Here is a 264,633-nt window from a genome sequence, read left to right on the forward strand (position 1 = left end):
GGTTCCTCTGATTATAGGTTGAGCCTACATGTTGGTCTATGCGCAAACAGAATTGCGCATTTCGGGAGCAAAAAAAAAAAAAAAAAGATAAAGCAAATGATAAAAACTAAGTAGAGCCAATGAATTAAAACGGGGGGTTTCCAGAGTAACGAGGTGTCACCTTAGGACCGAGCTGGCATTTTGTCTTTTCAGTACGTGGTTTCTTGCTTTGCTGTCTCAGATTTCCTATCGTTGTGGCTGACGTGGACGCTGTACTCTGACTGAGCGTGATCAGACACGCTCAGTCGCGTCTGACCCTTGGCAACCCTGTGGACTGCAGCACGCCAGGCTCCTCTGTCCTTCACTATCTCCTGGAGTTTGCTCAGATTCACGTCCATCGAGTCGGTGATGCCATCCAACCATCTCATCCGTCGCCCCCTTCTCCTCCCGCCTTCAATCTTTCCCAGCATCAGGGTCTTTTCCAATGAGTCAGTCCTTCACATCAGGTGGCCCAAGCTTTGGAACTTCAGCTTCAATTCTCCCCATGAACATTCAGGGTTGATTTCCTGTAGGACTGCCTGGTTCTTATCTTTAGGGTGCGCCTTTTTCTAATTTATCCAGAGCCTTTCAAAGCTTCCTATGGGTAACCTCAGCGGAAAATAGGGAAAGGTTTCCCTGTGGATGATCCTTATAAAGTTAAACTAATATTTCAGATGTACTGAATTTCTGGGCTTGCCTGCTGGCTCAGACGGGCGGGTATCCGCCTGCAATGCAGAAGACCTGGGACTAGAAGATCCCCTGGAGGAGGGCATGGCAACCCACTGCAGTCCCCTTGCCTGGAGAATCCGCATGGACAGAGGAGCCTGGAGGGCTACAGTCGCTGGGGTCACAGAGAGTCAGACACACCTGAGCAGCTGAGCACACAGCCTACTGCATTTCTGTCTGAACAGAAGCCCTGAGACTCGCATGGAAAGGTCAGAAGCTGTGCTCCGCCTGCCTCTTCGAAGGGGGTCGCTTTACAAGGAAGCGTTGCTGACATTCCCGGCATAACTTCTGGGTTCCAAAAGACAGCCGCGTTCACCTCAGCGCTTTGGAAAGATGGTCATCACGCAATAAAGTAATAGAGAAGTTGAGACTTTTGCACTTTTAAAAACCCTTTGTTGCAGCAACTATCAGCGGATGACAAGACCACAGGAACCACAGGGAAAGGAACATTGTATTTTTGAATGGTTGGGTTTATAAGTCTTTATTTTTTTTTTAAAAAGTGTTGATCAGATTGACTTTCACCTAATTCCTACATCAGGGAACTGTTGATGAAATATCGACTCTGATAAGTGACTTGCAGACCTGAGGCTCCCAATTAACGTTTGAAACCCTCCTCAGCTAGCAGATGCTGAGAACAGAGTTCAATCTGTATTTATGCCCTTTGTGTAGAGGTGGAAGTCCTTGCTCCCTGCCCGGTGGGGCTTGATAAAAATTGATGGTCTTGGTAGTTCCCTGTGCATCCAGTGGTTAAGACTTCATCTTCCGATGCACAGCTTGCGGGTTCAACCTTGGTCTGGGAGGTAAGATCCTGTGTGCTTTGCAGTCCAAGAAATGAAAACGTAGAACAGAAGCAATATAGTAGCACATTCCATAAAGACTTTAAAAATGATCCACGTCAAAAGGAAAAAAAAAACAGCTTAAAAAATACATGAGGGTCTGTTTATCAGTTGGGGGAGGAAGTGACGAAATCTCTGTGTGTCTTGGCAGGACCTGGGGGGGTTCGTGGGTCCCCGGTGTTTAGTTCAGTTCAGTTCAGTCGCTCAGTCGTATCCGACTCTTTGCGACCCCATGGACTGCAGCACGCCAGGCCTCCCTGTCCATCACCAGCTCGGTCCGAGTCTGTGATGCGATCCAGCCATACCCTCTGTCGCCCCCTTCTCCTCCCGTCCCAGGTGTGTGTGCGGGAGTGGAATCCATTGATTTCTACAATAGATACTTGGAGTACTTCCCCAGCAGTCTGAAAACTGGGGGGAAGTCCAGTAGCAAAGAGAAGTCCAGATGCAAAGTAGATGGCTTGTAAGAAAAGGCTCACGTTTGAGACCAGCTCACCACCATCACCTCCATTGTTCCAAAGAGACAGAGGCAGCCTATGAGCACGGAGTGATACAGGAAACAGATGGGACCCTCTACTCCCATCCCAGGATAAAACAATTGGGGACTCACTCCCTGTAGATACAGACTCCAAGGTGAGACCAGCCGAACAGTTAAGGCAGGAGGCTGGGGCCAGGCCAGGTCACTGATTCCTCCTTCTCTGAAGTCAGGAGAACCCCCTCTGACCACATGTGCACAGAAAAGGCTTCTTGGAGGTCAACAGGGAGTGATGCAAAATTCATGCCAGGCTACCCACAGGCCTCTTTGGTAAAATCAGCTTGGCTAAGAGATGGTCTGAGCGCACACACGGGGAGAGGGGGAGGAGATCCTGGTGGTGGTGGTTTAGTCGCTCAGTCGTGTCCGACTCTCTGCGACCCCGTGGACTGTAGCCCCGCCAGGCTCCTCTGTCCGTGGGATTCTCCAGGCAGGAATACTGGAGTGGGTTGCCATGCCCTCCTCCAGGGGATCTTCCTGACCCAGGGATCAAACCTGTGTCTCCTGCAGCTCTTGGGTTGCAGGCGCATTCTTTACCACCGCGATACCAGTAGTTGTATACATGTTAATCCCAAACTCTTAAAGGATATCTCCCCCACGTTGCCGCTTGCCATGGCTGGGAGTCTAGCTCAGATATTTTATTGTTTAATCCCCCTCTGACCTTGTGGGACACCCGACTCCCCGGTTTGGGCTCAGGCCGGCTTTTGACAGCCTGGCTAGATTTCCTCTGGGGACAGCAATGGTCCTGGGAGGATGGCTGTGTCAGGTTATGACTCAGGAAATCAGTCCTGAATATTCATTGGAGGGACTGGGACTGAAGCTGAAACTCCGATGTTTCGGCCACCTAATGGGAAGAGCTGACTCACTGGAAAAGACCCCGATGCTGGGAAAGATTGAGGGCAGGAGGAGAAGGGGATGACACTGGGTGAGATGGCTGGATGGCATCACCGACTCGATGGACACGGGTTTGAGTGAACTCCGGGAGTTGGTGATGGACAGGGAGGCCTGGCGGGCTGCAGTCCGCGGGGTCGCAGAGTCGGACACGACCTAGGACTGAACGGCAACAATCACAAAGTCTATGGCGCCACCTAGTGGTCACATGGGGGCATTGCACTGGCCTCCTGGTTAGTTTCTACCCACAGTCGCCCAAAGCCTGGTCCAGCCCTGAGTCCACAGGACGACCTGCACCTGGGATGCTGGGCGCCTGTCACCTACCGTCCTGGGAACCCTGGGAGACTGCAGCGCAGGACATGCCTGTTCTGTTGGGGTTTTCGAGATTGCTCATCTCATTTTACTACTGTTTAGCTAGCTGCTCAGTCGTGTCTACGCTTTGCGACCCCGCCTGGCTCCTCTGTGCATGGAGATTCTCCAGGCAAGAACACTGGAGTGGGTTGCCATTCCCTTCTCCAGGGGATCTTCCCCACCCAGGGATTGAACCCAGGTCTCCTGCAGACTCTTTACCACTGAAGCACTCTTAATTTATCTCTCCTTCATTTTCCTCTTTTCCATGTCTGTGAGTTTATGTTAGATTTTGTTTATTCTTGAAATACGCTGTGACCTTGTGGGATGCCCGCCTCCCCGGGTTTGGCTGGGGCTTGCTTGTGACAACCCTGCTGGGTTGCCTCTGGGGACGGCGGGTGGTCCTGGTTGGGGAGAAGACTCTTGAGAGTCCCTTGGACTGCAAGGAGATCCAACCAGTCCATCCTAAAGGAGATCAGGCCTGAAGATTCAGTTGAAGGACTGATGCTGAAGCTCCAACAGTTTGACCACTTGATGCAAACAACTTGACTATATTGGGAAACTCCTTGATGCTGGGCAAGATTGAAGGCAGGAGGAGAAGGGGACGACAGAGGATGAGCTGGTTGGATGGCATCACCGACTCGATGGGCATGAGTTTGAGCAACCTCTGGGAGACAGTGATGGACAGGGAGGCCTGGCGAGCTGCGGTCCAGGAGGTCGCAGAGGTCGGACACGACCTAGGGCTGAACCCCAACAGTGACACAGGGTTATGGCACCACCTAGTGGTCAGGTGCGGCATTGCACTGCCCTCCTGGTCAATTTCCACCCAGTTTCCCAAAGCCTGGTCCAGCCCTGGGTCCGCAGGACGGCCTGGCCCTGGGATGCTGGGCACCTCTTCTCTTGGGAGCCCTGGGAACCTGAAGTGCAGGATATGCCCATTCTATTGGGCGTTTTGAGATTGCTCATCTCATTTTGCTGTTGCTTAGTTGTTCAGCTGTGTCTGACTCTTTGCGACCTCATGGACTGGAGCCCTCCAGGCTCCTCTCTCCATGGGGATTCTCCAGGCAAGGATACTGGAGTGGGTAGCCGTTCCCTTCTCCAAGGGATCTTCCCGACCCAAGGATCAAACCTGCGTCGCTGATGTCTCCTGCACCGGGAAACGTGTTCTTCACCAATAGCAACACCTGGGAAGACCCCTAGTACCCAGCTCCCAGCATGGCCTCTGGGTTTCCCTGGTTCCCGGTCTTAGCACAGATTCCCAGCATCCCACGCTCGTCACCAGGGATGCTGGCGGCATGTGGAGGGGCCGGGGGAGGGTGATGCTTGGAGGGCAGGCTCAGACGGCCCGCTTTTCAAGTTGTCCAAAAGCAGAGCGTGACCCACATTCTGGCGAGCCTCCCAGCAGTGACGGCACCATGGTAATTGGTGGGGTAATAAGTCCCAGGGTGGCCAAGTCCAGGAGTGGGATTTAAGGGCACTTAGGTTGAAGCAAAAGGGGGGCCGATATGCAGCAGCTTGACAGCTCCTCGGAAGATTCAGCTAGGCTTACTGTGTGGCCCGGCAACGCCTCTCCTAGCTGCAGACACACAGGGGCTGTGGAAACGTGTCCACGTGAAGATGTGTGCACTGGGATGGTTGCTGTTTATAGCAGAACTGTGGCAACCACTGTACACGTGGAGGCAATCTGAGTGTCCATGGATGATGGATGGATGAGCGGGTGGGTGGATGGGTGCGTGGGTGGGTGGATGATGGATGGATGGATGGATGGGTGGGTGGGTGGGTGGGTGGATGAGTGGGTGATGGATGGATGCATGAGCTGGTGGGTGGGTGGATGGATGATGGATGGATGAATGGATGATGAATGATGGATGGATGATGAATGGATGATGGATGGATGGATGGTGGATGGATGGATGGGTGGGTTGGTGGGAGGATGGATGGATGGGTGGGTGGGTGGGTGGATGGATGGATGGGTGGGTGGGTGGGTGTGTGTGTGATAGATGGATGGGTGCATGGATGATGGATGGATGGATAGGTGGGTGGATGAATAGATGGTTGGATGGATGGATGGATGGATAGATGATGGATAGATGGATGGATGGGTGATGGATGGATGGATGGGTGGGTGGGTGGATGATGGATAGATGATGGATGCATGTTGGATGGCTGGATGATGGAGGAATAGATGGATGGATGGACAGATGGATGTTGGGTGACGGGTGGATGGACGATGGATGGATGGATGGTGGATGGATGGTGGATGACGGATGGATAGGTGGATGGAAGAGTCTGTGGATGGGTGGATGGATGGGTGAATGGACAGGTTTGCAAAGAGCAGACACTCCCGACTTAGCACCTGAACAGCAGCAACGGTGGCTGGAAGTGAGCGCCTTGTGAGAAGAATGTGGTGGAGCTTTGTCGACAGGACCACTTCAGTCCTACGTCTTTTCCTTTGCCTTCCTCCAGCTGCAGGGTGAAGAGGGAAATGGTGCCCCTATGGTGAAGAGCCTCTTTCTTTATCTATAGAGTCTCAGGGAGGGAAATGGTGTCCCTATCAAAATCCAGAACGCCTTCGACCATGCTGGCTGTTGCCTGGACCCGTCTAGGATCGCTGAGCATCTAGCGTGCGTTTTCCAGAGTAAGCTCCCCCACCCTAAACGCAGGCTTCCCTGGTGGCTCAGTGGCAACAAATCCACCTGCGATGCAGGAGACCTGGGTTTGATCCCTGGGTGGGGAAGATCCCCTGGAGAAGGAAATGGCAACCCACTCCAGTATTCTTGCCTGGAGAATCCCATGGACAGAGGAGCCTGGTGGGCTACAGTCCCTGGGGTCACAAAGAGTCGGACACGACTGAGCGACTAACCCTTTCACTTTTCACCCCCAACCGCAGCGTCGTCCAAGTTGTGTGTGCCCATCAACTAGGAAAATCGGGCTCAGTGTCAATCACAGCAAGATGGTGGAAAGTCATCAGCGGCCTCCCACACGTCCAAGCTGGCTCTAGCCCAGCCTGGGTTGGGGGGGGGGGTGGGGGCGGAGCAGGAGGGGGCGAAAAAGGACATTCGATTCGAAGGGTGGGCGCTCTCTTGATGAGTTTCAAAGAACCGCTCGTTCATTTTTCAAGAAGCGTTTTCACGGGGGAGAACACACACAGTAACTGGTGATGTTGCAAAGATCATGACTGCGGGTGAGACTTGGCCATCAGGAATGGGAAGTGGCATTTAGTGTGTGGTTGTGGTAGATGAGATTAATTAATTGATACCAAAAGTTATGACTCTGGAGGCAGTGACTTCATGGGCGTTAGAGGCTCAAGTGGTAAAGAATCTGCCTGCGGTGCGGGAGACCCGGGTTCGATCCTTGGGTCCGGAAGATCCCCTGGAGGAGGAAATGGCACCCCACTGCAGTATTCCTGCCTGGAGAATCCCATGGACAGAGGAGCCTGGCGGGCTACAGTTCACGGGGTTGCAGAGAGTTGGACAGGACCGAGCAACTAACTTTTCTCTAAGATGCTTTGAAGAGGTGGGCTTCGGAGAGCCACGTAAATCAGCGACTGGGTCCCCGGAAGAGGTTGGCGGACTCTCAGAACGTTTATGTTCGTGTGCTTTTGAATATGTACCTGTTCATTTCGCTGCACCACGTGTGAGTTGCGGCCCATGCGAACGGGTTCCCTGACCGGAGACGGAACCCAGGCATTTGGAGCTCAGAGTCTTAGCCCCTGGACCACCAGGAAAGTCCTTATTGTCTGAATACGTGCCCAGGAGCAGCCTTCCTCCTCCATTTATCCTTTAGCTTTTTCACATTTTTTTTCCGCCAGGAAGGTGAATCTCTGCATGACCAAGGCTTTAAATATTTTAATCAGTCAGTACTGCACACAAACAGGAGGATCCCAAGGAAAATGGAAAGGAAACATGAGTCTTTAATTTGCCCAGGTTCCTGCTAATTATGTTCCCAGGGGAGGCAGACGAAGCTCTCTTTTACATTAAACGTATAAAGAACCTCTTGACTTCTCATTCAGTTCAATTCAGTTCAGTCGCTCAGTCGTGTCCAACTCTTTGCTGCCCCATGAATCGCAGCACGCCAGGCCTCCCTGTCCGTCACCAACTCCCGGAATTCACTCAAACTCACGTCCATCAAGTCGGTAATGCCATTCAAACATCTCATCTTCTGTCGTCCCCTTCTCCTCCTGCCCCCAATCCCTCCCAGCATCGGGCTCTTTTCCGATGAGTCAACTCTTCGCATGAGGTGGCCAAAGTATTGGAGTTTCAGCCTCAGCATCAGTCCTTCCAATGAACACCCAGGACTGGTCTCCTTCAGAATGGACTGGTTGGATCCCCTTGCAGTCCAAGGGACTCTCAAGAGTCTTCTCCAACACCACAGTTCAAAAGCATCAATTCTTCGGCGCTCAGCTTTCTTCACAGGCCAAATCTCACATCGATACATAATGTCATCCATACATAAAGTCATACATAAGGACTTCTCATTAGCCCCTTGAAAATATCGCAGTGATTTCTGTGATATTAAAACTACAAGCTTGGAAGATACACTGATTGTCGGGGAGCAGAGAGAGACGGAGAAGAAGGCTTAGCTTACCTGCAGTCAGGATGGCTGCTATTGATCTCATGGTATTAATTCTTCACATCATACTTTTAACTAAGTGCTAAGGCTCAGATTCAGACGTGGCTTCAGGGGCTTGAAGTGTTTCAGAAAAGTTTTCTCTTATCAGTGAAATATGCGATTGAAACAGAACACGTCTCTACCAAGGGGTAGCTGAAAATCCAGAGAGACTTCAGAGAGCTTCCTTGTGCCCTTAACATAGAATTACATTTTGACCTGGACGCTTCAATGCTCTGTAATAACCTTATGGTCACCAGGGGGAAGGACGGGGGAAGGGATAGTTAGGAAGTTTTGGGAAGGACATGGACACACCGCTGTATTTAACATGGAGAACCAGCAAGGACCTGCTGCCCAGCGCAGGAAACTCTGCTCAATACTCTGTAATAACCTTATGGGGGAAGGATGGGGAAGGGATAGTCAGGGAGTTTGGGATGGACATGGACACACAGTCTGCAGTGATTGAATTGTCAGGGAGTTCCCACCGAAACCGGAAGGCCCTGAGTGGGACACCTGGGGAGTCTTCTGCTTTTGTAAAGGTCAAACAACACACGGGCACTTCTGGGAAGGGGCGGGGCGTGTTCGGAAGGCACAGCTGAGCGCTCCACCCCCTTCCGTTCACCTTGCAAATCTGAGAGTGATTTTTGAGGACTCACCCTGGCCGTGGTGGCTCCCAGCCCTGCCTGCGTGATCCGGGGATCTGAAAAAAAGAAAAAAACAAACACAAAAAACCCCACCAAAGTCAGAGGTCTCCTCCTGCCCTGAAATTCTGATGTATCAGGAGGTCTTGGACAAGCCTCACTGCTGGCCAGAATCTTCACTTTCTCTGCCCACTGAAGCCGAATGAAAAATACGGAGACAGAGGTTGCAGGAAATAGAAACGGGGCTTTTATTCTCAGCTGGTGGAGAGGGGAAGCCAGTAAACTCATGCCTCAAGGACTGTTCCCCGCCTCCTGATGGGGAGTCTTGTTCAGTCCCTGTCCTGGTCCAACTCTCTGCGACCCCAAGGCCTGCAGCACACCAGGCCTCCCTGTCCTTCACCAGCTCCCGGAGTTTACTCAGACTCATGTCCGTCCAGTCAGTGATGCCATCCAGCCATCTCACCCTCTGTCGTCCCCTTCTCCTCCTGCCCTCAGTCTTTCCCAGCATCAGGGTCTTTGCCAGTGAGACAGTTCTTCCCATCAGGTGGCCAGAGCATTGCGGTTTCAGCTTCGGCATCAGCGCTTCCAGTGAATATTCACACGAGGTGTCTGAATGCTAGCACAGATGAGGTGTCTAGGGGCTTATACAAGGTGAAGGCGTGCGGTCAGAAGTCCGTGATGAGGAACAGAGGTGATACGCTCTTCATTTCTTCCTCTTGCATTCTCAACAAGACAGTCTTAAACTGGCGTCAGTCACCCGCTAATTGACTCTGGCCGTCCGCTGACGCCGCCACCTCTTTTGCAATGAGTTAACTACAAGAGGAAGGGTGTTTTAAGGGTAAACACCAGATGCAGGACGTATTTACCGCAGAGTGGAAGGAAAACTACACGTGAGGTGTAGCTGCTGCAGGCTCAGAGGGCATAAAAGGCAACTTAGTTTCAGACGTGCAGCCTTAGGAGCAGCTAAGTAACAACAACGACAAAAAAAAAACAACCTCAAAATACTAAAAATGTCTAGGCCTGCTCACTGTTCTAACTTCTTTGTTCTTAGGAAAGGGAAAGAAAAAAAACAAAAAAACTCATTCTTTTTTTTTTTTCTCCTTTTCACTGCAAACAGCCTCTCCATCGCAAGCTCAGGGCTGGGATGTGTGAAACTCGGAGATGAAACTCTTGGCTACACTCAGCGCCCTAAGCTGACTGGCCTCACAGGACTGCCTGCGTGCACAGTCGTGTCCGACTCTTTGTGATCCCACGGACTGTAGCCCACCAGGCTCCTCTGGGCATGGGATTCTCCAGGCGAGAATACTGGAGTGGGTTGCCTTTCGCTTCTCCTGGGGATCTTCCCGACCCAGGGATCAAACCCAGGTCTTCTGCATTTGCAGGCAGATTCTTTAGCATCTGAGCCGCCAGGGACACCCAAGGAAGGAGAAACGATTCAGCAAGTCCACTCCAGCCAAGGCATTCCACGCAAATCTCTTGTTGACAACAGGGCCTTATCTAAGCAGTCTGCGTGTGTGCAGAAGCTTAGGCTCAAGAAGATGACTGCGAGGAACACCTCTGGTTCCCTTCAAGGCCAGCTGTCTCTTTTTTTCCTTTCACTGTATTCTTTTACTTTTTCTGGTTATAATGTGAAGACTGCTTTTAAGATGGAGAAAAGACCTTTGGACTTTGATGCCTGCAGAAAGGCTGTTAGTAAGGTGATCCCAGTAGAAGCAGCTGAAGAGCAAAGCCTGGGACTTCCCGTGTGGTCCAGTGGAGAAGAAACCGCCTGCCACAGCCTGGCGGGGCTTCCCTCGTGGCTCAGGCGGAAAAGAACCTGCCCGCAGTGCGGGAGACCTGGGTTCGATCCCTGCATAGGGAAGATCCCCTGGAGAAGCAAATGGCAACCCACTCCAGTATTCTTGCCGGGAGAATCTCATGCACAGAGGAGTCTGGCGGGCCACACAGTGGGGTTGCAAAGAGCCGGACAGGACTGAGCAAGTGATGGCATTGCATTGCCACAGCCTAGAGGGGTGCGATCGGATCGGAGGCGGGAGCAAAGTTCAAGAGGGAGGGGACAGGTGCATACTTGTGGCCAATTCATGTGGAGGTATGGTGGGAACCAACACAGTCTTGTAAAGGAGTTTTCCTCTCATTAAAAATAAACACATTTATTAAAAAAAACCAATATTGTTAAGGAACTATCTTCTGATTAAAAATAAACAGATTTATAAGAACAAAGATTATAAAGGACCTATCCTCTGATTACAAATAAACAGATTTATAACAAACAATATTGTAAGGGAACTGTTCTCTGATAACAAATAAAGAGATTTATTTAAAAAAAACAACACTGGAAAGCAACTATCCTCTGAATAAAAATAAACAATGTTATTTTTTAAAAAATAGTAAAGGAACTACCCTCTGGTTAAAAACAAACAAATTTATTACACAAAGCAACAACCTGCCTGCCAGTGCAGGGGACCCGAGTTTGATCCCTGGTCCCGGGAGATCCCACTTGCGTGGAGTCAGTAAGCATGAGCGTCATGACTGAGCTCCCGAGCCTCGCCTCCCGAGCCCACGTCCCTGGGGGTCTGTGCTCTGCTAGAGAAGCCCCCGCAAGGAGCATCCACAGACCGCAGCGGCAGAGCGGCACCCGCCCGCCACACCGCGACGCCGCCTGCTTGCAGCAGCCAAGACCCCGTCCAGCCGAAAATAACCTTTTTATAAAAGAGTGCGCGCCCAGGGCGGTGACAGGCCCGGGGCAAGGAGGGGGATGCCTCGGGGAGCAGGCCTCTGAAGGGGTCGCCAGGAGACGAGAACGGCGTGTCGCCTGGGAACACTCCAGGGCTGTGTTTGGGACCGGGACCACCCATGAGCTCACTCTGCTCGCCGGGCCCCACCCAAGACCTCACTTCCTCTTTTTCGGCCCCCTGAGCTGGTCACAACACGCAGCATCGCCCAGAGCATGCTCCTGAGGGCTTCCTTAGCAGCTCAGCTGGTAAAGAATCCGCGTGCAACGCAGGAGACCTGGCTTCCGTCTCTGGGTCGGGAAGACCCCCTGGAGGAAGGCATGGCAGTATCCTGGCCTGGAGAATCCCATGAACAGAGGAGCCTGGTGGGCTACAGTCCATGGGGTCACATAGAGCCGGACACGACCGATCGACTAACACACACGCATGCTGTTTGAGCTGCGAATCCTGCTTCATCTTCAATGGTCCATGCAAACCTTCACTTCCCCTCTGGGGAATGGCTCGGATCACCACCTGGGCCTCTGCCCGAGACCCCAGGAAACATACAGAGCCCCCCACAGCTCAACAAGTGTTCATCACATCAGTTCAGTTCAGCCGCTCAGTCGAGTCCGACTCTTTGCGATCCCGTGGACGGCAGCACGCCAGGCCTCGCTGTCCATCACCAGCTCCTTAAAAGGTCCTTGGAAGAATTGGAGGTGGAACTGTCAGCCACTCAATCATCTCTGACCCTCTGCGACCCCGTGGACTGCAGCCCGCCAGGCTCCTCTGTCCATGGGATTCTCCAGACAAGAATACAGGAGTTGGTTGCCATTTCCTCCTCCAGGGGATCTTCCCAACCCAGGGATCGAACCCAGGTCTCCCACACTGCAAGCAGATTCTTTATCAGCTGAGCCACCAGGGAAGCCCGAGAATACTGGAGTGGGTAGCCTTTCCCTTCTCCACCAGATCTTCCCGACCCAGGAATGGAACCCAGGTCTCCCGCACTGCAGACAGATTCTTAACCAGCTGAGCCAGCAAGGAAGCCGAACCACCACGCAAATGCCTCCCGGGTCATGGCCCATTGCATTCTCTGCTTCCTGCCAGTGAGTCACCCCTGCCGGCTGCAGCCACTTCCTGAGACAGGGATCCTCGTCTTGCTGGCGAGGCGCTGTCTCCTGCGTGGGGATTCCCCGCCCCGCCCCGTGCCGGGCTCAGCCCACGGCATGACATTTTTGCACGAGTCACTCAAATTCCTGAGCTTTTACACTCCTGTGTGCAAACGCACACTTGTACATTTGCTTCCCCACCCCAACCCTCCCACTGGGCACAGGACTTCTCACCCTTTGATTGCCAAACTGGGGTGGCTGTTGGGGGGGAGCTGGTTGTCTATACTGCCCACGGGGTGCTCACAGACATGCCCTGACTGTCCCTGAAAGAGGGGTCAAACAGTCTGGTGCCTCCTAGAAGCTTGGCATTCAGAGCCACTCCCCCTGAGTTTGCCCGCTGGCTGGCAGGGCAGCTGAATGGGACACTGATGCCAGGAGGCTCTGGGAGAGTTGGAAAGGGGAGGGGCTGGGATGGCATTGCCCCTGCCCCAGGAAACTGCATTTTCATGCCCTAGTCCTGCAGCGTCTCAGCTCTTTTTTTTCCATCATCCAGTGGACACAGGGGTGTGTTGGCCTCTAGTCGGTTCCCAGGGTATCACCCCACCAGAAACTAAGACAGACTGTCCACAGGCCAGGGGACCCACTTTTTCAGACAAGCGTGTGTATGCTTTTTTTCCCCATGGTGCCCATTAACTTAGAGACCCAAGTCACAGAACAGAGCTTGTAGATAGGTCAGCAGTTATCATCACAGATTGTTTGCCCCTTGGAAAGAAAGCTATGACTGAGCTAGACAGCGGATTCAAAAGCAGAGACATCACTTTGCTGACCAAGGTCTGTAGACTCAAAGATACCGTTTTTCCAGCGCTCACGTATGGATGTGAGAGCTGGACCATAAAGAAAGCTGAGCGCCAAAGAAGTGATGCTTTCGGTGTTGGAGAAGACTCTTGAGAGCCCCTTGGACTGCAAGGAGATCCAACCAGTCCATCCTAAAGGAAATCAGTCCTGAATGTTCATTGGGAGGACTGATGCTGAAGCTGAAACTCCAATCCTTTGGCCACCTGATGAGAAGAGCCGACTCATTGGAAAAGCCCCTGATGCTGGGAAAGATGGAAGGCAGGAGTAGAAGGGGACGACAGAGGATGAGATGGTTCGATGGCGTCACTGCCTTGATGGACATGAGTTTGAGTAAACTCCGGGAGTTGGTGATGGACAGGAAGGCCCTGCGTGCTGCAGTCCACGGGGTCGCAAAGAGTCAGACACGACTGAGCTAGTGAACAACAACATCTCATCTATTCGGGAAACTGGTAGCTACAGATACATGTCTCTGCAGTGGGCAGAGGGATGCTGGAGAGAGAGAGAGCTGCCACACCGGGCAGAACACACACATTATTTTTCATCTCCGGGGTGTGTGTTGTGTTTATTCAAAATATCCATGGCAATGACAGGTAGCTTTTGCAACATGAATCTGCTACACCATCTAAGCTGTTTGAGTGCCTTCCCCTCACTTACAAAGCTTGCCACAGTGCAGGAAATCTTAGCTGATCTCCAAGACTGTTCTTTGCGGTTACAGAAAAGCCAGATTTCGCGCAGCAGGAAGTCTCCATGGAGAACACGAAAACAAAACAGCAGAAACCGGAGGAGTCAGCAGGCAGCCTCGCTGCTGAGCCACGCGGAGACGGGGTGTCCGCCAGGGTGGGGGCAGTAGGGAGGCCGCTGGGCGTGTTTTTTTTTTGTTTGTTTGTTTCTCTGCTGCTTTTGTAAGCTGTTTTTCTTTTCACTTGGTTCTGAAGCAAACAAACAAAGCCCTGTACTGTAACCTTCGTCTGTCCCGAACCTAAGAGAAGGGTGTTCCTCTTGGAGCAATAAATGTGTTATTTTCACACCAGGACCGGAGGGACGAAACTAGCATTTTCCCCTGAGACATGGTGACTTAATTTACAGTTTACAACCTCTCTTAAAAAAATATTTATGGTATACTGGAGTGTAGTTCATTGACAATGCTGGGTTAGTCTCGGCTGTACCCCAAAGTGACTCAGTTATACAAACACATGAATCTATCTTTTTTTTTTAGATTCTTTTACCATGTAGCTTATTACAGATCATTCACCAGACGTGCCTAGGATATACAGTAGGTCCTTGCGTGCGTGTGGGATCAGTCGCTTCAGTTGCGTCTGACTCTCTGCGACCCCCTGGACTGTAACCGCCCAGGCTCCTCTGTCCAGGGGATTCTCCAGGCCAGAATACTGGAGTCGGTATTCTCCAGGGGAATCTTCCCAACCCAGGGATCAAACCCGAAGTCTCTTACATCTCGTCAATTGGCAGGCGGGTTCTTTATCGCTAGTACCCCCTGGAAAGCCCACAGTAGGTCCTTGTTGATTATTTTCTATGTATACTGAAGGATGGGCTTCCCTGGTGGCTCAGCTGGCAAAGAATCCGCCTGCAATGCAGGAGACCTGGGTTCTATCCTTGGGTTGGGAAGTGAGGAAGACAGGGGGTGTGTGGGGTCAGACACCCCCCAGAAGCAGACACTGAGGCTCGGTCTCCAGGGGGGACTCCCTGTGGGGTCAGGACCTGCCGGCAGGGACCTCTGGGCGATGAGTCACTCCTGGGGAGGTCATCAGACACGCCCACGGCCACCAAGGTGACGGCAGGTCACAGGGTGGCCAGGCCCGTCCAGCTGACTGCCCAAAAGGACACAGCATTCCAGCAATGCCAGCCTCTGGGAGCAGTCGCCAGGGTCTCCCAAGGGGGGCTCCCAGACACCGGGAAGATGGAACTGGAAAATGCAGAAGGGAGCCCAGGAGAGGGGCAGGAACCAAGCTGGTGGTCGGCCGGGTCCTGGAAGACAGTCCCCCTCACTCCTGATCTCAATGCAAGTCCCAGCGGACGCTGGAGCTTCCAACTGAGCAGTTGCCACGTTTGAGGTTCCCAAGACCCTTCCTTGCTGTTCGGTTCAGTCACTCGGTCATGTCCGACCCTTTGTGACCCCGTGGGCTGTAGCCCTCCAGGCTCCTCTGTCCGGGGGATTCTCCAGGTGAGAACGCTGTTGCCACGTCCTTCTTCACTGTGGATAAACTAAATCTCGGAGTCCCCCAGCCCCATCCCCCCAAGTCCTTGACTTGGTCGGTGTTTTTTTCCCCCCTCCCCAGGGGGTGTCACGGCCCAGGGACGTCCTGATCGGAGCAGACAGATTAGCTCCAGAGTAACAAGGACTCGTGATTTTGACGTGACTGGTGACTCCAAATGTCTTCCAGATGCTGAACGATCCATGCTTGTTGGTTGTTGTTTTTTTTTTAATCTAATCCATCCCTTGGAAGATGAAAAAGTATACGGCTGTCATTCTGCTTTCTGTGGGGTTTGCTTTCTTGAGTCATCAGCTGGTTGCAACTTGGGGACCCTTCCAAGATGTGTGGGAGCCTCCCGATTGTTCTCGGGCCCGGGGGTGTTGAGCTGGGAAAGGGAATTTCAGGACAAATGAGAAGAGAGATCTCCACGTGTGACTGTTAAGGAACGCTTCCCAGCCAGCTGTCTGCTGCAAACATTCACAGATCAGGTTCTCTTTGTCCTGGGAAGTAAGGAACCTATTTCGCACACTTGATTCTTCTAATTTTGACTGTTTCTCTGCTATTAATGCTGTGTTTTATTCTCTTTTATTCTGTTGTTCTACTAATGCTGTACTTTATTTCATTTTATTTAATTCTATTGGATTCTGCTGTTGTTTTTTAGCCACTGAGTCGTGTCTGACTCTCTGGGACCCCATGGACTCCAGCCCACCAGGCTCCTCCATCCATGGGCTTCTCCAGGCGACAGTACTGGAGTGGGTTGCCATTTCCTCCTCCAGGGGATCTTCCCGACCTACGGATGGAACCCAGGTCTCCTGCGTTTGCAGGCAGATTCTTTGCCTACTGAGCTATGAGGGAACCCCATAATATGTTTACGTCCTGTTCTCAAATAATGCAATGTAGAAACTTTAGCAAACAGATACCAAAACCTTCCTCAGCATATACGACCTAATCAAAGAAAGGTTTCGTGTGCCTTCTGCCATTTTCTCTCCGTCCTCTCAGGAGAGTTTCTGTAGAATATGCATTGCTTAGGCTGTGCCTTTAGGATTTACGAGTATTTGCAAACCATTAAACGATCTTCGGAGAAGCTTTCAAATGGCTGCAGTTTCCAAGTATAGACTGATTTCCTGCAGTTCCGCTAACTGCTTTGCCTATGTGTGCGTGTGCGTGTATCTTTTTACTATTCTGCTGTTGTAAAGAATATTCTTGATAGATAGAGGTTGTCATGGAGTGAATGAGTGTGTGTCTTTCCCAGAATTCACATATGAAAGCCCTGATTCCAAAGGTGATCGTATTAGGAGGTGTGGTTAGATTAGGAGGCGGGGTTACACAAGGAGGCGGGGTTAGATTAGGAGGCGGGGTTATACGAGAAGGCGGGGTTAGATGAGAAGGTGGGGTTAGATTAGAAGGCGGGGTTAGACAAGGAGGCGGGGTTAGATTAGGAGGCCGGGTTAGACAAGGAGGCGGGGTTAGACAAGAAGGTGGGGTTAGATTAGGAGGCGGGGTTAGACAAGGAGGCGGAGTTAGACAAGAATGTGGGGTCAGATTAGGAGGCGGGGTTAGACAAGGAGGGGGGTTAGACTGGTAGGCGGGGTTAGACGAGGAGGCAGGGTTTTAGGGCATTATAGACCAGTAGCGGGATAGGATTAATATCTCTATAGGAGAAACAGTGGCCTTTGACTGTGTGGATCACAATAAACTGTGGAAAATTCTCAAAGAGATGGGAATACCAGACCACCTGACCTGCCTCTTGAGAAACCTGTATGCAGGTCAGGAAGCAACAGTTAGAACTGGACATGGAACAACAGACTGGTTCCAAATAGGGAAAGGAGTACGTCAGGGCTGTATATTGTCACCCTGTTTATTGAACTTATATGCAGAGTGCATCATGAGAAACGCTGGGCTGGAGGAAGCACAAGCTGGAATCAAGATTGCTGGGAGAAATATCAATAACCTCAGATATGCAGATGACATCACCCGTATGGCAGAAAGTGAAGAAGAACTAAAGAGCCTCTTGATGAAAGTGAAAGAGGAGAGTGAAAAAGTTGGCTTAAAGCTCAACATTCAGAAAACGAAGACCACGGCATCCGGTCCCTTCACCTCACGGGAGATAGATGGGGAAACAGTGGCTGAGAGATGAAGAAACAGTGGCTGACTTCATATTCTTGGGCTCCAAAATCACTGCAGATGGTGCCTGCAGCCATGAAATTAAGAGACGTTTACTCCTTGGGAGAGAAGTTATGACCAACCTAGACAGCATATTAAAAAGCAGAGACGTTAATTTGCCAACAAAGGCCTGCCTAGTCAAGGCTATGGTTTTTCCAGTAGCCATGTATGGATGTGAGAGTTGGACTGTGAAGAAAGCTGAGCGCCGAAGAATTGATGCTTTGGAACTGTGCTGTTGGAGAAGACTCTTGAGAGTCCCTTGGACTGCAAGGAGATCCAATCAGTCCATCCTAAAGGAGATCAGTCCTGGGTGTTCATTGGAAGAACTGATGTTGAAGCTGAAACTCCAGTACTTTGGCCACCTGATGTGAAGAGCTGACTCATTTGAAAAGAGCCTGATGCTGGGAAAGATTGAAGGTGGGAGGAGATGGGGACGACAGAGGATGAGATGGCTGGATGTCATTGCCGACTCAATGGACATGAGTTTGAGTACACTCTGGGAGATGGTGATGGGCAGGGAGGCCTGGTGTGCTGCAGTCCCTGGGGTCGCAGAGAGTCGGGCATGACTGAGTGACTGAACTGAAGAGGAAGAGGCACCAGAGCCGTCCCTCCAACAGGTGGGGACACAGAGGAAAGGTGGTCACCCGCCAGCCAGGAAGCTGGCCCCACCAGACACAGAACCCGCCTACTGCAGGATCTCAGACTTCCAGCCTCCAGGACTGTGGGAATAAGTGTCTGTTGTTTAACCTGTGTGCACACGTCTGTTTTGCAGTTTATATATATATATATATGAGCTTCCCAGGTGGCGCTAGTGGTAAAGAACCCGCCTGCCAAGGGACGAGACAAAAGAGACTCAGGTTTCATCCCTGGGTTGCAAAGATCCCGTGGAGGAGGGCATGGCAACCCACTCCAGTGCTCTTGCCTTGCCGGGGTCCAACCCCGGTGGATCCAGGGTAATTCGAAGGGGAGACGGAATCAGCATCCTAGGAAAAAACTTATTTAATTACAGATATATAGAGAGACTGGAAACGGATAGTGTAGTAGGAAATATTAGTGGAGAAAAAGAGGCTGAATAACTTGGTTTACGTGGGATACCAATAAAATTCCAAGATAGGGAATTTGCACCATCTACGTTGGGCCACCGGCACCACTTGAATATCGGAAGGTGCCCCTCCTTGGGCTCCTTCTCATGTGGAACTTAAAAGCCGGGGCAAGTAAGTAGACGTGGCGGGCACCCATGCTTCAGATGAGAATTCAGCCAGAAAAACAGGGAGCAAGAAAGAAACGACATGGGGGAATCAGTCTTTCCAGAAACTGATCCGATTTCTTTATTTTTTAGGTTTGCTTATATACCTTTTGTTACACATAGAGATAACTGGAAATTTTAAAGTCATGCAGGGGTCAGCAGTCCTGACCTTTATCAAAATCAGGTGCCTCACATAAAAGTATACATAAAGGTCTTAGGGGTTTTACATCATCTTCTGGCCATGAGGCCTGCTGACATTTTCTTTCTGATAACCCTTTCTTTCTGATAACCAAAAAACTGATTTTTTCCAAGGGTATTTTTTCTTAAACCAGGCACCACCCTCTGAAGGTGGCAGATAAAGTTGCATTCCTATTGGGAGAGGGTGTAGTGGGTTACAACTAAGAAAGGAATTTATTTGACCTAAGGTTAACATGATTAATCTTAAAGGTTAATACTTATTTCTCCTATATGCTAGTTATATTCATTATAAGGGCAGGGAATATGGAGATTTAGCAGCAAAGATCAGCCCAACAAATGAAAACCCTTCACCAATGTTCCTAAGATCTATTTAGTCTATAGTGATAAAGTTACATTTTTACATAGCAAGGACACAGTGATTTATAACAAAGTACAGTGATCTATACCAGAAGAGAAAATTCATTAACTCAAAAAAGTCTAGTATTGCTAACATCAAAAACTACTGTATTTCCTTTTCTATATTCTAAATACATTAATATATTCCCAGGTGCCTAAGGATATGGAGGCCTGGCGGCAATCATTGACTCAACAATGAGAAAAGCCCTATGCTAATTAACATTTTCAAAATACTCCAAACTCTCTGTGCTGTTTATGGTTGAGAGGTAGTAAACAATCATGTGTATAGTGGCAGGAGTGTGGATAATCCTGTCACACAAGCTAGTCTGCCTAGCTGGCTGAGAGGTTTGACCTGAGACACCCTTGTTACACCCAGGGCAGGGAATTAGCAGCAATTATTGGCACAACAAATGAAAAACCCTTCATCAATATAATTCTTAACCAACCCACTATACCAATAATTTCTAACTTCCCAAAAGAATCTGCCTTTAGTAAGTTTAAAACATCTCGTGCCTCTCACAATTGGGAGGCTGTAAACAATCACATGTGGCTGGACGAAACTGTACAGGCGGGCTAGATAACCTTCAGAGGAGTTCGTAAGTTGAAACACTCTTGTCACGCCCAGGAATTTTTATTGACTTGGAGCTGTAAGTTAACTCCTTCTCCGAGAGAGGTAATGGGGGTCAGCCCCCCGTAAAGTCAGAGGTATAGGTGAGAGCATGAAACAGTAAAGTAGGCAGACCCTGGTTTTGGGGGTAGATGCTCGGGAACAGGGGGTTTCCTGAGGCTCGATCCGCCTTTGCGTATGCCGAAGCCTCCTTCCTCATGACCTTTGCCATGGGCAGAGTTCCTCACGCCCACCTGGACCCCGGAAAGTGGCGCCCAAACAGGAGCCACTTTATTCCCGGACTGTGGGAATAAGCGTCTGTTGTTTAACCTGTGTGCACATGTCTGTTTCACAGTTTATATATATATATATATATGGGCTTCCCAGGTGGCGCTAGTGGTTAAAGAACCTTCCTGCCAAGGGACGAGACAAAAGAAACTCAGGTTTCATCCCTGGGTTGCAAAGATCCCATGGAGGAGGGCATGGCAACCCACTCCAGTGCTCTTGCCTGGAGAATCCCATGGACAGAGGAGCCTGGCGGGCTACAGTCCATGGGGTTGCAAAGAGTCGGACACGACTGAAGTCACTTAACACACATACGTAAACACAAAGGTCTGGCTGGGACGGCAGATTACAAATGGACCAGTCAGATGAACTAGCCGTTAAAAACTGAAGAAATAGATTAGGTCCCAGACTAAGACTGGGAGACACCAAGAGTAACAGTGACATGCAGAATTGCCTTTTGCATCCGTCAGAAATGGTCCAACCTTGGTCACGTCCTGTGGTTCAACTGGTATGTATATATCGAAGCTGTTACCGGAGTAGCTTCATTTGCTTGACACCCAGCAAGCAGTCAATCCTAAAGGAAATCAACCCTGAATACTCACCGGAAGGACTGAAGCCAAAGCGCCAATACTTTGGGCACCTGATGCAAAGAGTTGACTCATTGGGAAAAAAAAAAAGAAACCCAGATGCTGGGAAAGACTGAAAGCAGGAGGAGAAGGGGATGACAGAGGATGAGATGGTTGGCTGGCATCACTGACTCAGTGGACAGGTATCAGAAGCAAACTCTGGGAGAAAGTGAAGGACAGATGACCCTCACAGGCTATAGTCCATGAGGTGGCAAAGAATTGAACACAACTTAGATCCTGAACACGATCAGCCAAAGCAAACTGCCATGCTGAGATCTCCAGCAGACAAAGAGCTTACTCACAAGAGCTGGACGATAAAGACGGGCCGAGCGCCCAAGAATGGATGCTTTTTGAACTGTGGTGTTGGAGAAGCCTCTCGAGAGTCCCTTGGACTGCAAGGAGATCCAACCAGTCTGTCCTAAAGGAGATCAGTCCTGAATATTCATTGCAAGGACTGTTGCTGAAGCTGAAGCTTCAAGCAATACATGTACAAAAACTTAGCAACTGAACACAACGTTAGCTGAATGCATTGACCTAATAAGCCCCTTTGCTTGCCTGTCCCCAAATGCGCTTGGTCCCACTCCTGGTCTGGCTAATGAACTTCACTCCAGTTCCGTGGTGTTTGGATACAAGGCAGGAAGGTTTTTCAACTAACTTAATTTCATTCTGGAAGTTAGAGCCTCTTGGAAGCCAAAGCGTCTGCATGATGTTATGGAAATTTTTTTTTGTTTGGAACCAAGGAAAGCAGCACTGAAAGAAAAAAAAAAAAAAAGCAAAGTCATCATAATGAATCAGAGAAGTCTTCAAAATGCGTCTCTGGAGAGACATAAAGAAAAAAAACTCCAAGCCTGCCATTCAGAGCGCAGTGGTGCCAAAGATGACGGCTGATGGTGGGGACTCAAGTCTCTCACTGATCAAATATGCCCAGCTTCCAGAAGCTTCTAAAAAGAGAAACGTGTCAGCCATGGTGCAGGGCAGTTGTCAGAGGGTGGAGATTTGCCAGGTAGGGTCTTTCTTCTGAAGGTACTTGGGATGAAGTGGAAAGCTCCCAGGGAAGGGTCTTTGGAATCTGCCAGGAAGCACATGGCTCCTTCACTGAGAGGCTGACTTACCTCAAGGTGGCAACACGGCTGCAGCAGCTCCAGAATCCCTTTCCTCCCTAAGAAGCGTCCCAGAAGTCCTCTTGTTTACAACCGCCCAAGGTCCACACCCTCTACTGGCCCCCAGACCACGATAATTGGCAGAGTGAAAAGCCTGGAAAGTGAGACGCGGAAAAAGATGCAGAGAGAAGTTTGCAAGGAGGTGTGGGTCTCTCTGGGCTTCCCAGGTTGCTCAGCGGTAAAGAACTCGCCTGCCAACGCAGGAGATGAAGGCTCGATGCCTGGGTCGGGAAGATGCCCTGGAGAAGGGCATGGCAACCCACTCCAGTATTCTTGCCTGGAGGATCCCATGGACAGAAAAGTCTGGCAGGCTACAGTTCCTGGGGTTGCAAAGAGTCAGACACGACTGAAGGGAGTTAGCACGCACGCATTGCAGGGGAGGGGAGGCGGAGGTGGGGGGGCTCCCTGACTGAGCAGTCAATCCACGTTAACTATAAAAAAGTAACACTTCCACAGGCCGTTTTTCTGTTTTTCTGTCCCCTGCCCCGTCCCCCACATGATTACATTATGTAACTGCAATCTTGTGTGTGTTGGGGTTTCCATTGGCCAAGAAAAAAGAACCACCGTTCTCCGCGCCTCCGAAGTGTTTGTTCAGCTGTCAAGGAGTCCTGGGGTGTGTGTGGGTCATTGCACCTCTCGAGCCAGCTGTGTGTCCCACACAGGGGAACACGTGTCCGCTGTGTGTACCGGCAGAAGGTATCGGCAGGACAGCGGTGTGCGTGCGTGCGTGCGTGCGTGCGTGCGTGCGTGTGGAGGGGGTGGGGTGGAATGGGAGGAGGGTTCTGAGTCATCCTGAGTGGAAAGGCGTGTGATGGGGAGGGTCTGAGCCAGGGGGCAGGGTGGAATGATGAAACGGTGACTCAGGGCTGTTCTAGGTCTCACCCGCTGTCCCAAGGCCCTGAAGGCAGGCAGAGAGCATTTTAAGCGCTTCACTTCCCCAGGTGGCGCCAGCAGTAAACAACCTGCCAATGCAGGAGACATGTGTTCGATCCCTGGGTCAGGAAGATTCCCTTGGAGGAGGGCATGGCCACCCACTCCAGTATTCTTGCCAGGAGCATCCCATGGACAGGGGAGCCTGGCGGGCCACAGTCCATGGGGTGGCAGAGAGTCGGACACGACTGAAGGTTCTTAGCACCCACCTAAGCCTGGGACAGGGCCAAAGGGCCACGCTGCAGCTGTGGCTGGCGACTGTCCCCAGAAAAGGTCTCTCCCCACCCCCACCCTGGGCGCCAGCTGCCTGGAATGGGTAAGAAGGCCCGGTGGCCTGCACCTCCCCATTCCTGCCTCTGGGGGGAAGATGCTTAGGGAATGCAAAGAACCTGCAAAGGAGGTTCTTGGCCAGTCTGGGAAGTAAGGATCAAGTCGTGTCCGACTCTGTGTGACCCCATGGGCTGTAGCCCCACCGGGCTCCTCTGTCCATGGGATTCTCCAGGCAAAAACAGTGGAGTGGGTTGCCATGCCCTCCTCCAGGGAATCTTCCCCACCCAGGGATCGAACCCACGTCTCCTGCAGAGGCAGGCGGGTGCTTTACCGCTAAGGCCACCTGGGAAGCCCCAGGGGCGTCCGCCCTGCGCCCTTATAAGCCTCACCCACGCTCTGCGGTGTGCTGGTCCAGGCTGGACTCGGGCCGCGGGCTGCGGCGTGCAAGGCAGAGGGGAGCACACTTAACAGAGAAGGGGAGGGGAAGGGAGTCTGTCTAGGGGTTCCCAAGAAGACAGCAGAGGAAGCGGGGCGGAGAGACGCGGCCCGAGCCGGAGAGGGTTGGATTCCAGCCCGCGCGGCCCTCCCCGGCGGCTTGCTCCCCGGGGGCCCAGCGTTTGGGGCGGCGGCCGCGGGCGGGGCGAGTTCAGGCCGGGGCGGGGCGACGGCGCCGCTCCCGCCCCGGGTTCCGCCCGCCTGCCCGCCCCGCCCCGGGCGGGCCGGGTGGGGTAGTCCTGCCCACCCGCCGCAGCCCGTGCGGCAGCCCGCGCGCGCGCCACTCCCGGGACGCTCCCTGCGCTGCGAGGGGCGCACCATGGCGCGTCGGGCCGCCCTAACGCTGCTCCTGTTCGGCCTGCTCGGAAGCCTGGTGTCCACCCAGGGTGAGTGAGCGCCGGCCGGTGGGCACCCGCCGCCCCCGCACCCGACCACGACCAGGGGCGCGCGGATCGGACTTGGCCACCCGCGTTGGGACCCCAGGGAAGGGGGCGCGGCGAACCTTAAGAGGCGATCCGTGGCGGGTGGACATCGTTTGGCACGCAGTTTGGGGGGCGCACTTGGGGAGGGTTACCTGGGGGCGGACGGTGTCGGGGCTCACCTGCCTGGTGGGGGCGCACGATGCCGGGACACGCGCCTCGGTGGGAGGCTTACTTTGTGTGGCTGGAGCCGGGGCGCGCGGGGCGGATCGGCGCCGGGGACCCCTAGGGCTCTCCTCCCCACGGCAAGGATCCGCTATGCCAGCCGGTGGCCGACGCCGCAAGGAGGCGGGCTCCCTCTTTCCGCTCGCTTTCTCCCGGTGCGCCTTTGGAGGCGGACCCTCTCGAAGTTTTTTTTTTTTTTTGCAGTAGTTTGTTTGCTTTCAAATCCACAAAGTCTTCAAGTTGGAGGCACCCAATGGGCATTGGCGGCGGCCTCAGACCGCCCCCCGCCCCGAGACCCCACCTCCCGCTCTGTCCCTCTTCCCGTTTCGTTGCGGGGCCCACCCGTGCGCCCCTGCAGGGGCCCCGGTCCCAGCTGCGCGCGGGCCGGGCCTGGTGACGGCTGCTTTCCCGGAGCCACGCCCTACGGCCCCGGCCTAAATTTGGACTCGGCCCGGGAGCCTGAAACCCGGGAGAAGGGGAGGGAGGCAGGAAAAACTCGGAGGCCTGGAGACCATCAAGCGGTGTGTGTGTGTGTGTGTGTGTGTGTGTGTGTGTGTGTGTGTGTGTGTGTGTGTGTGTGTGTGTGTGTGTGTGTGTGTGTGTGTGTGTGTGTGTGTGTGTGTGTGTGTGTGTGTGCCTGGAGACCATCAAGCGGTGTGTGTGTGTGTGTGTGTGTGTGTGTGTGTGTGTGTGTGTGTGTGTGTGTGTGTGTGTGTCTTAGGGCCGTGTGTCTTGATGAGCGCGCCACTCGGGTGCAGGGCTCGGCATCCAAGAGACGCCTAATGATCAGCTATGTAAAAACCCTGGAAAAAAATAAAGGACGCCCAGCGTGCCGTTGGGGGCATTTTTCTTTCTCCTTTTAAAATGGAAGTTGAGATCCTGGTTTCCAGCCTTCTCTGTCCTTTTAAAAGGAAAGTTGCTGGGTGTGGCTTAAAAAAAAAAAACAAACCGGTTTCTCCAATTAACGGTTGCTTTCTCTCCTTTATATATGGTTATTTTTTAAGGAAACAGCGGCAGGAAAGGTGTCCAGTCTTCAGGACTGGATAGATCAGTGGTAGGCATGGTTTAGGAACCAGACTGCAGGACCCCAAAGACCTAAAAAAAAATGTTGATATGGAAATTTCCAGCTCAGCGCTATGAAGGTTGCATTTTTTATGCCCTGGCTCCCGCCTGCTGTTTGTCTTAGGGAGGGCTTGCTAATTAATGTGTGAACTTTTAAACTGTGCCCCTTCCCTGGTGGCTCAGCTGCTAAAGAATCCGCCTGCTGTGCAGAAGACCCCGTTTGGATCCCTGGGTCGGGAAGATTTCCCTGGAGGAGGGCATGGCAACCCACTCCGGTATTCTGGCCTGGAGAACCCCATGGACAGAGGAGCCTGGTGGGCTGCATTCCGGGGGGGGGGGGGGGGGGCGGGGAGCGGTCACAAAAGCGGCTTTCAGTTTAAAACACGTTCAAGAACTTGTGCGTTTGGGGGGAGGCTTTAAAAGACATTCAGCCTGATCCACGGGGACTTGCTGGAATACTTTTATAGCGTGGTGGGGAGGGCCGGGATTGGGTTTCCTGTTTCTCTCTTTCCTGCCTTAAAACCTGCCTGGGTTTGCTCCACCGTAAAGTTCTCCGTGAGAGCGCTTTGTTGTTTGTCTGTTGCTGTGTGTGAGTCACACCGGCTGGCTAGAGTTTTTCTAGCCCCCATGAGGCTGCACTGTTCGCCAGCTGCCCACCAGCTCGCTCTCCTGCGTGTGGTAGTATACGCGTGGCCGAGCTGCTCTGCTCGTTCATCCCGCCTTCTCCTTCCCCCGTTCTGTCCGTCCGATCCGTCCTCCACATCTGCCGCTCTCTTCCTGCCCTGCAGAGAGAGAGGTGCGTCTCTACCATTTTTCCCTCGATTCCGCATACACGGAAGCCTAGAGTCTTAACCCCTCGGATGGCCAGGCAAGTCTTTTCCTGCACCAGTTCTTAGGGTTAATAAGGCATAGTGCGTTTATGGATCTCCAGAAGTGCTTTTGTGGGTATATAACGGGCTTCCCTCAGAGAAGGCAGTGGCACCCCACTCCAGTACTCTTGCCTGGAAAATCCCATGGGCGGAGGAGCCTGGTGGGCTGCCGTCTATGGGGTCGCACAGAGTCGGGCACGACTGAGGTGACTTAGCAGTTAGCATGGGGGCTCAGATGGTAAAGAATCCATCCGCCTGCCAGTGCAGGAGCCCTGGGTTCGATTCCTGGGCCAGATAGATCCCCTGGAGGAGGGCATGGCAACCCACTCCACTGTTCTTGCCTGGAGAATCCCATGGACAGAGGAGCCTGGAGGGCTGCAGTTTATGGGGTCACAGAATAGTCAGACACGACTGAGCAACTAACCCTTCATGGACTTCCCTGGTGACCCAGTGGCTAAGACTTTGAGCTGCCAGTACAGTGGGCATGGTTTAGATTCCTAGTCGGGGAATTATTTCCACATGCTGCAAAGAAGACCCAGGGATCAAACCCCGGTCTCCTGAACTGCAGGCAAAGTCTCTACTGTCTGAGTCGTCAGGGGAGCCCCAGCTAGCACCTGGTGTCGTCAAAAAAAAAAAAAAAAAAAAAAAAAAAAAAAAAAATATATATATATATATATATATATATATATATATATATATATATAAAGTAAAAGCAGCTAAGTAAATGTCACCCCTTCAGTACAGGTTGTCAAAACAGGTTCCTTTAGCCATGCAAAATATTTACCCACCTTTGAAAAGGGCAGAGAAAGGACTTTGGCCTTGACTAGACAGACCTGTGTTGGCAAAGTCACGTCTCTGCTTTTCAATACGCTGTCTAGGTTGGTCACAGCTTTTCTTCCAGGGAGCAAGTGTCTTTTAATTTCATGGCTGCAGTCACCGTCTGCCGTGATTTTGGAGCCCGAGAAAATGAAGTCTGTCACTGTTTGCATTTTTCCCCATCTCTTTGCTATGAAGGGTTGGGACCAGATGATATGACTGTATGTATCATGAAAACAGCGAGGGAAGAGAAGTCTGTACCTGTTTCCAACAGAGCTTTTGTGGATTTTTTTTTTTTTTTGGCTGCACTGGGGACTCAGATGATAAAGAATCCATCCGCTTACCAATGCCGGAGACCCAGGTTCTATTCCTGGGCACTGGGTCTTTGTTAGACTTCCCGGATGGCTCAGCGGTAAAGAATCCGCCTTCCAATCCAAGAGACCTGGGTTTGAACCCTGGGTCGGGAAGATCCCCTGGAGAAGGGAACGGCAACCCACTCCAGTCTTCTTGCTTGGAGAATCTCATGGACAGAGGAGCCTGGTGGGCTGCAGTCCACAGGGTCGCAAAAGAGTCAGACAGGCCTGAGCACACTCGCAAAGGGTCAGTCTCTTGTTGTGGCGAGTGTGGGTTACCGTCCAGTTGCAGAGCAGCAGGTCTGGGCATGGGGCGTCAGTCCCTGCGGCTCCCGGACTTGGGAGTCCAGACTCGGTAGCTGTACTGCCTGGACTTGGTTGCTCTGATGCATTTGGGATCATCCCGGACCGGGAATCGAACCTCTGTTCTCCTGCATTGGTGGGTGGATTCTTAACCAATGGACCACCGAGGAAGGCCCAGTCCTAATTAATTATCACCCTTACAACCATATGGGAGAAAGACACACACACACACACACACACACACACACACTCTTCTACCACACTCAGCAGTTGTGAGTATTTTTTTATGCTCGTGTCCTCCTGGGAGAACGGCCTGGTTGTATGGGACACGCAAATGGTGTGTTGTGTTTGACTCTTTACGACCCCATGGACCGTGGCACCCCAGGCCTCCATGTCCATCACCAACTCCCAGAGCTTGCTCAAACTCATGTCCATGGAGTCAGTGATGCCACCCAGCCATCTCATCCTCTGTCGCCCCCTTCTCCTCCCGCCTTCAATCTTTCCCAACATCAGGGTCTTTTCCAATGAGTCAGGTCTTCCCATTAGGTGACCAAAGTATTGGAGTTTCAGCTTCAGCATCAGTCCTTTCAAGGAATATTCAGGAGTGAGTTCCTTTAGGATGGACTGGTTGGATCTCCTTGCAGTCCAAGGGACTCTCAGGAGTCTTCTCCGACACCACAGCTCAAAAGCATCAGTTCTTTGGCACTCAGCCTTCTTTACGGTCCAACTCTCCCATCCATACATGACGACTGGAAAAACCATAGCTTTGACTAGACGGACCTTTGTTGACAAAGTAGTGTCTCTGCTTTTTAATATGCTGTCTAGGTGGGTCATAGCTTTTCTTCCAATAAGCAAGCGTCTCTCAATTTCATGGCTGCAGTCACCATCTGCTGTGATTTTGAAGCCCCCACCCCTTCCCCAAGATGAAGTCTCTCAGTCTTTCCATTGTTTCCCTGTCTATTTTCTATGAAGGGTTGGACCAGGTGACATGACTGCACGTACGACCATAATAAAAAGTTTGAAAGGTCCCAGGAATCTCCAAAATATGACACACAGACAAGAAGCGAGCCCAAGTTACAGTGAAAATAGAGCCTGTAAATTTGGTGGCGTTGGAGCCGGATTGCCCCAAACCCTTGATTTGTTAAAATAAATAAATAACTGTCAAGGAAAACACAGTAAAACCAGGTCTGCCCGTGCCTGTCACAGCTGCAGCTGTATCTCTTCGTGTAGGGAAACAGAAGTTCCTTTTGGTTTTTTTTAAATTTCCTGTTCGTATTCTTCACCGGGTTCCTAGAGCAGTTTTGGGAGTTGGCGTATGGGTGTGTTAGTTTCAGCTTTGTCTTAGAATGAGTCGGTGCACCCACCGTTTAGCTAACTGAGATTTTTTTTTTTAAGTCTTGTAAACCGGAGACCAAAAAGTTCCTTTTTTTTTTTTTTTTAATAATTCCCCAGTGTTTCTCCATGGGGTGGTGGGGTGGGGAGTTCGAGACCTCTGACGTGCTATGAGTTGAGTGCGTTCAAAGAAGAAGATCATCAGACAGGTCAGAGGAGCAAACACCAGGTTGCTTCTGCCCACACTTTGCTAAGTAACCCCTGGTATGGTTTCAGACCGGTTCGTGTCTCTGGGTGGACCTGGCTTCATAGTGAAACCTCTTTGTTCCTGAGGGTCACAGGCTGGGTGGGGACTTTGACATGCGTTTGCAAGTCTGAAACCTCTTTCTTTTTGCTCTGCGTTCTGCCCGTGAAAGTGTTTGATAGAATCTCTTTATTGTCCAGAAGAGACAGTCAGGACATCAGCAACTTTTCAAAGAGCCGAGTGATGATTCCTTAGGGTGCTTTTGAGAGAGAGAAAAAAAAAAAAAAGATTACTTTAAAAAAAGTATATTTTTAATTGATTGATGATTGCTTTACAATATTGGCTTGGTTTCTGTCATGCAGCAACATGAATTAACCATCACTTCAGTTCAGTCGCTCATGCGTGTCCGACTCTGTGACCCCATGGACTGCAGCACGCCAGGCCTCCTGTCCATCACCAACTGCCGGAGTTCACCCAAACTTATGTCCATTGAGTCAGTGATGCTATCCAACCATCTCATCCTCTGTCATCCCCATAAGCGTACATATGTCTGGGATTCCCCAGCTGATACTAGTGGTAAAAAAAAAAAAAAAACCCACCTGCCAAATGTTAGGAGACCTGGGTTCAGTACCTGGATGGGGAAGATCCCCTGGAGGAGGGCATGGCAACCCACTCCAGTATCCTAGCCTGCAGAATCCCATGGACAGAGGAGCCCGGCAGGCTACAGTCCAGTGGGGTCGCAAAGAGTCGGACACGACTTAGCACGCACACACGTACATGTCCTCTGACTCTTGAATCCCACCTCCGAGTTTGCCTAACAGCTAATCTTTCAGCAGAAACTCTGCAGGCCAGAAGGGAATGGAAGGATACCTTTAAAGTACTGAAAGAAAAAAAAAAGTAATCTACAACCAAGATTACCTGCAAGGATCTCATTCAACATTGATAGGGAAATCAAAAGGTTTACAGATAAGCAGTTACTATAGAGCGTTTAACACCAGCAAACCAGCTTTCCAGCAAATAACTAAAGGCACTTCCGTAGGGCAGCACCCACAGGAGGAAGGAAAGACCTAGAACGATGAAGGATCCTGACCCAGAACGATGAAGAATCCGCCAGGAGGAACCCAGATACGTCAATCATTGATTTCCCAGTGTCTGCAGAGAGTTAGGGTGAATTCCCGCTTGTTCACCGCCCTTCCTTGAGCACGCGGCTAAAGTCAGAAGGGTTGCATTCCAGAGCTTGGAAGGTATTAGTCATCCCCAGACCCTGTAGCCAAAAACATTGTGACCACTTCTTTTTATCAGCGTCCCTCCCCTTCTCCCACCCCTCACCCCCACCCCCAGCCTTGTCTGATTGCACTCTGTCCCTCTGCAAACCAACCAGAAGCGTCTTGGTGGTGTAACCGCGAGGGCGCGGTGGACCGCATTAGGGGTAGACAGCAAGCAGATGATGCTGCCTCTGGGGCGGGCGAGGAGGCGTGCAGATTTCTCTTTGCAGGGCGAGAATTCAAGTGTGGCCCATCACCATCTGCTGTGATGGTCTTAGAGGTCAGTGATCCGTGGAGGATCCAGATGCCTTCATCTTGGGCACAGAATGAAGCCTTGCTGGACAAAGGGAGCCAGGCAGGTGAATTCTTCAGTGCTTGAACAAGGGTTCACACGGTGTAGGATGAAGACAGAGGGCCTGGGTGGGTCTGAGAGCGGCTTGGTGGGGGAGGGGGCCGTCATGGGAGGTGAGGTCACGGGGATGGGGTGCTTGCCTGACCCATGAGAGCATCCCCCACCCCTGCCACTGTGCTGAGGACTGAGTTAAGGACCACTGGCCTGACTGGGGCTTCCCTGCTGGTGCAGCTGGTAAAGAATCTGCCTGCAATGTGGGAGACCCGGGTTCGATCCCTGGGTCAGGAAGATCCCCTGGAGGAGGGCGTGGCAAACACTCTTGCCTGGAGGATCCCTGTTGACAGAGGAGTCCGGCGGGCTACAGTCCACGGGGTCGGAAAAAGTCAGACAGGACTAAAGCGACTTGGCACAGCATGCAGGGCCTGGCTGGACTGAGGCAGCCCTTGGTAGATGGGATTGATGATTGATGGATGGATGATGGGTTATAGATTTATAGGTGACGGACAGGATGCATGCCTAGCTAGATAGCTAAGGTCAATAGATGAAGTAATTGCACAGTTGGATGGATGCATGTAATGATTGGACAGTTGGATGGATGGAGGCATATAGGTAGGTAGATCTTGACGTTTTCCAGTGGTCATGTATGGATGTGAGTTGGACTGTGAAGAAGGCTGAGCACCGAAGAATTGATGCTTTTGATCTGTGGTGTTGGAGAAGACTCTTGAGAGTCCCTTGGACTGCAAGCAGATCCAACCAGTCCATTCTAAAGGAGATCAGCCCTGGGTGTTCACTGGCAGGACTGATGTTGAAGCTGAAACTCCAATACTTTGGCCACCTCATGCGAAGAGTTGACTCACTGGAAAAGACTTTGATGCTGGGAGGGATTGGGGGCAGGAGGAGAAGGGGACGACAGAGGATGAGATGGCTGGATGGCATCACCGACTCGATGGGCATGAGTTTGAGCAGGCTCTGGGAGATGGTGGTGGACAGGGAGGCCTGGCGTGCTGCAGTCCATGGGGTCACAAAGAGTCAGGCATGACTGAGTGACTGAACTGAACTGAGATCTTGAAAGTGAAAGTCGCTCAGTCGTGTCCGCCTCTTTGCGACCCCCATGGACTGTACAGCCCAAGGAAGTCTCCAGGCCAGAATCCTGGGAGTGGGTAGCCTTTCCCTTCTGCAGGAGATAGATGTTAGATGAATGATCACACATAAATGATACATAAATTGTAGATAAGGTGAATAGACCAGCTAGACTCCTTATAAGCTTCTCACGAGGCTGTGGCTTGTCCTCTCTGCATTCCTGCAAGATAAGGGGACTCAGGGCTGGGGAAGAAGGTGAGTGTCGCCTGTGGTATAGACTACACACCCTGTCCGGCTGCAGGAAGCAAGCTTCCCTGTCCGCCTCTGCAAAGGCGGATGCTGGCTTCCCCCGAGATCCCACCTGCCCCCCCAAAACTTCTCCCCAGCTTGCGCTTCACCTCTGTAACCGCTGATGGATCTAATCCATTGTAATCATGCCCGGGGCGTCTACACTGTGTGAGAAGAGGGCTGAGCGCCGGAGAAGGGCTGCTTGCCCCCTGTGGTGCTGCACAAGGGCTCTCTGAGAGGGCTCCCTCAGACAGCCGGGAGATGCCGCCGTGGAGGTGGTTCGGTGTCCTGCACCCACGGGATGACTGATCTTTGCTGACTCGGTGTCATGGTCTGCCCGTCCTCCCGTTGGAGTGTGCCCACGTGTCACCCTGGCGGGACTCCAGGGAAGATGGACCGTGGCCTTGAGCTCCGTGCTGGGCACCCGGAGGCTTGGTGGTTATTAGGGGCACAGACTCGTGGTTTCTGCGGCAAAGCCCCAGACGGTGTCCCCCACGAGGAGCCCAGTGCGCAGGCCTTGGGGACGCCCGGGGTCTCGAGAGGATGGGATGACGGAAGGAAGGAGACCAGCTGGCCGAGCGTGATGGGGAGGATGCTAGGTGATGATTCACTGCCTGGTGCCCTCTCTGGGGCCCGCCTCGCCCCGTCTGAGTCACGGGGTGCCCCCCTCCCTGTCCCCTCCTCCAGCACATCCGGAGGCTTGAAGGGGCACCGCCTGCAAACCACAGACGCGCTGCAGGCTTCCGGCCTGGGGGCTGGGGTCCTGCCACGCTCTGCAGCGAGCGAACCGCTTTGACGGTTTCTGCCTCTGAGGTCTGCCCCGGGCACTCAGCTTCTGGTCGTGTGGACAGTCCGCCCCGCCTCCATGATCGCTGGGGTGGGGCTTGGGCTGGGGGGGGGGGGTCTGTGTATGGGCCTCCCCGCCGAGGTGGGAGGCACTCAGGGGAGCCGTCAGCTTCTTGAAGTCGGGGTGGGGAGACAGGAGGCAGCCTCTGGGGAGAGCGGGGTCCTGGTCAACGTGGAGACGCCGCCCAGGTGACGGGTGGAGAACCATCCCGGCTGGGCGTCTGAGCCTGCAGTGAGCGCCGCTAAGCAGGGAGGCAGTGTGTGCGCACCCCCTCAGACAGAAGGTGTGTGCACTGGTTCAATACGTATTCACGCACACGCAGCGCTTGTTCAATACGTATTCACGCGCACGCGCACACACAGCGCTTGTGCAATACGTATTCACGCGCATGCGCACACACGCGTAGACGCACCCGTGAACGCGTACCTGCAGCGCACACATCCGCACCAGGGTGAACGTCGCCATCGCTCAGTCATGTCTGACTCTCTGCAACCCCGTGGACGGGGGAGCCTGGCGGGCCGGCCACGGGATGCTCCAGGCAGGAACACTGGAGTGGGTCGCCATGCCCTCCTCCAGGGGGTCTTCCCGACCCAGGGACCCAGCCTGCATCGCCTGCGTGGGGAGGCGGGTGCCTTACCTTCCGAGCCGCCTGGGAAGCCCAGATGTAGGAGTGTGTGCGTCTGAGTCTTAAACCCCTTATTCATCGCCCCACCGCCACTTCTGCCTTTTGGGAACCACAAGTTTGTCCCCTGTGTCTGTGAACCTGTTTTGGTTTTATAAATAGCTTCACTGGTCTAATGTTTTTTTTTACATTGTACACGTCAGCGATACATGATATCTGGCTTTCTGTGTCTGACTGACTTCACTGAGTATAATCGTCTCCAGGTCCACCCATGTGGCCGCAAACGGCATGACTGCATTCTTTTTTTTTAAATAATACCTGTCTGCCTGTTCTTAATACACACGTGGGGGGAAAAATCACGCACAGAGACACACTGCCCCACACTCTACACACCCAAGCCACACATCGGTATAGGAACCCCCGCCTGCACACACACCGCAAATCCACACATCCACACTGCACACAGAAAGCAAGCACACGTACCTATACGGATACACGCATGCAAACACCCCATACCACACACCTGCACACCAACCCCTGTGGGTCCCAAGTGAGTGAGAGTCGCTCAGTCGTGTCTGACTCTTTGCGACCCCATGGATTGTAGCCCGCCAGGCTCCTCTGCCCATGGGATTCTCCAGGCAAGAATACTGGAGAGGGTTGCCATGCCCTCCTCCAGGGGGTCTTCCCGACCCAGGGATCGAACCCGGGTCTCCCGCATTGCAGGCAGATTCTTTACCATCTGAGCTGCCAGGGAATCCCCAGCCACTCTAAATGGGCACAGATACATACACACACACACTCGGTCACTCAGCACACAAAGCTGCCCACCCGCCCGCATCCACACAAAAGAGGAAGGGAGAGGGAGGCGGTTCTAGTCTTTCTGTGTGACATTCTGCAGGACGGAACATGTCGTGACCGTCTGGAGCTTCCCGGGGATGAAAGTGGCCTGTTAGATGCCCGGCACTTCCTGAGGTTGGGGGGAGGGGTGGTGCGTGTCATCTTTGATTTGTGCACATTTGCAAAGACCCTGATTCTGGGGAAGATTGAGGGCGGGAGGAGAAGGGGGCGACAGAGGATGAGATGGTTGGAAGGCATCCCCGACTCAATGGACATGAGTTTGGGTAAACTCCGGCAGGTGGTGATGGAGAGGGAGGCCTGGCGTGCTGCAGTCCGTGGGGTCGCAGAGTCGGACACGACTGAGTAACTGGACTGATTGGAACAGTGATCCTTCAGTCGGCCACCATTCTCCTTCCTGCTGACCGGACGCTCAGCAGAATTACCTTGGCTTTTCTTCATTTCATCGTTAATTGGAAATAGAAATGGTGTTGACATCGTTTCAATAAAGCAGCCAGCAACCGGATAGAACAACAGCGGAATAAAGGCAGTTCCCCCCTTCTCGGCAGCAGTTAAGAAAGAAAAGGAAAAGTTATCCTTTTCCGGATCGTCTGGTGTTTCTACAGGAAGTACGTTTTGGTTGTTTAGTTATAGACAGTTATGCCACGGGTTTTCCTCTCCACGTCTTTCTCCGTCGTGTGTTGGAAATTGGGCTTTTCCGGTAACTCAGATGGTGAAGAATCCTGCCAGTGCAGGAGACACGGGTTGGATCCCTGGGGCGTGAAGAACCCCCTGGAGGAAGGAATGGCTACCCACCCCAGTGCTGAAAGCTGTTCCCTGCCGATTTCGAAAGACCTGCTTTTTTTTTTTTAGAATAACTCACGTGCAGAATTATCCTGGTTTCCCGCTAGTTTAATTGATGTTAAACCCGGAGATCGTCGACAGTCTAAAGCATAAGCTGACATGTTCTTACTTTTAGGCTTCAGGGTGAATATTCCAAGAGAGAACTCAACACGTGATCCACCTTCCAAAACCACGCCCCCTACTTATTGTTTCCTTACCTTCCGAATTTAATTTTTCGTAACTAACTGGACTGTTTTTTTTTTTTTTCCAGATGATTTCGATTTATCGCTCGCCCTTGATGGTAAGTCAGATTGCAAGCATTTTATAGACTCGGAATAGATTCTATACATTCTATGCTATACTATATTCTATTGTATACCATATTACTATTAGTAGATCTTTTGAAACACGTCTAAACGGCGATCACCAGGCTCACATTTGTTGAGGAAAATCGAGATGCTCTCATCGGGATACGTTAATCCTTTTTTTTTGGATTGAATAACTTCCGTACTCTGTGGCGGTCAGGAGGCCACATGGGATTGCCAGGCGCTTGGAGAAGTGGGTGGTCCCCTGTGGGCTGGTCTTTGGTGAGCTGATTTCCTGTGGACTGATCTCCCATGGGCTGATTCCCTGTGGACTGGTCTCCCGTGGGCTGTCCCCCGTGGGCTGGTCTCCTGTGGGCTGGTTTTCCATGGACTGGTTCCCTGTAGGCTGGTCTCCCGTGGGCTGGTCCCCTGTGGACTGGTTTTCCATGGACTGGTCCCCTGTGGGCTGATTTCCTGTGGGCTTGTCCCTTGTGGGCTGGTCTCCTGTGAGCTGGACTTTTGTGAGCTGGTTTCTTGTGGGCTGATTTCCTGTGGGCTGTCCTTTGTGGGCTGGTTTCTGTGGACTGGTCCCTCATGGGCTGATTTCCTGTGGGCTTGTCCCCCGTGGGCTGGTTATCTATGGACTGGTCTCCTGTGGGCTGGTCCCCCATGGGCTGGTTTCTTGTGGGCTAATTTCCTGTGGGCTTGTCCCTTGTGGGCTGGTCCCCTATGGGCTGGTCTCCCGTGGGCTGTCCCCCGTGGGCTGGTTTCCTGGGGGCTGGTCCTCTGTGGGCTGATTTCCTGTGGGCTTGTCCCTTGTGGGCTGGTCTCCCGTGGGCTGGTTTTCCATGGACTGGTCCCCCGTGGGCTGGTCTCCTGTCGGCTGGACTTTTGTGAGCTGGTTTCTCACGGGCTGATTTTCTGTGGGCTGGCTTCTGTGAGCTGGTCCCCCGTGGGCTGGTCCCCCGTGGGCTGGCTTCTGTGGGCCGGCCCCCCGTGGGCTGTTCCGCCGGGATCACACTGACTCCATCCCTCATCCTGTGGCTGCATCTCCCCAATCTCCCCATCTCCTTTCACGCGGCCACTTGGCATCAGCGCCTCTCCATCTCCCAGTCTCCGTCTCGTAAGGGCCCTCGTCTGTAAGGGTCTGTGCTAATACACCATGAACCCCCACCTTCACCAGCGTTACTTGCAAAGACCCTCTTTGTAAAGAAGGTTGGATGCTAAGGCTCCCGTGGAATCTGGGGGCCCAGGATCCATCCCAGGACATCTCTTTTTAGCTCCTGGGGTCCGATGTGGAGGCGTCAGTGAAACCACAAGAGCAGCAGCGTTCCCAAAAGCCATCGGTTGGGGGTGTTCGGGAGGGGGATAGTCTTATTCTTGATGGTGAGAGTCTTCTTCTGCTTGGCTGCTGGGAAGAGGTGATCTCAGCCCCACTCTGCCTTGCTGCCCAGAGGGTCAGCCTTGGTGGGAGTCCCAGGCGGCCAAAAGGGTGCCCTGCCCAAGAAACCGGAACAGCCTTTTAGTTTTAGCCAGGGGTCCGCTGTCCCCCTGCTCCCCCAGCTCCTGCAAAGGCCCCGAGCTCTGCCCCGTGTCCTGCTGCTGAACGGCTGTTCTCTGGGCTTCCTCTTCCGCTCCTTGGCCGCTGGCTGAGCTGTCTGGAAAACATGATGCTTCAGACATTTTCTGACTCTTTATTTTTTTTCTTTCTTTCTCTGAAACGTATTTATTTGGCTCTGCTGGGCCTTTGTGGCAGACCGTGGACTTTCTCTAGTTTTGGCGAGCGGGGGTTACTCTCTAGTTGGGGTACACGGGCTTCTCATTTTGGGGGCTCCGCTTGTTGCAGAGCAGGGGTCCTAGGCCACGCAGGATTCAAGAGTTTTATCTTGAAGTGATTCAAGAGTTGTGGGAGCGTGGGCTTACTTGCCTTGTGGGATCTTCCCAGATCAGGGCTTGAATCCCTTACCCCTGCATTAGCAGGGGGATCCTTAACTCCTGGACCCACCCAGGGAAGACCACCTCTCTCTGACTGTTTTGAAGGAAAACAGGAGAGCGTGGAGGGTTGACTGTGTTTCCCAGTCACCAGATTTCCTGGCTGAAATGTCTTTTCTCTTTCACAGATGACAAGAAACCCACTCCTCCTCCACAAAAACCAGCACCCGGTAAGAAGCAGAGGTGCTCAGCGTCCAAAAACACAGCACAGAAGCTGTCATGCACCCCACTTTCACCAGGAGCTGGGGGAGATGCAGACGGCTAGATGCCCGCAATGGATACAGCCTGGTTAATATTTGAACGATGCTGTGATGTCTCACGTCCAGCAGCGGCCGTAAAAGAGCAGACGCTGACACTTTGGCGAGCTGCTCTGGGGGTCCCGTGGGAAGCATCTCTTTATGCCGAGTATCTGTTACTGGATTTCAATACTCATCTCTTGGGAGGAGCAATTTTAGAAGCTGGGACCCTCTTATAACCCGTGAGCAGACTCAGATCTCAGTGTCCACGAGGACCATACCTGATGTCACTCACCCTTTCTGGAAAAATCTCAAGATTCAGAGACCAGTGACAGAACTGCCTAAGGATCAGATTCACTGGGGTGTGGGGGCGGCTTCCCAGGTGGGGCTAGTGGGAAAGAACCCGCCTGCCAGTGTAGGAGACGTGAGAGACGCAGGTTCGACCCCTGAGTCGGGAAGATCCCCTGGTGGAGGGCGTGGCAACCCACTCCAGTCCAGTATTCTTGCCTGGAGAATCCCACGGACAGAAGGGCTGGGTAGGGTACAGTCCATGGGGTTGCAGGGAGTTGGATACAACTGAAGTGACTTAGGTCACACACAGACACACGCACGCACGCACGCACGCACAGATTCACTGGGGGTTAGCCGCCCAGCATTCAATCAATGCCCAAAGTTAACCGAGCTCTTATCACTTATTTATATATACATATGTATATATAACAGCTCCGTTTAATTATTGGATTTCTCATGTAAAAAGGTGAAAGTGTTAGTCAGTCATGTCTGACTCTCTGCAAGCCCGTGAACGGTGTAGCCCGCCAGGCTCCTCCATCTGTGGGACTGTCCAAGCAGGAATGCCGGAGTGGGTTGCCATTGCCCTCTCCAGGGGATCTCCCTGACCCAGGGGTCGAACCTGGGTCTTTTGCATTGCAGGCCATGTCTTTACTGTCTGAGCTACCAGGGAAGCGTCGTGAGTAAAGGATAGCATTACTCATGTGACTCTGTGTTTGGCCCACCCATGCGTGCAGAACGTGCTGGCTGAGTCACTGTTGGACAGCGGAAATGTGAACCATCACGAGCTCCCTGGAACGCTGATGGTGTTTCCTGCGTATGACTCACGATGGCTCAGAACCTTGTGCTGGGTGGGCACAGAACCTCTCCTGGGTGTCTCTGGGACTTGAGTCCTTAAGACAAAGAAGGCCACCTCTAAAATCTCCAACCCTCTGAAACATCACATCAGTTTATCGAGCACGCCTGGGTCAGCCGAATCACTTTTTCACTGGATGTGAACCCAAATCAGGCCACGCGTTTCTGTTGTTGTATTATAACAACTATGTTGCCAGAGTCACGGGCGACTTGGGAGAGTTGGTTTCAGGGTGGACAGTCAACGGGGAAAGAATTGTATGCAGACAGAAGTCGGAATTCCACCTTGGTCCAGGGGGCCCATAACTGATTGATAGATACCTTTCAGGATTTTGACTTTTCCCTTTGATTCTTTTCCTGGAAGAGAAGAAGGGTGTGAACACGGTCAGGAGTTCCGTATTGCGGTTGGTACACACTGATACGTTCTACTGTCTGCGTCGAAAGCCATTTCTGCAGAACTTCAGTTCACGCAGAACTCCAGTGTTCACTGTCTTTTCTCCTTTAGGGAATGATGACTTCGATTTGACCGATGCCATTGGTGGTGGAGGAGACGGTAAGTAGTCTTGTCGGAAATCTCCTGTGGGTCTGACCTGGTTATTGGATCATTTCAAAGAGGCTTTTTTCTCTTTTAATGAAATCAAATGAGTTTGCCCCCCGGAAAAGCCTAAGGAACGGGTGTTATTGTTTGTTCGTTCTGAGCTTTTGGCTTTTGTCTGTCTTCTTTGGATTTAGAACTTACGGTGTCTGCGGGATATGAGACAGAATGAAAACACCCTGGGCAGGGCTGGCCTCGTGGGGTCGTGGGGTCACGCCCTGTAGGTCTTCCATCCTTGGTGGAACGAAGGCTGTGTGGCCGCTGTATTCAAAATAGTAGAACAGTTTGAGCAAGGATATGCAAAATGCATTCTCAGTTGGCACCGGACCCCACAAATTCTGTGGCGGGCCCAGCCATCTGCTTTATTTGCTATTGGAAGTGAAGTGTTACAGCTGGATGCTGACAGACAGAAACCCGCAGGTGGCTGCGTGTACGTATCCCCACCGTGACAAGGTGTCCCCGGCCGTGACGAAGGGCACACTTTCATTTCCCACAGTCCGGTTAGCCAGCTGTATGCAAATGCTTCCCAGATGGCGCTTAGTGGTGAAGAACCCGCCTGCCGCTGCGCCAGATGTAAGAGACGTGGGTTTGATCCCTGGGTCGGGAAGATTCCCTGGAGGAGGGCATGGCACCCCACTCCAGTATCCTTGCCTGCAGAATCCCATGGACAGAGGAGCCTGGCGGGCCACAGTCCATGGGGTCACAGAGAGTCGGACACGCCTGGAGCGACTTGGCACCCACACGTGCAAACGCGTGTTCTGTGTTCTTGACCTCAGAGTGCTCATAACTGCAACCGTCCTCTTTGACAGATGACCGAGTGTCACCCAAGCCGCCGAAGCCAAGACCTCAGCCAAACCCCAAGCAGCCTGGCACTTCTGGTGAGACCCTGGGGCTCCTTGTGTGTGTTTCAGAGTTCAGTGACCTCTGTGTCAGCTGAAAGGAGGTCATTCCAGACTTAGCGTGATCCTACAGTGAATTATGGCAACCCGCTCCAGTGTTCTTGCCTGGAGAATCCCGGGGATGGGGGAGCCTGGTGGGCTGCTGTCCGTGGGGTCGCACAGAGTCGGACATGACTGAAGCGACTTGGCAGCAGCAGCATTAGTGAATTGGAGAAGGCAGTGGCACCCCACTCCAGTACTCTTGCCTGGAGAATCCCATGGACGGAGGAGCCTGGTGGGCTGCAGTCCGTGGGGTCGCTAGGAGTCGGACACGACTGAGCGACTTCCCTTTCCCTTTCACTTACAGTGAATGCTCTGTGCAAGGGAATTCCAATTTTCCAGTCTTGGAAAGCAGTATTCAGAAAGATTTCTTTTTTTTTTTTTGGATTTGATGTTTAGTTTGCTGATTTTACTTCCAAGATTGCAATGGAAATTAATAAAAAAGAAAAACAGTGTAAGATTTTAAATATAGAGAATCAATTTGGGAAGGCATGGGCTTCCCTGGAAGCTCAGCTGGTAAAGACTCTGCAACGCAAGAGACCCCAGTTCGATGACTGGATCTTGAAGATCCCCTGGAGAAGGGACAGGCCACCCACTGCAGTATTCTTGGGCTTCCCTGGTGGCTCAGCTGGTGAAGAATCTGCCTGTAATGCGGGAGACCTGGGCTCCGTCCCGGGGTCGGGACGATCCCCTGGAGGAGGGTATGGCAGTCCACTCTAGTATTCTTGCGTGGAGAACCCCACGGACAGAGGAGCCACTCATCCATATACACACTCACAGACACACACATGCACACATGCGCACGCACACACACACACACGTACGAGCATGCACACACATAGATGGAAAAACCTGCGTTTAAGCATTCCAGAGAGCCTTCTCCACGAGTTCTTTCCCTATTCCCCGTTGCCCACCGAAACTCCGCATAGTCCGCTCCTGGAAACCACCCTCTGTTTCGGGCAGCTTGCCCAGAGGATGGTGGAGAATTTTGAACAGTGGAATTTGTCTCATCACGGGCTCCCTGGGGCAGGAACACTTTCCCAGGAGCATCTCACGATAACTCGGTAAGTCGAGTTGGGTGGATACATAAGCTCTCCCAGTTGTCTCTGGGACTCGAAAAAGAGTCTTTAAGAAGGCAGCATCTGAAACCATCAGGAGTCTTTCATTTTGTGGACAGAAAACATCCTTCTATGGAGCACAGCTGGGTCAGTTGAATCCCTCTTTCAGTGGGCACTAGCCCAGATTGGGCCACAGATATCTGTTCTTACATTGTAACATCTGTATTGCGAAAGTCATTGGCAACTTGGGAGGGTTGGTTATAGGGTGGACAGTTAATGGGAAAGAATTCTGTGCAGGCAGAATTTGGAATTCCCGCTTGGCCCATGGGGCGTAATTATAAGTTGCTTTCATTATTTTGATTTCGTTTTTCCTTGTATTTTTCTTCTTGACCTTACATTCTTCTAAGACTGTGAAAACGGTCGGAGTTTGGTTTTCCTGTTGAGTTTCTGGTCAGCCTGATAACTCGATACTGTCTGTATAGAAAGCCATTTCTGGTCTTCATTTCACGCACAACTTCAGTCTTCACTGTCTTTCTCCTTTAGGGAATGATAACTGGGATTTAAACGACGCCCTTGATGGTGGAGGAAAGGGTAAGTAGGCTGTCTTAAATCTCCTTCGTGTCTGACTTGATTATTCATCATTTCAAAGGAGTGTGTCTCTCTTAAAGACGTCGAATTTGTCTGACTTGATTATTTATCATTTCAAAGGAGTGTGTCTCTCTTAAAGACTCGAATTTGTCTGACTTGATTATTTATCATTTCAAAGGAGTGTGTCTCTCTTAAAGACGTCGAATTTGTTTTCACCGGGAAACCCTGAGGAATAGGTGTGTGGTTTCTGTGATTGAGTTTTTGGCTTTTTTCTGTACGCCGATAAGAAAGGCACATCATGAGCCCACGTGATGGGGGAGGATCAACCAGGCTGGGGAGGTACCTGGACACAGGTACCTTATCTTTTGTTTTAGAACTCTTAGAGTCTTTGGGGTGTGTAAGGCACTTTGAATACCATTGGTCGGGCTGAGCCTCACAGGCACGTGGGAACACGCAGGAACCCCACACTCACAAGGGGCTCCATTTTTGGTTGAACAAACAGAGGCCACACTTTCATTGCTCACGGTTCAGTGTGGCCGCCGTATTGAAATTCCTGGTGCAGTTTGGAGCACGGACGTGCAAAATGCATTTTTCACTCTGCACTGGACCCCGCACGTTCTGCAGCTGGCCCAGCCATCTGCTCTATTTTCTGTGGGAGAGACAGGAAGTGAAGGGTTATAGCTGGATGCCGACGGACACGAATCCGCAGGCGGCTGTGTGTGCGTTCATCCCCAGCACGACAAGGTGTCCCCAGCCGTGACAAAGGGCACACTTCCATTTCCCACTTAACTGTCTGTATGCAAGCGCTTCCCAGGTGGTGCCAGTGGTAAAAACAAACAAACAAAACCCTGCCTGCCCAAGGCGGTACACATAAGAGATATGGGTTTGATCTCCGGGTCTGGAAGACCCCCTGGAGGAGGGCATGGCAACCCACTCCAGTGCTCTCGCCTGGAGAATCCCTTGGACAGAGGAGCCTGGCGGGCTACAGTCCACGGGGCCGCAGAAGAGTCGGACACGACTGAGCGACTTACACGCACTCGTGGAAACGCATGTCTTGCTTTCTTGACCTCAGAGTGTGAACGCATGTCTTGCTTTCTTGACCTCAGAGTGCTCATAAGTGCAACCGTCCTCTTTCACAGGTGGCGGAGCGTCACCCGACTCACCGAACTCAAAACCTCAGCCAGACCCCAAGCAGCCTGACTCTAACGGTGAGACCCTGGGGCTCCTGGGGTTCCTTGTGTGCGTTTCAGGCTTCCGTGATCCCTGTGTCAGCTGAAAGGCGGTCATTCCAGGGTTAGCGTGATCGTACAGTGAACGCTCTGTGCAAGGGAATGCCGATTTTCCAGTCCTGGAAAGCAGTATTCAAAAACATTTTTTTTGTTGTTGTTTTGGATTCGATGTTTAGTTTGCTGACTTTACTTACCAGGTTTTAATGAAAGCTCAGAAGTATTCAGTGTGATTTTTAATATAGAGAATGAATCTGGAGAAACATATGAGCTTGAGCAAAAGCTCTTTGTTTTTTTCTTGATGCTTTTTGCTTTTTCTCACCCATCTTCGTGTGCTCAGAGACATTTGACTGCCATTAGTTTTCTCAGCTGAAGAGCTGTCGAAACTTCCCATTTTGAGTGGGCTTCTTTTGTTCATTGAAATGCATTATTTGTTTGTATATCTTGCACATTTATGTATTTGTTTGATGGTATTACCAACTCAATGGACGTTGAGTTGGAGCAAACTCTGGGAGATGGTGATGGACGGGGAGGCCTGGCATGCTGCAGTCCGTGGGGTCGCAAAGAGTCGGTCAAGACTGAGTGACTGGCTGAACTGATTTATTTGTTTAATTTTTAACCTGGAAAAATAGGAATAATGTCCATCTTCTAACACAGTGAAGGGGATTATTCTCTCTAGTATTTTATATCCGTTTAAATGCAAGCAATGGTAAGTGAAACTGTCAGCCTTTAATTCATACTGTGTTATAACATTCTTGTTCACTTGCCAACTCGCGTCGGACTCTCCACGACCCCATGGACTGCAGCACGCCAGGCCTCCCTGTCTGTCCATCACCAACTCCCGGAGCTCGCTCAGACTCATGTCCACCCAGCCAGTGATGCCATCCACCCACCTCATCCTCTGTCGTCCCCTTCTCCTCCTGCCTTCAGTCTTTCCCAGCATCAGGGTCTTTTCCAGTGAGTCGGGTTTTCGCATCAGGGGGCCAGAGTATTGGAGCGTCAGCTTCAGCATCAGCCCTTCCGCTGAAGATTCAGGCCCGATTTCCTTCAGAACGTACTGGTTGGGTCTCCTTGCAGTCCAAGGGACTCTCAGGAGTCTTCTCCAGCACCGCAGTTACAAAGCATCAGCGGCGCTCAGCCTTCTCGATGGTCTGACTCTCGCATCCGTCCACGACCGCTGGGATAACGATGGCTTTCAATGTGCAGACCTTTGTCGGCAATGATCTGTATCTGGGTTTGCTTTTTAATATGCTCTTTACGTTTCTCGCAGCCTTCCATCCATAATGTCAAACTTTTCGCCAACGAGGATTCCAGAAGCATTTTCTGAAGTTGTTCGCAGGTTTTAATCGTACGAGTTTTCTTGGCAGTTAGGTGCCACCACACCTGATGGCTGATTCTGAAGATGGTGTGTGTCTTCTGATCGTTCAGAATGGCGGGTCTCTTAGTTTATCATAGTTGAGAACGTGGGTGTCCCAGGGGGTCAGCATGGGCGTCGGAGGCGGCCTCTGAGGAGGGTGGGGGGTGGTGGAGGGAGGTCAGCACTGCCGAAGAGCCCGCGTGATGGGGGAGAATCAACCAGGCTGGGGAGGTACCTGGACACAGAGCTGCAAAGCAGACAGACAGTGCGCGCACACACTCAGGCTCAGATGCAAGGCACACGTGCCCACGTACATGCGCAGCGCTCGCTCAGGACATGCGCAGCGCTCGCTCAGGACATGCGCAGCGCTCGCTCAGGACATGCGCAGCGCTCGCTCAGGACATGCGCAGCGCTCGCTCAGGACATGCGCAGCGCTCGCTCAGGACATGCGCAGCGCTCGCTCAGGACATGCGCAGCGCTCGCTCAGGACATGCGCAGCGCTCGCTCAGGACATGCGCAGCGCTCGCTCAGGACATGCGCAGCGCTCGCTCAGGACATGCGCAGCGCTCGCTCAGGACATGCGCAGCGCTCGCTCAGGACATGCGCAGCGCTCGCTCAGGACATGCGCAGCGCTCGCTCAGGACATGCTCGTGCATGCAGACACACGCGTGTGAACACGTGTGCACTCACGTCCCTCCGGGCGCTGGTGCAGTGGGCCCCATGCAGTGTGCACGCTCTGGGCAGCACACGCACGCATGCAGGCACACGAACACACACGCAAACGTGAGACGCACATCCGTACACACACATGCGCGTACGCACGCCTGTTAGTTGGAAAAACCTGCCCGTGATGACCAAGCCTGTTGCTGTCGGTGCAGCCTTCCAGAGAGGCTTCTCCACGTGTTCTTTCCGTATTCCCCGCTTTCCCACCCAAACTGGGCGTCTCCCAGTCCTGGAATCCCTCTGCTTTGGGCAGCTTGCCCAGAGGACGTGCTGGATAAATCGAGCTGTGGAATTTGTACCATCACGGGATCCCTGGGGGCAGCAACAATGTTTCCCACTAGGGACTCCTGCGATCCCTGTTGGGTGGATACATTGCAAGCTCTGCCAGCTCTCGCTGGCACTTGAAAAAGCGTCCTTAAAACAAAGAAGGCAGCCTCTGAAACCATCAGCAGTGGTCACATCATTTCTGTCCAGCACAACGGGGTGTGGAACATCCACGTCGCAGAAGTTGTCTGCAGCTTGGTAGAGGACGGTGGTTATACGTTGGATGGTCAGAGGCAGAGAATGCCCCATAGGCCGAAGCTGACACTGTGGCTCAGTTCTCGAGGCCTAATTGATGTATAAAGCACTGTCATTAGTTTGGTTTGGCTTTATTCTTTTCCTTGAGGAGGCGAGTGAGGTGAAAGCAGTCGGGAATTTGGTATTTCTCTGGAGTCTTTGGGCTTCCCTGGTGGCTCAGCTGCTAAAGAATCCGCCTGCAATGCAGGAGACCTGGGTTCGATCCCTGGGTCGGGAAGATCCCCTGGAGAAGGGAACAGCTACCCACTCCAGTTCTCCGGCTTGGAGAATTCCTCGGGCTGTATAGCCCATGGGGTCGCCAAGACTTGGACACGACTGAGCGGCTTTCACTTTCTTGACCCTTTGCTCAGTCTGATATTCTGTAGCATCCGTACCGAAAACCATTTCTGCCGTTCATTTCAGCTAGAATTTCAGTGTTGAGCGTTTTTCTCCTTTAGGGAATGACGAGTCTGCTTTAGAAGATGCTGTTGGTGATGGAGGAAACAGTTAGTAATTAGCCTTAAGTCTCCCATGTGTCTGACTGGCTTATTTATCATTTCAGAGAGGCTTGTCTCTTTGAAGGAAGTCGACTGAGGTTTCACTCAGAAAGCCTAAGGAACAGGTGTATTGCTTGTCGTTGTTGAGGTTTTGTCTTTTATCCCTGTGCTTACTTTCATTTTGGGCTTTCTGGGTGGCTGCTGCTGCTGCTACTGCTACTGCTGCTAAGTCACTTCAGTCGTGTCCGACTCTGTGCGACCCCATAGATGGCAGCCCACCAGGCTCCCCCGTCCCTGGGATTCTCCAGGCAAGAACACTGGAGTGGGTTGCAACTAGTGGTATAAAGAACCGACATGCCAGTGCAGGAGACTAAGAGATGCGTATTTGATGCCTGGGTGGGGAGGATCCCCTGAAGGAGGGCATGGCAACCCACTCCAGTGTTCTTGCCTGGAGAATCCCATGGACAGAGGAGCCTGGGGGGGCTGCAGTCCACGGGATCTCAAAAAGTTGGACACAGCTGAGGTGACTTAGCACACATTGAGTCTGTGGTAGCATTTAGGTCTGTAAAAACCATGTTCGGACCTGAATTTATAAAATTTGTGTTGCTAAAAAATGCTCACCATTATGTGAGGCTTCAACAGATAACTTGAAAGATCAGGGGTCAGACTTGTTGTTGACTAGCTCAGTCGTGTCCGACTCTCTGTGACCCCATGAATTGCAGCACCCCAGGCCTCCCTGTCCATCACCAACTCCCAGAGCTTGCTCAAACTCATGTCTGTCAAGTCAGTGATGCCATCCAATCATCTCATCCTCTGTCGCCCCTATCTTCTCCTGCCTTCAATCCCTCCCACCATCAGGGTCTTTCCTAAGGAGTCAGCTCTTTGCATCAGGTGGCCAAAGTATTGGAGCTTCAGCTTCAGCATCGGTCCTTCCAATGAATATTCAGGACTGATTTCCTTTAGGATGGATGGGTTTAATCTCCTTGCAGATCAAACACCGGCACAGTCCAACAAATAAGAGGTCGGTGGCTTTGGATTTTTTTTTTAGACAGGACAGGAAGATCTGGGCTTAAAGCTCAACATTCAGAAAACTAAGATCACGGCATCCAGTCCCGTCACTTCATGGCAAATAGATGCGGAAACAGTGGAAACAGTGTCAGACTTTATTTTGGATGGACAGGGAGGCCTGGCATGCTGCGATTCATGAGATCGCAAAGAGTCGGACACGACTGAGCAACTGAACTGAACTGAACTGAAAATCACTGCAGATGGTGATTGCAACCATGAAATTAAAAGACGCTTACTCCTTGGAAGGAAAGTTATGACCAACCTAGATAGCATATTGAAAAGCAGAGACATTACTGTGTTTACAAAGGTCTGTCCAGTCAAGGCTATGGTTTTTCCAGTGGTCATGTATGGATGTGAGAGTTGGACTATAAAGAAAGCTGAGTGCTGAGGAATTGATGCTTTTGAACTGTGGTGTTGGAGAAGACTCTTGAGAGTCCCTTGGACTGCAAGGAGATCCAGCCAGTCCATCCTAAAGGGGATCAGTCCTGGATGTTCATTGGAAGGAGTGATGTTGAAGATGAAACTCCAGTCCTTTGGCCACCTGATGGGAAGAGCTGACTCATTGGAAAAGACCCTGATGCTGGGAAAGATTGAGGGCAGGAAGAGAAGGGGACGACAGAGGATGAGATGGCTGGATGGTATCACCGACTCAGTGGACATGAGTTTGAGTGAACTCCGGGAGTTGGTGATGGACAGGGAGGCCTGGCGTGCTGCAGTCCATGGGGTCGCAAAGAGTCGGACACGACTGAGCGGCGGAACTGAACTGAAGAGCCGGGAGTTTGGTTGGGTGAGGTCGCACAGCCTCTGAGTGGTCCCTGCCGGGTCCCCTCTGCTGTGTATTTATCTCCTCACCCAGGAGCCTCCTCGCTAAGCTGGGAGGTCCCCTGTGCTGGTCCTGGGGACGGGACGAGGTGGCGTTTGGCATCCCTCTGGGGAGCCACTTGACCGGATTGGTAGTGGTGTGCATGGCGAGATGAATTCCGGTTCCAGGGGTGAATTCCAGGCAGAGGCTCTGGAGTCGGGGTTCCCTCTGTGGCTCCCCTGGGGTCCCGGCATCTCAGGCCTCAGCCCTGCTATCTTCCTCCAGGCGGGGCCACCAGCCGGCCCCCGTACCCCCGACTCCGTGGTCTCCCCCGTGAGCGTTTCCTCCTGCCCATCACGGCGCTCTGTGCTTCTCCCCACAGAGGAATCGCCAGGCGTGATCCCGGGGATCGTGGGTGCCATCGTGGTGGCCTTGGGAGGCGCCATCTCCAGCTTCATCGCCTACCAGAAGAAGAAGCTGTGCTTCAAAGAGAATGGTGAGGCCGCTCACCGCCACCTCCTTTCCGGGGGGTCTGGGTACCGCATATTAAAAAAAGCTAAAACAGAAGCAGAGCTCTGGTTGGCACAAACCGCGGGGACGGTGGCTGAGGGTCCCTAACACGGCTAGAAAACCGGGATCTGACTGTGCCGCTTCGATTTGGGCGCTTCCTGCTTCTATCCGTGTGAGCTTGTGCAAGTTCCTAACCATGCCACTTTGGAAGGTTTTTATGTAACGAGGACAGGAGAGGTGATGGTCTGTGCTTTAGACTTCCAGTGATGCTCAGTGAGGTTGTGTGTGAGAGTCTGGACGGGTTGCCTGGCAGAGAGTGCGGAAGGAACGTTATCTCTTGTGATGCGTTCATTGTTACTGACGTTTGCAGCCACTCTCATCCACTTGCTAGCCCCCACCCGGTGGCTCAGCTGGTAAAGAATCCCCCTGCAACAATGCTGGAGACCTGGGTTCGATCCCTGGGTGGGGACGATCCCCGGGAGAAGGGAATGGCAACCCACTCCAGTATTCTTGCCTGGAGAATCCCCATGGACAGAGGAGCCTGGCAGGCTCCAGTCCATGGGGTCGCAGAGAATCAGACACCACCAAGCGATTCACACACCTCGTCGTCTTTAGGATAACAGCCATAGCCGTGGGGCCGCCATATTATTCTCTCAACCCAAGGGAATTACAGCGGAAACACCAGGCAAGTGGTTCCCTTTTTGCTGGAACCTGGGACCAGGGGATACTCAAAATAGTTGGACGGCCCAGACAGTTTGTAGGCGGAATGTGGAGAATGCCGCAGTCAGCAATGTGGTGATGGGACCTCCGTCAATGGGCATTTGGGCCCTTGTCCTCAAGTCCTGTTAACTTGGGATTTGTGTTGACGTCAGCAAACTCTACTACTTTGAACACGACTGACCTTTGTGCATCTCTGGAAGGCTGTTGTCTAGGTCTTGCTTTCAGAACCACTAGAGGAGCGGGTTGTGATACGGTTTGTGGGAGGCCGTGTGGGCCCTCTTCCTGGGAGGAGACTTGAGGTGTTTGAGCGTCTCATCCTATGTAAGATCCTGAGTCCTTACTGGGCCGTCTGCCTGCTGATGTTGTCTGCCTAAGGGCCTGCTTCCTGAGGGATTTTGGGAAATTCCCAAGGAGACTTGAGTTGATGCTGATGGAGAGGGAAAGTCAGCCCCGAGGGTTGGAGTCTGACCCTCCGTCTTGCAGCATTTCAGGCCCGCAGACACGGTTTGCAGCCCGAAGTTGACAGTCCGACGCGGGCGTTTGGGTGCAGAAATCTAAACTAGGCGGCTCTTTTTATAGCCCTCTGTTCGCCAGAGGAGGGTAAGGGTTGCCTGATGGCATCTTATTTCCCATGTGGGTGTGGGTGCCTTCCATCTGGCCGCTCTCAGGATGGTGTGCTAGACTGGCAGAAGGGTGGGCATCCAGCAATGCCCAAATGGACAGATGACCGAGTTCCAGGAGATACTCGTAAAACTTCTGCAATTACAATCTAGGCGAGGCTAGAGGGAACACAAGCCAAATATATAGATATGTATTTTTTTCTTTTGTTTATCCTAGAACAAGCAAAAAGAGCTTCAGAGAGGAAGCCTTCGATGGAAGGAAATCAGTGTTTCCTTTCCCTTTTTTATTTTATTTGGCTGTACGAGGTCTTAGTTTGGCACGTGGGATCTAATTCCCTGGTCAGGGATTGAACCCAGGCGCCCTGCATTGGGAGGGCAGGGTCTTGGCCACAGGACCACCAGGGAAATCCCAGTGTCTCTCTTTCAAGTACATTTTCCCCTTGTCTGAAAGATGCTTAAACTCAGAGCTTGGCACTCAAGCCCGGAGACGAGGAAGGCGCTCGACAGGGAAAGTGAGCACCGGGGTACCAGCCCCAGGATTTTCTGAGAAAACCGGAATGTGTGTGGGCTCATATGAACAGCAGAGTCGAATGCAGAGCGGTGAGGAGTCTTTCTGGCTCGGTGGGTAAGATGCTCCGTGTTGAACCCAGGCGTTCCAAAACGAGTTTAGTGTCTGTCGTCAAGTTACGTGTTTTGATGAACCAAGATGGCACAGAAACGTCGAAACCTGGTCCATCAGGCGCGGGAAGACCCCAGGGGACCCTTTTTCAGCGTGCTCTGCACACAGGGCCGTTCTGTGAGAGTCGTCTTTTCTGGGGTGTTTCTTGTGAGACGTGCGGAACCCACGTGGAGCTGTGAGTGTGTGGAGTTTCCGTTTCGGAAGGACGTGGCTACCACGGCGGGCCCCAGCGTGTGTCTGTGTTGTCTGTCGCTGGACGTGGTGGGTGGCTGACGGCTCGTTTGCTCACGGCAAATCTCCTGGCTGCTCCCTTAGTGCCCCTGGGGGCAGGGGATTCTGGAGGCTTGGGTGACAGTGAGCCATGGGCACGCACCCTCCCATTCTCCCCTCTTGTCCTGGCCTCCTCCTTCCAGCCTTCCTCTGTCTGCCTCCTGATCCGTCCGTCCTCCTTTCTCTTCCTTGCTTCCTTCTGTCTCTCCCTTTCTCCCTTCCTCTTGGTCTTTCTTCCTTTTTCTTTCTTTCTTTTCCTGCCCCCCCCCCACTGTCCCCCTCCCCCTTAACCCCAGCATCCACTCCAGTGATGCTCTTGCCGTATCAGCCCGTCTGCTTAACTTCTGAGCCCGGCAGACGGACGTATCTCTTAACAGCTTGCTGCTGCCCGCACCCGTGGGCTCTTGCACCCGAAGCCAGGCTCTCAGATATTTGTCTCTGATTGATTTTGGTTTTCTTTTTATTTATTTTTTCATTGTCCTTTTCCACTCTTCCTTTGCAGATGAGTCGAAAATCTAGGGGACGCGTGGAGAACCCTGGGCAGGGGCGTGGAGATGATCCTTTCTGATCGGCATCTGTCTTGAAAAGCAAACCTTGTCTGCCCCCTTTTTTTTTTTCCCCTCCTTGCTACTAAGACGTTTCCCCAGGGACGTTTCTCCCTGACCCCTCAGGCCGTACTGTGACGTGTCTATGTTTTCTGCCTTGTCGAAGCACAGAAGCTTGGGATGCTGTATTCGAAGGCGCACTTTGCCTTCAGAGAAGTGAAGACGAATGCAGACGTGGTCCCTTTTAAAGTGGGAACCGACACACACAAACGGGGCTGGGGGGCTTCCGGGAACAAAACCAGCTTTGCCAGTCACCTTCCATCCTTGCCTGTTGGGTGGACCATCCTGTCTGCAGGGGGTCTCCCCCCTCCCCTCCCCGGGGCAAAGCCAGCCCTAAGCCATAGGATATGGCCTTTCACACTAATGATGGAATTTGTAACTTTCTGACTCCATAGGCCCTGGGTTTTTACAGCCCATTACCATGAAGTGGTTTTTTTTTTTTTCTAATTCTTTCCCTAATTGGTTTTTGCCAATTACGTGAATTTCGCAGTTCTCAGCGAAAAAAGGAGAACCCGCATGCTTACGGACAACCTGAAAATCTCACCATCTTCAATTGCTTTTTTGTTTTAATTCTTTTTAATTGGAAGGTAATCGCTTTACACGGTGATGTTGGTGTCTGCTGTACAGCAGCGTGACTCAGCCGTATGTATACTTATATTGCCTCCCTCTTGAGTCTCTGTCACACCCTCCCGTTAACCTCCTTCCCAACCCCGACTTAAAATTTCTGAGAATGTCAGTGCAGAAGTCAACGATGGACAGGGTCTGTGACCGCCTAGAATTCGTGCATGCTTGCACCCCTCCGTAAACACGGAAGTCAACACCGGATCTTTCTTTCCCTTTTTCGCATCAGACCATCTCCTTCTTGCGTGTAAATACGAGTTTTCTTTTTCCAGCCTCGTGCTGAGGGTCAGGGCCGTGTCCCTTCCCAGGGTGGTACAGCTGGTACTGGTCTGGAAGCTGAGTTGCACGATTTGGGATTAGTAACGGGAGGTGGCTTGAGAACCCCGCAACGGGGTGTCTCTCAACGCTCTTCTCGTGGGCCCACCACCCTCCACCAGTCACCGTGATGGCCTTGACCCTGGTCACTTCCGCGGCCGTCTGTGTCTTTGAAGGGAGTAGTCTCGGTTTTGAGGAAATGAAGCCTGCGTCTCGGTTAGCGTGCATGCATGCTCAGATATGTCCGGCTCTTTGTGACCTCAGCAACTGTAACCCGCCAGGCTCCTCTGTCCATGGGATTCTCCAGGCGGAAATACTGGAGTGGGTTGTCTTTAAAATAGTTCATTTTTAGTTGGAGGATAATTGCCTTACAATACTGTGTTGCTCTCTGCCGTACATCAACAAGGGGTTCCCTGGGGGCTCAGAGGTTAAAGCGTCTGCCTCTAATGTGGGAGACCTGGGTTCGATCCCTGGGTGGGGAAGATCCCCCTGGAGGAGGGAAATGGCACCCACTCCAGTATTCTGGCCTGGAGAATCCCATGTACAGAGGAGCCTGGCGGGCTACAGTCCATGGGGTCGCAGTGAGTCGGCCTCGACTGAGCGGCTAACACTATATGCGTTAATATACAAGAGTTACCTTTCTCTTTCTGACTTAGTTCACTCTGTATAGCAGAGCTCATCCGCCTCGTTTGAACCGACTCCGATGCAAATAAATGCGTTTTGACTGGGAACATCGTGTGTTTTTTTTTTGGTTCACTTTGCATTTTATGGAAGCGTCGTTGATTGACAGCGTGGTGTTGGTTTCTGCTGTACAGCAGAGCGAGTCAGTCGTCTGTGCGTTCCTCTGCGATATTTTATTTTTCGGCGCTGCTTTTCCCCACGATATTCAGTAGACGCTCCCTGGGCTCTGTAGGAAAACCTTGCTCTTCATTCATGCTGTATAGAAGAGTTGGCATCGGCTGGTGCCTCAGACTCCCAGGCTGGCTGTCCCTGCTCCATCCCCTCTCCCTCCAGTATTTTGAATTCTGTCTCCTCACACGTGAATTCTGAGCCAAGGATCCTATGCTCACAGATCCTTTCTGGGGACGGTTGGGGGACCGGCGGGAAGTGTGTTGATCCTCTTGGCGTCAATGTGTGTTTGAGAAATCGAGGAATAGAGATTTGGAAATAAAAAGGCCGACGCAGAAAAGCGAAGGAGCAAAGAGGCAGGAACCCCAGCGAGGGGGCCCTTCACACCCTGATGACCGGGGCGGTTCCTCTGCTTTCCGGGAGGGGCAGGAACCCCAGCGAGGGCGCCCTTCACACCCTGATGACCGGGGCGGTTCCTCTGCTTTCCGGGAGGGGCTGGGTAGGCAGCTGAGTGGGTCGATGCCGATTCAGCCTGGGAATGATGACGGGGTGCGTTGTCTCTGTATTCACTGCCGCCCCCTGCCCCCACTCGGGCGCGTTTTCTTCTTGCTTTCAGCCGAAGAAGGCGAGGTGAATATGGAGAACCATCGCACCAAGGCTGAGCCAGCAGGTGAGACAGGGTGGGAGCCTTATCCCTCATCGTCACCGACTGTCATCCCCACCTGCATCCACACCGTGGCTGTCTCACCTCTTCCAACCGCCCCCCCCCCCGCCCACTCAGAGGGGGTTGGGAGTGGAGAGGCCTGGAAAAGAAAAAAAAAAAACACATGTTCTTGTGTCTTTGTCCTCTGCAGTTCAACAGACTCTTCTGGAGAAATAAAGACGTTTGGCAGCCAGGTAACCGCAGCGGATCGCGAGCTTGCCTGCCGAGCCGCTCCAGAGATGGGCTGGAGGAGCAGAGATGACCCCCTGGGACCTCACTCTGGCTTGTCCGTGCCTTCGCTCCAGCTGGATTCCTCGTTTCACCGCTGGGATGCTTTATTCCCCACTCCCCTCTCCACCACGTCCCCCTCTGCCGGGCTGGGCGGGTGAAACTTGACTTGTGGTGAGTTTTCCATCCACCAGGGGGGAAAATCACACTCGCCTTCTCCACGACCCCGAGGGGGCTTTCCCGTGAGTGCAGGGAACGTCCGACCGACTGATCGCCAAGGCCCATCCAAGTTGCCAAGTTCCCAACCATCATCGTTCAAACGCCACCGAGCTTCCCCGAGCGGAAACTCTGGACCGTTTACAAACTGCCTGTAAATGGAATGCATCTGAAACCATTGACTCTTTAACGAAGTGGGCGTTAAGCCTCAAGCAAGTTTCCTCAAAAGTTCTTTCATTTCTCGTGAAATTTTTTTTTTCCCACACCAGACTAATAAAAAGAAATTTAGAAATCAAGTCGTATTTACCTAAATGTCTTGCCGGGAGGTGCCTTTTAGAGGAGGCTGTTGGAAATTTAGTGAAGCTAGTGATGCGGCTTCCCAGTTCCCTTTTCTGTAAGACAGACATCACCCTAAGCACTAGCTCGTATTTCTGGCATTTGCTTTTGTCTCTTCCTTCCCTTCTTTGCTCACAGTGGTGGTGGCGCTTTACTTGCTAAGTCTTGTCTGACTCTTTGCAGCCCCATGGACTGTAGCCCGCCAGGCTCCTCTGTCCATGGGATTTCGCAGGGAAGAGTACCGGAGTGGGTTGCCATTTCCTCCTCCAGTTGATGACGTTGTGGGGAAAATATTTGTTAGCAGCCCTTCTGCCCTGCATCAGATTCTTTCCTGTATCTTCCTTGTAGGTAAATGCCAGGAATTTGTTTTTTATGATCTTTATAACACATTTATCAGCCTCCACGGGAGAGCTTGGTTTAACTGCGGGGCGGGCGGGTGGGGGGGCACACTGTTTTGTGAGAGACAGTCGCCTATATTTTCTAACATCTTAGAGTGTGGGCTGAGTGCTTGCTCTTCTCTGGGCTATTAGCAATGACTTCTCTGCCTTTGAAAGCAGTTCCTCCACTCACAGCAACGCACACGCCACACGGCTTCCAACATGCAGGCTTTCCTGTGTTGAGCCGGCCAAAACGTTCGTTTGGCTTTCAGTAAAAATAAAAGACACGTTGTTCGTTTTCGTCCACAGCTCTAGCGAGCAGCGTGTTCGTTGAACGAACCTTTTGGCCAACCCCATACAAGGGCTTCGCTTGGGGTTTTGTGTTGATCTCAGAAAGCGCGCAAGCCTTGATGTTGCAGACGGGCTGGACCCCACCCATAGACTTCCCTCCCCAGAAATAGGAGGCTGTTTCCCTGATTTTCTCGAAGCGCAGACCTGCTCGCGTAAAGCGCTTAGGGTAGTTATCCAGGGTAGCAGCATTTACCTGAGTGAAGACGTAATCTCATTACTGATGATGGTGTGAAGAACCGTTGAGTGCCTCACGTCAGTCACCGTGGATTCAAAGGTATGATGTCAGCACCCCTGTGTGGGCGGCTCTCACAAACCACCCGACCTGGGGAGCAGCTGCCGTCAAGGTATGGCCTGTCGCGTCCGACTCTCTGCCACCCCACGCACTGCAGCCCCACCAGGCTCCTCAGTCCATGGGATTCTCCAGGCAAGAATCCTGCAGTGGGTTTTGCCGTTTCCTTCTCCGTCCAAAAGTTCCTTTGGGTTTTTCTGAAACACCTCACGAAAAGCTCAGAATTGACTTTTTGGCCAACCCCATCTCAGTCGTGAATTCTGGGTCTTTCCTGCTTGGAAGCTCACAGAGACTTTTATCAGTTGTTTTGTGGCGTGGTTTGCAAATGAGCCATCTCCTTATTGAAGGCTCAACACCACTCTCTCCACGAGCCCTCCTCCCGTCATTGTTGAAAAGCATTGGGAGTTTCCTTCTCAAGGTATTACCAGAGATCGCCACCCGTCTATTGAACTTGCTCTGTCTTGGACGCTATGATAATTTTTGCATATATGAAAAGATGTTTAAAAATGAAGATTTGAGTATTTCTCATATCCATTCATCGCTTCATACGACAAATACCTGTGGCCTCGGGTGTGTACAAGGGTGGACGTGACATCTGGGTTCTACAGGACAGAACAGAAATAAATGTCTTCACTCAATGGAAGGGGTCGACCAGTTGTCAAGAGCTGAGGGCTGGCTGAGTCAGTGTGCTCAGGTCCTCTTGCTAACGCGTTCAGGCCACCCGGTTAACAGAGGGAGCAGAGAGTGTCCACATTCAGCCTCAATGAGTCATCAGAGCCCGTGCTCTGACTTGCTTTATAAAAAGAAAAAATGTGCAAAGTCTCTTTGTAACTCTGTGAATAATGTCGACACTTTTATAAGCATCGCAATCATAGTATAAGCATAAACGTCTCATTAACAGACTAGTGAAGGGGTTAAGTATACCAAATTGTGACTCACTCCTAAATCTACACACGTAAGAAAGAAGTCAACTAGGATTTTATTATGGACAAGGTGTATGTACATGCTTGTAAACTCAGCTCAATTTCTTGTTGACATTGAAATAAATAGGACTTTGGCAAAGGTGGGGCCTTTGGAAAAGTTGAGTTTAAATTGGGTGGTTTGATGATTTCAATGCTTGGCATAATGATTGCTTTAAAGAATCATTTTGGAACTCCTGTATAAAGAAATCACAGTCCAACAAGTTTTGAAATCAATATCAACATTTTTATTTAAGTGAGAACCCACCAGCAAAGGATTTGTTACAAGTCTTGGTCATAATGGATTTGATCAGCCCATGTAAACTGTGGTCAATTTTCTGCTGTGAGATACTGTAGTGAATAGCTTTGGAAGCACAGGTTTGTGGCTCCGTGGAAGTACAGGGTATGTGTTGCGTTAATGCCTGAAGTTGGCTTTGTGGGGCGGGGGGACAAAAAAGCATGTGTATATTTAATTTTTATGGACATTGCCCAGACACCTGCTCTAGAGGTTCTGCAAATTCACGATACACCCCAGTGAGGTCAGATTTGTTTCCTCACTGCCAAGCAAGCTCTCCAATGGGTGCCCGTCTCTGAGTTGAAGAATGATATCCCATCAACTGTGTTTCTGTTGCATTTCTCTTAACACAAGTGAGGTTGAGAATCTGTGTGTGGGAGACCCACTGAGAGTCTGTTTTTGAAGGAAATGAATATGCTGTTTGCCTGTGTGTGTTATTGGTCCTTTTCTTACTGATTTGTAGGAACTCTTCACATATTAAAGATATGAGTTGCCATAAGTACCGAATGTGGTTCTCCACTTTATGCTTCACCGTTGAACTCTGAAATGATATTTTTCTCTACTCACATTTATTATTTTTGTGTAGTGATCTTAGTTAAAGTTTCTGGCCTTGTTGTCACACCTAGAAAAAGCATCAACCATTCTGATGTTAGGGCTTCCCTAGCGGTAAAGAACCCACTTGCCAATGCAGGAGACATAAGAGACCCGGGTTTGATCCCTGGGTCGGGAAGATCCCCTGGAGGAGGAGATGGCAGCCCACCCCAGTATTCTTGCCTGGAGACTCCCATGGACAGAGGAGCCTGGTGGGCTACGGTCCACGGGGTCACAAAAAGTTGGACATGAGTGGAGTGACTTAGCATGCACGCATACTGATATTATTTACAAAACAAAACAAAAAATCCCCTTGTGTTGTCTTCTAAAAGTTTTCACAGTTTTTTAATTAAAATATGCTTTGAGTAGAATATTCTATCCCCTAGGAATGCATTTTTATCAAGGTAATGAGGAAGCGATCCCTTGATATGTAGTTGTTTTTTTTCTTTTTAAACCATCTTGGGATAATCCCACTATTCCCAAACCAGTTATTGAATAAGCCATGTTTTCCCCCACGGATTTGAAATGCAGTTTACATCATCCAATAAATTCCTGGAGATGCAGAGGAGGAGTGATTTTTGTTTGTTTGTTTCTCTCCTCTTGGATCCTTTACAAAACAGGTTGGTGACACCCGCTTGAAGACATAAAATAGCTCTAACTGCGCCTTGCAGGGAGTCAGGCATGGTGACACCTGTGTCAGCTATTTTTGTACCAGCTTAGATGCTAAAAAGCCACCTGCAGTGCAGAAGACCCGGGTTCGATCCCTGGATCAGGAAGATCCCCTGGAGGAGGGCATGGCAACCCACGCCAGTGTCCTTGCCTGGAGCATCCCGTGGATGGAGGAGCCTGGCGGGCTACAGTCCATGGGGGTCGCACAGAGCAACTCACACTTCCATCCGCGAGGATTTCCTCCGAGTCCTGTCTCAGCTCCACGCTTTCCTCTCCTGCCGCCCACACCTGAGAACCGGCCCCTGCATCCGACATTCTCTTGCTTGCGAGATTCCCCAGGAACGGCCGGATGCACGGTTGTGCACTCATGGGCCGGCTCAGCCCTGGGCTGAAACAGGTCCTCCCAGGGGCCAAGGGCCACCTGCCGCTGAATCTCCCGCTCTCATCAAACGTCACCCTAGGCCCCTGTCCCTCCTTATGACCCACCTTCTCCCGGGCACGCCCTGAGCTCTAGTTGCAGCAAGTTAACCTGGGGATGTCCCCCCTGCCCACGTCACACCCTGGCGGCTCCTGGGAGCTCCCTAACGTACCCTGTCTACGTCAGCGGGCTTCCGAGTACTGGGCTCGGGGATGCTAGCACGTGAGGAAGTCCCAGAACCTCCTGGCATACACAGCACCTTCCCCCTTAACCCAGCATATCTTTCCCATCTGAGACCCTGTGCTTCCTCCGGGCCAGCCTGGAGGGGGCTCCCAGCAGATGCATTTGGGTTTTTTTAAATTTTATTTTAAATCCCACCTGCTGTCTCTCCTCCCAGCCCACTTCATGGGGCCCGGCGCTGCTCTGCGCACCCCTCGGTGAATGTGGGTCTTCCCCAGACATCCTCCGGGTGGGACAGTGGTGGGTGGGAGCATGGAGGGGGGTCCTCCCTGCCACGTGGTGCCAGGCCCAACCTCGAAGGCAGAGAGGGCTTGTCGGTCTCCTGTCTGATGGCTTTCGCAGTGTCGTCCAAGCAGGGCCTCTGTCTGGTTCAAAGCAATGTCTTCTGAAGCCCGGAGGATGCTCCAGGCAAGACTACTGAAGCCCGGAGGATGCTCCAGGCAAGACTACTGAAGCCCGGAGGATGCTCCAGGCAAGACTACTGAAGCCCGGAGGATGCTCCAGGCAAGACTACTGAAGCCCGGAGGATGCTCCAGGCAATACTGGAGTGGGTTGCCATGGTCTCCTCCAGGGGAATCTTCCCCACCCAGGGATCGAACCCAGGTCTCTTATATATGTTTCCTGCATTGCCAGGAGGGTGGCTCAGACGGTAAAGCGTCTGCCCGCAATGTGGGAGACCTGGGTTCGATCCCTGGGTGTCGGGAAGGTCCCCTGGAGGAGGTCATGGCAACCCACTCCAGTAGGCTTGCCTAGAAAATCCCACGGACAGAGGAACCTGGCGGGCTACAGTCCACAGGGTCACAAAGAGTCGGACATGACTGAACGACTTCACTTCACTTCCACCTGGGAAGCCGGGCGGGGCAGAGCAGTTAATTCTTTCTCAAATCACTGGTCCAAGACCCATTGAGTCACTCTTCCGAGGTAACGAAACACAGTGAAAGCCGTGTTCATCTCATCTGATTCCCGCGCTTTGACTTGAAAATCCTCAAAATTCTCTGCCTCTCTGCGAGCGCTAGACTACCTTGCTTTGTGTTCCCAGAGCCACTCTCAAAGAGAGCGAATTTTTTTTTTCCCTTGCAGGTCAGCGACAAGGTCCTAATGTAGACCACAGGGAACTACAGTCAGTAAAATAACGTAGGATGGGAAACAATCTGGTAAAGAATCTAAATACACGTGTATAACTGAATCACTTTGCTGCGTGCCTGAAATTTAAACCACATTGTCAACCAACTCTATACTTCAACTGAAAAAAAAAAAAAAAAGGAATTTGCCCCCATCTATAACCACCTCCAAGGCCCACAGTGGGTTTTGCTGTCGTGTCCGACTCTCTGCGACCTCATGAACTGCAGCCCACCAGGCTCCTCTGTCCATGAGATTCTCCAGGCAAGAAAGCTGGAGTGGCTTGCTATGTCCTTCTCCAGGGGATCTTCCCGACCCAGGGATCGAACCCACGTCTCCCGCACTGGCAGGTACGTTCTTTACCACTAATCCGGTGAGAGAGAGCAGGAGGACCAAGTGAAATCGGGTTGTCTGGCCCCCCACCATCCCCGCCGCTGACCCTCACTGCCCTGCCACCTGCCACAATAACAGATTCAGGGGCTCAGTGTGACTCTTTAAAGGCACCGGGTCTGCAAGTTGCAAAAAAAATAAAAGGCAGAGATTAAATGGGGGCTTCCCTGGCTCAGACGGTAAAGAATCCGCTTGCAGTGTGGGAGACCTGGGTTCGATTCCCAGATTGGGAAGATCCCCTGGAGGAGGGCATGGCGACCCACCCCTGTATTCTTGCCTGGAGAATCCCCAGGGACAGAGGAGCCTGGCGGGCTACCGTCGGACACGGCTGAGCGCCTAACCCTGAGACACACGTCAGTCTCTGTGCTGCTCTGGGCTCTGGGTCGCGTGTCTCCCTGCAGGAGGGTCTTGGGAATGACAGCCCCCCCCACCCCCGCTCCTGGGGTGAAGCAGCTCTTGCTTACACCCAAGCTTGGCACCTTTGATCCTGGGGCTCTTCCCACGCGTGCAGGGCACAGAGCTGCCAAGCGGGTGTGCCAGCTTCCCTACAACCCAAGACGCCCAGTGGCACCGGGCGGTCGCCTATTTCCTCACCTTCCTGGGGGTGGTTGGCCGGCGGAGCTGAGGGAGGTGCCTTCTCTGCAGCAGGCGTGTAGGAGCTGGTCCCCACGGGCAGGCTCCCGGCTGGGGAGCTCAGCACCGCCCTGCTCATCACTCGCCAGCAGAGAGGCTGTAGACTGCTTCATCCTTTTCTTTCTTTCCTGTTTCCCTCTCAAAGCGGGACGACAGAAGTCAGCGCGGCGGCTCCCGGCGAGGGTGGGGTGTCCAGATCGCCCAGCCCACCCGCCCGCCCGCCGGAGACCAAGGATGGAGGCATGGCGGGATCTCCTCTTCTGCCTCACGCTCCTGTGTGTCCTGCTGCGTGTCCGAGGTAAGGGAGGGCTGGCTCCCGGAGAGAGACGTGCTGGGATGCGCATTTCTATCTGCTTGCTGAAAAAAATAAACGCTCCGTCCCAACCACTTCCTCTCAGGAAACGGCTGTAAATTGCCAGAGTGTAGAAAAGAAAGACAGAGTCCGGTGTGATGGCGGTCGGTGAACAGCAAACAAGGGGACCGGGTACCACGTTCGGGGGTCTGGGGGAATGGACCCAGATCTGTGACCCACTTAGAAGCCAGTTGTGGTGGGTTTCTTTTTTTCTGGTTCTCGGGTTTTGATCTCTGGGTGTGGCACGCATGGAAAAAGTGATCCATGTCCCTGGGGCGTGTTGAGATTGTTTTCCCTTCCGTGCTTTCTATCCACAGTCGGAGTGGCTTGTGTAGGGCAGCCACGGAGCTGAGATGTGGCTGGGTTCAGTGGGACAAGTCACTGTCGCCAGAGACGGGGTTTTGCAAGAAGGACAGCCTCGGTTCACGTTTTCTTAGATATTTTTTCCCTCAGTGTCAGCCCTCCGGTTGGCAAATTAAAAGCATGTGAGTTGTTTACGCCCGAAACTCCAGTACAGGCTCTTCCCCATCTTGGCGTGCTGGGGAACAGAGGCAGGGAGGGGCCTCACTCAGGAAACTACAATTAACCCATGCAGGGCAGGATTTAATAGCAACTGGAGACGCATATTTGGTCCTTTGGATATTCAAATTCTAAGGCTTTGAGGATTGGGAGGGGTTAACACTGAGTAGAGTTTAGGAATTAAAAGATTTTCTTTCAATGTCTCTTGTTGCTGTTCGGTTGCTCAGTGGTGTCTGAGATTTTTTTAACCCATGGACTGCAGCACACCAGGCCTCCCTGTCCATCACCGTCTCCCAGAGTTTGCTCAAACTCATGTCTATCAAGTCAGTGATGCCATCCAACCATCTCATCCTCTGTCGTCCCCTTCTCCTCCCGCCTTCAATCTTTCCCAGCATCAGGGTCTTTTCCAATAAGTCAGCTTTTCCCATCAGGTGGCCAAAGGACTGGAGCTTCAGCTTCAACATCAGTCCTTCCAATGAACACCCAGGACTGATCTCCTTTAGGATGGACTGGTTGGATCTCCTTGCAGTCCAAGGGACTCTCGAGAGTCTTCTCCAACGCCACTGTTCAAAAGCATCCGTTCTTCGGCGCTCAGCCTTCTTTACTGTCCGACTCTCCCATGCATACATGACTAGGTTAGGAGTGCAAAGGCTTTGTTTGGATGTCGCTCTCCTGACACATCCTGTTTGACCTGTTTGAGGACGGGTATTTAGGAACAGGTGTGGTTTTGTGAGCCATCCTGGCACCCAGAGCCCAGGGTCTTCCTGGAGACCCTTCCACGAATCCACACGGTCTGAGCATCTTCCCGCAAGTGGGACACGCAGAAATGGGGTCAGGAGCTTCTGTTTGTGGGGAGATGTGGGTTCTCTGTGGAGCTACACCAGGGCTAAAGGAAGCCCATTGAGGCCAAGCTCTGTCTTTATGCAGTCCCGCCCAGCAGCGGAGCCAGCAAAACCTGTCTGAGCCTTTATTCCCTCGGCAGTGACACAAAACTCTGGGCTCACCTGCAGCTAGAGGCGACTCAGCCTCCTCCCAGGCCCAGTCTGTCTGATCTGTCAGGAGCCACTGGATGGCGGATGCCTTCAGCTCGTGGCTCAGGGGTCAGCATTCTGGGCTTTCACGGCCGTGGCCCAGGGTTCAATCTCTGGTCAGGGCACTGAGATCTTGAAGCTCTTCAGAGTCGCCAAAGACAAGTAAACAAAGGCACCAGCCCAGTTGCAGCTGTTCGAGAGCTTCATTAGGTAGGTGGGTGGGGCGCTGGAGTGACTGTGGTGCTTGGTGGTGTTCAGTTGTGTCTGACTGTTGGACAGTCTGTGGACGGCAGCACGCCAGGCCTCCCTGTCCATCACCAGCTCTCAGAGTTCACCCAAACCCATGTCCATCGAATCCGTGATGTCATCCAACCACCTCATCCTCTGCTATCCCCTTCTCCTCCCGCCCTCAATCCCTCCCAGCATCAGGGTCTTTTCCAGCGAGTCAGCTCTTTGCATCAGATGGCCAAAGTATTGGAGCTTCAGCTTCAGCATCAGTCCTTCTCATGAATATTCAGGACTGATTTCCTTTAGGATGGACTGGTTGGATCTCCTTGCAGTCCAAGGGACTCTCAAGAGTCTTCTCCAGCACCACAGTTCTCAAGCATCCATTCATCGGCGCCCAGCTTTCTTTATAGTCCAACTCTCACGTCCGTACATGACTACTGGACAAACCACGACAGGGCAGCTGCATTTTGGGAAATATCCTGGCCGTGCTCATGGAGTCAAGATTCCCTTTGAGAGGTGATGTCTGAGCCCCCCGGCCATCTGATTAACCGTCAGGTTGAGCCTCAAGGATCTCTTGCCGCAGGCGGAATGTCTGTTCTGTGGTTCCCTTAGTACTGACGTGTCTCTCACCCAGGAGATGCAGAAATCACACCTCCAAGTGCAGCCAGCCATGCTCAACCACGGGTGACCTTGCCCCCTGGAGGACACTTGGCACTGTCTGGAGTCATTTTTCGTTGTCACCAGTGGCGCCTTGGGCTTCCAGGCCAGGGCCTTGGGCTTCCCCCATAGCTCAGTTGGTAAAGAATCCGCCTGCAACGCGGGAGACCTGGGTTCGATTCCTGGGTTGCAAAGATCCCCTGGAGAAGGGATAGGCTACCCACTCCAGTACGCTTGGGCTTCCCTGGTTGCTCAGATGGTAAAGAATCTGCCTGCAATGTGGAGAGACCTGGGTTCAATCCCTGGGTGGGGAAGATCCCCTGCAGAAGGGAAAGGCTACCCACTCTAGTATTCTGGCCTGGAGAACTCGATGGACTGTTAAAGTCCACGGGGTCGCAAAGAGTCGGACACAACCGAGCGACTTTCACTTTTGCAAGGATGCAGCTCAATGTTTTCTAAGGCACAGGACGCCCCACAGAGCAGGCTGTCTGTCATCCAGGTTCAAATGTCAACACTGCTGAGGCTGAGAAATCCTGCCTGAGCGCTGCTGCTGCTGCTGCTGCTGCCAAGTCACCCCAGTCGTGTCCGACTCTGTGCGACCCCATAGACGGCGGCCCACCAGGCTCCCCCGTCCCTGGGACTCTCCAGGCAAGAGCACTGGAGCAGGCTGCCATTTCCCTCTCCAATGCAGGAAGGTGAAAAGTGAAAGTGAAGTCGCTCAGTCGTGTCCGACTCTTAGCGACCCCGTGGACTGCAGCCCACCAGGCTCCTCCGTCCATGGGATTAGAGTCGCCATTTAAGTGTGTACCTTTCGTATCTATCCGTGTGTCTGTTAACCCATCTGTGAGTGTATCAGCGTATCTATTGCTGTATCCATCATCTATTTTTACACATCCTGTCTTCTATTTCTCTATATAATTATTATCAGTCCTATGCCTCTTTTTCTGACGTCTAACTATATCTCTCATCTGTGTTTCTAATCATCATCTATTCCCTGTGATCCATGTATCTAATTATCATTGGTTATCTATCCATCTAATGCAACCATCATCTAAGTTTACATATCCTATGTTCTATTTCTCTATATAATTATTATCAGTCCTATGCCTATTTTTCTGACATTTAACTATATCCCTCATCCGTCTCTCTAATTACCGTCTATTCCCTGTGATCCGTGTATCTAATTATCATTGATTATCTATCCGTCTAATGTAACCATCATCTAAGTTTATATATCCTATGTTCTATTTTTCTATGTAATTATCAGTCGTATGCCTATTTTTCTGACATCTAACTATATCCCTCATCCGTCTCTCTAATTACCATCTATTCCCTGTGATCCGTACATCTAATTATCATTGATTATCTATCCATCTGTTGCATGCTAAATCTCTCAGTTGTGTCTCACTCTTGGAGACTTTTTGAGACTCTTTGCGACTTCGGGCTATGGACCGTAGCCCGCCAGAGTCCTCTGTGAGTGTGATTCTCCAGGCAAAAATACTGAAGTGGGCAGCCACCCCCTTTTCCCAGGGGATTTTTCCCAGCCCAGGCTCGTTTTATCTTGAAAATCCCTCTGGGACGTTCCTGGCAGTCCAGTGGCTAAGACTCTAAGCTCCCAATGCAAGGGGCCCCGGTCCCATCCCTGGTCAGAGAATTAGATCCCATGTGCCAACTATTTGGCACAGCCATAAATAAAAATATATACATATGTATTTTTTAAATCCATCCTAAAAAGCTCTTTTCGGAAGGTAAGGGGGTATGGGGTTTGACACTAAGACCTCCCACCCACCAGCCCGAGTCCTTTTAAACCCAGGTTCCCAGGAAGTCAGCCATGGGGACCCGCATGGTGAGCCCAGAGCACATGTGGGATTGATTAGAAACTGCCGGGCCTGCTAAAGAAAGCAGATGGGAAACAGATCTTGTGTTCCAAGCCCCGTCCTTAGGCTCTGAGGGGAAAAACAAAGCTGGTGGAAATAACTGCTCGGGGAGAGCTGCGTCTCCCACACCCCATCCCCCCGACATCGAGCCCCTGGAATCAGCATCTTCGGAGTGATGTGAACCTCGGGGGGCGGGGCTATACGGTGATGAGGCGGGGCTGTAGAGTGGCGAGGCGGGGCTAGACAGTGATGGGGCGGGGCTGTAGAGTGGCGAGGCGGGGCTAGACAGTGATGGGGCGGGGCTGTAGAGTGGCGAGGCGGGGCTAGACAGTGATGGGGCGGGGCTGTAGAGTGGCGGGGCGGGGCTAGACAGTGATGGGGCGGGGCTGTAGAGTGGCGAGGCGGGGCTAGACAGTGATGGGGCGGGGCTGTAGAGTGGCGGGGCGGGGCTAGACAGTGATGGGGCGGGGCTAGGACGTGGTGGAGGCGGGGCTACACAATGGCGGGGCGGGGCTAGACCGCGATGCACTTGGCAGCGCAGAGGGCGGGGGAGGAAGGTTGTTGGCTGCAGCCCTTCCGGAGACCAGAGGGTAGACTCCAGCCAGGCCTGCAGGACACGACCGGCTCCACGCCAAGGGGGGCGGGGGGCCCCTGGGTGGAATCCGCCTGGGCTGTGAGTCACGCTCAGGGCTCTGCAAAGAGCGCCACACCCATGACAAGCAGGGGCCACTTCCCCCGTGACCTCGAGTCATCGCAGATGTTATTCATTTGCTCAGTCGTGTCCGACTCTCTGCGACCCCATGGACTGCAGCACGCCAGGCCTCCCTGTCCATCACCAGCTCCCAGAGTTTACTAAAACTCCTTTCCATTGAGTTGGTGATGCCATCCAGCCATCTCATCCTCTGTCGTCCCCTTCTCCTCCTGCCTTCAATCTTTCCCAGCATCAGGGTCTTTTCCAATGAGCCAGTTCTTCGCCTCAAGTGGCCAAAATATTGGAGTTTCAGCTTCACCATCAGTCCTTCCAATGAACACCCAGGACTGATCTCCTTTAGGATGGACTGGTTGGATCTCCTTGCTGTCCAAGGGACTCTCAGGAGTCTTCCCCAACACCGCGGTTCAGAAGCATCTGTTCTTTGGAGCTTAGCATTGTTTATCATGAGAAGCATCAGCAAACAGAAGGAGGCTGCTGGAATGAGAAGTGGACATGGAATGGGGTGGGGTGGGGGCAGTTGGTTTGTTTCCAGAGCCAGTGGGAGAGGGGGCGCACCCTGGCTTCCTACTGCCAGCAGCCTGGCTCTGGAGGCTTCTAGTCCCCAGAGGCAGCCAGATGCCCTTTTTGGAAAACACCCAGGTGCTGCCCAGGCTGTTGTGCAATGGATTAGGGAGAGACCGGGACAAGATAAGTAGCAGAGGCTCAGAACAGGCAGTGGCTGGACGCTCCGGTTTGAGAAGATTGTTGAGGAGTTTGCCTGGAGCTCCGGGGACGAGCCTGGTGTGAGAGGCTCGTAAGCTGTCAGAAGCTGATTGCATGAGCTTCCCCGGTGGCTCAGATGGTAAAGAGTCAGCCTGCGAGGCAGGAGACCTGGGTTTGATCCCAGGGTCTGGTAGATCCCCTGGGGAAGGGCATGACCACCCACTCCAGTATTCTTGCCTGGAGAATCCCCATGGACAGAGGAACCTGGTGGGCTATAGTCCATGGGGTCGTAAAGAGTCAGACACAGCTGAGGGACAAACACTTTCACTTCGATAACCTATAATCGAACAGTGTGTGAAAAAATAAGAGATACATGTATAAGTATAGACAAATAATTTTTATATATGTACAAGAAGGAAATGGCAACCCAGTCCGGTGTCCTTGCCTGGAGAATCCCAGGGTCGGGGGAGCCTGGTGGGCTACAGTCCACGGGGTCGCACAGAGTCGGACACAACTGAAGCGCCTTGGCAGCATAACTGAATCAGTTTTCTGTACATCTGATACTAACAGAACAGCGTAAATCCACTGTGAAAGTACTCGTCACCCAGTTCAGTTCAGTTCAGTTCAGTCACTCAGTTGGGTCCAATTATTTGCAACCCCATGGACTGCAGCACGGCAGGCCTCCCTGTCCATCACCAACTCCCAGAGCCTACTCAAACTCATGTCCATCAAGTCGCTGATGCCATCCAACCATCTCACCCTCTGTCGCCCCCTTCTCCTCAGTCGTGTCCGACTCTTTGCGACCCCGTGGACTGTAGCCCACCAGGCTCCTCTGTCCATGGGGTTCTCCAGGCTAGAATACTGGAGTGGGTTGCTGTTTCCTTCTCTGGGGGAATCTTCCAGACCCAAGGATCAAACCGGGGTCTCCTTCCTCTCAGGCAGATTCTTTACCAGCTGAGCTACCAGGGAAGCCCAGAAATCAACTATAGTTTGATTTTAAAAAGGATGAGGGTGCAGTTATCTTCCTTCACGGATCTCTTTTGCTGTGGGCAGAGCCTGCCGGGAAAGCTAGGAATAAGAGGTTGTTTGGACAGACACACTACTGGGGAGCTGGAGAGAGGGGTGGAACTCTTCTTCTCTGCTGAGCTGGGGGTGGTGGGAATGAGGTTGGCGGGGGAAGCTATCTGGGCAGCTGGGGCAAAGGAAAGCCGGGTGGCCGGCTCCATCCCGCTGTGACTGACGCCCTGTGTGTTCTCCCAGGTGAAAATGGGGACTTTGATTTGGCTGATGCTCTTGATGACCCAGGTAAGTGGATCTGGCAGCCCGCCTCAGCTCCTCCACGCTCCGGGTTGGGTGGGGCCGGGATTCCTTCCTAAGGACGACTTCCTAACGAAAAAACAGGAAGGTTTACTCCACCCCTCCAACCTCCGCACAGCTCCAGGGAACGCTGAGGGGCTTGCATTTGCTCCAGGGGCCACTGGTGGGCTTGCGTGTGAAGGGCCCTTTTGTCCTTTGAGTCCCTTGCCCCCTCAAACACTGAACGGAATTTGTATTGGTACCTGGCGCGCTGAAGGCCATGAGGTCGCAAAGAGTTGGACACGACTGAGCGACTGAACTGAACTGATCGTTTCTTTGTTAGTGCCTTGAGATTTTCTTTAAAAAAAAATAAAATAAAATTAGGACTTTAATGGTTGTCTCTTTGAGCCGCACAAAACCCCTGGCTTATTGCACATATGTTCTCTGTCCACAGAGCCGACCAAGAAGCCAAGCTCAGGTGAGTGGCTACCTGACCCAGGGGAGTGGACAGACACCAGGCTGCCCCACCGCAAGCTGATGTTTTGGAAGGAGTTTATCGCGTCTTCCCAGGATGCTCCGTGGTGAAGAATCCGCCTGCCAGTGCAGGAGACGAGAGTTCCACCCCCGGGGTCGGGAAGACGCCCTGGATGAGGAAACGGCAACCCACTCCAGTGTTCTGGCCTGCAGAATCCCATGGACGGAGGAGCCTAGCGGGCTACAGTCCATACTGTTGCAAAGAGTCGGACTGAGCGCCTAAACCACAGCAACGATAGGGTCGTGGAGGGTGTGACTGATGGACAGATGTTTCAAGCAAGCCCAAGTCCTTCACGAAATGGATCGCAAAATCACAGTGCTGCTGCTGCTAAGTCCCTTCAGTCATGTCCGACTCTGTGCGACCCCATAGACGGCAGCCCACCAGGCTCCCCCATCCCTGGGATTCTCCAGGCAAGAACACTGGAGTGGGTTGCCACCTCCTTCTCCAATGCATGAAAGTGAAAAGTCAAAGTGAATCGCTCAGTCGTGTCCGACTCTGTGCAACCCCATGGACTGTAGCCCACCAGGCTCCTCTGTCCCTGGGAGTCTCCAGGCAAGGGTACTGGAGTGGGCTGCCATTTCCTCCTCTAGGGGACCTTCCCAACTCAGGGATCAAAGCCAAGCCTTCAAGGAATAAACAGATTTTGTTTGCTTCTTACATACCTTATAAATGCTAAACAGTTTGGTAAGTGTGTGTATGTAGTTTTTCTCAAGTTCTAATTTTCAGGTTCTGCTTCTAGTGTTTAAGTAGTTTTAAGCTGATCAGTGATAATCTATATTTCATGAGCACCAACTGTGAATAAAAAATAAAACCTGTTGTCAAGCTTATATTCCTGTTTTATAAGCTGCTTCTGACGGAAGGACGTTTTTCTCAACATGCAATGGCGTTTTTCCCCACAGGTATCTACCCCAACCCGAGGCCCCCCTACCACCCACAGCCTGGAAATCCCGACAACAGTGGAAGTAAGTATGTTTATTCATTTCGAAACAGCTTTGAACGTGCCGATTGGAACTCAGGGAAGGTCATGGGGGCTGAAAGAAGCCTTTGTTGTTGTTCAGTCCCTCACTCGTGTCCGAGTCTTTGGGACCCCATGGACTGCAGCACGCCAGTCTTCCCTGCCTTCATTATCTCCCAAAGTTTGCTCATATTCATGTCCATGGAGTCGCTGATGCCATCCAACCATCTCATCCTCTGTCGTCCCCTTCTCCTCCCACCTTCAGTCTTTCCCAGCATCAGGGTCTTTTCCAGTGAGTCAGCTCTTCCCATCAGGTGGCCAAAGGACTGGAGCTTCAGCATCAGTCCTTCCACTGAACACCCAGGACTGATCTCCTTTAGGATGGACTGGTTGGATCCCCTTGCAGTCCAAGGGACTCTCAAGCGTCTTCTCCAACACCACAGTTCAAAAGCATCCATTCTTCAGTGCTCGGCCTTCTATATGGTCCAACTCTCACATCCATACGTGACTACTGGAAAAATCATAGCTTTGACTAGACGGACCTTTGTCAGCAAAGTAATGTCTCTGCTTTTTCACACACCATCTGGGTTTGTCAGAACTTTTCTTCCAAGGAGCAAGCATCTTAATTTCATGGCTGCAGTCACCATCTGCAGTGATTTGGGGGCTCAAGAAAATACATACAATACAAACCCTAAACAGTTAGTTTTGTGAGTGTGTCTATATAGTTTTTTGAGGTTCCACTTCTAGTGACTAAGTAATTTTTACCCTATTGATGGTGACCTATTCTTTATGGGCACCAACTGTATATAAAACATAAAATGTACAGTCACACGTATATTCTTGTTTTATAAGCTGCTTCTGACCGAAGGACATTTTTCTCTTCTAATCATGCAATGTCGTTTTCCTACAGATATCTACCCCAAGCCGAGGCCCCCGTACCACCCACAGCCTGGAAATCCCGACGGTGGAAGTAAGAATGTTCATTCACTTCAAAACAGCTTTGAACCTGCCCACTGGAACTCAGGGAAGGTCATGGAGGCTGAATGAAGCCTTTGTGGTTGTCATTGTTGCTCAGTCGTGTCCGACTCTTTGCGACCCCGTGGACTGCAGCACACCAGGCCTCCCTGTCCATCACCAACTCCCGGAGTTTGCCCAAACTCACGTCCCTCGGGTCGGTGATACCATCCAACCATTTCATCCTCTGTCACCCCTTTCTCCTCCTGCCTTCAATCTTTCCCAGCATCAGGGTCTTTTCCAGTGAGTTAGCTCTTTGCATCAGGTGGCCAAAGGATTGGAGCTTCAGCTTCAGCATCAGTCCTTCCAATGACTATTCAGGACTGATCTCCTTTAGGATGGACTGGTTGGATCTCCTTGCAGTCCAAGGGACTCTCAAGCGTCTTCTCCAACACCACAGTTCAAAAGCATCAATTCTTTGGCGCTCAGCCTTCTTTATGGTCCAACTCTCACACCCTTACATGACCATAAGAAGAACCAGAGCTTTGAGTGTACAGACCTTTGTCGGCAAAGTGACGTCTCTGCTTGTCTAATGGAGGGTATTTTTTGCTACAGTGTTTTGGGGAAACGTGAGTTGAACATATGTTCATGGGCTTCCTTCCTGTGGGCCCCAGAGAATCATAGATGCTGGCCGTCCTGTAAGATGAGTCACTACTCGGGTCCTGGGAGACTCATCCACCCGGCAGCATGCGGGGCCAGCCTCAGGCTTGGGAGGGGACCATGTGTGACTCAGAGCTCCAGCGGCTGACACATTTCAGAACAGAGGAAGGTTGCTTTCTGGCTTTTGTTTTTAAAGCCTGATAGAATCTAGTGCCTTTAAAATGGTGGTGGTGGCCCTCAGGAATGAATTTCTATTTCCTGTGTGTTACGTGAGCTTCCCAGGCTGGTAAAGAACCGGCCTGCCGACACAGGAGACTTAAGAGATGAGGGTTCGATCCCTGGGTCTGGAACGATCCCCCGGAGGAAGGCATGGCAACCCACTCTAGTGTGGCTGTCTGGAGAATCCCCATGGACAGAGGAGCCTGGCGGGCTACACTCCACGGGCGACCCCATGGACTGTAGCCCGCCAGGCTCCTCTGTCCCTGGGATTCTCCAGGCAAGAACACTGGAGTGGTTGCCATGCCTTCCTCCAGGGGATCTTCCCCGCCCAGGGATCAAACCTGGGTCTCCTGCATTTCCGGGATATGCTTTACCGTCTGAGCCACTAGAGACGCAACTATACTCCATTAAAAACTGATGCTTAAAACGAGCCTGTGCTTGGGGATTCTGAGCACCAGAGATTCCGTGGAAGCGATGAACAGGAAAGATAAATTCGCCAGAACTTCACTTTGTACGCTGGCCCTTTGTATTGTGCAAATGGTTCGTCGCGGGAAGCTGTCCCTTGTTTCCTGAAATCACGTGTTTCCCGACAGATATCTACCCAAGGCCGAAGCCGCCGCCTCCTCGCCCGCAGCCTGGTAACAGTGGAGGTGAGTCCTCAGGACTAAGACGACTTCGGAAGCGTCTTCGGAAGGACCAAGACGCTGTCCGGAACATGTTTTGGAGAATTTGGTCCTCGATGGTGAAAGACGCGTTGCATTTGAAATACGCAGAAGCTCTCTCTTTTTTTTTAAAGCAATTCTTTTTAAAGCGTCCTCTATTTATATTTATGGTGGCTGTATGGGGTCTTGGTTTCGACCCGTGGATCTTTGAGCACGGGTTCTCCAATTGTGGAACCCCTCTCTCCATAAGCTGTCCGTGCGCCCCTGATGCGTGGGCTGGGATGTGCACGGGGCTCCCGGGACCGCGGGCTCTGACCGCCCTCTGCTCTGTCCACAGGCTTCCTGAGCGACTCAGACCTCGTCGACGGCGGCCGCTACCCACCCAGGCCGCCCGCAGGTACGTGCAGGCTTCTGTGACCCCACCCCAGCCCCCGCGAGGAAGGTGGTGGGCTGTGGACTCTCCCCTCCAACCTCTCGGGGGCAGGCGGGAGGCGTGTCCCTGAAGCTGTCCATTCGTGTGGTCTGCAAGGTGGACGGAACCGGCCATAGGGCCGATGCTGCTTAGAAGTGGGGGCTGTCTCCCCGTAAATATGTGTCTGCACATCTGTGTGTACCCATATACATACCTCCACTGACACGCGTACTTATATACATGTCCGTGTACATGTGTCTATCTATAGACACATACCTGTATTTACAGCTATATTTCCACCTATATGGATGTCTATCTATATCTGAAGCTATAACTTTATCCATGTGTATCTGTGTATATGTACCTATAGCTATGTTTATCTATATGATATGTATATCTATATAAATATATTTATCTATATGTATATCTGAACATATATTTATATATATATGGCTATCTATTGGGCTTCCCTGGTGGCTCAGAGGTTAAAGTGTCTGCCTGGAATGCGGGAGACTCGGGTTCGATTCCTGGGTCGGGAAGATCCCCTGGAGGAGGGCATGACAACCCACTCCAGTCTCCTTGCCTGGAGAATCCCACGGACAGAGGAGCCTGGCAGGCTGTAGTCCACAGGGTCATGGATAGTTGGACACGAATGAGTGACTGAGGAGACACACACCTCTCTTTACACAGATGTTGTGTCTACACATACCTTTGCAGATGTGTCTGTGTGTATCTTCCCTCCCAAAAATGTATATTTAATGTGATGCAGTTTATGACGTATAGCATGATAGAGCTGGGTCCCTGGAGGTGGGGGGTAAGCCTGTCTTACTTTGAAGGCCTAGATTGGCATTGCGTGGGGGGCATGCGTAATTTCTGAAAACACACAGCTTTCTGAAGGGCTCTCTGTGGCATGAGCTTTTCCATCCAGAAGCCAGGACTCTGGGGGAGGGACTCCCTAGAGCATCTTCTGGAAGGCCCTGAGCTTTTCCACCACATAGGGCTCCAGACGACTCAGTGGACGAGACCCTGATGCTGGGAAAGACTGAGGGCAGGAGGAAAAGGGGGCGACAGGGGGTGAGATGGTTGGATGGCATCACGGACTCGATGGACATGAGTTTGAGCAAGCTCCGGAAGTTGGTGATAGACAGGGAGGGGTGGCGTGCTGCAGTCCATGGGGTTGCAAAGAGTCAGACACGACTGAGCAACTGGACAACAAGCACTCTTTTTGGGGGTGACTGTTGGGTCCGGCTTTGGTGCCAGACAGGCGGACGCCTGCTGGACCCCAAGGTCCACGCTCCGAGTGGCCGTCACATCCCTCTTCTCTCCTGCAGGAGGCGGCGGAGGCGGGTACCAGCCGGGGCACGACAGCTACGGTAACATGCCGCGCTGCTGCCCATGGCGGTGGCGGGTGGGTGGGCTTTTCCGGGGCTCCCATTAGAGCTTCCTTCTGGGTCTCAGGTATTGGCCGCTTCACTGCTGACCCTCAGCTTGGCTTCGTCCAAGTGTCCGGGGGCTGACCCCACACCCCTCTGTCCAGGTAACAAGGCACAGAGCCCCTGGCTGCAAGCCTCATTAGGCAGAGAACAGCCCAGGAATTGTGGATTCTTTATGTGAATAGTGCATTATGCCAAGAGCGAAAGGAATTTACCCCGGAAGTAACAAACTCCATTCTTGTCTATACCGAGCTTTTTTCAGAGCGAGGGGTGGATCTTGAACTCTCCAGAGGGTCTCTGGTGCTGTAAAGTGAACTTGGGAGCAAATTGAGCCAGAAAAGCAAAATGCATTGGATTCATATTTCTAAACTGAGATAGAATCCAGTGAAACTTTGTACAAAGTAGTCATGCGATACTCTTTGTAAAGATAATTGCTGGTGCTATTTAGCCGCTAAGTAGTCTCTGCCCCTTTGCGACCCCGTGGACTGTAGCCTGCCAGGCTCCTCTGTCCGTGGGATTCTCCAGGCAAGAATACTGCAGTAGGTTGCCATGCCCTCCTCCAGGGGAATCTTTCTGACCCAGGGATCGAGCCCGGGTCTCCTGCATTGCAGGCGGATTCTTTACCATCTTGAGCCCCCAGGGAATCGCTTTTTAAAAATTACTCCCTGGGGACTTCCCCGCTGATCCAGTCAGTAGGACTGTGGGCTTTCACTGGCAGGATCTGAGATCGGTGCCTGGTCAGGGAATTAAAATCCTGCATATCCTGCTTGCAGCCAAAAACAGAAGAAAAAAAAAATTGCCCTCTGGACATAAGAAGGTGTGGAGAAAGGTCCTATATTTCTCAGTCACTGAGATGACTGTTTGCTGCCTGTGTGGGGCATGCTTCCTGGCCTTGGGGACTGGACTTTTCCCTGGACACACTGAGAAGTGGGGTTTTGAGCTCAGGCAGGCCCCCTCTGTCTGCAGCTGGGAGTCAGCGTGCCCCTGGCCTTAGTAGAGCTGCTGAGCTTGCGAGGTGAGCTCAGCCCCACTCGGTGCGGCCAGGGAATGTCCCGGGGTACGCTTGTCTCTTCCTCTGGCTCGGGGAGAATCAGGGTGGGGCTTTTGCCCGGATGTCACAGCCTCTGCTTTGGGGTCCTGTCTTTCTCGACGCTTCCTTTGGGGATGTCTGTGGCATTTCCGCGCCTTACCTTCCTCTTCACGTGGCCTTTCTGTCCTGCAGGACGAGGAGGGCGCTACAGACCCGGCTCCCCTGGCATTAATTATGGTAAAGGAGGTCTTTCGTAAAAGCCAAACCAGGAGAAGTTCTCCTGCTGAGGAGCTGACCCCCGCGTGGGCGCTGCCTGCCCGCCTGGGTCTCTGATCGGCGTCCTCACTGCTCGCTGAAGCTGGGGAGGGGCTTGCATGGGACGCAGGTTGCAGTCCTTCCAAGAAGTGCAGGCTTGCTCATGCGTGTTACTGCCTGTGCACACGCGTGTGGGCATGTGTGTGTCCCTGCACGTGCCTGTGTGCGCATGTGGCTGTGAGGGAGCCTGCGTTTATACATGTGGACATATGTCCACACGTGCCTACATGCCGTGTGTCTGTGCATGCGTGTGTGGATCTGAAACACACGTGCCCGTGCGTGTGCGCTGGGGGTGTGCGGGTCAGGGCGTCGCTATATCTGTATCTATACGCATGTCTTTCTATATCTATCTATACGCATGTCTCTCTATATCTGTATGTATACCCTGATCCATGTGTATCTATAGCTATGTGTATCTATATCTGTGAGTCTGAAACACACGTGCCCGTGCGTGTGCACTGTGGGTGTGCGGGTGAGGGCGGATGTGTGCATGGGGACATACGTGCAGCTCTTGTGTATTCATGTGTACCTGTGTAGGCGTGTACTGTGCACACACATGTGGAGATACACACACGTGTGTCCACCCTCATCCCCACACAGGCACAGTGCCTGTGATGCTCGCGTGCTCGCCTGCCTGTGTGCGCACATGGCTGTGCCGATGTGTGTGTGTGGGCGTGTGCTTGTGTTGTACATGCGTGCATATGTGTATACGCGGGTGTGCATGTATGCATATGGGTGTGTCAGTGTGGTGTGTGTGCATGTCTGTGTGTGGGGGGGTGTTGCATGTGTGGGGGTGTGTTGTGTGTGTGCATGTATGTGTGGCGTTTTGCATGTATGTTCATGTGTGTGGGCTGTGTGTACATGTATGCATGTGGATGTGTGTTGTGGGGTGTTGTGTGTTGCATGTGTGTGCGTGTATGTATATGTGTGTGTGTTGTGTGCGTATATGTGGTGTGTGTGTACATGTGTGTATATGGGTATATGTGTGATGTGTGATGTGTGTGTGCACATGTGTGTATGTGTGTGTGTGGGATGTTGTCTGTGTGTACATGTGTGTATATGGGTGTATGCATATGTGTGGTGTGTGCTGCGTGTATGTACATGTGTGTATATGGGTGTGTGGGGGGGATGTGTGTGTGCATATGTGTATATGGGTGTGTATGTGGGATGTTGTGTGTGTGTGCCTGTGTGTATATGGGTGTGTGTGTGTATGTGGGATATGTGTGCCTGTGTGTATATGGGTGTGTGTGTGTGTGTGTGTCTGGGATGTTGTGTGTGTGTACATGTGTGTATATGGGTGTGTGCATATGTGTGGTGTGTGCTGCGTGTATGTACATGTGTGTATATGGGTGTGTGGGGGGGATGTGTGTGTGTGCATATGTGTATATGGGTGTGTATGTAGGATGTTGTGTGTGTGTGCATGTGTGTATATGGGTGTGTGTGTGTATGTGGGATGTGTGTGCCTGTGTGTATATGGGTGTGTGCATATGTGTGTATATGGGTGTGTGTGTATGTGGGATGTTTGTGTGCATATGTGTATATGGGTGTGTATGTGGGATGTTGTGTGTGTGCATGTGTGTATATGGGGATGTGTGTGTATGTGGGATGTGTGTGTGCCTGTGTGTATATGGGTGTGTGCATATGTGTGTATATGGGTGTGTGTGTATGTGGGATGTGTGTGCATATGTGTATGTGGGATGTGTGTGCCTGTGTGTATATGGGTGTGTGTGTGTATGTGGGATGTGTGTGCCTGTGTGTATATGGGTGTGTGTGTGTGTATGTGGGATGTGTGTGCCTGTGTGTATATGGGTGTGTGTGTATGTGGGATGTGTGTGCCTGTGTGTATATGGGTGTGTGTGTGTGTGGGATGTGTGTGCCTGTGTGTATATGGGTGTGTGTGTATGTGGGATGTGTGTGTGCCTGTGTGTATATGGGTGTGTGTGTGTATGTGGGATGTGTGTGTGCCTGTGTGTATATGGGTGTGTGCGTGTGCTTCTTGTGCACCCCTTTGTGTGTATACCTACGCCCTGAGGTGACAGCCTCACCCCCGCCCCCTCCCCGGCTTGGAGGCATAATGCCCACCTCCCAGCAGCAGGCGGCCGGTGACCAGCTCTTCCGAATACCATGTGACCATGTGCTTGTCCCCTTCCAGGTGGAGACGGCTACTCCACGCAGGGCAACCTGCCAGGTACGGCCCAGGGACGGGGATTCTGGCCTTCTGAGGGCCAGGCTCCCCACGTGGCTGCAGAGGGGCTGGGGCAGGCGTAGTATTGTTTCCACGGAGGGCGTTCAGGGACCACCTTCTCTCTTTGTGTGGGTGTTCAGAAGCTCCTTCTGGTCGGGGTCTGTCCCACGGGGGTCAGAGAAGGAGATCTGGGGACTGACTCGGAGCTGCAAGGTGCCTGATGCTCTGGGGACCGACTCGGAGCTGAAAGACACCTGAGGCTCTGCGAGCGCGGCTACGGTGCCTGGAGCTCGTGCTGCCCACCGCCGGCACCCGTTTCGTTGACCACAGCTGACCTAAAGCCTCGAAGGAGAGCAGCAGAGAAACCACAGCCTTCACCCCCGGAGAAGGCCCCAGCAGAGCCCCGTCCGCCCCATCACGGGTGCGCAGGGGAGGCCTGGGGTCCGGCCAGTGGGCGTCGGCTGTGTGTCGCTGGGATGGCGGAAGCCAGCCTCTCAGGTATCTGGAGGCTGACACCAGTGCAGGGGGATGGTGGACCTGCCCAGCTGACCCCAAGGCTTTGAGGGAGAAGAAAGGGACAGAGCTGTCTTTCTAACCCGTCAGGCCCAGGCCCAGGGCGGGGCCACAGTATTGCCGTTTGCAGGACGTATTGCCGTTTCCGGAATGCATGGGTGTTTGCGGGACGTTTGTGAAGGCCACAGGTGCTTTCCTTCTCTTGGACTGGAGGTAGGGGAGGGGAGGTGCTCCCCAGACAAGAATCAGGTCTGACACACGGATTCATGGAATCCGTGGCAAGACAGGGGCTTCCCTGACAGCTCAGTTGGTAAAAAATCCACCTGCAATACAGGAGACCCCAGTTCGATTCCTGAGTTGGGAAGATCCCCTGGAGAAGGGATGGGCTACCCACTCCAGTATTCTTGGCCTTCCACGGTGGCTTAGCTGGTAAAGAATCCGCCTGCAGTGCAGGAGCCCCTGGTTCGATTCCTTTGTTGGGAAGATCCCTTGGAGAAGGGAATGGCTGCCCACTCCAGTATTCTGGCCTGGAGATTCCCATGGACAGAGGAAGCCTAGTGGGGCTACAGTGTCCATGGGGTCACAAAGAGTTGGACATGAATGAAGCGGCTAAGACTTTTTCACTTTTGCCAGGACAGAGGACTCACCCAGGACTGGGGTGGGCTGGAAGACAGATTGACTGCTCCTGGATGGGACATCTCCAAGGCACGGTCTACAGATGTGTGGGAGTCGGGCAGGACAGGAGACAGAGGTGCTGCGCTAGCTTTGACTGAACGGACCCCCAGGAACTGTACTATTTCTGGGGCCAGAGTATGCAATGTGATGGATGTAGGGGCTCCAGGGGTAACTGGCCGGGTGACCCCTGGGCTGCCCTGCACTTTATACACACATTCCCTTGGAGGGCAAGGAGACCCAGCCAGTCCACCCTAAAGGAAATCAGTCCTGAATATTCACTGGAAGCACTGATGCTGAAGCTGAAGCTCCAATCCTTTGGCCACCTGATGAGAAGAGCCGACTCATTGGAAAAGACCCTGATGCTCAGAAAGATGGCAGGCGGGAGGAGAAGGGGACGACCGAGGATGAGATGGTTGGATGGCATCACCGACTCAATGGACATGAGTTTGAGCAAGCTCCGGAAGATGGTGAAGGACAGGGAGGCCTGGCCTGCTGCGGTCCATGGGGTCGCACAGAGTCAGATACGACTGAGCGACTGAAGAACATGAGTCAATATTTTCTGTCCCCAAAGATACAAATTCATCCAAACACACCCATTAAATTAAATATATATATCTTCTGTACAAAACCGTTGGATGCCCCAGACTGATCAGACGTGGTTAGTGAGCACCCTTTACATAAAGCAGGATGCATCCTTTGAGCTCCTTTGATGAATTCCATCCTTTTCCCATGAACAGGAGGGCGGGGAGGGCCGGGGGCGGGGGTGAGTGGGGAGTCTCTGGCAATACACGCTGTCCCCACTGGCGCTGTTTTTCCTGAGACCGTCTTGTTCCCCTGGATTCCCGCAGGCAACACAATAGCGAAAATTGCATCGCCCATCGTCTCTGTGGTGGTGGTGACGCTGATCGGGGCGGCGGTCAGCTACTATAACCGGAGGAGGAACTGTCTCAGGACAAACGGCAAGTCTTCCCCCTGCGCCCAGTTGTGTCTGCCTGAACTGGTAAAGCCCGATTTTAAAAATGCATACAGATATATGAGTGAATGAAAAGAGGCAGGCCCACAGATACAGACAACCAGCCGGTGGTTCCCAGTGGGGAGATGATAGAGGGCAGCGGTTAGATGGAGGGGAGGGGATGAAAAAGAACCAGCTAGACGGCAACCCACTCCAGTATTATTGCCTGGAGAATCCCATGGAGAGAGGAGCCCGGTAGGCTGCAGTCCATGGGGTCGCAAAGAATTAGACACGGCTCAGCGACTGACACTTACTTACTTACATGTACAAAGTAAATAACCGACAAGGATATATTGTTTGGAACATCCCCAGCTACAATAGAGCCAATATTTCATAATGATTTTAAACGTGTGCTAAGTCACTTGCGTCTTCTCTGACTCTTTGTGACCCCGTGGACTGTGGCCGGCCAGGCTCCTCTGTCCATCGGATTCTCCAGGCAAGAAGACTGGAGTGGGTTGCGGTTTCCTCCTCCAAACTTTAAGTACAGTCTGTAAAACTATGGAATCACTCTGCTGCCCATGAGACTTCCCGGGTGGGCTCAGTCTTAAAGAGGCTGCCTGCCAAAGCAGGAGGCACAGATTCGATCTGTGGGTCGGGAAGATCCTGTGGAGAAGGAAATGGCAGCCCACTCCAGTATTCTTGCCTGGAGAATCCCATGGACAGAGGAGCCTGGCGGGCTACAGTCCACGGGGTCGCAAAGAGTCAAGACATGACTGAACACGACCTCCAGGGAAATGAGTTTGTGCAGAGGGCGGTGGGGGCGGGGAGGGGAGGGCTTCTGTTTCAACTTTGGGTCTAAGCTCCTGGGCTTGCAGAATTACAAGCGCAGGGAGCTACCCTGGGGAGCAGAGATCCTGGCTGCTGATCTGGGAAATTCCTAGAGACGTCGCTAAAGAGGTGGTCGGGGAGAGATGCTTTCCTGCGGAAGAAGCAACAGCTCAGAGGTTGATCTGGATTCTCTCAAGCTTTGGTCCTGAGACCACTCATGTCGGCATCTGTCTGGGTGTTGCCAGAGTGAGGTTTCCACCGCCCGTGAAATAGCTTCAGAATCTCAACAGCTGCCCTCTGCCTCCCTCTGCTGGTGGTTGGGTGGTATTGACTTACACCCTAGCCAGGAAGCGCCTTGGTCTATACAACACCCCAGCCTGAATGAAAGTTTGCCGGGGGTGAAGCAGAGTTTCTGAAAAAAATAAACCCACTTACATTCTGGACCACATACCTCAGCACAGATGCTGTTGTTGAGTCGCTGAGTCGTGTCCGACTCTTTGCAACCCCATGGGCTGCAGCACGCCAGGCGTCCCTGTCCATCGCCAACTCCGGAGTTTACTCAGACTCATGTCCGTTGAGTCAGTGATGCCATCCCACCATCTAATCCTCTGCCGCCTCTGCTGTGAAAAAAATTAACAGTGCTTTAAGATCAATCCACTGAAGTTTTGGCTTTTTATTCCCCCCTAACTATGTTGTCTTGCTTTCCATGTTTCCTTGCAGAACCACGGACTGTCTGAGGTCTTCAAAATCCACCCACCGCTCTGAGAAAGCCTCCGTTCAGAGGACAACCCTGTCGATCCTGTGGAATGTCCCTTTCATTCTTGGCTTCACCCGCTGCCCTGGAGGGTCTTTTCTTCTGTTTGCAATAGACGCGCTGCCCCACAAAGAAGGGGGTTCCTAATTCCTCAGATACACCGATGGGAACGAGGTGGACAGCTGGATCGTGGATTGTAAAGAGATTGCTTGATCTGTGGGTTCCATCGGCCACGCGGGCTGAGAGGTTCCGACTCTGGTCTGAGCTCTGGAGTGTCCTGCTGGGACCACTGGCCACCAACGTGGTCAGAGAACAGAGGAGCCAGGAGACTAGCTGGGGGTCTCGGGTGGGGCTGCCGTGGAGGACTTCCAAAGGATGGAAGCTGCTGCTTGGGTTTTAGCAAGCTGGGGAGACAGGCTTTGCTGATCCTACAGGTTCCTTGAAAAACCAAAAGTGTTAGTTGCTCAGTGGCAACCGACTCTTTGCGACCGCCTGGACTGTAGCCCGCCAGGCTCCTCTGTCCATGGGGATTCTCCGGGCAAGAATCCTGGAGCGGGTTGCCATGCCCTCCTCCAGGGGATCTTTCCTGACCCAGGGATCCAACCTGGGTCTCCCGCATTGCAGGCAGATTGCTTTACCATTTGAGCCACCAGGGAAACTAAACCACCTTTAGCTAACATCAGGAATCCGGACCCGTTCACCACCGCCAGTGAATCGGGAATGAATGTGTTTCTACCCTAAAGGGCAGCATTTGAACTTGATCTCAGCTCACAAAAGTATTATCACCTGCAGAGGATGAGGCTGGATTTCTGGAAATTTAAATGCAAGGACCATCATGAGGAAACCTGCTTGGGGAAGCGATCTTGGGGTGTTTTGTTGTTTTTTTTTTTTTTGGCCAAAAATTGTATGGTTTCTACTTCCTCTTTTTTTTTTTTCTTTTCTTTTTTTTTTCAGAACATGGGATAGAGATTTTGAGATGTCCAGACTGTTTTTGGTATTATTTTTGGTCTCGGATCCTCTGTGGGTACCAGTTCTTAACGCAACGTCAGCGCTTTCCTTAGCGTATACTTTTCTTTTTCCTGGGCTAACTGTCTACCCTCAGTGTCTAAAAAGTAGCGCAGCTGCTTGCTGGGGTTTTACTCGTTCTTTAGGGGAGAGGAGAGGGTGGGTGGTCTGGGCAGGCTAGCGTAGTCTGATGGACTGAGATGGATGCTGATGGAACGTTTAGGGTTTGAGCATCGGAACCAAAGAGGAAGACGGTCACTAGGGTCTGGAATGCAGAAAGATGATGCACGGAAATCCTAGATATTCACGCGTGGGCGCTCCCCCTTAGGTACCTGCACCCCGCAGTTCACTGCACCACTGTCCACAGTAGCCAAGATGTGGAACGCCTGAGAGTCCATCGACGGGGGAATGGCTCAAGAAGAAGTGGTCCATGGAAACAAATGGAATATTACTCGGCCGTGAAAAAGAATGAGACCGTACCGCTTGCAGCCACGTGGGGGGACCTGGAGAGCGTTGCAGTGAGTGAAGTAAGTGCGGAACAGAAATACCATGTGATATCCCTTACGTTCGGAGTCTAAGACAGCGGGTACAAATGAACTTGTTTACAAAACAGAGAGAGACTCATAGACATACAAAACGAGCTTCTGGTCACCAAAGGGGAAAGCCTGGAGGCACACATGAGGAGTTTGGGATGAAGAGATACACGACACCATATGTCAAATCGATAAAACAGCAAGGTCTTACTGTATAGCACAGGGACGTCTATGCAAAATGTGGTAATAAAGTGATAATGGAAAAGAACCTGGAAAAGAATAGATGTCTATCTCTATGAATAACTGAAATTGCCTTATGTGTTAGTCGCTCAGTCATATCGGACTCTTTGTGACCCCCATGGACTGTAGCCAGGCTCCTCTGTCCATGGGATTCCCCAGGCAAGAGTACTGGAGTGGGTTGCCATGCCCTCCTCCAGGGGATCTTCCTGATCAGTGACGGAACCTGGGTCAGTTGCATTGGCATTTGATCGTTTACCAACTGAGCCACCAGGAAGACTATGCCTGAAAGTAACCCAACATTGTTAAGTGCCTACACTCCAACAAAAACGAACCGAGAACACCCTCTCCAAGTATAAACCACTGTATGCGAGGGTGCTGACCCACCTCCAACTCTTAATGTAGGGAAAGCAAATCTCCTCTCTCTCTCTCTCTCTCTCTCTGTCACACACGCACACACAGGTCTCAAAATTCATGCACTGGTGTCTTGACCCTTTGGATCTCAGAGTGAAACCTTATGTGTCGAAAGATCAGGGACAGTTGTGATCAGTTAAGACGATGAGTTAGAACAGGAGGATGGCTTCTAAAGCAATATGAGCTGTGTCTCTATAAGAGGGGAAATTCAGAGAGACACCAGGAGAAGAATCTGAGTGGCTTGGAGCAGGCCAGCCACAAGGCAAAGAGCTATCGCAAGCCAGGACAGAGCCCTGTGTAACCTTCAGAGGGTGTTCCTGCCTGCCCACCCCTCGATCTTGGACTTCCAGACTCTGAAACGGGGAGAAGATACATATTTCTTGTTTCTTCTGCCCAGTTTGTGGGATTCTGTTAAAGACATCCTTAAAAAGTCATACAGAGATGAATATATTTGGGGTACATAGTTGTGAGGGTTTTTTTCTTTTCCTAATTTAAACGTGAGAATGAGGAATGCATCTAGCTTGTCTATACAGGTAGTACAGGAAGCCAGGCATGATTAAACTCCAGACTCAGGCCCAGAGCGTGAGATCACAGTCTGGCTTCTGCAAGTCGAGCTGTGTGACCCTAGGCAAGTTGTGTAACCTCTCTGGGCTTCAGTCACCTCATCTGGAAAACGAGTGTTACTGGATCTGTCTTCCAAAACGGTGGTGAGGCTGTGGTGGTTCAGCCGCTAAGTCATGTGCAGCTCTTTGCAGCCCCATGGGCTGTAGCCCTCCAGGCGCCCCAGTCCATGGAAATTTCCAGGCAAGAACACTGGAGTGGGCTGCCATCTCCTTCTCCAGGGGATCTTCCCAACCCAGGGATTGAACTGCAGTCTCCTGCATGGGCAGGCGGATTCTTTATCCCTGGAGCCCCCAAGGAACTGTATCCTATATTTTGAAAGATTTTAAATAGTCTCACTTCAGAAAGAAAGAATGATGTCACAGGGTGGAGACGTCAGACAAGGCTACGGTGATCATCCCACTGAAATGCATATGCGATGGTCATCCCACTGAAATGTATCGGCGATGGTCATCCCACTGAAATGTATCATCATCCCACTGAAATGTATCATCTTCCCAATGTACACCTTAACCTTCTACCATGTTACGTGTTGATTATCTCTCAGTAAAGCTGGGGGGAAAGAGTTCTTTCCGCATTTTTTCTGCGAGTATTTTTGCTTGGATTCTGTAGGCGTGTGGCATGCCGCGAGCATAGTTGATCTTTACCGTGGCTCTGGCTAGACTTTCCTCTTTCTTTCCATGGAAAATTCACTAGACATTTAATATTCTGCGACAGCGCATTGTATACACACGTATATATCTGGGACAAGGCAGCTCTCTTAGTGACCATATGTTTCTGCTGACGTGATACAATCCGACTTTCAAATTGTGCCTTCTTCTGACTGCCGCGAGTCTTGTTCATTTTGAGGACTGTTTCAGAGGATATGCTCGTGCATCTGTTCTTTTATCTTCCTTCGGGTGGTTTAGTGTGGATTTGGTGGCTGTTTCTTGCGTAGGTTTGGAGGACCCCTTTATCTGTGCTCAGAAATCAGTTTCCTTGAAACTTCTTGTGATCCACATTCAAGATTTGCAGCATCTCCGCTACTTCACATCAAAGGAGCCACCGTGTGTAACAGAATCATCTTTACTTTCAGCAAATGTTTCCTAACATTTTGTTGTTCAATTCTCTCTTTCTTTGTACCCTCTAGTTTCTTTTATCGCTCCCCCTGCCGAAACATTAGCTTCATTATTTAAAAAAAAAAAAACAACTTTTGTATTAGAGTATAGCCAATTAACAAACAATGTTGTGATAGTTTCAGGTGGACAGCAAAGAGACTCAACCATATATATACATGTATCCATTCTGCCCCCAAACTCCCCTCCCATGCAGGCTTGCCACACGAAATTGAGCAGAGTTCCCTGTGCTGTCCAGCAGGTCCTTGCTGGTTCTCCGTGTTAAATACAGCAGTGTGTCCATGTCCATCCCAGACTCCCTGACTGTCCCTTCCCCCGTCCTTCCCCCTGGTGACCATAAGGTTATTACAGACTATTGAGCAGAGTTCCCTGTGCTGGGCCGCAGGTCCTTGCTGGTTCTCCCTGTTAAATACAGCAGAGTGTCCATGTCCATCCCAGACTCCCTGACTATCCCTCCCCCATCCTCCCCACCCCTCAACCATAAGCTCATTCTCTAAGTCTCTGAGTCTGCTTCTGTTTTCTAAGTAAGTTCATCCGTATCCTAGCTTTTCAGATTCCGCATGTAAGGGATGTCATATTTCTCCTTCCATGTCTGACTCACGTCACTCAGCATGACACTCTGTAGGCCCATCCATTTCACTGCAAACAGCATTAACCGTCTGGCTTCTTATAAAATCTCCTTTGAAAGTGAAAGTATTAGCCACTCATCGCGTTTGACTCTTTGAGACCCCATGGACTGTAGCCCGCCAGCCTCCTCTGTCCATGGGATTCTCCAGGCAAGAATACTGGAGTGGGTTGCCGTTTTCCTCCTCCAGGGGATCATCCCGACCCAGGGATCGAACCTGTGTCTCCTGAGTCTCCTACATTGCAGGCATATTCTTTACCGCTGCGCCACCTGGGAAGCCCACACATCTGGAAACAGTCACCACCTGCCGTGTGGTTTTAGAATAAACGTTAGTCTTGGTGGGGTAATTCAGTACCTTTTCTGCTTTCTTTCTTTGGAATTAAAAAATATGTATTTTTTCAACTTTTGGCTGCTGTGAGTCTTTGTTGCACTGCTCAGCCTTTCTTGTTCCACGGCATGCAGCATCTTACTTCCCTGACCAGGGATCGAACCTGTGTCCTCTCCACTAGAGGCCCCTAACCACTGGGCTACCCTTTTGCTTTCCTTGGAGTCACAATGTGCTCAAGCGCAAGTTCTGTCTGAGCCACAAGAAGCCCACTCTCACTGGTGAAAAGTCTCCTGAGATTTCCCAGCAAACAGAATACGCAGGGAAAAGTGAAAACAGGATCAAGGTGTCCAAGAGCCAGTCCCATCCCGTGAGCGCTTATTTGCAGGTCAGACTCCAGAGGGAATCATAGGATCAGCTTGTCCGATTTCACATGGCATGCTATTCTGGGCCTGGGTGTTGACAGGCTTCAGTGGGTGTGGGTTGGCGTCCGCCCAAGCCCCGTCTTCCTAACGGAGGCTTGTCCCCCAGAGTTCCAAATATAAATGCAGCGTGTTCCCCGGAATCCAGCAGAGCTATGAGCGCATCTGTGCTTTGCAGCCGTCTCTCCTTTATCCTGGCCACCTCCCTCCCCACCCTTCTAGAACAGGTGTGCGGCAAAGATAGCTGCCTGTCCACAAATAGCTGGGGCTCCATAAATTGTCCACGGTTGGACAGATGCCCCAAAGTCCCCTCAACTGAAAATCAAAGCAGTGTTTGGATGTGATGCTTTTGAACTGTGGTGTTGGAGAAGACTCTTGAGAGTCCCTTGGACTGCAAGGAGATCCAACCAGTCCATTCTGAAGGAGATCGGTCCCGGCTGTTCACTGGAAGGAATGAGGCTGAAGCTGAAGTTCCAGTCCTTTGGCCACCTGATGTGAAGAGCTGACTCATTTGAAAAGACCCTGGTGCTGGGAAAGATTGAAGGCAGGAGGAGAAGGGGACGACAGAGGATGAGATGGCTGGATGGCGTCACTGACTCGATGGACATGAGTTTGAGCAAGCTCCGGGAGTTGGTGATGGACAGGGAGGCCTGGCGGGCTGCAGTCTGTGGGGTCACAGAGAGTCGGATGCGACTGAGCAACTGAACAACAACGAGTTGGACTGAGAAACAGAGAATATTTAGCCGCTGGGGTGGAGGGCTGGGGGCACCACCTGGCTCTCTCACCTTTGGCTGTAAACCAGAGGGGCATTAATTAGAGAGACGAGACCACTGCAATCATAGCCAAGGGCACTTTCTCGCCTGTCGCCTCTGCTCACACGTTTGTTCTCTCTCTCTCCCACATCCACTTCCAACACCTGATAAAGTATGACTTTCAATTGTTTATTGCCTGGCTTCTCCCCACCTCCCCGACAGAATATACGTGTGGAAAAACATGGCTGTGTCTGTAACTCCTAGAACCGTGAGTGGCAAACAGCAGTGAAGTGAAAGTCGCTCAGTCGTGTTTGAATCTCCGTGACCCCACGGACTATAGCCCTGCCAGGCTCCTCCCTCCATGGGATTCTCCAGGCAAGAACACTGGAGTGGGTTGCCATGCCCTCCTCCAGGGGATCTTCCTGACCCAGAGATCGAGCCTGCGTCTCGTGAGTCTGCATTGCAGGTGGATTCTTTATTACTGACCCACCGGGGAAGCCCTAAAATATGGATATATAATTGTAATCGTGGTGCACACACAGACGGAATACATATATATATAAATGCTTCCTTCTGTTCCTGCACCACGATTACAATTATATATCCATATTTTGTGGCAACCCACTCCAGCACTCTTGCCTGGAGAATCCCATGGAGGGAGGAGCCTGGTAGGCTACAGTCCATGGGGTCGCAAAGAGTTGGACACGACTGAGCGACTTCACTAGCTCACTCACTCACTCATATATATGTATATACGTATATATATGTACGTGTATATATGTATACGTATATATATGCTGCTGAATTTGTTCTCATTGTCTCGCTTGCCTTTCAAGGTTACTCACAAGGCTTTCATCACAAAAATGCAGCAAGCCATCCAGCCAGTTGGCATACTTTTCTAGCTTGTGGGCTTGAACTATGTCTCGCAAAGGGCCCTGTAACTTGCCAAGAACATCACATCTGATGTAGCAACCAAAGGCTCATATTCTCCAAACAGCATCTTGGGAGAATGCAGGCTCAGTTTTGCAATAGACCCACATCCTTTGTAAGGCGCCTGAGAGCAGAGACCGCCTCGGGCTCACGGCGCCCACAGGTCACCTGGCTCCCTGGATAGCACCCCCCAGCCCCAAAGGAACCCAGCTGCGCGCACGGCAGGATGTCTGCTCTGGGTTTAAAAATGGACCTAGCCTTTGCCCGGAGATCCGGGAGGATTGCCTGTGGCTGACTGCCTTCGGCTCTGTTGGCTGTTGTTGTCCAGGCGCTCAGTCGTGTCCGGCTCTCTGTGACTCCACGGACCGCAGCGTGCCAGGCCTCCCTGTCCATCACCAACTCTCAGAGTTTACCCAAACTCACGTCCATTGAGTCAGTGATGCCGTCCAACCATCTCATCCTCTGTCATCCCCTTCTCGTCCCGCCTTCAGTCTTTCCCAGCATCAGGGTCTTTTCCAATGAGTCAGTTCTTCCCATCAGGTGGCCAAAGGCTTGGAGCTTCAGCTTCAGCCTCAGTCCTTCCAGTGAATATTCAGGGTTAATTTCCTTTAGGATGGACTGAATACCTCTGCCATAATAAGGAATGAAGCTGTGCCATTTGCAGAGATGGGGGTGCACCCAGAGACTGTCTATAGAAAGTGAAGTCAGAAAGACAAACATCATATATTAATATGTATATGTGGAATCCAGAAAAATGGCATAGGTGAACACATTTGCAAAGCAGAAATCGAGAGTGGGATAAAATGTGAAATTGAGATTGGGCTTCCCTGGTGGCTTAGACGGTAAACAATCTCCCTGCAATGTGGGAGACCTGGGTTCCATCCCTGGGTCAGGAAGATCCCCTGGAGGAGGAAATGACAACCCACTCCAGTATTCTCGCCTGGAGGATCCCATGGACAGAGGAGCCTGGCGGGCTACAGTCCATGGGGTCACAGTCGGACACGACTGAGCGACTTTGACTTCACTTCACATAGACACTATTACGCTATCTATAAAATAGCCAACTAATGAGAACCCATCAACAAAATAGATACGTATGTCTGTATGACCGAATCACTTTGCTGTACACCTGAAACATGTTGTTGCTGTTGTTTATATGCTAAGCCATTTCCCCCTCTTCTGTGAGCCCATGTACTGCAGCCCTGCCAGGCTCCTCTGCCCACGGGATTCTCCAGGCAGGAATACTGGAGTGGGTTGCCATGCCCTCCTCCAGGGGATGTTCCCGACCCAGGGATCAAACCTGCGTCGTTTCTTGCGTCGGCAGGCAGATTCTTCATCAGTGAGCCAGCAGGAAAGCACTTCATCCGTTATACTCTAACGGAGACTTAATTTTTTTTTTTTTGAAGTTATGAAATAAGGCCTTCCCACATGGCGCTCGTGGTAAAGAACCCGCCTGCCAGTGCGGGAGACTGGGGTTCCATCCCTGGGTCAGGAAGATTCCCCTGGAGGAGGGCATGGCAACCCAGTCCAGTACTCTTGCCTGGAGAATCTCATGGACAGAGGAGCCTGGCGGGCTACAGTCCACGGGGTTGCAGACTCAGACATGACTGAAGCCACTCAGTACACTCGCAGGCAGTATGAAATAAACATGAGAACTGGAAAAAAAAGAGCAGACGCGAACCTCTCTCCAGTTCCCCTCACTTGCTGCCTCTGGCTCCCACCTACTCCCCCCACTCTCTAGCCACAGGGTGCTCCAGCCATCCCAAGCCACAAGTCAGCAATCAGAACCCACCAGGGGGAGGGAATCTTGGTTAACAGAGGGTACGGCCCCAACGCGCAGTTTCCTGAGGCTAGGGGTGTAACGAGACCTGGGACTGTTTGTCAGAACGTCCCAGAAGATGCTGTGACCCGTGGAAGCAAAAGCCGGGGGAGCAAGACTGGGAGTGAAGGAAGCACAGGTTAGGGTGTCCGGCTCCCGTGGGTGGGAGGGGGTGATATCTACTTCCTCCAAACCTATCAACCCGCCTCGTTTCCTGGTGTTTCCTGGACTTCCCGAGGGTTGGGTAGAGCGCGGAATGCCTAGGATGCTTTATAAGCGGTAATGAAAGGGTGGGTTCAGGGATGAGGCGGGAAGGAATCTGCCTTCTCCAGGGCTGCGTCTGCACTTGGCCTGGAAGGGTCTCATTTTCTCCCCCAAGGCAGGAGAAAGTGCCAGGAACCACCCCCCAACCCCTTCCCCAGCCTGGAATGTGGCTTCTTTAACCCTCTCTTTCCCTCTGGGCCAAAGCAATCTGCTTCCTCCCTCCCGCGTGTGCTTAGTAAATGCTGCACTCAGGCATCCGTGAATTACTAATTCACTCATTCACCCCACTCCAGCAGATGAGCGCTCATTCACGAATTCAGGCACTCACCCCTTCTTGCAAGCACTCACGCATCCGCTCAGGCAGGCCTGCACGCAGGAACTCACTCATTCACTCAGGCATGCACACGGGGACTCATTCATTCATTCACTCAGGCCTGCACACGGGAGCTCATTCATTCATTCACTCAGGCACACACGGGGAGCTCATTCATTCACTCAGGTCTGCACACGGGATCTCATTCATTCATTCACTCAGGCCTGCACACGGGAGCTCATTCATTCATTCACTCAGGCACACACTTGGGAAGTCATTCATTCACTCAGGCAGGCACACACGGGGAGCTCATCATTCTTTCACTCGGGCCTGCACACGGGAGCTCATTCATTCATTCACTGAGGCATGTACAGGGAGCTCATTCATTCATTCACTCAGGCACGTACACGGAAACTCATTCATTCATTCACTCAGGCATACATGCAGGAACTCATTCATTCATTCACTCAGGCATACACATGGGAACTCATTCATTCATTCACTCAGGCACGCACACGGAAACTCATTCATTCATTCACTCAGGCACACACACGAGAACTCATTCATTCATTCACTCAGGCATACACATGGGAACTCATTCATTCATTCACTCAGGCACGCACACGGAAACTCATTCATTCACTCAGGCACACACACGAGAACTCATTCATTCATTCACTCAGGCATACACACGGGAACTCATTCATTCATTCACTCAGGCATACACACGGGAACTCATTCATTCATTCACTCAGGCACGCACACGGAAACTCATTCATTCATTCACTCAGGCACACACACGAGAACTCATTCATTGATTCACTCAGGCACGCACACGGGAGTTCATCCATTCATTCACTCAGGCACGCACACGGGAGCTCATCCATTCATTCACTGAGGCCGGCACGCAGGAGCTCATCCATTCATTCACTCGGGCACGCACACGGAAACTCATCCATTCATTCACTCGGGCCTGCGTTCCCTCATAACTGGGTTCTCTCCTCCGTCTACTCAGGTTCATCCGCCCGCGTTACGCTTCCCTCCATCACCGAGTCTGATCAGTCCCTCTCTCCTGCGCCCAAGCACCGCCCACGCCTCACCAACGCACTGTTCACGGCCCCCCGCGCGCGCCTCCTCCGCTCACCGCACGTTCCCTCCACAAGGTCACGTTTCCAGAGTGGCCTCTGCCCCCGGGCCGCGCTGGCCTGGGGCCCGGCCCGTGAGGCCAGTGCAAACATTGACTTTGGGGGCGGCGTATTAAAGGCTGGAAGTTTTAGAGCCAGGACGCCCCAGACGCCTGGATTCCGCGGAGAGGCGGCCGAGGGAGCGGGGCGCGGAGTCCGAAGTGCCCGCCTCCGGGCTCTCAATTTCCGGGGGCCTCAGCTGGGGCACCAGGCGGGGCGCGCGGCTGGGGCGGGCCGTGCGGGAGACCCCCGCCCGGGGGCGGAGCTGACCTCGCGGAGAGCCGCCCGCCTCTGGGCCGCGCCCCGCCCCGCCCACCCCGGGCCAGCAACTGCAGGAGCGCGGAGGTGAGGGGCACGCCGGCGATCCGGGCGCGGGGAGGGGAACGCAGGCCTGGCCCGGGGCTGCCCCAGCGCATCACGTGGGAGCGGCCTGGGCGCGGTGGAGACCCGAAACTCCCGGAGCTCGGAGCAAGAGCGGGCCGCGGGGGTGCGGAAGGCTGGCGGGTGGGAGGCGGAGGAAGCTTCCGGAGGCGTGGTGGCAGCCTGGGCGCTCGAGGGGAGGGGGGACCCGGGAGCGGATTCGGGGCGCACTAGCGGACCCGGGGGCGGATTCGGGGCGGACTAGGGCTGCTGGAGCGCAGAGACACAGAGAGGGGCGGGGCGCACGGCTGGACACGCGGTGAAAGGAGTGATCAGGGTGAGGCGCGCAGCGAGGCCGCTGAAGTCTCGGCCGTGGATGGGTGTGTGTATGTGCCGGGGGGGCGCCTGGAGCCTGTGCCGGGCGCGGCGGGGGGGCCCTGAGGACACCCAGGGGCGCCCCGGCGGCGGGAGGGCCCGCGGCTGCCCCTGCGCGCGGCGGAGACGTGGGCTGACTCGGGAGGGGCCGGGGCATGGGGCGGTGCGGGTATCCGGAACGCCCAGCTGTCTCCGCAGGCCTCGAACTCGCAGCGGGTGGGGCCCCTGGAGACGAGACGACGCCTCCGCTTGGCTCGGCGGCTGGAGCCCGGGAGAGAGGCCGCGCCCGGGCGCCCTCGGCCGCGTGGTGCCCACCGCGCGCTGCGCCCACACCATGCCCGGTAAGCCGAGAACCCTCCTGGCCGCCAGCCTCCGCTCTCTCCTAGGCCGGGTGAGATGGACTGTCCTGGGGGGTGGGAACCCCCCCCCCCCCGCTATGCCCGCACAGGGGGTCCCCAAACTCTTCAGCGCCCACCGTGCTGTATCTGCCCAGCCCCTCGCTCACCCCGGGGGCTGGAGAGCTTGGTGTCCTTTGGTGCGACTGGCGAGACAGTGGGTCTCAGCGGCTGGGAAGGGCTGAGGTTTAGGGACATTTGCGGCTGTTGTTCAGTGACTCCGTCGTGTCTGACTCTTGGCGACTCCACGGACTTCAGCGCGCCAGGCCTCCCTGTCCATCACCATCTCCCCGAGTTTGTTCAAATTTACATCCATTGAGTCGGTGCTGCCATCCAAGGGGCTCGTCCTGGGTCGCCCCCTTCTCCTCCTGCCCTCAAAACAGATGGTCAAGGGGCACCGAGATTTGTTAATTTTCCTTCTGTGATAGCGTAGCCCTTGGAGGTTGGGTGGACCGTTTTCTTGGCAGGCAGGCAACTGTGTGAGAGACTCACCGACTTGCAAAACCATGGGAAGTTCGCGGTCGTAAAACTCTGGGAAGACAGAGTGTCTTTGGTCCTCAGCAAGATCAGACCGGAGGCAGAATTGCTTATTCCCATATAAAGATCCAGGGTTAATCCCCGCTGCAGGGCAGCAGGCTGACTTTGGTGGGATGGCTGGGACTGTGGCAAGCCCTGACTCCCAAGGGCTTCAATTGCGTCCTTTCTGCCTGCCCTCGGGTTTGGCGGGGACATCCAGTTGGAACCGTGGACCTCAGAGGTTAGAAACGGGATGATAAACTGTAACCTTCACCCATGGGAAAGATGTCTGTCCTGTTCTGTTTTGTGTGTGTGTGTGGGGGGGGGGTGCGGGGGAGAGGGCTGGTTTGGCCACCTCACCCAGCTGACCGCGGGCGGAATCTGGGCCCCCAGCAGGGAGAGCCTGAGATCGTAACCGCTTCCCTGCGTACATGCCAAGTGTCTCAGTCATGTCCGACTCTTTGCCCCCAAGGACCATAGCCCCACCAGGCTCCTCTGTCCATGGGGATTCTGCAGGCAAGAATACCAGAGTGGGTTGTCATTCCCTTCTCCAGGGGATCTTCCCGGACCAGGGATTGAACTCCCGTCTCCTCCATTGGCAGGCGAATTCCTTACCACTGAGCCACCTGGGAAGCCACACGTAACCACTTGCCTGCTGGGGAATTCCCGCCCGTTCCTGTTTTTTTTTTCTTTTTATCATGAAGACAATCTCTACTTGCACCAAGTCAGGCCTGATCATTCATGAGAGCATTAAAAAAAAAAAATTTCAGGTTGCTTTTTATTCAGAGGAGCGATTTGGTAATAAGTCACCAGGCGGCTTCCCAGCTGTTTTCCACCTTTGTGCCTTAGAGAGGCAAAGTTGTTTGGGCCGATTTCCTGCTGTAGGCTACAAGGTTCTGTTGATGTGGGTTCCAGGGAGCGGCTTGGAGCTCTCCAAAAAAAAAAAAAAAAAACAAAAAAAAAAAACGCATTTTCTGGAAACTGGCGAGGGTCTGTATAAATGGTAGCATTCAGGAGGGACATTCGTACACATGGCTGTCGGGCCGGGCAGCGTGCTGGAGAGACCCCAGTGGGGATTCAGCGCTCTTGGCCGGGAACAAAACGCGCCTTTGAGTGAAAGCAGAGGGCCCCCCCGCACCCCCTCCCCTGAGGAAGCCGGGGTGTTATTTTGGGGGAGTGGTTGTTAGGTGGGTGGAAGGGGAAGGAGGCGAGGAATCGGAGTAAACATTGCTTCCCGACCCCTCATAAAACTGACAGCTCCCGCTGTCTGCAGGGTGAAGTAGACTTTGGGAGATGTATTATTTTTTTTCTTTTTCAACCTGGGGTTGGAGGACAGTCCGGTTTGTGTTCCATGCCAGACGTCCCCACCCTCACACCCCGTCGAGTGGAAACTCGGCCTTACAGCATGGGTGCGTGGGTGCGTACGTGCTCAGCGGCTCAGTCGTGTCCGACTCTTTGCCACCCCATGGACTGCAGCCTACCAGGCTCCTCCATCCATGGGATTTTCCAGGCGAGAGTACTGGAGTGCGTTGCCATTTCCTTCTCCAATGCATGAAAGTGAAAAGGGAAAGTGAAGTCGATCAGTCGTGTCCGACTCTTCGCGACCCCATGGACTGTAGCCCACCAGGCTCCTCCGTCCATGGGATTTTTCCAGGCAAGAGTACTGGAGTGGGTTGTCATTTCCTAGACGGATGTTCTTAATGTTAATAGATGATGATAGCTAGGTAGATGAATAGATAGACAGCCATCTTTGGGGCTGCAGACTTGAGTTCTGAGTTTTCCTTGTCGGTAATAACTCATGGCTGAGATGCCAGGAATCCTCATATTGTCCTTAATCCAAGAAGAACCCCCGCCAGGGATAGACAGGAGGCCCTTGGGCAGGTGGGCACTCACCCCAGCAGAATGTCAAGGTTAAAACAGGAAAACGGGCCCGGGAACATTGGATCCTGCTCTTCTTTCCGGGGTGACTTTGTCTTTGGAGGCGGGGAGGCCGCGGGGGCCACAGGGAAACGCCATCTGGCCTTTGAGAACTGGGCTGTGTGTGTTCCAGCCCCAGACCAAACGCTGCGCATGTTAATTTCTGTCGCCAGCTCAGGAGCCAAGGCCCGGATCTCCTGATCCTCTTGGTTTCGTCCTGGCGGCCAGGGGACCTCAGAATCCAGCAGTTTAAAATTCCCCGTGAAAATCCACATCACACGTTCTTCGCAGTTGGAACTGCCGTCAATCTCATCAGCTGTTGGAGTTTCTTTCCCTGCTGCGGAGACCCTGGGGAAACAGGGCGTTTTTGGTGAATGAAACGGTCTTCTTTTCCCTTCTGAAGCCTGTCTCCTTGGCTTCATACACCCTTGAGTTGAAGTCTTGCCAACGACTGGGGCGTGTGCGATTTAATGAGTCTGGCGGTTCCCTTTTGAGAGCCCGGTTCTTTTGGCAAGGTGGACGGGAATCCTCCTGGTAACTCGGATCAATCCGAGTGTTGTTTCTACCTTTGGCTTTGTGTTTACCCGAGACCTGAAAGTCTTGGGTGAGTTTTTGAGACTTGAATGGAGAATCAAATAAGCTAGGCACTTGTGTCATGCTGGAGCAAAAGGAAATTTTATTTTTTCAACTGAAGGATGGTTGATTTACAATATCATGTTGTTTTCAGCAAAGTGATTCAGTTATAAATATGCACGAAGAATGAAAATTCTTGTTGGGCTTTCCAGGTGGTGCTAGTGGTAAAGAGTCAGGAAGTTCCCCTGGAGAAGGAAATGGCAACCCACTCCAGTACTCTTGCCTCGAGAATCCCAGGGACAGAGGAGGCTGGTGGGCTACAGTCCATGGGGTCGCAAGAATCAGACATGGCTGAGCATATATTCACGTATATATCGTGTATATATCTATATCTAGATATACTTGGTTATATATGTCTTTATACATATATGTATATATTCATATATTTTAATTTATATATATGTGTTTTTTGGGTTTTTTTTTTTTTGGAGATAGGGGCATGGCATGTGAGATCTTAGATCCCAGACCAGGGATTGAACCCATGTCCCCTGCAAAGTGAAGAACATAGCCTTAACTGCTGGACCACTAGGGAAGTCCCTCCGTATTCTTTTTTTTTTTTTTAATTCTTTTCCATTATAGATTATTAGAAGATAGAGAGTTCCCTGTGCTATACAGTCGGTCCTTGTTGTTTATTTATTTTATATGCAGTGTCTGTCTGTATATAAGCAGAGTATATGATTAAAATTTCCTGGTGTATATACAGATCCTGTGTATAAACTTAGATCGGTTCATCAGCACCAGGAAATTTTAACCACACTCTGCTTGACTTTGTATCATATTTCGTGTTTCTTGCGTGCATGTGGGGGGGGGGGTTTGAAGAATTTTCTTTTTTAATTTTTCAATGAAAGAATGAAGGTGAAATGTCCCTGAAGCGTGCTTAGTCAGCTCACTCGTGTCTGACTCTTCACGACCCCACGGACTGTAGCCCGCCAGGCCCCTCCGTCCATGGGGATTCTCCAGGCAAGGACACAGGAGTGCGTGGCCACGCCCTCCTCCAGGGGATCTTCCCCGCCCAGGGATGGAACCCGCGTCTCTCGCGTCTCCTGAATGGGCAGGCGGGTTCTTCACCCCTGGCGCCACCTGGGAAACTCTCGTTCAGCCCCGGTCGTGAAGCCTGAGAGAGTCCGAGGTGCCGCGCAGCCCCCTGAGAGCAGGCGGGAAGGTAACCCGCTGTCCCCGTCCACAGTGTCCGACCAGGCGTTTGTCACGCTGGCCACCAACGACGTGTACTGCCAGGGGGCCTTGGTGCTGGGGCAGTCACTCCGGGAGCACGGGGCCACCAGGAGGCTGGTGGTGCTGCTCACGCCTCAGGTGTCCACCCCGCTCAGGTAAGACTCACACACACACCCGGTTCTGCTGACCATGGAAGCTGCTAGGCCGTGGTCTGTGAGCTTGGACCGGCGCACACACGGGGGGCCCGGACACTTGCAGAGGGGCTTGCGGCTGCTATTAGAGGAAGGGGCTCTGCCTTCAGAACCCTGACACGCCACGCCACGGGTGTGCAGAGTAGTTCCTCGCCTCAAATATGCACATCCGTGTCATTGATTCGGGGTAGGGGGGCGTGGGGGACCTTGAGGAGCAGCCGCCCCACTGGCGCGCATGCGCGCACCCTGCTTGAGTCGTCTTAGAGTCTCTGCGACCCCCTGGACTGCAGCCCGCCAGGCGCCCCCTGTCCGTGGGATTCTCCAGGCAAGGATCCTGCCGTGGGTAGCCATTTCCTCCTCCAGGGCGTCCTCCCAACCTCGGGATGCAACCGGTGTCTTCTGCGTAAGCAGGTGGGTTCTTTATCACTGAGGCAACCTGGGAAGCCCACATCGTGAGCTAAGTTAAAGCATTTTTATTTTTCTTACATTTTAAGTGAAATATAGCTGATAGACTGAGGCAAAATCTAACCAACTGGGGCGGGACGCGTTCCTGAGGTATTATGTGACAGAAAGATGAACATTGGAAGGTAAAATCTGAGAGAAACTAGGGGGTTCTGAGGCAAATTCTGACAGACACTCAGGGGTTCTGACATAAAATCTGACAGAAATTAGGGGGTTCTGAGGTAAAATCTGACACACGAGCTTCTGAGGTAAAATCTGACTGGACATAGGGGGTTCAGGGGTAAAATCTGACAGAAAGATGAACCTTCTGGGGTGAGATCTGACAGAAAGATGAACATTGAAAGGTAAAATCTGACAGAAGCTAGAGGCCCCTGTGGTAAAATCGGACATAAAGTGAGGGGTTCTGAGGCAAAAATCTCACAGCCAATAGGAGGATCTGAGATAAAATCTGACAGGAGTTTCTGAGATAAAAATCTGGCAGGAAGAAGGACCTTCTGAGGTAAAATTTGACAGAAAGACAGTCTTTCTGAGGGAAAATGCTTGCAGAAAAAATATGAGAAAAAATTCTTATTTTTTTCCCCCCCAACTTCCTGGTTGGCATTAGTTGGAAAGAACCTGCCTGCCATTGGAGGAAACATAAGTGATGTAGGTTCAATCCCTGGGTTTGGAAGATCCCCTAGCGGAGAAAATGGCCACCCACTCCAGTATCCTTGCCTGGAGAATCCCATGGACAGAAGAGCCTGGTGGGCTGCAGTCCACAGGGTCGCAAAGAGACGGACACGACTGAGCACATTTATCTGTACAAAGGTTTTTATCCCTCCAGAACCTTTTAGAGAAAAACACTTCAGCATATACTCCAACAAAATGAAGTGTGAGCAACAAGGGACAGAATCTCTTGTGCCGAACGGTTTCCTGGTCTCCTAGAATTCGGCCTTTTTCCAGGGTTATCCTCTCAAGGGTGTTCGATGAGGTCATCGAGGTGAACCTCATAGACAGCGCGGACTACGTCCACCTGGCCTTTCTGAAGAGACCTGACCTCGGAATCACCCTCACCAAGCTTCACTGCTGGACGCTCACCCATTACAGCAAATGCGTCTTCCTGGATGCAGACACGTTGGTGAGTACGAAGGAGGGGGTGGTCCAGACCTTCTGCTTGATGAGGAGCTGCCCACTCAAAGATCATGCCCCTCTCTCCATGAGCAGGCTGCTAGCCCGTGCTGGTGGATCCCCACCAGCTAATGTCCATCTCTACCACCACCATCATTTAGTCAGTCAACGTCCGATAGAAGACACCCAGTACTGTTGCTGAGAACACTGGGTTATTTGAAGGCCTGTTCCTTCCCTAGGATGAGTTATTTCATTATGTCATCTACACAAAATAAAATGTTGGAAAAAATACTCTTCTCTGATTGTACCGTGAATTATACAGTCCTGGTGAGACTGGAAACCTGGCTTCGTAAGCTCTAGCATCTCCACTGCAGTCATTTGGGGTAGTGACCCTCAGTGTAGGAGCCCAGGTCAGGCACTTTCAGAAACAGCCATTGGAACGTCGAAATGTGAGATGAGGTTGGAGATCCGTTCTGGGTTGTCTTGGTTGTGCAAAGGTGGTGTAGGAAGATGGAGGGGTGGAGAGGAAAATCAGAACAGAGGAACAATCAGAGTAATGTCTTTTTCCCAAACAAAGCACAATTTATAAAGCCAATACGTGTGTTGGAGAGGAGTAGTGTTAGTGGTCAAGCTCTCCGAGGCAGTGGACGATATCGTATCGACTTGCAAACCTCCATGTTTGTGGATTCCCGGTCTTGTAGGTCACGTTTGCTGGATAGAAGAGAATAAATACAATTAAGAGCAATACAAATAAGAGCATATCATCAATATATTGGGGCTTCCCTGGTGACTCAGACGGTCAAGAATTTTCCTGCAGTGCAGGAGACCCAGGTTCGATCCCTGGATTGGGAAGATCCTCTGGAGAAGGGAAGTGGCAACCCACTCCAGTGTTCTTGCCTGGAGAATCCCATGGACAGAGGAGCCTGGTGGGCTACACAGTCCTTGGGGTTGCAAAGAGTCTGGCATGACGAAGCGACTAACACATCAATATACTGACTTGCAAACCACTATGTTCATGGATTTCCAGGCTTACTGGTTACATTTGCTAGATGAAAGAGGATAAATACAATTAATTAAATGTTTAAGTGTTCCACAGAGGATCTTAAGAACCTGGAGATGATAATTTTGGTTCATAGATGGTGTTGCTTCAGTGGTGTCCCTTGAAATGAAACCAGGGAGCAATCTTATACACACATTCTTCTCTTTGGAATATAAGCCCCAAAAAAGAGGGCCGCTCAAAAAATGCGGTGTAACTGTCCCATTACGGACCACTGTCTGGTTCATCATACAGTTCCTGTTGCATTTCTCACTTGCACGTTAACACACTACTGACCGGGGAATTTTTGCAGAAAGTAATGCCTGCGGATGGTAATTTGTTAACTAAGTGAATAGTGAAACACTTCCATCAGGAATGTTCGGGTAAGAGAAGACATGGTTCGATCTCTGGCTAGCGAAGACCCCCTGGAGAAGGGCATAGCAGCCCACTGCAGTATTCTTGCCTGGAGAATCCCATGGACAGAGGAGCCTGGCGGGCTACAGTCCATGGGAGCTCAAGAGAGTCGGACACAACTTAGTGACTGAGTAACCACAAGCTAGCAGGCAGATTCCCTTTTGTGATGAGCTTGTCCTGGTCAGGAGGTTTCCTGGCAGCTAAACAAAGGAATTTTAGCTTAAGGCTCATTCCACTGGAGGCAGGCAGTTCCTGGAGACAAGAGATGGGCCGTTGTGTATCATTTATGCTCAAGTTCGACATCCCTTTAGTGTGGTCAGTCGTGTCTGACTCTCTGCGACCCCATGGACTACAGCCCCCAGGCTCCTCTGTCCATGGGATTCTCCAGGCAAGAACACTGGAGTGGGTTGCCATGCCCTCCTCCAGGGGATCTTCCCCACCCAGGGGATCGAACCCACGTCTCTTGCGTCTCCTGCATTGGCAGGTCATTTGTTTACCCCCGAGCCACCTGGGAAGCCATCTGCTTCATCCTTTTAGTGATGAACTTGAAGCAGAAGCAGTTGAGCATAGAAGTTCAAGTCACAGACACGGATTCACTATGGAGTCAGACTTACGTCATATGGGGGGGCCCCACGCTCTGTCTCCCCAGGTGCTGTCCAACATCGATGAGCTATTCGACAGGAGGGAGTTTTCTGCGGCCCCGGATCCCGGGTGGCCGGATTGCTTCAATAGCGGGGTGTTTGTCTTCCAACCCTCGCTGGAGACGCACAGCCTCTTGCTACAGCACGCCGTTGAGCACGGCAGCTTTGATGGTACGTTGAGGGGCAGCTGGACGTTTCGCTTGTGGACCAGAGTGGGGCTGTGGCCATCCCTTTGACCCACTGGCACTTCCTCCCCGCCACCTTGAATCTGTGAATAGCAAGTTAAAGGTGGGGATTGAGGGACTTCCCTGGTGGTCCGGTGGCTCAGACGCCAAGCTCCCAATGTGTGTGTGTGTGGCGGGGGGGGGGGGGGGGGGGGGGCGAAAACTGCACCATTCGTTATTAACTTCTTTGGCTGTGCTATAACTCTCTAGGGGCAGACCAAGGCTTGCTGAACAGTTTCTTCAGTAACTGGTCCACCGCCGACATCCAGAAACACTTGCCCTTCATCTATAACTTGAGCAGCAACACCACGTACACCTACAGCCCTGCTTTCAAACAGTGAGTTTTCTAAATAGTTACAGTTTATGAAAAAATGTCAAAGATGTGCCCCTTTTTACACATTTTAAAAATAATAGGGTTTTATGTATAGTTTCAGTTAGAATTTCTGAGAAAACATGAAAGGTATATATAGAACTACAGATTTCTTGAAAATGTAGTTATATAGAGTATATTTTTTTATTAATTAATTTTTTTATTGAAGGATAACTGCTTTCAGATGTTTTCCGTCAAACCGCAACATGAATTATGAGGATGAGGCCTTCCCTGGTGACTTACACGGTAAAGCATCTGCCTGCCAATGCAGGAGGTGCACGTTCGACCCCTGGGTCAGGAAGATCCCCTGGAGAAGGGGGCCACCCACTCCAGTCTCCTTGCCTAGAGAATCCCATAGACAGAGGAACCCGGCGGGCTACAGTCCATGGGGTCGCAAAGAGTCGGACACTGAATAACCAGAGATGGAACCCACACTTCCTGCATTAGTAGCCAAAATACTAACTCCTGGCCCATCAGGAAAGTTCCAGAGTGGGCACAGTGGGTCACACAGAACACAGATCTCTGGAGAAAATATGATATCAAAATTTCATAAGAAAGCAATGAATTAAAAAAAAAAAGAAAAACGTTTTCAAAGCTGTGAGGTTGGTGCGAGTGCTGATAACGATAAAAAGACAAGAATGAAGAGGGGACCATTTCCGTCTTGCCGAAGAAGTCAGCTTTCTGCTCTGTGGCTTTCATTCTCTGCTATAAAATCTATTGTTTAAAAAAAAAATCTGTCATCGTTTTCAGGGTGAGATGATTTGGGCTACGAAACCACCCGCCTTTCTGAGAGTCCTGATTTATTCTTTCTGTTGTGGGGAGCATCCCAGTGGGTTCTGATCATGTTTCTCGGTCTACAGAAATATGAAAGACTGCCAGCATGGACTGACTATAAACAATCTTTTCTTTTTTTCAATGCAAGTCTTAAGTGGCTGCCACGAGCAGATCATCCCTGAGCCGTCAAGGTGCATCTCACTGTCTGTGACGAGTCCTGTGTTGATTTTTGTCTGTGTCTGCTCCTCAGATTCGGCTCCAGTGCGAAGGTGGTCCACTTTCTGGGGTCCTCGAAGCCTTGGAACTACAAGTACAATCCCCAGACGCGCTCCGTTTTGGAGGAGGGCTCCGGGCCGGCCGACCAGCCTCAGACGTCCTTCCTAAACCAGTGGTGGGGAATTTACCACCGTAGCATCTTGCCCCTTTGTGAAAATATCCGGAACAAGGACCACCAGGCGCCCCCAGGTCACACGGTAAGGTCCTGAAACCCCAGAGTTGAAACCGGGGATTAAAAACAGACAGAAACCGGGGATCCGTTCTCTATAATCTATACTTGGGCATTTTCTTCAAAGGCAGACTCCCCCACGTTCTTGTGTTGAATCTCTTCTCACTTTTAATTATTATTTTAAAAAAAAACACAGATATAGGATGTGTGTGAGTCGCTCAGTCGTGTCCGACTCTGTCCGACCCCATGGACTATAGCCTGGCAGGCTCCTCCATCCATGGGATTTTCCAGGCAAGGATGCTGGAGTGGGTTGCCATTTCCTTCTCTAAGATATAGGATATTATAAGCAATTACAAGTTACATTAAAAAAAAAAATCTGTCAATGTTTCAGAGGCAGATAGGCAGATTTTTTATGTAAATTTTTGTTTTTTATAATACATTACATTTTTATTTCCAAGAAAGGTGCTTTCAAAGTGGTACTTGAAGGATGTTGTCTCTTTAACCTATTGGCCACTTTTGTGCTGTTCAAGTCCATTAAAAATTTGACAACTGAAAATGCATTCTTGTTTCTGATATACAAATACTTATTTTCTTAACTATGATCCTCTTTCTGAGAAGAAGTTGGACTTCAAATTGTAACATAGTTCTACGACCTCACAAATAGTTTTCAGTTAAATTAGGGTGTTGGCTCTTTGACAGTTCTCCATTCCAATAAAGTAAATTACATCCCCCCCCAAAAAAAATTCAAGTGGTAACCAATTTGCATAATATAATTGTATCAAATCAACATGTTATATACCAAAAACTTATGTAATATTATATGTTAATTATATCTCAAGACAGTTTGGGAAAAAAAAAAAAAAGAAAAATGTAAAAACCTTTCCCTTTAGAAGAAAACAAAAAAATCTGTCAAGGACTACAGTAATGAAAGAAATAAGATTTTTTAAAGTTCCGTTTTTAAACATATTTATTTATTTGGTTGCACCAGGTCTTCTTTGGGGCATGTGGTATCTAGTTCTCTGCCCAGGGATCGAACCTGACTCCCCACTCACGGGAAGCCCAGAGTCTTAGCCACTGCACCCCCAGGGAAGTTCAGGAATAGTTCACCGTTTATAGACATGTTTATTTAAAAATGAGGGAATTAGAAGATATTGAATAATGCTGACACACACCAGAAAGGAATTAGACGAGGAAAGATGCGTTATTTCACCGCAAGAGATAACAACCATAGTTGGAGGGTAAGGACCCGCCAAAGCTTTAGATTTGTGCCGGTTTCATCTGTATGCATGTCCTGTATTTCACGGAAGATGCTGAAAGAGGCAGGAACTTTTTTTTTTTTTTTTTGGTGCAAAATCGTGAATGTTTCATGAGCAGAACTGCGGCTGTGGTTTACCGAACCAACGCAGAAATAATCATTTAAATTAGCCAGTTTCATCAGGGAAAGAGCCACTCATTGATTAAGTGGCTGGAAATGACTGATTATAGATGTCATTGGAGTGGGCATTTTCTACTTTCTATCCTTGATTGAAGAGGCTGTTGAAGGTGGTGTGTGAAGAGGGCTCTTCAAGTTCTCGATGGGTACCCATTTGACTTTTTTAAAAACTGTAACGCTGCACGCTCTCCGTACTGGAGTTTCTGCAGTGAATTTCAACAGGCAAGCAAAAGAACTTTTAAGGTAAGGTCCTAGGAAATTTTATTTCTCGGTTTGTTTTTAACGGGCACGTTGAAACAGTGGAGTCCAGTGTCTGCAAATACATGCATTGGGACCTTGAAAAGAATTCACTTTTTAATGTTTTTACTGCAGTTTTTGTTTGGTGGAGCTGGGTGCTACTTTGCAATCAGAACCACATTTTTCTTGCAACATTTCTGGTGGTCCAGTGGTTAAGAAGGTCCATTCAGCTTCCAATGCAGAGGGCAAGGGTTCAATCCCTGGTCAGGGACCTAACACTCCCCATGTTGTGCACTGTGGCTGAAAGATTTAGGAGAAGAGAGAGAGAAAAAAAAACAAACACTTTTTCTGACCATTGGACACAATCAAATAGGAATTTTTTCAGATTCTTGTCACTGACAGCAAATTGCTGTTCCTTTCTGCCAAGCAGTCCGCTTAGTCTGTCTTTTTTTTTTAACGGAGTCACCCAGTCGCGTCTGACTCTTTGCGACCCCATGGACTGTAGCCCACCCGGCTCCTTTGTCCGTGGGATTCTCCAGGCAAGAGTGCTGGAGTGGGTTGCTATTCCCTTCTCCAAGGGATCTTCCCAACCCAGGGATGAAACCCACGTCTCCTGCATTGCAAGTACTGCTGGGTACTGGGTTGTATATGAAGAAAGATAAAACAGATTCAGGTGGTTCTAAGAAATGAAACGTTGAGAGCCGTGTAGGGAGCCTATGCCATGGGGTCCTTCTTACCTGGAGCAATAATATGAACGTGGATGTTAGTGAGATTTTCAGAGAGGTCAGGAGTCCCTTGGACTGCAAGGAGATCCAACCGGTCCATCCTAAAGGAGCTCAGTCCTGAATATTCATTGGAAGGACTGATGCTGAAGCTGAAGCTCTAATACTTTGGCTACCTGATGCGAAGAGTTGACTCACTGGAGAAGACCCTGATGCTGGGAAGGATTGAAGGCGGGAGGAGACGGGGACAACAGAGGGTGAGATGGTTGGATGGCACCACCGACTCAATGGACATGAGTTTGAGCAAGCTCCGGGAGATGGTGAAGGACAGGGAGGCCTGGCGTGCTGTGGTCCGTGGGGTCGCAGAGAGTGGGACACGACTGAGCCACTGAACAACACGGGAAACTCTGCTGAGTGTGAACTTTTTTACACAGGCTCGCCTTGGAGGCATCGGGGTGCCGCGTTCCAGTGTAGCAGCCACAGCAGAGGGGTCGTGTGCGAATCCAGCAGAGGGGCCCCGGCAGGCTAGCTCTGCTGACAGCTCGGAGAGGACCGTGGGGGTGGAGGGAGACATCCCCACTCTGGCAGCGTGCCCTTCCGAAGAGGTCAGTACGTTTGTTTGCTCTGCACAAGGGGGATGGAGGCGCAGGCTCACTGGTTACCATGGAAACGGAGGATGCTCCCTGGACCCCCGGGGACGGGGGGCATGGGGAGGAGGAGGGGAGAAACCCGCCTTCAGGTTGCTCTGGCATCCGTTTGAAAGTGTCAGTTACCCAGTCACGTCCGAGGAGTGCATGTAGCTTATCTATGCAGGTGGTACTGGAAGCCGGTCCTGATTTAATCGCTGGCCTCAAGGCCCAAAGCATGAGATCACAGTCTGGCTCCTCCAGCCCGGGCTGCGTGAGCTCACACAACTTGTGCCAACCTCTCTGGGCGCCTGTCAGCTCATCTGAGAAACGAGTGATAATAATAGTGACCGCTGTCTCACAAAAGGGTGGTGAGGCTGTTGTTGTCCAGCCACTCCGTCGTGTCTGACTCTCGGCGACCCCTATGGACTGTAGCCCGCCAGGCTCCTCTGTCCATGGGATTCTCCAGGCAAGAAGACTGGAGTGGGTTGCCATGCCCTCCTCCAGGGGATCTTCCCTAGCCAGGGGTCGAACCCGCCTCTCTTAACCCTCCTGCACTGGCAGGCGGGTTCTTTGCCACAGCAGCCACCTGGGAAGGCCTGTAACAATGCTGTCAGAGTTTCAGGTACAGAGCTAGGGACACAGGCATTCATGCATCCATTCCCCCCCAAACTTCCCTCCCATCCAGGCTGCCACATGAAGGCCATTTCCAAGCCCCTTTGTCTCGCGAGACTTGGCATGACTTCACTGATGGGGGTGGGATTTGGGGGCCCCGTGGAAGGGACATTGTCCTTTCCCCGTATCTCGCGAATAGCTGTCTGGGGGCTGTTTCTTGATTATGGACATTTCGATTTTAGCTGACGTTTCTATGGGACGTTTCTCTCCTACACTTTAATATGGGATCAGTAATGTGCAGGCAACTTCCGTGCATTAGCAATTTTTGAGTTGTGAATTCATAGCCACTCAAACAAATTGAAAAAAAGAAAAAAACGACATTGGTTTGGACCAAGGAGGTGGCTGGGAACTGAGCTTATTCCTAATTTTTTTTTTTCATTTCTTCCGCTGTACCCTGAGGTTTTCCCAGCACCTGCCTCTGGCCGCAGGAAATGCCTTCTGTGGCTTAAGCAGAAGGCGTCCGCCTTGCAGGAATGCGAACACTCTGTGGATTAAGCTCTTAGGTTCCTGTAGAACCGCCTCCCTGCTCTGCCAGCAGGAGCCACACCCGCAATGGGAATTAAAAAGAAAAAGTAAAGTATACTCGATTTACCAGACCGTGTTAAGTCTCACGTGTCCAGCAGAGTGCTTCAGTTATTATTTTTTCAGATTGCCTCCCTTGACAGGTTATATTACAACATACTGAATATAATGCCCTCTGCCATGCCGTAGGTCCTTTCGTCCGGATTTGTGAGAAGAGTCGCGTTCGCGTTAAATGTTTGACTGTCAGACTCTGTGGGGGATCTCTCAGAAATAAATAAATAAAAGGAAATAATGATATAAATGATTACATAATTGAAATAATAAATATGTGTATTAATATACCTGTATTATATTAATATAAATATATTACATTAATATAAATCTTTCTATTAATATAAATGCATTATATTAACATACATAAATAAAATATAATTTTATATTTATAAATTAAAACAAAATACAAATTAATGTAAATATAGATAAATATGAATCACAGTATATTTATATTATAATTTAATATAATTGTATTAATCAATATATTAATATGATCAATAAATTAATCTAGACAAACATAATTTATATACACAATATAGTTAATGTAATTAAACAATTAATATATTATAAAACATTAATATAGTCATATAGTATCAATATGTTATAAATAGATATAAATCATTTATTAAAATAAATCATATAAAAATTAATATGAATATATGTTGTATTAATATGCTGATGTAACTAGATAAAATTAATAAACTAATAAAAACCTTTCCAACTGCAGTGGTTAGATTTAGTTGAGCAGAGTAATGGATGCACAGATAGTTGGTGAAACGTTACTTGGGGTGTGTTTCTGGACGAGATTAGCGTTTAAGGAAGCGTCTGTCAGCACTTCCCTGATGGTCTAGTGGTTAGGACTGCCTGCTTTCAGCACAGGGGGCCCTGGGTTCAATCCCTGGTTGGGGAGATCCCACATGTTGTGAGGCGTGGCCGGAAAAAAAAAAACAAACACACACACAAGAAAGAAAGTCTGTATTGACTGTGTGTAGCCCTTCCCTTCTCCAGCAGATCTTCCCGACCCAGGGATTGAACCCGGGTCTCCTGCATTGCAGGCGGATTCTTTACCAGCTGAGGCATAAGGAAGGGGCCCTTGTTACAGTATCTCTGCCTATATTTCATTATTTCACCCTCCAAGGTCATCTTTCTAGAGGAGGGAATGGCAACCCACTCCGGTAGTCTTGCCTGGAGAATCCCATGGATAGAGGAGCCTGGCGGGCCGCAGTCCCTGGGGGTCACAAAGAGTCAGGCACAAAGTTAGGGACCCAACAACACCACAGCAGACGTCTTTGCAACTAATTATTCTGCGTTGCTGCCACCTACTAACCATCTAGTGAATGACCCACGCTCGGTTCTTTATTTGGGGAATTTGGAACCCAGTCCCTCCCAACCCCTCACTGCTCCCCGCAAAAAAAAAAAAGAGAGAGAGAGAGAGAGATTATTTTCATAAGTCCTGTAAATGTGCAAGAGACAAGTCTGGAATGCTTATTTCAAACAGCAGCCTTTGTACGTCTGACTCTCTGCGACCCCATGGACTGTAGCCCGCCAGGCTCCTCTGTCCGTGGGATTCTGCAGGCAAGAATACTGGGTGGGTCGCCATGCCCTCCTCCAGGGGATCTTCCCGACCCAGGGATCGAAGCCACGTGGCCTGCATTGCAGGGGGATTCTTTACAGGCTGAGCCACCAGGGAAGCCCAAGAATCCTGGAGTGGGTGGCCGTGTCCTCCTCCAGGAGACCTTCCTCACCCAGGGATGGAAATCGGGTCTCCTGACGCTGCTGCATTCCTGGCAGATTCTTTACTGTTGAACCCCCATGAAAGTCCCAGCCCCAGGATATGCAGGTCAGCTTCTGGTCTGCGTCACACCCAGCCGAGGGGGGCGAGAGGCGTGCTCTGCCCTGCGCAGTCATCTAGTGACCCAGCATTCCTGCCATTCCTCTGCTCCATGCCCTTCCAAGGCGGCTCCTTGAGAAACAGTTTTGGCTTCCACGCTGAAGCCACCCGATGACAGGCATGACACGTTAAGTTGTCTCCTGCACGCTGGGATGGTCTTCGCCATGTGACATCCCGCGTAGAGTCGAGAAGAGCCGCGTGCATTGTTTTCTGTGGGGTTTTGTCTTCCTGCGGCATTCCAGCTGAAATCAGAAGAGGTCCTCACCGAAAGGGACCTTCACCCGACCTGCAGGGACCCAGGGGAGAAAAACTGTCTGCCACCTGACCACCCAGTCTGAGTCGGTGATGCCATCCAGCCATCTCACCCTCTGTCGTCCCCTTCTCCCCCCGCCTTCAATCTTTCCCACCATCAGGGCCCTTTCCAATGAGGTGGCTCTTCACATCAGGTGGCCAAAGGATTGGAGTTTCAGCTTCAGCATCAGTCCTTCGCATGAATATTCAGGACTGATTTCCTTTAGGATGGACCGGTTTGAACCTCCTTGACCTGCTTCTAGTCCAGCTGTGTTTGCACCCGTGGAGGCAGACGAACGCAGATGAGGCATTCTTGGTTATCTGCATGAAGTATTGTCCTAACTTTTCTTTCACTTGTTTTTTTTTTAGACGGTAGGTTGTCGAGAAATAGAGACTCGAGGTGAAGTGCGACGTGACCTGTTCTCAACACCCTCCCCCCAGTTTGCAGACCTCACAGAGATCCAAAGCTGTTCGGTATAACTCACTGCTACTTCCTTTTTTTTTTCAAATGGCTGCACCATGCAACGCAGGGGATCTGAGTTCCCTCAGCAGGGATCGAACCCACAGCGCCTGCAGCGGCAGACTTCTTAAACGGCGCCTGTTTCTCTGTGTGCCTGTGTCGGTCGGCCACCAAAGGAGACGCCCCATGTGCTTCTCCTCTATCCCGTGACATTTCTGAATGGTTTTCCCCCTGGTGTTGTTCATGAATCGCTTTACTTTCCAGGTGGATAAGACACCTGGGTTCTTGCCCGCCTAAATCCCTGAGGTTCTCTTCTATCTTGCTTTAGGGAGAAATAGAAAAGTGTTAGACGCTCAGTCGTGCCCCCGACTCCTTGCAGCCCCGTGGACTGCAGCCCGCCAGGCTCCTCTGTCCATGGGGTTCTCCAGGCAAGAACACTGGAGTGGGCTGCCATGCTGTCCTCCAGGGGATCTTCCCAGCCCAGGGATGGAACCCGAGTCTTTTGTGTCTCCTGCGTTGGCAGGCAGATTCTTCACCACTGAGCCACCAGGGAAGCCCGTACATATTCATGGACCTACTCTTTTTCAAATTCTTTGGCCAGGCAGGTCGTTACAGAGGATTGAGCAGAGCTCCCTGTGCTGAACAGCAGGTCCTTGCTGGTTCTCCGTGTTAAACACAGCAGTGTGTGCATGTCCATCCCAGACTCCCTGACTATCCCTTCCCCATCCTTCCCCCTGGTGACCATAAGGTTATTACAGAGGATTGAGCAGAGCTCCCTGTGCTGGACAGCAGGTCCTTGCTGGTTCTCCGTGTTAAACACAGCAGTGTGTGCATGTCCATCCCAGACTCCCTGACTATCCCTTCCCCATCCTTCCCCCTGGTGACCATAAGGTTATTACAGAGGATTGAGCAGAGTTCCCTGTGCTGGACAGCAGGCCTTGTTAGTTATCTATTTCATATTTAGCATCAATAGTGTATATATGTCAATCCCAATCTGCTCATTTGAAAAATTAACCCTTACATCACATAACAAATGTCAGCCTCTCATCTTGTGCAGAAAGTAACAGGCAGTGGGTGCGGAGCGGGGGGCGAGTTCAGAGTAGTAAATCACACCAAATGACTTTTTAAAAAATTTTTGTTTGTTTGTTTATTCTTTTGACTGTGCTGTGCAGCTTGCGAGATTTGAGTTTCTCCATCAGAAATTGAGCCAGGGCCCTCGGCAGTGAAATTGAGGAGTTCCAACCAGTGAACCAGGGCTCAGTGGGTAAAGAATCTGCCCGCAATGCAGGAACCTGGGTTCGATCCCTGGGTTGGGAAGATCCCCTGGAGAAAGGCACGGCAACCCACTCCAGTATTCTCACCTGGAGAATTCCATGGGCAGAGCAGCCTGGCAGGCTACAGTCCATGGGGTCGCAAAGAGTCGGACACGACTGAGTGACTAAGCCACTGCTATACCATACCACCCACTGGACCGCTGGGGCAGGGTGGTTGCCCTACATTGCTTACTTTTTTCTATTTTTGCACAAACCATTTGTTTGATCCTAAGGAGAAAGAGTTCTCTGTGGTTCTGGTTCAGGCTGTGGTTCTGGGAAGCCCCCTGCCGACTAACGATGCAATGATTCTGTTTCCAGCGGCAGGCGGAGAACGAAGGAGGTGCCCCAGCCGAGGACGCCTTGGAACCGAGCCGGGAGCCCCCTGCGGATGTCAGCAGGGACCCCAGTCCCCAGGACGCTCTGGAGGTGGTGTCCCCTGTCCCAACCATTCACCCCGTGCAGCTCCCGTGACGGGCGCTGTGGGCTGTCGCAGCGGCCAGCTGTGTACACGCACGGGCCTTACCGCGGTTGCAGCCTTGCTTGTTGAGATGAGAACCTTCATTCTCCCGCTGCCTCGGATTCACCTGGCTTCTCTCTGGCCTTTGCCCTTGGCGGGCGGTTCACCCGCTTTCCTGTCCTCAGCTCTGAGCATCACGCCTGTTTTCTCCTGCAACGCTGTTCTGCAGAGTGTAATTGACCTGAAGGGGCTGGGCTGTGTTTTCTGCACCCTGAGCTTGGGAGGTGATGCACAGATGTAAAACCTGGGAAATCTGAGGGGTGGGGCGGGGGATGTTTTGATCCTAACCGAGCATGCATTGATTTCTTCTTGCAGAAAGACATGAGAGATGCTTTCTTCCTCTCCCAGATGCTCTGGTCTTACATTGCAGTCTCTCTGATGATGCATTTAAGGAAGCTGATGGCTCATGTTTCTAACTACGATGTTGTTGCTGTTACTGTTGTTGTTCAGTCACTAAGTCATGTCCACGGACTGCAGCACGCCAGGGGTTTCCTTGGAGTGACAATAGCGAAGAACAGGGGTGTCCTTCACCATCTCCCAGGGTTTGCTCAAACTCATCTCCCTCGAGTCGGTGATGCCATCCAACCATCTCGTCCTCTGTTGCCCCCTTCTCCTCCTGCCCTCAATCTTGCCCGCAATCAGGGTGTTTTCTAGTGAGTCGGCTCTTTGCATCCGGTAGCCAGAGTATTGGAGCTTCAGCATCAGTCGTTCCAGTGAATATTCAGGGTTGATAATAGGCGGAGGCAATCTAGCTCAAGAGCTGACTGCTGGGTGGAGGATAAAATTGGTTTCGATGTTTTTTATTGTGCCTTTGTCTGTGGAGGAGGCTGCTGTAACAAAAAAAAAAAGACCACAGTCTGGGTGGCTTCCGAATAACACAAAATGTTATATCTTGCAGCCCTGGAGGTTGGGTGTCCAAGTTTCAGGCACCAGCAGGTCTGGGGTCTGGTGAGAACCCCTCTTCCTGGCTCACAAGCATCTCCCTGTGGGCTTATCTTTCCCCAGGTGGACCTGACCATTTCCGTCTCCCAGATCTCCATCGAAGAGAAGCTCAAGGTCCTGAGTCCCGAGGAGGAGCGGAGGAAGTGGGAGGAGGGGCGCATGGATTACCTGGGGAAGGACGCCTTCGCCCGCATTCAGGAAAAGCTGGACCGCTTCCTGCAGTGACCGCGCTGTCCTGTTCCATCCACGTCCCAAAGCCCTTTCCAAGGAGCTCTTCACCCACGTGCCTCTGTTTACAGTCGGCCCTCCTGAGTGCCTTCTGCCCACCCTGTGGTCCATCCGAAACCCAGCTCGAAGCCCCGTGTGACCCCAGCTCCCCATGCCTCTCAGGCTTCCCCGGGGATGTCCTGTCTGCTTTATGTCTTGTTAGCAAATCACTGAGGATGGTGAGTGCAGCCATGAAATTAAAACACACTTGCTCCTTGGAAGAACAGCTGTGACCAACCTAGACAGCGTATTAAAAAGCAGAGACATCACTTTGCCCACAAAGGTCCGTCTAAGTCATAGCTATGGTTTTTCCAGTGGTCATGTATGGATGTGAGAGTTAGACCATAAAGAAAACTGAGCGCCAAGTTGATGCTTTTGAACTGTGGTGTTGGAGAAGACTCTTGAGAGTCCCTTGGACTGCAAGGAGATCCAACCAGTCCATCCTAAAGGAAATCAGTCCTGAATATTCATTGGAAGGACTGATGTTGAAGCTGAAACTCCCATACTTTGGTCACCTGATGTGAAGAACTGACTCATTTGAAAAGACTCTGATGCTGGGAAAGATTGAGGGCAGGAGGAGAAGGGGACGACAGAGGATGAGATGGTGGGATGGCATCACCGATTCAATGGACATGGGTTTGGGTAAACTCCAGGAGTTGGTGACGGACAGGGAGGCCTGGCGTGTTGCAATCCACGGGGTGGCAAAAAGTCGGACACGACTCAACAGCTGAACAGCAGCAAAAGAGAACATGAGTATAGCCTTCTGGTCAACCCTGGGTCTCTGGACTTGCTTGAAGGAGCTCAGGATTTTCTCCTGGACTGATGAAACCACGTCTGTCCTATGTAGGATTACCTTGAAGCACTGCAGAGCTTCAAACACGTAGCACTCAGAAAGGTATTGAGCTCCCTGAGAACCTTCAGAATGATTAAGTCCTTTTCTTGAAGATGGGGTCAACGTCTGGATGTCTTGAGTGTGACTGTGGTGTGAATTTTGCCAAGACTGGCTGCCAGACACCACGGCTGTGCTTTCTCTTCTGCAGAAATACCCAGGGGGGCTTCAAAGTCTCTTGACATAGTCCCCAAGGGGACACATCAGAAATATTTGGAAGGAGATTCTAACTGGCTGGGGAGAGATGACCTCTCCCAAACTGGTTCAACTCCTGGTGTGGAAGACGTCCCAGGTGGCGCTAGTGGTAAAGAACCCGCCTGCTAACACAGGAGATATGGGTTCGATCCCTGGGTCGGGAAGATCCCCTGGAGAAGGAAATGGCAACCCACTCCAGTTTTGTTTTTTTTTTTTTTTTCATTTTGCCCTTTTTATTTTGTATTGGGATGTAGCCGATCAACAATGTTATGATGGTTTCAGGTGGACGGCAAAGGGACTCAGCTAGACACATACGTGTATCCATTCTCCCCCAGACTCCCCTCCCATCCAGGCTGCCACGTGACACCGTACGCAGCAATAAGCACCCAGGGTTTACGCCCAGGGGTCATGTGCTCATGGGGACTGGATCTGGGGAGGCTGTTTCTCTGCAGGCGAATCCGTGCGAGGTCGAGGACACGGGACTGCCCTTGGCTGGGTCGCACTACCTCACCTCACGGCTGCCCTCGTGGTCCTCAGTCAGCCAATGCAACTCAGCTATGTGGGGACTGTAAGAAACGCCGTGGGAAGAAAGAGCCACCTCTATGGACCGTTGATCAGAGCCTTTATTGGGGGGTCGCTCTCGGGCAGAACTCCCGGGGGCGGGTGAGCAAGGAAGCAAAGGGAGTCTGCGAGGTATGAGGGGTGGGGAAAGGTTTTATAGCCAGGGCCGGGCTCCCATATAAGGAAGAAAGCGCGGGCTCAGCAGTGGTTGGTGTCCAAGGGCTCCGTGTTGGCACCTGATTGGACGGCTTGGTTGTCAGCCCGCCTCCCGGACTTGTCTGTGGCACTTTTCCGGGGCATGCCTCAACATGCCTCAATATGCCCGGCCTTTCCCGGCCTTTCAGGGACAATCCTCCATTCTGTGACAGTGGATGCTGTAATTCCACGGGAAAGCCTTACTTCAGAAGCATCCTAGTTTGGAATGAATGCAGTGTGTGAGACCCTCTCATGGGGTCAGCGTTTGTGGCTACCGCAAGGACAGTTAAAGCCAGGTGTCAGCTGCTGTCATAAGGAGGAGATGCGGGCCACCACAAAGATAATTAAAGCCGGACACGGGTCGCTGTACTAAAGACAAGATGCGGGTTTTAAATGTTTGAGTGGTTTATTTATCGCTTCCCCGGGTGGCTGAGTGGTAGAGTCTGCAGGAGGTGTCAGGTTTGATCCCTGGCTCGGGAGATCCCTGGGAGGAGGAAATGGCAACCCACTCCAGCGTGCTTACCTGGAGAATCCCGTGGACAGAGGAGCCTGGGGGCCTACAGTCCATGAGGTCGTAGAGAGTCAGACACGACTGAGTGGCTGAGCACGTACTATTGAAAATCGTGACGTGGGCTTGGAAGAAGGTTGAGGTGGCTTTGTTCAAATCCACGTGGGATCTGAGTGGACTTCTGGGGTTTGTAGTAGCGTTTGCTGTGAGAGGTGCCCTCTCTGGAGGAGTTTTTATTTCTTATCTGTGGGTGAATGATCTGGCTTCTTGGTTGGTTTCCTACATATGATGCTTCAGGGGTACTAGGAAAGAGCCGTGGGGACGAACTCCTTGGGTGGGTTGGGTGGGGAGTGGTGGTGGTGGTGGTTGCCAACCATCAGAGTAACCCCTTAGGCTTGTTTTGGGGAAACATGGTGTTGGACTGTAAGATACACAAGGCGGATTCTGTGTCCATGAGAGGAGAACTCCGGCTGGTCAACGTTGGACTCCACCTTCTCCGAAGAAGACCCTCCGTGCGAATGGTCCGACGGCTCACTGGCTTCAAGTCTAGACTCAATTCAGATCTCTCTCCCGCATTATGAAGTCTGTCTGTCTGGATGAAGGCTAGCACATTGCAATTAAAATCTTAGGACGGCAATGCGGTCTCCTTCTTGGGTTTTGGATGTGTTCTGAGTCTTCAGAACGCCATTTATAGGAATGTGACTGCCTTCGTTTGTCTTACTATCAATTAAAATAACCAAATGGGTTTTTCAGAATTGATAGTAACCTAAATGGGAAGGAAATCCAAAAAAACAGGGGGTACATGTATTTGTTGCTCAGTCACGAAGTCGTGTCTGAGTCTCTGTGACCCCGTGGACTGCAGCACGCCAGGCTTCCCTGTCCTTCACCATTTCTCACAGTTTGCTTCAACTCATGTCCGTTGAGTCGGTGATGCCACCCAGCCATCTCATCCTCTGTCGTCTCCTTCTCCTCCTGCCCTCAATCTTTCCCAGCATCAGGGTCTTTTCCAATGAGTCAGCTCTTCCCATCAGGTGCCCAAAGTATTAGAGCTTCAGCTTCAGCATCAGTCCTTCCAGTGAATATTCAGGGTTGATTTCCTCTAGGATGGACTGGCTGGATCTCCCTGCAACCCAAGGGGACTCGTGTAGCTGATTCACTTTGCTGTACGGTAGAAATTAACCGAATGTTGTAGAGCAACTAAACACCAAAAATAAAAAATTTTAAACTTGGAAAACCTAGCAGTGGGGTGACCCCAAAAATACATTGTTAATGGTAGACAAAGGTGGGGCTTGGTGTCGTGTAGACACAGCCTGTGCGTGAGAACGGACATTCAGAACATAGAACAAGGTGAATTAATGTACGTTAATTAGCACGGTGATCAAAGCTAATGAGACAGCATTACATACTGAGGAGCTGCTGAGAGAATAGATTTAAAATTTTCTCATCACCGAAAAGAAAGGGTGGCTGATACGATGGGGGTGTCAGCTAACGTTTGGTGGTAACCCTTTGGTGACATGCCAGCCAGGGGATTCTCCAGGCAAGAATACTGGAGTGGGCTGCCATGCCCTCCTCCAGGGGAATCTTTCTGACCTAGGGACTGAACCCACGTCTCCTGAATTGGCAGGCGGATTCCTTACCAGGAGCGCCACCCATTTATACGTATTTGAGATCTTTGCGTTGCAACCATAAGTTTACACTGTGGAGTATGTCAGTGACACTTCTATGAATCTGGGGAAAGGAACGTCCCTGGTGGTCCACTGGTTAAGACTCCTCTTGTCCACTGCAGGGGGGCGTGGGTTTGATCCCTGGGTGGGGAACTAAGGTCCCCCGTGTTGCAGGGCACAGCCAAAAATATAAATAAATAAATAAAGCTAAGAAAGGGAAAAAAAAGTCCCACATCTTTTTCTCCGGTGGGCCTCCCACCACGGTTTAACTTGAAGTCGTCTGCCACATACACGCACAGATTTCCGGGTGGGGCTAGTCAATAACTCTGACAGCCTGTTGCTGCTGGTCACACCAGACAGCATTTCTGGAAGGCCACTCCTAGGTATCAACAAAGGCTCACAAATATTTCTCTGGTTGAGTAGTTTGTAGCAAATGTGGAAAGACGTGCCCTTTAGAGCAAGTTGTCAAAGACGTTTTTACCCTCCCCCATGGCATTTCCTTTTTAGTTCTTGGAATGAGTCATGTTCATGCAAGAACTATTTTTTGATTATTTACTGTTTCAAGGAACCAGGAGGCGCTGCAAGACGTTTGTAAAAATATAAGCATGGCAGCTTGAGAAAAGAAAATGGTAGGAAAACGAGTTTTGAAGAAACCCTGGTAGTGGTTTGGTTTCAAAGCCTAGTATAAGGTGTGCTTAGGTAAGACAGAAGAGGGGAGACAAGGACGCAGAGGAGAAGCCACGTGGAGACGGCGGCAGAGACGGGAGGGAGGCGGCCACCAGCCCAGGGACGGACGCCTGGAGCCCCCGGAAGCTGGAAGAGGCGGGGAGGGCCCTCCCCTGGAGCCTCTGCAGGGAGCCCAGCCCCAGGACCCTTGACCTCAGACATCTAGTCTCCAGGGCTGGGGGAGGATAGATGTCGTTTAAGTCCCCTGGTTTGTGGTCATTTGTTGTAATCAGTCCAGGAAACTAATACACACACTCTCTGTAAACTTGTCTAGATCTCAGCTCTTCATCAAGACCATGTCCTCCTCCAGGAGACCTCTTATAGACTTTCCAGGCTTCAGTAGTGGTCAAAGACCAGCATAGAAAACTCCCAGTATTGCAGACCAAATGCCTGACGTCCTGATCATTTAATCTGTCAATTCCCTGAGCGTGGGCATCTATTATTGATCTCATCAAGGCAGCAGTGGGCTTCCCCAGGGGGTCAGCGGTAAGAAATCTGCCTTCAATGCAGGAGACATGGGTTTGATCCCCGGGTCAGGAAAATCCCTTGTAGGAGGGCACAGCAACCCACTCCAGTACTCTTACCTGAAGAATCCCCATTGGACAGAGGAGCCTGGAGGGTCCATGGGGTCACACACAATTAGACACGACTGAAATAACTGAGCACACACCCAAGGCAAGTGAGAGCTTAATTCCCTGCCCAGGGATGGGCATCCTGGATGAGAACCAGGGATCCTAGCCAACACACCCACAAGGGCTAGGAGGCTAGAAGCTGTTTCTCCCTGGAACGTTGCCCCCAGTGAAAAATGCATTTATCTCAGAGGCAGATACTGTCATTCCGGGTATAAAAATTTTTTTATTAGAAACACAGCATCGCAAGGGACAGAGCTTATAGGGAAATGATCCGTTCAGTTACGACAAGCAAGACAGAGACGCTTAAGGCGAGACAGAGGGTGTGGGCATTCCCCGCTCTCAGAGAGGAGGAGCCCAGTACAGAGTTAAGATATCTTTATAAGGCAGTTCTGGATCTTTGTCTTCCTTCAGGCCGATTATCCGGTTTCTTTTCCCACACCTAACCTACCCCGGGACCCTCCCCTGCGGTGTGCACACGCACCCCTCAGGCAAGATGGATCGCCAAGTGAAGGCTTCTGGGAGGAGCAAGACTCTTCATGGTCTGGCCCCATAGCCTGACTTTAGACCCTCCCCCTCAAGGAGACTTCCTGAGCACGTGTAGTGTTTCGCATGTCCCCAAAGAGGGGCGAACACACATCCCTTGACCCTTTAGTCACAGGGGGTTTCATCTCTTCCCTTGAGATGTTTACTAGGGACAAACACTTTTCAGCGAGTTGCCCTGTTTCTGAGGCCGACTGTACATCCCTCCACTGGAGCCTGGTCTAATCTCCTTACCTCAGGAAATGCACACAGGATGCTGGTTTTAAGTTTCCAGCCTGAAGTCCACGTCTTCCAGCCCCACGAAATGCAAACAGGAGGCTAGTCGTAAACCTCTAACCGGGAGACCATCCACCTCCGACCTCACTGTTCCCCACACATGAAGGCAAGGGTTCGCCCAAGTGCAGAGGCAAGGCCACAGAGAAAGGCTGGTCTTTTCCACAAACAGTGCTGAGACCAGTGGACATCCACAGGCAGAAAGATACATGTTGATAGAGACCTCTCGGAACGCGTCTGCTGTGTGTTGATGCGAGGAACTGACTCATTGGAAAAGACCCTGATGCTCGGAAAGATTGAAGACGGGAGGAGAACGGGGCGAGAGAGGATGAGATGGTTGGATGGCATCACCTACTCGATGGACATGAGTTTGAGTGAACTCGGGGAGTTGGTGATGGACAGGGAGGCCTGGCGTGCTGCAGTCCATGGGGTCGCAGAGAGTCAGACACGACTGAGCGACTGAACTGAACTGAATACATATCCCGCTGGAGATTCAAACACACACACAGACACTGGAGGGGAGGGGCCAGCCAAGCCTCCGCAATCACTGGTTTGTGACAGCCTGCTTAACCGGTTGGGCCAGTTGTTACCATGGAAACTCTTAAGAAGTAGACTCTAGGGTCCTCAGGGACACTTGTGAACTTTGACCTGATCATAGTAAATCGCCTCGTCCAGAGTTAAAGACCAGACTTACAGGCGCCTGGGAGACAAAGACGGAGTTTGTTCAATTCAGCCATGCATCAGCTCCGGGCCCCAAGTCCCAGCTGACCCCTCTCAGCTTTCCACACTCCTGGGCCTCAAGGCTGTTTCTTTGCACTTGGGGTCTGCAGGGGAAGCCCCTTTCTTCTGGGGGGTCTTTCCCCACTTTCCCGCCAGGCACCCACCTGCCGAGAAAACGCTTCTTTATTCTCAGAACCACTTTGACAACAGATTACCACGGAAATGTGTAATATTTAAAAGCCGCAGGAGTTAAAGACTGTTTTCCAGCAAAGGTGGTGGGCGGAAAGGTCCGACTCAAAATGAATGTAATTCATGAGGAGTGCGTCAGAAAGTCGTAACAGAGGAAAAGAAGAAAAAGACCCAAAGAAGGTGAAAATGCATAAACTTAAAAAATTGTTTTGTTTTTTAAGAAATACAAGGACTTCCTGGTGGTTCAGTGGTTAAGATCGCTGGTTGGGGAGCTAAGATTCTCACGTGCCTCAGGGCCTAAAGAACCAAAACAGAAAATAAGCAGTACTGGAACAAATTCAATAAAGACCTTAAAAAAAAATGGTCCATGTTAAAAAACCAATCTTTAAAAAAAATACAATGTTCAACGAAGCCAGGTGGAACCTCTAAATTAGGAGCATTCCCGTTTGAATCGTTGGTTTTATAGGTGGCATGACAGTTCGGAGGTTTCCAACAAGTATGTGTCCATCTTACAGCTGGAAGGGTCTCCCCATCGCCAGCCCCTCCAGTTTGTGACACTCAGCACTCTGCTCTCTGCAGCTAGAACTTTATTGTTTTTGCTTCCACACAGATGCGAGATCGTAAGATACCTGTCTTTCTCTGCCTGACTTATCCCACTTAGCATAATGCCCTCAAGGTTCACCTGTTGTCTGCTCAGCCGCTCAGGCGTGTCCGACTCTTTGCGACCCTGTGGACTAAAGCCCAGCAGACCCCTCCATCCATGGGATTCTCCAGGTAAGAACTCAGCTCTCCCCATTGCAGGCAGAGCCACCAAGGCAGCTCATTGCTGCAAGTGACAAGATTTCGTTTTTATGGCCAAATAATATTCCAGTGTGTGTGTGTGTGTGTGTGTGTGTGGCCAAATAATATTCCAGTGTGTCTGTGTGTGTGGCCAAATAATATTCCAGTGTGTGTGTGTGTGTGTGTGTGTGTAGGCTCCACAAGTGGCTCAGTGCTAAAGAACCTGCCTGCCAATGCAGGAGAGCCGGTTTCAATCCCTGGGTGGGGAAGATCCCCTGGAGGAGGGCATGGCAACCCACTCCAGTATTCTTGCCTGGAGAATCCCATGGACAGAGGAGCCTGGCGGGGCTACAGTCCACAGGGTTGCAAAGAGTATGAGCATGTGTGTGTATATATATTTTCTGTATTCATGTGTCCATTGATAACACACTTGGGTTGTTTCCACGTCTTGGCTATTGTGAATACCACTGAAGTAAATAGCGGTGCAAATAAGTCTCCAACATCCTGATTTCATCTCCTGCAGACAAATACCCAGGGCTTCCCTGGGGGCTCAGTTTAAGAATCTGCCTGCAATGCAGGAGATCTGGGTTTGATCCCTGGGTCCGGAAGATTTCCCCTGGCAGAGGAAATGGCAACCCACTCCAGTGTTCTTGCCTGGAGAATCCCATGGACAGAGGCACCTGGAGGGCTGCAGTCCATGGGGTCTCATAGGGTTGGACATTGTAAGGTATAGTTTGGGCCGAGGCAGAAAGAGGAAAGACCATTTCAATAGAAGTAGGTTACCTTTATTTAGGCAAGGAAGGGCGACAGTCGGCCTAACAACCAGGCTGAGTGCAGAGAGGGACCAGGGAGGCTCCGTATTTATAGGGAGGTTTATGGAAGCGATCAGGAAATGTTAATTAGGAGGGATGTTTTGGGTATTCTTTAGCTGAGATGGCATTTGTAGTTGGGTAGGGGGGTGATAAGTCTTCTGGACAGGTGTAGGGGGTGGAAGATTTCTGGACAGGGGGTGGTGATAAGCCCCAGATAGATGCAACCGGCCTGGGGCATCAGGGCAGGACCTAAAGTTCTGTTTTGTTTTCTCCAAAGTTAGATGATTCAGCAAGGGCCTTTGAAACTGTTGTTTTCTCTTCTAGGCTCAAAAGACTCCTTCAGACATGGCTGAGCGACACACACACACACACCGACACACACACACACCGACACACACACACACACACACACACACACAGGGCTGGCACAGCTGCATCCTAGGGTAGTTCCATTTTTTGGTGGCTGGAGGACCGTCCACCCCTTGCCCCCAGCGGCCGCTGCAGTTCTCCATTCCCGACAGCACACAAGGGTCCCGTTCTCCCTGCCTGCTCGCCCACCCCTTGCTGTAACTTGGGGAGCGGCGAGGTCAGGTCTCCCTGGGGTCCGCGTCCCGGGAGCATGCGCAGAACGGGAAGGGCCCGCAGCAGGGCTGCAGCCACGGCTTCCAGACCAGCTGTTCCAGAAGGACAGCTGCTCAGGCGCCGGGCGCAGCGACCGGCGGTGCTCCCGGACCGCCCGGCCCACGCGGGCCACCGCCTCGTGGTACAGGGGCCCGGCGTCGGGCGACAGGGGCCGGGCCTCGGACGGGTCCTCGGAAAGGTCGAAGAGCAGGGGAGGGTCGTGGTGCCTCACGCCGGCTCCCGAGCAGGGGCACACGCTGCGGCCGTGGCAGGCCCCTGCGCCCTCGGGGTGGAAGCGGGGCGTGGTGTAATGGACCTTCCAGAGCCTTCCGCCTAGGGGCAAACGGAGTCGGTGCCCCGTCAGCTGCGCGGACACCTGCAGCTCCATCGCTCACCTTTCTGTCTTTTGTCATCTGTTTCCACCTGTGTCTCTTCCTCTTATGCGGCTGTGTCCTCTATATGCGGCTGTGTCTGACTCTTTGTGACCCCGTGGACTGCAGCCCGCCAGGCTGCTCTGTCCATGGGATTCTTCAGGCAAGGATACTGGAGTGGGCTGCCATGCCTTCCTCCAGGGGATCTTCCCCACCCAGGGATTGAACCCGGGTCTCCTGCACTGAAGCAGATTCTTTACCAGCTGAGCCACCAGGGAGGCCCCTCTGTATGTAACTATTTATTATCTACCTGCTGCTGCTGCCTAGTCGCTTCAGTCGTGTCCGAGTCTGTGCGACCCCATAGACGGCAGCCCACCAGGCTCCCCCGTCCCTGGGATTCTCCAGGCAAGAACACTGGAGTGGGTTGCCATTTCCTTCTCCAATGTGTGAAAGTGAAAAGTGAAAGTCAAGTCACTCAGTCGTGTCTGACTGTTCGCGACCCCGTGGACTGCAGTCTACCAGGCTCCGCCGTCCATGGGATTTGCTAGGCAAGAGTACTGGAGTGGGGTGCCATCGCCTTCATCTGTTATCTCTGTGTATATCTATTTCTCTATCTAGTCACCTATCACGTCACCTTTTCCATCTGTTATATATGCATTTATCGACCACCGTTCTATCCACCCACCCATCCATCCATCCACCTATCCATCCACTTATCAATCCATGCATCCATCCACCCACCCACCTATACCCATCCACCCACCTATACCCACCCACCCATCTATACCCACCCATCATCTGTGTATCCACACATCCATCCCTTATCCATCTCTCCACACATCCACCCGTCACCCACCCACCCACCCATCATCCATCATCCATCATCCATCCATCCACCCACCCATCATCCATCCATCACCCATCCATCCATTCATCATCCATCATCCATCCATCACCCATCCATCATCTATCCATCACCCACCCATCCATCATCCATCCATCCACCCATCCACCCACCCATCACCCACCCATCATCCATCCATCCATCCATCATCCATCCATCACCCATCCACCCATCCACCCACCCATCATCCATCCATCACCCATCACCCACCCATCCATCACCCATCCATCATCTATCCATCACCCACCCATCCATTCATCATCCATCACCCAGCCATCATCTACATATCCATTCATCTATTCACCCACCCATCCATCATCCATCCATCATCCATCCATCCACCCACCCATCCATCATCCATCCATTCATCATCCATCATCCATCCATCCACCCATCCATCATCCATCCATCACCCATCCATCCATTCATCATCCATCCATCCATTCATCATCTATGTATCGATTCATCCATCACCCACCCATCTATCTACCCGTTCATCCATCAGTCTGTCTATCCATCCATCCACCCACCATCCATACACCCATCAAGCCATCCACCCATCTATCCATCCATCCACCTGTTCATCTACTGATCTGTCCATCCACTCATCCATCTACCCATCCACACATCCATCCATCATCCATCCATCCATTCATCATCCGTCATCCATCCATCCACCCACCATCCATACACCCATCCATCCATCATCTACATATCCATTCATCTATCCCCCATCTATCCATCCATCCATCATCCATCCATCCATCCACCTGTTCATCTACTGATCTGTCTATCCACTCATCCATCTACCCATCCACACATCCATCCATCATCCATCCACCCATCAATCTATCCATGCATCCATCCAGCCATCATTTACATATCCATCCATCTACTCACCCACCCATCATCCACCCATCATCCACCCATCATCCATCCATCCACCCACCCATCATCCATCCATCACCCATCCATCCATTCATCATCCGTCATCCATCCATCACCCAGCCATCATCTCTCCATCACCCACCCATCCATTCATCATCCATCACCCAGCCATCATCTATCCATCACCCACCCATCCATTCATCATCCATCACCCAGCCATCATCTATCCATCACCCACCCATCCATCTATCCATCACCCACCCATCCATTCATCATCCATCACCCAGCCATCATCTATCCATCCACCCATCCATGCATCCACCCATCCACCCGGGCACCCACACACCCTCTAGGTTCCATTTCCCTGGAGGACCCTGATGGAGACCAGCACCCACCGAGTCATGGGGAGGCGAGTACTCACTGTCCTTGTCGTGCCAGCGGGCGGCGTGGAGATACTGCCCGCAGTAATGAAACAGGAACTCGTGTGCCGAGTGCTCAGCATCTCCCCACAGCAGGGGCAGCAGGCTCCGGCCGTCAATGACCCTGATTCAAGGAAGAGGCCACAGGAGGGACTGAGACTGAGGCTATGCGGGCTGCACTGTGGACCTGGGACCTTCGAAACCCCAAGACTGCCAGGACCCCAGGTAACACACAGTGGATCAGACACGCCTCGTCTCCCCAAGGCTGCCCAGACGGTGTGTAGCACGTCATACATAGAAGACACACAGACATACCCAGACACAACAACACACACCACGCTGACCGCAGATATTAATACCAAGTCTTCTTAAATTCCAGTTGGGCTGCCTGTGCCCCTAGGCTGAAGTCTAGGGCAGCAGAAACCTTTTATTTATATTTTTCATTTTATCTATATATTTTTGAATTTTTCTTTTCTATTAGAGTATAGTTGATGAACGACGTTATGATAGTTGTAGGTATATGGCAAAGTGAATCAGTGATACGTAAAACATGTATGTATTCTTTTTCAAATTCTTTTCCTATTTAGGTGATTACAGAGCACTGAGCAGAGTTCCCTGTGCAGTACAGCAAGGCCTTGTTGGTTATCTATTTTATATATAGTAGGTGAGGTTAACATCTCTAATTAGCAAAGCTTTGAGTAAAGCAGATTGCCCTGGGGTTAGGAGGGTGAGTCTGGTCCGATCAGTTGAAGGCTGTCAAGAACAAATCTGAGGTTTGCTGGAGAAAAGAAAACTCTCTCTCAACACAATGATACAGAAATACTCCTGAATTTGCTGTGCAGCCTTCCCAACATCAAATTTCAATTTGCCAGTCTCTACCACTGTGTGAGCCAATTCCTTATGATAAATGTCTTATTTTTGACCCCACAGACTATAGCCTGCCAGGCTCCTCTGTCCGTGGGATTCTCCAGGCAAGAAGACTGGAGTGAGTTGCCATGTCCTCCTCCAGGGGATCTTTCCAACCCAGGGATCGAACCTGGGTCTCCTGCATTGCAGGCAGGCACTCCTTACCATCTGAGTCACTAGTGGAGCCCTTCTCACTTACACACACGCACACACACACACACACACACCCCTACACATGTACTGCTGGCTCTCTCTCTCCAGAGAAACCTGCTGAACTACAAATACTATTAAACTAAAAAATTAATAAGATGGCTTTTTTTTTGCAGTAAGAACTAGGGGTAAAGTACCTTATATTATTATCCATCACACACAAATATTTATTGGTAACCTTTTTTTTCAGGCTTTTTTTTGGGGGGGGGGGAGGGTGACAGGTAGAATCCTCATTCCCCAAGCAGGGATCGAACCCATACCCCCTGTGAGTGGAAACATGGATTCCTAACCACTGGAGATCTAAGGAAGTCCCTTATTGGTTATCCTAAAGGAAGTAAAATCCAATCTTGTATCAAAATATTTACTTCTATTTCTTCTCATGTATGAGAGGGACTTTTTGGGTGTGTATCGAGGTACATAATTATTTTTCAATCACATTTTCAAGGGACTTCCCTGGTGGTCCAGCAAGGTTAAGACACTGAACTTTCAGTGCAGGAAGGACACAGGTTCAATCCCTGGTCCGGGAACTAAGATCCCACGTGCTGTGTGGCACAGCCTAAAAATAAATAAAATAAACTTTAAAAAAAAATTTAAATTTTCATAGCCGCACCAACACGTCGGCAACATTGCATCTCAGAAGATTAATAGGAGATGTCACATTCTGACGATTGCTTCTCCGGATTGTGATGCCGTAACATAAACTCTTGCTGAAAAAAAGACCAAAACAAGTCACTGGACCCAATAGTTCGTTTAGTCTTGTTTTCCTGGGTGTGGTTATTTCACATCAGCCTGTCCCCTACATGGGAGCCTATTTTAAACGCTCTCCTATCGTGGAATATTTTCCCCAAAGATATGGACGAGGGAAGGGGGCTCTCTCAGGACGCAGGGAGGAGTGTACCTGTCCTGGGGCACCTGGCCGCCTGCCAGCTGGACCACAGTGGGGAAGACGTCCATCAGGCTGGTGGGCTCATGGATCACGCGGCCGGCCGGCAGGACCCCAGGCCACCGGAATATCCCTGGGACCCGGATCCCGCCTTCCCAGCCGGCCATGCCTTTGCCACCTGGAAGGGAACGACACCACTGCCTTCTCAGGAGATGCTCCAGCCACACCCGGATGTACTTGTGTGGGTCTGTATCCAGTGTGTATGCTCGGTCGCTCAGTGGCGTCCAACTCTTGGCCACCCCATCGCTGTAGCCCACCGGCGCTAGTGGTAAAGCACCCACCTGCCAGTGCAGGGGATCTATGAGATGCTGGCTTGATCCCTGGGTTGGGAAGATCCCCTGGAGGAGGGCAAGGCGACCCATTCCAGTATCCTTACCTAGAGCATCCCATGGACAGAGGAGCCTGGCAGGCTACAGTCTGTGGGGTTGCAAAGAGTCAGACACGACAGAGTGACTGACCACACACACGTAGACTGTAGCCCACAAGGCTCCTCTGGCCACGGGATTCTCCAGGCGAGAACGCTGGAGTGGGTTGCCATCTCCTTCTCCAGAATAGTTCAGATGAACCGTATCAAATTTTATTTTATTCATTTCATTTAAAAAAATTTTTTTGGCCATGCTGAAAGGCACGTGGGATCTTAGTTCCCTGACCAGGGATCAAACCCGTGCACCCTGCAATGGAAGTGCGGAGTCTTAACCAGTGCACCACCAGGGAAGTCCCTCATGTCAGATATTTAAAAGTACCAATGTAAAGAGATTTTACCCTGGAACCCCAATGCCCACGGGCCTTACCTCTGTAAATTCCATTCCACCCGCCCAGTTGGACGTGTCCGTCTCTCGCCTCCAAGTGTCCCCCATGATCAGAGGTGAAGTACGTGAAAGTCGTGTTTTTCAGGCCATGTGTTTCAACGGCGTTCAGAATCTCCCCTTTAGGAAAGACGCGGCATTTCAGGGCGACGTGAATGAAACAGCATCTGAGAATTCAACCCAACATCTCCTTTCTGAAGGTTTCCCAGGTGGCTCAGTAGTGAAAGAACCCACCCACCTGCCGACGCAGGCGATGTGGGTTCTATCCCTGGGTCGGGAAGATCCCCTGGAGGAGGGCACGGTAACCCACTCCAGCGTTCTTGCCTGGAGAATCCATCCCATGGACAGAGGAGCTGATGGACTGCAGTCCATGGGGTCACAAAGAGTTGGACACGACTGAGCGACTAACATTTAATTTTTAAGCTCTTTATCGAAGGTACTACAATACAGTTTCTGTTGTATGTTTGGTTTTTTGGCCGCGAGGCATGTGGGATCTCAGCTCCCTGACCAGGGATCGAACCCACACCCCCTGCATTGGAAGGTGAAGTGGTAACCACTGGACCGCTTGGGAAGTCCTGTCGTGGCAGCGTTCAATCACAGACTTTAGAAGGACGCCTATGTGCAAAAGTAGACAAAAGAAATAGGAAAGACAGAAGGAATCTGCGGATGACGTGGGAGAACCTTCCTCTTCGTCTTTGATTCTTTACCGAAGGCTGGCTCCTGGGGAGGTCACCGACGTGTCACCCCGCCATCCAGGGAAGGCCGGGAACTAACGAAGCCTGGCCGTGGGCTGACTTACCCACGAGCCAGTCCATCTCCTCCACGTTGTCGCCGTACAAGCCGTGCTGACTTTTCCCAAGGAACCTTTCTGTGGTCACCAGGGGGACATGGACATGCAGCAGAGACACAAAGAGCAGGAAAGGACCGTGCTTATTTCTGAAAGGAGAAAAAACATCCTTTGGCTACAACAGCATCTCTATGATCCAGGATTTCAAACTAGAGACTGAAGGCTCGTGGGCATCAAGTAATTCACATCTGTTTGCTGGGGGTTTTAGCATCTGTAAAACAACTGAAGAAGTCTGTATCAGATACTATGATCTACATGCTTCAGACAGGAGCTGCAGCAGAGGACAGGGGTAGGGGCCTGTCCCAGGAACGCCCCATAGGGTCGTGCCAGCTACATTTCCGTGTCAGCACACACAGCCCCTTACTCTTTTAAGGTGCTGCGCGATATTCTAGACATCCCAAGTGGCTCAGTGGTAAAGAATCCAGCTGCCAATGCAAGAGACCCGGGTTCATATCCCTGGGTTGAGAAGATCCCCTGGAGCAAGGCATGGCAACCCACTTCAGTATGCTTGCCCGGAGAATCCCCAGGACGGAGGAGCCTGGTGGGCTACAGTCCATGGGGGTCGCCAAGAGTCGGACACGACTGAGCAACTGAGCATGCACACAGAGAAGGTTTATATTAACAGAAAGAAAACAGAGCCCAAAACAAGAAGAAGAGACTGGAGTTTTGGAAACCAATCCATGTGTAACTGTTGAAGTCTTCAAACCCACCTGCTTGTTTCAACCCACTCCAGTCTTCCCATGCAGAGAATCCCATGGATAGAGGAGCCTGGTGGGCTACAGTCCATGGGGCCACAAAGAGTCGGACACGACTGAGCAACTAAGACACACACACACACGTCTGCTTGGAGAGCTGGCAGATTCCCACCGGTGATAAACAGACTCAGATGCACCCAGAACTCACCTCTGATTTCCAAGGGGATGGCGCCATTACCTTGCAAGAAAGGAGACAGCCTCCTTGAGCACGAGGCTCGCAGCTCTTTCCAAAGCCATGGGCTGCTCAGTGACTTCGTGGTTTCTCATCAGGATGCAGTTCCAGCGGCGGACGAAGCCAAAGCTGGCGTACCAGGACGTGAGAAAGAGCAGGACCAGGGTGACCACACTCAAGACTAGTCTCCAGGAAACGGAGATCAGCCTGCAGGCTTTGCCGGCCACGACGGTCAGCACGCCCAGGGCCATGATCTGGGTGGAAAGCCACAGCCTGGCCCTCAAGCCCGCGTCCAGCGCCGGGGGCCTGTCTGGGTGGCAGTCGTTGACCAGCGTGAAGGGCATGCCGTAGAAATAGTCAAAGCCGTGGTGCAGAGGGTGATGGCAGTGGTCGTTGCGCGAGGCACAGTTTACACCCTGATGCCATTTTCCTGAAGACAGAAGCAAGAACTTAAAAAAAAAAAGAAACATAAAAAACAGCATACGTCTAAGGGATTCTGCCTGAAATCTCTTTCTGAGGGTAACTGGGAGGTTCATCACCAACTCAGTGGTCATGAGTTTGAGCAAACTCCCGGAGACGGTGAAGGACAGGGAAGCCTGGCGTGCGGCAGTCCATGGGGTCGAAGAGAGTCAGACACGACTGAGCGACTGAACAACAACACCCAAAAAGCAACAGGGGCTTCCTAGGTGTAACGAATCTGCCTGCCAGTGCAGGAGACACAAGAGATGCGGGTTCAATCCTTGGGTTTGGGAAACCTCCTGGAATAGGAAAAGGATGCTCACTCCAGTATTCTTTCCTGGAGAATCCCATGGACAGAGGAGCCTGGCAGGCTACAGGTGCCCAAAATTCCACGTGAAGAAGTGACATTTTTTCCCTTGTTCCTTTGGTCCCCCCACCCCCCACGACTCACAAGCTATCTTCAGAACCTGTAAGACTCTGTCCTGGTTCCCAACCCAGGAATCTGCCCTTTTACATTTAAGGAAACAAAAACATCAGGCTGCAGTGAGGATTTTGGAGAATAAAGCCATACAGAAGGATCCCGCCTCCAAAGCGTCCCACCATCTGATGTTTTAACACTGGGTTTTGAGATGAGGTGTGGCCATTTAAAGCAATATAATGTCTAGAAGATTCTGACCAGTGCCATGAGGAAAAGATGGACTCCTCCAGCAAAGAGGCTAATGGAGAAATATTTTAAAGTTACAAGGACTCCCTGAGAAAACCATAATTGTAAAAAACTCACGTACTCCAGGAGGAGACAATGGCGCCCCACTCCACTACTCTTGCCTGGAAAATCCCATGGGCAGAGGAGCCTGGTAGGCTGCAGTCCATGGGGTCGCTAAGAGTCAGTCACGACTGAGCGACTTCACTTTGACTTTTTACTTTCATGCATTGGAGGAGGAAATGGCAACCCACTCCAGTGTTCCTGCCTGGAGAATCCCAGGGACGGGGGAGCCTGGTGGGCTGCCGTCTATGGGGTCGCAGAGTCGGACACGACCGAAGCGACTCAGCAGCAGCACGTACTCCAACGCTCACTGCAGCACTATTTACGATAGCCAAGACATAGAAAGAACCTAACTGTCCATTGACAGATGAATGGACACAGATGCGGCACGTATATACAAAGGAATATTACTCAGCCATAAAAAAGAATGAATTTGAGTGACTGCTGGTGAGGGTGGATTAACCCAGAACCTACTCTACAGAGTGAAGTCAGTCAGAAAGAGAAAAAAAGTATCCCATGTTAACACGTATGTACGGAATTTAGAAAGACAGCAGATGAACCTATTCGCTGGGCGGGAATAAAGACTAGAGCGTGGATAAAGGACGTGTGGACACAACAGGGGAAGGAGATGGTGGGACGAACCGAGACAGCAGCGCTGACATCTATACACGGCCATGTGTGAAACAGACAGCTAGCGGGAAGCTGCTGCACAGCTCAGCAGGGGGCTCTGGGATGACCTAGGCGGGTGGGGGGTGCGAGGTGAGCGAGAGGCTCAAGAGGGAGCATTCTTCATGGCTGACTGACTTCACTGTAAAGCAGAGAGCAAGACAACACTGTGAAACAACTCTCCTCAAAAAAAGTCTAGAAAAAAATAAAGAAAAGAAAGATGAATATTATTAAAAGAAAATAAAATTACTGGGTTAAAAAAAAAAAAAAAAGACTCTTCAATTCCAACATGGTGAACCATTCAAGAGACATGAGAGGCACCAGGAACTAAGTCTGGGTTCTCACAGCTGAACGTTTTCTAGGAACATAGGGTCTTGCGATCCCTGACCTTCACCGTCACGCAAAGAAAGCAGAAAAATACACGCGTCACCACACACCGATGAGGCCCGTGGTGTACCCCTGCCGCTGAAGGATCCTCGCAAACGTGGTTTCATTCTGCGGGAGTCCCCCCGAACCCGCGTTCCACTGCAGGGCCCGGTAGCCATCCGTGGCGTCCATGCCTGCGGAGAGCAGCAGAGCCGAGAGGAAACGTTGGTTTCCAGTAAACAGCGGGAAGTACCCTACTTCCGGGAAGTACCCTACTTCTGGTAAGTAGGCCGAGGGTCTCCACTGGGGACTGAGGTTCTCCACCACGGATGACCCTGTGAGGAACCATCTGAAACTGCAACTTGACCTCGAGACGGACTCAAAGATTCTGGACAAACAACACGGAATACAATCAGTTACCTTGAAGGCTTTCAGCTTTCTGAATTCTCAGTAATTACAGAGCTTTTTGGTGGCTCAGATGGTAAAGAAACTGCCTGCAGTGGAGGAGACGGGGGTTCGATCCATGGGTTGGGAAGATCCCCTGGAGAAGGAAATGGCAACCAACTCCAGTCTTCTTGCCTGGAGAATCCCATGGACAGAGAAGCCTGGCAGGCCACAGTCCATGGGGTTGCAAAGAGTCTGGAGATGACTGAGCACCTTGGCAGCATACAAGCACAATAGTTACATAATTCCAGGAAAGTGAATTTGCAGATTGTATTTTAACCATTATCAACCATTGGCCCTTGATTTCTTTTTTGGCTATTTTCAGGATCTTAGTTCCCAGACCAGGGATCGAACCCATGTCCCCTCCACTGGAAGCTCAGAGTCTCAATCACTGGACTACCAGGGAAGTCCCACCACCTGATTCTTTTCTTTTGTTAAATATATATTTATTTATTTGTCTGTGCAGGATCTGAGTCATGTCAAGTAGGATCTAGTTCCTTGACAGGGGATGGAACCCATGCTCCCTGCATTGGAAAAAGAGTCCCCAACCACTGGGCTGCCAGGGAACTCCCACCACCTGATTCTTCTTCTTTTTTTTTTAAGATATATATACATATATATATATATATATATTTGGCTGTGCAGGGTCTTAGTTATGACATGTGGACTCTGGTTCTCTGACCAAGGATTGAACCTCTGACCCATGCACTGGAAGAGCATGGAGTCTCAACCACTGGACACCAGGGAAGTCCTACCACCTAATTCTTTTAGTTTGTATTTTGTGTTAGCCTTTTTTTTTATTTGTATCAAAGTCCCCTTGTCTTTTTATACAGCAGTTGATGGGGTTCTCGCTGGGAAATATACTGAAGTGGTATGGCTCCGTACTGATGCAATGGACACGAGCTTGGGCTAACTCCGGGAGATGGCCACCACCTCATTTTTAAGGATAGTCAACGGGCGGACGAGGCCAGCCCTTTCCCCAGCAGCCCCCACAACACCCACCTGATCTGAAGGCGTGTCTCCCCGTGAGGAAGGCGGCCCTGCTCGGGGTGCACAGGGGGGCGGCCGCCAGGTGCTGGGTGAGCCTCACGCCTTCCTCTGCCAGCCGATCGATGTTCGGTGTCCTGGGCAAAGCACACAAAGGTCACCCTTAGGATGGGTCGAGCGAGCTGGGTGGGGTCCCCATGCTGAAAGGTATACGGATGAGTTCTCTATTTGAGGAACTTCCTTTGCTTTAGATGTAATTGCATTTTGCCCCCTGCAGGACCTCCCTGGTGGCTCAGATGGTAAAGCAACCTGCCTGCAATTTGGTATAACCGGGTTCAGTCCCTGCGTAGGGAAGATCCCCTGGGGGAGGAAATGGCAACCCACTCCAGTATCCTTGCCTGGGAAATCCCATGGACAGAGGAGCCTGGAGGGCTGCAGTCCATGCGGTCACAGTTGGACACAAATGAATGACTAACACACACACACACACATCTGCAGAGACAGTTCCTAAAACTTCTGTTCAGAGGTGGCGGCTGATGGTATCATTCACACGCACTCCAACACAGGTTTCCGTGCATGCTCAGTTGTGTGTAACGCTTGGAGACCCCATGGACTGCAGCACGCCAGGCTTCCCTGTCCATCTGCATCTCCTGGAGCTTGCTCAAACTCATGTCCATCGAGTCCATGATGCCATTCAACCATCTCATCCTCTGTCACCCCCTTCTCCTCCTGCCCTCAATCTTCCTCAGCATCAGGCTGTTTGCATCAGGTGGCCAAAGTACTGGAGCTTCAGAATCACTGGCCTGATCTTAGGAATTCTTCTCACCTTCCTAGTCTCAGATTTCCCTCTAACTCTCCTTCTTTCCCTCTGAAGTCTCTTGTGCTCTCTTCTTCCCCTCAGAAAGGTTGATAACTCACTTTTGCTCCAAAAATAACTTTCGCTGTGGAAATTTGATGCCTTAAGGAATTTCCTAATTTCTTCGGGCAGATTTGAAGTCTGGTTCATTCATCCAAACACGCGCACACACACTCCGAGAACTGCCTCCCGGCTACCCCTATCCCCAGCTCGAGCGAGGTACCTTAGTGTGTCGTTTCCATAGCAACCGAGATCCCCAATGCCCAGATCGTCCGCCATTATCAGCAGAATATTTGGTTTAGACGTATTCGCTGATTTTAACTCGCAAGTCTTCAGAAGCAAACACATGATGAGCAACACATTTAAAGAGTTCCTAGAGAGAAGAAAGAAGGGGGGGGAAAGCCAAAAATGAAATAAACGTCTCCTTTGGAATGAAAAAGTCAGCCTTTCAAACAGGTTGCGGGGAAGGTGCAGGGCATTCGCATCCCACTGCACGTGTGCTCCGTCCATAGTCCGCCTCTCTGCAACCCCGCTGACAGGAGCCCACCAGGCTCCTCCGTCCATAGCGTTCTCCAAGCAAGAATAACCAGAATGCATTGTTACTTCCCTTCTGCAGGGGATCTCCCCCACCCAGAGCCTGTACCGGTGCTTGCTACACTGGCCGAGGGATTTTTTAGCACTGAGCCTCCCTGGAAGCTCTTCCTTTATATGAGGATTTGACAAAGAAAGGCCTGCAGCCCTTGTATATTTTTATCCCAAGGCTTGACCAATCCATTCCACGCGCCGCACAGAACTTGAACGCACTAGTTTTTGCTTTTGAAAGTCGTGATCCGCCCAAATTCAGTTTCTTTCACTGAATTCGCCCAGGCCCCCCACCTTGCACTACTTTGTAATTAATTCTCGCTGCACCCCGGGCACGCCTGTCCCTGGGTCTCAGAGCTGCCTTCCGCACAGAGGCAGGGGGCCCAGGGTGAGGGGAACCCAGGGTGAGGGGGGCCCAGGCTCCGCCAGGAGGGAAACGGGGCCAGGTCGGAACAGAAGGGGACTTAACGTTTTTAAAGGATCAATAGGGGATTAAAAGTACCCTAGACAGCAAAGCTGTTTTGATCAAATGATCACTGCTCGGATTTGAAAAGCGCGCGTTCAGCGAGCGTCGAGGTTTGGGCGGTCCTGGGTGGTGGACCTGGGCAGGCTCTCCCCGCCCCCCAAAACCGAGAGGCGCTCGGAGGCTAGACGCTCCAGCGGATCCCCGAGTCCGCAACAGGGGCCCCGGTGCCATCCACGTTCTCCGATCGCGTCCCGGTGGACGTTCCTCGATCGCGTCCGGATGCGTCAAGCAGTCCGGAGACCCGGGGCGGCGTCTCCGCGGTGCTCGGGGTCGGGGACCTGTGGCCTGGGGACTTCCGTTTGTACAGGATCAATACGGCATTAAAAGTCCCCTAGACAGCACAGCTCCGATTTGCAAGGCGCGCCGCCAGCGAGTGCCGGGCGCCGCCCCGACGCGCGGGCGTGTGCACGGCCTAACGGAGATCTGGGCGGTCCTGGGGGTGGACTTACCGAGGCTCTCCCCGCCCCCCAAGCCCTGCGGCCCTGGGCGCTAGAAGCTCCAGCGGACCCGAGTCCCCAGCAAGGGCCCTCCCGGTGCCAACACCGTCCCCGTGTTGGGCCCCGACGCGCCAAGCAGTCCGGAAGCTGGGGGCGGCCTTTCCGCCGCGCTTGGGTTTCGGGACCTGTAGCCCGCGGCCTGAGACTTGGGGAGTGGGGTTACCCTTGGAGGAATTTGTTGTGGTGAAAAGGAAAACAGAGGGATGAGTTTTCCTTTCCCTTTCCTGAGAATAAATACAAAGTGAACAGTGAGCAGGCCTGATCGTTCCTAGTTGGTTTTTTTTTTTTTTTTTTCACTTTAACTGGTCGGAACTCTGCGTGTTTGTAACTAAAGTTTGCTTTTTCTGCCCCCTAACTCTGCAGGAGCCACAATTCAGTCTTTTTTTTTTTTTTTTTTTTCTTGGACTCTATGCTAAACGCAACGCCCTACCTGGTGTTCACGCTTACAACACCCTTCCCTTTGAAGTTACATGTCAGAAAGAAGGCCCCCAGAGCCACTCCGTCAGACTCAGTTACGGGTTACTGACAGTGTAGGACTGTCTCTGAAACAACGCAAGGGGAATACATCAGGATCCTATCACCTCTTCTGGGGGCTTGCCTGGTGGCTCAGAAGGTAAAGAATCTGCCTGCCCTTTGGAGACCTGGGTTCGATCCCTGGGTCGGGAAGATCCCCTGGAGAAGGAAATGACAACCGACTCCAGTTTTCTTGCGTGGAGCATCCCATGGACAGAGGAGCCTGGCGGGCTCGCCAAGAGTCCAGAAGGTAGGGCAGACCGATTGCATCCTAGTGGGTTTCAGGCACACGGCCACGCTGGTGGGGTGTGTGGGGAGGTGGTCAGCGTGCAGAACGGGGGTGTGTCTTACTTTGGGGATGGAGGGCGCGCGGCGAGAGAGGGCTGGAAGGAGGCTAGTGAGTGGCTGGAGGAGACCTCTGGGGCGGGACAGGAAGTCTTTGGAGAGCGGGGGAGGGCTGCGCCACCTCTACCCGGGCGTGGCCTGCCTGCCTGCCCTTCCTCCCCGCCGCCTCCCCCACCTTCTGGTCCCTTTCCTTCCGCTCCCTCCCTTTCCCCGACGCCCCCCGACGCCCCCAACCCAGCTCTCTGGTCCCGCCGGCGTCCAGGAAGGCGAGCTGGCCTCCAGCTGCGTTTTGGCGACTCCGAGGCGCAAGCGCAGGCCGGCCTTCGGGCGGGTGGGTGGGTGGATGGGGGCGTCCAGGCTCACCCTAGACGCCTCTCCCTACTCTATTCCCCTGTTTCCACGCCCCCAGCCCCAGGATCGGGGAAGGACCGGGGCCCAGGGTCCCGCGCACCTGGCGGCGTGCGCCGCGCGTCTCCTCCGCGCTGTGAGCGCCATGGCGGGGCGCGGCCCGGAGCGCGGAACTTTGCCCCGGGCGCTCTGGGTCCCGCCCACCGAGCGGCGAGATCTGGGGTGTGGGGTCCCCCTCCCGCTCTAATCCGCTTAAAGTCCTGGGGCCTCAGGCGAAACCGACCTTCTAAACAGGTTTTCCTGGGTGGCTTTCTCGGTGGCGGGCACTCCCAGGAGACAGGGGCCAAAGCGGGAGTGCAGTTGTTTCTAAGTCGTGTCTGACTCTTTGCGAGTCCACAGGGCGACAGAAATGCCGGGCTTCCCTGTCCTTCACCAGCTCCCGGAGTTTGCTCAAACTCATGTCCATCCAGCCCTCTCATTTTCTGTCGCCCCATTTTCCTCCCGCCTTCAGTCTTTCCCAGCATCAGGGTCTTTCCCAGTGAGTCAGCTCTTCGCAGCATGTGGCCAGAATATTGGAGCTTCAGCTTCGGCAACAGTCCTTCCAATGGATATTCACGGTTCATTTCCTTTAGGATGGACTGGTTGGATCTCCTTGCAGTCCAAGGGACTCTCAAGACTCTTCTGTTATTGGACTAGAGTTGATTTACGAATCTTGTGTTAGTTTCAAGAGTACAGCAGAGTGAATCAGCAAACATGCGCATGGATCCACTCCTTTTTGTATTTCCTTCCCATTCAGGTCGCCACGGGGCACTGAGTAGAGTTCCCTGAGCTATGCACTAGGTTCTGACAGGTTATCTGTTTGATACATGTGTGCTAAATTGCTTTGGTTGTGTCCGACACTTTGCGACCCCGTGGACTGTATAACCTGCCAGGCTACTCCGTCCGTGGGACTCTCCAAGCAGCAACCCTGGATGGAGTAGCTTGCCACTTCCTTCTCCAGGGAATCTTCCCCACCCAATTACGTCTCCTGCATTGGCAGGCAGGTTCTTCACCGCCAGTGCCACAGAGAAAGCCATTTAACAACAGTTCCTCTAAATGTGCATAGTATTTCCAAAAACTTAGATCTAGATTCTTTTTGCCTTTCAAAATATACTATTATATTTGAGTAGCAAAAAAAAAAAAGAAAGAAAGGCATTTAATACATCGTAGTCTGTATGTATCAATTCCAATCTCCCAGTATAGCCTGTCCACCCCTTAACTCCTGGTAAGCGAGTTTGTTCTCTACATCTGTGAGCCTGTTTGTGTTTCTATGTGTGGGTGTGTGTGTTCATTGCTCAGTCGTGTCCGACTCTTTGCGACCCCGTGGGCTGTAGCCCGCCAGGCTCCTCTGTCCGTGAGATTCTCCAGGCAAGAATCCTGGAGTGGGTTGCCGTTTCCTCCTCCAGGGGGAGTCTTCCTGATGCATGCATCAGACCCGGTTTCTGTTGTGTAGATAAGCTCATTTGTATATTTTAGCGTTGGAGGCTTATTTTTTTTTATTGGAGAGTCATTACTTCCCAATATTGTGGTTGTTTTTGACATCCATCAACATGAATCAGCCATAGGTATACATATATCCCCTTCCTCTTGAACTTCCCTCCCTCTCCTACCCCCCTATAGGTTGTCACAGAGCGCCAGCTTTGGCTTCCTAGCATCGTACGGCAAATTCCAACTGGCTCTCTACCTTACAAATGATAAGACATGTTTCAAGGCTATCCTATCCGTCTGTCCTTCCCCCGCTGTGTCCGCAAGTCTGTCCTTTATGTCTTCGTCTCCTTTGCGGCTTTGCAGTTAGGATCGTCAGGACCCTCTTTCTAGATTCCATGTATGTACATTCAGTTCAGTTCCATTCAGTCGCTCAGTCGTGTTCGGCTCTCTATGGCCCCGTGGACCGCAGCACACCAGGCCTCCCTGTCCATCACCAACTCCCAGAGTTTGCTCAAACTTATGTCCATTGAGGCAGTGATGCCATCCAACCATCTCATCCTCTGTCATCCCCTTCTCCTATGTACATTAATATATGATATTTGTCTTTCTCAAAGTCAAAACAGACAAGTACTGGATTCTTTTTTTAATTGATTTATCTTTTTAATTGAAGGATAATTGCTTTACAGAATGTGGTTGGCTTCTGCTAAACCTCAACATGAATCAGCCATAGGTATACATATGTCCCCTCCCTCTTGACCATTGCTCCCATCTGCACCCGTCCCACCCGTCGAGGTTGTCACCTGTTTGAGTTCCCTGAGTCATACAGCAAATCCCCATCGCTTATGTAATTTACATGTGGTCATGGAAGTTTCCTCTGGGCTTCCCTGGTGGCTCAGCTGGTAAAGAATCCGCCTGCAATGCAGTTGGATCTCTGGGTCAGGAAGATCCCCTAGAGGAGGGCTTGGCAAGCCGCTTCTGTATTCTTGCCTGGAGAATCCCATGGACAGAGGAGCCTGGTGGGGCTACAGTCCATGGGGTCGCAAAGAGTCTGGCACAACACAGCTGCAATGTGAGTTTCCATGTTACTCTTCATACATCTCAGCCTTTCCTTCCCACCACCCCGCACCAACCCCAAGCCTGGATTCTAGGTGAAAGCATTCAAGCCCACACAGGCAGGCGACTTGACTCCACACCGATGTTTTATATTTGTTTGACCCCAGTGAGCGGGTATTCCCAGCTGGGCTCCTATCGTGAGTCCGCATCCCGATCGCACCAGCAGAAGGGAAACCGCCCACAGCACGGCTGCAGCCACGGCTTCCACGTGTTGTCCGCCGCGTCCAGCTGCAGCGGAACGGGGCTCAGCGTCCGTCGATGGGCCTCCACGGCCCGGGCCACGGTCTCCACCACCAGGTGGAACGACGGCTCCGTGTCCGGCGTGAGGGCGTGGGCCTCGGAAGGGTCTCGGGACAGGTCGAACAGCAGCGGTGGGATGTGGTGGGTCACCTTGTCTCCTGAGCAGGGGCACACTGCCTGCCCATAGCAGGCGCCCGCACCGTCCGGCTGGAAGACGGGGGTTGCAAAGTGGACTTTCCACACTGCGCCTCCTGGAGGAAGGGCGAGAATTAGTCAATTTAACTGATTCAGTTAGTGGACTTAGCTGAAGGTTAAGGACGGACGGTGGCCAGTCTTCTGAGCATGTTTGGGGTGGATGGGCCAAGCGTGGGCTTCCCTGGTGGCTCAGACGGTAAAGAATCTGCCTGCAACACGGGAGGCCCGTGTTCGACCCCGAGTCGGGCAGATTCCCTGGAGGAGGAGCGCATGGCAACCCACTCCAGTATTCTTGCCCAGAGAATCCCATGGACAGAGGAGCCTGGGGGGTGGGGGGCTTCACACAGTCCATGGGGTCGCCAAAGAGTTTGACACGACTTAGTGACTGAAACCATAGCGACAAAACCATACGAAAGCATTCCCTTCCCATGGGGCAGAATGATTCACAACTAAAGGATGCTCCTGGGATCGGATGCAAAATACCGCCAAGAAGGAAGTAAAGGCGATCCCGTGGAAATAAATGGAAGGCGTGAAGGAGCAGAAAAGGAGAGCGGAGGCCAAGCCGGGCCCCCGCGTGCAGCGGACTCACGGTCGCGTTGGTGCCACCGGGCGGCGTGCAGAAAGCTCTCACAGTAGTGCATGAGGAACTCGTGGTCTGAGTGCCGCGCGGTCCCCTGGAGCAGGGCCAGCAGGTCCCGGCCGTCCACCACCCTGCAGGTGGGAGCGAGGGGGCGGACTCAGGGCGGGGCGGCCGGGAGGCGGGCGAGACCCTTTAGTGAGCCCCGGCGGGCAGCTGATACACCATCCGCTTGCAGGAAGGACCTTTGTTTGGAAGAGCCTGGCGGGTCCCCGCCCCCTGCATGGGGCTGAAGCAAAGGTCTACCCAGCCTTATTCTGAATGCACGGATGGGTTAATGTCTGGGAAACAGCTGCTTGGTTTTATACGGATTGGAGCTCTAACTCATCACCGAATGTGTGCTGCGCATCCACAAGACCTGGAATCATTCCATAAATACATAGAATAAAATAAGTATGTGTGTATACGCTATACATGGGGCTTCCCTGGTGGCTCAGCTGGTAAAGAAGCTGCTTGCAATGCAGGAGACCTGGGTTCCATCCCTGGGTTGGGAAAATGCCCTGAAGAAGGGAATGGCAACCCACTCCATTATCCTTGCCTGGGAAATTCTATGGACAGAGGAGCCTGGTGGGTTACAGTCAATGGGGTTACAAAGAGTTGGGCACAACTGAGTGACTAACACACATATACACACTACATATATATATGTATGTATGTGTGTGTGTATATATACACACACACAATAATTAGTACATAAAAACATATAATGTATATCATATATACAAATATACATATATAATCTATAGGCCATATATAACACATATACAAAATATATCAAGAAATTTACCTGTAAATGGCATAGAGTATGACCCAGAAATTCAACTTGTAGGGATTTTTACTAAAAAGATAATTATGACAGGCAGTAAAATGTCAAAGCCAGGTTTTGCCTTTTTTTTTTTTTTTAAGGAACAAGGCTAATGTCCACCTATAAGAGGTTAGTTGAAAGAATACTGTAAAGCCATTAAAATTTTTGTCCATGCATTAAGGTGTCTAAATATACATAGATATGTACATGTATATCTAGAGCTATACTTAAGACATATTTTATACAAATATGTAAATATGTATATATATACGAATAGGGGCTTCCCAGGTGGCAGCGGTGGTAAAGAACTCGGTTGCCAGTGCTGGAAACCTAAGAGACCTGGATTCGATCCCTGGATGGAGAAGATCCTCTGGAGGAGGGCATGGCAACCCACTCCAGTGTTCTTGCCTGGAGACAGACAGGAGCCTGGTGGGCTACAGTCCATAGCATCGCAAAGAGTCAGACACAATTGAAGGGACTTAGCATGCACACATATACAAGTATATAATATATATACAAGTATATAAAATGTATCTGAATACATATAGTGTATGGGTATCATATAATATGGGGCTTCCCTGCTGGCTCAGATGGTAAAGAATCTGCCTGCAATGTAGGAGACTGGGGCTCCATCCCTGGGTTGGGAAGATCCCCTGGAGAACAGCATGGCAACCCACTCCAGTATCCTTGCCTGGAAAATCGCATGGACAGAGGAGCCTGGCGAGCTATAGTCCATGGGGTTGCAAAGAGTCGGACACGACTGGGCGCCTAATGCTTTCACTTTCATCATGTAAATGAATTATGTATTCATCTCTGTGTTAGCAAGTTTAAGAAATTATTTTATTTTCTTTCGTTTACTCCCAAATTTTCTATAATTTCGGGGGGTACCATGTTGTGCTGCACTAAGATCTTAGTTCCCTAACTAGGGATTGAACCCACAACCCCTGCCTTGGAAATACAGAGTCTCGACCACCAGGCTTCCAGGGAAGTCTCTATAATATTTGAAGGGGGGGAAAAAAACGGAAACACCAAAGTCCCTACCAGGCTACGTGAAAAGGACTCTCGTGACGAACTGTTAGTAAATGTATGGGTGTGTTTCCGCAACCTTCGTCCTTATACTCAAAAGGCTGCACTTTTAACTCAGGAGAAGGACATGTATACCCCATAAAGCAAATATCGGAGCCCCTAATGACGAATGCTTTTCCAGGTACCGATCTCATGGGTGTTTCAGGCCCAACGAAAGGGACAGTGGTGTTTGACGCACATGCTGTCTCTAGGCAAAACGGAATTGCCTTCTCTGGGCCGGTCCTTACCTGTCCTGGGGCACCTGGCCGCCCGCAAGGTGGACCAGGGTGGGGAAGACGTCCATCAGGCTGGTGGGCTCGTGGATCACGCGGCCGGCCGGCAGGACCCCGGGCCACCGGAATATCCCCGGGACCCGGATCCCGCCTTCCCAGCCGCCCATGCCTTTGCCGCCTGTGTTTAAACGAGAATAGGAAAGAATGTGATTGGAAATCAGGGGTTGCTTCCCTGGGTGACTAAAGCCTTCTGTCCATTGTAAATCACTCTTTCTGTCCCTCTCTGTTTAATGACATGAGGACATTTAGCTCCTACACGGCCAGATTTTATTTTCCTTATTAATCTGGGTGTGGGTTTTCTACCATACTGGGGTCAGGATGTGACTGTCTCGGGAGACACCACTCGGGGGTCAGCATATGGACACCTCTGGGGACACTATTCTATCAACCACGTGTCTATAAAGGACGTGGACGTCTTTGGGGAACATGATTCCGTCCACCACGGTGATCATTTGAGTTCTTCTGATTTTTGTGACTCTGCTTTTGTAAACTCACATTCCAGAGGAAGGGTTAAGAATTACTGGGAAGAGATGAAGGCAGCAGACACATCCGGGAATGCCTCACTCTCACCTTTATATACCCCATTCCAGCCACCGTATTGGTTGTTTCCAAACTGAGCCTCTAAGGATCCGCCGTGATCCGATGTAAAATAAACCAGGGTGCTGTTGGTCAACCCTTCTGTGTCCAAAGTCTCAAGGATCTGGCCTGCAAAGAACAGATGTGTCCGAGGTGGTCAAAACTGAAAACGGTCTTTCACCAAATTTTTGGATTGCTTCATGAAAAAGGAGTCTTTAGTATGAAAGCATACTGAGTGATCAGTAATAGACGTGTGGTATTGTAGTTGGTGGCGTCAAAGCTGTGGTTTTCCCAGTAGTCATGTACGGATGTGTGAGTTGGACCATAAAGAAAGCTGAGCACAAAAGAACTGATGCTTTCGAACTGTGGTGCTGGAGAAGACTCTCAGCGTTGTTTGGACTGCAAGGTCAAACCAGTCCATCCTAAAGGAAGCCAACCCTGAATATTCATTGGAAGGACTGATGCTGAAACTACAGTCCTGTGGCCACCTGATGGGAAGAGCTGACTCACTGGAAAAGACCCCGATGCTGGGAAAGATTGAAGGCAGGAGGAGAAAGGGGCACCAAAGGATAAGATGATAAGATATTGCCACCAACTCAATGGGCACGAATTTGAGCAAACTCTAGGAGATGGTGAAGGACAGAGGAGCCTGGAGTGCTGCAGTCCGTGGGGTCGCAAAGACTTGTTCAGACTCGGAGGCTGAACCATCAGAAAGCATCTTTGATCTAAGATTCATACATCTCTTCATATTATATGCCCCATTCAGCCTCCAAAAAATTTCAGGAGCGCTGCAAGGGTGCATGAGACTTAGGACAATGCGGCGAACACGTAAAAGTGAGGGGACAGAAGGTGATAGAGAAGAAAGAGGGAGCAGAGGTGAGTATGAAGCAGGCGTTAACGTGTTCGGACAGCAACGAAGACAAGCTACTTACCCACCATCCAGTCCATCTCTTCAGTGTTGTCCCCGTAAAGCCCGTGGGCACTCCTCCCACGGAAGTTCTCAGTCGTGACAAGAGGGGTGTGGACGTGCAGGAAGGACACAAAGAGGAGGAAAGGTCCTTGCTTGTTTCTGAAAACCGATACAACACACCTGGCCTTATTTCTCGGGCACTTGTTTCAGGGGACCCAGCTGGGTTCCAGGGAATGTCACCCAGCCTCCATTGTACCAAAATCGTCTTTCTGAGCCAGAACTATATCACCATACGGATTCCCTGGTGGCTCAGTTGGTAAAGAATCTGCCTGCAATACAGGAGACCTAGGTTCGATCCCTGGGTCGGGAAGATCCCCTGGAGGAGGAAACGGCAACCCAGTCCAGTATTCTTGCCTGGAGAATCCCATGGACAAAGGAGCCTGGTGGGCTACAGTCCATGGGGTCGTAAAGAGTCAGATATGACTCAGCGACTAAGAGTTTCACTTTTTTTAAAAAAATACCTATTAACAAGAGGGGAAGGGGGCAGCAGAGGATGAGATGGTTGGATGGCATTGCTGACTCGATGGACGTGAGTTTGAGTAAGCTCCCGGAGTTGGTGATGGACAGGGAGGCCTGGCCTGATGCAGTCCATGGGGCCACGAAGAGTCAGACATGACTGAGTGACCGAACAACAACGTACCCATTTCGGAAGAAGGAGATATGGGCTGCGTCTTCACCCTGAAGCGCCTTTCTGCACTCACCTTTTGATGAAGGATGAGACCTCCCGGAGCATGAGCGGCATCGTCTTCCAAGAGCGCATGGGCTGCTGTGCGATGGAATGATTCCGCATCAGAAAGCAGTCCGCGTGCTCGATCAGGGCGCCCACCAAACAGGAAGTGGCGAAGAGCAGGAGGCACACGACGGTCGACCAGATGACCAGCGTCCAGGAGGCGGCCGGTATCAGGCGGGTGAGTTTCCCGATTGTGAGTGTGAGGGTGGCCAGGGCCACGAGCTGGGAGCAGACGTCGAGGCGACGCTCCAGGACCGCACGCTTCTCGGATAGTCCCCAGCGCTCACAGTCCGCCATCATGCTGAATGGCATTCCGTAGAAATGGTCGAAGCCATGATTGAGCGGATGGTGGCAGTGATCGTCGGGAGACGCACAGCTGAGACCCAAATGCCATTTTCCTGGAAAACAGGCAAAAAAAAAAAAAAAAGTGTGCAGATGTAACAATGGCCCTTTCATCCTTTGGTGAGTGGCTAAGGACGTGCTTGCTGCGGCCTCTCTCTCTGCTGGGTCGTGGGATGAGGTCAGGATGCAGGCAGCTGGGCAGGGGAAAGTGTTTGCTGTTATTTCCCAAGGAACCTGGCCAGGTTGGGTCAAGGCAGGGCGTTCCTCTGCCTGCGTTTCCGGTGCCCCTTGTAGCTAATCACCAACTCCATCTCAGAGTCTGATCATCCTTTGAAACACCTGTGGGTTGCCTGCATCTTCTTGTTTCTCAGTTGAGAACTCTATAACTTTTCCAGCAAAGGTGCATCTAAGTCAAAGCTATGGTTTTTTCAGTGGTCATGTATGGATGTGAGAGTTGGACCAGAAAGAAAGCTGAGCATCAAAGAATGGATGCTTTTGAACTGTGGTGTTGAAGAAGGCTCTTGAGAGCCCCTTGGACTGCATGGAGACCCAACCAATCCATCCTAAAGAAAATCAGTCCTGAATATTCATTAGAAGGACTGATGCTGAAGCTGAGGCACCAATCTTTTGGCCACCTGATGCCAAGAACGGACTCATTTGAAAAGACCCCAGATGCTGGAAAAGATTGAAGCCAGGAGAACGGGGCAATAAAGGAGGAGATGGTTGGATGGCATCACCAGCTCAATGGACACGAGCTTGAGCAAACTCTGGGAGATGGTGAAGGGCAGGGAGGCCTGGCGTGCTGCAGTCCATGGGGTCGCAAAGAGTCAGACACGACTGAGCGATTGAACAGCAGCCACAGATTAGAGCTCCATGTGGGCGTCAGTGGGAACCTTAGGGAGATTTTGCGTCCTGATGAAACTTTGTTACCGCCACATCTGTGATGCCTCCAATGCTGTCTTGTAGATGATTTGCAGTTATATTTTTATTTTTTAAATTTTTATTTCATATTGGAGTATTATTAACAGTGTTCTGTTAGTTTCAGATGTACATCAAAGTGAATCAGTGATACGTATGCACGTTCTTTTTCAAAATTTTTCCTCAGTTAGATTATTACAGAACATTGATCAGAGTTCCCTGTGCTGTCCAGCAGGTCCTTGCTGGTTCTCCATGTTAAACACAGCAGTGTGTCCATGTCCATCCCAGACTCCCTGACTATCCCTTCCCCTCATCCCCCATTCTTCCCCCTTGGGACCATAAGGTTATTACAGAGTACTGAGCAGAGTTCCCTGTGCTGTCCAGCAGGTCCTTGTTGGTTCTCTATGTTAAACACAGCAGTGTGTCCATGTCCATCCCAGACTCCCTGACTATCCCTTCCCCTCATCCTTCCCCCTGGGAACCATAAGGTTATTACAGAGTATTGAGCAGAGGTCCCTGTGCTGTCCAGCAGGTCCTTGCTGGTTCTCCATGATAAATACAGCCGTGTGTCCATGTCCATCCCAGACTCCCTGACTATCCCTTCCCCCATCCTTCCCCTTGGTGACCATCAGGTTATTACAGAACATTGAGCAGAGTTCCCTGTGCTGCCCAGCAGGTCCTTGCTGGTTCTCCAAGTTAAATACATCAGTGTGTCCATGTCCATCCCAAACTCCCTAACTATCCCTTCCCCCATTCAACCCCCTTGGGACCATAAGGTTATTACAGAGTACTGAGCAGAGTTCCCTGTGCTGCCCAGCAGGTCCTTGCTGGTTCTCCATGTTAAATATGGCAGTGTGTCCATGTCCATCCCAAACTCCTACTCTAACCCCTGCCCAATTTCTAAGCTTTTAAATCAGAATGTATCAGAAATTTGTATGAAATGGCAAATATCTCATTAAGCTGATATTTCTGGCACATCTACTTTGCATGAAGCAACCTGGGTAGCAACATTCCAGCATGCATGGAGCTTTATGTACAGTGAGAAATTCTGCTGTATTTCCAATACTATTTCATTTGCAAACTTTTTAGTTGAATTGAAAATGGAAGTCGCTCAGTCATCTCCAACTCTTTGTGACCCCCATGGACTACCCGGTCCATGGAATTCTCCAAGCCAGAATACTGGAGTATTGATCCAAACCCAGGGATCAAACCCAGGTCTCCCGCATTGCAGGCGGATTCTTTACCAGCTGAGCCACAAGTGAAGCCCAAGAATACTGGAGTGGGTAGCCTATCCCTTCTCCAGCGGATCTTCCCAACCCAGGGATCGAACTGGGGTCTCCTGTATTGCAGGCGGATTCCTTACAACTGAGTTATCAGAGAAGCCCATAGGTGAATTAAATGTCCCTATAAAAATAATGTGCTCAATACTGTTTGGCTCCTGACCATGGTTCTTTGGATGTTGCCAACAAAATTGGGATTGTCTAAACTGAGTCCAGTATAAAAGTCTTCAGAAGAAACAAATAGTAATGTGCTTAATCCTTAGAAAGTGTACATACCTACGAGTCCGGTGGTATAGCCTTTAGCTTTCAGTATTTTTGCAAAAGTTATTTCACTGGGCGGAAGTCCTCCAGAGACCGCTGTCCACTGAAGAACACGGAGGCCTTGACTGGAAACCATACCTTTGATCAATGGTGTGCAGAGAGATGCTACAGTCAGACATTGAGTTGTATCATCATTGCTATTGTAAACTGTGAGTCACTCAGTCCTGTCTGAATCTTTGTGAGCCATGGACTGTAACACACCAGGCTCCTCTGTCTATAGAATTTTCCAGGGAGGAATACTGGAGTGGGTAGTCAGGCCCTTCTCCAGGGGATCTTCCCTTCCCAGGGATTGAACCTGGGTCTCCTGCAATGCAGGCAGATTCTTCACGGTCTGAGTCACCTGCTTAATATTTTCCTTTTATCGACTTGGCTGTGCTGGATCTTAGGTGGGCCCACAGGATCTGTTAACTGTGCGTGTGGGGGGGTCTCAGCTTTGTGGGCAAGGATTGAACTCAGGGCCCCTGTGTTGGGTGCACAGTCAGCCACTGGACCACCAGGAAAGTCTCTACTTTTATTATTTTCAACTCAGAGCATTTGGTGGAAATCTCCATGACTCAATATGGGATGGGAAATTTAACCTTCCGACATGAGTTGACCTCATGGGGTTTATCTCTGATATTGTCACGCAGTGAAGTTTCTTTTAAAAAAAATAATTTTTTTTTAATGTCTGTTTTATTTTTTGGCTGCTCTGGGTCTTCCTGGCTGACAGCGGGCTTTTCTCTAGTTAGGGCAACGTTGTCTTTAAGGGGGACACTGTTTCAGTTTGTGGGTGAAAGGCACTCAGTCGTGTCCCTGTCTTTGCGACCACATGGACCGTAGAGTCCATGGCCAGAATTGCTGCAGTGGGTAGCTGTGCCCTTCTCCAGGGGAATCTCCCCAACCCAGGGATCGAGCCCAGGTCTCTTGCATTGCAAGCAGGTTCTTTACCGTCTGAGCCTCCAGGGAAGCCCTTGAACTCTGTGGTTAAATATGGTTAAGACAGGATGTTGTATATTATGTGACTTGGACCACAATTAAACAAAAACCTTAAAAAAAAAATACAGGGGGACTTGGCGCATTCTCCCGACCCTGTACTGAACAATTCATGCCTGATTAGTTACAGAGAGCGTGTTCCTGTCCAGTGTGTGGTTAGATAGACGGAAGGACCAACCTGATCGGAGGGGGTATCTGCCCGTTAAAAACGCCGCTCTACTTGGCGTGCACACAGGGGCAGCGGCCAGATGCTGGGTGAGCCGCACGCCATCCGCCGCAAGGCGGTCAATGTTTGGAGTCCTGAGGAAGGAAACATTAACTCTCTTAATCCTTAGCAAACCAACACTTGGTTTTTCTTTCCGTAAAGCAGAGTGACATCCTACTTGATAGAAAAACTGGCAATTACCCATGAACAACCCCCTGAGTTCCTGTGCAGGCTCATTCAATCGTGTCCAACTCTTTGTGACCCCCGGGGACTGTAGCCCGCCAGGCTCCTCTGTACATGGGATTCTCCGGGCAGGAATACTGGAGTGGGTTGCCTTAATCTACTCCAGGGGATCTTCCCAACCCAGGAATCGAACCTGCGTCTCCTGAACTGGCAGGCAGATTCTTTACCACCCTGCTGCTGCTGCTAAGTCACTTCAGTCGTGTCCGACTCTGTGCGACCCTATAGAGAGCAGCCCACCAGGCTCCTCCGTCCCTGGGATTCTCCAGGCAAGAACACTGGAGTGGGTTGCCATTTCCTTCTCCAATGCATGAAAGTGAAAAGTGAAAGTGAAGTCGCTCAGTCATGTCCGACTGTTTGCGACCCCATGGACTGCAGCCCACCAGGCTCCTCCATCCATGGGATTTTCCAGGCAAGAGTACTGGAGTGGGGTGCCACTGCCTTCTCCGTCTTTACCGCCTTAGGAATGATCAAAAGGCAATGACTTTGCAGAGGTGAGGATGGACCTAGAGGTTGTCGTACAGATTGAAGTGAGTCAGAAACATAAAAATATCGCATATGAGCGTATATATGTGGAATCTAGAAAGATGGTACCAATGAACTGGTTTGCAGAGCAGAAAGAGAGACGCAGATGGAGAGACAAACGTTTGGGTACCAAGGAGGGAATGAGGGGTGGGGGTGGTGGGGTGGGATGATTTGGGAGTTTGGGATTGACATGTAAACCCTACTGATACTGTGGGCTTCTCAGGTGGTGCTAGAGGTAAAGAACCCACCCGCCCATGCAGGAGACCCAGGTTTGAGTCCTGGTCGGGAAGATCCCCTGGAGGAAGGCGTGGCAACCCACTGTAGTATTCTTGCCTGGAGAATCCCATGGACAGGGGAGCCTGGTGGGCTACAGTCCGTGGTGGCCACAGAGAGTTGGAGATGACTGAAGCAAGTTAGCATGATACTACCTATAAAATAGATAACTAGTCAGAACCCACAGTACCGCATGGGGAACTCTGCTCAGTGCTACACGGTGACCTAAATGGGAAAGAAACTCCAAAACGAGAGGGGATACAGGTACACGTGTAGCTGATTTACTTTGCTGTACAGCAGAAACTAATGCAGGATCGTAACACAACTATACTCCATTGAAAAGTAATAACAGCAACAAAAAACAAACAGTGGCAAAACTTCAAATGTCTTCCGAACCTTCAAAGAAACATCAACTGCACAATTGTTTTTCAATGTTTGGCCACACCCCGCTACCTGCAGGACCTTAGTTCCCAGAGCGGGAATCGAACCTGGGTCCCTTGTGTTGGAAGGCAGAGTCTTAACCACTGGACCACCAGGAAAATATCACTCAACTGCACTGTTTATCAAAAGCTTCCACACTGTACCACTGAGGCTGAGATCTCAGCCTCAACAGGATGTTCATGTTCAATAGAGGATGTCCTGGCTGTTCTATATCCAGAGGGGAGAGGCCAGGGTGACTCCCCGCTTACGACTCTCAGTCTTTTTTATTTTTAAATTTTCTGTATGGGTGTGTCATTGAGTCACCATGTTGCATTAGACTTTGTTGTACATCAGAGTGAGTCAGTTACACTATACAGCTGAGCTGGCCTGAGTGCAGGCGTGGGAAGGATGCAAGACCCAAGTGTTTTTAGCGGCTCAGCCGTGTCCGACTCTTTGCGACCCCACGGACTGTAGACCCCCCAAGGCTCTTCTGTCCACGGGATTCTCCGGGCAAGAATACTGGAGTGGGTTGCCATGCCCTCCCCCACCACCCCCCTGGGGGATCTTCCCGACTCAGGGATGGAATCCGCACTTCCTGCCTTGGCGGGCGAACTCCTTTCCACTGAGCCACCTGGGAAGCCCGATAAAATGCAAAGAATGGATGTGAGCACAACTCTGTTCAAGGCTGAACTGCCTAAACCAAAGGTCAGATGGCGTATCGTGGACCTCTGCACCCGGGTGTCAGATAAGCCTTTCTGCGGTCCTTGCCTGAGGGTGGTGTTGCCGTAGCAACCGACGTCTCCAATGCCGAGATCGTCCGCCATCAGAAGGAGGATGTTTGGCCGGGGACCAGGTGGAGGGCCGCAGGCCGAGGGTTTCGGACCCAGAAGCGCAGCGACTGCGAGGGCCAGCCAGCTCCTGAAAGACAAGGCCAGACAAGGCTGCGCGCGGGGTTCCGTCCAAGCACACAGCTTCTGCGAGCCGGAAAGCTGGGGGCACTCGTTCAGGGGACTCTGAGAGGGGCATCCCCGTACAGGAGAGTTTGAATACATCTCTTAGGCATTTGATTCGTTTTTCTTCTTTTTAAAAATATATATGACATTAAATATAACATATTAATTAAATGTATATTATATTATATAATATATATAATCATCCCATTTCAGAAGAGTTTGAATGCATCTCTTAGGCACTTGATTTTATTTTCTTCTTTTTAAAACTGTATCTTCTATTACATTAAATATATATGAATTGTAGATTATATTTTATTATACATAATATATATATTATCATCCCATTTCAGAAGAGTTTGAATAAATCTCTCTGGCATTTGATTCTTTTTTCTTCTTTTAAAAAATATATTAGATATAATATATTAATTAAATACATATTATATTATGTTAAGTATATATATTATCATCCCATTTCAGAAGAGTTTGAATAAATCTCTCTGGCATTTGATTATTTTTTCTTCTTAAAAATATGTTACATTATATTAGATATAATATATTAAATATATATTACATTATGTTAAATATATATATTATCATCCCATTTCAGAAAAGTTTGAATACATCTCTCTGGCATTTGATTCTTTTTTATTCTTTTTAAAAATATGTTATATTATATTAAATATAATATATATTAATTAAATATAATACTTTGTTAAATATATATATTATCACCCCATTTCATAAGAGTTTGAATACATCTCTTAGGTATTCAATATTTTTTCTTCTTTTTTTAGTTAAATATGTTATTATCCCATTTCAGATGAAAACATCTCTTAGGCATTTCCTTTTTGTTAAAGGCAACTCACACTTTTCTTGGATATTAGCACTGAATTTCAGAAGAGGTTGGATACGTGTCTTAAGCATTTTATTTTTCTTCTTTTTTTTTTCCCTCTTTGCGACCCCATGGACTATACAGTCCATGGAGTTTTCCAGGCCAGAATACTGGAGTGGGTAGTCATTCCCTTCTCCAGGGGCTCCTCCCAACCCAGGGATCGAACCCAGGTCTCCCGCATTGCGGGCAGATTCTTTACCCACTGACCCACAAGGGAAGCCCAAGAATACTGGAGTGGGTAACCTATCCCTTCTCCAGCAGATCTTCCCAGCCCAGGAATCGAACTGGGGTCTCCTGCATTGCAGGTGGATTCTTTAGCAGCTGAGCCACCAGGAAAGCTCTAAATATATATTATATTAAATTATCATCCCAATTCAGAAGAGTTTGAATACATCTCTTAGGCATTTTCTTTTTTGTTAAAAGCAACTCATACTTTTATTTTTTAATATTAGTTTTGAATTTCAGAAGAGCCTGAATACGTCTTAAGCATTTACTTTTTCTTTTTTTTAGTTAAAAATGAATCACTTTTTTTTTTTAATATTATCATCTCATTTCAGAAGAACTTGAGTACATCTCTTAGGCATTTGAGGTTTTTTCCCCCCTTTTTTTAGTTAAAAATGACTCATGCTCTTTTATACATATATAATCATCCCATTTCAGAAGAATTTGAATACATATCTTAGGCATTTGACTTTTTTTCTTTTTTAGTTAAAAGCAAGTCACACTTTGTTAATATTATGATCTCATTTCAGAAGAGCCCGAGTACACCTCTTAGGCATTTAATTTTTTTCTCTTTTAGTGAAAGACATCTCACACTTTTAAAAATATATATTATCATCCCATTTCAGAAGAGTTTGAATATATCTCTTAGGCATTTTCTTTTTTGTTAAAAGCAACTCATACTTTTATTTTTTAATATTAGTTTCGAATTTCAGAAGAGCCTGAATACATGTCTTAAGCATTTGATTTTTCTTCTTTTCTTTTTAGTTAAAAATGATTCACTTTTTTTTTTAATATTATCATCTCATTTCAGAAGAACTTGAGTACATCTCTTAGGCATTTGAGTCCCCCTCCTTTTTTTTAGTTAAAAATGACTCATGCTCTTATATATATATATATATTATCATCCCATTTCAGAAGAATTTGAATACATATCTTAGGCATTTGACTTTTTTTCTTTTTTAGTTAAAAACAACTCACACTTTGTTAATATTATGATCTCATTTCAGAAGAGCCAGAGTACACCTCTTAGGCATTTAATTTTTTTCTCTTTTAGTGAAATACATCTCACACTTTTAAAAATATATATTATCATCCCATTTCAGAAGAGTTTGAATATATCTCTTAGGCATTTGGCTTTTTTTCTTTTTAGTTAAAAATGACTCATACTCTTTAAATAAAAAAATTTTTTTAATGTAAAAAAATTTTAAATAATTAAAAAAATTATCATCCCATTTCATAAAAGTTTGCAAACATCTCTTAGGCATATTTTTTCCCTTTTTTTGAGTTAAAAACACTCATACTCTTTTTTTTTTGTTTGTTTAAATATTATCAACCTATTTCAGATTTCAGATAGTTAAAAATAACTCACACTTTAAAAATATATATTATCATCCCATTTCAGAAGAGTTTCAATACATCTCTTCTGGCTCAAATACATTCCCTTGTGACTCAGCTGGTAAAGAATCCGCCTGCAATTTGGGAGACCTGGGTTCAATCCCTGGGTTGGAAAGATCCCCTGGAGAAGGGAAAGGCTACCCACTCCAGCATTCTGGCCTGGGGAATTCCATGGACTGTATAGTCCATGGGGTTGAAAAGAGTCGGACATGACTGAGCGACTTTCACTTTCTTAGGCATTTGAATTTTTTTTCTTAGTTAAAACAACTCACACTTTTAAAATATATAGTATCAATCCCATTTCAGAAGGGCTTGAATACGTCTCTTAGGCATTTGAATTTTTTTTTTTTTTTTTCACGCAGTCCAGCAGTTAAGATTTTGCCTTTCAGTGCAGGGAGAACAGGTTTGATCCCTGGTCAGGAAGCTGAGATCCTACATTCCTGGGGGCTAAAAACTCAAAGCATAAATCGGAAGCAGTATTGTCGTACATTTGCTAGCTGCTCAGTCGTGTCCGACTCTTTGCAGCCCAGGGACCGTAGCCCACCAGGCTCCTCTGTCCATGGGATTCTCCAGGCAAGAACACTGCGCTGGGTTGCCATGCCCTCCTCCAGGGGATCTTCCCGACCCAGGGATTGAACCCAAGTCTGGCAGAGTCTTTACCATCTGAGTCCCCTGGATAGTCCAAGAGGCGTGATCAGTGACTGAGAAAGATCACTTTACTATCAGCGGATTCTGAAACACTGACCAGAAGAGACGCAGGGGCAGACAGAGAAGATGACCCATTGCACACAGCCCTGTCTTACCAAGAGTGTTCCAGACGTAACATGGCCTCTTTCCTCCTATTTCCTGTAAGAAATAAAGCGGTATATACTAACATGGGCAGCAGAGATGGAACAGTTGATAACGTAGTAACAGAACGGCTCAGTGGTAAAAAAAAAATAAAGAATCTGCCTGCAACGTAGGACAAGTGGGTTCAGTCCCTGGGTGGGGAAGATCCCCTGGAGGAGGGCATGGCAACCCACTCCAGTCTTCTTGCCTGGAGAATCCCATGGACAGAGGAGCCTGGTGGGCTACCGGTCCATGGGGTCGCAAAGAGTCAGACACGGCTGAACTCTGAGGCCAGTCAGTTCAGGGCACTGAGTATCTTCAAGAGTTTCAACACCAAGAGGGAAAATTTTGAGTCTGCCAATAGCCTGCGAAAACTACAAAAAAAAACCCATAAAGGACGGCTCTTCCTGGAATTTCCTAGCAATCAACTAGTTAAGACGGTGTGCTTCCAAGGCAAAGGGCGTGGGTTCAGTTTCTGGTCGGAGAAAGTAACATCCTGCATGCTGGCCAGTGTGGTCAAAACAACAACAACAGCAACAAAAAAAAGCGAACAGGGGCTTCCCTGGTGGCTCAGCAGGAAAGAATCCACCTGCCAGTGCAGGGGACGCTGGTTCCATCCCTGGGCTGGGAAGATCCCTCTTGCCGATGAACAGTGAGGCCCGTGGGTCACAAATGCTAAAGTCCGTGAGCCCCAGAGCCTGTGATCTCCGATACGGCAGAGAAGACACAGCACGACCATAAGTAGTCAATCAGTTAATCTGGAAACAAAAAAGAACCAAAGCGGTGCTCTTCCCTACGGAAGAAGCTTTACAGACACCAGACACCATCCCCAGAATGCAGAACGCAGACATCATTAGATATAGCTTAGGACAGAGAGGATGATTGCTTTTGAGGCCCCCAAACAGACTGCGGTTTCTCCCTAGCGGTGGAAGTCCCTGAGGCGCTCTGGATTCAAGTGGGGCTGCTGGAAGCCTGGTTCGGTCCAGATGGACCTTGAGGCCCACATATGGAGCCAGGAAGCGAGATTCTCCCTGGTGGCTCAGTAGTTAAAGAACCCACCTGGCAGACGAGACACAGGTTCGATCCCTGGGTCAGGAAGGTCCCCTGCAGGAGGAAATGACAACCCTCTGCAGTCTTCTTGCCTGGAGAATCTCACGGATGGAGGAGCCTGGCGGGGCTACAGTCCACGAGGTCGCAAAAGTCAGATCTGACTCAGAGCGTGAACAACAACGGCAGGCAAAGCTGTGTTTCCCCTGAAGGTTTTGGCATCCTCGGATCTCACCCAGGTTATGGTTTACTGATCCTGTTTGCACAAACCCGAGATGACGCGGATGTTCCGGTGCAGCGGCAGGTGGAGGCGTGTTCCGTGTGACCAGGCCCTGGCATGCCCTCGAGGAAGGTCCCTGGATCAGATGGGGCCAGTGTGCAAACAACCTGGGTGCTCACTCAGTCCTGCCCGAGTCTCTGCGACCCCACGGACTGCAGCCCACCAGGCTCCTCCGTCCCTGGGATTCTCCAGGCAAGAATAAATACCGCACTGGGTGGCCGTGCCCTCCTCCAGGGGATCTTCCCGACCCAGGGATTGAACCCAGGACTCCTGCTTCTCTTGCCCTGTGCGCAGGTTGGTTACCACTGAGCCACCTGGCAAGCCTGTCCGAGCAATGTCCTTGGGGCCAGACTGCAGGAGGTGGGCTGGAGTGGGTACGTCCTGGTTGGAACTCTCGTTCAACTTCACCAGGAAAAAATAAACCAGCTGGTTTTGGGTTTCTGCCTTTTGTGTCTGAGGCCTGATGTGACTCGAGAGAAAAAGAATGTAAGGGCTTTCCTGGTGGCCCCGTGGTAAAGAATCCACCTGCCGGAGAGGGAGACGCAGGTTCGATCTCTAGTCCAGGAAGATCCCAGGTGCCTCGGAGCAGCAAGTAACTGAGCCGGTGCCCTTGAGGCCACGAGCTGCAGCTGCAGAAGCTTGGGGCCCGTGCTGGGCAAGAAGACACACCACTGCAGAGAGAAGCCCGCAGACCACAGCTAGAGAGGCGCCCCTGCTCGCTGCCACTGGAGAAAACTCAAGCAGTGATGAAGACCCAGCATGGTCCAATCGATAAGTAACATTTTCAAAAATTAAAAAAAAAAAAGACATCCCTCCCCCCATCTGGTGGTCCAGTGGTTAGGATTCCATGCTGTTAATTCTGGGTCCAGTTTCAATCCTTGGTCGGAGACCAAAGATGCTGTGAGCCTTGAGGTGTGAGCAAAAAAAGAAAGAAAAAGAGAGGGAAAAAAAAGAAAGTAGAACATGTGTTTATCAAGAACGTGGTGATTAATATTTTGGGCTTTTCTGCCAAGCTGGCCCAGTTGCTGCCATTTCTTTCTGCCGTTGCAGAAGGGCGTGGCCCCTGACCATCCAGACGGCTGAGCTTGTCCGTCAGTAAAACTGGATTTCCAAAGGCAGGCTGAGTTTGTGGAAGGCACCAGAGGTTTCTGATCCCCGACATACAGGAAGCAGGAGAAAGGAAAATGCAAAATGAAGTGATAAGAAATCCATATGACATGATCTCTAGTACATATTTTTTCATTTTTAATTCTGATGAAAGTGAAAGTCGCTCAGTCGTGTCTGACTCTTTGCAACCCCTTGGGCCATACATAGGTCCATGGAATTCTCCAGGCCAGAACACTTTAGTGGGTAGCCTTTCTCTTCTCCAGGGGAATCTTCCCAATCCAGAGACTGAACCCAGGTCTCCCGCATTGCAGTGGATTCTTCAGCCGCTGAGACACCAGGGAAGCCCAAGAATACTGGAGTAGGTATCCTATCCCTTCTGCCGGGCATCTTCCCACCCCAGGGTTCGAACCCAGGTCTCCTGCATTGCAGGTGGATTCTTTACCAGCTGAAGCATCAGGGAAGGCCTGATTGCCCTTTAATTGTGGTAAACACACATTAATTTAAAAAGATCTGTATGGAAGGTCATGTCATATCAATATGAAATTCCTTCCCAGGTGGCTCAGTGGTAAAGAACCCACCTGCCAATGCAGGAGATCTGGGTTCGATCCCTGGGTCAGGAAGATCCCCTGGGGGAGGAAACGACAACCCACTTCAATATTCTCGCCTGGAGAATCCCATGGACAAGAGGAGCCTGGCGGGGCTACGGTCCATGAAGCTGCAAAAGAGTAAGACAGGACTTGGCGACTACACAGCAACAGACATACATCACAGAATTTCCCGTCTCCATCATTACATGCAGAGCGCCGTGGCAGTGAGCACAGTTATACATCCTTGTACAGCCGTCCCCGCTGCCCACGTTCGGAACTGATTCATCTCTGCAGACCGAGACTCCATCCCCATTAAACCCTCTCCTGCCCACCCGGCTCCCCCAGCCCATGGAGCCCACCCTCCTGTTTCCTGTCTCCATGAATCGGACAAGTCTGCGCTGCTTATATCCATGAACCGCACAATCTTTGTCCTTTCCTGTCCGGCATATCTCACATAGTGAAATGTCCTCAGGGTTCACCCACGCTGTAGCCTGTGGCAGAATTCCCCGACGTGGCTAAATGATATTCCGATGTGTGGACCACGTCATCCCTATATGCAATAGTTTGTTATTGCTTAGTCGCTCAGTCGTGTCCAACACGTTGTGACCCCATGGGGACTGTAGCCTGCTAAGCTCCTCTGTCCATGGGATTCTCCAGGCAAGAATTCTGGAGTGGGTTGCCATTTCCTTCTCCAAGGGATCTTCCAGACCCAGCGATCGAACCTGGGTCTCCTGCATTGGCAGGTGGATTCTTTACCACTGAGCCACAAGGGAAGCCTGTATATCCAGGTTTTTTTTTTTTTTTTTAATGAAAAAGTACATGGAAACTTACATTACTATAGGTAACATAGATAGCCAACGGGAATTTGCTGTACGGCTCAGGAAACTCAAACAGGGGCTCTGTGTCAACCTAGAGGGCTGGGATGGGGAGGGAGATGGGAGGGAGTTTCAAAAAGGAGGGGATACCTTGCAATGTGTAGGTGAATACATTCCGGAGATAATACCAGGGTCAAAGTCATTAAGCAGCTAGACCTTAATAGTTCCGAACGCACGAAAAAGCAATGGGAACTGTGACGCTACTGCAGAGCTGGCTCACGCTATCTCCGTCAACACAAGCGTATTGCAACACGCAATGTGTACCAAACCGTCCCTTTGCACAGGGCAGACCCCCCCAGTGTTATCTGCTATTTATCTCTCCATTAAAATAAGAAGATACAGAAAAAGAGAAAGGAAGCCCTGCAGTGAAGTAGTACCTATAATCCAGCCTTTGATGTTCTTCCAGGGAAGAAGCAATTACAAGCCCCTGGCTTTCTGGCCACCCTCCAGACCCCGGGCAGCACGCCTCGCTTCTCCTCTACGCTCCGGGCTGCGTTCCCAGACCCAATTCAGTTTCGAATCTCAGCATCTCTTCAATGCCCAGTCTCCCCCACTCTGAAATCTCTTAGCAGCTAAGATAGCTACTCTGCAGAGCATTCCTCTGTTTGCAACGCCGTGGACTGTAGCCCAGCAGGCTCCTCTGACCATGGGATTCTTCTCCAGGCAACGATCCTGGAGCGGTTTGCCATGCCCTCCTCCACGGGATCTTCCCGACCCAGGGATCGAACCGAGGTCTGGCAGAGACCAGCTCTGAGGTCTGGGAAGCCCTCTCTTGCTATTTAATTCTGCAGTCCTTCCAGAAACCCCACCCCGAGGCAACATCTGACATGGATATCTTTCTTTCTTTCTTTCTTGTTTTTTTTAGGAAAATTTGCCTTAGTACAGCCACACTCTGGAGGGGTGCCGGGCGGCCACATGTGGGCTGAGGGTCACCAGCCGGGCTGGCTGCTGCTTGGAGAGCAAATCAAGGAAAGTGGGTTACCTGCAGGGCAGTCTCGGGCCCGGGCAGCCGAGGCCAGCAGGCAGCAGGAGATGTGGTCTCAGGCTCTGACCCCGGGAGGTCCGTGCGGTCCACGCATGTGCGGCTGATTCTCTCTCCGGAGTAACAGCTGTCCCGCCTGAACCAAGTTAGGTTGTGCTTGGACTCAGCAAACCTTACACTCTGCAAAATAGCACAGACGATCATCTGCAGAGAGGGCCTGTCGTCCGTCCTTTTTTTTTTTTTTTTTTGCCTGTTGAACAGATCTTCTGTGCTCCTTGAGAAGATGGTATCGCTTGCCAAGGGATCTCCGACAGCTGCGAACACTGAGCCTTTTCATTCACAAGTAGGGCTGGACCGTGTCCGGCACATCGCGTTTGTGACGCCTCCCAAAGCAGAGAGATGGTTGCCTTGAAAATGCTTCCTTGCACTAGTCCTGAAATGTCCTGTGTTTTCCCCCTTCTCTTGCATCCGCTTCCAAAATGCAAAGACAGAGGACGGCTCTGAGGAGGCTTTAACTCCTTCTGTGTGTGCAGACAACAGCTTGATCACCTGAAACGGAAACGTTGTTGCTGAGCGCTGAAACACCCTGGGGATTCTGGGCCTCGGGAGGAGAGGATCTCAGTTCCGGGGGCACTGACCAGGCATGATCGCTCAGAGCTGTTGTGTGTCAAAGGTTTATTCAAGTATACAAGAGACAGACGAAGCTTCTCACACAGACATCAGAAGGGGGCAGAAAGAGCGCCCCCTTTTTAGCAAGCCGTTCTGTGTCTCTTCGAAAGCTATTAATCAGATAAGAGAGACACCTCCAAGCTGAAGAGGAGTTTCACCAGACCTCTCTCCCACAATAAGCACTTTTGAGACAGCTTACCACAGGGGGTGTTATCCCTCAGCCGCAAAACAATTGACACCAGCACTGGTTTGTTGAGCTATTATCAGCCCAAGGTTTGAGAAAAGAAAAAAAAAAGTTAGTCTCAGGTGGAATCGTTTTAAAGAAAGGCAGATCTCAAAGCAAACACATAGTTTCATTCACATAGCTTAAGAAAAACATTTCCATAAGAAAACATTTCTGTAAGAAAAATGCATTGCTTAGCTCAAGGTTTGAGAAAAGTTAAGTTCAGGGGGAACCAGGTGTCATCATAGCAACACAGAATTTTAAGAGACCTCCTTTTAATTTTGTATAGAGAAGGAAAAAAAAAAATCTTGACACTTGTCTCCTCCTGCCGCTTAAGGGGGAGATAAAAAGTGTCTGACACTCACAGCCTCTTTCCTCCCTTTGGAGACCCCTGGCCTGTTACCCTCTCAGTAGCATGACCGTCTCTGTGAACTCCTTTTCAGCGTCATGCCTTTTTTTTTTTTTTTTCCTTTTCTGTTGGCTAGGGGAAACATTTTTCTATACGGTGGCAGAACATACATTTCTTCTTTTTTTTTAAATCAATTTTTATTGGAGTAGAGTTCATCAGCCCTGGGATTTCTTTGGAGGGAATAATGCTGAAGCTGAAACTCCAGTAGTTTGGCCACCTCATGCGAAGAGTTGACTCATTGGAAAAGACTCTGAGGCTGGGAGGGATTGGGGTCAGGAGGAGAAGGGGACAACAGAGGATGAGATGGCTGGATGGCATCACGGACTCAATGGACATGAGTCTGAGTGAACTCCGGGAGATGGTGATGGACAGGGAGGCCTGGCGTGCTGCGATTCATGGGGTCGCAAAGAGTCGGACACGACGGAGCGACTGAACTGAACTGAGGGTTGCTTTACAATGCTGGGTTAGTTTCTGCTGTACGGCAAAGTGAATCAGTTATTTTGTTGATGTTGAATCGCTCAGTCATGCCCGACTCTTTGCAACCCCATGGACTGCAGCCCACCAGGCTCCTCTGTCCATGGGGATTCTCCAGGCAAGAATGCTGGAGTGGGTAGCCCTTCCCTTCTCTAGGGGATCTTCCCAACCCAGGGATCGAACCTGCCTCTCTTGTGTCTCCTGACTTGGGGGGCAGCTTCTTCACCACGAATGCCACCTGGGAAGCCCAGTGTGACTGCTATCACACCCCAGAGCAGGTGAAACTGGGAGGGTTGGGGATTGAAATTCCTTATAGCTGGTTGGTCCGCTTTGGATGCAGGTTTTTGGAACAAAAAAAAAGAAAGAAAAAAAAAAACCCACAATCTGGAAAATGTGCGGTCACGACAAGAAAGGACGTTCCCTGGGTTGCTCATTCAAAGCCCTGGATCAGCCCTTTTCCTGTACTTTCTGGACGGTGCCGGCAGAGAGTTTAGGCAGAAATAGATGGTGACTGCCACCTGGCGGCCAAGTGCGGTAAAATGCATGTTAAATTCAGAGATAGGAACACACGGGAGGCTCCAAGTAAAATCTCTTGTGCTGTGGGCCGCCTTCTCTGCTGATTGTGGACATACCAGTTTTTAATTCCGATGAGGTAAAACTTACCTGTTTTCCCTTTCTTCTGTTGTTTGCACTTTCAAAGTCATAGATCATTTCAGTCCCTCAGTCGAGTCTGACTCTTTGCAACCCCATGGACTGCAGCACGCCAGGCCCCCCTGTCCATCACCAACTCCCAGAGTTTACTCAAACTCATGTCTGTTGAGTCGGTGATGCCATCCAGCCATCTCATCCTCTGTCGGCCCCTTCTCCTCCCGCCTTCAACCTTTCCCCGCATTGGGGTCTTTTGAAACAAGTCGATTCTTCACCTCAGGTGGCCAAAGGATTGGAGTTTGAGCTTCAGCATCAGTCCTTCCAACCAATATTCAGGACTGATGTCATAGCTAAGGAATCACCAAATCCAAAGTCATGAAGATTTAATCCTCCGTTTTCTTGTAAGACTTTTGTATATTGAAGGCCGCTGTTTAAGGTCTTTGTTCCATTTGTAGTTAATTTAGAGATCTATCCAATAGTGGAATACGTGCTGTGGTCTTCAGTCGCTCAGTTGTGTCCGACTCTCTGTGACCCCATGGACTGCAGCCCCCCAGGCAGCCCCCCAGGCAGCCCCCCAGGTGCCTCTGTCCATGGGGGTTCTCCAGGCAAGAACCCTGGAGTGGGTTGCTGTGTCCATCTCCAGGGGATCTTCCCGACGTCTCTTGCACTGGCAGGCAGATTCTTTACCACTGAGCCCCCTGGGAGGTTTTTTTGTTATGTATATTTTTCAGTAAAAAAAAAAAAAAGAAAGAAAAAAACTAAGCTGAGGATAAAAATACATATTTTAGAGCAGATAAACATAGAGTTTGCAACCTGCCCCAACTTCCATTTCTAGTACATGGTATGACCCACGGCAGTGCTTAGTCTGAGCTTGTCCACTTAACCTCCCTGGGGAGAACAGATGTTGAATTTGACTCCCTCCTTTTATAAACATAGGCCTTCCCGGTGGCTCAGATGCTAAAGAATCTGCCTTCAATGCAGGAGACCTGGGTTCAATCCCTGGGTCAGGAAGATCCCCTGGAGTAGGAAATGGCAACTCACTCCAGTATTCTTGCCTGGAGAATCCCATGGACAGAAGAGCCTGGCGGGCTACAGTCCACGGGGTGGTAAACAGTCAGACACAGCTGAATGACTAACACGTTCATTTTTACTTTTTAAAAGAAACATGTCAGGGCATCTTTCCCAGTGGGAGTGAGTGTGTAAGTGTGAAAGTCGGTCGGTCCTGTCTGACTCTTGGCAATTCCATGGAATTCTCCAGGCCAGAATACTGGAGTGGTTAGCCGTTCCCTTCTCCAGGGGATCTTCCCAACCCAGGGATGGAACCCAGGTTTCGTGCATCGCAGGTGGATTCTTTACCAGCTGAGCCACAAGGGAAAGCCCATCTTTCCCAGGAAGGGACTCAAATCTAATCTTCATCACCAGACACAACTTTTCTCCCCAGCAGTCAAAAAACAAAACATCAATATTAAAATAAAAGGAACTTCTACCTCAGGGTCAAAAATACAGAAGACTGAAGGCTCTATTTACGATAGCTAGGGCATGGAAGCAACCTAGATGTCCCTCGAAAAGTGAATGGATAAAGAAACTGTGGTCCATATATACAGTGGAATATTGCTCAGCCATGACCAGGGACGCATTTGAGTCAGTCCTAATGAGATGGATGAACCTAGAGCCTATTATACAGAGTAAAGTAAGTCGGAAAGAGAAAGACAGTTATCATAAACTAATGCATATCTATGGCATATATATTTATATATATGTATATATATATATATATAAAGCTGGTGGTGAGGAACTTATTTGCAGGGTAGCAATGTCGATGTAGACGTAGAGATCAGACTTAGGGTCACTGTGGGTGGCGGGGGGGGGGAGAAGAAGAGGGTGGGATGTACGGAGAGAGTAACATGGAACAAACATCGCTATATGTAAGGGATCGAACCCAGGTCTCCCGCATTCCAGGCAGAATGCTTTAACCTCTGAGCCCCCGGGCGCGTAACATAGACAGCCAATGGGAATTTGCTGTATGACTCAGGGAACTCAGAGCCCGGCTCTGAGACAACCTAGAGGGGTGGGATGGGGACGGAGCTGGGAGGGGGGGTTCAAGTGGGAGGGGACCTCGGTAAACTTATGGCTGATTCATGTGGATGTCTGGTGGGAACCAATGCAAGTTTCAATTAACAATAAATAGATTTTCAAGAAAATACGCAAGAATGAAGGAACAGACCCTGCATGAAAAGCTGGGCGATTCAGCGCGTCAAGACTTTCGAAGCACTCTCACACGGGCGTCTCTTCTTTCCCTAAGCCCTGGCTTCTCACCAACAGCAGTTCGGCTCAGTCGCTCAGTCGTGTCTGCCTCTTTGCGACTCTGTGCACCGCAGCACGCCGGGACTCCCTGCCCGTCACCAACTCCCGGAGGTTGCTCAAACTCGTGTCCGTTGAGCCGGCGGTGCCATCCAACCATCTCGTCCTCTGTCTCACCAACATAATAAGACTTTAAGCAAGGGTGGAGATGCCCAGGAATAAGTGCAGTGATAGCATTTCTAGAGGGATGTGTGGCTGAATCTAGCAGAAAGGGGGTCTGGGTGCCGTGAAACCACCACCTACATATGCAGCCCAGGGCACTCGGCGTCCACAAAGCCGTGAAAGGTCCGTAAGATGCTTGCAGAGCGGAAGAGGCTGAAGCTCTCCTTGTTACACGTCTGCGCTCTCCTCCCTGCTTTGGACGTCTGGCTGGAGTCCTTGCTTAAGTTTTATAAAAAAAAAAATTCAGCTTTCTGAAGTCCCCTTTGTTATCTGTGTATGACTGATACCACTCAAAGGGCTTCCCTGGTGGCTCAGTGGGAAAGAATCAGCCTCCAGTGAAAGAGACACAGGTTCAATCCCTGGGTCAGGAAGATTCCCCTCGAGGAGGAAATGGCAACCCACGCCAGTATTCTTGCCTGGAGAATCCCTACGGACAGAGGACCCCAGCGGGCTACAATCCATGGGGTCGCAAAGAGTCGGACATGACTAAGGGACTACACAGTCACACCACTTGAAAGTCACTGATGCCTGATTCCTTCCGTAAATAACTATGTTCGCAGCAGTCGCCACAGGTCATGTTTAGATATAAAAATAATTGGTGGATTTGAGCAAAGCCCAGCCTGGGCACTTAAGACGTGTTTAATTATAATCATGAGGACAGGAGCTCGGGGCCGGGAGAGGAATTTGGACTTGCAGGAGCAGCAGTCACAAATGCAAGGAGCTTGGGGGAACAGCTCGTCTCAAGTGAGTAAAACAGTTTAACTTTACGACAATGTAGCCTGGGGGATGCTCATATTTTTATCTGGTCAGGGGAGAAGAAAGAGACTTGAGTGTTAGTTTCAGCAAATTCTCTGTCTCTCTCTCTCTCCCTCTCCATTTCTGTCTCTCCATCTCTCAGTCTCTCTCTCTCTTTCTCCACCTCTCTCTGTCCATCTCGCTCTGCCCTTCACATTTTCTCCAATTGTAAACGCGTGTACATACGGGATCATCGATATATACTACTTTCTCTGGCTTCCTTCACCCAGCGTATTTATCTTCCAATCCATCAATACTGTTATTGCGACGAATGGTTTGCTCCTTAAAAAAAAAAGAAAACTGATAATCTCTGAGTACTACGTATTCTAAGAATTTCTGGCCTCACCAGAGTGGATTGAGTCACACTCATCTGTGGGTAGACACAGGGTGTCCAATCCTATTTTTCTGTAGTGGAGTTGACGCGTTTAGTAACTTTTTCAGGGGTGCTCTTAATGAAGGACGTGACTTTGGCCACCTCTTTAAAGACTGCTGAAAGAGAATGACGGTTATATAAGACTGTATTTGTGTGATGGGTCAGGCTGCTTGAGGCTTCCTTGGTGGCTCAGAATCTGCCTGTGGGAGACCTGGGTTCGATCCCTGGGTTGGGGAAGATCTCCTGGAGGAGGGCATGGCAACCCACTCCAGTATTCTTGCCTGGAGAATCCCATGGACAGAGGACTCTGGCCGGCTACAGTCCATGGGGCTGCAGAGAGTCAGACGCAACTGAGAGATGGACACTTTCAGCTGGTCAGCTTCATGCATTTATAGATCTGAAGTCCAATAGCCTCTTGCCCATGTACCTACCTTTAATAACATTCTATGTTAAAATTAGAAAAAAATCGCAGGCTTTGGGGGTGGGGTGGGGTGAGGACTATAGGCTTAGCTGGAGCAGCTTCTTGGTAGACAGGATCTTCTTGATATTTCTTAAAATCTGCAGTTGACAAGCACAGTATTTTGAGGCACTGCAGTTGATAAGCACAGTATTTTGAGGCAGTAGCGTTCCCTTAAATTGTGAAGACAATTTTCTTCCTGTCTACTTAACAAACAGATTTTATTCCTCGCCTGTTAGGAAGGACTTTGCAGTGTTGCCTGTGACCACCTATTGTAATTCTTTTTTTAAAAAATTACTTATTTATTTTCAATACACTGGGTCTTTGATGCTGTTCTGTTCAGTTCATTTCAGTCGGTCAATCGTGTCCGACTCTTTGCGACCCCATGGACTGCAGCACGCCAGGCCCCCCTGTCCATCACCAACTCCCAGAGTTTGCTCAAACTGATGTCCATCGAGTCGGTGACGCCATCCAACCATCTCATTGTCTGCCATCCCCTTCTCCTCCTGCCCTCAATCTTTCCCAGCATCAGGGTCTTTTCCAACGAGTCAGCTGTCTGCATCAGGTGGCCAAAGGATTGGAGTTTCAGCTTCAGCATCAGCCGTTCCAATGGATATTCAGGACTGATCTCCTTTAGACTGCACTGTTTGGATCTTCTGGCAGTCCAAGGGACTCTCAAGGGTCTCCTCCAGCACCAGAGTTCAAAACCATCAATCCTTCGGAGATCCTTTCTGGAGGTCAAAGATGGCAAGATGGCCCTAGGAAATGGACACGCACACAGACACCCACAACACTGACTCAGACACCTCACACTGCACGCTGATCTTCAATTTACCAGCCTCGTGAAAAGTCTTTTAAATCCTGTGATTCCCCAGGCCCTTCTCCCATAAAACAGAGCAGCTATCATTAACCCCTCGAGGTGAGCCGGGCAAGGTATTTTGAGGACCCAGTGGGAAGCCGTGTGTAGCGATGCCTTGGGGTTGAGAAAACCCTATAAACTGTTTGGCGGAGTCATCAATCTTTGCTACCTGTCATTTGGTCTGTGGGGTGAGTGCCCAGCTGCCAGAACCTCGTTGAAGTGGGGATTTAAAGCATCCCAAGGCAAAGGGGATACCAGGCTATATCACTCTTAGGACTCTCGTAAAACGGCCCTAATTACAGCTGCCCCACACGCTGGTCTGTGGGGAATAAGTCTGGCCGCCATAACCCCCAGCTCTCCACTGTTGGTCCTTGCGCTTTTCAAGGCAAGAGGCATGAGTTGTCCACCACGCTCAACCATCTTCCATGCTTCCTAGAGGAGCACACAGTAGGTCTCACACAAACACTTCCTGCTCGTGGGTGACCTTTATTTTAGAGGCTCCAGATTGAAAGGTTTTGTTGCTTGTGTTACTTGAGAAAGTTCTTTTATTAACATTCTTGTCTAGGAACCACAGGGTGTCTTTCTCATCTTTTTATTGTGTGATATTCAGAAGGTGACTGGGCCTCGGAGGAAGTCGTTACATTAACTGGTGAAGAGTATTTAGAATGGAACAGAAGATGTAAGTTAGAGGGCTTCCCTGCTGTGGTGTTGGAGAAGACTCTTGAGTCCCTTGGACTGCAAGGAGATCCAACCAGTCCATCCTAAAGGAGATCAGTCCTGAGTGTTCCTTGGAAGGACTGATGTTGAAGCTGAAACTCCAATCCTTTGGCTGCCTGATGCAAAAATACTGACTCATTGGAAAAGACCCTGATGCTGGGAAAGATTGAGGGCGGGAGGAGAAGGGGACGACAGAGGATGAGATGGTTGGATGGCATCACCGACTCAATGGACATGAGTCTGAGTAAGCTATCGGAGTTGGTGATGGACAGGGAATCCTGGCGTGCTGCAGCCCATGGGGTCGCAAAGAGCTGGACATGACTGAGCAACTGAACTAAACTGAACTGTGGCTCGGATGGTAAAGAATCTGCCTGCAATGCAGGAGACCTGGGTCCTATCGTTGGGTCGGGAAGATGCCCTGAAGAGGGACATGGCCACCCACATAAGTCCTCCTGCCTGGAGAATCCCATGGACAGAGAATGCTGGTGGGCTGCAGTCAATGGGGTCGCAGAGAGTCAGACACGACTGAGCGACTGGGCACGCATAGTTAAATTAGACCTGAATCTTTGTGCCCACGTCCTCCCCCTTGCCCTGAAACCTATAATTTAGAGTTCCAAATGAAAACCAGAAAGAAGCTAGGCTACTTTGAAAAGAGAAAACACCCCATCTACACTCCTCAGGAAACTGCAATAGAGTATGCTTTAATGAAAGTTTATCTTTACTTCATTGTTCAGTTCAGTTCAGTTCAGTTCAGTTCCGTCGCTCAGTCGTGTCGGACTCTTTGCGACCCCATGGACCGCAGCACGCCAGGCCTCCCTGTCCATCACCAACTCCTGGAGTTCACCCAAACCCACGTCCATCGAGTCAGTGATGGCATCCAGCCATCTCATCCTCTCTCGTCCCCTTCTCCTCCTGCCCCCAGTCATTGGGGAAAAAAAGATGTAGGGCTTAGAATGTTGAAAAAAAAAAAATCAGTCACATGAAAAATACAATTCCTGGGTTAGATATATAAGAGGACGCAACCCCTTCTTCCAACAGCCCAGGAGAGTGTGGTCTAATTGATCGCTTTTCGTTCTCAAGGGTTTCACGACACTAGAAGACAAGTAATACAATCCTGAAAAATGCATATCAGACATTTTACTGTAGTCTTTCACCGTGATTGATCAGTGCCCTCAGAATGAAGGGTGTTTGTTGTTGGACCTACATAAAGGGTGGGAACTATGCCATCGCTGCTGCTGCTAAGTCGCTTCAGTCATGTCCGACTCTGTGCGACCCCATAGCTGGCAGCCCACCAGGCTCCCCCGTCCCTGGGATTCTCCAGGCAAGAACACTGGAGTGGGTTGCCATTTCCTTCTCCAATGCATGAACGTGAAAAATGAAAGTGAAGTCGCTCAGTCGTGTCCGACTGTTCGCGACCCCATGGACTGCAGCCCATCAGGCTCCTCTGCCCATGGGATTTTCCAGGCAAGAGTACTGGAGTGGGGTGCCATCGCAATGACCTGCAAATGAAGGGATCGCGCATGACGTCGCCATATTCTGTCTGCACCAACATCACTTGTGTGCAACTCAGTGTAAAGAATTCAGTGGCTGTTTTTGTTCCATCACCAAGTCACGTGAGACTCTCTGAGACCCCAAGGACTGCAGCTCGCCAGGCTTCCCTGTCCATCACCATCTCCCGGAGTTTACTCAAACTCATGTCCATCGAGTCGGCGATGCCATCCAGCCATCTCCTCCTCTTTCATCCTCTTCTCCACCTGCCGTCAACCTTTCCCAGCATCAGGGCCTTTTCAGTGGGTTGCTGTAAAAAAAGACAAAACAGGCTCCTTCGCACTTTGGAGCATAACCGTCCAGTTATAAGAAAAATAACCGTTTTGCAAACTTCATTGTTTATTTGCTTCTTTTCTAGGCAACAGTAAGACGCCATGAAACAGCCGTTCTGTGGCTGGTAAGCAGGAAACCTTATAAACCTTTGTTATTGTCTGTCTCTAGAGACAAAGGTGCTTTGTCCAAGTCTTCCTCAATCCTGAGGATGTTTCGTCTGTTTATATGTGATAAGCGCACAGGGGAGAGTGGTGGGTGCTGTAGGGGTTGGTGGAGTCAAATAGAAGGGTTTTCTAAGGGGCTTGCCTGGTGGCTCAATCGGTAAAATAACCACCTGCCAATGCAAGAGATGAGGGCTTGATCCCTGGAGAGGGAAATGGCAACCCACCCCAGCATTAAAATTAAGTCCCTCAGTCGTGTCCGACTCTCTGCAACCCCATGGACTGTAGCCCACCAGGCTCCTCTGTCCGTGGGATTCTCCAGGCAAGAATACTGGACTGGGTTGCCATTTCCTTCTCTAGGGGAGCTTCCCGACCCAGGGGTTGAACCCATGTCTCCTGCATTGCAGGCAGACGCTTTACCGTCTGAGCCATCAGGGAAGCTCCGGTATTCTTGCCTGAGAAATCCCATGGACAGAGGAGCCTGGTGCGCTACACTCCATGGGGGTTGCAAAGAGTTGGACTCGACTTAGCAACTAAACCATCACCACCGTCATGCTAGCTTAGTAGGAATGACAGCATGTTTAGGAATTCACAGAGTAAACTCACAGAGCAAGGCCTTTTAGAGACGGGAGCAGCGCAGCAGTGAATGTCGTGGACTATGCTTAAGGATTTTTAAGGAGGGTCGTCTGTGGCCCGGGGCTTCCCAGGTGGAATCCGCCTGCCAGTGCAGGAGATGTAAGAGACACAAGTTCGATCCCTGGGTCGGGAAGATTCCCCTGGAGGAGGAAATGGCAACCCGGTCCAGCATTATTGCCTGGAGAATCCCACGGACAGACGAGCCTGGCGGGGCTACAGTCCACGGGGTCGCAAAGAGTTGGCCACAGCTGAGCTTCTAACACATGGATGAGTCCACAGTCCAAAATTTAGTAGCATGTATAGATACGTTCAATTTCATTTTTCAGACGTTAAAAGAATTCCCAGCATTTATTGTTGTTTTTGGCAGCCGAGCTCCCCCACCCGAATTGTTTTGCAGACATGTTTTCCTGACGAAGGAAAAGGAAGAGTCATGTTCTGTGCACACATGCAGTTCCCTCTGAAAATCCAGTTTTTCATCATTTCTTCCCGGGCTCAGAGCCAAGAAGTTAGTACAGTCTCTGCTTTCCCATCTGTGTGGCTGCGAGCAAAGTTATGAAGTTATAAAGTCTATTAAAACCGAACAGTTGAGCAGGAAAGAAAATCAAGCCTGATGAGCTGGCTCTTAACCTCTGACTTTCCATTTTGCTTATACTAAGAAATTAAATTGTTAGGCTTTTTTCTGAAACCTCTGTCCTTATTTCAAAGGCCTCCTGTGACGATCACAGTTGAAAAATTATGAGGAATTTAATGTCACAATGCATTTAGAATTGATTTGTAAACTATAAGACCTTAGGGCTTCCCAGGTGGCCCTAAAGAATCTCCCTGACAATGCAGAAGATCCGTGAGACTCGGGTTCGATCCCTGGGTTGGGAAGATCCCCTGGAGGAGGGCATTGCAACCCACTCCAGTGTTCTTGCCTGGAGAATCCCATGGACAGAGGAATCTGGTGGGCTACAGTCCATGGGGTCGCGAGTGCGCGCGCACACACACACACACACACACACACACACACAGATCTGTATGTATGAATCTATATGATTAATATAAATCATAGCCTCAAATGTTTTTGTGTGGTTTCTGAGTAAAGCAGCTCCAGGGACACTGTAGAAATACATTATTTCCTATTTAGCTTTTGATCACACGGTACAGCTTGCAGGGTCTCAGTTCCCCAACCAGGGATTAAACCCAGGCCCTGGCAGGGAAAGCCTGGAATCTTAACTGGGAAGTTTCCAGGGAGCTCCCTATGAATTCCTGTTCCGCATGAGGGCTCCACCGTCGTGTCTCACTCTGTGACCGCATGGGCTGTAGCCACGCCCCCCCACCCCAGGATACTCTGTCCATGGGGTTCTCTAGGCAAGAACACTGCAGTGGGTTGCCATTCCCTTCTCTGGGGGATCTTTCTTTTTGACGCAGGGATTGAACCCGGGTCTTCTGCATTGGAGGCAGATTCTTTACCTTCTGAGCCACCAGGGAAGCCAGTCAGAACACTGGAGTGGGTTGCCATTTCCTCCTCCAGGGGGATCTTCCCGACCGAAGGATTGAACCCACATTTCCAGCGTATCCTACGTTGTGGGTGGATTTTCTACCCCTGAGCCACCGGAGAAGCCTCAGTTCCTGTTTTCAGTTACCTGCAAAATTGAACTGATGGTTTCTGGGTGTTTTTTTTTTTTTAATTTATTTACTTTAATTGGAGGCTAATTACTTTACAATATTGTAGTGGTTTTTGCCATACATTGACATGAATCAGCCATGGGTGTACATGTGTTCCCCATCCTGAACCCCCGTCCCACCTCCTTCCCCATCAGTTGCTTCTGGTTGAGCTTTTTTTTTTCTTCTTCTTCTTTCCCCGCCCGCCCCCTTGCAGGCGCTGCTGGCTGTCAGCATCCCTGTGGTGCTTCTGTGGGAGCCTTCAGGGAATGTTCGTCACCAGGAACTCGAGGCCCAACATTGTCCTCTTCATGGCGGATGACCTTGGGATGGGAGACTTATGTTGCTACGGGAATAACTCAGTGAGGTAAAGAAACCATCAGGTAAATCAATAAATGAACACAAAAGGAGAAAAGAAAGAAAGTCCCTGTGGAAGGTAGTGCCCCGCCAGCCACGTCTCTTGTGTTGGAGGAGAATGACCTTCAGGGAGCACGTCAGAACAGCAGAAGGCTTTGTCTTACCAAAGCTGCAAAACTTCAGGAGAGCGTTTGGCTCCATTCGCAGCTTAGTGTGGGGGCTTCCCGGGTGGCGCTAGGGGTAAACAACCCACCTGCCACTGCAGGAGACGCGGGTTCGATTCCTGGGCGGGGAAGATCCCCTGGACGAGGAAATGGCAACCCACTGCAGTCTTCTTGCCTGGAGAATCCCAAGGATAGAGGAGCCTGGTGGGCTGCAGTCCATGTGGTCGCCCAGAGTCGGACACGACTGAGCGGCGAACACACTTTCGCTTTTCGCCTGGTGACATCTGACGATGAGCTGTGTTGGACTGTCGTCATCTTGCCTGGCGATGCGTGGCTTGGTCCTCTGGTTCCTATCTGTGTCTCACCAGGGATGGAGTAGATCGGTGGATTGATGTGTGAAAAAGCACGTCTTTCAGGTGGACTGGAAACAGAGTCAGGTTGACTTCCCAGACAGGGTGCCCCTGAATCTTGCTCGCTTTGTGGGGCGGAGGGATTCAGAAGCTCGCCTGCCGACTTCTCCGTCTATCCACAGCACGCCGAACATCGACCGGCTGGCCAGGGAGGGCGTGAGGCTCACCCAGCACTTGGCGGCCGCCTCCATGTGTACCCCGAGCAGGGCCGCCTTCCTGACCGGCCGCTACCCCGTCAGATCAGGTGGGGCACGGGAAAGGGACCGCTGCAGCTCTCTCTCTCTCTCTCTTTTTTTTTAAAAGGTGTTTATTTGTTGAGCGTTGGATTGCTCCAGGTCTTTGTGGCAGCAAGCAGGATCCTGAATCTTCCCTGACCAGGGGTCGAACCCGTGACCCTCCCCCAACACCATCCCCCACCCCAATGCCCCCCTCCCCCCATCCCCCGCCCTGCACGGGAAACTTGGAGTCTTAGCCACTGGACCTTCAGAAAGGCCTCCTGCAACTCTTCATGCAAACTTGCCAAGGTCCCTTGGAAGTGCTAAGAATCTAAATTCACACGGGAGTTGTGTTGCTATACCTGGGCATGTGAAAGAGGTGTGTGTCTTGGCTAGGGGCCACCAAGCCTGCTGACCGGTGTGCATATAGTGAGATGGTTTGATCCCCTGGTGGGCAACTTGTAGATGACCTTGAACGTGCCCTTTTCCAGAAATTGGTAGTAAGAGCCTCCCAGGAGGCTCCTTGTGTCTTAAAGCTAGCAGAGATTTTTTTTTTTTTAAATAAAAGTGGGTTTTCATGAAAGGAGATGTGTCCAGTCTTTGGGGATGAGATTGAACATCAGAAAGACCAGTTGAGAAGAAAGTCTGGCGGAGAAAATGGAAAGGAAAATGATGGATTCCTTACGATGAGTTCCTCCTCACCCCATCACAGTTTCAACATGTAGCCTTAAGCAAGTTGAGGGGCATGATCCCAACTTAATTTTTTCTTTTTTTTTTTTTTTGCATCATTAGTTTGGAACTGGGGGGCTTCCCTGATGGCTCAGTGGGTAAAGAATCCACCCCGCAGTGCAGGAGACATAGGAGACTCGAGTTCGATCCCTGGGTGGGGAAGATCCCCTGGAGGAGGCAATGACCACTCACTCCCAGGAGTGTTGCCTGCATAGACAGAGGAGCCTGGCTGGCTGCAGTCCGTGGGCTTGCCATAATGAGACCACAGCCCTCACCCGCTGTCTGCTTCTGTGAACACAGGAATGGCGTCCTCCTCCAATATGAATCGTGACGTGGTCTGGCTCGGAGGGTCGGGCGGGCTGCCCCCCAACGAGACGACTTTCGCCAAGCTTCTGCAGCATCGAGGTTACCGCACGGGACTCATAGGTATGGCCTTGACCGTGAAACCGTGGTTTTCTGGGATCCCTTTCCTCGTGGTCATCCTTCCCAGGGAGGCTGGCTGAGTACACAGTAGTTGGCACCTCTTTGAGATGATACACCGTGAGGGGGAAAGGAATTTAAGGGACAATTTTGAGGGCCTTCGGTATTGAGAAACAAGTGTGCCGAGGATCTCCAGAAGGCAGAGTAAGTATGCTGATGGCTCGTTTCTCCTGAAATGGAATACTTTGCAGAAAGGGTGCAACTCCTGTGATAGCAGGGGTAGCAATGTTTAAGGGTGTGCCCTTGAACTTGAGAACCGAAGGCTGGAGTGGTGATCAAATTCAGGCAATGTTTGCTTTGTTGACTTAGGTTGCCTGACATTCTATAACCTCATGGCAGGGAGGTGTGATGAGTGAGACAGGATGACCCCAAGGAACTTTATCCCAAAGAATTCTGGTCTGATGAGTGATTCCTCTAAGATGAGACTCTGTGAGCAAAGAATTAAAGAGACAGGCTGCTTGCTTGCTATGTGTGTGTTAGTCGCTCAGTTGTGTCCAACTCTTTGAGACCCCGTGGACTGTAGCCCGCCAGGCTCCTCTGTCCATGGGATTTTCCAGGCAAGAATACTGGATTGGGTTGCCATTTCCTTTTCCAGGGGATCTTCCCCACCCAGGGATCAAACCTGGGTGTCCTGCCTTGCAGGTGGATACTTTACCGTCTGAGCCCCCAGCGAAGCCTGCTTGCTTGGTATAGCCACTGCTTTTAGCATTCTCAACGTGAATTGCAAGACTATGAAGTCGTCAGAGATGTTCTAAAAAAACAACAACAACAACAAAAAAAGGAATGACTTTGCATCCTTCGTAAACGACAGAGGCAGTTCATTCCTGTAAAATTCTTGGTAGCATGGTGTGAATGGAGTTTTCTAAAGCATCTTTCAGGGAACTCTCCAGGGCACCTTTAAATCTGGGGTTAAATTCACCTCTGCTGTAACCAAGTAATGAGTGAGATGTCGGCTGATCAATAGATCTAGATGGTGAATCTTCTCCCTGTTAATAAAAGCTTCAAGAACCCGCCTGCCAATGCAGGAGACTCGGGTTCGATCCCTCGGTTCGGGAAGATCCCCTGGAGGAGGCAACAGCAGCCCGCTCCAGGATCCTTGCCTGAAGAATCCCCATGGACAGAGAGGAGCCTGGTGGGGCTCCAGTCCACGGGGGTTGCAACGAGTCGGACATCGCTGACCACAGTCCCACGGAACACAGGAAGATGCTACGTCTGCTGTAACTTCTTTTTTTAAAAAAATTAAATTAATTTATTTTAATTGGTAAGAAAATATTAATTTATTTTATTTTACTTAATTACAATACTGTGGTGGTTTTTGCCATACATTGACATGAATCCGCCCTGGGTGTCTGCCATAACTTCCTTATTTTCTTATTATTTATTTTAATTGGGGGCTAATTACAATATTGCAGTGGTTTTTGCCTTACGTTGAGATGAATCCGCCCTGGGTGTCCACGTGTCCGCCGGAACTTTCTGCTGAGGGCGACGCCCCTCGCAGAAAGGGACAGATGCCGTTGTTGCCACGGCAACGTCTCTGCGTCTCCCCGCTCCCAGGAAAGTGGCACCAGGGCCTGAGCTGTGCGTCCCGCGACGACCACTGCTATCACCCGCTCAACCACGGCTTCGACTACTTCTACGGGATGCCGTTCGAGCTCCTGAGCGACTGCCAGGGGTTCCACACTCCCGAGCTGCACCGTCAGCTGAGGGTCCAGCTCTGGGTGTGCACGGTGGTGCTGGGCCTCATCCCCCTGCTCCTGCTCGTCCCCACCTGCGCGCGCTGGTTCCTGGTCCCCTGGCCGGTGATCCTGGCCTTCGCCCTGCTGGCCCTCGTGTTCTTCGTGTCCTGGTTCTCCAGCTACGGCTTTACCCGCCGCTGGAACTGCGTGCTCATGCGGGACCACGAGATCATTCAGCAGCCGGTCAGACTGGAGAGGCTCGCCTCGCTCATGCTCAAGGAGGCGCTGGCCTTCATCGACAGGTAGGCCGTCTCTTTCTGGCTGGATGCCCACCCCCCACCCCCCACCAACCCCTCACCCCAGTCACAGACTTTAGAATTTTTTTTTTTTTCCCCAGGGAAGTTGGGTACCGCTTGGTGAAAGGCTCTTTGTGTGTGTGCCTATGTGTGCGATATTTGTGATACAATGAGCTCTCTTTAAGATAAATAAGAGTGTTGTTTCATTTAAAAAAAACAGATGCATTTAAAAAAATGTTTTGATTTATTTGGGGCTGCGCTGGGTTTTCGGTGTTGCTAAGGGTGGGCTTCCCAGGAGGTGCTTAAGCGGTGAAGAACCTGCTGCCAAAGTGAGAGAACCAAGTTCGGTCCCTGGGTTGGGAAGATCCCCTGGAGCAAGGGCATGGCGACCCACTCCAGTATGCTTGCCTGGAGAATCCCACGGACAGACGAGCCTGGTGGGCTACAGTCCATGCGGTCGCAAAGAGTCGGGCACGACCGAGTGAGTAACGCTTCTTTATACCACTGGACCACCAGGGGAACCCAACAGTTAAATGTCCTGCAAAATTTGAACATTGAAAAGGGAAAGAAATATGTTTAGCTCCCTTAGGAAAAAAAAAAAAAAAACACGCAATTCCTCTATTTTAATCAATACTGTTTTTTCTTCCTATACCCCCTTAGGTATAAGCGTGGACCATTCCTGCTTTTCATATCCTTTCTGCACGTCCACACGCCTCTGGTCACCAAGGAGAAATTCGTCGGGCACAGTAAATTCAGCTTGTATGGCGACAACGTGGAAGAGATGGATTGGATGGTGGGTAGGTGATCACTCTCTGATTTTGAAGCATCTTATTTACAGACTAGAGGAAAATGAGTCTCCATGAATGGCATCAAATAAGGGACAACCCCCTGCATGTTTTGGGAAGTGGACGTGTATTTGTTGTGCTGAATTACATGAAAAGCTGGCTCTAGGTGCAGTGAAGTTTTCTGAGGAAAGAGCATGATTTATGGAATACAGGTTCTCCGATTTAAAGAGAACCGCTTTCCCAAAAAACTCATTCGGGGGACGAATAACGTTGTGCTGTAGAGCTGACTCACTGGACGAGCCCTTGATGCTGAGAATGACTACGTAATGTTTATGTATTACATGTTATATAGTCTCATATCTCCTCCTTATGCTCTGGCATGTCCGACTCTTTGCGACCCCGTGGACTGTAGCCCGCCAGGCTCCTCTGTCCATGGGATTCTCCAGGGAAGAATACTGGAGTGGGTTGCCGTGCTCTGCTCCAGGGGATCTTCCCGACCCAGGGATCGAACCTGAGTCTCCTGCATTGGCAGGTGGATTCTTTAGCACTGAGCCGCCTGGGAAACCCTATATGTAAGATATAACATAGTATATAATACTCGGAATATTAGCAAAATTACATGGCATAATTATATACATATATTTACACATTAATATAAACCATCTATATGGTTTATTGGGGGCTGCCTTGGTGGTTTGGATGGTAAAGAATCCACCTGCAATTCAGGAGACCCAGTCTTGATCCCTGGGTTGGGAAGATCCCCTGGAGAAGGAAATGGCAATCCACTCCAGTATTCTTGCCTGGAAGATCCCACGGGCAGAGGAGTCTGGTGGGCTACACTCCATGGGGTCTCAAAGAGTCAGACACGACTTACGGACTAAACCACCACCACCATACTTATTATATAAATAATACATTACAAATCATCTTCTTATATATATTTGTATTAAATATATGCTTAGCATAAACCATTACATATGTCATATGGTATCATAAATATATAATAAATAATTATACATATATAAAATATCATATGCTGTATTGTATACACGGTATATTATGAATATATATCATATATATGGTCTATTACATATATATGGTATATTATGTATATATATGGTAGATATGCTATATTATATATAATGGTATATTACATATATATGGTATGTATGGTATATTATGTATAATGGTATATTACATATGTATGGTATGTATGGTATATTACATATATATATGATATGTATGATATATTACATATAATGGTATATTACATATATATGGTATATCATTATAATGGTATATTACATATATATGGTATATAATGTATAATGGTATATTAGGTATATATGGTATGTATGGTATACTATGTATATATATGGTATGTATGGTATATTATGTATATATGGTATATCATGTATAATGGTATATTATGTATAGATATGGTATATATGGTATATTACATATATATGGTATATATGGTATATTACATATAATGGTATATTACATATACATGGTACGTCATGTATAATGGTAGATTATGTATATATGGTATGTATGGTATATTATGTATATATATGGTATGTATGATATATTACATATAATGGTATATTACATATATATGGTATATCATGTATAATGGTATATCACATATATATGGTATATAATGTACAATGTTATATTAGGTATATATGGTATGTATGGTGTACTATGTATATATATGGTATGTATGGTATATTACGTATATATGGTATATTACGTATAATGGTATATTACATATACATGGTACGTCATGTATAATGGTAGATTATGTATATATGGTATGTATGGTATACTATGTATAGATATGGTACGTATAGTATATTACGTAATATGGTACATTACACATATATGGTATACATGGTACGTCATGTATAATGGTAGATTACGTATATAAGGCGTATTATAAATAGTGTCTATTGCAGATCTGTATTACACATAGTGTATATATCGTATATATACGAGTGTCTACAATGGTGATTTAGTGCATATTATACAACAGAATGTAGGAGAATGGTCTTAGCGCTACATGTAACCGTGTTGCATGTTTACAATGAACCACACAGCGTTACACACGCAATGCTAGAGACGCACCGGAAGACCCTCGATGTGCAGTGAAACGTGACTGCTTCCGTCTTCCCCCTCCACCAGGAAAGGTCCTGGAGGCCCTGGACCGGGAGCGCCTGGCCAACCACACGCTGGTCTACTTCACCTCGGACAACGGGGGCCGCCTGGAGGCGCAGGACCGCAGCGGGCAGCTGGGCGGCTGGAACGGGCGCTACAAAGGTGCTGCGCGCGGGTGGGGGCTGTCCCCGCGGGGCGCCGAGGCAGGACCCGCCTGGCTTTGTGCCTGAGTGCTCAGTCGCTTCCGTCGTCTCTGACCCTTGGGTCTCTGCATCTCTGCAACGTCCAGTCAGTCCCCCATGCTCCGAAGTCTCTTTGCTTCTAAGAGGTTTAATCTGTGGAGCCTTCCTCTCCTTGTTGACCCCATGCCCGCCAAGGTTCCTCTATCCATGCGATTGTCCAGGGAAGAATATTGCAGTGCATTGCCATTCCCTTCTCCAGGGGATCTTCCTGGCCCAGGGATTGAACCCTGGTCTCCTGCACTGGCAGGTGGATTACTGACCTACTGAGCCACCTGGAAAGCCCTCACCTGGCTTTGCTTTGTCTTAACTCATTTGCAAAGATCGTTGGGGGAGTTTTGTGTGCGTTATACTTGCTTAGGAAGCTAGATGGGGAAAGACTGCATGTTTGGGGACACGCCCAAGAGTCTACGACAAAAAATTTCTTGAGTCATGAAAGATTCCTGAGAGTAAGGGCACAGGACCTCAGTGACTGTCTCAAAGACAGTCTTATTCTTAGCCCATGACGTCAGCACAGCTGACGGCATAATATACAGATTAGGAAAGCGCTTCTTTTCTAATGATCATTACTGGGTTTGTCGCCTACACCCTGGAAGTCCGCAGCTGGAGTTTTCAAGTCTTGAAAGCAAGAACTTGGCCTCGGTGTTCTTTGTATCTCTCTGTGAATATATTTTACTGGTTTGTTGTTGTTCCGTGGCTTTGTCATATCCAACTCTTTGCGAGAAGGATATGGCAACCCACTCCAGTATTCTTGCCTGGAGAATTCCACAGACAGAGGAAACTGGCGGGTTACCGTCCATGGCGTCGAAAAAGAGAGGAATGCTCCGTAGATTAAATATTTTAGAAGGGAAGAGATTTCAGAGCCTGGAGAGTGGACGTTGAAGAGATGCTGAGATTCAGAACTGAACTGGGTTTGGGAACGGAGCCCAAGCGTTTTCTGAATGTTGAGCTTTAAGCCAAGCTTTTTCACTCTCCTCTTTCACTTTCATCATGGGGCTCTTTAGTTCCTCTTTGCTTTCTGCCATAAGGGTGGTGTCATCTGCATATCTGAGGTTATTGATATTTTCTGCCCACTATCTTAATTCCAGCTTGTCACTGGTGTGGCCAGTGGCGATTTTCAGATACACAGAGAATGAGTCCGTGGGGTTGAATGCCCCTTCGGGTTTTTGTCTTTGCTTTCAGGAGGCAGAGGCATGGCTGGATGGGAGGGAGGCATCCGGGTGCCCGGAATTTTCCGGTGGCCAACAGTCCTGGAGGCGGGGAAGGTCATCGACGAACCTACAAGCCTCATGGACATTTTCCCGACGCTGTCTTATATCGGAGGAGGCATTCCGCCACTGGGCAGGTACAAGAGCATGCTTGCCCCTTGTGGAGGGAGATATATTTGGCCGCCAGGCTCCTCTGTCCATGGGGATTCTCTAGACAAGAATACTGGAGTGGGTTGCCGTTTCCTCCTTTAGGGGGATCTTCCTGACCCAGGGATTGAATCTGGGTCTCCCACCTTGCAGGCAGATTCTTTACCATCTGAGTCTCTAGGGAAGCACATAGTTGGCACCTATGCAGATGTATTAGAAAATTGTATGTGTGTGAAGCGTGTTACTGAACCCTCAGTATTCTGCCAGATGACTTCTTTCTCCCCACAGTTCATGGTAGAATCGCTTGTCCATTTTCCTCTCAAAACATGTTCTTACTCTCTCATGCTGCCAAGTCGCTTCAGTCGTGTCCGACTCTGTGCGACCCCATAGACGGCAGCCCACTAGGCTCCCCCGTCCCTGGGATTCTCCAGGCAAGAACACGGGAGTGGGTTGCCATTTCCTTCTCCAATGCATGAAAGTGAAAAGTGAAAGTGAAGTCGCTCAGTTGTGTCCAGCTCCTAGCGACCCCATGGACTGCAGCCCACCAGGCTCCTCCATCCATGGGATTTTCCAGGCAAGAGTACTGGAGTGGGGTGCCATCGCCGTCTCCAACACATGAAAGTGAAAAGTGGAAGTGAAATCGCTCAGTTGTGTCTGACTCCTAGCGAGGAGGAGCCTGGTGGGCTGCAGTCCATGGGATTTTCCAGGCAAGAGTACTGGAGTGGGTTGCCATTGCCTTCTAGGCTCATCTCTGGTGGCCTTCGGGGTGGGAGCTGAGCCTCCTTCATTTTTGTATCCCTCACAGCATCTAAATACTTAGTCACTTGAGTCTTAGTGTCCGACTCTTTGCGACCCCATGGACTGTAGCCCCGCCAGGCTCCTCTGTCCATGGGATGCTCCAGGCAAGAATCCTGGAGTGGGTTGTCATGCCCTTCTCCAGGGGATCTTCTGGACCCAGGGATTGAACCCAGGTCTGCTGCACTGCAGGTGGATTCTTTACCAGCTGAGCCTCCTGGGAGGCCCTGCATTGTATAGACCATTAAATAAATATTTGCTACGTGAATTCCCAAATAAAAGTGGGTACGTGTCCATCTGTATGTGATGAAGTTTGATGCTTTTCTCTATCGGATTTGAAATGAATAAATAAAGTAGGAATAGCAACTCAATGGACGTGAATCTGAGCAAAATCTAGGAGATATTGGGGAACAGAGGCGCCTGGCAGGATGCAGCCCGTGGGGTCGCAAAGAGTGAGACACGCCTGAGTGACTGAACATACCTGTTTATTTGAGGCAGGGTTTCTGTTGAATCAAATGAGTGTTGTTGTTCAGTCGCTCAGTCGTGTCCGACTCTTTGTGACCCCATGGACTGTAGCTCACCAGGCTTCCCTGTCCTTCACCATCTCCCAGAGCTTGCTCAAACTCATGTCTACTGAGTCAGTGATGCCATCCAACCTTCTCATCCTCTGTCATCCCCTTCTCCTCCCGCCTTCACTCTTTCCCAGCATCAGGGTCTTTTCCAGTGAGTTGGCTCTTTGCATCAGGTGGCCAAAGTCTTGGAGCTTCAGTTTCTGCACGCGTCCTTCCAATGAATATTCAGGACTCATCTCCTTTAGGATGGACTGGTTGGATCTCCTTGCAGTCCAAGGGCCTCTCAACAGTCTTCTCCAGCATCACCGTTCAAAAGCGTCAATTCTTGGGCGCTCAGCCTTCTTTATGGTCCAACTCTCAAATCTGTACATGACTCCTAGAAAAACCATAGCTTTGACTGTGAGTGTAAAGCGCTCAACTATCTAATCCATGGGACTCGTGCATGATGTCTGACAAGGGGCCAGAGACATAGCTCCAGCTGCTCACCTCTCCCACTGTCTTAGAAACTATAATACGTTACACTTCATCATCTTTATAAATTGTGGAATGAGTGGAAATGCATGTTGCGTTTTCAACGGGATTTTCCTTGTCCTTGTCCGCTCCTCCCCCCTCCTGCCTCCCCTTCCTACCTCCTCCTCTGCCTTCTGCTCCTTTTTCTTGTTCTTCCAGCTCGCTTCTCTCTTCCTCCTCCTCGTCTGCCGTAAAACGTAAAACGCGAGACTCGACCGCGCCTCCCTCACCGCTCTCTGCGTCTCCGCTTCTCTCCCCAGAGTGATTGACGGCCGGAACCTCATGCCGCTCTTGGAAGGCAGGGTCTCCCGCTCGGAACACGAGTTCCTCTTCCACTACTGCGGGGCCTCTCTGCACACGGCCAGGTGGTATCAGAAGGACTGTGAGTATGAGGGTGGCCGACACGTGTGGACACGGCAAGGACACCTCCTTGTCTCTTTCGTCTCCTGGGGGAGGGCACACCCCTTGTCACGGTTGTTCTAGATCCTGCAGAAAGTGACTTAAAAACAGCGGTTCGTTATGGTAGAAATCACAGTAGGATTTTAGAGGTATGTCTGTGCGGTGTGTGTCCCTAAGCTCTTATGCATAATTTTGACAAAGGGAGGAAGAAGGCCAGGTAGAGACAGAGAGAATGAATTCCCGTAACAGAGGACACGGAGATATTTAGCAACAAGAGCTAACGTCTTTGGTCAAACCCAGACATCAGTCAGGAACTGCCACCTCCTGAGTTCCACTGTCTGGTAAATTCCCGCAAACAGATATTAATGGACAAACGGCATCAATTTCCTCACATCTGTAAAAAAAAATAAAGAGCTCTTTCGGAGACATTCCAGATTTTTGACTGGATTTGGCGATTCACTGAAAAGGTATCGATGGTCACATGTATGATCCATCCTCCGTGGTGTGATCTGTTCTTTGAGTCAGTGTGGATGAGTCTTCCATGTAAAATAAAAACAAGGAAAAATCTCTTCCTTTTAGACTACGTATCAGTTAGTTAGTTCAGTGGTAAAGAAAAAAAAGAAAACACCCTCTGCCCCTGAGGAATAAAAGCCTCCCAAATTTTCCCAGCGAGGGTTAAACAAATAGAATTTGATTCATTTTTTTCTTAATAAGGAATCTAGAAATTGGGAGCAGAGGGCTGATACAGTGCTCAAGGCCATTATCAGGGGCCTCTGGTGGTTTTTTTTTTGTTTTCTGTTCCCATTAAACCACTTCTGTCCTGTCGGCTTCCAGTCTCATATTTCTGACCGAATGGCTGCAAAATGGCTGCTGTCCCTCCAGGCATCACATTTACGCTTCACCCAGGAAGTAGAGAGAAAAGCCAAAAGGGGGTGAAGGATTCAGCCAGGGGATTTAGTCTAATTTGATTCAGAAAGCGTAGCTGTCCCACAAGAGCCTAGCAGAGGACTTCCGTAGAAGTCTGGTTGATCAGAGATTGGGGTGTGGTTATGTTTTCTGTTTGAAACCGACCTCTGGAAATGGACTTGCTAAGCAATGGCATGAAAGACAGAGAGAGAGAGAGAAGAGAAGGGAGGGAATGAGGGAAGAGGGAGGGAGGCAGAGGAATTAGATGACAGACAAATAGGTAGATATATAGATGTATGATAGAATAGACAGTTGGATAAATAGATGATAGAAAAGAAGTCTGAATGATCATTTGTGTGATGAAAGCAGCCATTCAGGTCGTAACTGTTGTCTCCCAAGGCTCTCAGGGTGAGATAAAAAGTCTTCAAGTTGCCTGTGAAATTGGGCATCGTTCTTACAGTTGAAGAAATACAACGCTGCTGTGTGATGCTGTGCAGAAGGTTTTCAGCTGCTAGCAAAAGCGTTTGCTATAAATATATGTAATTTTATTGGAGGGTGATTGCTTTGTAATTTTATGTTAGTTTCTGATTTTACATTAGTTTCTGCTGTACAACAAGTGAATCAACCATATGTTTACATATCTCCCCTCCCTCTTAAGCCTTCCTCTTTCCCTAGGTCATCACAGAGCCCCGAGCTGAGCTCTCTGTGCTATATAGCAGCTTGCCACTAGCTATGGATTTTTAATGAAAGAAAAAAAAATCCTAAAATAATAACAAAGACGGCATCCCAGTGGGGCTCTGTTTTCCAGGTGCAACCGTGTGGAAGGTGCATTTCGTGACGCCCAAGTTCTCCCCGGAGGGAGCAGGCGCCTGCTACGGGAGTGAAGTCTGCCCGTGTTCAGGCGATGTCACCTACCACGACCCTCCCCTGCTCTTCGACATCTCGAGAGACCCTTCCGAGTCGAGACCTCTCAACCCCGACAACGAAGCCTTGTTTGACTCCGTGGTTAAGAAGATCGAAGCGGCCGTAAGACAGCACCGTGGGACCCTCACGCCGGTCCCTCAGCAGCTCTCTGTGTTCAACACCCTTTGGAAACCGTGGCTGCAGCCCTGCTGTGGGACCTTCCCCTTCTGTGGCTGCGACAGGGCGGATGACATCGTATCCGCAGCATGGTGAGCAGAGAGGGGCTGCTTCTTCCCAACCAGCAACCCTCTGTTACCGCAGAGCTCTCAGCTGCCTCATGCATTCCGCTGGGGATCAAACACGATGCCCCGCTGTCATTTTTTCTTTAAAATCCTCAGATTTTAGATCTTTCCTCAAGTCATATCCAGCAGCATGATGAAACAAAAGCGGATCCATATACCCATGAAACTATGCAGCATTCATTTTACCGTTTTTTTTTTTTTTTTGTATGATTGTGTCCTTGTTCAAAGAAGAAGGTCAAGAGGACCTTCTGCAGAGTCACAAGAATCTCGGTGATACCTTCCACAAAAAATGAGTAGAAGCAGCCCTTTTGAGGTCACTGTCTTTACTTTCTCTCACGATATTGTTAGAAATGTCTCCATGCAGATTCTAAACCCAGAGACAGTTTTTGCATCCGAGCTTAGACAAATTTGGCAAGTTTCTTGTTCTCCTTTTGCATCAGGAAGACTATGAAAATTCTCAAAATAGGGAGAGAAGACACACAGCTACAGTAACGCTATGATAGTGTGGATATGTGTTTTGAAAACACTTCGCAAAACTTAGAGGAGGCAAGTAGTCTCAGCTCCGTTTCCGCATGAGGAAAGTGATTTTTGTCGTATTTAAGTAATTGCATAAGATTGTATAAATGTTATGGGAAGAGAGTATTTAAGTTATATTTCTTTTCAAATCACACTGCAAATATGATGGCTGCTGCTGCTGCTAAGTCGCTTCAGTCGTGTCCGACTCTGTGTGACCCCATAGACGGCAGCCCAGCAGGCTCCCCCGTCCCTGGGATTTTCCAGGCAAGAACGCTGGAGTGGGTTGCCATTTCCTTCTCCAATGCATGAAAGTGAAAAGTCAAAGTGAAGTCGCTCAGTTGTGTCTGACTCTTAGCGACCCCATGGACTGCAGCCCACCGGGCTCCTCCATCCATGGGATTTTCCAGGCAAGGGTACTGGAGTGGGGTGCCTTTGCCTTCTCCTTGATAGCAAAGTCTTATCTGTTTTCCTTAGCTTTTCTTCATCCTACTGGGAGAATAGGCAAGTCCTTGGCTTTTGGGACATTATTGCTGTTAGGTCACTCAGTCATGTCTGACTCGGCGATACCCATGGACGAAAGCACACCTGGCTTCCCTGTCCCTCACCATCTCCCAGAACTTGCTCTAACTCATGTCCAAAGAGTCCGTGATGCCGTCTAACCACCTCATCTTCAACAGCCTCCTTCTCCTCCTGCCCTCAATATTTCCCAGCATCAGGGTCTTTTCCAGTGAGTTGACTCTTCCCATCAGGTGCCCAAAGTATTTGAGCCTCAGCTTCAGCATCTGTCCTTCCAATGAATATTCACAGCTGATTTCCTTTAATGCTGCATCGTATAATAAATACAGATATTTACAGATAAAACTGTTTTTACTAGTGTTTCTAAACATACTCGTTGCAATAAATTGAGTGTAATTGTGAAATTCAATCTCATTCATGTTAAAAAAAAAGGAATCAGAGTATGTTCTTACATAGTCATAAATTTTGAATAGGATCTTTTTTTACTGTTTATTTTTCTATTTAACAGTGTACCAGCTGCAGAGAATTTTCTCCAAGTACTTTCACTTTAAATTCTTATAGATGTGAAATTTATTATACTTTTTAAACAAAGTTTAAATTAAAAGGTAAAATCAGAAAGAAAGTAGAGGCTTCTGAGGCAAAATTTGGGCAAAACCTAGGGGTTCTGAGGCAAAATATGAAAGAAACCAGGGGGCTCTGAGGAAAAAAATTTGAGAGAAAGCAGAGGGTTTGGAGGCAAAATTTGACAGAAAGAAAGATCTCTTGAGGTAAAATCTGACAGAAAGATAGTCTTTCTGAAGTAAAATCTGACAGAAAGAAGACACTTCTGAGGTAAAACCTTATGGAAAGACAGTCTTTCTGAAGCAAAATATGATGAAAACTAGCACCTGCTGAGGTGGACCTGACACAAATGTGAGTTCCTGAGGCTAAATCTGACAGTCACTAGGGCATCCTGGGTTACATGTTTCATAAACCTTTTGCTTCTGAGGCAACAGACTCCTTGACACAAAAATCTCATAGAAACTAGGGGCTCCCGAGGCAAAAACTGACTGAAAGTAGATGGACCTGAGGCAAATCTCACCAAAACTAGAGGATCGTGAGGTAACAACCTCACCAGAACTAAAGGGTTCTAAGATGAATTCCAACGTTAGGTAGGGGTTTTGAGTCTAATCTGAGAGAAAGTAGGGCTTTCAGAGAGGAATATGGCAGAAACTAGAGGGTTCCTTGTTAACATGTGACACGTCTCAGCAACGAATACTTTTTGGCTTCCCTTACGGCTCACAGACTTCCCTGGTGGCTCAGATGGTAAAGCGTCTGCCTACAATGCGGGAGGCCTGGGTTCAATCCCTGGGTCGGGAAGATCTCCTGGAGAAGGAAATGGCAGTCCGCTCCAGTATTCTTGCTTGGAAAATCCCATGGACTGGAGGAGCCTGGTAGGCTATAGTCCATGGGGTCCCAAAGAGTTGGACACGACTGAGCAACTTCACTTTCACTTATGGCTCATAGCGTAAGCAATCTGCTTGAAATGCTGGAGACCTCTGTTCAATTTCTTCAGTTCAGTTCAGTTGCTCATTCGTGTCCGACTCTTTTTGACCCCATGGACTGCAGCAGGCCAGGCCTCCCTGTCCATCACCAACTCCTGGAGCTTGCTCAAACTCAGGTCCATCGAGTCAGTGATGCCATCCAACCATCTCATCCTCTGTCATCCCTTTCTCCTCCTGCCTTCAATCTTTCCCGGCATCTGGGTCTTTTCAAATGAGTCAGGAAGACCAAGTCAGGAAGAATTTCTGGAGAACGAAAAGACATTCCTCTCCAGTATTCTTGCCTAGAGAATCCCACGGACAGAACAGACTAACGTCCACTAACGCCCATGGGGCACTAGAAGTCAGACTCAACTGACGCGACTTAGGACATACTCTATAGCACAGGGGACTCTGCTCAGTTCTTTGTAATGATTTATATGAAAAAGAATCTAAAAAAGAAATGCGCACACTCAGTTCAGTGTGCACCAGGAAGAACCTGGGTGTTCATCTGCCTGCATTGTGGGAGACCTGGGTTCGATCCCTAGGTGGGGAAAATCTCCTGGCGAAGGGATTGGCAACCCACTCCAGTATTCTTGCCTGGAGAATCCCCTGGACAGAGGAGCCCGGTGGATTTCAGTCCCAGAGTTGGACACAACTGAGTGACTTAACACTCTCAGTGAAGCTTTGAGAACATCATAAATCAACTCTACTCCAGTACAAATTTAACAAGATTTAAATGGAAAGTATATCATGTTAAACTGATAGACACCTTTGCCATTAGTCAGAGCACTCTAAACTGGATAACAGACTAACCGTCTTACCAAAGCGAGGGTGTACACGATGCAATTCTGTCTATGCTTAGAGTTTGTGTGTGCATACTCAGTCGCTCAGTCGTTTCCGACTCTTGCGACCCTGTTGACTGTAGCCCGCCAGGCCCCTCTGTCCATGGGGTTTTCCAAGCAAGAATGCTCTAGTGGGATGCCATTTCCTCTCCAGGGGATCTTCCTGACCCAGGGATTGAACCCGAGTCTCCTGCGTCTCCTGCATTTGCCGGAGGATTCTTTACCGCTTAAACACCACCATGTATGTATAGGGCCACACAGTTATTTTGGCCACACTGTGTAACATGTGGGATCTTAATTCCTCAACCGGGGGTTGAAGCTGCACCACCTGACGTGGAAACACAAAGTCGTAACCACTGGATCTCCGAGGAAGTGCCTATTAACATTTTTTTTCAATGTTGACAGTGAGGGAAGCGATGCATAAATGAGTCAAATAGTCTATAAGAAATCTCTCTACCTTCCTTTCAATATTGCTGTGAACCAGAAACTTCTCTTAAAAATATCTATATACTTGTAAAAAAAAGTTCTTTTTTCCCATCCCCAATAGCTAATAATCTGACTTATTGGACAACAGATATTTTTATTACATGTAATCATTTTATATATATCTTCATTCATGCTGAGTCACTAAGTTGTGTCCGGCTCTTTGTGCAGCACGCCAGGCTTCCCTGTCCTTCAGTATCTCCCAGAGTTTGCTCAGACTCATGTCCGCTGAGTCAGTGATGCCATCCAACCATCTCCTCCTCTGGGTATCTTATATATAATAATCCTAGAAGAATGTACCCACTAGGGGGCACACGCATATTGCTGGGAACATGACTGATTAAAAACCCTGGAAGAAACAAGGTTTTCAATGTATACATTTCTTTCCTTTTCCTAAAAGTAGCGCAAGTTTTCTTTTTTCTTTCTCTTTATGGGTCGTGATTTAGAATCCAGAACCACAGCAGGCTTTATGGGGTCACACAGCTGATCATGACAAGTAAATTTCAAGTTCCTTCTGAAAAGAGGAATCCTCAAGGCACAGACACTCTTTTTAATGTACCACCTCCAGTTTTGAAGAATTTGAATCACGAAATTCACTTCCAGGTGCTCTGTGGGCATTAAAGAATAACATGTAGATGCCCCTCATGCTGTGATAACTTTGGTGGGATGGGATGTGTTACTTCTGGGTTCTCAGCCCCAGAATCAAGCCTTCTGGCAAAAAATAAGGCAGAATTATGGCTCAGTTGCTGGTTTGACCTGAGTATGTACCGATCTCAATTACTGACAAATCAAAGGCGTGAGAAATGGTGATACATTCCATATTTTAAGAATTTTTTTTTTTTTTTGCTCTTCTGACTGTACATTGACTTCTGTTATCTGTGAGCTGACCTAAAACTTGAAATACGACCAGAAAACAGAAGTATGACAGCAGACATTATCTTCCTCAGCTGCTCATTGCTCCATTCCAAAGCAATGATTGACAGAAAATATGAAAATATATAAATATGCCCTTGATAGTTCAGATTGGCCCTTATCTTCTGAGGACTTGACTTCAGCAAATCCACTGTCATGAAGGGTCTCTCATATTTTCAACATTTTCCTTTCGACCTTGTTCCAGACCATCTCCGAGAAAGATGTCACAGTTTCAGGAAGGGTCTTCAATAATTGCCCTTCTTCTTTGTCCTGGGTCATCTTGGACAAAGAAGCTGTATTCTCATGAAGGGTCTTCTCTGAGCTTTTGGTCTGTTGATAAAGGGTTGTAACGGAAACCACGTCAAGGCCGAGTTAGGAGCTAATTCTCGCCTCAGTATTTTATGGGGCTGCTGTAGGAAAGTCATTTGATCAGATGAAGCCTGTGGTCAACCAGCAAGCTGCAAAGAAATAGCTCCCAGATCTGGGGGTTGTCCTTTCACCGGGTATTTCCCTGGGGGTACGTGGACGAAACTTCTGGCTTAGACAGGTGGTTAGTATAATCTGGACCATATTTCTTTTCTGAATGTTAAGTCAAAGGCCGCCATTGTGTCTTGTAACACACGGCTAACTGGACTCTGGGGGACTGTGAACGCCAGTCCGGGCTGTGTCTCCGGCTGATTTTATGACTTGAGGGAAGTTCACGAAAGTGGTTGACTTTTTGAAAGTGAAAGGGATGTTTCTATAGATCTTACTGCCTATCACTTTTTTCTTTCCAGGTTTACTGAGGTATGCTTTGCGTATGTCCCTGTTGGCACCATTCAGTAGCTCAGTCGTGTCCAACTCTTTGCAACCCCATGGACTGCAGCACTTCAGGCTTTCCTGTCCATCACCAACTCCTGGAGTTCACTCAGACTCAAGTCCATCGAGTCGGTGATGCCATCCAACCATCTCATCCTCTGTCGTCCCCTTCTCCTCCTGCCCTCAATCTTTCCTAGCATCAGGGTCTTTCCCAATGAGTCGGCTCTTCACATCAGGTGGCCAGAGTACTGGAGCTTCAACTTCAGCATTAGTCCTTCCAATGAGTATTCAGGGTTGGTTTCCTTTAGGACTGACTGGTCTGATCTTGCTATCCAGGGAACTCTCAAGAATCTTCTCCAGCACCCCAATTCAAAAGCATCAATTCTTCAGCACTCGGCTTCTTTATGGTCCAACTCTCACATGACTATTGGAAAAACCATAGCTTTCACTATACGGACCTTTGTCAGCAAAGTGATGTCTTTGCTTTTTTAAATACTCCATCTAGGTTTATCATAGCTTTCGTTCCATCACATATTTTATGAAAAGATTATCACAATCACGTTAGTGAACTTCACAGTCATCTCACAGATTAAAAAAATAAGGTGGAAAAAATATCATGTTCCTTGTGATGATAACTCTTAGAATTTATTTTCTTAAACTTTCATATATAAGCTCAGCAGCGTTCATTAAATGTATCACATTCTACGTCACATCCTTAGTACTTATTTATCCAGTAACTGGAAGTTTGTCCCTTTTTTAAAAAATTGAAACACGGCTGATTTACCGTATTATGTTAGTTTCAGGTGGACAGTGTAGTGATTTCCCACCTTTTTGTAGATTATATTCCATTTATACTTATTATAAAATGTGGGCTACAGTCCCTGTGTTGGACAATACATCCTTGATATCCTTGTAGCTTATGTATTTTTTACACAGTCCTTTGTTCCTCTAAGTGCCCTCCACCTACCTTGCCCCTTCCCCCTCCACTCTCTCCAGATTATGTCAGGAAAGCAAGAGTAAGTTGCTTGACAGCCAGTGGCATGTTGCAGATGAAATCCAGACCCACACACAGCCCCGCTTCAAAAGAGCCACAAAGCTCGTCTCCTCTGCCGGAGTGGTTTCTGCACCAAGGAACCAAGGACGTGGACGGGAGTTGCTAAAGTCTGAGAAGGAAGGACTTACAAGAAGGGGTCCTTATGATAAACTTGCTGTGGCCTTTGCATCGAAAGACCACGAACGGTGGGCTTAAATCAACAGGCGTTCATCTTCCCTCACTCCCGCCCCTGGTCCTAGAGAACAGACATCTGAGGTCATGGTGTCCTTCCCGCCTCTTCCCACTTCTGGGGACACCAGGCATCCGTCCCTGGTCTGGTGGCCTCCTCCCTCCTGTTTCTGCCTCCGTCTCCACGTGGCTTCTGCTCTGTGTCCACGTCTCTCCTGTGTCTTATTAAAGACCCTGTCATTGGATTTAGGGCCAGCTTCATCCAGAAGACCTCATTTCAAAATCCTTTACTTCATTCCATCTGCAAAAATCTTTGACTTCAAAATGAAGTTACTCTCAAAAGTTCTTAGAACCTGGACTTAATCATTGAAACCATTGGAAGAAAAGCTATGACCAACCTAGACAGCGTATTTAACAGCAGAGACGTTACTTTGCCAGCAAAAGTGCCTCTAGTCAAAGCTGTGGTTTTTCCAGTAGTCATGTATGGATGTGAGAGTTGGACTATAATGAAAGCTGAGCGCCGATTAATGGATGCTTTTGAAGTGCGGTGTTGGAGAAGACTCTTGAGAGTCCCTTGGACTGCAAGGAGATCCAACCATTCAATCCTAAAGGAAATCAGCCCTGAATTTTCATTGGAAGGACTGATATTGAAGCTGAAACTCCAATTCTTTGGCTACCTGATGTGAAGAGCCGATTTATTAAAAAGACCCTGATGCTGGGAAAGATTGAAGGCAGGAGGAGAAGGGGATGACAGAGGATGAGATGGTTGGATGGCATCATGGACTTGATGGACATGAGTTTGAGCAGGCTCCGGGAGATGGTGATGGACAGGGAGGCCTGGCGCGCTGCAGTGGAAGGGTTGCACACGACTGAGCGACTTACCTGAACTGAACTGATTGAAACCACTGCAGTTTCCATACTGGGTATTTGCCTGGCAGCCAGGGGGTTAAGCGTGGTTTCTGTGTGTTTTTAAAGGTTGAAGAGGAAGCAATAATTAACTGTTACTCCTGACAGACCAGTTGGTATTTTAGCAAAATAAAACTTCCCTAGATTTGCTTCATGAACCCTAACAGTAAGCAACAAGGAATTGACTGTTACAGGTTTGATTTGAGTCTCAATGTGTTAAGCAAAGTGTTAGTCACTCAGTCATGCCTAATTCTTAGCGACCCCATGGACTGTAGCCCACCAGGCTCCTCTGTTCATGAGATTCTCCAGGCAAGAATACTGGAGTGGGTTGCCATGCCCTCCTCCAGGGGGTCTTCCTGACCCAGGGATTGAACCTAGGTCTCCTGCATTGCAGGCAGATTCTTTACTGTCTGAGCCACCAGGAGGGGCATGTTTAAAGTTGTTAAAAAATCTCACTACTTTCTTCCAACTCAGCAGACATCTTTCATGCTTCAGAAGCAGCAAAAGAAATATAATTTCCGAGAGAGAGAGAGACAGCAGAATGCCACGTAGACATCTACCTCAGTGGAAAATGTCACTGGGTGGAACAGGGCAGGGAAAACAAAGAGAGACTGATTTTTAAGACTTCCTTTCATTAAAAGCAAAGCTTTTTGGTTCAGAGATAAAAGAGAGCAAAGTGCATATTTTTTTTTAAGGAAAGAATTCTAAAATGTGGAGTGAACCATTTGATGTTGGCAGAAAAAGGATGGCTGGATATATGAAAGTGCCCTCTTAGTGGAAGCTGTGTCTGAAATGGCCCTGTGAAACTCCCGTTATATCTTGTGTTCACTTGATTGATGTGTGAAATATTACAGCATGCAAAGCACCCAGGAGCCCATGCTTCACACATCCGCAAGGCATTCTGTGCATAAAGGAATGTGCCTGTCCAGGCAGGTTCTCGGCAAAATCAAATAAACCTTCTGGATCACCACGAATTTCTGAGTTTGCAAATACTTGGTATACACCCAACTTCCATTTTTTTTGAGGATGTGTATATTATCCCTCATGTCATGGATCCAAACAGTTTTTCAAAGGCCATGAGGAAATTCCACTCCCATGGAAAAAAAAAATCATTCCACTTCAAACAGTACAAGCCCAAGTAGCTGTTCTAAAAAAAAAAAAAAAAAAGAGCAGAATCAACTCAGAGACTAAAGTTTTTAGTTCTCTAATCATCTACTGTAGAGTTGAAATATTAACAGAATTTGTTAAAATGTTGGGAAAACTGATCAGATGGATATATCATAAACCGTAAGGTATCCCCGAGCCTTACCCAAGGCAGGAGAGAGTCATTTTAAAAATTGATGATGAAACTACAGTTAGATTTTAAAAAAACAAAAAAAGATCTGTAGCAAAATTTATTTATACCAGATGAATGTAATGATCATCATTGCCTCCAGTGTGGCTCAGACAGTAAAGTGTCTGTCTGCAATGCAGGAAACCCGGGTTCGATCACTGGGTCGGGAAGATCTCCTGGAGAAGGAAATGGCAGCCCTCTCCAGTATTCTTGCCTGGAAAATCCCATGGACCTTGGAGCCTGGTAGGTTACCGTCCATGGGGTCGCAAAGAGTTGGACACGACTGAGCCACTTCACTTTAATGCATATTCCAGATCTTGTGACATTATACATGAAATCCAGTCTCACTGGCTATTTTTTTCTTTCTTTTTTTTTTTTTGCAGAGTGACATGGAATTGTTTGTTGAGTCCAAATGGAATGACACCTTCACCGGCTCCCATGCTGAAGTGCCCTGATCACTTCCTGAAAGGAAAGGAACGTGAACTCTTTGCAAAGTCATCCTACGCAGCACATTTGGGTTTGGAAAGGTGGTGGCTCCTCAAGTTTCACATGCATAGTTCTGTGTGCTCGCTTGGAAAAGTGGAGAAAACTGTACAGATATGTAGATGAGAGAGAGAGAGATGATAGATAGATGGGATACATAAGTGGAATGGAAAAATGGTTGGATGAATATATAAAAAGACGGACGAGATAGATAGATTGACGGGTAGATAGGTGGATAGGTAGGCAGCAGATGATTAATAGACATGATAGATGGATAGGACAGATAAATGGATAGATAAGAGGAATGGATAGATAGTTCCCTGGTGGCTCAGACGGTAAGGCGTCTGTCTACAATGCGGGAGACCTGGGTTCAATGCCTGGGTCGGGAAGATCCGCTGGAGAGGGAAATGGCAACCCACTGCAGTACTACTGCCTGGAAAATCCCATGGACAGAGGAGCCTGGTAGGCTACAGTCCATGGGGTCGCAAAGAGTCGGACACGACTGAGCGACTTCACTTCCTTACTTCACTTAAGAGGGATGGGGGGGGTGGATCAATGGGTAGAGAGACAGGGAAATAGATGAGAGAGACATAGATAGAGGAGACACATAGAAAGGTAGAGTAGACGATGGATAGGATATAAAAGTGGATAAATAAGTGGAATGGAAGAATGTATGGCTAAATATACAAAAAGACAGACGGAAGATGGAGAAGTAAGTGGAGGTAGGTAGATAGACCTGGTGGGTAGGTGGATGGATTGACAGATGATTAATAGGATAGATCAGTGAATAGATACGAGGGATGGGAGGGTGGATCAATGGAGAGAGACAGAGAAATAGATGAGAGAGACATAGGTAGAGGAGATAGATAGATGGATAGATACGGATGATAGATAGGATACCTAGATGGATAGATGAGTGGAATGGAAGAATGGGCAGATGGATAGATTAAAAGACAGATGAGAATAGAGATAATAGACACCACTGAGCGACTTCCCTTTCACTTTTCACTTTCATGCATTGGAGAAGGAAATGGCAACCCACTCCAGCGTTCTTGCCTGTAGAACCCCAGGGATGGGGTAGCCTGGTGGGCTGCCGTCTCTGGGGTCGCACAGAGTCGGACACGACTGAAGCGACTTAGCAGCAGCAGCAGCAGCAGATAGACGATGAGATGATAGCTGGTTGATAGACGGGAGAGATAAATGGATAGATACGAGGGATGGAAAGGTGGATGAATGGAGAGAGAGACAGAGAAATAGATGAGAGAGAAATAGCTGGATAGAAAGACAGATACATGATGGGTAGATAGATGATATGGAGATGGATAAGTGAGGTCCTGCTCTGTTCTCAGTCATGGTACCTCCCACCTCTCTCCTGCAAATTCATGTCCGGAAAGCCTAACCTTCAAGGTAACGGTATCACGAAGCAGGTCATTGAGGAGGTGATTTGTCTGCAGTCGTGGAGGCCTCCTGCCCCAGATTAGTCTCTTGTCCATGGGGTCGCTGAGAGTCGGACACGACTGGGCGACTTCACTTTCGCTTTTCACCTTCATGCATTGGAGAAGGAAATGGCAACCCACTCCAGTGTTCTCGCCTGAAGAACCCCAGGGACGGGGGAGCCTGGTGGACTGCCAGCTATGGGGTCACACAGAGTCTGTCACGCCTGAAGTGACTTAGCAGCAGCAGCAGCAGCAGCAGAGATGAGACCCCAGAGAGCTCCATCTCTCTCCCACCATTGGAGGTCACGGCAAGCAGGGCTTGGCGATGAACCAGGAAGAGAGCGCTCGTCAGACTGGAAGCATCCTCGATCCTGAATTTTGGGCTTCCAGCCTCTGGAATTCTAAAGATAAATTTCTGTAGTCTGTAAGCCAGCCTGTCTGCGGCATTTAGATATAGCAGCTGAATGGACAAGCACAGAGATTTAACAGATGGATGATAGAGAAAGACACAGAGGGGTAGATGGCTACACAGATAGACACATGAATAGATGGATAGAAATATACAGAGACACATAGATAGATACATAGACACAAATAGATTGACACACACAGACACATACTAGATGTATAGACATGCATAGATAGATGATAGATGAATTTGAAGAGATAGATGGATGCATGAAAAGATGGATGGATGATCGGTTGGATAAATATAATAGATAGCTCATAGATGATCGATACAATAAACAGATGATTTTTAAAATTTATTTGTTTGTTTTAATTGGAGGCTAATTACTTGACAATATTGTGGTGGTTTTGGCCATACATTCACCTGAATCCGCCATGTGTGTACATCTGTACCCCATCCTGAACCTCCCTCCCACCTGCCTCCCCATCCCATCCCTCTGGGTCATCCCAGTGCACCAGCCCTGAGCGCCCTGTCTCATGCATCGGACCTGGACTGGCGATCTGTTTCATATACAGTAATATACATGTTTCAATAATATTCTCACAGATCATCCCACCCTCACCTTCTCCCACAGAGTCCAAAAGTCTGTTCTTCACATCTGTGTCTCTTTTGCTGTCTCCCATACAGGGTCATCATTACCATCTTTCTAAATTCCATATATATGCTTTAGTATACTGCATTGGTGTTTTTCTCTCTGGCTGACTTCATTCTGTATAACAGGCTCCAGTTTCATCCACCTCAGTAGAACTGATTCAAATGTGTTCTTTTTAATAGCTGAGTAATATTCCATCGTGTATATGTACCACAGCTTTCTTATCCATTAGTCTGCTGATGGACATCTAGATTGCTTCCATGTCCTGCCTATTGTAAACACAGTTGCGATGAACATTGGGCTACACGTGTCTCTTTCTATTCTGGTTTCCTCGGTGTGTATGCCCAGCAGTGGGACTGCTGGGTCATAAGGCAGTTCCATTTCCAGTTTTTAAGGAATCTCCACACTGTTCTCCAGAGTGGCTGTACTAGTTTGCATTCCCACCAACAGTGTAAGAGGGTTCCCTTTTCTCCACACCCTCTCCAGCACTTACTTAAACAGATGATTTTGATAGATACATTTGAACAGATGAATGGATAAAACATGGATGCATGGGATGGTTGGAGAAAGAGATAATAGACAGAAGATAGACGTGCCAAGAGATACGTAAACAGATTAAGTGAAACATCTGTATATTCTACGGGTTTGGAGCATTGCGTAATGACGCTACAGTATCAGAGTACTTTCACTGAAAGTTCCCCTGTGGTCCACCTCTCCCTCCCTCTTCCCTCCGTAACCCCTGGCAAGCACGGATCTTTTGACTGTCTGCATAGCTCTGCCCTTCCCAGAAGGTCATTGGGTTGGAATCCTACAGTACGTGGCTGATAATCAATTCTTAAAGTAATACCCCTAATTCCTTTTTTGGAAAGGAAACGGTCCTTTCTTTGATCAAAGCAATGCCTGAAAGGCTGCCATGTGTTGGATGTTCTATTGACATGACCTCATTTAATGACTCCAACATCCTCCTGAATGAGGTCATAACATCCGAGTTTTGCCGGGTAGCTCAGAGGTTCCAAGTTCAGGCAGGATGTGAGTCCAGGAGAGCCTTGAAATACGACCCTTTGTCATCCACTTCATCCTGGCTTAAGGAGACCCCAGAGTCTGCTGCTGACTTTTAGGGCCAATGACCTTACACTTGGGTTTCCTTGGTGGCTCAGTGGTAAAGAATCCACGTGCCAACGCAGGAGACACGGGTTCCATCCCTGGGTGGGGAAGATCCCCTGGAGGAGGGCATGGCAACCCACTCTAGTATTCTTGCCTGGAAGAATCCCATGGGCGGAGGGACCCGGCGGGCTACAGCCCACGGGGTCGCAAAGAGTCAGAGATGGCTTAGCGACTAAACAAGAGCAATAACAATACCCACCCTGTTTCTAGCCAACCATGGGCTCCTAGACACATTAAAATGTGTGCAGAGCTGAGATATCCTGGGATGAATGTCCTTCCATGGGTGATCTTTTTTCTTTTAATCTGATTGACTTGTCTGCATTGGGTCTTCATTGTGACTCACAGGCTTGGTTGCCCGGAGGCACATAGGATCTTAGTTCCCCGACCGTGGATTGAACCGGCATCCCTTGCATTGAAAGGTGAAGTCTTAACCAACAGACCACCAGGGAAGTCCCCCTTTCATGAATGACCTTATGTAAGAAATAAGACTAAGGCTGCTTGCGCACACAATTCACGCTTTCCTGTCTCCGCTCTTCTGCCTGACTGAATTTCCTATGTAGAAAACCAAAATAACTTTGAACAAATGCCTCGTGCAGACAAGAGTTCCTAGTTGGAGAAATCAGAGGAGACACGCATTAATTGAATACGCTAAAAATGTTCAGCCCGGTCCTCTGCACACACAGGCGATGTCTGGCATTTTAATTGGGTCTGATAGCTCAGCTGGTAAAGAATCCGCCTGCAATGCAGGAGACCTGGGTTCGATCCCTGGGTTGGGAAGATTCCCCTGGAGATGGGAAAGGCCACCCACTGCAGGATTCTGGCCTGGAGAATTCTGTGGACTATACAGTCCATGGGATCAGAAAAAGTAGGTCATGGCTTTCTTTATGGTCCAGCTCTCACATCCATATATGACTACTGGAAAAACCGCAGCTTTCACTACACGGACCTTTGTTGGCAAAGTAACGTCTCTGCTTTTGAATATGGTTTGAACTCCTTGCTGTGCACGGAGCTCTCAAGAGTTCTCCAGCAGTCCTTGGGCCATCAAATAAAACACAACAACGTTATGGGTCTTGTCATATCTTGCCTAAGTTAAACAGTAGAGTGATTCAGAAATCTGCCAGGGGATCTGGAGGGACTCGTCGGGTCTGTCCTGGATGTGTGAATTTTTATGGAAATCTCAGTTTCTCCTTTCTTCCAAAGCCCTTCCATTCAGTTCTCTGGGACCCCTTCTCTTTAATTCATCCTTTCAGTTGCTACATTGTGCCTGACCCTTTGTGACCCCATGGACTGTAGCCCACCAGACTGCTCTGTCCATGGGATCTCCCAGGCAAGAATGGGCTGCCAGCCAACCGGAGTGGGTTGCCATTTCCTCCTCTAGGGGATTTTCCTGACCCAGGATTGAACTTTCCTCTCCTGCAGGCTGATTCTTTACCACTGAGCCACCTGGGAAGCTGATAATCAAGGGTTAGGAGAAAGAAATCCAGATGATAAATGTATGTGCAGGATCTCCAGAAGGGACTTCAGATTTAAAGAGCCGCAGGCAACCAAGAGAAAGCTTAGATTCGAAGTTGCCGAGTTGCATCCGACTCTTTGCGATCCCATGGACTGTAGCCCACCAGCCTCCTCTGTCCATGGGCTTCTCCAGGCAAGAGTACTGGAGTGGGTTGCCATTCCCTTCTCCAGGGGATCTTTCTGACCCAGAGATCTAACTCCTGTCTCCTGCATTGGCAGGCGGGTTCTTTACCTCTAGCACCACCTGAGATGGAGGACAGAGCTGAGACTGTGTTCACCCTGGAGGGGATCATGCTTCTACACGTAGAAACCAGGTAGGTCTCTGTGTTGTCATCCTGGGAAGGGTGATGCCAAGATGAACAGGAGCCAGCCTCCTCACCTGTCTTGCAATCCCACACTCTTGCTCTCAGATGTTTGCGGAAAACAAAGGCGTCAACGTGCATTCGTGATGTTTCCGTGTGTTTCCCAGCATGAACTGTGATTTTTGCTATCAAAAGTCTGTTCACGAGCTCTCAGATTCCACCACCGGCGCACCGCCAAATGCTGAGTTATGCAAACGGGGCGGCTCCTCTGCAAAGAGTGGAAATAAGTCTTGACTTGTTTGAAAACCTTTCTGATTAGATTGATTCGATTGCGCTTTGTGCCTCTGAGCTATTTTGAAAGCTCAGTTAGCTCATCGTGAAAGAAATAGAGCTAGTGTTCCATATTCATTAGTAATGGATTCATGGCTCACCCACGGGGGGTGGGGGGCGTTAGGGTCGGGTGGGGTTTAGTATCTAACCTTTGACATTGAATCCAATCAACACGGTGTTGCTACATCATCCATAAAGAGTGACATCTAGAATGTTTTTAAACATATAAAAAAGAAATTCACTTCTGTCAGGGTTTTTTTTTTTTTTTTTTTTGAGCTTGTCTGCATCTAAGTCCTGTAAAGACAGAAGTCACCAGAAAGACTATTTATAAATAATGTAAGTATAATGTTAAATCCTAGGATAATCTCCTTCACTTGAACAAAAACGATGCCTTGTCTCCGGGGCTTAAGAAGGGTCTTGTCAGACACTGTAGACAGATGGATGCATAGGGAGATGTGATGGATAGATGGATGGATGGATGGATGGATGGATGGCTAGATAGATATGATGGATGGATTACTAGACAGATGGGTAGATAGATTTTCAGGACTGATGATAGGTAAATATGATAGATAGATGGGCAGATGGCTAGGAAGATAGATATTCAGGATAGATGAGAGACAGACAGATAGATATGATTAATAGATAGACAGATATGATTAATGGATAGACAGATAGATATGATGAATGGATAGACAGATAGATAGATGGATAGATAGATATTCAGGATTGATGATGGATAGATAGATATGATGGGTGGATGACTAGATAGGCAGATGGATAGATAGATATGATGGATGAAGGGATAGATAGGATTGATATAGACAGATCGATATGATGGATGGATGGATGGATGACTAGATAGGCAGATGGATACAAAGATATGATGGATGATTGGCTAGATAGATAGATGTTCAGGACTGATGATACATAGACAGACAGATAGATATGACGGATGGATGGGTGGATGGATGGCTAGATGGATGATGGATGGATTACTAGGCAGATGGGTAGATGGATTTTCAGGATTGGATGGATAGATACATGTGATAGATAGATGGATAGATGGATGGATGGCTAGATTGATAGATATTCAGGACTGATGATAGATAGATAGATATGATGGATGGATGGGTGGATGGATGGCTAGATAGATATGATGGATGGATGGATTCCTAGATAGATGAGTAGACAGATATTTAGGATTATGGATGGCTAGATAGATGTGATGGATGGGTGACTAAGTAGATAGATATTCTGGATTGATGATAGAGGGATACGATGGATGGATGAGTGGATTGATGGCTAGATAGATATTCAGGATTGATAGATACATAGGTAGATAAATAGATATGATGAGTGGGTAACTAGATAGATGGATAGATAGATATTCAGGATTAATGACGGATAGATCGATATGATGGATGGATGGATGACTAGATAGATGGATAGATATGATGGATGGATGGATAGATAGATATGGATAGCTAAATAGATACTCAGGATTGATATAGATAGATCAACATGATGGATGGATGGATCACTAGAGATAGGTGGATAGGTAAATATGGCAGATGAATGGATAGATAGATATGATGATGTATAGATGGCTACATAGTCAGGATTGATTTGGATAGATCGACCAGTCAAGGCTACCACAAGTCTTTATCGTTACCAGCAGTTATCTGAAGAGTTTCTTGGGGATTAGGGACACTCACGTGCCCTTCCCATCGCTTTCCATACCATCTGGCCATTCACTTTTCCCCAACAGTTTACCCCTGTGTCTCGCTGCTTCTGACCTCTGGGGAGGCTTTGCAACATCAGAGCGTGATTGAATATTCCTGCCACGGCGGTAAAGATAACAGACACGTCCGTTTGCAGAGACGCTCGGCGGCTTATTCCTCTCGATCCAAGTTGTGAGGCTGTCATCCTCGGGAGGTGCTAAGTGTCCAGCGTGAGGATGCCTTCAGTAAATCAGTTGTGGAAGAACACTCTTTGTCTTAAAGAAAGAAAAAAAGTGAAGTCGCTCAGTTGTGTCCGACTCTTTGCAAACCCTTGAACTGTAGCCTACCAGGCTCCTCCGTCTATAGAATTTTCCAGGCAAGAGTACTGGAGTGGGTTGCCATTTCCTTCTGCAGGGGATCTTCCCGGCCCAGGATTGAACCCGGGTCTCCCACATTGCAGGCAGTCGCTTTACCGTCTTTAAAGCTTTCTTCAAAGAGAATAGGGTGGGGTTGGGGGGACTTACCTTGAGGCCCAGTGGTTAAGACTTCACCTTCCAACGAATAGCGTGCGTGTTTGATCCCTGATCGGGGAGGAGCTAAGATCCCACATGCCTCCTGGCCAAAAAAAAAAAAGAAAACAAAAATCTATGTTGTCTCCACTTCTTCCGCCACACATATAATCTGCTGGTTTCTTGACAGTCGCCCTTCTGACAGGTGGGGAAGCGTTGTGTCATTACGGTTTTGATTTCCATTCCCCTGATCATGAGTTATGTTGACGATCTTTTCATGTACCCATCGGTGGTCACCTGAGTGTCTCTTTTCGTCCTTGGAGGTCTCATCAAAGCGGGAGCCTGAAAGACGCATCCATCTGCTGGGTGATCACCCACCCTGGGGTGATCAAAGGTATTTACCCTTCCTAAAATTCTCACAGGGGGCCTTGCTTTCTATATTACTTTTTAAATTGTTAATTGGAGGATAATTGCTTTACAATGCTGTGTTAGCGTCCACTGTACAGCAGCGTGAATCAGCCACGTGTTTACATATATCCCCTCCTTCTTGAGCCTCCCTCCCACCCCTCCCATCCACCCTCTAGGTCGTCACAGCCCCGAGCTGAGCTCCCTGTCTACACAGCATCTCCCACTAGCTGTCTGTTTTACACACCATCGTATATAGAGCTCAGGGCTTCTCTCTCGATTCATCCCGCCCTCTCCTTCCCCCGCTGGGTCCACCGGTTCATTCCCTACGCCTGCGTCTCTGTTCCTGCCCAGCAATTAGGTTCGTCTGTACCGTTTTGTAGATTTCACATATATGCGTTGACATACATGGTTTTTTTCCTCTTCATCACTTGCTTCACTCCGTTATAACAGGCTCATCCACTGCAGACTTGGTTTTCGGTCTGAGAGTTGAGCGCCGGCTAGCCGTGTGGGAAACCTTGAGAAAGGTCTCACTGGACGCGGTTTACAGGAACCGCTGACTGTGAGGCATTGCTATTCTAGCCACCCAGAAGGCGGGCTCTCTACAGATGGGACGTTTGCAGAAACAAGCTTCCTGCTCAGAACATTCAAGCATATGTTTTGTGTGCGTGATAATTTTGTTTACCTTAGGTTTGTTAGAAAGATGGTTTACCTAAGGACCCAGTGGTAGATCGTTAGACGTCACGATTCAACAGTCTTTCCAAACGCAGCTGTTTTGTCCATTATGTGCATGGTAAGTCGCTTCAGCCGTGTCTGACTCTTTGTGACCCCGTGGACTGTAGCCCTGCCAGGCTCCTCTGTCCATGGGGATTCTCCAGGCAAGAAGACGGGAGTGGGGCTGCCATTTCCTCCTCCAGGGGATCTTTCCAACCCAGGGGTCAAAACGTTGTCTCTTATGTCTCCTGGTTCTCTACTACTGGTGCCACTTGGGAAGCAGAAATCAACGCAAAACCATAAACAAGCATCTCCTGTGGAAACACACAGTCGCAGCCAACGCTGTTTTCTTTCTCGTGCTTAAGGAAGTGGCTGATAATCTGCTCACAAAACACTGGGCTTCTAGTTCCTCGAAGAGATTTTTACCGCTTTGAGAGGACTTGAAGGGCAGTCTTGAGTTACAGAGCTCTGGATCAAACCCAAAGTCTTAGGAAGCTGAGTCTTTGATGAGACTTGAAGACCCCAGGTTGTAACGCACACGCTTCATTTAATAGGTAGAGATTTACCTGTGTGTTAACAACACTCCCAGGGTAAGCAGGGAAAGCAGCAATGTGTTGGTCGCTCAGGCATGTCCGACTCTTTGTGACCCCATGGACTGTAGCCTGCTAGGCTCTTCTGTCCATGGGATTCTCCAGGTGAGGATACTGGGCGGCGGTGGGGGTGGGGGGTTGCCGTTTCCTCCTCCAGGGGATCTTCCCCACCCAGGGATCAAAACCCAGGTCTCCGGCACTGCAGGCAGGTTCTTTACCATCTGAGCCCCCAGGTGCATAGGACTGTAATAAAGAGAAGTATTATAAATGTTTACCCATGGGAGATTTGATAAATCTGTGACAATAAATATATTTGATGGAATATTATATGGCAGTTAAAAATGATCAGGCAGGTATTTATGTGATAAATTAAAAAAAATATGAAATATTGTCGAGTCGAAAAAACAAGTTACAAAGAGTCCCTGATGGGGAATGCAGTTTGTGTTCATCAATAAATAAGTAAAATATTTATTTTTAATATTTTAAAAGATCTGTCTTAGACCTGCCAGGTCTTAGTTGTGACATAGGGGATCTTCATTTGCTGTGTGCCAACAAACTCTTGGTTACAGCATGTGGGACCTAGCTACATGAGTGAGCATGAAACCTGGGCCTCTTGTATTGGGAACACGGGGTCTTAGCCACTGGACCACCAGTGAAGCCACAGGGAGGTATTCTTGTGTTTTTAACTTTCCCACATGCACGTGGATTTGACTATTTTTTTGTTTGTTTCCCATAAGCATTGGCACCCCACTCCAGTACTCTTGCCTGGAAAATCCCATGGATGGAGGAGCCTGGTAGGCTGCAGTCCATGGGGTCGCTAAGAGTTGAACACAACTTAGTGACTTCCCTTTCACTTTTCACTTTCATGCATTGGAGAAGGGAATGGCAACCCACTCCAGTGCTCTTGCCTGGAGAATCCCAGGGACGGGGGATCCTGGTGGGCTGCCGTCTGTGGGGTCGCACAGAGTCAGACACGACTGAAGTGACTTAGCAGCAGCAGTAGCATAAGCATTATCAACCTGTTTATCTAAAATAGAGGGAGAAAAATGAAAAAGGAGAAACTCATCTTTGTTGGGGGGGGGAAGCCTCTTTCTCTCCCTGTACACCTTGCTATTTTATGAAAGCCTTAAGTAAATGGCAACCCACTCCAGCACTCTTGCCTGGAAAATCCCACGGACGGAGGAGCCTGGTAGGCTACAGTCCATGGGGTCGCAAAGAGTCGGACATGACTGAGCAAGTTCACTTTCACTTTAAGAACACGTGGGTGGTCAAATAATGCTCCCAAAAACAGGCATGAATCTGTTGTGAGACCTCTTTAAATGTGACGAAATGATTGCCTGTGTTTTCGTGTGTTTGATATGTCAGGTGGATTCTTTACTGTCTGAGCCAGCAGGGAAGCCCTCGTGATTACTGGAGGCGGAAGACACTTCCCGTATACCCTTCTAGGCTCTTCAGGCAATCTAAATTAAATTGACATGAGACAGATGAACAGTAGAAAATCAAACGTTTAAGTACATGTATACTTTGCCGACTAAGGTCCATCTAGTCAAGGCTATGGTTTTTCCAGTGGTCATGTATGGATGTGAGAGTTGGACTGTGAAGAAGGCTGAGCGCCGAAGAATTGATGCTTTTCAACTGTGGTGTTGGAGAAGACTCTTGAGAGTCCCTTGGACTGCAAGGAGATCCAACCAGTCCATCCTAAAGGAAATCAGCCCTGGGATTTCTTTGGAAGGAATGATGCTAAAGCTGAAACTCCAGTACTTTGGCCACCTCATGCGAAGAGTTCTCTCATTGGAAAAGACTCTGATGCTGGGAGGGATTGGGGGCAGGAGGAGAAGGGGACGACAGAGGATGAGATGGCTGGATGGCATCACTGACTCGATGGACATGAGTCTGAATGAACTGCGGAAGTTGGTGATGGACAGGGAGGCCTGGCATGCTGCGATTCCTGGGGTCACAAAGAGTCAGACACGACTGAGTGACTGAACTGAACTGAACTGAACTGATACAGAGAGAAAAGAACTTTGTTGCTGGCTCAGTGGTAAAGGGTTCACCTGCCAGTGCAGGAGACATGGGTTCAATCCCTGGCTCGGGAAGCTCCCCTGGAGGAGGGCATGGCAACCCGCTCCAGTATTCTTGCCTGAGAAATCGCACGGACAGAGGAGCCTGGTGGGCTACGGTCCAGGGGGGTCACAAAGAGTCATCATACGACTGAGCAACTCAGCATAGCCTGTCTCTTGGGGACCTTCAGACATGCTGTCACCCAGAGGCAAGAGAGGAAAAAAACAACTTTTTTTTTAAGATGGTGGTGACTTGCTGGGTTGAGTTACTTCCTAGTCACACCCAAGACTGCAGCTTTCATTTTGGAGAATCTCACCAAAGACCAGCATCTTCGTAGCAAGGATCATTCCTAATGCAAACCATCTGCTCAGCTAGAAAAGCAAACAGAGGAAAAGAGACAAAAAAAGGAAAGAACACGGCCTCAGTTTGCTGCAAAAGAGACCAGTCTTTGCGTTTTCAACCAAGAGGCGGTGCACTAATTAATTTTTTAAACGCTGACCTCGTTTGAATTATTTCAGCCCTGTCGATGAAAACCATATGTCGGGAGGGTGTGTGTCTTCAATTCTATAGGCTGGAAACTCTGTGTGTTTTTGGAAGGTTTCTGTCCTGTTCATACCTTGCGGTGAACAGGAGTGTCGGGTTACTTTCCGAACAATGGCCCGCAGTGTGAACTCGAGGGGCAGGCGTGGGTTTTTAAGGAGTAAGAGTGAGGCGGCAGAGTAGGAGAGGTGAGCGAATTACAGAGAAGCGTTACTCAGCGTGTAAACCTGTTTAGAGCTGGCCCACTGATGCAAATTATGTGTGCGATCCACTCCCAGATCTGACCTGGAAAGTGGGGGAAGGGGAAGTGTGAATGAACGCCTCAGAGAGTGAAACGTAGAACCGACTGTGATGAAATCGGACCCACAGTGGAACTTAGGAGTGCGTGCGGGCGTGTCTATACTTGACGATCAAAAGTTCGCTGGTTCTTAGAGAGAATGCCCCGATTCAAGACCTAATAGGTTTGAATAAACAGCCTGATGCTTTCGAACAATGCTGTTGGAGACGACTCCCTTGAGAGTCCCTTGGACTGCAAGGAGATCAAACCAGTCAATCTTAAAAGAGCAAAAATCAACCCTGGAGATTCATTGGAGGGACTATGAATCTCATAGTCTAGATTCGTTGGAGGGACTACCAGCGCTGAAGCTGAAGCTCCAACCCTTTGGCCACCTGATGCAAAGAGCTGACTCATTGGAAAAGACCCTGATGCTGGGAAAGATTGGGGGCAGGAGGAGAAGAGGACGACAGAGGATGAGATGGCTGGATGGCATCACCAACTCGATGGACATGAGTCTGAGCAAGCTCCGGGAGCTGGTGATGGACAGGGAGGCCTGGCGAGCTGCAGTCCACGGGGTCGCAGAGTCAGACACGACTGAGCAACTGAACAACAAGAGCTATATAGCTCACTGGCTTATCCTTATGCCTGTCAGTCAAACGCTTTTCTGAGAATCCTGACACCCCAGAAAAAAAGAAAAGAAAATAGAGATATTTCAGAATAAGGAGGAAAAATAAAAATAGAGCCTCAGGGGGGTGGGTCCATGCCCCCCTGGAACCCTAAGTGTCAATCACATTTCCATGGTAACAATACTTTCCTTATAAGGAATTAAATGAGAAGGACACCATGGACCACTGTGCTCATATAACTCAGTTTTTAAGATTTCAATATTTTCTTTCTGCACCTTTGGTAGTTTTTTTTTTAACAGCATATATAGGACCTGTGAGCTAGACATATCAAGGCCCATGAAAAGGAATCCGTAGGGAGAAATGGTCTTGATGACAAGACATAAATTATGATGTCATGTCTTCTATACCATAATGAATGCTTAAATGCTGCAACAAATGTAATCAGTTCTGATGACTCAGAAATCCATCTACTTCTTCTCAGCACACGATAAAGCTCAGATATGAGGCCGGGCAAAAGATGACTGCTCAAAATTTTTGAATAAAGAACTGTAACCCATAATGATGTAATGTTTGGTTTTCTCACAAGTCTTTTTTTTTTTTTGATAAATGAGGAAAAATATGGATAAAGAAATTTATGGATTTATTAGTGCCAACATCAAAGTTGAAAATATTTGGAGTTCTAAACTTTCACTTACATTATATCCCAGGGGTGGATACTGCTGCTTCCAAAGTGAATTAAGAAGATATAAATGACTTAAAAAAATAAAAGCGAGATGAGATTTGGGGAAGGTGCCATATTCAGTAAAGATTGCAAAATGTTCTTATTCTATTAGAAAGAAATGCTCTCATAATTTAATTGCTAAAAACCTCAAGGGTGATTTCAAACAGAGGGTGGTATAAAATATCTATATAAGCAATAAGTTAAGTTGTGAAGTCGCTCAGTCGTGTCCGCCTCTTTGCGATCCCATGCACTCTAGCCCACCGGGCTCCTCTGTCCATGGGATTCTCCAGGCAGGAATACTGGAGTGGGTTGTCATTTCCTTCTCCAGGGGATCTTTATAACTGTGTGTCTCATAATATAGATTTGTATAACATATCTCCTAGTTACATATTACCACTATAAAACTTTCATCGGTCAGTCAGTTCAGTCGCTCAGTCGTGTCCGACTCTCTGCGACCCCATGAATCGCAGCACGCCAGGCCTCCCTGTCTTTCACCAACTCCTGGAGTTTAGTCAAACTCATGTCCGTTGAGTCGGTGATGCCATCCAATCATCTCATCCTCTGTCGTCCCCTTCTCCTCCTGCCCTCAGTCTTTCCCAGCATCAGAGTCTTTTCCAATGAGTCAGTTCTTTGCATCACGTGGCCAAAGTATTGGAATGTCAGCTTCAGCTTCAGTCCTTCCAATGAACACCCAGGACTGTTCTCCTTTAGGATGGACTGGTTGGATCTCCTTGCAGTCCAAGGGACTCTCAGGAGTCTTCTCCAACACCACAGTTCAAAAGCATCAATTCTTCGGCGCTCAGCTTTCTTTATGGTCCAACTCTCGCGTCCATACATGACCACTGGAAAAACCATAGCCTTGACTAGATGGACGTTTGTTGGCAAAGCGATGTCTCTGCTTTTTAATGTGCTGTCTGGGGCTTCCGTCCACGGGGGTCGCAGAGAGTCGGACTCCACAGCAGGAGCACTCACACAACCCCAGCTCCCGTCCTAACGCAGGCCCTGTGTTAAACCCTTAGAAGCTCCAGCTGGCGTGAGCCACAGAGGCCTGGGAGGCTGCTGTCATTGTTATGAATCCCATTTTGCAAATGAAGAGACTGAGCTTTTGTAGAGAAGGCAGGCATCTGGAGGAGGCCACCCTCGGGCTGGGAACCGGTCCCTGCGTCACCACCCAGAGTTTATTCTTTGAGCCCCGCTGTGATTCTTCTCAAGCAACGGTTTCCCTTTTATTATGCACATGAAGGAAGAAAGATGTTTGGGCCTGCCTTGGAAATTCACCGTGGGTTTGCTTTCCTGAACTGGGAATAAGACACCCAGTAAGGGGCACCCTGCCCCTTAAAAGATTGAAGGCGGGAGGAGAAGGGGACAACAGAGGATGAGATGGTTGGATGGCATCACCGACTCGATGGACATGAGTTTGAGCGAGCTCCTGGAGTTGGTAATGGACAGGGAGGCCTGGCGTGCTGCCGTCCACGGGGTCAGACAGAGTCAGACTCGGCTGAGCGACTGAACTACGAGGGGCACCTGGCCTCTCGGAGGGCAGAAAAACTTGCTGGGGAGGATTTCTGTGTGTAAACAAACTTCAGTCAACCGGCCCCAAAGCAATGTTCCTAACCGTAGAAGGTTAGTGACAAACGGCCCAAACGGAGCTCCAGGGGAGGCTCAGAACCTCGGGGCTGCTTTACTGCAGCTGCCTGACCTCCCGGGGTGCAGAATGGAAACAGGCTTAATCCCTGGGAAACCTGTAGCCTGCAGGACCGGGGCGGGGGGCGGGGGGGGAGGGGGGGCGGGGGGGGAGGGGGGGCGGGGGGGAGGGGCGGAGGGGCAGCCGTGCTGTTTGTCTGCGGTGGGAAGGAGACGTGCGAGACTGTTTGTAGTCAGAGGATGCTTTAAGTAGAGACGCCGGATGAAAGAAAGTCAGCCAGCACAGACACACGTCTAGACACACACAGACACACACATATATACACACACAGACACACACATATATACACACACAAACACATACACACGTTATACACACGCATATACACGCATTAAGTATATACACACTATATATACACATGCATTATATTTATACATGCACACATGATATCTACACACACACGTATATACACAAAGAACATATATACACACAGGCAGTCCATGGGGTCCCAAAGAGTTGGACACGACTGAGCGACTGAACTGAACTGAACATACACATGTGAACACACGTTAAATATATACACACCATATGTACACATATTGAGGGCAGCACTTTCAGAGAATCATCTTTCAGAATTTGAAACAGCTCAACTGGAATTCCATCGCCTCCCCTAGCTTTGTTCGTAGTGATGCTTTCTAAGGTCCACTTGACTTCACATTCCAGGATGTCTGGCTCTAGGTGAGCGATCACACCATCGTGATTATCTGGGTCATGAAGATCTTTGTTGTACAGTTCCGTGTATTCCTGCCACCTCTTAATATCTTCCGCTTCTGTTAGGTCCATACCATTTCTGTCCTTTATCGAGCCCATCTTTGCATGAAATGTTCCCTTGCTATCTCTAATTTTCTTGAAGAGATCACTAGTCTTTCCCACTCTGTTGTCTTCCGCTATTTCTTTGAATTGATCGCTGAGGAAGGCTTTCTTATCTCTCCTTGCTATTCTTTGCTTTTCTCTCCTTTTCTCCTTTGCTTTTCAATTCTGTTCTTTTCACAGCTATTTGTAAGGCCTACAGCCATTTTGCTTTTTTGCATTTCCTTTTCTTGGGGATGGTCTTGATCCCTGTCTCCTGTACAATGTCATGAACCTCCATTCATAGTTCATCAGGCACTCTGATGCCAGCAAATTTGGAAAACTCAGCAGTGGCCACAGGACTGGAAAAGGTCAGTTTTCATTCCAATCCCAAAGGAAGGCAATGCCAAAGAATGCTCAGACTACCGCACAATTGCACTCATCTCACACACTAGTAAAATAATGCTCAAAATTCTCCAAGCCAGGCTTCAGCAATACGTCAAGCGTGAACTTCCAGATGTTCAACAAGCTGGTTTTAGAAAAGGCTGAGGAACCAGAGAACAAATTGCCAACATCCGCTAGATCATTGAAACAGCAAGAGAGTTCCAGAAAAACATCTATTTCTGCTTTATTGACTATGCCAAAGCCTTTGACTGTGTGGATCCAATAAACTGTGGAAAATTCTGAAAGTGATGGGTATACCAGACCACCTGACCTGCCTCTTGAGAAATCTGTATGCAGGTCAGGAAGCAACAGTTAGAACTGGACATGGAACAACAGACTGGTTCCAAATAGGAAAAGGAGTGCATCAAGTCTGTATGTTGTCACCCTGCTTATTTAACTTCTATGCAGAGTACATCATGAGAAACTCTGGGCTGGAGGAAGCACAGGCTGGAAGCAAGATTACCACGAGAAATATCAATAACCTCAGATATGCAGATGACACCACCCTTATGGCAGAAAGTGAAGAAGAACTAAAAAGCCTTTTGATGAAAGTGAAAGAGGAGAGTGAAAAAGTTGGCCTAAAGCTCAACATGCAGAAACCAAGATCATGGCATCTGGTCCCATCACTTCATGGCAAATAGATGGGGAAACAGTGGAAACAGTGGCTGACTTTATTTTTCTGGGCTCCAAAATCACAGCACATGGTGATTGCCGCAATGAAATTAAAAGACGCTTATTTCTTGGAAGGAAAGTCATGACCAACCTAGATAGCATATTCAAAAGCACAGACATTGCCAACAAAGGTCCCTCTAGTCAAGGCTATGGTTTTTTCAGTGGTCATGTATGGATGCAAGAGTTGGACTGTGAAGAAAGCTGAGCACCAAAGAATTGATGCTTTTGAACTGTGGTGTTGGAGAAGACTCTTGAGAGTCCCTTGGACTGCAAGGAGATCCAACCAGTTCATTCTTAAGGAGATCAGTCCTGGGTGTTCACTGGAAGGACTGATGCTGAAGCTGAAACTCCAATATTTTGGCCACCTGATGCAAAGAACTGATTCATTGGGAAAGACCCTGATGCTGGGAAAGATTGAGGGCGGGAGGAGAAGGGGACGACAGAGGATGAGATGGCTGGATGGCATCACTGACTCAATGGACATGAATTTGAGTGAACTCTGGGAGATGGTGATGGACAGGGAGGCCTGGCGTGCTGCGCTTCATGAAGTTGCAAAGACTTGGACACGACTGAGCGACTGAACTGACCTGAATTGAACACAAACATTAAATATATACACATGCATTCTATGTATATATACAGACATTATATAAACAAACACATATGCATACACTATACATATAGACACACACGTGTATATTGCACACACATGTATATATATACACGTATGTACACACATTGTATATACAAACACATTATTTTTACATATATACACAGTCACTAAAGTGAAAGTGAAGTCGCTCAGTCGTGTCCGACTCTTTGTGGCCCCATGGACTGTAGCCTGCCAGGCTCCTCCATCCATGGGATTTCTCAGACAAGAATACGCACTCACTATATGATACTGCTAAGTCGCTTCAGTCGTGTCCGACTCTGTGCGACGCCATAGACAGAAGCCCACTAAGCTCCCCCATCCCTGGGATTCTCCAGGCAAGAACACTGGAGTGGGTTGCCATTTCCTTCTCCAGTGCATGAGAGTGAAAAGTGAAAGTGAAGTCGCTCAGTCGTGCCTGACTCTTAGCGACCCCATGGACTGCAGCCCACCAGGCTCCTCCGTCCACGGGATTTTCCAGGCAACACTATAGACACACAGATCATATATACACACACATATATGCATATTTTATATACACACATATATATACACACACAGATATATACACACACAGATATATTTACACACACATTTTACATATATGTTCTTGTTCAGTCACTCAGTCGTGTCTCCCCCTGCGACCCCATGGACTGCAGCACACCAGGCCTCCCTGTCCATCACCAACTCCCGGAGTTTACTCAAACTCATGTCCATCAAGACGGTGACGCCATCCAACCATCTCATCCTCTGTCGTCCCCTTCTCCGGCCTTCCATCTGTCCCAGCACTGGGGTCTTTTCCGAATGAGTCCATTCTTCACATCTGGTGGCCAGAGTTCTGGAGCTTGAGCTTCAGCATCCATCTTTCCTGTGAATATTGAGGATTGATTCATGAAACGGAAGGAGACTCGGAGACGTGGAGGACAGAGCTGTGCTTGTCGAGGGAGGGGGCACGGAGGGATGGACTGAGAGCTTGGGATTCGCAGATGTAAACTGTCGTCTACAGGATGGGTAGGCACCGGGTCTACTGAAGAGTGCAGGGAGCTAGATTCAATATCCTGGGATAAAGCACAGTGGAAAGGAGCTTGAGGAAGAATGTGCATATGTGGGAGCCGAATCAGTTTGCTGTAAGGCAGGAATTAACACAGCATTGTAAACCAACTCTTCATCAATAAAATAAAGAACAGCCAAGTAGTAGGGTTTCCCTGACAGCTCAGCTGTAATGCAGGAGACCCCAGTTTTGATTCCTGGGTCAGGAAGATCTGCTGGAGAAGGGAACGGCTACCCACTCCGGTACTCTTAGGCTTCCCTGACAGCTCAGCTGGCAAAGAATCTGCCTGCAGTGCAGGAGACCTGGCTTTGATGCCTGGGTCGGGAACATTCCCCTGGATAAAGGAAAGGCTACAAGAACGTCCAGGCAGAAACAAGTTTAAATGTAAAAAGAGGGGAAAACGAAGTAACCTTGAATGCTCTCGCATAAAGTGGGTCTTGCTCAGAGAAGGAAGAAATCCCGCCTGGAAAGTCTGATTGAAGGGTAAGATGCTATGTTGTAAATAAGCAGTAATGACTGACGTGTTAAGTGCTAGGAATTTCATGTTGCTTACGAGTCCTTAGTACCAGAATCAAGCCTTCTGGCGATAAATAAATAAATAAGGCAGAATTGTGGCTCGGTTGCTGATTTGACCTAAGCGTGTAGTGATCTCTATTGCTAACGAATAAAAGGACGGAGAAACAGGGTAATACATTCCATATTTTAGGAATGGGTGGTTTGTTTGTTTTTACACTCTTCTGACAGTATCTTGACCTCAGTAACCCTGTAGCCTGACCTCATTGTTTCCTTGAAACATGAAAGTATGAAAAAAAGGAAAAAAGAAATATGACAGTTTGCATTATCCTCAGTCACTTCTAATTGCTCCATTTCAAACTGATTATCGAGAGAAAACATGAAAATATAACTGTGATTATTTCCTGCCAAGGATTCTGTCATTGGCAGGCATAGGAAATGACTATAGCTATATTTTCATATCTGATGTTCTTTTCTCTTTGAATTCATCCATTAATGTTTTTGCAACTGATTTTCCTTTCTTCTTGAATCCATCAATTCTTTCTGAATCCACGTCATCAATTCTATTCGTCTTAGGGAATAGTTTTCCACGGGGTTACAGTTGGGATTTGTTCCTAACCACGGTCCTGTTTTACATAGAATGTCGATGAAAGACTACTCTAAGGCTCTCGGACAAGTTACACTTTTAACAAATACCGTACGTTGCTGTTTAGTAGCAAAGACGTGTCCGACTCTTTGCGACCCCAAGGACAGAAGTATTGTCAAAGATGTCTATCTCTTTCGGTTCTGAGATTTTTTCATCTTGCAAATACTTAATTTCCAAGTGTGTCTGGCCCATGGATTGCTAGTCGCTCAGTCGTGTCCAACTCTCCACGACCTCATGGACTGTAGCCCACCAGGCTCCTATGTCCATGGCATTTGCCAGGCCTGAATACTGCACTGAGTAGCCATTCCCTTCTCCAGGGGAATCTTTCCAACCCAGAGATCGAACCCAGGATCGAACTGCATTGCAGGAGGATTCTTTACCAGCTGAGCCACCAGGGGAAGGAGAAAGTGGGACGTACTGAAAAAGTATCGCTGATATACACACAGCAGCTCGGGTAAAACAGGCAGCTAGTGGAAAGCTGCTGTACGGCGCAGGGAGTTCAGCTCGGGGCTCTGTGATGACCAGGGGGGTGGATGCGGTGGGAGGGAGGCTCAAGAGCCAGGGGATCAGTATGTTCTTACAGCTGTTCCACTTTGCTCTACAGCAGAAATCAACACTGCTTTGCAAAGCAATCATCCTCCAATCAAAAAGGAAATGTAAAAAAACTGTTGATAAAACACAGGGCACACGATGGAAGGGGCATACATGCTTTCTGGCTTGAGATGCAACAGGATTACAGCATTCACCTCTGGTTTTAAAACGGGTGCCTCTCCTGAGAAGCGTGGGCTCGATCTCAGCTGTCGGTGTGATCCCCCGCAGGCACGGTAGTGTGTGATTTCTGACCTTGGTCTCCATGAATTTATCTTCCTCTGTTTTATCTCGCCACATTCCTGGGATGACTGTCTCTTTTGAGATATGTTAATGCCTGCTTTCAAGCTTGGTTCTGTTCCGTGAGTCACCCCATCTCCTGAAGTCAAAGATGTCTATCTCTTTCGGTTCTGAGATTTTTTCCTTCTTGCAAACAATTTATTTCCAAGTGTGTGTGTGTCTGGCCCACAGAGTGCTAATCTCTCAGTCGTGTCCAACTCTTCAGGACCCCATGGACTGTATAGCCCACCAGGCTCCTCTGTCCATGGGATTCTCCAGGCAAGGACACTGGAGTGGGTTGCCATTTCCTTCTCCAGGGGTTCTGCCCAACCCAGGGATCGAACCTGGGTCTCCTGCATTGCAGGCAGATTCTTTACCACCTCTACCATGAGGGAAGCATCTGGCACATGGAGCCATCTTCAAAAAAAAAGCCAATAAACTCACAGATGCTCAGTCTGACTGCAAATGATGACAACTACCTGTTCAAGGGTTTGCGGAAGACTTTCCTACACAGAAATGAGGTTTTATATGCATCTATTGTGAGAACTGGACTGTAAAGAAAACTAAGCACTGAAGAATTGGTGCTTTTGAACTGTGGTGTTGGAGAGGACTCTTGAGAGTCCCTTGGACTGCAAGGAGAGCCAACCAGTCCATCCTAAAGGAACTCAGTTCTGGGTGTTCATTGAAAGGACTGAAGCTGAAGCTGAAACTCTGATACTTTGGCCACCTGATGCGAAGAGCTGACTCATTTGAAATGATCCTGATGTTGGGAAACATTGAAGGCAGGAGGAGAAGGGGATGACAGAGGATGAGATGGCTGGATGGCATCACCGTGAACACGAATTTGAGTAAACTTGGGGAGTTGGTGATGGACAGGGAGGCCTGGCGTGCTGCAGTCCACGGGATTGCAGAGTCGGACACAACTGAGTGATTGAACTGATGTATTTATTGGGTCATTTCCTTACAAGTGTATCTCTCAAATCAGGGATGATCTGAACATTAATAATGGGAGTAGGGGCTTCCCTGGTGGGTCAATGGATAGGAAGCCGCCTGCCAGTGGAAGAGACATGGGTTCGATCCTCTGTGGGGGAAGATCCCACATGCCTTGGGGCAACTAATCTTGGGCCCCACAACTGCTGAAGCCTGAACACCCTAGAGTCCCTGCTCCACCACGAGAGAGGCCAGTGCAATGAGAAGTCTGCACACAGCTAGAGAGTAGCCCCCGCCATCGGCAAATACACAAAGCCCATTGGCAGCAACCAAGACCCAACGCAGCCATTAGTAAATATGATTCATCATTACTTTTAAACTTGTTTTATTTCATTTTTAAAAGTCTTAATTAGTTTAATAATTAATTCAAATAAAAATTAATTAAATTTAAAAACGATGGTGATTGATAGAGCTCTGATCCGAGATATAGGAGCAGTGACCTTAAGATCCCAGGAAGAATAATCGACGGCAGAGATGTTTCGTGATGGTCCAGTCTGTCCAGGGAACACAGTCAATGACGGAGACGGTGAGCCTCGATCGCTGCGCTCACCTCAGTCCAGGAGAAACAGTCCGTGGGCTGAGACGCCGGGTGGGGATATCGTCTTCTTCCAAGTTTTATTACAAGCCGAGTTTGAAATGCGGGACTTTCCATTCCACCCTCTGGCCCAGGAATGCTGGCCCACACAGTCAAGATTTCCTGGCAGAGGGTGCTCCCGAGAATATTGTTGACTATGGAATAGATCAAATTTGCTTTTTGTTTTGGAGGTGGGGTGGCCCCGTATGGTTCCCTCAGTAGCTCAGTGGTAAAGAGACCGTGGGCAATGCCGGAGACCCAGGTTCGATTCCTGGGTGGGGAAGATGCCCTGGAGGAGGGCATGGCAACCCACTGCAGTATCCTTGTCTGCAGAGTCCCAGGGATAGAGGAGCCTGGCGGGGCTACAGCCCCTGGGGTCGCACAGAGTCGGACACGAGCGAGCACAGGCTCCTGGTATGGAAACAAACGCATGCTTTGGGCAGCCTGCCTGGTCTTTTCCGAAGCTCCTCCCCCGAGACCTTGTATCCCTGTAAGATGGCCAGCTCTGATGACCTTCCATACGGTTGCCCTGCGGTTTGCTAATGCCGGGTGTGTTTACATTGCTGCATTTCCCGTCCAGGGTCCTCAGACTCCAGGGCCTCTGACAGGACCCCACCTCTGACAGCTGCTTTGCAGCCGTGAAAGGAAGCACCACCGCCCGAGGTTAATCGGAGCAGAGAGGTAACGCCCCTGAGATCAGAACACCAGGGAAGCGAAGGAGGGTTTAAGAAGCTGCAGAGGCGTCTCTGGGCGGAGGCCCGGGGCGGGGTGTGTGTGTTGGGCGGGGTGTGTGTGTTGGGTGGGTTGGGGGGCGGGTGGAGGGGGTGGATTTTGACGCGCTTTGCCACATACTCTTAAGGAGTGAGGAGGCAACGGACAAGCCCTGCTGTTTCCATGGCAACAGGGCGGCGGCCATCCTCCGGCCTTGAGCCGCTTCCCTCTTTGTGAAACCAGAGGAGGAAGGGAGCTAGCTCAACTCAGAGACGATCTTAGCTCCCAGACCGGGGGAACCCTCACGCCCTGCCATGGAAGGTGACGCCTTAACCATCGTACCACCAGAGAAGGCCCAGCCCCGGGGCTCCTTTTACAGAGGCCCTGGTCTTGCAATAGACAACCCCCACCCCCACCCCCCCCCAAAAAAAAAATAAATAAATAGTACTTGCAAAAACTGACCCTAGGGCTGATTGAAAGCAGATGGCCCCAAGGATTCTGCTTAGAGAGCTTCACTTTTGTTTTTGAGTGATAAGAGTGCTGGGGGTTGAAAATTCTTCCCTTTTGTGTCTTCAGCAAGGGAGTGTGGGGTTCCAAGGTTGCCAGCTGGGTGGTTCCCCTTTCTGGTTTGAATCCCTAGGACTGCATAGATCCGAGGAGAATTCCATTTGGGGGGAGACTCAGGCTCAGCGAGCCTGACCTCGGTTTGTCTCTGGAGCCAGCAGCTCATCTGGTCAATTATTGGGGAGGTTTTGTTGGTGGTTGATGACTCAGCGGCCCATTTCAGAGGAACCTAATGGAATTGGCAAGAAAACCGTGCTTTTTTTCCATAAACTTAAGAGTTCTTATTATTAACTTTTTTAAAAACCAAAGTCTGTTCACTTCTTATGAACGAAGCATCGCTGTGATTTCAAAAATGAAGGACCATTCACGACATCCTCACCTGGTGTCTTTCTCATCCTCCTGGGGAGCCTGAGGCAGTTCTTATGACCACCAGCTGTTCTTGAGACAGCATCCGCCAGTAATCTCATCGTGATGGGAGTAACTCAAGTTTTCCATACTCAGGAAAACAATGCTGTGACTCAACTTTCCCAGCAAAATCGCATAAGACCCAAAGACAAACCGTGATCTGTTAAAAAAAAAAAAATTTCCTTAAGAGTTACTCTAGATGTCCTAAGGAACTTTTAGTAAAACTACTGAAAAAGTTGAAAGTGATGCATAGAAATTCTAGAAATATTAGCTTTAAATTTGCTCGATTTAAAATGGTGGTTTAGTTGCTAAGTCGTGTCTGACTCTTGGGATCCCATGGACTGTAGTCCACCAGGCTCCTCTGCTCAAGGGATTCTCCAAGCAAAAATACTGTAGTGGGTTGCCATTTCGTACACGAGGGTATCTTTTTGACCTAGGGATTGAACCCGGGTCTCCCTACATTGCAGGCAGATTCTTCACAGTCTGAGCCACCCAGGAAGTTGGAGCGTCCATTAATGTATGCAGTTCTCGGAGCGGCAAAGAGTTGGACACAACTTAGCCACTGAACCACAAAATTAATGTAAGTTATATTTATTTTCATACTTTGGTTTTCACTAGTTTTGCTTCTAGGCAAAAGGCAAAACAAACTTTTCACCATCAAGGAAATGTTTTTTTTTAAAGGGAAGGCTGAGAAGAGAAGTTTGTGGAATACTTCCAAAATATGGTGTATATAATTAAATATGATTGTTTAGAGGGTATTAGGTCGTGCTTACTGGAAAAAGGATCAGCTTTCTCATAGTTTATTAAATAGAAAACCCACAAATAAGTAAACACACACGGTCCATGGGAGTTCTGTTTGGCCGAGAGATGTCCACGGGGGTTATTCTTTGCCAAGAGAAGAGCCCTTTTGGCTGGAAGGATTTCCCGTTGAAGGGTGTTCAAGGACAGATACGCTGCTGTGCTCCTTTGCGGATTCTTTGCGGGGAAGTAATTCTTCACACTCGGGGTCATGGCTGGGTTACCTCTCAGGAGCCAAGAAATGGTTTTGTTTCTGCAGAGGAGTTCCTAATAGCACTTGCTTTGGATGGTTTGGGTACCTTATAGGTATATTTGCTACAGCGAGCACAAGTTCCCTTGCATTATCACATAAGGAAGGGTAGTATCTGTGCGTAATTCAGCGGAACCCCTTGGGGCTTTGGGGGAGGGGCACAATCCCTCCCCTATATGCTCTGCCTCAGTTCCTCTCTGAAGTACTGGGTAGAGTCGCTCAGTCGTGTCCGACTCTTGTGACCCCCATGGACTGTAGGCCGCCAGGCTCCTGTGTCCATGGGGTTCTCCAGGCAAGGATACTGGAGTGGGTTGCCGTGTGCTCCTCCAGGGGATCTTCCTGACCCAGGGGTCTAACCTGCGTCTCCTGCCCTGCAGGCAGAATTTTTACCACTGCATGTAGCCTATTCAGTATGCAGCAGCATTATTTCTTAAAAAAAAAAAAAAATGTACATACCTTCATGGCAAAATACATCACCACTAAAAAATTCGAAGCATCCTCTGAGCCTGTAGCGAGTTGTGGAAAACCTCGAAACTCCCTAACCGCAGATCCTTTTAATGCATACGATCAAAATGAAAAAAGCGTGAAATACTGCACACGTGACCAAACCGTGGGCCAGAGACACAGAGTGAGCAGATGCTGCCCGAAAAATGGCGTCAACGGACTTGCCCGACTCAGCGTTGCCGTGACGTCTCCGTTTCTTAAACAAAACAGAACAACATAGTAGGTGAAGTGCAAGAAAATGAGAGACGGCTGTGACTTTTCATGGAGGGCTTAGGAAGCGCTTGAACATTGACCTCGATGAATTATAACGTGCATGTGAATTTCTCAAGCTTGTAGCACCCCCACAGGCAAGTTTTTCTTTTTTTTTTCATTGATCCGTCAACTTAAAAACAAATGCACAGCGTGAGAGGTTCGAGTTGAGTTTTATTGGGGCGAAAAATGAGGACTGCAGCCTGGGAGACAGTGCCTCAGGTAACTCTGAGAGGCTGCTCCAAAGAGGCGGGGGGTGGGGGTCAGGTCAGGATATATGTGATTTTGATGAACCGGGAGTTTACGCAGGCAAGCACGTATTTTTTTTTTTTTTTTAAAGGTTGCTAGTCTCGGGGAACAGACGTCAGCATGGATCATTTTCCCCCTTGTCTAGATAGAGGAGATCTGAGAGTTGGGCTCATAAAATCAGCTCCTGAAAATCTCTCTCCGAAGGCCTGTCCTGTCAGTTTTGAACCCAGAGCACAGACGTCTCGTCTGCTGGCCACCCTGAGCTCCTTTCACGGGAGCTCAGCTGAAGGTCAGCAGCTACAGCAGCACCTGATTGAATCCTTGTCGAGGTGGATGGAAGATGCCCACGGCGAGTGCCAGTGTGTAATCGGCGGATCCAATTCACTTCCAAGTCAACTTCAATCCCGTCCTGGCTGGGAGGTTTTACAAAGACAGGAGATTCACCGCTAACACCCTTCCCATCTTCCGGGGCAAGCGCTTAGGAATGGTTGAGAAGCTTAGGAGCAAAGGCGTTGCTTGTACTGGAAGCAAACCATTTTGCAGGGTCTGTGTGCAGACCGGTTTTTCTCTCTGTGTGACTTAGCTTCGCACTTGGTGAAATTGGAAGTGATTTATAAGGTATGGCCTTGGCTCCGACTTTCCAAGAAAAACAAAGGATGAAAACCTAGACGACTTCTGCAGATGCAGGGATTTGGTGTTTGACTAGGACAGTAGCCTGTGGATTGAACCCATGGTCTGGGATGTCAAAAAATGGGTTCTCCCAGGAACACCTAAGCTCACATGCCACGTGGCTGCTCAAGCTACAGCTTAGTGATATGAAACACCCTCTAACTTGCAGAGCTGAATTTGCTGAAGCTGAATCTCCAGTACTGTAGCCACCGGATGCGAAGAGCCGACTCATTGCAAAAGACTCTGATGCTGGGAGAGATTGAGGGCAGGAGGAGAAGGGGACGACAGAGGATGAGATGGTTGGATGCCATCACTGACTCGATGGACCTGAGTTTGAGCAAGCGCTGGGAGACGGTGAAGAACAGGGAAGACTGGCCTGCTGCAGTCCATGGGGTCACGAAGAGTCAGACATGGTTGAACAACTGAACAACCACAATTTTCAGAGCAGAGACAGACACAAGCATCCACTCCAACTCCAGTTTTATGGACCTAGGCAAGTAGTTCCGAAGTGCGTGGTGAGTAGGTGACAAGCTACATTTATGGCTGAATCATAATCTTTTAAAAGAACTGGTGTTGACTTGGCAGGACTTTTAGACTCTATAAACATGATCTGTTTTACCTAAAAGGTGACTTTCCCCAAGGCTGCAGGAAATTTTGCCCCACGGGAACCTGTTAGATGAGTGAAGCCATGCTACTCCCGAACTGAGACAATCTTGGAGACTTCGAATCCGTTAGGATATGACCATTTCTATGAATTCAGAAGGGGCTTCCCGGTTGACGTGAGTATGAAGCATCTGCCTGTAATGCAGGAGATGAAGGGGACACGGGTTCCATCCTGGGTTGGGAAGATTCCCCTGGAGAAGAAAGGACAACCCATTCACGTATTCTTGCCTGGAGAATCCCATGGACAGAGGAGCCTGGAGGGCTGCGGTCCATGAAGCCGCAAAGAGTCGGACACGACTGAGCAAGTAAGCCACGCACGTGAATTAAAAAAATATTGGATGAGGTTAAAAAAAAAAAGTCATGGGACACTCTTTGCCTTCACGAAGGTGGTGCACATATTCCCGTCAGCATGTAGCTTTCATATTCGTACTGGCCTCTGCGCTTCCCGTGAAACAAAGGCCTCTTGTGAGATTTCAAACTTATGAAAGTATATTATGCCTGAAAGCGTGCCCTTGGGACCGTTCACAGCTGTGTCACTAAAAATTTATTGCAGTTTCTGTAATTCCTCCAACCTCACCGAACACAGTGGTTCCCCAGGAATATGCCAGTTCATAGACGCTGAGCAAGCATTTCTATACGACTGTTTATTTTTCAACTGGAGGAGGAAAGGGCTTACGTGTTGGCACCAAGTCAGTGCCCCTGTTTAAATCACCGACTCTGCGTTATGACATTTAACGCCAGAAGGATCGTGGAATTTTCCTTGAATACATTTGGAAAGGAGTTTTTTTTTTGTTTTGTTTTTACAGCGCACCTGAAAAGTTAACAGTGGTTTGGGATCAGAAAGAATTTGTTGCTCAGACGTGTTTGCCTCTTTGCAGCCCCATGGACTACAGCCCTCCAGGCTCCTCTGTCCTTGGGATTCTCCAGGCAAGAATACTGGAGTGGGTTGCCATGCCTTCCTCCAGGGGATCTTCCCGACCCAGGGATCAAACCTGACTCTCTTATGTCTCCTCAATTGTCTGACAAGTTTTTCTTTCTTTCTTTCTTTTTCTTTTAACCACTAGCGCCATCTGGGAAGCCTAGCTTTGGAATCAACTTACCCACAAATATATTGATTTTTATCCCAACCTGAAGAAATGAGAAGAAAAATAACATATCTCTTTCAAAAATGATAGCACGATTTGAAAGGAAACGCAAGCCCAGCAGATTTCATTAATCACCTGAGGTTTTGCACGGCTTTGTAAATGTTGACATCTTTGTCAGCGTGTTGCCACCATTGGCAACGGGTCAGATCAGATTTGCCGGCGAGTTAATGGCTTCTATGTGTTAAAATGGGGAAGACTGAGGGCAGGAGGAGAAGGGGACGACAGAGGATGAGATGGCTGGATGGCATCACCGACTCGATGGACGTGGGTTTGGGTGAACTCCGGGAGTTGGTGATGGACAGGGAGGCCTGGCGTGCTGTGATTCATGGAGTTGCAAAGAGTCGGACACGACTGAGGGACTGAACTGAACTGAATGTTAAAATGGTTTTAAACTTTCCAAGAACGGGACTGTATGTCAACACAGTTGGCAAACAGGCACGCTCATTCATGTATGTATCATCCGTGACTAGCTATAATGAAAGAGATAAGACCACATGTTCTTCAGGCTAAAAATACTATCTGGCCACCCTACCCGTTTTTGTGGGGTTTTTGGGTTTTTTTTTTTTTTGGTGTGGATGATTTTACAATCTTCATTGAATTTGTGGCAGTATTGCTTCTTATTCTTTTTTTAAAATGTTTTGTGTTATTTTTGACTGAGAGGCAAGTGGGATCTTACCTCCCCCCACCAGGGATCGATCCTCACGCCCGACATTGAAAGGTGAAATCTCAGTCCCCTGGATGAGCAGAGATCCTGGGGGGCTAGAAGTGATTGTTGTTGTTCAGTGCTAAATCTTGTGTGACTCTTTGGCGACCGCATGGACTATAGCCCGCCAGGCTCCTCTGTCCATGGGATTCTCCAGGCAGGAATACTGGAGTGGGTTATCCTTTCCTCCTCCAGGGGATCTTCCTGAACAGGGATCGAACCTGCGTTTCCTGCATGGCAGGCAGATTCTGTACCAGCTGAGCCACCAGGGAAGCCCCCTGATGGGTGCTGCTGATGCTGCTGCTAAGTTGCTTCAGTCGTGTCCGACTCTGTGCGACCCCATAGACAGTAGCCCACTGGGCTCCCCCGTCCCTGGGTTTCTCCAGGCAAGAATACTGGAGTGGGTTGCCATTGCCTTCTCCAATGCTTAAAAGTGAAAAGTGAAAGGGAAGTCGCTCAGTCGTGTCCAGCTCTCAGCGACTCCGTGGACTGCAGCCTTCCAGGCTCCTCTGTCCATGGGATTTTCCAGGCAAGAGTGCTGGAGTCGGGTGCCATTGGGTGGCAAGTATTGTTTGCTTCCTGAGTTCCCTCGGGGCTCCCCAGCTCACCATCCGTGGCGGCTGCGATCGCTGCTATCTGTGACACCCTCTGTTTAGTGATACAGCAGGAAATACTCCATTCCTCACACGTGGCATCTCTTGGACACATGTGGCTTCCCCAAGAGCCAGCTCCATCATGGAGATGGTGTTGCTTTGCTTTCTCAGTCTCATTCTCTCTCCTGTCCTCCTAAGTGAAATAAAGGGTGATTGAGACTTTCTGCTGCTTTTCTAAATGTTCATGGAATGACTCGTTTCTGTGAATGATTACCAGCCAGTCCATCCTAAAGGAGATCAGTCCTGAATACTCACTCACTGGAAGGACTGATGCTGAAGCTGAAACTCCAATCCTTTGGCCACCTGATGTGAAGAGCTAACTCACTGGAAAAGACTCTGATGCTGGGAAAGACTGAAGGCGGGAGGAGAAGGGGACGACAGAGGATGAGATGGCTGGATGGCATCACCGACTCAATGGACATGGGTTTGAACAAACTCTGGGAGTTGGTGATGGATAAGGAGGCCTGGCGTGCTGCAGTCCATGGGGTCACAAAGAGTCAGACACAAGTGAGCCACTGAACTGACTGAAGTGAATGTTGGGTTTACAGAGCCAGGACAGGTATGTTTGGGATTTCTCCTCTCTCTGAAGGAAAAAAAAAAAAGTTAATTTTTTGATCTGAAATGAAAGCATTGAGCCTTTCAGCTCAAGAGGAAAAATATACATGGAGTGAGCCAGACGTCTTTGGTGTTGGTCCGGTTCATCCTTGAGCCCTTTGCAGCAATATGGTGGCCATATTTTCCTAACTGGACGCACCCACATAGACCAGCAGGAAGCGGGGGCAGGCACAGAGAGAAGAATGGACTTTGAGGCCAGGAAAAAAACTGTCTTCAAACTGACAATTTCCGTCTTGTCCGCTCTGTGCTTACCTCACCAACCCATGTCGGCTCGTCGATGGAGTGGACACCATGCTGTCTGCTTTCTGTACTAAGGCTGCTGTGAGTTTGGCGTCAATAAATATGTGTCTCTGCTCTTGAGAGTTTGGGGTGGACACTTTTTTTAAAGCATGTATGTGAATCGGAGACAAACTTAGGATTTAAAAATTCATTCAAAGAGATAACAGAGTTTGAGATGAACATGGACACACTGCTGTATTTAACATGGAGAACCCACAAGGATCCGCTGGACAGCATGGGGAACTCTGCTCAATACTCTGTAATAACCTTATGGTTCCCAGGGGGAAGGAAGGGGCGAAGGGATAGTCAGGGAGTCTGGGATGGACATGGACACACTGCTGGATTTAACATGGAGAACCAGCGAGGACCTGCTGGACAGCACAGGGAACTCTGCTCAATCCTCTGTAATAACCTTATGGTTTCCAGAGGGAAGGATGGGGGAAGGGATAGTCAGGGAGTCTGAGATGGACATGGACACACTGCTATATTTAACACCGAGAACCAGCAAGAACCTGCTGCCCAGCACAGGGAACTCTGCTCAGTGTCACACGGCAGCCTGGATAGGAGGGGAGTTTCAAGGAGAATGGATACATGTGTATGGATGGCTGAGTCCCTCCGCTGTCCACCTGAAACCATCACGTTGTCAATGGGTGATATCTCAAGGCAAAATAAAGAGTCTAAATTTTGGGGGTGGGGGAAACAGAAGACAGACGCTATGGAATTACCATCAGGTGAAGAAAGGAAGCTGGGCCAGCCGTGCTGGCCTCTCCTCTGTGCGTCCCACCGCAGTCCATTTAAGAATATAAATAGGGTGTTGATGGTGTCAGGGCACATGGCACTCCTCACCCCAGATTCCTGAGCGTGTCTCCTGCTCATGTGCCCTGTTCATGGACTGAAGATTTTTTTTGGCAGATATTTGTAAAAGGACTTTGGAGATGATGCCTCTTCTTGACGCATGAAAATCCTTCCCAATGGTTTTTAATGAATATAGGCATCTTTATGGCCTTCCCTAATGGCTCAGATGGTAAAAAAGAAAGAAAAAAATCTGCCTGCCGATGCAGAAAGACCCCCTTGGAGGAGGAAATGGCAACCCACTCCACTATTCTTGCCTGGAGAATCCCATGGACAGAGGAGCCTGGTGGGCTACAGTCCAGGGGGTTACAAAGAGTCGGACAGGACTGAATGACTAACACTTAGACTTTTTGACCTGATAAAAAAAAAAAGTCGGGCACAACTGAGCGACTGAACTGAACTGAACTGAACTGAACTGAACTGAACTGTAAATTTGGTCAAACGCATCCTCTTTCGTTTTTCGATCATTTAAGTCGTGTCCGACTCTTTGCGACCCAACTCAAGGACTGCAGCACGCCAGGCTTCCCTGCCCATCACCATCTCCTGGAGCTTATTCAAACTCATATCTGTCCAGTCGGTGATGCCATCCAACCATCGCATCCTCTGTTGCCCCCTTCTCCTCCTGCCCTCAATCTTTCCCAGCATCAGGGTCTTTTCTGGTGAGTCAGGTCTTCGCATCAGGTGGCCAACGGATTTAAAGATTCACATTTTCGTGTCTTCTTTTTTTTTTTTTTTTAACAAAAATCTCCTTGGACTAGAATGAGTGAAACAAATATTTTTTTTCTTGCAGAAGTTAACTTCAGACCGTCTGAAAGTATATGAGTGTGTGTGTGTATCCAGATGGTTTTCATCTTTTTTCCATATAGGAAGCCAGGGATTCCAGTGCTTTTTATCAAAAGCTCTGCACTTACTAAGCGGTGAGTAATCTCTCGTCTCCTGATAAGTTAGCATGTGCTGACCCAACCGTTTCCAGCTGTAGGTCTTGGGTCTGTTTTCCTGGGGTCTTTATCTGGCCGTGGGCCTTGCGTCTGTTTTTCTGGGGTCTTTATCTGACCGCCGCAGCCAGATGGACATATTGGAGGCAGGCCACAGCGGGCCGCAGCCTGAGGGTCCCTTCAAAGCAGCCGCCACGTAAAGAGTGACTAGTCTCTGTGGTCAACGCTTCACCTCCCTCACCCTGCAGCAGGGAAGCTTCTGGGGCGTTTCCCACAGCCTCTGCAAAGCTCACAGCGGGATTAAACCCAGTCGTCCATGCTGGCTTGCTATTGTCTGTTGTTTCAGTAGCTAAGTCATGTCCATCTCTTTTGGGACCTCACGGAGTGTAGCCTGCCATGCTCCTCCGTCCATAGGATTCTCCAGGCAGGAATACTGGAGTGAGTTGCCATTCCCTTCTCCAGGGGATCTCCCCAATGCAAGGCTCGAACCAGTGTCTCCTGCACTGGCGTGCGGATTCTTTACCACTGAGCCCAGTGGAAAGCCATGGTTGGAACATGCTTGATAAACACCCCGGTCATCGGCCTCGTCATTTCCCTGCTTTTGTTTTATTGTTGACGTTTGTCTGTTTTTACATTTCACACCTGAGTGACAACCCAGAAATTCAACATTGTCTTATTAATGCTATTTTGTATTTTTGTACTTTTATTTTTTTACACGATCCTTTTAAAAAAAAAAAACTCTATTCAATTAAATTTTTTATGAAATTAAAAGACACTTGCTCCTTGGAAGAAAAGCTATGACAAACCTAGACAGTGTATTAAAAAGCAGAGACATCACGTTTCTGGCAGAGGTCTGTATAGTCAAAACTATGCTTTTTCCACTAATCATGTATGGATGTGAGAGTTGGACCATAAAGAAGGTTGAGCCCCCCAAAACTGATGCCTTCAAAGTGTGCCGGAAAAGACTCTTGAGAGTCTCTTGGACAGCAACGAGATCAAACCAGTCAATCCTAAAGGAAATCACAGCTGAATATTCATTGGAAGGACTGATGCTGAAGCTCCGATACTTTGGCCAGTTGATGTGAAGAGCCGACTCTCTGGCAAAGATTCTGATGCTGGGAAAGGCTGAAGGCAAAAGGAGAAATGAGGTGAGAGAGGATGAGATGGTTGGATGACATCATTGACTCAATGGAGTTGAATGTGAGCAAGCTCTGAGAGAAAGTAATGGACAAGGAAGCCTGGCGTGCTGCAGTCCATGGGCTCGCTAAGAGCCAGACACGACTGAGCGACTTCCCTTTCACTTTTCACTCTCATGCATTGGAGAAGGAAATGGCAACCCACTCCAGTGTTCTTGCCTGGAGAATCCCAGCGACGGGGGAGCTTAGTGGGCTTCCGTCTATGGCGTCGCACAGAGTCGGACACGACTGAAGCGACTTAGCAGCAGCAGCAGCAGTGTATAGAAGAAGGCTAACCCTGGTATTGGAGTCCATCAGGTTAACCTCAATGCTGAGACCTACCACATGCTTGTGTGACCGGTCGTGTCCGACTCTTTGCGACCCCATGGACTGTAGCCTGCCAGGCTCCTCTATCCATGAGGATTCTCCAGGCAAGAAGACTGGAGTGGGATGCCATGCCCTCCAGGGGGTCTTCCCGACCCAGGGATCGAAACAAACAACGTAAACTCGGTTCCTGAGTGTTTAGAGCGGCTCAGAGCACTGGATACGCACTGAGTGAATCCGAAGCGCTTAGACCTTTTCAGACCAGCACGTGTGTGTCACTGGAGTATGAGCTGCTTCTTGGAGTGAGTTCAAGCCCGGTTCCCAGCCAAGTCACATCATCAGGGCTCTCGCAGACTCCACAATATCTCTTCTGTCCTCAGATCCCAGATTCCAAGACGCCCTGGCTTTGTAGACGCACAGCTGAGAGATAGGCCTGAGCCAGCTGAAATCTGGAGAGGTTGAGTGGGGGCGGGGGGTGGATTCCAGGGAGAGGCGGAAAATGACGCAAGTCTTGCCCAAAAGGCTACGTCGAAAGAGAAATAAAAGACAACCTTCAGGGGACGGGGAGCTGATTAAAGGAGTCGCCTTTCGTCCAAAGTCGTCTGAGCGAGTTGAGCGGAGTCTGGGGTAACGTGCCATATGTTTGCAAATTAAAAGAGAGAGAGAGAGAGAGGAACAAAAAGTCTCAGGAGCTCCATGAACCTCTCCTGGGAGCTGTTGGCCTGGGAAAGATGGAAGCGTGTCTGCCGGAGACGGACCATCTCTTCTGGGCTTGGTGACGGTGTGGAGGAGGATGAGGATGAGACAGTGAGGAAGGCGAAAGGGTGGGTGTCAGAGGATTGGAGACTCGCACGGGACGCGGCTCCAGCTGCCGGACCTGAGCACCCGGGCGGGGAGGCTTACTCACCAGACGCTTGGGAGTTTTCCTTTCCCGCAGTCTGTTCCATCTGAGCTCAAGGGTGTCCTCACGGTTGGTTCCTGAGGACAGGGTCCTTCGCGGCGTGCAGGTGGCGTCCTCTCCCTGGGCCCTCGCATGGCGGTCCCTCTGGGCACATACAGAGAGACAGAGTCTGGGATGGAAGGAGAGACACAGCGACAGGGGCAGGTACATGGGCCTGACGCCGGGGAGCCAGAAAGTAACTGAGGCCCCTGCGTGTTGCTGGTGGCAATACAGACTCTGAACACAGCTTGGCAACATCTTTAAACAAATTTATTTATTATTTTTTTAGCATCATTGCTTTATTTACAACGCTGTGTTAGCTGCTGCTCTAAGGCACAGTGAATCCATCATATGTACCCATATGGGTGTGCCTGTGTGCTCAGGAGCTTCAGTCGTGTCTTTGTGACCCCATGGACTGTATGTAGCCCACCAGGCCCCTCTGTCCCCGGGATTCTCCAGGCAAGAATACTGGAGTGGAGTGCCATGCCCTCCCCCAGGGGATCTTCCCCACCCAGGAATGGAACCGGCGTCCCTTCTATCTCCTGCATCGGCGGGCAGTTTCTTTTACCTCTGGGCTTCCCGGGTGGCTCAGATGGTAAAGAATCTGCCTGCAACGCAGGAGGACCTCAGTTCGATCCCTGGGTTGGGAAGGTCCCCTGGAGGAGAGGGCATGGCAACCCATTGCAGTATTCTTGCCTGGAGAATCCCGGGGACAGAGGAGCCTGGCGGGCTGTACTCGGCAGGGTCGCAGAGAGTCAGACACGACTGAGCGATTAAGACACACTTCTCTACCACCAGCGCCACCTGGGAAGCCCACGTGTATACATACATTCTGGTTTTTCTTTTTTTAAATTTTCTTCCCATTTAAGTAACCACAGAGCAGTGAGTAGCCGTGAGGTACACACTAGCTTCTCATTAGTTATCCATTTTGCACGTGGTATGGATGCCGCATGGTCTCATATATACCACGCACAGTGTACCATCTATACGTGCGCAAGGCATCACCTGTACACATACAGTGTACGCATGTCAACCCCAATTGGCCTCTTCATCTCATCCCCTTCTCTCTTGGTGTCCCTATGTTTGCTCTCTCTGTCTGTATCATTTCTTCAAATGACCGCAGACCAGCTGGATCCAAACTATGGAAATTCATCCTCGCCCAGCCCTGGAGACCAGATGTCTGAGGTCAGGGTGTCCCAGGGCTGGGCTCCCTGCAGAGGCTCCAGGGGAGGGTCCTCCCCGCCTCTTCCAGCCTCCGGGGGCTCCGGGCGTCCGTCCCTGGCCTGGTGGCCGCCTCCCTCCCGTCTCCACCTCCACCTCCATGTGGCTTCTCCGCTGTGTCCGTGTCTCTCTTCTTCCGTGTCTTATGAGCACCCTCACATTGGGTTTGGGGCCACCCCCACCCAGGAGGAACCTTATCTCAGACCCTTCACTCGGTCAGCTCTGCAGAGACCCTTTGTCCAAATAAGGTCCTGCTCTGAGGTTTTAGCTATTTGAAGTAGACACATCTTTTCCAACTCAGTCCAGTAAGTAAAAGCAGAGACAAAAACTCAAAACATTATTAATAAGGATCTGTTTGTAGCAAGTTTTTTTTTTCTCCGCATGGAGCCTTTTCCAAAAAACAGTGCTTATAAAATACTTTCACCAGGATAAGCAGATATAGATCGTGTGTCTCATTTCTACACCCAAAACATGAGTTTGTTTGCACAAATATAACTTTGCAGGGGGAAGAACTTTTCTCAGAGTCAAATCATCAGACTTAGGGGTACTTAAGATGACTTAGCATGGTTCAGCGGTGAAGAATCCGTCTGCCAAGCAGAAGTCACAGGTTTGATCCCTGGGTCGGGAAGATCCCCTGGAGGAGGAAATGGCAACCCACTGCATTATTCTTGCCTGGAGAATCTTATGGACAGAGGAGCCTGGTGGGCTACAGCCCATGGGGTCACAAAGAGTCGGACATGACAGAAGGGACTTAGCACGCACACACACAACTCTGAATTTTACCTATATTCTTTGCAGGGAACAAGGTATAAGGAAGGTTGGGAAGTGCTTGCAAACAAGACTCTCAACCAGGGCTGAACATTCTTGCAAACGAGTTGTTCTGCCCAGTGTAGGGAACTAGGTATATTCTCAACCTTCCTTATGCCTTGTTCCCTACATTCTTAGTCTGCGTTTGCCATCCATTTGTGATGTTTGATGTTGGAGATTGTTATTCAAGGCAGCAAGCCGGTGGGTCAGGATGGTGACCTTCTCAAAAGCCCCCATTCTCCAAGAGGCTCTGAAAACAGAATCTGTATCCCATCTCACCGTGTTCCTGCTGCGTGCGTGGATGAAGTCACCACGTCATCACGACTGGGAGATGCTTCTTTGCAGACATGGGTTGCAAACAGCTTCTCCTGACAGAGAAAACCTGTGTTTGGAATTTTCCTTGCAGTACGAGGGGATGTTACTGGGCTGGCAGCTTAAGCCACGTGAGCGTGAGGTTTGCCTTTAAAGAGCTTTTGCTTCATTTGAAACAGGAGATGGAGACCCCCTCCCCCCGCCTCCCCCCTGCCTGGGGGAGTGAGAACAGGTTGTTTTTGGAGGGGTGGGGGAGATGACTTTTATTGCAGTTGGGGAAAGAGGAGGCTGACCACCCTGTCCGAGCTCACCCGTGAATTGGGTTTGAGAAAAAGCAAGTCACTGAACTTGTACCAGGAGACTGGGCGTAACTGAGATATTGCTGCATAAGTGGAAGGTGTTTTTAGGCATCCAGAGAATCGAGAAGGAACATTTGTGCATTCCTGCAGACAGACACCCCCTTACTTCACGCCGAAGACATCATTCAGTTCAGTCACTCAGTCGAGTTCGAACCCGTGGGCCGCAGCACGCCAGGCCTCCCTGTCCGTCACCAACTCCCGGAGCTTCTTCAAACTCATGTCCATCGAGTCGGTGATGCCATCCAACCATCTCATCCTCTGTCGCCCCCTTCTCCTCCCGCCTTCAATCTTTCCCAGCATCAGGGTGTTTTCCAATGAGTCAGCTCTTCACATCAGGGGGGCCCAAGTCTTGGACATCACATCAAGGTGCTTGCATTTATGTGTGCGGTTAGGGATGCCAAACGTATCCTGTGGGCGTTCAGTGTTTAAGTTTTTTTAGGAAATTCGATTCTGTTCTCCATAGGGGCTGCACCAACTTACATTCCCATCAACAGTGTAGAAGGGTTCCCTTTTCTCCACACTCTGTCCAGCATTTACTGTCTGTAGATTCTTAAATGAGCTCTCCTCCAATCAAAATTAATTTAACAGGAGGAATGCCAAATGGTTTTTCTGCCCTCGTTTTCAAATTCCTTTGTTGAATAAACATAAGTAGGATTCTCTAACTGGGTTGAACCAGAGGGATGGTTAGGAATGAAAGCAAACGATTTGGAAAAGTTCTGATACTTAACAGTGTAGGTCGCTTCATCACTCTCTTGTTCTTTGCGACCCCATGGACTGCAGCACGCCAGACTTCCCTGTCTTCCACCAACTCCCGGAGCTTGCCCAAACTCAGGTCCATCAGGTCGGTGATGCCATCCAACCATCTCATCCTCTGTCATCCGCTTCTCCTCCCGCCTTCAATCTTTCCCAGCATCAGGGTCTTTTCCAGTGAGTCAGTTCTTTGCATCAGGTGGCCAAAGGACTGGAGCTTCAGCTTCAGCATCAGTCCTTCCAATGAGCATTCAGGGTTGACTTCCCTTAGGATGGGCTGGTTTCACCATTTTCTGGAACAGAATCTTTGGAAGGAGCCCACTGTTGTTACTTCATATCCTGCTAATACATCATGTCTAGATTATGAGGTTAATACATCATCTCTAGATTATGCTAGACTGCCCACTCATCACAAAAGCGAGAGTACGTTTCTGCAATAATCTTGTTTTACTGGTATTTTATTTTCACTGTTGAAAAGAAAAATCGCACACTGTGAGAGTTGTGAGTTAAGTTTGATTTGGGGCAAAATGCAGAGCTCAGCCCAGGAGACAGGGTTTCAGACAGCTATGAGAGAGACTGGTTTGAGAAGGTGAGGGCGTTGGGGAGGGGGGCACAGCGCCAGGTTACACAAAAGTTATGCAACAAAGGGCAGGTAGTCTGAATGTCAAAATGTTCCTGTATCTTGCATCGAACATAGACTGGCGATTCGCTTCTTACATGATAGTATCCATGTTTCAGTGCCATGCGTGGGGCTGGTGCACGGGGATGATCCAGAGAGATGATATGGGGTGGGAGGTGGGAGAAGTGTTCAGGATTGGGAACTCATGTACACCCGTGGCGGATTCATGTCAAAGTATGGCAAAACCAATACAGTATTGTAAAGTAAAATAAAGTACAAATAAAAATTAAAAAAACAAATGTTCCTGTGAATTCAGGAAAACCAGGTTTCCCAAGCTAAGGACTTTAGTGCTTTCCTGTGTACGGGGAAGACGCCCCCATCTGGACTTTCTGAAATCATTGCTTTCATCCTCATCTCAGCTATCTGGGGCCAGCAACCTGTGTGTCACATCCTGGATGTCCTCAGGGGTCTCCATGGGGACTTGGCTACCGTCTGACGGCTGCAAGATGGCAGGGGTGCTTTCTTCCTGAGCTCCCTGCAGGGCTCACGAGCGCACCACCTGCCCTGGCTGCAGTCGCTGATGAGTCTAACGTCCTTTCTTTACTGATACGGCAGGAAATATTCCATTTCTTGGGCTTCCCTGGTGGCTGTCAGCTGGTAGAGAATCCGCTTGCAATGCACAAGACTCTGGTTCGATTCCTGGATCAGAAAGGTCCACTGGAGAAGGGAGAGGGTACCCACTCCAGTATTCTTGGGGTTCCCTGGTGGCTCAGTTGATAAAGAATCCACCTGCAATGTGGGAGACCTGGGTTCGATCCCTGGGTTGCGAAGATCCCCTGAAGAAGGAAAAGGCTACCCACTCCAGTTTTCTGGCCTGGAGAATTCCATGGGCTGTACAGTTCATGGGGTCGATAAGAGTTGGACAAAACCGAGAGACTTTCACTTTCATTCCATGTCTCAAGACACAAATAAAGGTGTACATCCTAAAAAAAGAGGGGATATATATGAACATAGCTGATTTTTCATATAGTGAAAAAGTTGGCTTAAAGCTCAACATTCAGAAAACTAAGATCATGGCATCTGGAACCATCACTTCATGGGAAATAGATGGGGAAACAGTGGAAACAGTGGCTGACTTTATTTTGGGGGGGCTCCAAAATCACTGCAGATGGTGATTGCAGCCATGAAATTTAAAGACACTTACTCCTTGGGAGAAAAGCTATGGCCAACCTAGACAGCATATTAAAAAGCAAACACATTGCTTTGTCAACAAAGGTCCGTCTAGTCAAGGCTATGGTTTTCCCAGTAGTCATGTATGGATGTGAGAGTTGGACCATAAAGAAAGCTGAGCTCCAAAGAATTGATGGTTTTGAACTGTGGTGTTAGAGAAGACTCTTGAGAGTCCCTTGGACTGCAAAGAGATCCAATCCATCCATCCTAAAGGAGATCAGTGTTCATTGGAAGGACTGATGTTGAAGCTGAAACTCCAATACTTTGGCCACCTGATGAGAAGAATTGACTCATTGGAAAAGACTCTGATGCTGGGAAAGATTGAGGGCAGCAGGAGAAGGGGACGACAGACGATGAGATGGTTAGATGGCATCACTCAATGGACATGGGTTTGGGTGAACTCCAGGAGTTGGTGATGGACAGGGAGGCCTGGCGTGCAGCAGTTCATGGGGTTACAAAGAGTTGGACACGACTGAGTGACTGAACTGAAATGAACTTATAGCTGATTCAGTTTGCTTTACAGCATAAACTAATAAATATCATAAAGCAAGTATACTCCAATAAAAATAAATTTAAAGAAATGCTAAAAACGGAGGTTAAAAAAAGAGATGGAATTAACTGGAGGGCTTCTGATCACGTGAAACACTGTTTCTGTGTTATTATGTCTGAAGAGGCTATTTCTACCCCTCAGCAGGGATTGCCAGGTAGAGAATTCTTTAACTTTTGAAAAGACACATTTCCCCCCATTTTCATCCAAATATTCCATTGCTCACCACCACGTGATCCCAGGCTTATGAACAAGATTGAGAACATAGGCTGACCATGCTCTTTAAAAATTTGTATGTTAAACATCTTTTCCTATTAAGCAAGTGTACTATAGTGAGATTTGTCACTTTCAAATTGCGGTGCTGGAGAAGACTCTTGAGAGTCCCTTCGACTGACAAGGGCATCAAACCAGACCATCCTAAAGGAGATCAGTACTGAATATTCACTGGAGGGACTGATGCTGAAGCTGAAAGTCCAATCCTTTGGCCACTTGACGTGACGAGACTTCTCATTGGAAAAGACCCTGATGCTGGGAAAGACTGAGGGCAGAAGGGGACGGCAGGGGAGGAGATGGTTGGATGGCATCACCGACTCGACAGACATGAGTTTGAGCGAGCTCTGGGAGTTGGTGATGGACAGGAAAGACTGGCGCACTGCAGTTCTTGGGGTCACAAACAGTCGGATATGACTGAGCGAAAGAACAGCAGAATTAGAGTGAAGCCTGCAATATGAAGAGCTGCGAGCTGACGTCTGGCTTCAAGGCAGCTCAGAAGATGAAATCTCCCTCATTTCTTGCCTTGGAGCTCAGAGGGCTGTGTCCTGCCAAATGTGTAATGTGGGCAGATAAAAATAAATTCAGTGTTTCAGACACGTGTCAACAGACTTTGGAACCAGATAAGTTAAAAAAAAAAAAAAACAGCAACCCACAAGAGAAGGTCAAGCAACCATTACGTGTGGGAGACCAGTTCTGAAGTCCGTCCCTCGTGTCTCTCCAAGAGGTCAGGTAACAAGCAAGGGCTCCTTTGGAAAGGGACAGAGCAAACTGAGATGGAAGGAAGGAGAAGAACAGTTCCGTAGAAGAGAGGATGATTTTTATTTTTTACTTTTTTTTTTCAAGATTCAGTGGGGTTTTTTTTTTCTTATTTTAATTGGAGGCAATTACTTTACAATATTGTAGTGGTTTTTGCCATACACTGACATGAATCAGCCGTGGCTGTACATGAGTTCCCAATCCTGAACCCCTCTCCCACCTCCCTCCCCATACCATCTCTCTGGGTCATCCCAGTGCACCAGCCCCAAGCATCCCGTATCCTGCATTGAACCTAGACTGGTGATTCATTTCTTACATGGTATTATACATGTTTCAATGCCATTCTCCCAGATCATCCCACCCTCTCCCTCGCCCTCTCCCACAGAGTCCAAAAGACTGTTCCATACATCTGTGTCTCTTTTGCTGTCTCACATACAGGGTTATCATTACCCTCTTTCTAAATTCCATATATATGTGTTAGTATACTGTATTGGTGTTTTTCTTTCTGGCTTACTTCACTCTGTATAACAGGCTCCAGTTTCATCCACCTCATTAGAACTGATTCAAATTCATTCTTTTTAATGGCTGAGTAATATTCCATTGTGTATATGTACCACAGCTTTCTTATCCATTCGTCTGCTGATGGACATCTAGGTTGCTTCCATGTCCTGGCTATTATAAACAGTGCTGTGATGAACACTGGGGTCCACATGTGAGAGGGTGATTTTTAACGAGGTTCGTGTTTGCACTGTCAATTTTACAAAGTGCCGGCAGAAGCCAGCATGTTCTTTAAAGCGTTGTTATATCCACTTAGGAGCCTAGGATTTTGTCTGACTCCCTTAGACTCTCAACTATACCCTGTCATCCAGGGTGTAGGCACCCTGGATGTGGGCACCTGCCGTCCATCTCTACAAGGATTAAATCAGCTGCTGCTGCAGCTGCTGACCCTCAGCACCCCCTGAAGGGAGTTCTGGGTGGAGAGCAGACCTCCGGCATCTGTGTCCTGGGTTAAAAACAGGCAGGACAGGTCTTCAGATGGTGAGATAGTCTCAGGAGCCTATTTCACGAGCCCAATTCTCGCATCTCCTAATAGCTAGAAAAGCCTGAAAATCCTTCACGGTGTTGACTTTCCCTCCTGACTAGGAAAGGCTTTAGGAGACTAGGAGGAACGTTTTCGAAAGCTTTGTTGCTTGCTGGCATGAGCTCACTGCTTCACCAAAATCAAATATTTATATTGACCTTCCCCGCTGCCGCTTTGGACGTCCCAGGTGGTTCCAGGGTAAAGAATCCACCTGCCAATGCAGGAGACACTGGTTTGATCCCTGGGTCAGGAAGATCCCCCTGGAGAAGGAAAGGGCATCCCACTCCAGGATTCTTGCCCAGAGAATCCCATGGACAGAGGAGCCTGGTGGGCTGCAGCCCACGAGGTTGCGAAGAGGCTGGCATGGCGGAGTGACTAACACACACGTCTTTGGAGCAGACTCCCAGAGCCATCTGAGGTGCTGTCTCTTGGGCTCCGGTCCTCATTTTGCCCCCAAATAAAACTTGACTTGCAATTCTCACCACATGCTTCTTTTTTTTTTTTTTTTTTCCAGTTAACAGACTCTTTAAACAGTCCCAAGGAGGCCATGCCTGTTAAGGCCCCAAATGGCAAAACCAAACGCGCTGAGCGGACATGCGTGTTGAAAAATCTTTCCCACGATCTTGACTCTGATCTCACCTTACTTCAGTGGCCATTTCAGACAAGGGGCTGTCTCGGTTTCCTTGACAACCAATTACAGAAAGCACACCTTCCGGGCCTCGGTCCTGCTAGGAAGCCTGTGCTTTACGAGAAAAACGTGACTCGGTTTCCTCAAACGTGCACAGAGATGAAACATCGTGCTTTCTTTTTCTTTTTTTTTCTGTATGTCCAAGGATTTTTTTTTTTAATTGAAAGCTGATTACTTTACACTATTGTGGTGGTTTTTGCCATGCATTGACATGAATCCGCCACAGGTGTACACGTGTCCCCCATCCTGAACCCCCCTCTCAGCTCCCTCCCCATCCCATCTCCCAGGGTCATCCCTGTGCACCGGACCTGAGCGCCCTGCCTCATGCATCGAACCTGGACTGGCAATGTGTAATATATGATAATATATGATAATATGATAATATACATGTTTCAATGCTATTCTCTCAAATCATCCTACCCTCGCCTTCTCCCACAGAGTCCAAAAGACTATTCTTTAGCTCTGTGTCTCTTTTGCTATCTCACATACAGGGTCATTGTTACCATCTTTCTAAATTCCGTATATGTGTGTTAATATCCTGTATTAATATCCTTTGCTCTGTATAATAGGCTCCAGTTTCATCCACATCAGTAGAACTGATTCGAATGCGTTCTTTTAACGGCTGAGTAATATTCCATTGTGTACAGAAGCAGCGTGCTTCCTTAGAGAGACTTGTCTCAGCATCTTTGCAGATGGACGCAAGGACTGTCCTGGGGGTCCAGTGGATACGAATCTGCCTGCCAATGCACGGAACGTGGGTCCGATCCCCGGTCCGGGAAGATCCCACACGCCACAGGCAACAAAGCCGTGCATCACCGCTGCTGAGCCTGTGTGTCATAGAGCCTGGGGACCTCAACCTGAGAGGCCGCTGCAGTGAGGAGCCCACCCGCCACCCCCAGAGAGTTGCCCCCTGCTCGCTGCAACATGTGGGCAGCCGAGAAGACTCAGTGTGAGCAAAAATAAAATAAATAAAATTAAAAAACAAACAAAAAGATGGACTCAAGTTTTCTTTCTTGGTTCTTCTGAGTTCTCACGGGGCCAGGACATCTCAGCAGGCTGTGTCTCTCACTTTGGGTCTAGTGGGCACCCTCCTCTGCCCCAAGGCTGCCGGCACCAGCAGCTCAGAGGTGCTGTGGGTGCCGAACCCAGCCTCCCAACCAGCACGGCCATGGAGAACCGCAAGCCACAGAGCCTCACCGGACGCAGAGAGGGTCCCCGCCGGGCACACGTGTGCCCGAGAATGAGGTCCGGTACACCGAAGGGTAACATAGCTTGTAAATCAACTGTGTGTTAGTTGCTCAGTTGCCTCCAGCTCTTTACAACACCAGGGACTGCAGCCCGCCAGGCTCCTCTGTCCACGGGATTCTCCAGGCAAGAATCCTAGAGTGGGTTGCCATGCCTTCCTCCAAGGGATCTCCCCCAGAAAAGCCGTATATCCCCAGCAGCTCAGTTCAGTTCAGTCCCTCAGTGGTGTCCAACTCTTTGCGACCCCATGGACTGCAGCACGCCAGGCCTCCCTGTCCATCACCAACTCCCAGAGTTTATTCAAAATGAAGTCCATCAAGTCGGTGATGCCATCCAACCATCTCATCCTCTGCCGTCCCCTTCTCCTCCCACCTTCAGTCTTTCCCAGCATCAGGGTCTTTTCCAATGAGTCAGTTCTTTGAATCAGGTGGCCAGAGTATTACAGTTTCAGCTTCAGCATTGGTCCTTCCAATGAATAGTCACGACTGATTTCCTTTAGGATGGACGTTAGCATATCCCCCTGGATTCTCATAAGATACCCAGGGGTTCCCTGAAAAGTAGATGACTATGGTGGAATCTGGGCTTCCTTGGTGGTTCAGATGGTAAAGAATCCACCTGCAATGCAGGAGACCTGGGTTCAATCCCTGGGTCAGGAAGGTCCCTTGGAGGAGGGAATGGGCACCCACCCTAGTATTCTTGCCTGGAGACGCCCATGGACAGAAGACTCATGGGATCACAAAGACTTGCATTCGACTTAGGTACTAAACTCAGCAACACACCATGGATGAATCTAACCAGTTAACCGTAAGGAGACAAGGCTTCGCTTCCTGCACATTCTTTCTTGTTTTCTTCTTAGTAAAATCCTGATTTTGGGGGGCATGTTTACACATATACAACTGATTCCAAATGGAAGGCAAGACAGTCTTTTTTATTTTTCCTTAATGATTAGCATTATTTTATATTTTAAATCGCAGATCCTACCCGGTTGTGAAATGTCGCCTCTCAACAGCGCTTTCCCTTGGCATTAGGGAAAGGTCCTTTGAAGTTTGTTTATTCTGAAAAAGACGCCCAGCATTTGGACAGAACCTCCTGTACCACAAAGGAGCTCTTTTCTTCTTTGCTGAAAAGCCTGTTTCCTGCATGGTCTCTCTTTAGCTGAAGTTGAAAGCAGTTCTGTGAACATTTGCGATTAAAAAAAAAAGACAAAAAACACTTTGCATCATCCTTCAGGCTGAGTCCTTGCAGACTCTGTGGTCTTGCTGGCAGGCGGGCTGAGCCTCTTGTCTCCCCTATATTCTGATAACCTCGAGCTAAGTTTCCAGGTCCAGGTGCCAGGAAACAGCTATGTTGTTCAAAGATGTCTGGGCGGACTGATTGCAAGATTCCTGACCTCTGAGTCCTGCTCTGTGTCTCTCTCCTTCTTTCAACGGGGTGACGTCTGTGTAGCATCTAAGGATAGGATACGATTAACCTAGACGTTTCTACGTGTGCTTTAAGTAACCTGAAGAGAGGTGAGTCTGATCATTGATAGACATGGTCCTGCTGAGTGAAGCAAGATGGAAAAAGAGAGACAAACATCATGTGACATCGCTTATGTGCAGAGTGTGAAAGAGAATGACGCAAATAGACTTATTTACAAAGCAGAAACAGACTCACAGACGTAGAGAATGGAGCTATAGTTACGAAAAGGGAAGGAGTGGGGGATAAAGCCGGACTGTGGGATTAACAGATACACGTACAGCTAGATACAAAACAGACAACAAGAAGGTACTGTGCAGCACAGATGCTATGTATCTTGTAAGAACCGATAAACGAGAGAGTCTAAAACATATTTACATGTACGAATTACATATATAGTCTATATATGGGCCCAGATATAGTTTATGTATAGAACTGACTCACTGGAAAAGACCCTGATGCTGGGAAAGACTGAAGGCGGGAGGAGAAGGGGGCGACAGAGGATGAGATGGTTGGATGGCATCACCGACTCAGTGGACATGAGTTGCAGTCAACTCCAGAAGCTGGTGATGGACAGGGAGGCCTGGCGTGCTGCAGTCCATGGGGTCGCAAAGAGTCGGACACGACTGAGCGACTGAACTGATAAATGGGCTTCCCAGGTGGCTCAGTGGTAAAGAATCTGCCTGCCAATGTTGGAGACATGGGTTTGATTCCTGAGTTGGAAAGATCCCCTGGCAAAGGGCATGGCAACCCACTCCAGTGTTCTTGCCTGGAGAATCCCACGGACAGAGGAGCCTGGTGGGCTACAGTCCATGGGGGTCGCAAAGAGTTGGACATGACTGAGCAATTAACAATATCAACTTTCATATATACCTACAGACATGAATCACTTTGCTCTACACCTGAAATTAACACGCCATTGTCAATCAACTACACTTCAATACAAATAAATGCAGATCAGTTCAGTTCAGTTGCTCAGTCGTGTCCGACTCTTTGCGACCCCATGGACTGCAGCACGCCAGGCCTCCCTGTCCATCACCAACTCCCGGAGCTTGCTCAAACTCATGTCCATTGAGTCGGTGATGATTAAACACAGACTTAAGACTAGCAGTTGAGAGCTCTTTTACCGGAAAAGTGTTTAAGCTGGGGTTTCTCCCCCACACCTAACATTCCCAAGGGGAGAAATTCTTAAGCATGAACTCATTGATAATTTTTGTGACACAGAAGGCTGATCTGGCATTCTCTTTCCTGCAAAGACTGGCATTTGTTACCACCTGTTGAGGAGAGTTGTGTGAGGTTTGTGGACAGAGCGGGCTTGCATTTCTGGGGAGGGTTTCATATGCCTGGCTGAGTCCCTTCGCCGTACACCTGCAACTATCCCAACATTGTTAATCACCTATGTGTAGCATGTGCGTGATAAGTCACTTCGGTCGGGTCTGACTCTTTGCGACCCCTTGGACTGTAGCCCACCAGGCTCCTCGGTCCATGGGATTCTCCAGGCAAGAATACTGGAGTCGGTTGCCATTCCATTCTGCAGGGGATCGTTGCAACTCAAGAGATTGAACACCCGTCTCTTATACCTGCTGCGTTGGTAGGCGGATTCTCTACCATTACAGCCACCTGCAAAGTAGCTTTCCATCAGCTATACCTCAATACAAAATTAAAAGTTAAAAAGCAAAATGAACATTTGAAAATATATAGAGAGATCGAACCCTTGTAAACATACAGATTGGTTTTAAGGGCGTTTTTATACATCACACAATGAAGAACAGAAGATTCCAGCAAAGAAAAAAAAAAAAAAAAACAACTCTTCAAAGCCTGTAAGGGTATGGAAGGAATCCCCAGGGTTTCAGTTGTGTGCGTTTAAGAGGTTTTAAAAGAATGAGATGCAAATTCCTCCAGGTGCCTGGGAAGCTCAGGGGCTCTCTTGGTCTCACACCTGCTGGGCCTTGCCCTGTGTTTAGTTGGACGACCGGGCGGGGCTGAGTTCATCGGAAGCCAGCTCAAATCCCTTGATCCCGCGGGGAAGTAAGTTGGAGTACAAATCACGTCGAAAGTGGCTGGCATTTGGCCGTAGCAGGAGGTATGTTGGTTTGCGGATGAGAACGGCTGTGTGTGTGTGTGTGCGCGCGTGTATGTGTGTGTGTGAGGTTGTGAGGATGCAGGAGCGGACGTACAGCCTGGGATTGTGGCATGACTGTGTCTTTAGTTTCGGGACCTTGCAAAGATATGATTCAACTGTAGAAGGTGTTAGGACGAAGAAGAAGATGAAAGAGAAAAAAAAAGCCAGCAAGAAAAAGTCAGGAGACCGCCTGCGATTCCCTCCAGATGTCTCCAAAAATCCCCCTTCTCACCCTCCGAATATATTTGAAATATATTTGTATTTGTTGTACAAAGTCGTGTCGGACTCTCTGCGACACGAGACTGTAGCCCTGCCAGGCTACCCTGAACATGGCTTGCTCCAGGCAAGCATCCTGGAGTGGGTCTCCATTCCGTCCTCCAGGGGGATCGTCCCGACCCGGGAATCGAAAGCGGAGCGGATCGTCAGTATCCGCAGGCGGGTTCTTTACCTCTGAGTCTCCTGGGAAGCTCAGAAAGGCATGCTAGGAGACAAAACAGAATTGCTTTCTGCTTTCACCCCCGTGAATCATGCTCGTCCAACACGCCGGTTATGTACGCTGCCCCCAGAAGAGTCCTCAAGAAATACCAGGCGTATGCTGTAATAAGTTGGATTTCACCGAGACTGGTGTCGGGGCGGGAAAAAGGCTGGTAGAATCGTAGACTTCCCCACGCCCGACTCCCCTCCCCCCAGGCACTGTGATGAAACGGCAGTGGTGAAAGCTTGTCTGGGAGAAAAAAAAGCGACAAGCTCAAACCTGGTGGGCTTCAGAGCCCATTTCTGTTTCATTCGGTGGGGGCAGCCTTTGCTGGGCGTGTCCCTAGTGGCTCAGCGGTGAAGAACTTGTCTGCCGTTGCAGGAGTTCCTGGGTGGGGAAGATCCCCCTGGAGGAGGACAAAGTAACCCACTGCAGTCTTCTTGCCTGGAGAATCCCACGGACAGAGGAGCCTGATGGGCTACAGAGTCAGACACGACTGAGTGATTAAACCACAACAGACCTTGCTGGGTCACCTTCGTTTGGGAGGAAACGGAAGATGCTTCAGAGGTGATTTCGATCCCGTGGTGCTGGGTGTGGGTTAATGATTGGGTTCCGTTGAGGTGGTGTTCCTGCTGACTGTGGGTGGTGATTAAGGGTTTATCCCCCCGTGAAGGCCATCCAAAGGGTACTATTCATGAGATTAAGCTGGAGACAACCAGACAGGATGGTCCGCGGTCTAGCCCCGACGCTGGGCATATATCAGATTCGTGAGGAACGCGTTCAGGTGGAAGCTATGCAGGCAAGATGGCGTTTTAATTACCTGTCGCAGACTAAATATAACCCAGAGGAAGCCGAACTTCCTCGGGACAGGCACCGAGAACCTAAAACCTTTGCACACCCTTCTTGTTTGACACCATTCCTTTGGACGCTGAGAGCCATTTTGCTTACGTGTCACTGAATTTTCTGATTTAGTGTATCTGAATCTGTAACATGAAGATATTACAGATGTGAACATTAGCTCTGTAACGTTAGAAGTCTGTGTCTGTAACGTTAGAAGCAATGCTTTCTCAGGGAACAGTGTTTTTTTTTTTTTTTTTTCAGGGCCATCTAGAGACGTTTCCCTGAACGGAAGAGTGACCCGGGAAGAGCAGGCTGCATTTCTGACGACCCGTGGTTGCTTTCAACTCTGGAGTTCACGCTGCGGTTGCTGTCTCAGACGCAGTTGAATCCGTAACCCGTCTGAGACTTCCTGTCCATAAAAGCACATTCAAGTCCCTTGCTTCCAGCTCTTGAAGCTAAGCAACCTTAACTACTACATGGCTTGTACCATACCAAGCTGGACTTTTTTCTTTTAAAAAAACAAAACCCATATTGCAATCAAGTTGTGGTTTTCAAAACAGAGAATAAGAGAGATGTGATTTTTTTTAATTTGCAGTTTGAGACACCCCATCATATCTGTCATCTCTGTATCATGTCTGTCTTTCCATAATCTCTATCTATTGCCTTTATCTGTCTACCTACCTATCTTTGTATATAGATCTATCATCTATCTTTGTGTCTATCATGTATTTCTATCTTTGTATTTTCTGCACCTTTCTACCTACGTATTTGCTGCTGCTGCTGCTAAGTCGCTTCAGTCGTGTCTGACTCTGTGCGACCCCATGTATCTACCTTCCTATTTATCTGTATCTAGCAATGCACATTCCTATTATTTATACCTTTCTACCAATCATTTATATCTACCTGTCTATCCATCCTACCATCTCTATCTATCTATCTGCCTATCTAAATATACTGAAGTAGGCGGCCTTTCTCTTCTCCAGAGGATCTTCCCAACCCAGGGGATCGAACCCAGGTCTCCCGCACTGCAGACGGATTCTTTACCAGCTGAGCCACAAGGCAAGTCCAAGGATACTGCAGTCAGTAGCCTTTCCCTTCTCCAGGGGATCTTCCCGACCCAGGAATCGAACCGGGGTCTCCTGCACTGCAGGCAGATTCTTTACTGACTGAGCTATCAGGGAAGCCTGGACATCTATCTACTGAGTGTATATGAGTATGTATTTTTTTCTTGCATTAAAAAAAGAAAAGCATAGCAAAAGAATGGGCAGCATGATTAGGGGTAGAAAAATGATTTTATTTGATGGAATAATGACCTGCTGGGATCCTGGGCTTTTTTAAAGAAACAACACACCAGTTTTCTGAGGAACAATCGCTTTTATCAGCTTACCGAGCATCGGAGTAACCCAATGGAAAAAAAAAGGGGGGCGGTTTGTTTCCCTGTTGGGTGGATTCTCAACGGATGCTTCTTCACTTAAGCTAAATTTGTAGAGATATAATGAGGAAGGGTTGTTTCTCACCCAGAGCCCTGAATTATCAATGCATCCATATCGTAGACTTTGTTTGTGAAAGAGTGAGTGAAAGTCACTCAGTCGTGTCCGAGTCTTTGCGAGCCTATGGACTATACAGTCCATGGGATTCTCCAGGCCAGAATACTGGAGTGGGTAGCCTTTCCCTTCTCCAGGGGGATCTTCCCAACCCAGCCATCGAACCCAGGTCTCCCACATTGCAGGCGGCTTCTTTACCAGCTGAGCCACCAGGGGAAGCAAAAAAAAAAAAAAAAAAAAAAGAATCAGACCGCTATTAAAACTCAGATTCAGATCCATAAAATGGAGATCATACACATGGGCGTTTGAGAAGGAAAAGGCCAAGCTGTTAAACTGTAGCGGGGATTCCCTCTGGCCTTATTGCTCGGTTTGGTGAATCGTTCAGTTCGGTGCCCCAGAATGGGTTACCTGGAAAATTGCTGACTCGCCAATGCCCTTGTTGGTCCATACGCAGGCTCAGGGGTTTGGTAGCGGTATTGCCCCCTGGGTTTGCCCATAGGGTTGAGGCAGATCCCATGCGTTTCTTTCATCCTGGCATAAAGGAGTTCAGTTTCAGGGCTGAGCCAACATCTGGACTTGGGTTTGTTTAGCCCTCCTGAAAGCCTGTTCTCCTGGCAGGCAAAGAGAGGAGCTATATAATGAGTCTGAAAATCTTAAGGAACTTGGATCACGCCGCACGGCCGTGTCGTGCCTGTGAGCTTTGTCCGATGTGGTGAAGCAAAGCGTTCGTACTCCCCTCAGAAACACACATGCAAAGGCGGGCCCCGTTTAGATGTGTTTGTGGTCACGTGCGTGAAAGCTCAGTCATGTCCGACTCTTTGTGACCCCCGTGGACTGTAGCCCAACAGGCTCCTCCGTCCGTGGGGCTTCTCCAGACGAGAATACTGGAGAGGGTTTGCCATTTCCTCCTTCCGAGGGGATCTTCCTGACCCAGGGATCGAACCGGCATCTCCTGCATTGGCAGGCGGATTCTTGAGCACTGAGCCCCGTCTGTGGTCACACAGAATCAAAATAGGGGACCCAGAAAACTTTAAGGAGGGGCGAGAGTTCACCCTGTATCAGCCTTAGGATGGCGGGCGTGTGAAACCCTCACGAGGACTCTGATGAGCTCCATGCAGCCCGCGGGGTTGAGCCGGTCCAGGTTGCAGTTCTGAGCAATAGAATGGAGACGGTCAGGCGGAGCGTGTCTACGGCTGCAGAAGAGTGCTCTGGCGTCTCAGAGAGCAGCCGTCAAGCAGGAGTGATTCCGCGGCATCTCCACGTCCCTGAGGACTTTGACTGTCTGGATGCTCCCGGCTGTCACCGCTGTGGGAAGGGGCTCCCGGGGGGGGAGACCTGAGATGCCGCTCCACATCCACAAAGCACGGGACACCCCACTTCAGAGAGTGGTCCAGCCCCGAGATGTCAGCAGTACAGAGGCTGGGAATCCCTGGCTTAGCGTCAGAGATCACATCTGTCTGTCCATCTCTCATCCATCTATGTCTCTCTGGCTATATCATCTATCTATTATTTACCTATTTATCTGCATGTATCTCTGTGTGTACTGTACCTATCAATGTCATCTGCCTATCGATCACCTAACTTTTTATCATCTCTGTATGTATCATCCGAGTCACAACACTCTTATCCGTGGCTGTCTCTTTTTCTTATCATCTATCTTCCTACGTCATCGCAGAAATAACAACAACCTCAGATACGCAGATGCCCACCACCCTTACGGCAGCAAAGACGAACTAAAGAGACTCTTGATGAGGGTGAAAAGAGCAGAGTGAAGAAGCCGGCTTAAAACTCAACATTCAAAAAACAGATCATGGCATCCGGTCCCATCACTTCATGGCAAATAGGCGGGGAAACAGTGGAAACAGTGAGAGACTATTTTCTTGGGCTCCAAAATCACTGCAGATGGTGACTGCAGCCACGAAGTTAAAAGATGCCTGCTCCTTGGGAGGAAAGCTATGATGAACCTAGACAGTCTATTAAAAAGTGGAGACATCACTTTGCCAACAAAGATTCATCTAGTCAAAGCTATGGTTTTTCCAGTAGTCATATACAGATGTGAGAGTTGGACCATAAAGAAGGCTGAGTGCTGAAGAACTGGTGCTTTTGAATTATGGTGCTGGACAAGACTCTTGAGAGTCCCTTGGACTGCAAGGAGATCCAACCAGTCCATCCTAAAGGAAATCAGTCCTGAGTGTTCATTGGAAGGACTGATGCTGAAGCTGAAACTCCAACACTTTGACCACTTGATGCAGAGCTGACTCATCGGAAAAGACCCTGATGCTGGGAAAGATTCAAGGCAAAAGGAGGAGAAGGGGACAACAGAGGATGAGATGGCTGGATGGCATCACAGACTCGATGGACATGAGTTTGAGCAAGCTCCGGGAGTTGGTGATGGACAGGGAGGCCTGGCGTGCTGCAGTCCACAGGGTCACAAGGAGTCAGACTCAACTGAGCGACTGAACAAGAACAATGTGACTGATAAACAATGTCATGATAGTTTCAGGGGGACAGCAAAGGGACTCAGGCATACATAGACATCTCTTCATTCTCCCCCAAAGATGCACTGTGTTTAGAAAGCAAACAGAAAACATCTATAAAGCTCGAGTCCATCAACTTCTGTAAATACACATGGTTAATTCTTTGGGTCGGTAGTCAATTCTACACCTTTGAAGTGTTGCTGTGTTTCTTTATTTCCTGAGAAGCGAGTTGTCTGACAGTCGCGGTGCTGAGCGTCTTGCATGCCTTATTTTCTACGTTTCTACTACATGCCTTATTCTCTGTATTTTTACTCACTCCACACAGACCCTGTGGAAGAGTTGCTACCATTGTTTCTTTCTGTTCTTGTTTTCCCAAAGACGACGCTTGAGCGAATTAGGAAATTTTCCAGCCTTGAAAGCGGTTCTTCGGGGGCTTGATTCCCAGGTCAGACAAACACAGCCAAAAGTTATTATCACCGACTCCATGGACGTGAGTGTGAGCAAGCTCCGGGAGATAGTGATGGACAGGGAGGCCTGGCGTGCTGAGGTCCATGGGGTCCCAGAGAGTCGGACACGGCTGAGTGATCAAACTACAACTGCAACGGATGAGAGGGTCATTGACCTGCGTCTGCTTTGGCGGGTTTCCCGCTGGCTTTCCCCCTTGTCTCACGTCTACAAGTCCTCCGGGTCCATCTGCTTTTTCCCCTCATCCCCTGCCTCTCTCTGACCACACTCTCCCCTCCGACTCCCTCTCTGCCTTCTCTGGGTGACGGACTACTTCAGTGAGAAGCCCCCAGCTTCCAAAAGTCATTTTGCCCCTGACACCTTACCACGTTCCCCCGCCCCAAATGCAGCTTCCCCTCCTTCCTTCCTGCCTATGCATCACTCACATGTTATTACCTGCCGTTTCCCGTTCTCTCTGTCAGTTACCTGCCTGCTAGTGACTACAGCTTCCCCATGCAAGTGTCTGCAGAGACCCTGGTTGTGTTGTCTACCCTTGGATATGTTTGCACACGTCACCATGCACCTCCAGCCCTGCACACTTGTTGCGTTAATTGAAACTGACATGTCCAACTCTTTGTGACCCTGGGGACTGTAGCCCGCCAGGCTCCTCTCTTTGTCCACGGGGATTCTCCAGGCAAGAATACCGCAGTGGGTTGCCATTTCCTTCTCTAGGGGATCTTCCCCAACCCAGGGATCCAACCTGGGTCTCCCGCCTCGGTAAGCAGATTCTTTACTGATCGAGCTGCCAGGGAAGCCTCAGGATATGTGCAGTCTTGACAGGTTTGATTTTGATGCAACTTTTTGCCTGAATAATGCCAGTGTATTCTTTTCTTGCCCAATTTTTTTTTTTTTGATGTGAATTGTTTTTTCAAGTCTTTCTTGAATTTATTACAATATGGTTTCTGTTTTGGGCTTCCCAGGTGCCTCAGTGGTAACGAATACGCCTACTAATGCAGGAGACCCGGGTTCGATCCCTGGGTCGGGAAGATCCCCTGGAGGAGGAAACGGCAGCCCATTCCAATATTTTTGTCTGCAGAATGCCATGCACAGAGCAGCCTGGCGGGGCTACGGTCCACAGGGTCACAGGGAGTCAGACTCGCCTGAGCCTGCACGCACACATTGCTCCTGTTTTATGTATTGTTTTTTTTTTTTTAATTTATTTTTTTTTTGCCTTGGAGGTATATGAGATCTTAGCTTCCTTACCAGGGATCAAACCTACATCCCTCGCGTTGGAAGGCAGAGTCTTAACCACTGGACCCCTAGCCAAGCCCCACCCCGCCCTGCCCCAGGTAGCCCTTTAATGACAGAATTCCTTTTATGTTGCACTTAAACTCCCCACTCTGTGTCCCAGGACCTTGGTTTAAATGTTTCTGCCTCCCTGGTGTATCTGACTTCTGCTATTTTTCCACCACGTTGCTCTCAGAGTAAAACAAAACCAAACAGAATTATAATGGAGGGTTTCCCGTAACTGACGGCAGTGTTAGCAGTTGTGCCTGACCCTTCCTTCTGGGCTCCCACGGTTACAGTCAGTGAAAAAGAAAATACAAGCCTAACAGACTTAACCGCCGCTGCCCACGCACATAATTCACGCCGTTCCTCCCCCGGTGCGTTTACCGAGATTTTGGCCTCAGCGTGATTCATTCTATAGGCATGTGGCTTCAGTGAGCTCTTGGTCAAAGCCCAAGCTTTCCTAGGCACCACCCTTAGCAGAAAAGTGGTTCTCCAAGCCAGGAGGGGTCCAGCCGGCTTTATTTATCCTGGCAAATTGGCTGGCAGTCGGCGATGGTTTTGTTGGCTCGGAGATGGCATCGAAGTCGCTGAAACGTTTAGACTAATGAGATTTCCATTCGCCGCACTGAACATTCGCGCTTTGAGAGTCTTGTGTGTGTACCCACGGGGTCTTTCCAGGAGTCGTGTACAGATGTGGGAGTTGGACCATAAAGAAGGCTGAGCACCGAAGAACTGATGCTTTTGAGCTGTGGTGCTGGAGAAGACTCTTGAGAGTCCCTTGGACTGAAAGGAGGTCCAACCAGTCCATCCTAAAGGAAATCACTCCTGGGTGTTCATTGGAAGGACTGATGCTGAAGCTGAAGCTGAAGCTCCAGTACTCTGGCCACCTGACGAGAAGAACTGACGCATTTGAAAAGACTCTGATGCTGGGAAAGATTGAAGGTGGGAGGAGAAGGGGACGACAGAGGATGAGATGGTTGGAGGGCATCACTGACCCGATGGATGTGAATTTGAGCACACTCCGAGAGTTGGTGATGGACAGGGAGGCCTGGCGTGCTGCGGTCCATGGGGTCACAGAGTTGCACATGACGGAGTGACTGAACAACCAGAACTGGGTCTTTTCTCTTTTGCCTGGTTTTACAAAGGAAACTTGTGCCTGTTTTTTCTTTCTGCATCTTCTGCCTGTTTCCCCTTGCCGGCTTCTGCAGTCAGGAGCAACAGCAGCAGCGTCTGAATCACTGCCCTGTTCTCTGTGCTCTAGGGTTGTCGTTTTCTGCATCTGCGATTTTTTCTTGCTGACTCCCGGGTGGGATGTGGCGGGCCCTGTCTCTGGCTGTCCTTGGTGAAGAGCCAGGGTCCTCCCGGGCAGCCACCTCTGCGAGCAACCCCTGGGGGTCCCCCACGTCCAGACACGTAGCTTTGCAGGCCAGCCAGGACTTTGCTTCTGTATGTTCCTGGCTTTTGTAGTAACGGACGGTTTTTCTGGGCGGGGGTCTTTATGGCCTCCAACTCGGGCCAAGTGAGAAAGACTTTATAGGAGGCTAATAAACCTTTCCCCAGTCTGCAAGCAGCGTATGTTTGGGGTTGTGACGAAGCCTCTTGAAATCAAAATAAGAATCTCCGTTTTATGACTTTGTATGTATCAGCTAGCCTGGAGGAGGGCATGGCAACCCACTGCAGTCTTCTTGCCTGGAGAATCCCATGGACAGAGGAGCCTGGAGGGCTGCAGTCCATGGGGTCCCACAGAGTCGGACATGACTGAAGAGACAGCATAACATGGCGTAGCATGCTTTGGTGATCACTGGAAATTCTCACTGAGCCAGCTACAGTTTGATTTTTGCCCTCAAAATCAAATCTTTCTTTTGGAATTCCCCCCCTCCCCCCGCCAATGTATGCATTTTTATTTTTTTCCATTTTATTTTATCAAGGGCATGTATCCGTTTTAGCTTCCTGATCAGTGGTAAAAGAATCCACTCGCCAAGGCAGGAGATGTGGGTTCAATCCCTGGGTCGGGAAGATCCCCTGGAGAAGAAAATGGCAACCCACTCCAGTATTCTTGCCTGGAGAATCCTACAGTCGGAGGAGCCTGGAGGGCTACAGTCCACGGGGGTCGCAGAGTCAGGCACTCCAACAGAGCATGCATAGATGTATCCATTTTATAATTGAAACTTTGTGTTTTGTTTTGTTTTGTTGCTGCACTGCAAAGCACATAGGATCCTGTCCCCCAAGCAGGGCTCAGACCCTCAGCCCGACCCCCTGCATTTGAAGTGCAGAGTCTTAACCGCTGGACCACCAGAGAAGGCCTTGAAAACATTTTTATTGTGGTAAAGTGCAGCATACAATTTACCATTTTAAGCATTTTTTTTAAAAGCACACAGTTCGGTAACATTTAGTGTGTTCGTATTGCAAAATCATCACCACCATCCATCTCAAGAGCCTTTTCATCTTCTCAGGCTGAAACTTGGTACCCACTAAACAATCCATCCCCACTCCTCTCTACCCTCAGCCCCTGGCAACCACTGCTTGACTTTCTGTCTATGAATGTCAGCGGCATGGTTTTAAGGTGAAGTATAGTTGATTCCCGGTGGGCTGCAGTCCATGGGGTCAGGAAGACTCGGACACCACTGAGCGACTTCACTTTCACTTTTCACTTTCCAGCATTGGAGAAGGAAACGGCAACCCACTCCAGTGTTTGTGCCTGGAGAATCCCAGGGATGGGGAAGCCTGGTGGGCTGCCGTCTATGAGGTCACTAAGAGTTGGACACGACTGAGCGACTTCACTTTCCCTTCTCACTTACATGCATCGGAGAAGGAAATGGCAACCCACTCCAGTGTTCGTGCCTGGAGAATCCCAGGGATGGGGAAGCCTGGTGGCCTGCCGTCCATGGGGTTGCACAGAGTCGGACACGACTGAAGCGACTTAGCAGCAGCAGCAGCAGCATAGTTGATTCCAGCTCAGTTCAGGGGCTCAGTCATGTCTGACTCTGTGTGACCCCATGGACTGCAGCACGCCAGGCTTACTTTACAGTGGAAATGTAACCCTATTCATTTCTACTCTATGGCAAAGTGATTCAGCTCATATACATGTATTCTTCTCAGTGATGTTTTATCATAGGGTATTAAGTATAGTTCCCTATGCTCTGTAACAGGGCCTCATTGTGTATCCATTATTCTTTTGGTGTCTTTAGCTCAGCTGAAAGCTGCTCAGTCGTGTCCGACTCTTTGCGACCCCATGGACTATAGCCCACCGAATTCTCCACGCCAGAATACTGGAGTGGGTAGCCTTTCCCTTCTCCAGGGGATCTTCCCAACCCAGGGGATCGAACCCAGGTCTCCCACATTGCAAGTGGATTCTTTACCAGCTGAGCCACCAGGGAAGCCCAAGATTCCTGGAGTGGGTACCTTCTCCAGCGGATCTTTCAGATCCTATTGGTAAGTATCTAATAGTCAAAAAAGGTAAACTTTGAAATAACAGAAAAGATACGTTTTTTTAAATGGAATTATTTTGGAATCTGGTAACAGTGAGCAGAATCTAGTTCATCTCGGATGAAATCGGCCTGATGGTATCAGGTCAACATCTGGGGAAAAAACAACGACTTCATCTTTCGACTTCCCCCTTCTTACTAAAGGGCGTGCCTGTGCGTACAGGCTAAGTCCATCCAGTCGCATCTCTTTGCGACTCCACAGACTGTAGCCCACCAGGCTCCTCTGTCCATGGGATTCTCCTTGCAAGAATCCTGGAATGGGTTGCCATGCCCTTCCCCAGGGGATCCTCCCCACCCAGGGATCAAATGCGTGAACCCCCATTAACTTTTCCCAACGGGAATCAATCCAATTTATCATGTTCACATCAATTTTCTTTCTTTTTTTTTTAAAGATTTTTTTTAATGTAGACGGTTTTACATTATTTATTCAATTTTGTTACAATGGCCTTTATTGAATTTGTTACAATATTGTTTCTGTTTCCTGTTTGTTTGTTTGTTTTGTTTTTGTGGCCACGAGGCATGTGGGATCTTAGCTCCCTGACCAGGGAATGAACTCACACCCCCTGCTTTGGAAAGCAAAGTCTTAACCACTGGACCATCAGGGAAGTCCCTCCCCACCCAATTAATTTCCTTGAAGGCTCTTAGTTGGCAAATAATTGATGACATGAAGTCTAAAGCAAACAGAATAGCCCGCAGCTATTCCGTGCTGACTATGCACTTCTTCCTATTGGGGCATTTCGCCAAAACTCAGCACACGGGCTCCGTCAGAGTCCTCTTCCACCCCACACTCCGTGAGACTCAGCTCTAAGCTAAATTGCACCGTTCACTGTTTCTCAAAGACCCAGGATCCACATCCTGTCTCTTCCTCAGGATAATGTTCTGGCAGGGATGTTTGCCCGCCGTCTATACTTCCTGTGTTTAGTCGCTCAGCTGTCTCCAACTCTATGCAACCCCATGGAGTATAGACCACCAAGGTCCTCTGTCCATGGGATTCTCCAGGCAAGCGCACTGCAGTGGGTTGCCATTTCCTCCTCCAGGGGAATCTTTCTACCCCTCGGGGGACTGAACCTTCGTCTCTTGCATCTCGTGTTTTGGTGGATTCTTTACCACTGAGCCCCCTGGGAAGCCCCATCTCTGCCTGACCAACCCTCTGGGACTGGCCCTTCTTCTATGAATCCTTTCTCACCCAATTTGATTCCCACTTTTAGTCTGGGGCTAGCACACGCAAACTTGCTGAAGCTGAAACCCCAATCCTTTGGCCACCTGATGCAAAGAACTGACTCACTGGAAAAGACCCTGATGTTGGGAAAGATTTAAGGCAGGAGGAGAAGGGGATGACAGAGGATGAGACGATTGGATGGCATCACTGACTTGATGGACGTGAGTTTGAGCAAACTCCAGGAGTTGGAGATGGACAGGGAAGCCTGGTGTGCTGCAGTCTATGGGGTTGCACAGAGTCAGACACAACTGAGCAATTGAACTGAACATACGCAGGATGGATAAATAGCAAGGTTCTCCTGTATAGCACTGGAGAAGGCGATGGTACCTCACTCCAGTACTCTTGCCTGGAAAATCCCATGGACGGAGGAGCCTGGAAGGCTGCAGTCCATGCGGTCGGGAAGAGTCGGACCCGACTGAGTGACTTCCCTTTCACTTTCCACTTTCATGCATTGGAGAAGGAAATGGCAACCCACTCCAGTGTTCTTGCCTGGAGAATCCCAGGGACGGGGGAGTCTGGTGGGCTGCCGTCTCTGGGGTCACACAGAGTCGGACACGCCTGAAGCAACTTAGCAGCAGCCGCAGCCTGCATAGCACAAGGAACTCTGTCCGACATTCTGATAAACCGTCACGGATAAGAATATGAAAGAGGATGTTTATATGTGTAGAAGTGAGTCACTTTGCTGCAGGGCAGAAATGCACACAAGTGTAGATCAGCTGTACTTCAATAAAATAAAGATTAAAAATTCTCTCAGGAGAGTTTGGGGGAGAAAGGATCTGTGTATACGTATGCCTGAGTCCCTTTGCTGTCCGCTTGAAACTATCAAACAACTATCAACAACTATTTTTAACTCGCGATACTCCAGTATAAAACAAAAAGTCTTCAGAAAAAGAAAACTCAACTACTCCTCTTACTGAACACTCAGTCTATTGCATCCCCGGGGTCACTGGTATATGTCTCACTCATTCTTGCCACCACATTGTGAATTGATCGCCAATAGTAAATCTTCACAAAGCATGGGAAGATGCAAATGAAGGGATTTGATGTATATGTAAGGGCACAAAATTCTCATGTCTAAGAACTCCATGCAAAGCGGACCACTGGTGGGACTCTACAGCTAAGAATTTGTAACGCAGTTCATAAACGTGCTGGCATGCCGTCTCCTCAGCTATTTTAACAGCAAACACAATAAAAAACGGCACTTCGGTCTGTCGCATGAAGCTGACGTAAACAACGCTGGATAAGAGCAAAACCTATTGCTACCTTGTACCTTATAAACCCAAGCCATTTAGAGTCAGAGGAAAACAAAAGTTTCCAAGTTCCTAAGCACAGGCACATATGCAGGGTTTGGGTGGGAAGTGAGAGGCTATGAATTATTCCAAGGTTTGCTTTTATTATTTTGTTTTTTTTTTTTCAAACCCATGTGGAACTCGTTAAGAGTTCTTTTCCATTGGAGTTCTCTGCTACACAGAAACAATAATATAATCTGGAAACCAAAAGGCCCGGAATTGGAGGAAAAAAAAACAGAACCTGGGAAGCTTCGACCCAGAGAATGTTTCCGATGAGATTGGTGGGTTCAGAGGCTCTAGCGTAGATTCCACTATAAATCATATATCCTGCGCTTTCATCTCAGCCTTCTCTCATCCGAGTGAATCTTTATTACAAAATTCTGAGGCTTGGCTGTTCTTCCTGAAGCGGCTTCTGTTTATTGTGGCATGCTGGCTGTTTAAAGAAAAAGTGGTCTCTCTGCATTTGCTGTGGGGAATTTCAGTTAGGAAGCAGTTGTTTATATCTTCACGGGGTCCCAGGAGAGTCCTGGGTGGGTGACTCGGTCACGGCTGAGGTTTCACATCCTCGGGGAAATCTTGGAAACTCAGGTCTTTAGAGACAGCTCCATTAGAGACGCTGATCCCATCTAATTCCAAACTCTCAGCCCCCTCCACGTTCCAGCTCCCACCCCCTCGGCAACCACACGTCTGTTCTGTGAGTCTGTCTCGGTTTCACAGAGAACTTTATTTGTGTCATATTTTAGTTCCACATATAAGTGATATCATATGGTATTTGTATTTTTCTGTCTGAATTATTTTGCTCGGTATCACCATCTCTAGGTCCATCTGTGTTGTGGCAGATAACATTCTCTTATTCTTTTTCATGGCTGAGTAATACTCCACGGCATATATATACCACGGCTTCGTTATCCATTCTTCCGTTGCTGGAGACTGGGTTTGGTTCCACGTCTTGGCTATTGCGAATAGTGCTGCTATGAATATTAGGGTGCGTGGATCTTTTTGCATTAAGACTTGTATCTGGATATATGCCCAGGAATAGGATTGCTGAATCATAGGTTAGTTCTCTTTTTACTTTTTTTTTTTTTTTTTTTTTGCAGAACCTTCACACTGGGCTTTCCTGGTGGCTCAGACAGTAAAGCGTCTGCCTACAGTTTGGGAGACCTGAGTTCAGTCCCCAGGTTGGGAAGATCCCCTGGAGAAGGAAATGGCAACCCAGTCCAGTGTTCTTGCCTGGAGAATTCCACGGACAGAGGAGCCTGGTGGGCTACAGTCCATGGGGTCGCAGAGAGTGGGACACGGCTGAGCGATTTCACTTTCACTTTTCATAGTGTTTTCTGAAGTGGCTGCACCAATTAACATTCCCACCAGCAGTATAAGAGGGGTCCCTTCTCTCCACAATCTGTTCAGCGTTTGTTATATGTAGCCTTTAAAAAAAATGATGGCCATTCTGACTGGTGTGAGGTGATACGTCAGTGCAGTTTCCCCCCCCCCCCATTGTAGTTTTGATTTGCATTTCTCTAATAATTAGCAAAGTTGAGCATCTTTTCCTGTGCTTATCGGCCATTTGTATTTCTAGAAAGATTCTTCTTAACGTTTGCTTTGTGGGGCCAGGGGCAAACTTTCTTGAGTAGAAAAGTCCTTGTTTCTTTGTTTTAGAGCGTCAGCCAGAATGAGAAGCAGAAGCAGAATTCTGAGCTCCACGTAGGTAATGCTCCTCCAGACACGTTATCCTCCCATTAAGCATCAGAATTTTTGTTGTCAGCCACGACTCTGGGATGAAAAGCCAGTAGTGCGTGTGTGCTAAGCTGCTTCAGTCACGTCCGTCTCTCTGTGACCCCACGGCCTTACCCGCCAGGTTCCTCTGTCCATGGGATTCTCCAGGCAAGAGTACTGGAGTGGGTTGCATGCCCTCCTCCATGGGATCTTCCCGACCCACGGCTTGAACCCCAGCCTATGTCTCCTGCATTAGCAGGTGGGTTCTTTACCACTAGCGCCCATCTGGGACAACCAGCGGAGTGGGACATGAAACGCACAGAAGAAGCCGAACAGCTGAGGAAGAGAAGAAGCTATGTTTTGTCTCAGACCATCTGATCGATGAAGTAACTACGCTGAGAACTAGGTATGTAAAAAAGACCTCTAGGAGAAGACTTAGCAGAAGTGTTCAAGACTTCCAGGAAGAAAAGGTTCTGGTAGATATGACCCGCCGCTGCTGCTAAGTCATTTCAGTCGTGTCCGACTCTGTGGGACCCCATAGACGGCAGCCCACCGGGCTCTCCCATCCCTGGGATTCTCCAGGCAAGAACACTGGAGCAGGTTGCCATTTCCTTCTCCAACGCATGAACGTGAAAAGTGAAAGTGAAGTCGCTCAGTCATGTCCGAGTCTTCCTGACCCCATGGACTGCAGCCCACCAGGCTCCTCCGTCCATGGGATTTTCCAGACAAGAGTCCTGGAGTGGGGTGCCATCTGGTAGATACGAAGCTGCTTGTTATCTGCTTCTATGGATACCAACACATCGAAGACATGTGATATCAACCCATCACTCTACTTAAATTTTTAGCTGCTCACTTCTTTAATTAGCTCAGTGATTTTTTTTTTCTTTGTTTATTAGACTCCATCTGGCTGTAGTTTGGGCATAAGGTATCTCTCCTTGCAGCACGCTGTCTAGCTTTGGAACACGGGTTTAGCTGCTCCACAGTATGTGAGAGCTTAGTTCCCCGATAAAACTGGCATCTCCGGCATTGCAAAATGGATCCTTAGCCACTGTGCTACCAGCAAAGTCCCTCTGATTCTCTCATAAAGAATTTTTAATTCCTTAATAAAGGAAGAATAATAAATAAATAAATGCTTTTAAAAATGTGGGAGGTGCAACTCATGTCCTGAGGAAAGATTCAACCTCAAAAAATATATATATATATCGCAAAATTAATCTGCATTTTTAAAAAAATTCCAATTGAAATGCTGATGACTTTTTGTTGTGAGATCTTGGTCCTTGAAATTTATCTCCAAGCAAAATTGGGCAAGAATGCGGACGGCAGTATGGAAAATATTGGGAGACTTGCACTGCCATATTAACATATGAGATTTGCACTGCATTAAAATATGGTATAAAACACTCTACGATAAGCCAGAGAACAGACGCCTGCGGGTGTATTTAATGTGGGAAGAACTTCTGATTGCTGGGGAAATAACACATCAATACCTGATGTTAGAAAAAATGGTTTAATTGGTCAAAAAAACTAGATTTTTCATCTCATGCCTTAGAGCTATGTGAGTTACAAATGTTCTCAGTTTTGATATTTGAAAGTGAAAAATATCTTAGAAGCTCGGAGGAGAATATTTCATCTCAGAATGAAGCACTTTCTAAACGTGGCAAAAGAATTTTTTTTAAAAAATGAAAAAAATGAAAGCAAGAGGAAGAAAATGAGAGATGTTTTCTTATTTCTCAACCTACAAACAATTTAAAAATGCTGTCGTTTCAAAAACTGCTGTTCTGCAAACAAAACTGGAAAACATGAGGACTACAAGAAACACAAGTATTTGTGATGCTTAGAACAAGTATTAGTGCCTTGCTGAGTATTTGCAGTATTTAGGACATGCGGGTGCCTTGTTATGTAAATCACTGTCATTGCTCAGACAGCAAAGTGTAAACAGCTCAAGAGCTCATAAATAATTCCATCGTGAAACAGACAAGTTATGTATTTTGACTTGTTAATGAAGAAGCATGAAAGAGAGAACTACACGGGTATCTTTGACCATGAAATTAGGGGTTCTTAAAATGGGAGAAGACTCTTGAGAGTCCCTTGGACTGCAAGGAGATCCAACCAGTCCATCCTAAAGGAAATCAGTCCTGGGATTTCTTTGGAAGGAATGATGGTAAAGCTGAAACTCCAGTACTTTGGCCACCTCATGCGAAGAGTTGACTCATTGGAAAAGACTCTGATGCTTGGAGGGGTTGGGGGCAGGAGGAGAAGGGGACGGCCGAGGATGAGATGGCTGGATGGCATCCCTGACTCGATGGGCGTGAGTCTGAGTGAATTCCGGGAGTTGGTGATGGACAGGGAGGCCTGGCGTGCTGCGATTCATGGGGTCGCAAAGAGTCGGACACGACTGAGCGACTGAACTGAACTGAAAATGGGAGCAGTTCTTTGGCAGAATGTGCAGAAACATAGTATCTTTCTATGCCAGTACAGTGGCAACAGAAATTGGAAAGCCTTGTAGGGTTTTGTAAGGCACTTCCAGAATGCTTGGCAAGAAACTTACAAATGTTCACACACTTCAGGGTTGCAGTGATCTATCTCGGGACTCAGAGATTTATGGGAGAGCCTTTGCAGAGATGGCCAAACATGGAACACACCATGAACGGCCACCAAGAGAGGATTCGACTCTTCACGGCATGTGCATTGAATGGGGTCTTAGTCTGACTGACGACATGGGGAAAAGCATTCATATTGTTAATGTGGGAAATCAATGCGCCGATCACTACGCGTGCATGCTGAATCGCTTCAGGCATGTCCGACTCTCTGCGACCCCATGGACTGCAGCCCGCCAGGCTCCTTTGTCCATGGGATTCTCCAGGCAAGAATATTGGAGTGGGTTGCCATTCCCTTCTCCAGGGGAATCTTCCTGCTCTAGGGATCGAACCCAGGTCTCTTATATCTCTTGCATTGGCAGGCGGGTTCTTTACCCCAACTGCCACCCGATCCCCAGCCTCCCTGTCCATCACCAACTCCCGGAGTTCACGCAAACTCGTGTCCACTGAGTCGGTGATGCCATCCAGCCATCTCACCCTCTGTCACCCTCTTCTTGTGCCTTCAGTCTTTCCCAGCATCAGGGTCTTTTCCAGTGTGTGCGTCTAATTTTTGCATACACTTACCAAAATCTGAGGCTGTTCAGAGTATTTTTTTTTTTCTTGGTCCCTGGTAGCTCACACGGTAAAGAATCTGTCTGCAATGAAGGAGACCCGGGTTCATTCCCTGGGTCGGGAAGGTCCCCTGGAGGAGGGCATGGCAACCCACTCCAGGATCCTTGCCTGGAGAATCCCACGGACTGAGGAGCCTGGCGGGCTACAGTCCACGGGGTTGCAGAGTCCAACACGACTGAGCGACTAACACAGAACACAGTATGATTGGGGATTTTTGCGTTTTATGCTTTCCATTTCTTCCTATATTTGTTGTTTATAGTTATTTATACGTGAGTCTGAGTGAACTCCGGGAGTTGGCGATGGACAGGGAGGCCTGGCGTGCTGCAATTCATGGGGTTGCAAAGAGTTGGACACAAAGGACTGAGCGACTGAACTGAACTGATACAACGTTTACTACAGAATAAGGATTTAAAAACACTCAGGAGAGTACGAGCTTGCTGCCTAAAAACATTAGAAGCTTGGTATTCTCCTCCCAAAACGCCCCTCACCCCCGATTGGATCTGTGTTTCGTTGTTACTGTTGGTTAGTTGCTAAGTCCTTTCCGAGTCTTTGCGACCCCATGGACTGTAGCTCACCAGGCTCCTCTGTCTGTGGGATTTCTCTTTTCTGGCTAAATTCTTTTAGTCTCTCCAGCAACCTGGCCTCATGGTGGGTGGCCTTGTGAGCACTTTCCTGGTTTCTGCTGAAAAGATATCAAGAAAGATCACTTTTCCCCCCATTTTGAAATGGACTCAGTGTGGTATTTTCTGTAGGAAAAATCTCGGTGGTTATTATTATTATTTTTTAATTATTAGTTTTAAATCCCGGCTTTGACAAAGAGTCTCACTTTCCAGAATCAACAAAAAGAAAATGAAACAGCGGTGGATAGTAATCCTGTCCCCTGAAAATTGTACTTTTAAGCTCCTCTTTCAACTAGTCATTTAAAATAGACCTCTGGCTACTGCCATTGTCCAGGAAGAAAAACAGAAAAAAAAAATGCTTTTACACAGAATCTATTTTTATAATCATTGAGAGAGAGATCTTGAGGAAGTCCATAAACTCCCAGCCTTCATCCAGACTCAGAAAAAGTATCACTGAATTATCGTCACTTATTTCACAGATGCTTATATACCATAAAGCAATAAAAAAGAGAGAGAGAGAGAGAGACTGCAGGAACCTTCACGGGACACAGGAAGTCTCTTGGATTTGTTTTACCATTCTTTTTGAAATCACGTTGCCAGATCTTAATGGAAAAAATGTGTCAGCTGCTCAGACATGTCTGACTCTTTGCGACCCCATGGACCGTAGCCCTCCAGGCTCCTCTGTCCATGGGATGCTCCAGGCAAGAACACGAGTGGGTTGCCATTTCCTTCTCCAAATGGAGAATATTTTTTTCTTCCAAAAGCCGTGTGTGTGCGTTTGTTTTTTAAATAATGGAAAGTTGAATGAGGTTTCTCACTAACAGTGCATCTCTGCTCCCTATCTTTTTATGATTGTAAAAATAAAAATACAGTATATCTGTTGTGTTCTTTTAAAAATGTTTGTGCATCTGGCTGCATGGGGGTCTTAGCTGCGGCACACGGGATCGTGACTTGCAGTACCCACACTTAGTGGCAGCATGCAGAACCTAGTTCCCCGACCACGGATTGAACCCGGGGCCCCCTGCTTGGGGATCGTGGAGCGTCAGCCTTTCCAAGGACACTGTGGGAGTCTCAGTGGTATACAGTGCCTGAAAATGCTTTGCAAACCATAGCCATTTTAAACCGGAGGGGAATAACAGCAAGAATTCTGGAAACAGCAATGCGTACTTGCATCTGTGTGCACGTGTGTGAGTCGATTCAGTCATGTCTGACTCTTTGCGACCCGGTGGACTGTAGCCCCTACCAGGCTCCTCCGTCTCTGGGATTCTCTGGGCGAGAATACTGGAGTGGGATGCCATGCCCTTCTCCAGGGGATCGATCCTGACCCAGGGATCGAACTCACATCTCCTCTATCTCCTGCACTGCAGGCGAATTCTTTATCTGCGGATCCAGTTTTGAAGTATTTAAGTACGTCTCACTGCAGCTGTCTTTACTAGAAGATTTTTAAGAGCTGAGTTTTTCAGGAATGCTATAACGAATTA

The 264,633-nt window shown here is 49.6% G+C and overlaps 6 protein-coding genes and 1 long non-coding RNA gene across 40 annotated transcripts; 5 read left to right on the forward strand and 2 right to left on the reverse strand.

Moving 5' to 3' along the window:
* The first annotated feature begins 23,865 nt into the window (after positions 1–23,865).
* LOC138929697 (CD99 antigen-like) lies at positions 23,866–58,134 on the forward strand. Of its 2 annotated transcripts, XM_070289537.1 has the most exons (10): positions 24,013–24,241; positions 35,881–35,910; positions 38,035–38,076; positions 39,788–39,835; positions 40,687–40,755; positions 42,417–42,464; positions 43,601–43,669; positions 49,075–49,188; positions 54,498–54,551; positions 54,736–58,134. In XM_070289537.1, the coding sequence occupies exons 1-10, from the start codon at positions 24,175–24,177 to the stop codon at positions 54,759–54,761; spliced, it is 567 nt and encodes a 188-aa protein (XP_070145638.1). In that variant the 5' UTR covers positions 24,013–24,174; the 3' UTR covers positions 54,762–58,134. The 2 variants fall into 2 exon arrangements, with proteins under 2 accessions (XP_070145637.1, XP_070145638.1); XM_070289536.1 differs by lacking the exons at positions 54,498–54,551; positions 54,736–58,134 and adding an exon at positions 51,994–53,763 and having other exon boundaries at positions 23,866–24,241.
* A 3,465-nt stretch (positions 58,135–61,599) lies between these two features.
* LOC138431371 (glycoprotein Xg) lies at positions 61,600–83,957 on the forward strand. 8 transcript variants are annotated; one of them, XM_069573482.2, is made up of 12 exons: positions 61,600–61,993; positions 69,034–69,078; positions 69,524–69,547; positions 70,504–70,566; positions 71,470–71,529; positions 72,986–73,042; positions 73,392–73,451; positions 74,798–74,839; positions 76,122–76,166; positions 78,397–78,432; positions 80,466–80,576; positions 82,118–83,957. In XM_069573482.2, the coding sequence occupies exons 1-12, from the start codon at positions 61,930–61,932 to the stop codon at positions 82,132–82,134; spliced, it is 624 nt and encodes a 207-aa protein (XP_069429583.1). In that variant the 5' UTR covers positions 61,600–61,929; the 3' UTR covers positions 82,135–83,957. The 8 variants fall into 8 exon arrangements, 7 of the variants coding, with proteins under 7 accessions (XP_069429583.1, XP_069429585.1, XP_069429587.1 ...); XR_011253637.1 differs by lacking the exons at positions 80,466–80,576; positions 82,118–83,957 and adding exons at positions 79,033–79,130; positions 79,581–80,245 and having other exon boundaries at positions 61,683–61,993; positions 78,397–78,927; XM_069573484.2 differs by lacking the exon at positions 76,122–76,166 and having other exon boundaries at positions 61,640–61,993.
* Positions 83,958–90,525: 6,568 nt separating this feature from the next.
* LOC138431349 (glycogenin-2) lies at positions 90,526–116,677 on the forward strand. 19 transcript variants are annotated; one of them, XM_069573414.1, is made up of 12 exons: positions 93,276–93,450; positions 93,644–93,786; positions 98,093–98,234; positions 98,561–98,681; positions 99,675–99,849; positions 101,939–102,101; positions 102,365–102,491; positions 103,549–103,771; positions 106,569–106,739; positions 110,563–110,667; positions 112,285–112,392; positions 113,489–116,677. In XM_069573414.1, the coding sequence occupies exons 1-12, from the start codon at positions 93,447–93,449 to the stop codon at positions 113,648–113,650; spliced, it is 1,644 nt and encodes a 547-aa protein (XP_069429515.1). In that variant the 5' UTR covers positions 93,276–93,446; the 3' UTR covers positions 113,651–116,677. The 19 variants fall into 19 exon arrangements, with proteins under 19 accessions (XP_069429509.1, XP_069429510.1, XP_069429511.1 ...); XM_069573413.1 differs by having other exon boundaries at positions 93,427–93,456; XM_069573408.1 differs by lacking the exons at positions 93,276–93,450; positions 98,561–98,681 and adding an exon at positions 90,526–93,055.
* Positions 116,678–122,862: 6,185 nt separating this feature from the next.
* On the reverse strand, positions 122,863–137,755 carry LOC138431355 (arylsulfatase D-like). Its single transcript, XM_069573436.2, is given in 11 exon segments — positions 122,863–123,047; positions 123,050–123,330; positions 125,582–125,703; positions 127,594–127,756; positions 128,430–128,564; positions 129,244–129,380; positions 130,225–130,648; positions 132,544–132,666; positions 133,919–134,040; positions 134,983–135,132; positions 137,674–137,755. Coding segments are annotated over 11 exon segments (1,785 nt in total). The 5' UTR covers positions 137,718–137,755; the 3' UTR covers positions 122,863–122,963.
* LOC138431356 (arylsulfatase H) lies at positions 136,379–196,216 on the forward strand. 3 transcript variants are annotated; one of them, XM_069573437.1, is made up of 11 exons: positions 136,379–137,127; positions 172,955–173,104; positions 173,791–173,912; positions 174,913–175,038; positions 176,647–177,070; positions 177,725–177,861; positions 180,037–180,171; positions 181,431–181,593; positions 183,741–183,862; positions 185,594–185,957; positions 195,425–196,216. In XM_069573437.1, coding segments are annotated over exons 1-11 (1,785 nt in total). In that variant the 5' UTR covers positions 136,379–137,086; the 3' UTR covers positions 195,426–196,216. The 3 variants fall into 3 exon arrangements, with proteins under 3 accessions (XP_069429538.1, XP_069429539.1, XP_069429540.1); XM_069573438.1 differs by lacking the exon at positions 195,425–196,216 and adding an exon at positions 170,379–170,417 and having other exon boundaries at positions 136,744–137,127; positions 185,594–187,367; XM_069573439.1 differs by lacking the exons at positions 136,379–137,127; positions 195,425–196,216 and adding an exon at positions 171,535–171,595 and having other exon boundaries at positions 185,594–187,367.
* LOC138431353 (arylsulfatase L-like) lies at positions 139,669–160,876 on the reverse strand. 5 transcript variants are annotated; one of them, XM_069573433.2, is made up of 12 exons: positions 160,326–160,407; positions 157,089–157,922; positions 155,423–155,465; positions 151,926–152,075; positions 149,673–149,794; positions 148,478–148,600; positions 145,633–146,059; positions 144,894–145,030; positions 143,956–144,090; positions 143,341–143,503; positions 141,175–141,296; positions 139,669–140,641 (listed from the first exon to the last, which is right to left on the reverse strand). In XM_069573433.2, the coding sequence occupies exons 3-12, from the start codon at positions 155,443–155,445 to the stop codon at positions 140,283–140,285; spliced, it is 1,761 nt and encodes a 586-aa protein (XP_069429534.1). In that variant the 5' UTR covers positions 155,446–155,465; positions 157,089–157,922; positions 160,326–160,407; the 3' UTR covers positions 139,669–140,282. The 5 variants fall into 5 exon arrangements, with proteins under 5 accessions (XP_069429534.1, XP_069429533.1, XP_069429535.1 ...); XM_069573432.2 differs by lacking the exon at positions 157,089–157,922 and having other exon boundaries at positions 160,326–160,876; XM_069573434.2 differs by lacking the exon at positions 157,089–157,922 and having other exon boundaries at positions 155,423–156,205; positions 160,326–160,443.
* A 22,687-nt stretch (positions 196,217–218,903) lies between the features above and the next one.
* On the forward strand, positions 218,904–240,714 carry LOC138929829 (uncharacterized). 2 transcript variants are annotated; one of them, XR_011445998.1, is made up of 3 exons: positions 218,904–219,077; positions 220,544–220,656; positions 240,415–240,714. It is a non-coding gene; the product is annotated as an uncharacterized lncRNA (long non-coding RNA). The 2 variants fall into 2 exon arrangements; XR_011445997.1 differs by lacking the exon at positions 240,415–240,714 and adding an exon at positions 224,523–226,121.
* Positions 240,715–264,633: the final 23,919 nt, after the last annotated feature.

This window comes from Ovis canadensis, chromosome Y (genome assembly GCF_042477335.2).
Source record: "Ovis canadensis isolate MfBH-ARS-UI-01 breed Bighorn chromosome Y, ARS-UI_OviCan_v2, whole genome shotgun sequence".
NCBI classification, from domain to species: domain Eukaryota; kingdom Metazoa; phylum Chordata; class Mammalia; order Artiodactyla; family Bovidae; genus Ovis; species Ovis canadensis.

Coding starts and splice junctions, on each gene's coding strand:
- LOC138929697 (XM_070289537.1), top strand. CDS start 24,175: ATGGCGCGTCGGGCCGCCCTAACGCTGCTCCTGTTCGGCCTGCTCGGA. Junction 24,242..35,880: donor AAGCCTGGTGTCCACCCAGG/GTGAGTGAGCGC, acceptor TTTTTTTTCCAG/ATGATTTCGATTTATCGCTC. Junction 38,077..39,787: donor TCCACAAAAACCAGCACCCG/GTAAGAAGCAGA, acceptor TTTCTCCTTTAG/GGAATGATGACTTCGATTTG.
- LOC138431371 (XM_069573482.2), top strand. CDS start 61,930: ATGGAGGCATGGCGGGATCTCCTCTTCTGCCTCACGCTCCTGTGTGTC. Junction 61,994..69,033: donor TGTCCTGCTGCGTGTCCGAG/GTAAGGGAGGGC, acceptor GTGTTCTCCCAG/GTGAAAATGGGGACTTTGAT. Junction 76,167..78,396: donor CTCCCCTGGCATTAATTATG/GTAAAGGAGGTC, acceptor GTCCCCTTCCAG/GTGGAGACGGCTACTCCACG.
- LOC138431349 (XM_069573408.1), top strand. CDS start 91,893: ATGTACAGGGAGCTCATTCATTCATTCACTCAGGCACGTACACGGAAA. Junction 93,056..93,643: donor GCAACTGCAGGAGCGCGGAG/GTGAGGGGCACG, acceptor CTGTCTCCGCAG/GCCTCGAACTCGCAGCGGGT. Junction 102,492..103,548: donor TACAGCCCTGCTTTCAAACA/GTGAGTTTTCTA, acceptor TCTGCTCCTCAG/ATTCGGCTCCAGTGCGAAGG.
- LOC138431356 (XM_069573437.1), top strand. CDS start 137,087: ATGGACAGAGGAGCCTGGCGGGCTCGCCAAGAGTCCAGAAG. Junction 173,105..173,790: donor TACGGGAATAACTCAGTGAG/GTAAAGAAACCA, acceptor GTCTATCCACAG/CACGCCGAACATCGACCGGC. Junction 180,172..181,430: donor CTGGAACGGGCGCTACAAAG/GTGCTGCGCGCG, acceptor CTTTGCTTTCAG/GAGGCAGAGGCATGGCTGGA.
- LOC138431353 (XM_069573431.2), bottom strand. CDS start 152,209: ATGTATTCAAACTCTCCTGTACGGGGATGCCCCTCTCAGAGTCCCCTG. Junction 144,091..144,893: donor AGAGATGGACTGGATGGTGG/GTAAGTAGCTTG, acceptor TGTTCTTTGCAG/GCCAGATCCTTGAGACTTTG. Junction 141,297..143,340: donor GGCCAGGTGCCCCAGGACAG/GTAAGGACCGGC, acceptor TCCCACCTGCAG/GGTGGTGGACGGCCGGGACC.